General features: G+C 44.9%; 3 protein-coding genes across 3 annotated transcripts; all 3 read right to left on the bottom strand.

Moving 5' to 3' along the window:
* Positions 1-54,680: 54,680 nt before the first annotated feature.
* LOC118780273 (MORN repeat-containing protein 1-like) lies at positions 54,681-123,071 on the bottom strand. Its single transcript, XM_036532684.1, has 12 exons — positions 122,999-123,071; positions 122,796-122,867; positions 122,008-122,106; positions 121,733-121,843; positions 121,187-121,277; positions 120,884-120,971; positions 116,103-116,199; positions 112,565-112,675; positions 110,712-110,838; positions 110,170-110,363; positions 63,842-63,975; positions 54,681-54,770 (listed from the first exon to the last, which is right to left on the bottom strand). Exons 1-12 carry the CDS (start codon positions 123,069-123,071, stop codon positions 54,681-54,683), a joined length of 1,287 nt encoding a protein of 428 aa, XP_036388577.1.
* A 4,695-nt stretch (positions 123,072-127,766) lies between these two features.
* si:ch211-251b21.1 (uncharacterized protein LOC571720 homolog) lies at positions 127,767-135,690 on the bottom strand. The gene is made up of 10 exons (XM_036532406.1): positions 135,597-135,690; positions 134,518-134,600; positions 132,858-132,889; positions 132,359-132,538; positions 131,883-132,109; positions 130,982-131,079; positions 130,464-130,681; positions 129,396-129,615; positions 128,642-128,886; positions 127,767-128,280 (listed from the first exon to the last, which is right to left on the bottom strand). The coding sequence occupies exons 2-10, from the start codon at positions 134,582-134,584 to the stop codon at positions 128,182-128,184; spliced, it is 1,386 nt and encodes a 461-aa protein (XP_036388299.1). The 5' UTR covers positions 134,585-134,600; positions 135,597-135,690; the 3' UTR covers positions 127,767-128,181.
* A 2,761-nt stretch (positions 135,691-138,451) lies between these two features.
* On the bottom strand, positions 138,452-279,908 carry plch2a (phospholipase C, eta 2a). The gene is made up of 22 exons (XM_036532535.1): positions 279,588-279,908; positions 192,787-192,933; positions 188,804-189,047; positions 186,376-186,505; positions 178,754-178,924; positions 173,773-173,866; positions 173,169-173,372; positions 171,917-172,037; positions 170,073-170,244; positions 166,992-167,099; positions 163,486-163,641; positions 158,619-158,717; positions 158,112-158,212; positions 156,455-156,543; positions 155,277-155,462; positions 154,677-154,784; positions 153,970-154,094; positions 152,687-152,771; positions 152,184-152,330; positions 151,858-151,937; positions 146,313-146,649; positions 138,452-141,066 (listed from the first exon to the last, which is right to left on the bottom strand). Exons 1-22 carry the CDS (start codon positions 279,709-279,711, stop codon positions 139,436-139,438), a joined length of 4,659 nt encoding a protein of 1,552 aa, XP_036388428.1. The 5' UTR covers positions 279,712-279,908; the 3' UTR covers positions 138,452-139,435.
* Positions 279,909-288,358: the final 8,450 nt, after the last annotated feature.

Here is a 288,358-nt window from a genome sequence, read left to right as displayed (position 1 = left end):
CACAGTCGCCCTCTGGCCGACCGCAAAAGGCAACCACAAAGTCTACAACTCACCTCACCCGATTTCTCCTCTCACCTGACACCATACGCCCTCAAAAGCATTTATTTCATTCGGCTGAATTGGTGTTGGCATGGAATCTAAAAATATAATGCACGTGAAGCTGCATCATTACACACGTATACATATTTTGCAGTATCGTCAACACAAACCTAGTGACTGTAAGTGCAGAAATTGTAATTTTTTTTTTTCATGTACTGGTGCATGCTAGTCAGGCACACACAGTGCACATAGGGTCAGGAATCCAGAGCGTCTGTACAAAGATCAAATTGCACCCTGTCTTCAATATCTGATGTGCGTCTGCTCCACACTCTAAACATGCAGTTGCCTTGCTCCATCATGTCTCCCACATGCCGACAAGAGGGGACTCTGCTAGTAATGGATAGTGCATATTTCTTCACCTCAAAATAGTCCCCCGGTGTGTAACGACATCTCACACTTAAACGATCAGGTGCACGCAGTCTGGGTTGTCAAGAAGCTATTCGGTAAGAATTACGCACCCCGAAAAGCCTCCCCACATTGGTAGTTAGCCCTGTCAGGAATTTGCTTGGATGGAACTTTGGAAGGGCCAGAGGACAGAGTCTGAGCTCAGCCCCGACAAAGAACCCCCACGTCTGTGGTCTGGTCTGAGAATCCTAGCCTGTCGATGGAGACGTCTCCCCCCCCCACCCCCGGGTGATATAAATTAATCTCATTTTAATGACGCTGTGCCCTCTGGGGATTAGCCCGGCCCTGCATCGTCGATCGAACCTTCTTAAAGCACACCCTGTCGAGGGCGAGCGAGCCGTGAGTTGCGCCTAACCCCCGCCGAGAGCAGAGGGATTAACTGATGAATGCCGGACAGGGGCGGGTGTCATCTGTCATACCGTGATCCAGGGGAGTGGCCTGTGAGGAGCAGGAGCGTTATCTCACAGTTACTCAGATGCTCCCTCAACTCGAACTGACAGCACGTCCAGCTCCCACTGTGAGGAATTTATTTAGTGCTTATTCTCAGCTTAATAGCCAAAGGATCTCCTGTCAAACGCGATCAGTGGTGAGCCGGCCGTCTGTCCTTGGTCAAAGGCTTAGAGACGTCTTCATAGTATGCACCACTTCTGCGCGTGTGTGACGTGCGTTTTGTCAGGTGTTTACCTTAATCGCTGCACGCAGCATTCCATTCCTAGGGCGGTGGGGGGAGGTTTTTAACGCACAGGTGCAGGGTGCATGCATACGGGCGTGGAGCCGGCGGCGCAAACCTGCCCCGCCACTACAGGAGATCAGACTGGCGGGCGTGAACTGCAAATGACACACATCACATGGTTTTGATTTGCTGCCTTGTGTGTGAAGCGTGTTCGGTCTGAGTAGTGAGGTGGGCCGAGGTGGGGGTGGGGTGGGGGGGTACCGAGGGTGGGGTGCATTGTGGGTCTGCGCATTCATTTTAAACCCAGCGCTAATCTCATTCACCATGGAAATTTCGTCAACAGTGCTATCTAGGTATTTCAATCTGTGCACACAACAAATACAGGGATTTCCACTCTGGAAAGAAAGTATCTTTCACAGCAAACACAGACCACTCCTTTCCTTGTCAAGTCTAAGTCCTGTTACTGAAAGATTTATGCCCAGAGCTTTCTGTGTACAAAGTTCATGCAGCTGTGGAGAAAGAGTGGCAACGGCTTCTTATGAGCAGGAAAGCGTCTCCTACCAACCTCGTACCAGAAACGAGGGGGAGGGGGGTGGGCGTTTTTACACATGCATAAGGCTGTATGGAAAAGTGGAAGCTACGCATATTGAATGTTTACACAGAGAGCTGCAGTCACTCACCACCCCCACCCCGCATAGGATGAACTCCCGGCCTTGCAGGTTCACACATGCTCTCTGTCTGTCTGGTAGCTTCTCTCTCACCAGCACGGATCTGCTGGTGACACGCAGATAACGCTGCGCTGGGTCTCGGAAAGGTGCTAAGCACAATGCCAGTGCCTGGAGAGAAGAGAAAGACAGAGACAGAGCGCGACACTGTGAGAAAAACAACTGAAGAAAAATGACTAGAAGCGGAGCTAAAAGTGCAGGTTATCATAATTCATTTGTGACGCTGGATAGATACATTCTTTTTCAGACTGTGCGCACGCATATTTTCCAGAGTGTTTCCGGGAGATTTCTTGAATGAAAGACCAGGGGAATTAACAGATGGCCCTGTCTTGCTGAGAGAGTGTAACAGGGTCTATCAGGGCATAGTGGAGGGCCACACAGAGGAGACGTTCTGCCCTCACCATTCACATGCTACCGGCACGGAAGTGTGCACAAAGGGAAGAATCACAAAGCGCAAATCAGCGTCACAACACTCCCTGGGAATGTTCTGGTTACCCTCCATAAAATCGCCTCTGTGGGCTGAAAAACAAAAAAATGGACACAAATAGAAATTTTTTCTCTTTCTCTGAAAGTTATTTTGGACTCGACTATATCTGTTCCAGAGAAAACCTCAGGTTTCCAAGAGACTGACACACTGTAATTATTCCTGTAGCCAGAGGGAGATTTCTTTTTTTTTTTACGTTCCCAAGGGCACGGAGCAAGATGTCTATATATAAAAAGAATCAATAGATAAATAAAATTTGTTCAAATTCAATATTGCTGAAATCTAGTGCATAGGGAGATGTCATTTAAAGAACAAGGCAGTGACAGCGAAGAGCAAATACAACACTGGTGTGTCACTGTATGATCACAGCCTTCTCTTTGTCTGCCAGCAGAGAATATCCCTACAAATGCTCGCCCCATAAATAATTCAGCCACATAATTCAGCACGGAAGCAGACAAGGTGAATGCCTTTCGTCCTCCCGTGGAAATGTTGCCACGGGCGACCTCACGCTGGCATTTCACGCAATCAGCAGTGACGGGTTACAGAAATCAGGGGGTGGAGGGGCGTGTGTTTCGGCAAATTAGAGGTTCTTAGGAAATTTGGCACCCTTGTGCCATTTTATCCCTTACTGGACATAAGCCCATTTTTTTTATTTTTTCAATTGAGCAAAGTTTTTAATTAACCAAAGTGCAACCTTCAAGCGTGTCAAAGTGATTGGCATATAAAGATCCCCTCCTACTCAATTCCCAATCACATACTCACCTGGAGAGAGGCAGGTGTACCTTACACACCTCTTGGCAAAGATCAGGTTAGCCTCTGGTAGGACGTGTTGTTTGTACAAGGCATTGTTCAGGAATCTTTAGTTTTAGTTGCTCACAATGGCAACGTTTTCAAAAGGGATTAAGTCACCGAAACTAATAATCCTGGACCTATACGTCTATTTGACTTTACAGCTCCTTTGCCATGGCAATTATAATTAAAAGGACGATTTCAGGATTCCGTGCTCAATTGTAGAATTGTACCAGGGGACATTTTCCATAAACGTGCTGATCAGAAGGGATTCAGGGATGTGGAAGCCGATCAGATAGTAGTACACTTCATACATAATGTGTTGCATCTTTTGCTGTTTCATATGCACTCAGAAGTGACCTGCTACACCAACAGCAAAACAGTCTGAGTAATGACAGCCAAGCATGACCAGCTTTTAGACAGCTGCGGTGTAGTGCTTCTACAAACACATCCGAGGGTCAAATACTCAGCGTAACATCAGCTTATCTTGTTGTAGTGTGCATGTTTGTCTGCTGCTGCAGGAAAATAGTAAGCATGCTGGACCTGCATGTAAATACTACTGTGCAGTGTTCCTCCTGACGTTAAACTCAAGCCTTCCGCCTCCCGTTGCACACAGCCTCAAGGGAAAACATTGTGCAATGCAGGAAGGCCAGGGAGACAGGGAGAGTGAGGGAGAGACAGAGAAAGACAAAGAGAGAATGAGGAAGGAAGGAGCAATTGAAGAGTTTGGATTGCCTACCTGCGCTTGCAAAGAGCAATTAATCCTAAATTGACAGGTTACATTCTCATGGCCATTAAGAAATCAACAGTTAGCGTTGCAACAACAGAAAATGTATTTCATTGAATAAAAATAGTTACACTTCCCTCTGTTCACCTGCTGCTAAACAATTTATTATTATTTTTTCTTGTAGTATTTTTGTTATTTATTATTTTCTTCTAGTATTTTTGCCCTCTAGTTCTGCAGTCTGAACAAAAAAGAACAATTTGGCATCTGGTATTCCCTTCTCAAGCAAGAGTAAAAGCGCATTAAAGTTGAACAAGAGGGCTCATTGTGTAACCCTGGGTCTGCTGAAAACAATGATATGCAGTATTAGTGTATGAGTTCGACAGATGGGGTTGTACAGGCACACAAGTAAAAGTTGCAAAAATGGGGCAAAATATCCCTGGGACCCAAAGGGTTAATCTCACTTTGCTGTCATCTATTACAAAGGCACAACTCCTGTGGTCATGACTTCCTCTGACAGCGTCATGCTATGCATCAGGGTAGCTCTGTCTCTGAATTGCATTAATATATGACTCGTACTCATTTCATAAAACAGCGTGACTCAGTCAGTTAAGACACTTCTGCTGAGTGCACAGTGAGCCCAAGCGGCCCTGGTTCGACCCAGCCATGCCATCGCCCAGCACTGACCAGGAGCTCACAGCAGTGGAGTAACTTGGCTTTGTTCCACCAAGGTAGGTGCGGGTGTGTTGGCCAGGGCTCCCTCAGCGCACTGCCCTCGGCCCCCTTACAATTCATTTGGGCACCTATGGGTTGCTCAGATGGTGTCAGGGGGGTGTGTCTACCCTCTACTCAGTGTTTGCTTCCTGGTGCATTGTGGGACTTGTAGTGTGAAAAACAGTTGCAGTTTGCTTATGAGCTGCTATGTGAGTGTGGGTTGCGAGATGAGTCTAACATGCAATCGGTGATTACAAACGTTCGGTGAAAAAAGGGAGAAAATTCATAGACGTAAAAAAAGACTACTGCAATTGTTTTCCACCTGCCTGAGTGGTGCTGAAGCCCATAATAGAACAGTAAAGTGATTTTCCTAAAGGTTCCCTATTGGAAATCAATTGACATTCAATTAGGCTGGCATTTGAAGGATAGGCATTCTGCGGGTGAGTGAAAAAAAAATTATCCTTTATGTATAATATATATACATTTATGTGAAACCCCCATGAGAAAAAAGCAATATGGTAGAAAGAAGAGGCTCCTATCTCATGTGGAGGGGAGGGAACGCCAACCCAGCGTTCTCGCAAACCCAAGCGGTCTAAAACAATGGAAAATAAATGCAGCACCCAATGTGTTGCAAAACATTTCAAAAGCTTAAAGCAGCCCGTTGGCTTTTTTTTCCCTCCACATAAATGAATACCATATGTCACACAGTGCCAGAGGGGAAGTGAACTTTTTTTTTTATACATCTGATTGCTATCTCCCTTAGATCCCATCTAAAGACCGGAGTCTCACACCGCTCCGATACGACAGCCGCTCAAAAGCGGGCCTCGTTCTCATGCAGCGTGGTGTCAGGCCTGTTTGATCGGTGTTGCTCGTCACGAGTCAAACAGCCATTCGAAAGACTGAAATACATCACCTTTACCCTCCTTCACAGACAAAACCGCTCCTCCCGTGGAGTTTGGCACATATTTACCCAAACGTTTTGAATGTCTGTGCTCCGCAGGTGAGGTGCTCCCCGGCACAGATAGGGTATCTCCTGTGGCTCCTGGGAATAGAGGAGAAGGAGAGCAAGAGAGAGAGGGAGAGAGAGAGACAGAGAGGAAGAAAGAGAGAGAGAGACAGAGACAGAGAGAAAGCGAGAGAGTGAGAGAGAGCGAGACAGAGAAAGAGAGAGCGCAAGAGAGAGAGAGCCAGAGAGAAAGAGAGCACGCTGTATTACTGTCACCCCATCAGCCAAGGCTCAGAGACAGTCCAGAACACAGCCTTCTGGGTAATGAAAGCAAAGGAGACGCACTGGGACGTAGGGGACCGGGGGAAGAGTCTGATTATTCCAGTTACTCTTTGCCTTTTCTGGTGCCTGGGCCCAGCCAAGGCCTAGAGGTCACAGGCGAACAGAGCAGTAGTAGAGGCTGAGTACAAAAAAAAAAAAAAAAAAAACACAGCCCCTGTCCCCACGGAAACAGTGCTCCCCCAGCTTTGCATTAACCAGCTAATTAAGTAGGAGAGCATAATTGATGTGACTCTGCTCGGGGCCCCCAGGGAACCCAATGGGCCAGGCTGCACTCCGAGAGATAGGTCACAGTTCACCAAGTGCCTGCAGGCACTGAAGGGCCTTGGAACTCTCTGCAGGCAAAGAAATACTGCATGTAAAACTTTGACAAAACAATTACATGGTAGTCTACGGGGGTCACGGTCCCTGTTACTGCCCTCAGTCGTACAATTACCAGGCCAGAGATTGAGGGTGTGGAGGGAGAGACGTGAAGAGAGGGAGGGAGGGAGGGAGAGAGGGGAGAATGAGAGGGAGAGAAGCTTCTCTTTTTTTTTTGGTCATTAATCACCACGATCATCGAAATCAAAGGTAACAATAGGCATGTGAAAATCCGCCTCTGGCTGGCGGTGGAGGAGAAACGCCGCACTCTCACGCAGTGAGTCACGGTGCCAGAGGCCACCTCTCTGTCACCCACCCAGCCTGCCTCTGCTCCTTCCACATGCCAGCTGTGCTCAGAGTTCAGCCTGGCAACAACAAAACTATCAGCCCCATCAAAGCCATTAACGCGTAGTTTTCAACCGGTTTGCTCACGAGGCAAGGAAAGAGAAATAAAACTGCTTACAGTACGGGTAGCCGAGGCAAACAGGAGGGCCAGCTGGTCACAGTGCCCCAGTGGTATAAAGACTGTGCCAGTTGTGCTTGTAGTTCAGCCTGGAAGCAACCATCAATCAGACCCATCAAAGGGGCTTATGAATCAGATTCAACCAGATTACTCACAAGGTAAAAAAAAAAAAGAAAAACAAAAAGAAAAAAAAGCGTATGGTACAGACAGCCAAAGCAAACACGAGAGCCGATTGGACACAGCATCCCTGCGACATGACGGGAGTGGGCATAGATCAAATATGACGGGGGTTTGTGGAGAGTGTCACTCAAACATCCAGGCGGAGGCGTGCGGGTTTTGATTTGCGGCCGCGCGGTTGCGAGGCCCAGGGCCCTTCGGGTGCGCTGTCCGGGCGGGTCCCGCACGGTAACCCCCCATTCCCCCCCCCCCATTCCCCACATCTGGGCGACAGATGAGACCCCTGATGAAGAGGCCTTCCAGTCTGGAGCGGCGTTTTGGGAGCCCCTGTTTGTGTTCTCTCTCCTCTCCGCAGCCTTCGGCCTCGCCGCCTCCTGACCCAGATCCTATAACTCACCCCCGGCACTCTCCGCCGAGACGTGGGCCTGGCCGGCGCTGACGGCGGTAAGTGCGGCCCCCGCCCCCTGCCATCCCCCCGCGGGCCCGGATACATGTTGCGTGACGGCGGAGGGAGATATTTCACGCAGCTTTTACAGTTTTAAAGCGGCTCCTCCGTTAATTTGTGGCCCTGGCGGTGGCCACCGGACGGGCATAACGTCAGTTCTGGAAATAAATGGTAAACACGGCTTAACCAAAAGCAGGTACACCGCACAAGTGAGTATTGTTTAATTAGCGTGCAGAAATTCTCAATATTAGGGAGCCCCTGTCAGACACTATATCAATTGTGGTAGGTTAATAAATGACACTGGGGGTGACGGTGGGGGGTACCAGGGGGTGAAGAACAGCAATGACCCGGCACTCCTGTGGAGGGTACAGTGCAGGCAGGGTGGGTTTTTGGCCAATTTTTTTTTGTTCCAGCTGTCTCCTATGTCTTTGCTGGAAGCAACATGGGGGGATTCGCCAGCCTTTATTTTTGAGGCCTGTAACACATGGGATTTATGTCTCCTGTTCTTGTACAGACCCCGTGATCCTGATCTGTAACAAAACGAGACGCAGACCTACAACTTCCCCTCTCGCTCAGACGGAGGGAAATGCCCCCCGTGACCCCTGCTTATTGCTTCAGGCCAATGCGCCGTACTTCAAGGTACGTGCGAGGAATTGCCACGACCGAGGACACCGCGCCTTCTGGAATGTTCCAGAACGTGTGGCGTTAAAGAAATCACGTAGGTGTGAGCCCCTTCGGGGTGTCTTTGCTGGGGAGAGGATATGACAGTGGGCCGTGCCAATCTAAACACGAAACGAAGCGGACGCGAAGGCGCGGGGGGTGGAGAGACGCGCATGTGGCAGACGGTTCCTATGATCGCAGCACTCCCCGAGACCCGGGACCCAGCGTCAAAGCTGTTTGTTAAGGAAACTTGTCTTATCTTGTCCTCTGACTGTATTGGATTTCACATCATGAAGTGGGAGTAGATTAAGGGGGCAAAAGAGTAGATTAGCGGCCGGGGAGAGACTGACACGATCAGAGGGAACTCTCAAATATTTGCTGCCGGCGCAGGAGAGGGTCTCCCGCTATCTCCCAGCCGTGCGCTCCACAGTCACAATCACGGTCCCGATGTGCGTCTCTCATTGAAGGTGTCTGCGGCGATCCGCACCCGTTTAATTAGATCCCACACTGGCTAGATGTCGGCTTCCCCCCCGCCGGGCCAATAGACATCATTGTCATTTCTTTATAAAACTGTGGGAGGCCTGGGGCTGGGTTTGTGTGCACGCATTTAGGAGAGCATGAGTCTCATGTCTCACTTCCAAGTTAACTTGATTGGTGTCATATCAAATAGAACTAAATCAATGATCTCGAAAGACGCAGGAATTTTGATAAATCATGACAATTATTCCACACCGTAGCTGTGCAAGTCTCTGAAGTCATTCTTTGGCCACTTCTTTTACTTGGATTCATTTGATTCCTCTTGATACATTACAAGACATAAAGATACACAAAAGACTGAGGAGAATTTGAATGTGTCAGGGCCGAGTGTTAAAGCACGTAGGGAAATCAAACCGTATCATCCTTACAGATGATGCTCAGATCGTGTTTGCTGTGGAAAGGGGGTTGCCAGCAGAAAACTCCTCCCTAGGACTCTCTCCGAGAAACAAGCAAAACTCAAACAATTGACATTTCCCTCTCAAGGACTATCATTTTCGCTCTTTGAATTTTCAGGAAAACATATAAAGAAATCTGTTTGAGGCCATGAGTCAGTTGATACAGTGCGTTTGGTGAGACAATACCTTGCTGTGGCGGGCGTAACTCAGCCTATGAGATAAACATGAGTATGCACAGCATGCGTACATTAAGAGAAAGGCTTCCATTCTCTCTGTTCCTGACGTTTAAATTCGTCAACGCTCGCTTCTTGCACTCAGGCTTTTCCACATCCGTTTGTTCTGCTTGTTTTTTTTTTTTCCAGCGACTTTTGAGCATTGAGTTAATTAGTGTGTCGACACTGAGCGTGTGTAGTTAACCCGGCTAATTAATATTTCAGGATCATTAAAAAAACAACTACTTCTGTGAATGATTAAGGAGACGGGCGGGGGTGGGAGCAAGAGGAAAACGGCAAGACGTGATTACAAACCGAAGCAAATGCGTTATATTCCTCATTGTTTGTAATAAGGACGGCACCTTATTAGCGATATCTCTGAGGACCCCGCAAATCTCAGTCTGAGCGCATGCCTTTGAATTCAGATGTGTCTCCCCTGAACAAGAGCCCATTTGAAGAGAGCTCTGGCCCCAGGCACCAATATGTCAGTAGACTCCCTTGTTACCTTCACGAGTGCTCGGAGACCACGGTAGGCGTGGAGTGAGGGCCGCCCCCCGCCACACACTCTGAAAAAGGAAACAAACTCGGCTATATTTATTGCACACCGCTGAATGCCCCCCCCCCCCCCACCCCCTCACCCTCGCCCCACCACCACCACTACCACTGGCTGGTTGCAGACAAATTCGGAGTTATTCGTGGCAAAAGGGGGAAAAAGTGACTCAATTTGTAATGATCCGGAATTTATTTCGCCCCAAAAGCTCATTCTCCTAATGTATTGATTCAATGACAGACACATCTGGGCCCAAAACCAAGGCCCTTTTCGCATACTGACTGAACTTCTAAATAAATCCCCTGCCCTCTTGCTAGGAGTGGGGCTGATGCCCTGGTCTGGATGTCTGCTGATAGGGTTTAGCCCTGCCCCATAACCAAACCGCTTCAGGACATGATGAGGAAACCAACTGAACCAGGGCGGCTTGCCGGCGCGGTGTGGGATGCAAATGACCTCACATCAATAAGAAGGGGAGCGCCTTCAGAGACGGCGGCTTTGAGAGTCTCTGCGCTGCGGAGACTCTCTCTCTCTCTATCCCTCTGAGTCAGACAGTGTCTGAACAGAGGTATCTCTTACAGGAACCTGAGATCTTTGACCCCTGTGGCCTCACCCTGATCCCAGACCCGTCTGGTTCAGGGACAGTTCAGCGTTAATCATTTTTTCCTCCCTCCCCGCCTTCGTGTCCCGGCCCTGAGTGAGCCGTGTCCACCACTGACCCTGTCGGTGACAGGAAATGATGTCTCACATTCTCTGCGATGGCTCACACTACCTGTAAGTGCAGATGATCAGGAAGGCCAGCAGACAGGCCCGATGACCTCACGAGACAGCATTCAGTAACAAGGAAGTGTGGCGCAATCACCTGCTGTAATATAACGGCAGTTTCAACACAAACACGATGATACAATAATTTAAAAAGCTCCTGGTATTTTCTAAGTCTTTGAATATACTTGTTGAGTTGGCACTTGTCAGGCAGCAGTGTAGCACAACAGGTAAGGAGCAGGGCTTGTATCTGAAAGGTTGCCGGTTCGTTTCTCTGCTGGGGCACTGCGTCCTCAGCAAATATCCAGCTGTATAAATGGATAACACGTCAAAAGACTGTAATCTGTGTAAGATGCTGTAGATAATAGTGTCTGCTAAATGACAATAATTTATGTGGATTTTTTATGTGTCCAATCATACAGAAAGAGCAAAATCACAAGCATTCCACATGATGGCTCAGTACAATGTGTAAAGGCATCAGGATGGGGCGGGGGGGGGGGGGTTACACAGGGCAACATGCTGCCTCTCTTGCCTGGGGGGCCTGGCTTTCCTGGCCCCACAGTCATGTGGGTCTCCCCTGCACTCGATGTCGGCTTCCTGGGGACAGATGGAGGTGGCGGGTGCCAGGCTCTCCCGTCGCCCCCGGTGCCGCTGTGGGCAGCATCCCGGTGGCCCGACTCTCCGCAAACCGCAGAGCATCTGCGCCCGTCTCTAATGAAGGGATCTTCACAGGGCACGGTGACCCCTCGGGAGGCCGGTTAATTCTCCCAGTGACAGTTCAGCCCCCCCTTCCCCCTTCCCCCGGGGGGCTCCTCTTGTGATGCAGTCGCAGGGTGGGGGGAGGCCGAGGTCTGATGGCGCTGTTCCAGGCCCCTCGCTGCAACGCTGCCAGGCTGCCTCTTCATTAGACACTCAGAGGCAGCCTGTGTTTGTACACACTTCAGGCTGTGTCTTGCGCCATTTTGTGGGGATCTGCCTGGGAGCAAGAGCACGACCACAGACTGCACGTTAGCGCTACTGTCTGCTTGGGCAATAAGAGATTTCTAAAGATTAAACATGTCCACACCCGCACACACACACACACGCACACGCACACACACACACACGCAAGCACATGCACACACACTGTACATGCAGACATACATGCATGCTCTGTTACACACACACACACACACATACACACACATACAAACATGCATACTCACAAAGAGACACACACACGTGCATGCACACACATGCATTCTCACACACACCACATTCACATGCATACTCAGACACACGGACACAGGTCATCTCTGTCCTCATGCCACTACTTATAGAATTGCCAGCAGAGCCAGGACAATCTGGAGGTGTGCTGATATATCCACAATGAAGCATCTCCATTCATCTCCATTCATCTGCCCACAAGCCGCTCAAGCCTTTCAGACAAGAATCAAACAACATGATGACAAGATGGCTGTGAAAACATTGTGGTGATTTTCATGTTTTTTTTCTCTTCCTTTGTATTTGTAAGAGTGAGAGCCACCCCATTTATTCATGAAAAATAATAATGAGATATGAAATTCATCGGTGGGCCTCCATTACGCTGAAAGGACTGCTTTTAAATAATTTCTTCACATGTAAAGCTGTCACTCCTGAATACAAAGCTACACAGTGACAATAGGCATAACTTATATTTATGGTACATATAGAGGGAAATAATTGTGTGAAGTAGCTTACAGCAATTTGCCACCAAACACCATGCAGTTATGTTACAAAAGCCTCCCTCTTTGCCGCAAACAGTGAAAAAACATCTATGCATGCCGCAAAATCGCATTTCCTGTATTTTACAACCAATTATACACAACAGTCTATTCCGGGCACAAGCCCGGAATCATGCCTGCGATTCCTTCTAACGATTGGATCATGGGTGTGAATGAAACAATGTTCCCAGAGTATTAATTTCATCTGCTTTTATTAGGTCACGCCGTCGTAATGCTGACACCAATTAGCCCGCAGTGCGAAGCCACTGTGGCCTGTTTTGACTCAGGGCGATTCTTTGTTAACATCCTGCTTGGTGTTGAAACTGGCATTTGTGGATCAATGTGGCATATGGCGGAGCTGATCAAGGGCAGACACTGGCACCGCTTCCTCGCCCCGTGGCACTCCTCTAGCCCACTTGACCGTCGTCCACACTGGCACGCCTTCCCAATGAACACTTTCAAACACTCCGGATCTGGACTTTGTTTCTTGCTGATTAAAGCATGGACCTTCCCGTCTCTCCGAGGACGTCTTACCTCGGCTGCGAGTGGCGACGGAGGAAGAAGGGGAACGGCTGTGTTGAATTTGGCAAACATGGAAAGGAAGGAGGGGGGGGATAGTGGTGGTGATGGGGGGTGAGTGGGAAAAGATAAAAAAAAAAACAAGAAAGAGGAAAAAAAATAGCCTCGTTGTGTTCATTTCAGTGAGCATCTAGTCAGTTTCGCAGGGCTCCTTTGGTCAAACAGAGAAGACCGTGGGCTCATTAGTGAAATATTTACAGGCCCTCTAATGAGAGTCGGCCTCCCTTTTGGCAATGCAATGGAGCCCACCCTCTTCAAAGAGAATACGCCTCCCCATTAGTGCTGCTCAAAAGTGTGCCACGGGCCCATCGCTGCCTAAGATAGCGAGAAAAGGTGAATCTATAATGGATTAAGTAAAGATGAGGCAGTCTGGGCCGGGGAAACAGGTGGGAACTCGTGGGGCAGGCAGCTGAAAAAAAGGAGGGAGTATCAAGCGGCCCTTTTAAAGCTCATCACTCAGTCTGGTGGGGGCTGGATTAGGCGTTAGATGAATTCACCGCCTCACCGCTCGGTCTCTTCGTGCACGGGAACGGGTCTGAGCTTACCTCAGATCAAAGTGGGGACAAATCTTTCTGATCTGGCTCTCGTCAAAAGGCTCTGGAGCAGAGTTTTCCAGCCCGGGAGAGAGGCGGTAACTCGGCCGTGCCGTCTTAGACCGGCTGTAATTGGCTCTGAAACGGGGTATTGAGCGCGTCCGTCACATGACGTGAGAGCCCCAACGGCCGTTAGTGAGTCAGTAACGCGCCAGCCTGACGTGCCGCCCGTGTGCGTGTGAGCAGACCGCTGAGCATTGTGAGCAGAAATTCATATTGGTAATTCATCCACCATCTTGTTGTAATTCCCCCCCGGAGGGTGGGATATTTCAGAACACCAGCATAAGGGAGAGTGTGACCGTCACTCCGGAGTGGGACTGCTGAAAAGCACAGCCAAACTTTTGGTTTATCAGCCCTGCTCTTTACCTCTACTCAACAATGCCTCCCAGGACGCATGGAGTTGAAAGGAAAAGGGAAAGCATAATTTTGAGAATCACAGGGTATTTGCTTATTATCACATATCTTTGCCTGTGAATAAAACTTTTAACAAAGCCACCAATGTGCTGCATCCACGACTGCATTAGCACCATTGTCATATATTCTCACAAAATGAATTGTGCCTTAGGTGGCACAGTGGGCAAACGCAGAGGGTTTTCTTTAAGAAATGATCAATACTCTTACTTTGTATCTTTGAAATTGAGATTTGATGTACCCCATAAAAGGAAGAGGATGAATACTAAGTATGTCTTTCCAAACCCTTTACCACAACTACCTGGAATTTGGCAGGATGAAATAAACTATGTTTACAATATGATCACTAAATCTATTGTCAACTGTTCAAACTGTCACAAGGAGAGATTAAGTTTCCTCTTCTTCCGTGCCTGTTCATTGGAAGTACCACAGAAGTTCAAATATGCATACAAAAGGTGTACGTGAGAAGGACTATGCACAAAGTGAAATTAGTGTGAACCACCAGACAGGAGAGATAAGGGCTGTTACCCTATGACACACACACACACACACACACACACACACACAGCTTGTAAGAGAGCCAGTCTGCATGGGGGGCAGAACAGCATATGGTGTGAATATTCAGCAGGGTTGTGCCAGAGAAGTGTGAGGAGCAGTGCCATCACCGGCACACACACACACACACCCACATGCACAAGCATACACATGCCTGCACACACGCCCACACACATTCATGATAGTATTCACAATCATGCATATCTACTCACACAAACATGCATGAGCATACACAAACTCATACACACATACATACATTCACACACTCACACCACGCAAATGCATGCAACCACTCACACTCACACATGTGCATGCACAAATGCACACACTCCCACACACACACATGTGTGCAACCACGCCCACACAAACACACACAAGCACATGTAGTCACACAAAGGTGCATGAGCATGCATACACTCACACACATACATACATAAACATGCACACACAGACATGGACACGCGCGCACACACACACACACACACACACACACACACGCACATACATACACATGCATGTGCACTCATACACACACACACACACACACGCACATACATACACATGCATGTGCACTCATACACACACACACACACACACGCACATACATACACATGCATGTGCACTCATACACTCACACACACACACACGCACGAACGCGCGCACACACACACACACACACACACACACACACACACGCACAGACCACGCAGCGAGGAGCTGCAGCAGGCTGCTGTTCTGGAGAGAGGAAAATAAATGACATCAGTCCTCCATGAACAAACAGTCAACAGATCCCAGAGGAAGGAGCCGGCTGGCTCTGCCCCGGGGTGCACACAGCGTCACTGCCACCGCTCTCTGACAGCCCCGGTCCGCGGCTCGCCGGATTAACCTCTTACCACTTGTTTGTTTTTTTTTTTTTTCTGCCGGGTGATATGATCCATCATCAGACACTCAGCGCAGACATGACACAGTCAGGATTTACTCCGACCCATCATGCCTGTGTTCATCTGGGAAGCAGCCGAGCAGGACGCCTCCGTGCGACGTCAGAGACTGTAAACACTGACAGACAGACATAGCTAAATAAAAATGGATTCGTTTATCCAGGGAGACACAATACAGCAAGGAAGGGCAGGGGAGATTAACCGGAGCTGGGGATTAAACCCTGAGAGACAGAGAGAGAGAGAGAGAGAGAGAGAGAGGGAGGGAGGGAGGGAGCAGTGTGGCAGGACGGGGGAGGAGAGGGACAGGGTCCTGCCAGCTGCCCGGATCGCGCCCTTCCTGCATCCGTGACGAAACGGCCCTTCGAAACGAGAGCGAGGGACCGCCCCACGAAGTCGCACGCCTTCAGGAACCCAAGCTGGCGTTCTCATTTCAATTAGCGCCCCTTCCCCTCCCCTCCTGCGAGGTGCTCATTCAGGGAGACGATCTCTCCTCAGCCTGTTGTTGTGTGCATCGAGCGCAAGCTGTTAAGTGTGTCGCCTCACAGGGACCTGACTGGCATTTAGGCACAATATTCCCAGAAGCCAATGTGTAATTAATTAGCCTGCTGTTCCCTCCTCTCCCCCCCCCACTCCCCTGTTTCTGCTCCTCTTCTCAGCCTCCTAACTTAGTACTGGGATAATCAGACCCTGGGGGACCCTTTCTGCCTTTTGCTTCCCTTCACGCTGCGACCGCCAAGCGATGCAGCGGCCCGGCGCTCGCCCCTCAATGACAAATCTATTTACCCTGCGCGTAACGGCGGGTTCACCCGCGCGCAATCCCTCAGAGCTGGAAAAACACCCAACGCGGGGACCAGGGGGCTGATTACAAATATGTCTGAACCACAACAAAGTGACTAGCAGTCACAAGGCTGGCTGGGGGATGGGGGTGGTGGTGGAGGGACTGACTTGATATTGTCTTTCAGGGAGAGTGCTGGCAGCCGAGGGCTCTGCTTCCCCCCTGCTTGCACATTAGCCTTATCAAGCGGCTCTACAGTTGGCAGTCTTGGGAGTTGGACTTTTCAAGGTGATGTCAGAGGACAGCTGACTACAAATCCCAGGATGCAGAGGGAATTAGTTAAGAATTACACAGAGGTGTGACCCAGACATGTCAGATGACCAGATTAAAGGGAATGAGCCTGGAGTCTTAAAAAAAGAGAGAGAGAGAGAAAATCTCTACCTAAAAGCTGCAAAAGCCTCTTGAATGGATCATTTGAGGGAAAGGGTAAGGTTGGTATTACAAAGGCTAAATTGGAAATGTGAATTGGAAAGCCCATCACCCTAGACTGTGGAATGACTGTACAGAGGTAATGCTTGAGGTGCAGCTGTAGTGCACACCGTGATTAAATCCTGAGATTCCAGTTTGTACGTAATCCGTGAATTATAGTACTATTGTGCAATATATTTCTACATAATGTAAGATTTTCTTTACGTGAGACAGGCTATTATGTGGAATGGAATGACTCATACTCAATAAATCATTTTATTTGTTCCACAGAATTTCCATTGATGAAGATCTGGTGCCTTGCATCTTTTCTAATTAAAAGTAAAAGTAAAACATGCAAACATAAATTAATCCCTATTGAAAATTCCTTGAAATAATAATAGCATACAACGTCCTCTCCTTACTATCAAAAAAAGCACACTGTTATGTGGGGCAGTAGACCATCACACCTACACTGTACTGTTGACTCATTATATTAAAATCTTACCTGACAAAAAAAAATTGAGTTTGACAAGGAAAATTTCTCATCTGAGAGAAAACCCATATAAAATGATGACCACACAGGGAAACTCAACAATTTCAAAAGGGCTCCGATCTGAGCTGCTATCAGTGACTATCAGGACTACAGCCACATTCAAACAAGCCTTTTTCACGACTGTCACAGAATGAGAGGAATGCAGCTGAAACAGCAGACTCTCCCTGGGCTCTCCTGCCCTCCGCCTGGAGCACATGCCTCTCAGAGAGACCTGAACATGGCGAACGCGCTTATACTGTGGGCAGATGCATCCTTCCCTGCTTCCTCCGCTCCAGATGTTCATTAAGGAGCTGTCTGCTCCACATCACAAAGCAGACTGCCGACCATGTGGAGGCAGTTTTCTGGAGCTCTAAACCCGGCTCTTCCACCGTCTCGCACGGTTCCTAATCTGGGCTCCCAGTCCAAACATCCTCTGCATGACCGCCACGAGTGTGTGACACCATCCCATTGAAGCGGTGAGGCAAGACTGGTCATGGAGCTGCTTCAGGCCCGGGTCTTTCTGGCACAAAAACAAGGCGGGCCTCCCCAACACAATCTTCCAAAGCCCCGCCAAGCCAAGGGAACACGGGGACTTTTGGGGAATTCGCTCAAGTGTTGATTTTTCTCAAATAGGTACGTCCTCAACCGAAATCCACAAATTGCCTCAGGACAGCCGACGGCAAAAAAAATGATTCATTTGCACATTCATGAAAATATCAGCTCGCAGAACGCTGCGCTAATCAGTATGCTAATATTAAATGCACATTGTAATACTCGTCAGCTCCATTTTTAGGGTGTTTCACAGAGGGAGGAACAAAAGGGAAGCCACCACTGTGGTTTAAATTTAATTCCTGTCATGTTCTGATAAGATGAAAACAGGTGCTGATATGAAGTCCCTGAAGTCTGTGCCTTTCTCTTTGCAATCAATGCCTCTAATAGACAAACAGGAGCTCTAAGGACCTCCCTCTCATCTGAGTTTTCCAGGCACATGTGGTAAGCCACAGGGTCTTAGAGAAATCTCTCTACAAGGTATGCACACAATACCAATGCTGCAACACTCTGTACGTGCCAGTCCATCCAACAAATTACTTTAAGGTCAAGACTGCTAGGATGCACATCTAGCTTAAATAGGAATCCTGTGTCCCATTCATTAATGGGAGTCTACATGCCGTGTACAGTACATCATGCAAGGATGACACACGTTTGAGATCATGGAAGCCCTTTCATGAGAGAGGTCCATTGTGAGCCGGAGGTCTCCATGACAACCAGGCAAGCAGTGTAGATGGTGGAGGGAAGAGCAGCGCTCTTTTCTCTCTCTGCGGTTCTCCAACTGCTCTTTTCTCTGCTTCCCAAGTTACTGTCTCCCACATCCTCCTTTAAAGAAAGAAAGGATAAATGACAAAGCCGTTGGCGTATCCTTCGGGAAGCCTCATGTTTACATGCTGGTGTTGCCAGTTACCAGATTCATACTGCATCTCCAGTCTTAAAAATTGCCATTCACCGTACTTTCAGATCCCTGTTCCAGACTATAATCACAAATAAAATAATTATTCTCTCCCTCTCCTATAACTGTACCCATTCAACCTATTATTTCACAGTCAAAATGAACCCTCTCCTCTGACTGTACTAATCAAAAATACTGTTTTACAATCAAAATGGACAAGACTGCTCTGCGTAGCCGCACTTGACTATACAGTTCTTGCACCATAAGTCATGATCTCTCTTGTACAGGTCAACAAGAGCTACATAACATAGTTTGGCCTGACCTACTGTTGATGGCTGTGCTTTACTATTTCCCAATTAATTTTATCACTTTTAGAAGGTATACCTCAGGAAGAGCTTTATTTACCTCTTCTGTTCAATTCAGTTTACACTCGACCCTTTCCCAGCGAAAGAAGGCCGGGAAGATGCCTCAGCAATGGTCGAAATAGCTGCACTTGAACCCTGATCCTATAAGCAGTGACCCTCTTTCGTGTAATTATTCCTTCAGACAAAATACAGTTGAACAGCCAGACGCTGGAAAACAAGTTCTGGCCTTTTAATTCGATTTCCTGTTGAACTTTCCTTTACCTGAGATCATGAAAGCATAGACTGCGGCACGAAGACACGGAGGCTTTCCCCTCCACCTACCGCCCCTGATTTGATTTTGTCCAGACGTTTTTTCCGAGACAGAGCCAGCCTTTATTCTCGCAGGAAGGCGGCCTTGCAACAGAAATCCCCGGTTTTCCCCCCCTCCTCGGCGTGACTGTGAACCACACACCTGAGAGGGGCTAATCACTCCCAGATCCCTGTGAGCGGACGCCGCAGATGTTGAACAGACGTCCCACTCTAACTCTAATGGCAGCCTCAACATACATTCTGCCTCAGAAGCCGACCACAAGCGTGAAACAACAAATATAGGCGCGTAATATAGAAAAGTTATTTCTGTTTTGTTACAAATCATATGAATTAAGGTGCAAGGACTGAATAAAACACTGAATTGTGTACGTGCATGTATGCACAGGGACACCTTGAATGGATTTTGACCATGGTCAATCCCTGAGAAGGGTCTTCCTAGGGGAGTGTCATGCCAACTGAATTTTGACTCTGTAAACATGGTAACTACTGTTAACCATGACTAATAGTTCTGACCTCAACTGTAGATTGATTTGGGCATCATCAAATCATGACAACAGGCAGGAAACAGGAGCATATCTTACACAACCAATGGTCAGCACCGAGTTCCTATGTGAGATTAATGTTCCCATTCTCATTCTCAAGAACCAAAGTAAACTACCTAATTGAGATTTTTTGCTACAGTGGGGGTGGAGATCATGGGCCAATGGTGGCCAGAGAATACATTTTCATCAGATTTTTGTCACTGCTCAGTGTTATGAACAAGAAACAGAGCCGTACCAAGAGGTCTCAAACATCCTGAAAACTAGCCTTTGAAGAAACCCCCAACATGAGCCCAGGGGCATTCGGGAGGGATATATTCCAACTTTTACTCTGGAGCAGTTTCGATTTTTTTCCTTCTTTGCGAGTGGCCCTCTACGGAAAGCGACAGGCTCAGCAGGAATGATGAAAGCAGCGATTTTTTTTCTCTCTTCTCTTCATAATTCCACCCTTTTGTCCACTGTATGTCATTATAGGGAGCTGCATCTAGTTATTTGTGTCCTGTGGCCGGATACATGCACACAGAGGGAAACAATTTGTGTGGGAGGATCAGTGGAGGCCGGGGCTGAATCCAGATCAGCCGTTTGAAGGCATCTGGGGCCCTGGTGATTGAGGATGTCACCGTGTATCAACAGCGCGGCACCACTGGGGTGATCTGCACGAGGGAGGACAGCGGGGGGGGTTTGGGGTGGGGGGGGTGGGGGGGGTTGGGGCTGGTGAAGCCAGCAGGCTTCCAGGCTTCCAGCTCCAAAATACATACTACAGGAAACGCACAGCGCGGTGTCAGAAATAGAATTATATTTCTGACATTCCCTCTCTCTCTCTCTCTCTCTCTACCTTTCCATAATATATGACCCATACATTATAGAGGCAGAGAGAGAGAGAGAGAGAGAGAGAGAGAGCGAGAGAGAGAAAGAGAGAGAGAGGTTAGCCACTATTGATTCATCATCCCACATTCTGTGTTCATTTTTTTTTCCTTCACAAGTTTGACTTCTAAAAGGTGTGAATATTTACAGATAAACAAACCTCTAATGAGAAAACACAATCCCAACCACTGTGTCAGAAAACCAGTCTAAGGACTAACAAGAATTCGTGCATCTCCTTCCTGTCGTCACTAATTTTGTTTCTTCATTAATAAACACATTTAAAAAATAGCTAGAACAATACAAAAAGAGGGAGACAAGACTGGGATGTATGTACGTATGTATGTGTGTGTGTGTGTGCGTGTGTGCATGTGTGTGTGAGAGTGTGACACATACACTAATGTCATCGAATGATACACTGCATTGAAAGTAGTCCCTGCAAACAGCAAAATGAACCAGGCTGCTTGTGAGTCATCTTGACTCACAGGCAAATATTTACGTGTGTAAGTTTAGGTTGGCACCACTCTTGCACAAACTTCCCCTGGGCTGGATGCCTTCCAGTGCAGCACCACCATTTTGCAGGATGCACATTTTAATAAGCTTGGGGTAGGAAATATACAAGGATTTGTTTCGCAGTCTATACTGAATGCAATCTTTGTTTTGTGTTTACCTTACATTTCTGTACGAGTCCAGAAATATCGCACCGGGTCGTCCACAATAGGAACCCTTACAAAACAAATCGCAAAAACAAAGGCAACCGTTATGGGAAAATGCATTTCACCGTTACAACTTTCTTTTAAAAGGTTCTTTTCTTTTAAAATCACTTCTTTTAAAATCTCCATCTGACACAAAATCTGAGACCCAGAAATGGCTGAATTTGTTAGCTGAATTTCCAAAGTACCAAAGAGACTCAAGGGACGGTGCTGAGGGTTGAATACTGTGTTGCTATCAACCTCTGTGCTTCACAGATGGCTGTTGAAACCTGCCCTGCCTTGAATGGGTTAGTCAGCTTTTGTTACGGCTCCGCAGTCCAAACAGATGCCAGCGATAGTGTCTGAGACACAAGCGTGCATCCTGCTGCACAACAGGAATGTAAACACATCCCCTTCGGCGATAACCATGTTATGTCTACCGCCGAGGCCTGATTTCATAACCCAAGCTATTGCTAATACAAGCGCACACCGAACACGGCGACCCAAAAAAAAAAAAAAAAAAAAAGAAAGGAAGTGAGAGCTTCAGGATGGAAGGGTGGAGACCCTGTGATGCTTTCGTAACTTGCTTGCCAATGGACATTTGCATTTTTATTTTTGGATTTTAAAAAAAAAAAAAAAGTAGGAATCCATTACAGTCAATGGAGTTTTCCACACTGCCCGTTGTCGTCGGGTCACGTTCGCTCGGTTTTGTTTCTATTTTGGTCTCGCTGCTTGCCGATGCACTTGCTTCCCTCTGTGATACCCATGATATAAATCAGCGCGAACAAGGCTAAGCCACAGTCATCGCTTTTTACGCTATTCTGAAACAGGCACCCATTGCGGAGACCGTGGCTCTCGTAAACAAACTGTCACAGAGGAACTTTGGTCTAAGGGTTGTGTTTGTGGAGGCCCGCCATGCTGATTAGACGTCCCTGTGAGTTTCCTTCCGGCGCTGATTTCTGGGTTGGGTGGCCCAACAGAGGCAACGTACATGCCTCAGCTGTGGGTTCATAGGTTATTCTTGTAACACCTTGTAACTGCAGCTGCACAGCACGGTCTGACTAAATTCTCTTTTACTGTAAATAATTCAGTCAAGAACCTATTGTATTGTAGCTCACAAACCCTTGATATTCCCTTGATATTTTTTAATAGTACAGAAAACTAAGATTCACATCCTACTACAGCAGGCAGGATATGCTGAATACACAAACATAGGATTTTACACACGTTTCAGCGTTAATTCAAGTGGCTAGCCGACATCAGACGCGGTCCCAGCGAATTGTTGCGTTCCTAGGAATTTGGCCACAAAGAATAATTTCCTCGGGTGCCAGCAGCTGCCAGAAGGCTGAGACAAAAGAGGGCAGCACGCTCGGCGCGCACGCGCTGACGCTCGCCGCAGACGTCCACCTCCACACCACATGTCAGCGCGGGTTCATTGATGCAGAAAGCACCGCCCCGCCCCCGCCCCCCCCGCGTCCCCGCCGCGCTTCCTCTCTCTGAGGCAGGAAGAGCTGAGGGCCCGGTCATCTGCGCTGGTGTCAGCCTCCTCCTTCCCGCCTCGTGAGTCTGAGCGGGTGAGTCACAGCTCCCCGGCCAGCCGCGCGCCTGCGTGCGTGGGATCGGGGGCTGAGTCAGTGCGCGGGGCAGCAGGGGCCCCCGCCGTGGAAACACTTCGCCCCCATGCCTGCCCCTCCGCTCAGCTCACCCCCATCCAGCCTTCAGCGGCGGGCCTCGCTGTCCTATTTAACCGAAAAAAAGCTCTTACAGGATCCTTTTGTGCACGTTTCATTAAATGATTTTAAGGGGGGGGGGTGCAGTGGATCTGTGTAAAAGTGTGCAGAGACAGAAAGAGAGAGTGTCTGATATTTGGTCTCTGATTAGAAACATTACATTATTGTCATTTAGCAGACGCTTTTATCCAAAGCGACTTTCATTGGTTACAGTTTTTACAATGTTATCCATTTATACAGCTGGATATTTTAGTTAGGCAACTCTGAGTTAAGTACTCTGCCCAAAGGTTACAACAGCAGTGCCCCCAGCGGGGAATTGACCCAGCAACCTTTTGGATGCGAGTCCTGCTCCTTACCACCACATGACACTGTCGCCGAGAGGGTTGCGCTACGTGGCTCTCCTCAAGACGAAGTGGGGGTGACGTCATCACGTCATCTTTAGATCTTGTTATGTCTGTGTCTGTGTCATTAGTGTTAGAAACCATGACCCTTTCAGATTAAATCTTCCTCTGCTCTGTTTACACATCATACGTGAGCGACAAATCTGCATCAGTGCTGTAAACACGCGTGGACTTTATACACAAACACTACGATTCCTGAGAAAATGACTCAGATTGTATCAACAAACATTCCCCCTGCTTTGTTATAAACGCTTGATTGTATGCTCTAAATAGATCCGCACCAAGTATGACTTGCTCTTTGAAGTGTGCTAGACGGGATTTTTTAGCAACATTTGGAAATCAGTAAACAAATGCAGGACAAACACTACATGAAGGAAAACAGTGATGAGAGCACCCTACAGATAGGGCACATGATCTAGCCATTGTGTTTTGAGAATTTACTTCCTGTTCTTTGGACTTTGTCGGGCAGCCACGTTAAATGTTGAGGTTAAGCATGTTCCTCTACCCTGGCCAGAATTGTATTTGTTTGAAGGCAAATGAAAAATTGGAAGGATTTGCATGTCAGAAAGAAAAAAAAACATTTTCTGGCACTTTCCTTAACCACTCAGCAAAAGGGCTATGGTAAATATGAGTTAAGTTATAAGTTAATTTGCAGTAGCCTGAATGCCGGCCAGAGCAGGTGGATCACAGAGACACAGAGCAACGCCAAAGGTACATCTAAATGCTACGTCATCAAAGATGTAAAAAGTGAAAGTGCCACCAAAACCTCTGTTTGATTTGAGGGCAACCCATGCTGCTGGCGTAGTGAAGTGCTGAGCCGGTGAAAACATCTCTGGGACGCTATGAGGCAACCGCATCAGCATTCGCCTTCTGCCAAACGGCAGACTGCCACTCCACTGATGTCACCCCGTTACATTAATTTTTTGTCATTTAGCAGACACTGTTATCCAGAGCCACTTACACGTTATCCATTTATACAGCTGGATATTTACTGAGGCAATTGTGGGTTAAGTACCTAGCCCAAGGCTTCAGCAGCAGTGCAGTGTAGTGCAGCGGGGAATTGAACCGGCAATCTTCCAGTTACGATTCCTGCTCCTTACCCCCTATGCTACACAACTGCCCACTATTTTTAAGAATAATCATTAAGATTATTAATGATTATTAATAATAATACTTTGAAGCGGGCCTGCAGGTGGGAACCGCTTTGTACCAGTCAGGAGAGTCAGTGAGAAGGCATGCATCACACAAACAGACATACAGTGAAGTGCAGCTGTGCCATTTTCAGACACAGAAGAGTGTGCTCTGAACACAAACACCAAACACACAGGTGATCCGGGCATCAGAATACATGGTTGTGTGGTTCCCAAGACCAGTACACCATGCTCACGCTCACGGAATGCCACAACTGCCACAGTGATCAATGTACAGGTAGTGAAAGCACTGAATCAAAAATGAATCAAATTTAATCCAAACCTTAATGTACAGTGAACCTTTTTTTTTAGATTGTTACTCAACATTTTTCCGTAAGGAAGTGCATACTGAACACATTATGTGGTATTGAAAAGACCCTTTCTCTTTAAAATGTTCTCTGTCAACTATTGTACTGTGTGAGAATGTTGCAGGTGAGACTCCGCAGCAAATGTAATGTACAGGCTTCGCCCAGTTGTTTCCAGGCCTGTAGAGGAGATGACAGATATAAAACAAAATCTAAAACCCTAATATACTCAGAAAGGGACCTTAGCGCTTGGTGTCAACAATGTGGACAAGGCAAGATTCCAGGCATGTTTGTGAAACTACGCACTCGTCAGCACTCTCTTTGTACTTCCTCTGTGAATCGCGCGACCAGGTCTTAAACTTAATTTCAGTGTTTTGTGCATTTTTCTTCTCTTTGCTCCTGGAGGTAATTATCGGTATCGTCACGCTTGTGATTCGTTAATTAAGCTTTCATCCTCCTCTTTATGATACAGTGGGGGCTCTATAGATGTGCTGATTTAATTAAGGCTAATAGCATTCCATCACTTAAGGCTCTTTATAAAGACACAGAGAGAGAGAGAGAGAGAGAGAGAGGGAGAGAGAGAGAGAGTGAGAGAGAGAGAGAGAGAGAGAGAGAAAGAGAGAGAGAGAGAGAGAGAGAGAGAGAGAGAGAGAAAACAATCAGAGAGAAGTCAGTGCTTGAAATCCTCCCTGGGACAGAATGCCGTCATATAATGCGGCTAGCAGAAAGGGCGCGGCCAAAGCATCTCTGCAAACCAGCATGCAGATGGATTCCAATCTGATTTGCTCATTGATTACGTATAATGTGTAATCTGTCTGAATTAAACCGCTCCACGCCCCCCCCCCCCCCCCCCAACCCCATCCGCCCGGTCCATTCCAGCTTTCTCTTCTACAGAAACAGCCTTTGCCAGCAACTGCTGATATCACCAGGGTGGGACTCCATCTCGTCACTGCGGGCTCATATCGAATGTCCTTTAAGACTTCTCCGAAACACAATTATGCAAAACGGCAGTGGCTCTGCATGCAATGTTCCTCATCTGGAGCTTGTTGTTTTGTCTTGGTCTTTTTTTTGCTGGATGTTTTGATCTAGGCCCATTAAAGTAAAAAAAAAACATGTATTTTGAGTTGTTCTCCGAAAGACAACAGGCACCCTTGTACTTTAAGTGCACTTACTCATCAGTGGAGCCATAACAAACAATTCATAAAGAGTAGGTTTGCAATGCATTAGCTAACTGTGAATGCACGATTGATAAGCATTAGCAAGTCACTGTCAATAAATTAACCAGTGGTTGGAAAAGGTCTCCGCTCGGAATAACCTAAAATGTTCCAAAATTTTTTTTTTTGTTCTTTGCATGGTCTGCTAACAGGCCATTAAAGGCCCAGATCAGAGTTTGGATTCTGTTACAGTGGCGCTTTGTAAGACAAAATACAAATGTAGGGAGTTAGCGACTCTGTTCTCTGTGGGAATTGGGGAGGGGTGGTGGGGGTTACCCTTTGATACTTGATAGCCAGAAGAGATTAAGGGAAAAAAATACTCAAAAAATGGCCTCAACATTTAAGATCTAGCAACAGGCTCAAAGCTTCATTATGAATTCAAAGGAGCCAAAATTTAAGAAAGCGAACCGTCCTCCCTCCATTGCCTAAATTGTTTACCTCTGAAGTGTTTGTGTGCGTTGGAAACCGACGGTCACACGGCGGAGGAGATGAAAAGCTTTCTCTCAAGGCTGACTGCAGAGGCTGCTGCCGTTCTCAAGGCCAAACGTTCAGACAGCTACTGCAGAAACGCTTCGCAGGCATTCGTTTGTACACGGGTTGGACGTATGTCAGGCTGGACATCTCTGCCACACCCACGCATGCAGACAGTAGTCACCCTGAAACAATTTCCATGTTACACTTTCATAACAATTACATCACAGTACTTTTAAGGGTTACTGCGACTGGAAGAGGGACCCTATGAAACGGCTGTGCCCCTCACGCACTAAACATGACGAAACAGCTACTGCACCAACCGTATTTTACCACTAGGGGCACTACAGGGCAAAAAGGCAAGCAAGAATGTGAACTTGAGCTACTAATTGATAGGCAATAGTACTTTGTGATTAATGGAAAACAAGTCAGCAACATTCAGTCGGCATGCCATTATGGTCTTGAAATGCACAGAAAACTTACACAAAACCATTAAAAACCATTAAAAGCATAACATGCACGGTACTCCTCCTTTACAACACTAATGCATGACCAGGATCGTCATTGGAGAACCAGCATTTTTGTGTTTCACCGTCAGTCTTGAGAATGGAAGTCAGCTATGCGTGCAAAGGTATTTACAGCGTACCGCCCAGTCTCATGAGCAGCGCACATCCGAGTGCTCTGTGGTTTTTTTGCACGTGTGCCTCGTACACCAAATTAATTTGGCTCTCATTTTGTGACTCACAGGCGGCTCAATGCTGACAGTTTATAAAATTATAGCCTCCATTGTGTTCTCTCCCCAGCACGTTTCCTGGAACTCAGAGTCTCAGACTATGATTCACCCCGTGCTGCTGGAGCGGCTAGACGCTGCCTTCCACCGCACCTGTTATGGGCAGGTTTTACCTGTTGGATGCGCTCAGATGTAATTGACACTGATTTATGCAGAGAGGTGATTTGGGGTTCCAAGGGTGCATCAAAGACCCCTGTGACCACGCCTTTATATTGCCAGCAGTAAAAGTACATGAGGGAACACTAAAAAAAAAAAAAAAAAAAAAAATCAATACTATATTTTCCACGTTATTTACTGTGTTTGCTTCGATCAACATCTCCCCAGACAGCCACATTTATAAACACGATGCCCCACTCGCCAAAAAAAGTACTGCTGAAAAAGGCCCTAAGAAGAAAAATAGCCTTAGTGATTTAAGACGAAAACTGTGATAATTCTCTCCCTGAAAATGTCTCGCATACCTGGAGGTTTCTCATGCCAGACTTTAATATAAATTCATTTTGTGTTGTGTGGGGGAGGAGGCAGTTGAACATCATGTTGAGGATGCAAAAAAAAAAATTCAGAGTGGGAAAACAGTGATTCATAATTTGCATTGTTGTGTCATGCTATCAAAATATCTGCAGAACAGCTAACCAAACTGTGCTGTGTGTGCACAGTGCCGACTCTAAGGTGGGCAGCGGGTTCTGTGTGAGTCCGCGGCCGTGCTGGAGAGACCGCCAGGCTCTGCGCAGGTCCCGGCCAGCTGTCCTGGCTCGTGGGAGGTGAGCAGGACCGCGGTCGAGGAAGCGGCCGTCCCTGAGGTTGAGTCAAGCCCGCGTGGTTAATTATCTCCGTTCCAAGTATTGTTTCAGCTTCTTCAGAGCTCGGGGTCTGGGGTTTCTGGTGTTTCGAAACATGCCTTTGTGTAACAGAACCCATCTGAAAAATAAACACGCCTGCAGGGCTGCTTTCATACAGCTCCGAGGTGGACCGGAGCACCCGGGACCCGGGACCCGGGACCACCCGTTCCCCCCGCTCCACTCCTCTCTGCAATGCAGGGGGCTTCTCGCGCACCGCGGTTGCTCAATTCCGTTTCGAGGAGCACGACGTCTCATTAATAAAAAACAATAGATTGTCTGTTTTGTAAAAATCGGCCTTCGCGATCGTGTTGACGTGCGACCGGTATATTCTGCAGCTTGGGGGGGGACTTCGCTCTTCTGAGATCGACAGTTAGCGGGGCGAGTGCGGCATAAATCACGTTATGGTTTCAACATCGTGCCCCATGGAGAGAACTGTATCCATGACCCATTCGTTACCAGTGTTCTTTTTTCCCTCAGTGCTGTCTGCACAGTTTACATTGAGGTTCTGAGAAAAGGTGCATGTCCTACAAGCGCTTCAGTGATTTCTCTCCTGTTTTTTCTATGACTCACAGCTCTAATGACTTCACTTTCCCCCACTATTCCACAGCTGCACCTCATGAAAAATATCATGAGGTTTGTGCAAAGGGCCAATGCCTTTAAAAACCAAACAGAAAATATAATCTTTTTGAATCTGGTATTTCCCGGTAGGACAGCTGTGGTTTATTATTTATTAATTATACAGTATGTATATGAAGTGCCCTCAGATGTTCCATATGAAGGCTTTAAAAAAATGTGCCATATATTTTAACCCCCTCTCTGCTGGTTGGCCTACATACAGTTCATCCCTTTCACTTCAGAGCAGCTGTCTGCCATCTTTGGAGCCCCATTGGTCAGATTTATGCTAGGATACAGCACCCTGATGAGGGTGCATTCTTTTGGTCTTCACCTCTGTTTCTTTGGACGTTCCCAAGACTGCTGTGTGAAAGGGACTTGTGCAGCAGGAAGGAGAAAAAAAAGGAAAAGGCGAATCCAGACAGGCTCTTCCCGCCTGCGCAGATGGTGTGCCTGCTTCTGTCTGACAATGCAGAGCCTCTTAGCAGTCCCACCTCGGCAGATGCAATGCTTGCTGCTGTCCGACAATGCACTGTCCTGTCTGCGCAGATGCAAGGCCTGCTCCGGTCTGACAATGCGCTGTCCTGTCTGCGCAGATGCAAGGCCTGCTCCGGTCTGACAATGCGCTGTCCTGACTGCGCAGATGCAGGGCCTGCTCCGGTCCGACAATGCGCTGTCCAGTCTGCGCAGACACAGATACTGCTCCCGTCTGACTATCTACAGCTCTTTAACCATCTTGCCCACACAGACACAAGGCCTGCTCCTGTCTAACAACACAGAGCTGTTTAACCTTCCCGTCTGCGCAGACGCAGGGCCTACTCCTATCTGACTATGCAGACCCATGCAGCCGCCCTGCCTGCTCAGACAGAGGGCCTGCTCTTGTCTGAGAGCTGTTTACACTGCAGGCCCAGGTGCGCTGCAGACATTGCACAGCTGGAAGGGGGCTCGACGCCCAGCACCCTCCCCCATCCCCCCGCCCCCCTCGCGCCGTCCGCGCCAGCGCAGGCTGTCTGTGCCACCCTCCCTCGCCGCGGTGGGGAGAGTCGCTGTGCGCACAGAGAAAGGAAACGCCTCCCACAGGCCGCCGTTTGCGTTTCTGTTCTTCCATCGCCAGGGAGCGGGAACAGCGGTGCGCTCACCAGTGCAGATGCTCATTAGGTGGAGTGACGCGCGTCTAGCTTGAATGCGTTTCTTTGTTGACCTCACTGGCGGCGAATTTGACGACCGGCGAATTTGACGACCGGCGAATTTGCCTTCTGCGAAAGCCCCTTGCAATTTAGAATCTTCAGCCTGGACTGTATGCTGCGCATCACCTTCAGAAACAGTAATGAAGCTGTAAAAAACACGGTTTCAATCTGCAATATCCTCAAATGCGTTTTTTTTCCTCCACCAAAAAAGTTTATTTAATTAGACCCTTGGTAGTACTACGATCGATGTGAGTGCTTTGTGCGAACCAATGTGAACACTCCGTTTCTTAAAGAATTCGAGGCGCAGCACCAATCTGAGACACGCTAGACACGCACCAATTTCCAAAGCTTGCATTATTTATCATAAATATGTGCACGCTTTTTGAAGGTTAATAATGAAGGCTGGGGGAGTTCTTACTCATCTAATCCACACTAACTACAGAAGGGCAGAGTCTTAATGAGACTGTCTGTGAAATCAATAGTCTGGGAAATTGGACGAGGGGGTGCCCCGCCGACAGGTTTTTCAAAGGCCTGCCCTTGATTCATACAGTCACAAGCCCTGCTTACTTCAATCAATGAGCCAATGGGGGCTGCCTGTATGAGGATCCTAACTATACAGGGATCAATTAGAAGCAACAGTACTCCTCCCCCCATCTCTCCCACATGACCTACTAGATATGTTTCCCTGATATGGGCTTTAAGTCTTATTGACCAGCCAGTATGCTGGTCAGATGCTTTCATGTACTCTGCGACGAGATGTAAAAATGTTTACGGTCAGGCATTTTAATGCTACTTATTGCACCAGTGCTGCAATTAAGCATTCATTTCATCTGATGAACATCAGATCACTACTGCAAATGCGATGGCGGGTAATTAATGTATGTAATCTTTTTTTAAAAGTGCAGAAAGAGAGAGAGAGAGAATGAGAGAGTGGGATGTCTTTTTATTTATTAAAGATGCATACATATATTAGGCGTTCTGCTTAATCAGTGAAAATTAATTTACTGTACTGTGCATAGTCTCACCATGTTAGCCATGAAATGGGTCTTGTAGCTCCTATGTGGTTGTGAAAAATTTCCTCTACTGCATCTCCCCCACATTCTCACCTGGAAGAAGTCATGAATTTCCCTCTATCTTGAGTGATTGAATTCCCTTTAAACCACCCTGTAAGTTGATCTGTTGGAGTAGCTCTATGAGGGCCCCCCTACACTGGTAAGAAACCAATTGGATTGACTTGTCACAAGCTTGAGGGTTATTATTAGCAATACCTTGGTAACTAGCTATTTATAAAGTACGTAAGGTTGCCAGCTGGGTATCGACTGTTCGTAGTAATGATTCTTATGTTACACAGTTAAATGAACAACATTTACTAATGTTAGCTGCCTTGCATGTGCAACTCATCTGTGACAGTTTGAAAGCTAGCACATGTATTTTCCACAACACAGAGAAAATCAAACATACTGTATAGGACAAAATCAGTGGTCACCATATGTCTACTTTTTAAACTAGATATACGGAAACATTAATATAAATAATAGTGTGCTGCTTACGAGATATGTACACATACATATCACCGAGTGCTAAATCATTGACATAATCTGTGTATAAACTTGCATTAGTTTATAAATCCAATATGTTCAATGATAATACAAAGACGTAATAATTTCAAGCAAGCAGTCAAGTTTCCTTCCCTAGTCCTTCAGGCACAAGGCAAGATCCAAACAATGCCTCAGACCCAGTGCTGGTGCACTGTGGGAGCTGAGCGTCAGGCCCCACAGTGTCAGGTGACGTCTCTCTTTGTGCGCTGTACGTAAATTTCAGTCTCTGCCAGGGGTTGACAACACGAGCGCAAAGACAGATCACAAACAATAAAGCCAAACGACCGCAGATATTAACTCCAAACCCTCTTTCAGCTGTGCAAGCAGGGATACAGGTTGCACCAAGGATTTGGGAGGGGTCAGTGTTCCTCCCCCGGCAGCAGATAGATCCCTCGGTGTACGGTTTCACGTACACACTTGGCGACAGAGGGGTTAACAACGCAAAGTGTAGGGACTGAGACAGAAAATACATGGTGGAAAAGGTAACTTTGGAGAAAAGTGCAGCGAAAAATCCGAGCCTGCAGTTCAGTTCGCCCCCTTGGGGGGGAGGGGAGGAGGGGGGGGGGCAGATTTTAACTACAGCCCCAGCAACAGTCTGACTCTCAGCTGCTTTCATATGCACCACTTTGCTTTTTTTTTCTCAGCAACTTCAAAGTGCTATTTATGCAGAAACTGGTTGAATTTCCCTGTCCTCCGTGCCTCCCCAGGGGCAATGTTTTTTTGGAACACGCCTTTTTTGTTACAAAAAAACACAGCATACCCCCCCCCCCCCCCACCACCCCCCACCCCCCTCCTCCTCTTCTTTCTTTCCTGCTTCTTCTTCTCTCTGTCTCTGCAGCTGTGGCCCTCTGAGTTTTAATCCCGCCCCCTCCCTTGAGTGTTGGAACGCCGTCCAACAATTTAACCGCAGCTCTGAAACAATCGAACATCTGTTTGGAGACCAGCCCGGGCAGTGCCTTCCTGTTGGGAGCACACCAGCCGCGGGCTTAACCCCTTCCTTTCCACCGCAACCCCTGACGCTGTCACACAAGGTCCCTCTGTCCCCCGCACGGGAAGCACACATGGCTACAGTCCTCCTGTACCCCTGGCCCTGTGAAACTGCCTCTGTGCTGCTGTTTACAGAGATACAGAAAGAACAACATGGAAACCAGGGTAATAACACAACAGCAACGAAGTAGCAGTGAAAGAAAAAAAAAAAAAAAACAGAACCAGAGAGAAATCTATAGGATGTGAGTAGATCTTTTTAATAGCTGATAATTACAGCAGCAGGCCCTCTGACACAAATTAGAGTCTGGATTCAAGCGAGGGATTTTACATTCAAGCAAAATACAGTAGACATGCTGCTAGCACGTAGTCCTTTGATATACAGAGCAGAAACGCATTTGTTTGGTTCTACTCTCTCTTTCTCACAGTCAGTTGGTAAAGATCCACATGCACTGATAGCACAAGGGACTATTTGGCTTTTTTGCATATCTATAGCTGTTTGTTTTTGTATTTTTTAATTACAGTATTCCTTCTAGGGAGATTTAGCTGGAATGAAATTTATAGTCCAACCCCATCAGTTTGATCTGATTAACGTCCAGATTGCAAAGATAGTCCTCTCTGCCCTAACCTGCTTGCTGCACATTAAGGGAATTTGCAAACCCCAAGTAAATTAAGCAGGTGATTTCCTTCAACAAAAAATAATTTAATCCATCTCATAGTTTAGAACATAAACAATTCTATTTTCTATTGTCAGATTCTGCACCCCATTGAAGTGCGGGTTATTATTTGATACATTCAAATCATAGGAGAGTTTGAGCAAAAGACTCGGGAGAAAACGAACAACATTTTTCAAGTTCTAAGGGGAAAGTATGGGTGTCTGTACTTTTGTAGCAATATTACATTACGTTGTTGCCATTTATACAGCTGGATATTTATTGAGGCAATTCTGGGTTAAGTAACTTGCCCAAGGATACAACAGCAGTGCCCCAGCAGGGGGGATCGAACTGGCAACCCTTCAGTCCTACGCCTTGCCGCTATGCTACTCTGCCACCCCAATATGCAGATTTTAATACTATAAACACTAAATGCAGACTTGCATACAGACGCTTAGAGGCTTAGAGTGAACAGGGGGCTCACGATGCCGTCAAAGCGGAGCAGGAACTACACGCATAGCTGCAAGCCGCTGCATTCAGATTGTGAATGGCAGTTCAAGTTCACAGCTGCAGATAGAAGAAGGGGAGGAGGTGTGGTATGCGCCCGCAGCAATGACCCTCACAGTCCCGTCAGCCCCGGGGCCCGGCCCTCCTCCTCCCAGGCAGGGAATACGGCGCTACCCTGACGGGAGTTCACCGAACTGAACCGCGCTGGGGGTCACAGGGTGCACGGCTAGGTGAGACGCGCCCCAAACGAGGTCCTCTCCGAGGCCCTACCCCTCCCCGCCATGTTCCCGAGTTCACAACCCCTGCCCCCCCTCCCCCTCCCCTCCCCTGCCCCCTAAAGACATGCATGCATACATAAATGACAAAACAAACTCGTTCGACACATGTAGTAAAGGTCTGCAGCTTACCCGGGGTTAGGTGTCAAAGCCATGCAAAATACATGAAACCTGTACATGCTCTTTGCTTTGTCTACACGGTCAGCAGAGGATCATCTTGTCAACAGCAGAAACGCTGGAAACAATAACAACCTGTGCCAGTGAAAATGTCTGCCGGCACAGCACCACTGTTCAGCCCTGCTGAATCTGCTTTAGACCAGAACATGTTTCAACGTCAGCTGATTATCACATGTCACATGTTTTAATTGAAATTAAAATATTAAATGGAGTGCTGGCATCCGAACATAAAGAAGGCAACATGGGTTGTGTTCCCAATGGCCAAAGGAACATTACTACTCAATGCTGTGAGATGTTATGATAAATGTATGAAATATATATCTGCTGCTGAATAAAACCTCAGATTGAGACCTGTTGCTGGTGTAATGTGAGTGCAGATAGCTCTGTGTAGAGGTCACATCGATGCCCTGTTATGTTACTGACCTTTCAGGGCTACTTCCTCTGATTCAGGCTTTGCACTATGAAACCCGGCCTTAAAACACACTTTTGCAAGGATGGACTTTTATCTTTCTTCATCACTCCTGGGTCAGCGCTCGAGCAATGGATCATTCTTCATCCGCTTTCTCTTCCTAACTATAATTTGACTCGTTAACAGGGAACTTTGCAGGAATATTTCCAGCGCACAGCCCAAAGAGGCAGCTGGGGGGGCATAAAGAACAAGAAATGCAGGCGACATGTGATCAGCCATCTGACTGAAATGTCTATTTAATAATTCAAAATAGTCATCCCTGCTTATTTCTTGGGGGACTTAAGTGCAGTGGAGATCAATGTAGGCAGCGGTCGATCTTCCGGGGCTTGGCTGCGGTTTGGTCAGGTCATCTGCTGTGCACCGTGTCAGCACAGTCCTGTTCAGTCAGTATGATTGACAGATGGCCTGCCCTCTCCCCATGCCAAAACTGACTCTATCAGTCATTCTCAACCCTCAAAGCATGGATATGGCTAACACATGGGTTCACACTAGAGCCACACTGAACACGCCTTTGTAACATTTATGCTAAATGAGGCAGATGTCTGATGAACCGCCTTCATCAGTAAATTGGTGTTTAGATTTTTTTACAATGTAAAACAATCTTTTAAAATGGAGTTTCTTAAATTCTTATGAGCCCACTTCCTCTGACCTTGTTTATAACCTGTAGGCTCGAATAAGAGCACAGGCCTCGAAACACTGAAACTTTAATGTCAAGCGCGACACAGGGAGATGGACATCTACCGTAGCCACAGTGACTGCAATCAATGGCTACTGATGGTGCTGTGAAGCCATGAACGCGTCCCACTCGAAATAAGACACACAGGAGGGATGTGTGGCATGCAGTGCCAATTGCAGAGGAAAACAAAGTTCACAAAAAGCGTAATATACGTTTATTTTTTAACGTTTATACGTTAATTTAGATGAGTGAGGCCTTACAGTGCTCGTTACTAGAACAGAGAGAGAGAGAGAGAGAGATAGAGAGACGAGCGTGTAAAGAATGTCTGATGTGATTAAGTCAGTGCTGCATTAGAGCTATAAAAAAAGACATCGTTTTCAGCTCTGTTTTGTGGTTCGCATTGATCCTCTAATTGGGGATGAAGTGGGGAAAATGGATGGGCCGTTATTTCATTTCCATTATTAGGCACCTCCCGGACTGTGTCTATTTGCGTTGATCCTCTCTGGAGAAAAAAGCATTATGGAATGAAAGTCTGAATTCCCTCGCCGCATCCGGATAAACGCAAATAACCAACAAGCCATGCAAATATTGATTTATTGTTCTCCGCGGAAGGGACGGCGAGGGCTGGAGGAACGAGTGGGGAGCGAGAGAGAGGGGTGCGGAATCGCTCGGGGAGCTCGCAGTGACGGGCCCGCTGTGGAAAAGGTGAACTTCCCTCCCGACACGTTTAACAGGTATGCGGGTCCGTGCTTCTCCCCGTCTCTCCGTAGGAAGTGTGGAATGTTAACTGGCTCCAGATGCAGAAAGGTGAGAGGGGGAGGCACCGGGCTAATGCAGGCGTAGTCTCACCCCATCGGAATCCAACAGGATGATTTCCATTTCAATGTGGATTTGCACGCCTACGCAGGAGTTTAAAAAAAAAAAATGCCTGGCAAGACAACGAGAAAGAGCGCGATTTCTGCACCTCACCGGGCTCGAGAGAGACACCTAAATGCAACTGTGCAACTTGGAATGGGAAGAGAAAGAGAGAGATGGAAGTCAATGGAAGTGTTACTGTAATAAGCCGCTCTTAACAGGAATTCCCCACAGCAAATAGCAACACCTGGTGGACAGGTGTTGAAAGAACTACTGCCTGTGTTCAGGTTTCTTTTCGCTTCTTTTTATTTTCTGTGTATTGATATGGGTCCATATTCTGACCTGGCTTATGCATGTATAAATGGCATTTTCTGTATATTTTAAACTAATATAGCATGTAATGTTCTAACACCATTCAAAGTCGGCACTTTGGCATGGTTAAAGAGTGGGTGTGCCTAGTACTGCCTTCAAAGTAGATTCCAGTTGTGACTCAGAGTAGATCTTCATTCCATGGAAAGGATTCTGAAATGTTTAATAACTCACTGAAAGAAAACTGTGCCATTAGAGGGATCATGAAAGCTACCAGATAAACTCTATATGAAATTTAGCTTTTTAACAAGGGTCTCTTCAGTGTAGGAATACATTTGAACTCTGTTTAGTACTCTGCACAACACAACCATATTCTGTTTTTTTTTGTACATGTCATAGTGAAAGGCATCCATTAACAATGTACCTACTCAAAAATTAAATATCTACACCAATAAGGTACAGTCAAATGACATTCAATACTGGTCCATGGGGCAATCAATCTATTGATCGCTGCCTGTTAAATTGTATTGAAAACAAGCTAAGCAAATGCTGTATTTTCATTGGGAATGTGTACAAATACTGTTGCCTCTTTGAAAATTAGAGTACACATATAGACTCAAGGTTCCCTCGTCTAGTTAACGTGCTGTTCCACAGCAATGGAATATGTCTGGATACTATGTATGGAAAATGGTCTTGTTTTTCCCTCCATTCACAGTCTTTGCCTGTGGTCAACATCCAGTAAGTAATTAGTATGATGGTAGAGAGGGGAAAAAACAGGTGAGGAGGGTTTTTCAGCAAGTTTGAGTTTATGATATTTCTATCTTTCAGAAACATAACGAAACAATGCTCATGTTTCAGGGTATCAGAAAGTATTTGCTGCTTCCATGTTGAATGACACGTTAAAAGAACAATCACAGTTAATGCTGAATGATATGTTACATTGTTTATTTAATTCACCACTTCTTTTTATCCTTGATGACAAACAGCCATACAGCCTGCTTTTTTCCCACATTATCCATCTCAACATTCACCGAAGTAATGTAGGCTAAGCACCACATTCAAAGGTAGGCTGAACTGGCTCATTCTGTATTTAATCCTACTACCTTTCGGTTAAAAGCTCAGTTACCTCACCACTACACTCAACTGCCACAGCATGGCTGCCACACGATTGAGTGTAGATTACAATACTCCAAAATTCATTTTCAATTAGAGAAGGACACTCATCCTTCATCGAAAGTCTACAGCTAGAGCTAGAGTAACACTCCATTTCTATTCCTTTAAGCAAGGGAGCAAAAAATGCCTTTTTGTGAATTCCAAACAGCGTATGATAGGATCCAGAGATCCAGTTTCGCCATGGGTTTTTATTCCCATCTGTGTGGAAATGCCCTATGTTTTGAAATTTCGCCGTCCCCTTTTGTTATCATAAATTATGGACGGGTGCCTCCTGCCTGGCCGATGTTAGAGCAGGGCCTGTACGCCAAGGCAGGGCACCGGCCAGGCCTGCGGCCTTATTCCACAGGCCGCTCCCCTGCAGGGCTTTTGAATAAAAGTCCCATTTATCCATTTATGGAAAAAAAAAGATTATGATATCTCATGCAATCCCATATGAACACAATGGAGATTGAAACCACATTTTTGGCAGCCAGTGCCCTGTCCATGACAGAGCGAGTACCCCCCACACATCACCCCCCATCACCTCCCAGCACCCCCTGCCAAACAGCCCCCAGCCCTTCGCCCCCCACCCCCCCCAACTCCACCCTCCCCAGGCCTCCCTCCCTCTCCTCGGCTCTCTGCCGAACTCCGCTGCCTGGTAGACAGCTGAAAGCGCTCCCTCATCACTCACACGGTTCCGTCCATCACTGCCACCCTCTCCCAGTCAGCGGTGCTCAAGGCCACCGTGCCTGGCAGGGGGGCGGTGGGGCGGGGGAGTGAGGCGGGGGGAGACACCTGCCACGCCGCTAACCGCCCTGCTGTCGCACCGCGCGGCTGTGCGCCGCAGAAGACAAGCACGCCAGCCGCTCGGGGCCCGCGTCGGGCTTCCCTAATCCTAACACGCTTTCCCTCCTCCGCTCAGAGTCTGTCCCGGCCCCTCCGTTTCACGTACACCCCCGTGTGCATGTGAATTACAACCGGCCAGATGGCGCATTATAATCCACCATCCTCTTAGCCGCTAAACTGCAATTCCTTGGGAAACTTCGGCCGAGTTTACGTTGCCGATATTAAAAGGGTCGATTTAATCCGCGCTGCTCTGCCAAATGTCAGACTACAGCCAAACAACCATTGCGCAGAATGCTTCAACGGGAGATTTCTGGTATCTTCGGAATTAATCTCGGCTTGCATCCCCTTGCACAGATGTCGACAACGTGAGAGATCGATATCCATCGGATACTCAAAGCAAACTCTCATCCGAGGATAGCACTTTGTAACTGCATTGCTAACGTGATGCTCGGGCACGTAATAGAGTAATCAGGAAGTTTAATTGGCCAAGCCTGTCATCACTAAAATGAGACTAGTCGAGGTCTTATTTTATATTGCAGTTAAGAAAAAAACGTCTGTATAAACATAACATGGAAAGTCCAATAAGTTCGATAACAATACATCGTTGTCATTTAGCAGACAATACAATTTTTATATGTCCTCCGTTTAAAAAGCGGAATAATTTTGAGCCGACAATAATGGTAATGGCAATGTTTCTATTTCCTCATTCATCTTTGAATTTGTGGCTCCTCTACAGTTATACTCACCACATAAGCTTGGAAGTGTAGTTTATCGCATGGTTTTGGCGCAGTATTTAATAATACTTACGTGTGGCAAACAGAGGTGTTGTGAAATGTGACATGCCCTCCTGTTGTCACTCAGAAACAACTCGAGAGGAATGTGGGCTCAAGGTAATGCAAAAACAACCTGCGATGTCCTGAGATTAAACGTATGTAACTATAGAATAGAATAGAATAGAATAGAATAGGCTTTATTGTCATTGCACAGTGGGGGTGCAACGAAATTGTGGAATTTATGCTTTGTGAATGCAATTTCAGGAGAAAAGGGAATTGCTTGCATGCCAAAGCAGAGGGAATTATCACTCCACATTAATATTTATTGAAAAGCAATACACTAATATTTTTACCGTAAAAAGTATCTTAATTCCTTGGGCATAGGGCAGTCTTCACAGAAGGTCAGAAGAATCGTTTAGAGACCTATCCTTTCATATCCAGCAAGAGTGTGTAGCTTTTGGAAAGAGTCACATCATGAGTCATCTTTGGTTACTGACACCAGTGCTTTCATTTCATGGCAAGCTGAACTGGCTCAAGGTTACTACCAGTGCTAGTACCACACCTCAACAAAAATCCTCAGAATGCAGATCGGCGAGAGAACACAGATATCTGAATTGTGAGAGAGTGTGAATGAAAGCAGGGTTGGTGTTAAGATCCACATTTGCGCCTTCCTTTTCAATGTCTTTGTTTTCAGATGTAAACCAAGAAATAAAGACTCTGAAGACTTTGAAGGCCGCAATCTCCACTTCAGGGAGGGAACGGTGCCCAGTAAATTTTACAGCCATCGCTCTGCCTCATTATGTGAGTTTATTCCTTTTAACAACTGAAATGTAATCTCTGTCCAGTCCTATGACAGACATTTTTGTGTCTCCAAACAGCTTGCAAAATATGTGTGGAATGCAAAAAAAAAAAAGAGGAAACATGATTGTTACCACATAGGGGTGTACAGTATCTGTGTCCGATTTGGAGGCTATTAATTATTTATTGTGACAGGTAGTGCAATATACGTGCAGCCAGAGGGGTCTGTTTAAAAAATATCCCGATGTCATGTAAACGGTCAGCTTGGGATTTATGGTTACATATACAGATTTACATATGTTAGCGATAACTCCGGTTCCCTGCCATCTGATTTCCCTGACACATCTGGAGTCTGTTTGCCTTCGACGTCTCCCCTGGCTGTGGAGCTACATGGGCTTTTTTGTGTGTCTTGTAACCCCCCCCCCCCAGTAAACAGGCCTTCACTTCTCCCTGTTGCTGAGTACAAGAGAGAAAAAGCTGAAAAAAGAAATCTGGTTTAGATTTAAAAGCTGAACGATAGTGGTGTGGAGTAGCCCCATTTTAAAATGTAGGAAGGGGGAAGAGGATCCAGACACAAGTATACAAAGAATGCTGACAGTGCCCCCAATTTGAGGTTTAAAGCAGTCCAGTTTTAACAGTTCCATCCTTAATGTAAGAGAATGCACCGCATTTCATGCACTGATAATGTAGGTAGTACATGATATACAGGATAATGCACTGTACATCATACACTAATCACATATATGCAGGAGAATGCATAGTATACTGCATACAGATCACACATATCATTGGGATTTTGCAGACACACTTTTTCAGAATGACTTGCGTACGTTACCATTTTTACAGCTGGATATTTATTGAGGCAGTTCTGGGTTAAGTACCATGCCCAAGGGTCCAGGAGCAGTGTCACAGTAGGGAATCAAACCAGCGACCTTTTGGTTACAAGCCCTGCTCCTTACCACCATGCTACACTCCCACCTATGTCTGCAGGAGAATGCAATGTATATCATACATTGATACTGATTATATATATGCAGGTGATTGCACTTTATATTGTACACTGATCTTACATATGCAGGTGAATGCACTATATATTGTATACTGATCATATATATGTACAGCACAATGCACTGTATGTCTTATACAGATAAATAAATGCAGGATATGCATAGCATATTGTATACCGAAACGATCTTTGAAATGTAGGAATGCAGCATCTCTTCATCTCCCCAGATACTGCAGATTTGCCGAGATACACAAGGAGAAACAACTGAAAATGGAATCACACGCTCACAAAATCCAGCCTGATCGTGTGATCGTTGATGTGTATGCGAGTATCTGTGTGTGTGTGTGTGTGTGTGTGTGTGCGCGCGCATGAGTGTGTGAGCGTGTGTGTGTGAGTGTGTGAGGAAAAGTGGGTCAGCATGTCTCACGGATAGCTGCAGCAGAGAAGGCCACCCACGCCCCGGCAACGCTGTCTCCGAGCAGGATGAGAGAGCAGTAAGGTGTTTGGGGGGGGACGATTGCGAAACGTGTGAGTCAGAGGCTGCCGAAGGCTGCGAACATAAAGCGTTCACGCCGCCGGGACCATCAGGGCGCACCGGCACGCAAGCTGGCAGAGCGATCGGGGGGGGGCAGGACCTCCTCCCACGCTCCCCCCCCCCCCCCCCGAGCGCAGCTCCAAAACGCCATGCTCTCATCTCCCAGAGAAAAATCTCCTCCGCTCCTCTCCAGCTTCACCCGCTTGCGACGCCGTCAGGAGGGGGGGGGGGGGGGGGGGGGGGCGCCGGGTTTAGCTGTAAGACGTCTGCGTCTGCCGGTGGGGGGGGGGGGGGGGAGTGGCGGGGGGAAAGGGAGGCGTTTTACATCACCGAGACGGCCTGCAGAGAAATTCGCAAACCGTGACGGCAGGCAAGCGTCTCAGGCAGCATGAAGAGGTTCCCACAGCCCACTTCAGTAAGCAGGTACTTGACGGATGACTGACCGCATCCAGGCCCACAATGCGCATTATGCCTATGCGCGGCCGGGACACAGCGGCGGGGAGAGAGATTAGGAGCGCAGCACCAGGGTGTGAGGAGGAGAGCGCTCGCGGTGCGCATCAATCCCAGCTCCCACCGTGCCAGCCACGCCTTCCCCACACCCCCAACCCCACACCCACCCGCTACCATACCAGCCTGCCTGAATGGCACAAGGGTCGGAGGCTCCATTATTCCACACTGAGAAGCAGCAGGAAGACAAATCAGGCAAATCTTTTTTTGTTTGAGTGTGTGTGTGTGTGTGTTGTGCTTCCACCCACCCTGATCCAGTCATCGCAGATAATAGAGCAGGGTCGCTTTGTGAATGGGCGGGCGATGCCCCCTCCCCTCCCCGCCTCTGCCAGACTCCGGCCCCCTCTACCTGTCTGGCTGCGCATTAATAACTGCGTCCCCTCATTCAGAACGAATCTATAAAACCGTGGAGCCGCGGCCCCCGCCCCCCCCAGAGAGGCAGCAAACCGCTTCCACATGTGTTTTTTCCATATCCCGCTGCTATTCTGGAATTTCGTTTATGTACATTGTCAAACTTCTCACAGTGTGAGAATAAAGAAAGCAAAGCAATTATGGGCTGTGGGGGGGGCGTGGGGATGGGGGTGGGGAGGGGGGGTGAAGTGGAGAGGGTGCAGGGTTAGTGTGGTCTGTAGAGAGGATTAACCCTCCCTTCCTCGTTACCTACAGCAGGATCCAGGGGCCGGTCACAGAGCCAGGGCGCTGTCGGCGGAGCGGAGCCGTTCACACGGGAAGAGGAGCGTCCTGTACACTGCGGCTTCCTGCTGGAGGACTGACAGCCACCCCCCCCCCGCCTCCCAACAGCCCAGCCCCGCCCCCCCCAGCACCGCCCACGCCTCCCGTGCCCCTGCTGTCCCGGGGTCCTGAGAATTTTAATGTGGAAACTTCTCCTGCGCGGGAGAGAGAGAGAGAGAGAGAGAGAACACGGCCCTTCTGATCAGCCACTCAGAGGGGCTGTATGCACAGCCTGTTCCTGTGCAAGACACGAAACACAATCATACAACGTATTACAGAGCAAATAACGCATATCAGCGAGGGCTTTGTTTAAAGGCAACCCTCACTATTTGTATATCCAGTGTATAAAATATGTGTACATTTGCACATATAAACAAAGCGTGACTTCCATAAACTGTTTTGTATGTCTGTTTCAGCATAATAAAATCTGCGATCATTTGGTGGCGGATTCATTCGGCGCAAGTTAAATAATTCGCTGCTTAGAAAAATGCCACAGAAAAAAATTTGTGCGATTTTTTCCCTTGTGTGGCCTGACCCCAGGAAAGACCAGACGTTTGCACATATGATGGCTGTCAGAAGAGAGGCCGTTTCCTGCAGAAGAGCGCTGTCAGGATGTGTCAGTGCACTGGGAACCCTGGGGCACTCGTGTCTCCTCCGATCCCGTCAGCCGGACCAGTCCCGTCTCACGGACCTGGGGAGGTGAGGGCCACGACACCGGCAGCCTCCTCCGGGACCGGTCGTCCCTGGGGCCCACTGGGGACTCGCCGGGGGGGGGGGGTCGCCAGGCTGAACCCCTCCACACAGCTATCGCTGACACCCCTCCCAGCTCCAGCACACAGCTGCCAAAAGACCACACGCTGGCCGCATCTCCCAGTCAGGCGCGCGCACACACACAGACACACACACACACACGCTGCACACACACGCACTGCACTCACACACACACACACACACACACACACACACACACACAGACACACACACGCTGCACACACACGCACTGCACTCACACACACACACACACACACACGCTGCACTCGCACATGAGAAAATATTTACATTCGTGAAAGAGAGAGTCTATGCAGCATATCCCAATAAATTCCCTCCAGTGATCTTAGACTAAATACTGCTCCGAAACGCATAGAGCACTTATAAATACTCATTTGTAACCGCCCCTGAGCAGACACAGAGCTGGGGGTGGGGTGCTGATAGGCCCCCCTGGTTGCCTCACAGTGAACTCTTTGGATGGGGTGGAATGTGCAGGGGAAGGAGGGTGGGGGGGGGGGGGGACTCCAGATGTGAGAATCTTGGCTGTGCTCTGGAGGAGGGGCTGGATGCTAACCTTTCGGAGAGGAAGCACAGGACGGTCTCCGCCCCCCAGGGCAGCTTCAGAGCCCACATCGGGGAGGGGGGGTGTGGGGGGGCGGAGAGGGGAGCGTGGAGCGCTGCATTCTCCTCCAGGCTATAATTAGCCACCCCCCAATTTAACCCCCATCAGAGTTATCATGTCAAAGTCCTGGGAGCCGCTGCAGCCATGGCGGGGAGGAAGCCTTCGCCTTTTAAAAACAGATGTGGCTTCCAGGTCCTTAAAGAGCCCCGCTTCCTTCCCCCCCCTCTCGGCTCTGCTGGACCCGCACAGAGGCCAACGGCCACCTCAGAGTGGGACACTGTGTTGGAGGAAGCTGCTCAAAAAAGCACACAAAGCATGTCAATCTGTCCCAGGCCAGCTCACAGATCAGACTCCGAGCAAGGTGCTGTACCCTGCAGAAAAACAAATCACATGTTCAGATACACAAGAAAGTCATATGTACAAATGCAAAAATGTGCACTTTGAGGGACCTGTATTTAGTGTATGACAATCAAATAAACATTGTACATTGAAAAATTATTGACAGTTTCAATTATTGAATTCATTCCAGTTGAGGAAATTAAGTGCTGGCTAAAACATCATCATACCATCATACCTAGAATCATCTATGGGTGGTCACGTTTCAGAGTTTAACATTTTTAAATTCATCTAATGTTTTTTTCCTCTTCTTTCCTCTTCTTTTTCATTTCCTTTCTGCCACCATGAGGCCCGAGTGTCAGATCCTAGCCCTGACTACAATGTTTTAAATGCACTGCAAAATGATCACTGTTTTTATAATTATTGTTATTATAATAGTATTCTACTACTACTACTACTACAACTACTTCTTCTACAAAAAAAGTGCTGCCAATAATTAAGTAGGAAGAAGAATTAGGCCATCATCAGTATGAAAATCAGTGAGTAGGTTATGAAAGATAAAGAGAGAACTGGTGGAATCTGCAGGAGGCGTGAGGGGAGGCCGTTGCAGAGAGAGGAGCTCTTTCTGTTTTTGAGAGAAAGGGAAGTAAAGAAACGGTGCTCATCTGTAGTGTAGCGGGATCAAGATTCCGTTTTTTTTTTTTTTAGGTGGGTGTACTGAAAGTTTATTGATGAGTCAGGAAATCAGAGGAAGTCAGGGCATGAGATCAGTGAAAAAAAACTAGGTGAAGATGAGCAGATATGAAATCCTGAAACAAAAGAAGGCGGCTCACAATTTTGATACAGAGAGCAGAACTGGTTTCTCAACTCACTTCCTGTATCTAGAGTAAATACAACTCTCTGAATACATCTGTTGAAATTCAACATAAAAACAAAGTATAGAAATGCCACATATCAACCTTTCACACATCCACCTCATCCAAATACCCTGTTTCGTTCATGTGAAACACCGCCTATATTTATAACATCATCAAGAGTGCAAAGATTTAAAATGGTGGTTGAAAGAAACGAGTTGAGTTTTCTGTGTACGGAGAAGAAAAAAACCTTGAAATACTTTTTCTGTGGAAAAGGGAGTGGCTGGGGATGATACATCTCATGACACTGACACAGGAAAGAGCGCGCCCGGGTCTACATCAAAGAGCCAGCAGCTGGTGGAAGAGAAAGCTGCGCTTGCTTTCTAACAGCTTCTGGGCTCGTCAGCAGCAGAGAGTGCTGAGAGGAGCACAGAACCAACAGTTGGACCGAGATGTGTTTTAAACGGTTTGCGCAAATAGGAGACCAGGACGTTCCAGTTTCAGGAGCAATGACGTGTGAGAAGGCCAAGGCATTCCACTGCTTGTTGGATGGAAATTCGAAGCTCGTCCGCTTGATGACTGCAATAGCAACTCAGATGTGCTGCCGCAAACAAACTCTCTTTAAGGATTATACCAAAGGTCCAACACATTAATGGAGCACAGTTTAAGAGTTGGTTTCACACATGATTAATGGCAATGTACTATTCCCTCATCTACGGTTGTGAATTCTGCATTATACACAGTAACGGTGTAAAATGTTTCACCAAACTAATATGAGTCAATGTGAATAAAACTAAGCACTGTTTTTGAAATGACACCATGTTCAATAAATACCTCTTGTTGTTCGTAACATTTACACATGTAAGCTGTGTAATAAACAATTATATTCAATCATCTTCAATTACCAAAATTCCTGCTTGTCTGTCCTACCTCTGGATCCAACAAGGTCAGACAAGTGAAGGATTACTGTCATTAACAGTGCTGTATTTGAGGTAATATTTCTTCTGGTGGGTAGCCAGTGGTATAAACTATGACGAGCTGTCTGGTTCCTGAAAAATACACACCTCTTCTGGAGCGGCTAACAACCTTTGGCATGGTCTTGGGCTGAGTCACTTCAAGGCTCCTGTATATATTATAGAACCTGCGTGAATCGTAACAGTCTACACCTCACACATAAAAGCATACTGCATCTAAAAAATATTTAAATATGCATAGTTTGCAATATGGAATTGACCACACACACAGGGATGCGCGCACACACACACATGCACGTGCACACGCACGTGCACACACACACACACACACGCACAAAAATTATTCCTCACTTAATATCTATGAGATAGCACACTGTTGTAATATCAACAAAGCCCTTGCATAGGTCACTGTCCTGTTCTCTGAGTGCCTCTTAATTCTGATGAGAAACAGCATGATGACCCATAGCAGACCCGAGCAGACCTCTATGCTAAATCTGCTCATAATCGTCACGAAATCAAAAAGCGAAAAAGACTCTTGTTGTTCATGAATGCCACTGAGTTACACTGCCTGACACCACTGCTGCGTCCGGCAAAATAAATGTATTTTTAAGAGGGTTTCCTAAGCCTGCTTTGCCATTTGGATATATCTGGCTATGACATTTCCACACACCCCCCACCCCCTCCACCCCCCCACCCCCCCCAATGAAATAAAAAAACCCTTTTCATCATATGACTAAGGTAAGGAGAACGTATGGAAAGCCTGCTTCTCCTGGGTGACTGAAATTACAGCGTTATGAGTCCAGGAATGCGTCACCCGGGACCGAGCTGTTGAATGAGACTAGCAGCCACTGTTACGGACTGTTATGGCAACATCACATTGGATCTGTTTAGACTACGCTGGGTGAGCAGTGAGGTAATGCATATGATGTAACTTCAGGGAAAAAGGTGTTGGGGGGGTGTGTGTGGTGGTGGTGGTGGGGGGGGGGGGGGGGGGGGGCATGGCTGTTGTAACGTCAGTGAAAGGGGGTGACATTAGGACTGAAGAACTGCTTAACAGACAAGTACCCCTGGAGCCCCTGCCGCGTGTGGAGTCTGGGTGAATGTGGGGAGACCTCGTCATCGCAGTGCGCAGACCCCAGAAGCGCCTCGTTACTGCACATATGCAACAAACGCACATCATGTGCACGTGCCCCCATGCATGTATGAGCTTACACATACGCATATAAATGCATATACGGATGCGTACACAACACTGGCTCCAGCCGGACAGCTGGAGTGTCACTCACACAAACTGTGCAAGCCCAACAATTCACAAGGCCAACAGAGATGCTCTAAAGGTCACGAATGTATAGCTCATTGGTGTAGAGATCACAGAGATTGCGGAAAGGAACAAGCGGCCTTTAAGGGAGCTACTGTATGGCACCTCATGAAATGAACTGGTATTAAATGGGTCAATGGTTTTACGTTGAGTCACAAGGATTGGCTAATGCGCAAGTGATTGATTCACCCAAGAGAAAACTCCAGCGCGCGAATGTGTTCTGACAGTGGAAGCATCATAAGGCTGTTCTATCAGCCATAGAGCATGAGAAAAACTGGCCTTTTAAGCTTGTTTACAGTCAACCATTCTTTTACGCAGGGACAAGGTAGAGCTGTGGGGAGAAATTCTGCAGAAAACACTACCAACAAGTTCATGTGATAAGAGCAGGCAAACAAATTACTGTAGTGAAACTCTGACTTCCCTCTGTCTGTCTTATATGCTTTCCTTTTTTATTTCACCTCCTCTCCCTCTTCTTCCACCCCTTTTTCGTGTCTCCCTCTGTATGCCTTTCTTAAACGCTTGTCTTTCCTCATCTCTCCTTCTCTCTCTTCCTCTCACCTCTCTCTCTCTCATGTGTCTTTCTTTCTGTCTCCCTCTCTCCGTCTTTTCTCTTCCTTCTCCTTCTCTGCCTGCACAAGAGAACACTTGCGCATGGGTGTGCCCCGCTCTTTTTACAGGCAGGGACGTTTCTGTAATCGCTTGTTTAAGGATAATAACAGGGGGAGGCTCTCTGAGGAGCCCCACCGCAAACACGAGTCCGCAGAGAGGAGCGGCGCTGCGCGGCTCGGCTCGGCGCGGCGCGGGCAGACTAGTAATTAAGGCTTTATTTTCCTCGAGATGGAAGAGCAGCTGCACGCCTCACCTGTGCAGGGTGATGTTTATTTGCGCACCCATCCGCCCGCCCCCCCCCCCCCACCAACCCCCTGCCCGCCCGACGCATTGGCGGGGCAAGAACATTTATTTTAATGGAGCATAAACTGTACCTAGAGCATGCTGCAGGCTCTAAAGAGGGAGACCTCGGCCGCAGCCACGCTGGAATTTGGGGGGGGGGGGGGAGTGGGGGGGTTGCGTTGCTAAGGCACCCGGGTCTCCAAACAGCCACAAGTATTTTTAAAGATCCAAATCACTCAATGAATTCTGTTGCCGTATAAACATCCAGAGAAGGGAGCTTTGCAACTCAAGTGCTGACTTTCCCTTTGCTGTGGGCTAGGACTGGAGAAAGCTCTTTTTTATTTATTTATTTATTTTTTACACAATCAGGGGCCATTTTGCCTTTCCTCTACATGATAGCTTATAAATTCAAAGGTATGACGTACATGTGCATGTTTCTGAGATTACAGGAAATAACACAACTGTGAGATATGTGGAGAAACAGACAGAACCAATCACACTGTAGTTTGACATATTGCACATTATTCAGGAAAATGGCTGAATTTTGCTTTTTTTTGGCAAAGCACTTTCATTTATACTGCATATCTCAGCAGTGCCTTCACCATGCTATAGCATTTCTCTGCTTGGACTACTTTAATATCTACCTAATGCAAGTAAAGTGAGACAGTTGTCAATTACACAAACAATATGTCATATTAGTGGTGCATGTGACAAGTGAATAAATGACATTGAATCAAGTGACAACTTGAATAACAAGGTATAATTACAATATTGTATAATATTGTAATTAGTATAAGGTATAATTACAAAGCATTATATATACTACATAAGCATTCAATTGGTGTTGTACTGTGTGTTTGTAGATGTGGGACAACATTCCTGTTCACTAGATAAATCTAATTGAATGGCATCAAAGGTAGCTATCATTAGTCTGCCAGCCACTTTGAATCATTTTGTTTTATGGTAATAAATCCAAAAGGCTTTTTTTTTGCTCCAACCTGAGTCTTCCCAATGGGAGTATATCTAAGAAAAGAGATCGGGTCGGAACCTCCAGCAAAAGTGTGTTTTGACCCCTGATGGAGGTACGATATTCAGCTATCCATTATTACTCACAGGAAACTGCCTTTATTGCTGTTTGGTTTTAGCAGTTGAAGATCAATATCAGACGTCATTCAGACCACTGAAAAGCATTGATTATAAGCTTTCAAAAGGTATGTGATGTATGTGATATAATTGTATGGATATTGCTTCAGGATAAGAAATACAAGAAACATATGAAAGGCCGAGTATGCCTATACTGTGGCCACACGCAGACAAGATAGGTATCTCCATACAGCCGACACCCAGCCATATCCTGTAAAGATATGCAATGATTCATCTGCATAGATGTGGCGAACCAGATTCCGCTCCACATATATATTCTGTTGAGCGTCTTTTGCCAAATATTTACGTTCTGCATTACGGTGTATTATCTAGAACTCTGAACTCGACAATCTGTTCAAACAGGAGCAAACCGCACAAGACACGCCGTGCCAAGACTGCCATGCTGCGATCCGTTAAAGCGGAACGAGGTGGCGGCCGGCAGCGGCGTGCGCTCCCCTTCCCTTCAGCGCTGAAAGAGTTAAAGTTGCTGTTGGTCCAACAGCTGCGCTGGGATCTATGGGTAGAACAATGCTCTGTGCTGCAACAGGCAGGAGTCATTGCACAGGGAGGCAGATTTATGCTCATTCGGTATTGTAATGCTGTTGGATCGAGTTCAGGAGTCCTCTCCAGGATTTTAAAAGGCAAGGCAGCTTTTGAAAACCGAGAGAGAGAGAGAGAGAGAGAGAGAGAGAGAGAGATGATGAAAGATGGAGAGGGAGGAAAATGCAATCGCTCTGCCTTTCTGGAGGAGCCAGGGTCTTGGAGGGCTCCATTGTTTCTGCCCTGCTCTCCCCTGGTGGTTGGCAGCCATTGGCGAATGCCATGTGCTCTGTGCTTCTCGGCTGGAAGTCACATCCCTCACGACTGGGGGGCACCGAATGAAAAACAGACAGCACCTTTTGTGCACCAAACAATGAATACCGAAAAAGCACCAAGCACTGCAGCGCGGCCCACACAAGGGAAAGACAAGCGAACCCGAGATGGATGGAGGCAGAGGCTGTCGAACGTCTGAGCTGCACACAACACAGCGATCGGGTCAGGTGACCCTGGGCACCTGCGCGGGGGGGGGGGGTTTGCATCAGGGCGGGTTCACCGCCTGTTCAGCCGTGAGCTCCGCGAGGGAACGCCGCCCTGACACGGTGCCGAGGATCCGACTGGCACAGGGAGATAAAGCGGTGAGCCGCATCGTTCCGGCAGACGCCCGCCGCGTGCGCTGGGCCCGTTCCCCTGCTCCGGTGCTCCTGACCCCGGTCCTCCATCACGCGGCGATGGCTCCCAGCCCGCAGTCCCAGCTGCGCAGCCGAGCGGAGCAGGTGTGTCCTTGCGGTGCTCTGCGCACACGCCCCACGCTCCGCCGCCCCGTTCTCTGCCCTTGAATGCAGAAGGGGGCGCTTATTAATCCCATTATGCAAATGGCAGTGATAAATTTTGCAGTTTTTTTTTTTTTATAATATATATAATTCACGGTGCCTCTGCGGCCTCTACTGGTATTCAATTAAGGCGGAGAGGAGAGCAGGAGAGGGGGCCGCTGCAGCATTCGGGGGGCAGAACCCGCTCTGTCTCAGTTGGTTGACCGCAGGCTATGACAGATTGGCATCCCCTTCACCGTGACCTGGACGGGAACAATTGGCCGGGTCCGGTTCCCCGCGCAGCGCCATGGCAACCCCCGCCTGGCGGCCAGCTGGAGGGGCGGCGAGGGGTCAGGCCGCTGCCGGGGGACGGCTGACAGGCGCTCGCGCTCGGTGGCGGTGACATCTGCAGATTAGTCTCACCTGAGCGGTGCGGCGGGATCTGACTGGGCCAGGGGCCGGTCGTACTCTTTATTCACTGCTCCAGGGAAGCGTGACACCGACTCTGGCTTCAACAACACCCTTCCTGACATTTTGTGGCTGGACTGGTTTTTTTTCTCCAAGGCAGGGGCATTTGAATAGATTTTACATAATAAAAAATTAATATCATAATCATAATAAAATAAAGAAACAATAAAAATAAAAAAATCTAAATCATAATATCAAAAAACGTAATATTCATGATCGATTTTATATTATCTACAGTATTTAATATTCATTTTGCAGTACTTTGGATATCATCATTCAATGTTATACCAATAAATACAGAGGATCTCCAACCTTTAAGGTGAAAACACTCACACACATACTGTACATTGTGCTTCCTAGGACACCTCTTGCTCCACAGAGGAGCAGGAAAATTGTTGAATTATACTGAAGCGTGGTTCAGTTTGGACTGTTTGTTGCAATACCACACTGTGGCTCTGTGTCAGTACGGTGTGAAGATGCTGAGGAGAAACACATTACAGGGGACTGCACACTCAGTGTTGTGACAGTTTAATGCAAGCCTAATGCTGACACAGTTAACAGTACCCCCCACTAATGTGTTGCACTAAAAGGTTGAAGGAGGGCAAGAGATGCTCGTCAACTCAGAATTAATCATACATTGGTTTGCTAAAACCAATGTATGCTGCAACACGGTTTGCGGTTATGTTGTTTATATTAGCTGGTTTTAATGTAGCCATATTCAAGATGGGATGACCACTGCATTACCAGTACCTCCATTTTAATGAAAGGAAGACCTGAATTTCTTAATCACATATGAGCAGACAATTGACACAGACCTGCTATTGGTCTAAAGTCTGGAAACTATATAATTCTGAGAAAATCTGAATGTTGTTGACATTTAGATTTAACAATATAGGAACAAAAAAAATCTTTCTTGCGATGTTAAATTTTCATTTTCTTTCTGAGCCTGAGACCACAGATGAAAGGTACAAAAAGCGCAGTAGAGGATATTACAGGCCCGATACACATTTTATTAAATGAACATTAAATGACCTAACGCATAAAAAAATCAGAACCATCAGAGGAATGTAATGGAGGGTTAGCAGCATGTTTCACTCAAGAAGGCATGTCAACAGGTCAGTGAAGTTTTCTTGGACGGGAACGTTGCGGACGCTGCCAAAGCTATGCATCACCACGCCCCCCAGATTGTCTTTGGGCTCTCATCGCCGGCTTGTGCAACTCCGAAGACCTCCGAACGAGGGAGGCGTGACGGGGGATTGGGATTAGCATTGAACCACTGAACTCTTCAGCCGCCGTCCCTTTGAACCGCGACTGGAGCGCCCCGGAGATTGATCTCGGTTCTGCCCCGAGGATAAGCCCGCGGAACGCCGCGGTCAATAGGACGATCGATAGGACACCCGTTCCGATGCCCGACGTTTCAGGAGGCGGTGTTCGAGGTACCTTCTCCAGCAACTTGACAGACTCGGGGCGGTGTAGCCAGCAGAACCGATTTCAGGACGGTCGGCTCTGCCTTTTGAATTTTGAGAGCTGCTGCTCTTTGCAAAAGGGCGCAGCGGGGTTCTTGGCAACCGCAGTCATGCATTTCAAATCACAGAATGATCACCGAAGATGATGTCTACACTACTAGCAAGGGCTGCCATAGAGAGCAGAACTGAACAGCACTCAGCAATTGATGAGAAATCTATCAGAACGCCCGTTCGCGGTGTTCTGATCAATACGTCTTGATCGTTACTTGTGTCCGACGATGTTGTGTCAATAGATACAAGGATTTATGGGCTCTTTGCAGGGCTTCAGATATCTAGCTGCCCCACATATGTGTCTATATTATAAACTACACTGTAAGCATCTCTCATATCAGCACATCACTGCCAGGGGCTTGTGATTAGCCAATCACAACCTATCCCATCCTGCCCTTGTCAGCCTAGCATCGAAGCTATTTCTGTCCATTCAATACACCATGGAAACCTGAGACACCGGCTGACCAAAAACAGGCAGCAGTGGTGTGAGTAATAATGATTCCTCTAAGTGATTACATTCCCATGATGCAATGCACAGCGATGTAGGATCTCAACAATGCCGTGCTTCAGGATACAGGAGGTCTTACTAATATTTTATGTACTGGGAGGTTTGAAGTATCAGAAAACAGCAGTGGAGGTAGAGATAGTTACAGCATGGCACCCCTCAGTTGCGAATGAAACCATTTCAGGAGTGAAATTGACTGGTTTATTCGATAGCTGTTGTTTTCTTTTGACATGCTTCACAGAGGCGCTGCTGAGAGTATATGACTGTAATGACTCCCGGTTATTCTTCATCTTGTTTGTTGGCCATGGAGAGAGGCCACGCCCAGAGAGAGATAAAGAGAGAGAGGGAGAGAGGCAGTCAGGGTGAACTGACCCAGATGATGGGGTGGGGGGTGGAGGTTTGGGGGGGGGGGGGGGGGGGGTGCAGAGCAGGGATGTGAATCTTCTCCGTGGAGTGCACTCGTCTTGTTCTCTCCCTCCCTCGGAGAGGAGAGGCGTGATGAGCTGTTTTTTTTTTTTTTCCTCCCGCCTGGCACAGCGCACCCAGCTCCACAGATGGTCTTGGTGGTGATTCACACAGCAGCCTTGTCTGTTGCCGGGCAGCGTTGTATGACTTTACAGTTTGGTCTCATTGGAGGAGGATCACTGAAGTTCCACGGCCACCAAGCGCAGAAGGGAAACCAGGTTCTTTGTTACCGGGCAGAACCCATGAGGCTGCATTTCAGTCTGGTGGGAGGTATGCCAGAGATGTGTGCGGTATATCCATATATTACCTCAAACGTGGATATATATGCGGACCTCTTTTATTCTCATCAGAATTCCGTCTTCCGCCAGGGATCAAAAACTGAGGCCTGCCCACAAGGGCTGAAAAGAGGTGAAAGACATTCCTTCCTGCCTTAAAAGATGCAGTGAGGTTCTGTCACAGTCTAATCTTGACATTCACACACCATTATGTGACACATTAAGCGCAGGGGTGATGATTTATTAGTCTGAGGTGAACACGGCTGTCGGGAAGCCTTCCAGCTCCTTAGCGACAGTCAGCCTGTCTGGCTGAGAGCGGGGTGGAAACCGCATAGCTTCCAGGTGCTGCTATACTTCCGGTCTCCTATCCTGGGTCTGCAGGGCCCATTCCAGGGTGAGCCTGGGCCTGTCAGCCAGCAGCATGCTCCTCCTGCAGGTCTGGAGTAGTGGGGAGGGGGGAGGGGAGGTCAGCCGAGTCCCAGGCCCAGAGCTGGGCCTGTGCGATCGAGCCGTCAGTGGACCGGAGCCAGGAGGTGACAGCATCTCATTGCCGTTGTCTCTGGGATCCATAAATCTTGCAGGGCCCTGGATCCGCGCAGGCACCTCTCAGAATGAGCCATTGTTTTCACCCGCACAATCCAACCACAGCTGCCTGATCCTGAAACAGCCTTTCAGGGGCCGCGGAACGCCACGGTGAGGCCAAACGCCGTCAAGCGGACAGACCAAGGCTTGTTTTTAAACCTGCGCTTCACGGGATAGCGCAACGCTACGTAGGGCGCGTGTTTCAGGCGGTGTGCATGCGTGAGCACGAACAGGGATAGTCAGGGGCCGCTTCCCCCCCCCCCCCCCCCCTTTGCTCAAACCTCGCATGCAAAGCCTGTCAGGGTTCCCCTCCAGCTCTGCGTATTTTCGCTATTAGCACATCCTCCGTTTCCATGGCGAATTTGTAAACCGCATCTGCACGCCGCTCCAAGTCCATAGGAGCAGCAGTCTGGAAATTCCACCAGGTGATGTTAACCAAAAACTGGATCCGCAGCAGAGAGCTCGAAGAGGCATGCATTTTCGCCGCACATTTTTTCAATTAAAACTCCTGGCATGTGATTTTTTTTTTTTTTTTTTACATAGTGCTGCAGCTATGTAAACCTGTCATATTTATGTGACTCGCATGCATTAACAACCTGTGAAGTAATACCCACACAAAACAGAGCGGCTCAAGCCGGATGCCAGATTGGGGGGGGGATCGTGTTTACAATTTTAAACGTACAGAACTACTTGGATCTGAGGACAAACACAAACGAGTAAAACAAACAGTAGGTGGAATGTTCTTGTAAATGTTATTTGGTCATTTTGGTGGTTTTTAGTTGATAAGCATATTATACTGCGACCGGACGTTCTTCAGCTGGCTTCTTCTCTTATACAGCTGAGGAAATTCAGGTTAAATATCTTGCCCAAGGGTACCACAGCATGGTCCTACGAGGAAATTTAACCAGTAACATTTTGGCTGCCAGCTCTATTCCTTACTGCTATATCACACTGTAGCGACCAACAAACCCGTCACTTCTTGCACGGAAATGTATACGTTCCTTATTTGTTGAATGAACGAAACACCCTAAGCAAATACCCTGCCTGAAACATAAAACTTAATTATTGCACTCCTGCTTGCCAACCACATAAACCTATATTTAAGATGTACTGATTCCAGAAGTGAAGCTCATTATAGCTCGTTCAGGCAAACAATTAGACAAGTAAAATCAACAGTCAATGACAACTACAACAATTAACTTGTCTGACATGCCTTTGATTGAGTTAAACCTGCTGTTGGTAGATCTGAACTGGAAGACAAAGAGATCCTTCCTTAAACATTTAACAATGTAACAAGCAGCACATTAACAATTAAAAAACAGTTTTTTTTTTTCGGAGGGAACAGGCGAAGGTTCTTCTGCATACATTCCCTGACGTGCAAACGGACAGCAGTGATTCCCCTCCTCCCTCAGCTTTGATGGATTGAAGGTTTAAGCCGAGGAATCACTCTGTCCTGGCCAGTCAGACACAGGGGTTCATGGGTAATTAAAACACAGCTATGAGCTGGTTACTGCTGTCACTCAGTGAGCGTGCTTGGAAGCTGTGTTCTCTTTCTGAGGGAGTTGGCTTCAACCCCCCGCAACTTTCCAATCATGCACCGGGAACTCAAGGAGGGCAAAAAAATTGCACTGACTCCACACCCAGGTCCCTGCATGTAGGGAAATGTGCATGAAAGCAGGGGTATTGTATTACTGCACAAATTGTTAAGGATGGTAGTGTGATGTCGTGGATAGGAAAGCGGGACCTAAAGGGTTGCGGGTTCAGATCCCAAATAGGGCTCTACTATACTACCCTTGGGGACGGTACGCATGAGAAGCTGTTTGCTAACCACCTGATATTTCCCCTTCAGGATATATACAGCTGTATAAATGAATAATAATTTTTTTAAAAAGCAAACTATAGATAAGGATGTGTGCTTAGCAAATAAATAATGTAAAGTAATTATCATGACTTTCAAATGCAGATGGCGGGCCTCCGCATTCTCTCCCTGCTTTAAGCAGGCATATCATTTGGGAAAAGAACACTCGCGCTCTGGAGAACACTTTGAGCTGTGTTTGCCCTTCCTGCGCCTGCTCAATCCCCCCCTCCCACCCCCCATTCAGACCCCCCCCCCCCCCCACCCCGTATTCCTCCGGCGGCTGTCTGGGACAGATTATGCTGGCCCGTGTCCAAGCCAGTGCCAGACCTCTCTGGATGTTCGCTGATCAACAGAGCGTTCTTTGTGCTGAAATGACAAACCACAAAGTCAAGCCAACATCTGCAAGAGAAGGGGGGGAGGAAGAGAGGTGGGGTTTGGGTGGGATGGAGACGAGAAAAAAATGAGAATAATTTGAGACTCAGCTGGGGGGGGTGGGGGGGGGTTGGGGGGGGCAATTGGTGCTTGAAACATTCTAATTTAAATTTCTGTGGTCATATGCGACCTTTTTGATTAGGGCACCTGTGATATTTTCATTGACTCACTTGACCAAAACATTGTGGAGTTAAAGTGTAGGCTCCAGCAAGTTGGTGGGTTAACCAGTATTAAAACAAATACATGTAGGACCTGTCTTTCCCGTTGAGCTGAAACAGCATGCAGGATCCAAGGCAAGCAGACACACTGCACAGAGGATTATCACACCCTTTTGGTGCAAGATCATATTTATTTTCTGAGCCTTCGAATCATGCTTTAGTTTACATTAACCATGGTTTTCGTAAGTTATTTTCTTTCCAATTATATGAAATAAAATACTTTGGTGGGTAGCATGTGTGATTTTTACATTCAAAGCTTTGAATGAGCCCTTTCAGTTCCAAGGATTTTGCTAAACCTGCCGTTCTGCCGATGTAGCAGGACACGCGAGCACACCTCAACGTGACACCTTCTCCCCTCAAAGTACTTCTAAACCGGCAGCGAGCTACGCTGGGCAAAAACGTTCAATTAACTACCGGGGTCTGAACGCAGAAGAGGGAACTATTTCGCGCCGCCGACAAGACATTAAAAGGTGTCTCCACGGCGACGAGGATGGCACACGCCGCCGCTAATGCAGGAGAAGGTTTTCGGTGCCGCTTCGGGTACCTCCTTCCGCCCCTCATTGTCATTCCGCCGCCACCCCCCTTTCTACATTTCGATCATTATGCACGGTACATTTGAGGGATACATGGGTAACTCAGATTAGAGGCATTAGAGGGTGTCAGGCTGATTGAATTTGCCACTGTTAGGATATGTACATACCCCCCCCCCCCCCCCCTCTGGAGGAAGCACGGCCCCCCGTCTGCCCCGCGGGCTCCCTCTCACTCTACAAAGACGCCCGGGCACGCTGCGGTGCTCGGGGGGGCTGAGTCGGCACATATCTCCCAATAATTGTTCACGGTGCACAGCAGCGCCCCCAGGCTCCACTGCCAGAGACACTCTGTACTCCAGGACTAAGTGGGCAGCTTGACAAGCCCCCCCTCCCCCCCACAATCCCCCATCCCCCGCAACTACTGCAGTGCTGGGGGTGTGCTTTCTGACACAATTACACGTAATTTTGAGTGCCCGGATCCCATTCATGCAGCATTCTGCTCTCTGTCTGAATAGAGCCGCTCCTCCGGAATGCACCATCTACAGGTGCATAATTCACCACTGAACAACTGGGGAAAAAATTATGTGCGCACGCACACACACACACACACACACACACACACACACACGCACACACAAATACACACACACACACACACACACACACACAGACAGACACACGAACACATGCTCGCGCATGCACACACACAAACACACACACGTGCACGCACACACATACACACACATGCACATGCACACGTGCACACGCGCACACACACACACACACACAAACACACAAACACACACACACAGACACACACACACACACACACACACACACACACACACACACACACACACACACGTGCACGCACACAGACACACAAAGATTTTCAATGTGAGTGCATAGGAATCCGACGTTTGAAGTCTGTTAATAGAAAATTTTAAATAATCAAAAAATATAATTAAAAATTAAAACAACAGCTATTTTAGACACATTCAAGTAAATTACTGTGATAAAATATGCCTAATTTAATACTGTAAACAAGACAAAACACATGCACACACAAAAAAAAACATCTTTATATTTGGTTGTGCTACAAGCATTTCCATATGTCAGATGCTGGCACACTTATCCTTCACCCCGATGCAAGCATTATTTTCCCTTTTGAAGGTCAAGCCCTCGTTCCCTGCAGGTGCACAATGGAGCCGCAGTTGTCTTTGAAAAACACGGCAGTTGCATCGGGTAAGAACAGACTAGGCTATGCTTAGTCCTGGGTTTCTTCTGGTATTTCTTATGGTTTGGTATAGTAAGGATACAAACCAAACCGAAAAAAAAAAAAAAACCCAATATCTTGATGGAACAATCTGCTGTATGTTAACCTGACTAAAAGTATCTGTTTGATTCCCATTTTGGCCAGCTTCTCTGTGTTGGTAAAGGGCTGACTGAAGTGCGCCATGAGGACTAACGTGTGGGTAGGGAGCTTAGCGACAGGCAGTGGCAGCAACAGCTCTGTCACCAAGGGGACAGTGAGAGGTCTGACTCTACCAAAACCACAGCAACAGACTCATCAACATGCTCTTTCCACTTCACCCAAATATGTAAATGCAGCAAATCTTCAGTGAAATGGCTTCTGGGAAACACAGACATCCATTTTAGGGTTACTAGGCCATCAGTCTGCCCCGGGTGAAACTGAAATCCTTGGATATCTTCCATCCGTTGCTAAATTGTTTGGTGTAACCACAGTAAATAGAGTGAAGAAAAACACAGAGGAATGGTTTTTTCCTACCCACACCCAGCTGTTAGCGAGGCACACATTACAGGAATTAAACACAATGGATGAAAATGCAATACATGGACTGATTACTGTTCACGTTACCATGTGTGAAGCCGTAGGACTGAGAATTCAACCTTTAGCCTTCGCCCCATGCAGAGAAACTGGCCAACACATGAAACCAAATGTTATTACATCCGTGGTGTGAACAAAGCTTTAATTAACACGTGAATTGACTGTGCAGAATGCGGCCTACTATTCAGTGTTTTTTTTTTTTTTTTAAGAAAACTCAAGCACAATAGCTGTTTCACTTGAGGGCATCAGTCATATGGGAGCACTAAAATGTAATTACACAAAAATTCTTGGTTTTATAAGCAATAAGGAGAACATGTGTTTGTTGTTCATGTTCTTCATTACCAAACAATATTTACAGTAAATTCTTTAAACTTCATTAAGCCTAAATTCCCTTCCATTAGGGTGCCTCCGTGCGGCCTTAATGAATGCAACGTACAGACCTGAAACCGTGCCGTACTTTACAACCCGGCACTTTAACCTATTGTTCCGCACGCCGCGAAGCACAGAAGGATCTTGCAGCGGAATTTACGGCGGCAATTTTGGAGGTTCTATTAAAACCTGCTCGAATATTAATGAACTGGATGTAACGCGGTCCAGGGGCCTAACAGGGCGAACATGCCATGGATGGAGAAGTCTCTGTGCGGATGAGATAAAGAGCGTGACACCGTGATTTATCGAGGGGTAAATCTGGCCAAGGACCGTACGCCTAGGTGGAGCTGCGTTTAGTAACGTCTGGGTAAAGTCTGAACATTTCTCAGCAGTGATGCATTCTTTGGAGATACGCCGCAGCTCGGATGCATGTGAAGTCAGTTAAAAAGAAAGACGTCAGGGCGCAGCCCGCCCTGTGAGTGCCCTCTTTTCCTTTGCAGACTTGCCCTGGTCTTGAGTCATCGCTACGCGCCATTCGTTTTTACTGGGGTCGGCCGAAGCCATTCACAACCACACAGATTCCATTAGAATTCTTGGCACCGTGGCCGGACAGATTGCCATTGCAGATGCACCACAATTGATCCAACGAACTTTTGCTGTTATATCTTAATTTCAGACTGTCTTGGTCTGCGTGTTGAACCTTTTGCACTAGCTGCTTCTTTCCATTCTACAAAACAACAAATTTCAACATATACTAGTTTGTATCTAGAGACTGCCTGGATTATTTTGCAGTTATCCAAAATTCAGCAAAAGCACTGTATGCATAATGTCAAAGGCACGATTCATGAGGAGTGATTAATCATACAATACAGCACTGCCACGTAACAGCAGGGACACAGACACACGTCCATCAGCGCCATACTGCGTTACGGTGTTGACGTGGAAAACGTGAATCATTGAGATGAACATGCTGGACAGCTAAGTGGGTGGAAATAATACAAGTGATGCTAGGCCAAACTCTAAGATGTCACCACAAACGTGCAAACTAGAAGTTTTGTGAATCTGGAGTATCAAAGGCATACCTCCTGCACTGTGCAATGTGACTTTTTGTGTCACAAAATGAGAATGACAGCATCTGAATGGGTAATGCATGTGCGCGTGTTGGAGTTGAGGCCCTTGTCTCTTGAGTCTTTTGTCTGCGATGCTCGTGTTCCCTTCCGAAGGCAGAAAAGTTGTTTTGATGAACGCCCCCCCCCCCCCCCCCTGCCGCCCCCTCCTCCACTCTCAGAGGGTGGCACTCTACCCTAAGGTGTTGATTTAGTGGAAAATTACGAATGGTTCCTGATGTTTGTGGTGTCAAATAGGAACAGGAGATGGGATATTCAAAAGAGGTTACTCCACTTTGAAGAGCTAAAATGTGTGATCACGCTCAAGGCAGAATAGATGCAGGTGCACAGACAGAGCAAAAAGGAACAGACGAAAAGGAAAAAAAAAAAAGGAACAAAAAAAAACAGGAGAGGGCCTAGGTTCTAATTAGCATTTTTGAGTCACTGTGCTTAGTCACGTTATGCATCAACAGGAGGGTTTAACTGCCATGAGACCATCAGCCTTCAGTGTTTAAACAAACTTCATTTCTTAGATTTTGACCTACCTAAAAATCACCAGAGGCTTGAAAGCATTTGTTGCTATGGCTTGCTTTATTTCTGTTCTCTTTCAAGGATATAAATGACATGAGTTTCCCCCACTTGTAATTGGTGTATGAATGCGTTTATCATGATACACAAGCATTGACATTTGTTTCTGTCAAGAAGTCTGACCCGCTCTGTCCCTGCCTCGCAGCTGCACAGTACAATGGTGGTTTATGCAAATGTAAACTGATGCTGATTAATTCACAAAACAGTGGTTTCATTTAAAACACGGCGCGCACACAAAACAGTGGCATCTAACATCTTTCAACCTTCTGAAGATGCACATTGCTGCACCAGCAAAAAGACAGTTATACCACAGCAGACATAATGGATTTTTCTAAAATCATAGACCAGAACTCTTCAAATTTCCCCCTCAGGTTTACTTGTTTAGAATTCTTAGTGGCCCCTCCAGTCACAGATGAGAAAATCAAATTTTAATATCACATAAAGTCACATTACATGCAATGATTGTAATTTTACTGGTACTTCTATAGAAATATCAGTTGAGTGGATAATTTAATGTAATACATAAACTAGACAGAGAAAGTGAGCATCATTTAATCATGTAATTCTGCATGGCAATCAGGTCCCATCTGACACTGGTGATGGCAGCGTGGCGCAGAGGTTAGGCTAACAATATTATTATTGTTGGTTTTGGCATTAAATTATCTGTAGGAAAACTTAATAGATGCATCAGATTCAATTTTGAAATATATGCCATTGCTTGTCTTATTGTCACACCGCTCTCCTTCTCATGAACAAGGCTGTTAGTGTAAGCCCAGCTGTAGAGGTCATGTGCACATCCTGCTGAATAAGCTGCTCTACAATAAAAAAAAATAAAATAAAATATATCATCTTCCTATGAAGGCTGCAAACTGCTAGTGAGGAACAAGCTGTTGGGTCCTACTGGCGGTGTCAAGGTCTGGAAGGCTCCTAGGAGGATACCTCAACCCACCACCATTTTAGGGGACTGAACCCACAGTCTTCTGAGGTCAGAGCGGACACTCTCACCACAAGGCCTCAGAACCGGTTGTAACAGCACCGGTTTCGCAAGATTGTCTATGTTAAGGGTTAAGGACAGAGCAGACAGATCTCACAGCAACCCAATATTCTGCAAATGAGTTTTGGACCTATTGGGAGGAGTCGTATTATAATACCAATATTTTTAATTATAACTCTGTATCGCATTCCGTATGAAGTTACAGGGTCTACAAGGCTGAGCTGTCAAAAAGTGATACCTCTGTCCCCCAATACATTCCCATTTACCTGATCGGCGAGGTTAAGAGGCTGCTGTTAAGTGCTTCTCCACAGCAGTAAAAGAGCTGCCATATTTTTCAAGCTTCTCAGATTACAGCTGCTGACAGATATTACAAAACTGAACTTGAAGCATCCATTAAGCTTTTATACTGATAATTTAATACCAAAAACAACACTAAGGGTATTCGTCGTCGTAGTCATCATCAGATGCTTCTGCATTTGTTTAACCACTGCAAATATTTGCTTGCGGCCAGGTGCTGATAAGCTTGCAAATAAGTCTAATGTGCTCTGCTGCACAAAAACGCACTTCCATCATGCACAAAGCAAGCGTCAATCTCTTCGCTTGAGTGAGTTTTACATTATGAGTAAACTACACAGTATTACTGGTGGTTGTCAGTCAGCGGGTGTCAGTCCTGCCAGAGGAATTAGTGGAAATTTTTGCAGAGGTTTCTTTTATTTGCGCACAGAAACACGTTTGGAAAAGCATGAACGAGAGGTAGCGGCATATTTTTTTTCCCTGAATGTTTTAGCTGCCTTCAACTAAGGTTACATATTCTGACACCAATTCATAACTCATGTAGCTAATTAATTCAGGACATTTTCAGATGCAATTCTATTTTGCTGAGAATATCACATTACATAGTAGAAAATGAGTGAATTCAGCCTACTGGGGCAAAGTGTTCCAGAGGGCCCAGCCAATCCCCGCCTCTGTTATTTGCTTTTTACCCTCACGCCGTCCGTGCGGCCCGTCTTGCTCCTGGTTTTGGCGGGAACCACTTTGAGCAGGGCGAAGGCAGGGGGCAGGGTGTGGCCCAGGAAAGGAGGACTGGTCACCTCTTTTACCATGATGACATATTCACCTATCAGGAGAGAGCCAAAGGTAAGGCCAGAAAATACACGTGATGTATTTTAATGTTTCATGAGACCTCTCAAAGCACTACGGAGAGCACAGCACTCTGAGAGCATGTTTAAGTTTCAGAAAAATGCTGACAACTGCTCGCTCAAGACCTTATCCTTGTAGCTTGAAGTAGTTTTTGAAACAGCATTATCTCTACACATATTGGCCCCTCTTTTAGCTGAAAACATCAGTAGCCCTACATGTTACTCAGTTGATTTGATTTGATTGATTGATTTTCTTTCTGTTTTCCTCACTGAGAAAACAGAGAAACAGACAGATTTGAATATAGTGTTAGAATTTGCATTTGCATTTTAAGTCTTCTTGGCAAGTGTACACAACGTAGACGAAGCTTTGGCTCTGAAACCCCTATAGTCAGATCATTTTTAGTCCAGGGCTGAGAGCGACCTCTAAAGTTTTTGAATGTAGCATGTATAAATTTCAACAACACCAGCTCTTTTTTTTTAAACATAAGTAAAATTCTGGAACATTTTAATACATCTGAGCACGACAATTCTGGTATTACCCATGACCCATAAATCACTCTGTATTAGCAAGAATAAAAAGCCTTTTGCTTAACTCTTGTCTTGGATCTGCAGACTTCATTTGAAATTCCTTACATTAACTCTTGTTGTTTCAGGTGCTAATCAAATTGATCTTGGATTCCTTTTGTCTGCATGAAAGCTTAAGCGGCGGCATTTCAAAAAGGGAAAGTATCCCTTCATAAACTAAATAAAATACACTAAAAATATCTATCATCCCTCTGACTTGTAAAGTCATCTGAATTAGCACATGGGCTCAGCGAACTGGCATTTATTTATGGCTGGAGATCACAATAGAGACAGAGTGAAAAGCCCCAGCACTGTCCATGAACACGCAGAGATAAAAATAATTGTTGGGGATTAGAGAAGGCGGAAGCGCCTAACCACAGCCAGGTTAAGGGTAGATATCATCATAACATGGAAAATACACACTCGTGTCTGCGGTCCCTTGCAGACGTGTCGTAATCTGACGGTTTCCATTCTTATTTCGTTTTATAACGGGCCTTCAACGTAAACTCTGCTGTGACTTCTTTCCTGTGTCTGTTGACCCAGAATTCAGTGCAGTCAGAGCCGGGACCCTGCATATGTGCTGCATCTATACTTTTTTACTTTTATACCATTTTACTGCAAGGCAGGGCAGATGCTGAAAGGCATTCACCCCAATGCATAGGGACAGTGCCCATCTTGCTATCCTCTTGTTGTGTTATTTTGGGATACTAAGGTGGAAAATGATACAGGTACCTGCAAGTAATGCTAAAATGCTAAATCCCATTAATTCAGCAACACAGTGCCGTAGATCAGATTTACATGATGTAGATTTTTTGCTTCTGGCTTGGAATATATCTTGCTCATCACTTGACTGCCAGCTACTGTACTAAATTTACAAGTCAGTCGGAAGAGAATAACAAAAAAAAAATAAAATGTAAAAATCAAGTGTAATGTAACTAACTAAACTAAACTAGATTAAAAAAAACCTGCCAGACCTGTAAACTAGCTTCAAGCAAGCTTTAGGGGATATCATATTATCCACTGCAGTGAACCATGGGCCTGGGTTAGTAAATGAATCAGTAATACATTATTTCAGTACATATAACTATAGAGAACATTCTCTCAGTCATCTTAGTTATGACTCAAAATAGAATTTAAAACAGATCACATCCCTTATATCAAAGATACAGGCTATGATAAAGGCTACACAATGACACAATCCCCATGTGGTTGATGTCTAGTAAACCAATGTGAAACTGTGTTTAACCTACTCCTGAAGTGGCCTAGCTATACTCTCTATTTTTCACCATCTAAATACAGACATATTCCACTTTGATTCATAATCAGAGCCCTACAGCAGCTGAAGATGCTCTGCAAGCCACTTCAAAACAATAAGACATTCTATTTGTGACACTAAATGGATTGAATCGACTGATTCAATTGATTTCCACGGCTACTGAGCGCCTGAGAAGGGTTTACTCTATACAGATGGTTAGGCATGTGAGTAATTAGCATGGTTACATCCAATAGCGAGTGGAAGACACAGCCTTGGTTACTCTTATTCTCATGTTGAGGTAATCCCACATTCAAAACCCAATATGCGAACGATGGAGGATAAAGTCACGGGATCTAAAACATTCATTTTATTTGTCTGTTTGTGGCCCATGCAACAAAAACACAGTAATACAGACTCTATTATGTGAATCATTGTGAGGGTCACTGTGCAGAGCTTTGAGTGGAGTTCTTGAATTTGGTGACAGGCATGGAGGCTGATAATAGATTGGATGATGCTGAAGAATCAACCATTACATCACATTACATTATTGTCATTTAGCAGATGCTCTTATCCAGAGCAACTTACATAGATTACAATTTTTACATGTTATCCATTTACACAGCTGGATATTTACTAAGGCAATTGTGGGTTAAGTGCCTTGCCCAAGGGTATGGCAGCAGTGCCCCAGTGGGGAATCGAACCAGCAACCTTTCAGCTACAAGCCCTGCTGCTTACCGTTACGCTACACTGCCTGAGGCCTATCAGTGCTGCCCAAGGGCCTGGCCAGCCACCTGAACACTCCCAGTCCTGGCAGCTGGCCCTTCTCATGCTGCCGTCAGCAGTGCACCATGGGTATTCTAGGAGGGCTAATGGCCGAGCATGTGGAGCTCCCTGCTTTCATGAGGATTCAGTATCTGCTTTCTCCCGTTCTGTCCTCCGTGCTCTGGAAACGCAGTCAAAACAAACAACCAAGTGCAGCGGGCCGACCAAACTCAGACGCGGCCTTTTGGACGGACAGGGCTCACATGATGCGATCCAATAAAAGAACCCATCAAAGATGCTAAAAACGGCACCCGCCTGAACGGCCATCCGCTCCTCTGGCGTTGAGTGAGCACGCTTGCACCCAGCGGCCCCCCGATTGGGTTACCGCTAGGGCCCCCCCCCCCCGTTTCTCGCCGGGGCTCACGGCATTATCATGTAAAACCTCCAGACGAGGATAGGGAGACACATGTGATGGAGAAATTAGCCCCTCTAAGCTCTGCAGTATGTGTCCCATGGCCAGCTGCTGCTCCCAAACCTAAGCCCCTCTTCCTGTTCCCTCCACCTGTCCTCCCGAAGCGCCAGGAGCTACTTCTGAATGACACAGAGCTCGTGCGAGTGTGACCTTTGCTCAACATTTATTTTTTTATAGGTTCATAGACACTGACCCTCATTAGTCATACCGCCTCCTCATGCCCACACAGGTCATTGTGACAAGTGGCTGTATGTACAAGGTCCACAAGACATAAACACTACACAAAGTATCATGTTTCACCCTTCCTGCGACCATAAAAGAAAGTTTTATGCCAAGGTTGGAAACTTAATAGTTTCACGCAGTGTAAGATCTGTTCAGAGTATTTCAGGTACTGTAGACGTATAGAGGATTTGCTCACAATTATAGCTTTCTTAGAACAATGCATGAATGTACCAGCAATTTTTACAGATTCCCACTGTGAAAGCCGTTCCTTGAGAGACGAATGAATAATTGAAACACATAATCCATACTTTTCCAAGGACCCTGGGAGGCTGTATTTAACTTACATGTTGATATTTAGATACATCCACATACAGCATGCACAACACACACAGTTTAATTAATGATGTTTTGTGCTTTGCAGTGATTCAGGGCTGTTTTCTTTATGTACACCAGACTGTCACAAAAGCAGCAATAACTCAGTGTATGCACAGTTGGATACTGGAGTATAATGTATGTATGCAAATTTTGCTTTGTTGGTACAGTTAATTCACGATTACTGATATAATAGTAGTGAGTAATCCATACATAAATTATAGGGCTTACTAAATATTTCATTGAACACTACTGGCATAGCCTATCAAAGTTGGATGTGAACATGTACTGCAATAAACCTCACTTCCAGATGTATTTTGTACAAACTGCAATTAATTCCCTTGAACAGCAGGTGGCAGATATGCAGCCTGTGTGCTCATATTTTAAAATGCTGAATACTCAGAACAGTTAACAAATAAAAACATAAAGACTTCACCAGGCTCCTATAAACCCTCTGATAGTTTGCTAGCTAATGTTAATTTGACCCTGTACAGATGGTGTTTATAAAAATAAAGCATGCAATTTGGCGAATATAATTAAAGTTTTTTGAGTACAATAATTTCAAATAAATTATGCCATCCATATACATATGTTGTCATTTCATTGTACATTTGAGTAGGAAGATAAAAAGGCGATTAAATGTGGAGTAGTAAAGTGCTGCTTTTCTTCTGTCACTACTTGAAGAAAATGAACAATGTATATTAAAAAATTGCATTTATTACTTTACAAATCTTTAAGGGGCACTCACAGACTTAACTGAAGCAAACAGTTTATTAAAGCAGACAATTCATTAAAATGACTTAACCCATGACAAATATTAATGCTGTCTGATACTGCAAAATAAATTATGCTCAGAGAAAATAGTCCATGTAGTACATATTGATATGTAAAGGTACTAAGTGACTGCTTAGACTGTTGTTTAAGCAGTTTTGAAAATACTGTGGAACCTCCTTTAAAGACATCATACGAAACAAAGACATCTGAATTCCTATGCATTGTGATGATCGAGATGGTCTTTTAACAATTATTATAGATATTGCAAAAGTAAGAAGGCAAAGAATACGTTTTTCATATTTTTGCAAATTTTTAAATGAAGTCACTCGAAAAGGGAAATAAAACGTTAAAAACTTCGCGAAACTTCAACTACAGACTACAGACTTCGACTACAAAAAGGATATACGAGTGGAAAAAAATCAGTAAAATCTGTTGAATATCTGGATAAATACTTAAATAAATACTTAGATAAATACAGCGTTCCCACGAAAGAAATGAGGAAAAGGAAAAGATATAATAAGGCTGAGCTTCCAACAACAATTCAGTCCTCGTTTCCAGTTTCACTTTTTCGTGTTTATAAAAATATATATAATAGGGGAGATGGAATTACATGTGGGTCTGATGAGCAACTGGGCAGAAACAAAAAGCTTGTCAGCTCGCATCTCGCCCCTGTGAAGTGCGCGTTGGAATTGCATTTAAAGCATTGTAGGCCGTGAAGGTTTTACTGGGACTTTTCCGTTCCATGAGTACTGTAAGTACTGCGGTCGGGACCAGGAAATAGCCAGCTGCTCTGTAATTTAGTGTTTCTGCTTTTGGACTGAAACAAGATACAGGGCAGTGTGTTGTTTTCCTTTTTTAAACGATATTCCTGCTTCCTCTAATGACACATAAGCTACAATGGAAGATCAAACGCTATGTGAAATTTAAGCCTTACCATCATATATAAATACACACGCACAAGAACACGCAGACACATACATACACACACACACACACACACAAACACACGCACACACACGCACACACACACATGCTATTCAACTCAAGTCTGTTAACAAAGGCAATATAGCACCTCTCTTTGTAAAGCCTGTGCTCTTTGTTTGATGCACAGGCTCAAATTGCAAACACCAGGCAGGACCATTGTGCAAAACATCTATAAAACATCACATTTTAATCATGTGGTGAAAGCCGACTTTCACATACAAACAAAAAAAAAAGACCCGAGCTTTTCTGAAGTATAAAAATGCTTTGGAGTAACTTGACAGACACCTTCATCAAAAGCGACTGAACTTACATTTTTATATATCTGCTCATACGGGTGGATATTTACAGACACAAAAATAAAGGGTGCACACAAGGCAGGCTCATTACCAGACACAAACAGAGTGAGCTTGTATTTCTCCTCTCAAGATGGCTTCCCCCCTTTTTTACTGTCTGTACAAGTACCCTATTTTTACCAATGTGCTGACTTAGTGATTCTGCCAAAACCTTCAGGATGGAGTCTCACTCTAACCGCCACAGAACCTTTGGGGCCATCCCAAGAAATTCTGGCCCTTCTCTACCATTTATACAGTATGTCATTTCACAGAAAGAAAGAGAGAGGGAGAGAAAGGAAGGGAGTGAGAGAATCCTACTCACTTAAATGACTCTAGCAGAGGAAACCTTTCCCGTATACCACGCAAACTGTGCACAATTTCAAGGGTAATTTTTAACCCACTAGTGCGTTTCCCCATGTTTCCTTTTACACTACCCTACACTATGTGTAATATTTATGTATATTGTCACGGTAGTTACACAAATCTACATACCTGTCAATCTCAGAAAATAACATGCGTATCTTCTCACATTCAAGTATTTCCAAAGAATAGGGTTCAATAAAATGTAACCACAGTGGACAAGTTATTGCATGAACAGTAACTGATTCACAATTGAAGATCTTGACACAAGTCAGTCCTTTGAGTGTTGTGCCTGGTACTGGTGGGAAATAGCCAAAAGGAACACCCTTTGATTAAACGGTAAAGCATGTCAGAAACACAGTCGTCAGCCTTTGTTTGAACATCTACTTCAGCAGTGAAAGTATAACTGATCATAACATATGATCTGTATTCATATGTATGTAATTAAAACTTCATAATTGCATAATATCTTTATCAACATTAATAACTATGCTCATGAGTAAAAAAGTGTGTATTCAGCAGACATGTCTAGGTTTTTCTTTTTTGGTCTTCCCCAAGAAAGCATGGTCATGCAAGAAAGCATGTACAATCGCCAAATAAACTCACTTGAACTTGTAGAATTTTACATGCTACAAGTTCCACTGTGCAATACAGGTGATCCAACACTGACTGTATGATTGAGCACTTTTCTCACTGATGACAGTTTAGCATTTTATAGGTTCCTGACAAAGACATGAAGGTTTTGATGGCCTCACACCTTTTTCAACTGATCTTACTTCCTACCAATTACTTGGCATTACTTCCTCCACACCAGTACTTAATCAAGGGGAGAATCTCTTTGTTCCATATTAATATTCATCACTGACAATCCATTAGTGACACTACTATACTGCTTACATGCTTATAGCACTGAGTTCTTTAACAGTGTGCTCCATAGCAGTGTCGTGTTTAGCACAACAGACAGCTACACCACATAGAAATTGTTGCTATTTTTAATGCAGCAGATATGTTTATTTAATGTTCAAAGGATCAGAGTGACTGACAGCGTGTTGCGAGAGAACGCCGTCTTTTTCTTTCACGGAACTACTCCAAGTGGCAGCAGCAAACCTCCCTCTATTCAAACCCATGCACGTTAGTGTCACGACACTGGATACAGCGTCTACATGACATGGAAGCGACTTTAAGACCTCACAGAGGGGATGGCATGCTGCCATTATGATGAAGAGTCATTCCCTTGTTTGTTACCATTATGTTTATGCAAAAAAAAAAAAAAAAATACAACAAATGGAAAAAAAAAAAAAAAAAGAAATCTGCCCGGGGCAGGATTTTGAAAACGGCCTTAAAACAACAACCTTTTACAAATGACTTACTGTGAAGGAGAGCACTTTCACACTTGGCAGGGCGTGGAAATGTATCTTCTGTAGATAGAGGGCTAGAGCAACGGGGGGAAGCAGTGGGTGGGTGCTGTGATTTTTGGCCATAGGAACCAAAAATCCTCCAAGAGTGCCAAGAAATAAGAAGAATGCTTTACTGTGCATTTCCCCGCTTCGTCCATTCTAACGTATTTTTACCCAGTGTTTTTACTTTTCTTTCCAGCGCTCTTTTACGTCAAAGGAACATCTTTGCCCCAGACCAGTAATCCCAGCGCAATATCCTATATTGATGTTAAAACCCTACACCAGGGAGCCTTCAATAAAAAAAAAGTGGACAGAAAATAACAGCAGAGACAGATGAGCTATTCCTGGTACGTGCATGCGTGCAAAGACAAAGAAAAATCAGGAGGCAGTAGACCGTGTCCTGATGAGTGAGCATTGTCAGGGACAGCCACGGACACAGCGGTGTCCTAGAGTGTGTGTGGAGAGCAGTGGAGACCCAACCGTTCCGCTGTTGATAATACACACTTCTCTCTGCAGAAAACATCCATGTGCCATTTTTTTTCCTTCATACAATTAACACATTAGGGGCAACGATTGGGATGAATGAGCAAAAATTAAAATCATCTTACACATGGAACGTGTGAGGACTACATGTCTAATATAGATGCTGCGGAGGTTTGGGAAAAAAGATGATCAGTGTGCACAAGGGGTAGACATAGTGCCCTAGGTCTTGATCACAATGAGTCTGCGTAGATACAAAGAGGCTTCCTCGTCTCTAATTGGAGAGGTGATGCCTACATCCCTAAGGGAAAGCCCAGTGACGCATGTCCCCCTGCCTTCGAGAGTGGACACACACACCGCATACAGACAGACTCCCTACTTATCCCCGCGAAAACGGCACGTTGCTCTGACCTGCTCTCGCCATTCCGCCTTCCGGGGTGTCTTTCTTCGAGTTTGCTGCAAGACGGCTTCCGATACTCGTCCTACAATGTAAGCAGAGAAAGACAAATGCATTACAACAGAGTAAAAAGCTCCTACTGTTGTAAATACAATCCGATAAACGCAGGACCCTCCTACCTGCTGTCACAGAAAAACATGGTTAAATGTCTCCAACCCCCTTAATGGCCCAAAATTCTGATGCACGGTGATGAAGACAAAAAGCATTAATTCAATCTCCATGCCAGGAGAGCTTTTCTATCGCTCACAGTAAGCACCATTAAAAATTTCCTTGCCGATACCTCCAGTGGTTGTTCTACATTTTATTGGGCGGGAAAGAAAACCAGAAACATAAACCCCCCTAATGCTCTGGCTTTGACATATTTAATAATGGAAGGTTCAGTGTGTTTGGTATAAAAGCCTGGTATGGTGGAAAAACTGAACCACCTCCAAGTCTTAGCATTAACAACACCGTAAATCTGATTTTTTACAGAAACAGCAATGGTGAGGACCTTGGTCACCACTCTCTCCGCACAGGTACATTATAAAATTTAGGGCAGCTGGCATTTGTAACAGGAACCGTTTATGTAACAAGAATGGCTCTCAACAAGGTATACAATATCAACTCTCAGTACACAAAATCTAACAGAAGCAAGAATTTAACATAAAAAAATATAACCTATAACAGAAATTGAGACTAAATCATGAAAATAAATCAACAAGCTATTGATCTAATCAGGTAGCTGCCTGAAACACACTGGCACATTTATTTATTTACACTGGTTATTAAATTAGCCCATTAATTTAGCACAGTTGGCCTAACAGCCATTGTCGTGCTTTCTAATTTTTTGGAGCTGTTTTTTTTTTTTTTGAAGATTCGTCTGCATTGTTACTGTGTAGGCATATCTCATACATTTTTCCTGAAATCACACTCGTTCGACTGAATGTGACACAAATGAGACCGTGAGGCGTTACGGCCTTGGTGTCGCTCACTTCAGAGCTTTCTGGCAGCCACGCATGCGGATGTGGCAGCAGATCAAACATCTAGGCCAGGCCCATGCGACAGGATTACCGCGCTTCGACTCAAACGCTCTTATCAGTAAACTGCTCTTAATCTCATGGACGAAAAAAAAAATTAAATGCAAAATCTGCTTTCTGATTTTCAACACTGCATTCATTATCTAATTTTAATTATATGATATTGGAAAGTATCGGTCCTTATGGGACATACAAAGTCTAATTATTAATGTGGTTTTGAAAAATAGGCTGTTGTATAGTGAATTTAACTGTGAAAGCCATGTTTTAAACTCTCGTTATACCCCTCTACTCCAAAAATACTACTATATCAGAAATATTAATGGACTAATGTTGTGATCATCTGAAAAGTAGGAAAGGTGCATGACTCATATTTGTGATATGTTTTTGCTGTTTTATTGTTGCCATTTAGACTATTTTCATGATTAAAACCAGAAAACCAGTAAAACTCAACACTAGAAAAATGGGCACCATGACGAGCTGTTGATTGATGCTTACGGTAAGTACCCGCTACAGGAACCCACCTCCTTTACTGTAAGCAGCTGAAAGCAGAAGAAAGTGTTCTGTTCTGTTTGTTTGTTCAAGTGTCTATTTTTGGAGACAAATCGGAGGTGATGACATCATCATTTTAATCGAATTCCCAAGGACATTAATGCTTTCTGTCACGGATGCTCGTCTAAAAGACGATGACTGGAACAGGCCCATTTGAAATGCTTCCACCACGTTTTTTTTTTTTTTTTCTTTTTTTGAAAACAACATTTTTATACCCCTTGAGGTTGCTTAAACGAAACCCCATTTGCATCTTCGGTTACTGCATGATTTGGGCTTTCAAGCAAATTAAATAAAGGCAGTAAGGAAGAGTGGAAATATGGTAAAACGCCCCTGCCAAGTTCCAGCAAACAGTTGGGAACAGCAGGCTTCATTATCTCACCCGCCAAATAAAGGTGTTGGCCATTCAGCTAGCCAGCTGTGATGTCATTAAAATGTTCCTTTTTTCAAATTGGATACAGGACAGAGATTCTTTATAGTTGGGAGGTGCCTGACTCCATCCCACAAGCACTCAAGGCCGTTCTAGGAACTGCAAACAGAAAAGGATTGAATGTCATTGGAAAAAAAAAGCAGAATTCCAAAAAAAAAAAAAAAACAATATTTCATAGTTTTAAAGAAATGTTTGGGGTGTTTGTGGGAGCGGGGGAGAAAGTTTTGTTGTGCGTGGCCAGGCATTGAAGTATTTTGCTCTTGCTTTCTGAGCAGCTTTGTGGGGAACGTGGCAGAAGATTTTCTATCCCAATGTAAACTCCATTTAAAGTAATGCTGGCATTTTACCAGCATTCAGTTTCTAGCAGCTTCATACCAGTTTCCCTTATAGCAAGGATTCCAGTTTGTTTTGTTTTGCTTTCTTTATCACCCGGAGCTTAATTTTACGTGTTGGTTTCTTTTTCTTCCGGCTGTCATTTTCATAGTTTATGTCCTGCATTTGATCACATCTGGATCATCACAATTTTTGCTTTTTTTCGGAATCTATCTGAAATTAAACGAAATAGTAAAAGGGATACTTTAGGTTAGGTTATATTTATCAATCCATTATAGCCTCTACTTTATGGTATCATCCAATACTTCAGAACAGTGAAAGCATGTAATATTTTCTTTTTGAAATTTCTAAACATCAAAAAGGCCATAGGTAATAAATAGCATATAAATGACCTTTATGCAATATGAGAATACTTCTGTCCCCAGCAACTGGGTCTGGTATATATACATAATTAAAAAATACAACCCTGCTGCAACAGTAACATATAGGTTAATCAAAAGACTGGAAAGACTTCCGTGCAGTATCTAATGCAGATACCATGCTATCTAATGCAGATGAAGCCAGGCCTTGGTCTATGGGGTATTGAAAAAAAAACAAGCAGATAAACGCACACGTATGTTCAAGGCAGGACGCTACACATACTCTACAGAGACACCCTGGAAACAGCCTTTCAGTGAACCCTCCCGAGCATGCAGTTATACTTTATTCCTCCCCCCCCCCCTTTTTTTTTTCCTCTCAAAAACCTATTCTCTGCAGAAGCCTGCTCCACCTCCCCCAGAAATCAGTGATTTTATTCTTCTTGGAACACAGCTTGCCGCTCCGTCTGCAGACACAAGAAACAGGCGTGTGCTTCGAACATGCGGCGCAAAACCCACAAGGGGGTGGGGGGGCGCGGATGGATCAGCCCCTCCTAATGTGACAGGGATAGCAGATGCAGGCATCCCCCCCCACTCAGCCATACATTAGAGAGGCAGGAATGCCGTCAGCGCCCAACCGGGAGTCTGTCTTCCCTTTGTGGACGGTCCCTTCGATCATGGCGCCGTGCGCTGGGGGTAACACAGCCCCCAGGGGGCGCTGCTAAACCGGGGGCCTCTGGGTTCACGGGGCCAAGGCACTGCCATTGGTTGTTTGTTTGATCCGCTTGACTCCCCAGCCGAGGGGAGACTCGCGTTCCCGGGCCTCACTCGTGCGGCTGTTCCGGGCCTGGCTCGTGTGCCCCGCCACGGATCGCTGCTAAAGCAATGTCAAACATGGGATTTCAGCGGCCACAGAGACCGGGCAGAGCTGTGAGCCCCGACTACCGCAACTCATCACCGCCAGACGCCCCTGTAGGCAGGTGGGGGGCTAATGCACAGAAGTGTAAACAAGCTCCATATGCAACGCCACGCTTTTTACGAGCGGCCCGGCTCACAGGCGTGGAATGTATGAAGCGCAGGGAGGCGTTTTATTTTCTCCCAGCAAGGTTACGGCCAACGTTTCCAGATATTTTCTGGAGGATGACTACGCAATGGGGTTTGCCCCAATTTGATTATGCACAACATACAATATTAAGTGCTCATTGCATCCTGGTGCCATTTACCTCTTTCCTGCTGAAGAACCTGGGGGGGTAACGGGGGGGTGCAAGGTTAAAACTGAATCTGGTTACACAACAAACACAATTCAATACACGGCTATGGAGGATAATGGGCAGTGTTCAGATAATGTTCAGGTCAGCCAAGGTCTCTTTTCTTATGCATAAATCCCTTTCTTCCTTTCCATGGTTTTATTTTCGCATTTGCTGTAACCTGAACTCTATGGCGGGGCCGAGAAAGCCTACCCTCCAGGAGGAAGTGATCGAGCAGTAAAAGCCCCCCTCTGAAGGTTGTGGGGTGAGATACCCATGAAGAAAGGCCCTTTGTTCTGCCACAAGTTCACCATGTAATTAAGGGCATTGTGCAACACTCTCGACTACTAATTTTAGTCAAGACGGTTCAGATGTACATTCGAAGAGAGAGGAAGCGCCTGCAACCCCCACGCATAGCACATACCATACAGAGGTGGTCTGTTTGCCTTTGTCTGCTTCACGAGTGAAGCACAACACGAGACGAACATATCCGTAGCCATACGCCTGTAAATCACGCTCACAGAAAACACTTAAAGCTTATTGCAATTACAGTTTGATAAATCAAATCTGTCTTGGGAAGACAATGCAAAGCACTGTGTGTGTGTTTTCCTTTAATTTATGTGTTGTACAATTTACCTGAATCTTTTCAAATGTAAATAAATGTGTATGCCCACATGTATGGTATACATATACACATACACACACACATACACACATATACATATACACACACACACACACACATACACACGCATATGAATGATATGTGCAGGAACAGCCAGCTTTGTCTCTGTGTAAGATGATGCCCTAATGTAAACTATCAGCCTGTAAATCTTGTTAATATAATCTCACATATTGTGATTATGATTTGATAAATGCCCTGAAGGATTGTGAGGGACAGAGTTATGGTGGCAGACTACGTGGGTGAGCAGGAGTGCATGAAAGTGGCCTCTTTCTTGAGGGGGTGGGGACTGAGGGGGTGTGTGTGGTGTATAAAGACCATGTGAGCCAGGAACTACTCGTCATTGTTAACCTACCACACAATAGGTTTCTTGTCACAAGGCTGTCCTTTGCCATTAATTTGCTCCTTGCGACATTCTGTAAAGGCTCCATTTTGCTCATTTGTCCGTACATAATGCCAGTGTACAAATGCACAGATTTCAATTCCGGCGTCTCCCTGAAGGAATCTCTTTTCACCAAACACAGGCACCGTTGGACGCTTTTAAGAGACAAGAATACTGCGGGGACTGAGATTTGAACCTGCGCGTTCTGGAGTGGGCCTTCCGAGTATGAAGAGCCGTTTGGGAAGAACAATCCCGAGCCTACCTCTGAGAGAAAGAAATAGGGAGGGCACTGTTAGCACTCCCCGTCTACCCCGCAACTCCTCACAGCGCCGCTACAGCTGGAGAAGCAAATCTCAAAGATCTCAAAAAAAAAAAGAAGAAGAAAAGTTACAAAGAAGGCCTGGGAGGTATAGTCGCCCCCTGTTCGGCGTCCCTTTTCATTAAATATACCATATGATGGGTATCTTTGAGAGTGCGTTTCTCTGTCGCACACTGCCCCAGGGGAGAGGATCCCTCTCCTTTCTTCCCTCCTCTACTTCCTCGCGTCTCACGGAGACAGAAAAGAAGAGGCAGAAGAAAGAAAAAGGGAGCTATCACTCTGAAACCCTCGAGTGCAGACAGCCCCATAGTAAACAGGATATGCGGGCCATCTTGAATAGGGTACGTCATTCAAAGGGCTTACAGCACAGCCTGGAACAGATGAACTTTGCCTACACCCTTCCACAACAGCGGATACGCTACATACTCAGAGGCCAGTCCAGACGGATGACCACATTTGTATTAATTTGCTTGGCAGACACCCCACTTTTTTTCTCAGGCAGTTAAGGTTAAGTGCCTTGCTCAAGGCTACAGCATGGCAGCACCTCACCTGGGAATCAAACCTACAACCTATTGGTTGGAAGCCCGGTTCTTAACCGCCATGTTCAGAATGTGCCCTGACAGAAGCCACATTAAAATTAAAGCTGACCCAGCTGTATGGGACTTTTTTTTTTTTCGCAGATCGGGTAATTTTGACAAGCCCGTTTTTGTTGAGAACAATCACCCTCTTTCTGCTCGGCGCGCTCCCTCTGCTACAGTACGCCTGGCGTAAAGTATCAAAAACAACCCAGACACGGCTCTTTCTGGGCCTTAAAAATGTCACACAAAAAGAGCTTTATCCTTCTGGAAAACCTAAATTAATATCCATGCCTGCAGGGGGAAACGTCTTCCCCCCTAACACGTCTTCCTGCTTTCCCTCCTAACTGTGTGATTGACTATGCTGTACCCTGGTAGACATCAGCCTGAGAAATCGCCCCAAGAGATGGAATTCCAAAGCTCTTACACGCAGGCCTCTGCACACACGTTTTGTAAGAGCCCCCCCCACCCTTTTTTTTTTTGTAAAAGTGTTTTGGAAGGGGTTAAGTCCCCTTGCAGTGCCATACAATTCTCTCCATATGTTTGGATTTTTTTTCCCCTCTACATTACGTCAGATGAGAGATATTTGAGCAGAGCCGCGGGGATTAAAGATTGAAACCCCAAGAAGCCGAAGCACATCCCTCATATCCAGCTGGTTTCAATTCTGACCCCTCACACCTGCTTCTATTTATTATTTCTACTGCCGATGGGAACAGACTCATTTTTCAGACTTCAAACCTTTTCAATAGGTAAAAAATAGGAACTTGGGGCTTTTTTTCATTTTATTGTTAATGTATTCTCCTCCCACTCTCGTGGTGGTGGTTGGGGGGGGGGGCTAACGGAGTGGGGGGGGGGGGCTTTGGGGTGGGGGCGGGGGGTCTGTTCTCCATTGCCATTGTTTGTTTTTATTTATTCTGTATGTGGAGGAGATGTTGTCCCCATTGATTTATCTCACAGCTATATCTCACTTTAATGAAAGAGCCCAGAGACTCTGAGATTCACTAGAAGCTCGGCTCGAAGTCAGTCGATTCAACAGTACATCTGGGAAACAGAGGAATAATTTCCTCCCTTTATTATGAACCCTTTTGCATCACAAACTTTTACTCTCATGTCTTGGAAACTTGAAATTTTGTACAAAAAGCATGAGATGAGAGCGAACTGTGTTGCTCTATGCTGCTTGACAGCAAAAGACTAAAAAAAGTGTGTCTGACCTAAAAAAAAAAAAGAGCTAAAATATAAGCACTACCACTTACTGCACTCTACTTGAACTTGTCCCATAAACAAACTTTCACAGAATTTCTTCTCCCACATTAAATATAAATATTTTTATAGAATTCTGTGCCCATTCGCTGCACTCCACACACAATAAAGCATCCACACTTCACAAAATTCCTTTTCTGTAGAATAACTGTGGAATGGGTTATAATCATACACAGCAATCCTTCACAGTCTGGGTTTAGTCAGTCTGGGGGACTCCACAATTACCGGATTATGCTCTCACATTTCTCTGTAAGCTGCACTCAGTGCACATACATTAACCCACTGGAAGCAAGCAAGCTCTCATTTGTCAGACACATCATACGTGTTTGTGTTACAACAAAACGCCAGCGTCTGAGAGAAAACCTTCTGCCCAGTGAAAGGTGAGAAGCAGACGCGACAGAATGCAAAAACAGAGGATTACATATTACTGTACTGCGCTCCCCCAGGTAAACGAAAATCAAAACACAGTAGTCTTCGCCTAAATCAGTTTACACTGCGTGTCCCAATGCACACCCCTCATTAACGTCACTTCGACGGGATGGGGTGTAAACATGTTCCTTGATGCTTTCCAAAATAAATGCCTCTTCAAAGATCCCTAATCTAGGAGCAGAAAAAAATGAGGAGAGAAGTTCTGTCAGAATGTTGCTCGCTGTGAGCCTAAGGGAAGCTGGGAATTTAACCCCTTGTGAGTCAATTTATTTATTTAGCTTTGATAATAACCCTAAGGGCTCTTGGCTGCATACCTGGTCTCCTGTTCCACTCCTTGAATCCCAAGACCAGCTGTCTCTACCATTAATATTTATAACATTTACATTCTCAGGTTCAATGGCTTGTTAGACCCATTACCCCAGCCCGGCTCTCTCAGACATTCATGAAGGAGGTGTGAGGTGTCTTGTGAGAATAACACGTTTTGCACAGAAGTTTTGCTAGATCGTTGAAGTTTCACGTGCTGAAAAAAGAAAAACAGGGAGATATCGCCAGGGAACCCTGCCTAAAAGAAACGAAATAAAGCATAATAAAATAACACTCTGGCTGCAGGACCCCTTGGCTTAATACGAACAAGGAATCTTTGTCAAGTAAGCAATAACAGTCCGGCGTTACAGCTGCACATTAGAACAGCTCACACGTGTAAAACTTTCATGAACTGGATTTCATTGTAAGACTGTGTGAATATAGCAATGTCTCGGCTTTCTCCGTGCAGACACCTCTCTTGTTGTTACCTCTAGACCTCACAGGGACAGAGCCTTATTTCAGCACTACTGCCAATCACAGATCTCTCCCGGTATGAAGTCATTCCTTTTGCGACATTTCTCTCTCGCCTGGTGGCGTTTTGTCTTTTGTTTAGAGAGCGAAGGGGGAAAAGAGGTTTCCAAATTAATTGGATCAATGATTAAAATGTAGCCTCTCGCTTGGATGAGCTTAGACAATGCCGTGATGCAGGCCCTACAGGGAAACCAGCCTTCAATTGGCACTTGAAGTGGTAGAAGGGGGGGGGGGGAAATCTTATCTGTGTGAGGTCTGCATTGAGGGCTGTCCTTTTGCACATACACTGTTGTGGACAATCTGGATATGAGTGAGTTACTCAAAACAGTCATGATGTTAATTTGCGCAGGGGCTGAATGCATGACGCTCTGACAAAGGATGTTTCCCGATGCAAATTCCTCGAGGATTTGAGGAACGGTCTCCTTTCCTCGTCCTAAATCCGCAAACTCCAGCCTCAGCTAATGGTGAAAATAATGGGGTTTTCAGCGCACCACACAAGACTGTTTATTGCTGTGAAACACACTTGGGACCCACGCTGCTGGCATTTTACTCTGGTTTATATCAGGTGGTGCATATGGCTAGCTACCCTTCCTGTTAAATGCTGAAATCTTTCAGGTTTTTTTATGAGGCCGGTCGAGTGCGAACGGCACCAGCTCTAGCATTGGGGTGTCAACGTGACACTACAGTGTCATTCAATCGGCACAACTTATGACACATATTACCCGGTGCTTTTAACACTTGCACAAACACACAAAAACACAACACATATTTACCCCAAAAATTCATCTTATAATTCATGTTTGAACACAAATCTCCCATGCAGAACACATAAGCTTGTGTTCAGTAGATGAATCACCTCATCTACATTGCATATTGTCTTAGCGCTTACATAACATACTCACACACTTTTTCCATTTTTACAACCAGATATTTAATGAATTAATTCAGGTTAAGCACCACTTAAGGTTACAACAGCACTGCCCCACCTGGGAATTGAACCCGAAACCTTTGCATAAGAGACCCTACTCCTGAACTGCAAGACCATAGCAGACCCAGGCCATAAGCCCCTCAAATGGAGAGGAGAATCAGTCAGGTCCAGATGGGCAAATGGTCTGTACAGCTTCATGCTGTGTGCAGCAATTATGAAGGAATGCAGGCAAAACACATTAGTGCCACTGCTCTCCCTGAGGGAAGAGCAAAGTTGCTGTAGCCTTTTTTATTTTATTTTATGTTTTTTTGCTGATGAGTTTTTTTTTCCCCCCCTTCATGCAAAATGACTCTTAATTATGTCCTTATTTTCCCTGTCGGGAAAAATAAGAGTTATTGCATTCCTGCTTTTAACTACATTTGGGAGACCATCGCATGCAGTGCACACAGGCCTGAGGGAACTCATCAAAAAAGAAAAAAAAAAAGACATCTGCAGGGTAACATGCATCACCTAGTGGCATTCACGTTCAGCTGTCCCAGCTACTGAAGCGGTTTCCTCACTGTTTATGATGTACATCTACAGCAATAAAGAGAGACCCCCTAAATGAGAAAAATGGGTTTGAAAGGTCTAAATGGCGAACTTGTTACGCACATATCAGTGCTAATCCTAAGCACTAGCCTCCGCAGCTATGTGGTTTTGCTGCTGCAGCCACAGTGTATTGCTGCAGACTGTTGAGTGAACTGAAGCTTTGCACATCTTGATTTGGCGAGTTTATAACGCTGCAACAATCTCGCAGTTTTCTTCTTAAAACCTCAGCCCACGGCATTTGCCAGCAGTGACTGGGAGCCCTCGTTGGTGGAAGAAATCTTTGGATAGGGCGGACAGATCTGCCAAGAGTCCCTTGTTGCACTGCTTGTGACAGCCTGGGACTCTCATGAGTGTCAATGAGTTACTCAGATAACATCAAGAAGGTTTGCCTCCTGGTGCACCGTGGGACTTGTAGTGTGAAATATAGTAGTTGTAGGCATGTGTGTGTATCTGGAAGATTCTAGATGGTGTATGTAAGGTGTATGTGGGTTAGCAGTTCTCATTGTGGTGGTGACAAGCTTAAATGCATAGTTAGTGACAACTAAAGTTTGATGAAAAAGCGGAAAGTGAAAAATACAAACAATGTTAATGATAAACTTGGATACAACTATGAGTGTGCCTTCTTAGCTAAGCAAATATCTACATTGTCCAAGAAAAGCATCATTTTAATGGAGCAACAAACTTCTTCCATACAAAGGATTGTACTGTACTATACAAGTACGAGTACTCTGAGATAATAGCCTACAGGTCACTAAATATTTTCTACTCATAACAGTAATACATTCACAACCTCAGGTTTGTATCCTGAGCAGGGCACTGCTGTTAAAACCTTGATCCAAGGTACTTAATCTGATTTGCTTCAGTAAAAATAAAGTTGTATAAACAGATAACATGTAAAATTGTAATCTATTTAAAGTGCCCTGAAAAAGCACATCTGATAAGTAAGTAAATAATGTAATAATAATTGTTACTTCATACAAAGCAGGCCAAGCCCAGCTGAACTCTTAGGGGTCCAGTGGTGGTACACAGAATGAAAGTGTATTATTGAAGGCTTGAGAGCTATAGCTAGCCACGTACGGAACAGAATCAAACATGTTTCTGCAGAACATACAGTAACAGGCTTCTATTGTTGCCCTAAGCAATTTAAAGATCCCCCCCCCCCCCCCCCCCCCAGACACCACCGCATCAAAGCCCTTCAAATTTCCGTCTGTTCAGATGCAGAAATAGCGTCTGGATCCAATTTCAGCTCCCTTATTTATTGTTCAATCTGAAACCAAAGAGACGAAAGGAAAAGCTGAAACAACACGCGCAACAACAGTGAAGACAGAGACGAGCTGGCTCCCGTTCAGATGAGATGCTCAGGAGGTTCACAACGAAAGAGGAAAACCCCCCCCACCCCCCGCACGCGGGCGCACTGCTTTTTAACACGCAGCTTTGATGCTCCTGTTACAGGAAATACTTCATCATGCACTGTGGGTTTTTCGTATTGTCGCACCGATTTTGTCTTCATTATGCGAAGGGATGTGACGTTACAGAGTATTAGGAGAGCCGGGGGGAATGGAGTGTTGAGCTCTTGAGGTGAGGTCACGTTCATCTTAACCGTTCAGGTCAAGTGGTCCTTTTGACCGTTCCCTCCGTGCCTGCGAAGTTTCAGGGCGTCAGGTTTAGGTAATTCATGTTTATCTCACAGGCCTTCTGCACGATTTTATTTCTATACAGCGCAGGCAACAGAAATAACAAACAACAACATGCTGAACGTTTAAAGTCAAACCTATTGTGCGAGTCCCATTCATTACATATAATACAAACATTGCAGCTGCCAGTTTGTAATTTGGACAGCTTTCAGGTCATTAAAGTCATAACGGCGCACAAAATTTACACATAAATCGCTGGTGAAAGCCCAAGTTCAACTTCTGAATGAGTTTACAATTAGGCAACAATGGATTCATATTCGAGTGTTATTTTATTTCTTAATTTGCCATTGGGCATTCCCTATTGGTATGTTTTAGTGCACACATCAATAATGTGTTCCCAGTATTTAAGCAATAATGTGGTAAAAAGTACAGGAAAAACAGTAAATGGTTCCATCTGCCTTGAACCAATAGCTGATTAATTTATTGTTCTTTAAGCCCTTAATTAGGATAATTGCTCCGTTAATGAAGTGGGTGGCCATTAGTTGACAAAAAACAAAACAAAAAAAAAAATATGCAGGCAGTTTAAACAATGGACCCTTCATGCAAGTGTATTTTTCAGTCTCTTTTCTTTGCCTTGTTTTTGCTTGTTGTTGTTAAAAAAAAAAAAAGTCCCTTATGGAGAAAAGCTCTTTTTGCCCCTCGCCTCATTTTCAGGGTGAGCGAGTTTTGTCACATCTGACATGCATGGAGGCCTGGCCCATCTGACAGACGCCTCTCAGCATTTGAGCCTCACTCACGAACAGGGACAGAAACTGGATGAAGTAGAAGTACTGCTTTTTTTTGTTTTTTGAAAACCAGAAAATAGAAAATTATACATGACAATTACAAGGATGAGACTTGATAAGAAATGTCTGCTATTTTTACGCAACAAATTTCATTTTGTACTGTATGTGCTGCACCTGTGGCAAGTATCCTGAATCATTTTAGACCGTACTGAAAATGCTAATTTGATCATATTTTTCCAAAATATTCCCAATATTCTGCTTGAAATTTAGGACAAATATGTATAAATGTTACATATGACATGAATAGCATGTCTCTCTCGCACACATCCCAATAGACACACAGAGGGAATTATAACAGCACATAAACTAACTCAACCATTACACATCAACTCGTGACTAAAAGTCAACAGAACGCAATTGAAACTGTCAGTAAAAGGAAAAAGGTTGTTGCATGCATTCTGTGATTTGTCATGCTCAGCTCAGGAAAGTCTCACTGGAGGAAGCAGGAAACCCACACTCAGTGTGTACAATGTGACACCTTAGAAAATGCTGCTTTCCTAACACTCTCCGGGTAAAGAGCTGTATATGCCCAAATGCTCTAATCATCCACCTAGGTAAGGACCTCTTTCTGACAGCCTTCACAGATGGAGGCAAAAGTAGATCAAAGTGATTAGCCCAAGGTCATGCATTCAGATGGCACTCCAAGGCAGGAATATATACATCTCTTTAAGTATCACTAAATGATTAACCGAGTGTGTGTGAGAGTAAATAAATCATAGGGAATTCCACCTGCGGGCATGTGAATGCAAAAATCACTTTTCTTCTACCTTCTTGACCATGGCCTCTCTCATAGGCACCTATCTTGAATGAGCGGTGAAGCACGGTTCACTCAGTGAGGACAGGTACTAGCATGAAGAAAGGAGACAGTGAAAAAAGGTAGAAGGGTGAAACGGGAATGCATTAGCATCAGACCCCGTGGAGGAAGTGACTGCTTCACCTCTGCCGTCTGTCCATAGCAAAGCTCGGTCTGACACCATATGACAACCCACCCCCTGGACCCTATGCCAAAGGAGCCACATAACCAGCAACTGCTGCGGTACACAGATCCCCAGGTATTTCAGCTAACTCCCAGTCTTGACACAGAATTTCACCAGGACTACGGCAGCCTTCTCCAAAATGAGAGCGTGAAGCCGCTTCAGACTCAGATCCAAAGACCTGCGATGCAAATGTCTGAAAACAATCATCACTTTATCAGTTTACTTTCTGAAAAACATAATAGACTAATGTAATCGGCATCTCATGGATCATCAAAAACCTATACCTACAGTAGCTGTGCACAGTGCACTGATAATACCCTACTGGTAAAAAACGAACAACACCAGAAGGGAAGGTTGCTAATCACCAAAAAATAAATAAATAAATAAATAAATAGACAGCCAGGTAAGCAATACCAATACACCAGGGATTATATTTCTTCATTTTGCTTATGAGAGATATATATTTACCCTGGAGATGACATGAGGAACACATGCAGGTTAAATCAAACACAGGTCTAGTCTGCTTACGCATAGAGCCAGCCTTCATCCTGAGTCGTCAGGACCCTTGCTGCATTACCGACAGGCGAGATGTTGCCAGCACAGCACAAAATAATGACCTCTGTAGCTAATCTTCCACTAGCCTAAAGGTGAACATTACTCTGGGTGGCCTGCATGTGAGCACAAACCTAACGCCATTTCTCCAACCAAAGACACCTAAAACTCAATACACAGTTTAATTCACCTTAATAACTCTTTTTTGCAACAGCCAATGTTGCTATAAACAGAGCAGGTACAAGTCTGTGTAAGATGAAATCGAGTGGGAAGAACCATAAATGGGTAGGCTGCATTTCTACAGGAAACATTAGTGACATATGAATGAACAGTTTATATGATATATTATATAACAGTAAACACCCGTGGTTCCAATTGCTGTCCTTGGCTACAGACAACAGTGTGGAGCAGCTTGTATCCGTTTATTCTTTCTGTGATCGTCCTCACCGGCTGTACTCACAATGTGTGTCTGATGGAAACACACAACACAAAAGGCTTGCACTTTGAGGTGTAACAAGGTAAAACTAAGAATACCTGACAGATTCATTCAAAGACGTGGCTGTCGCCACTGTATGATTAAAAAGTAAACAACACCTCAATGAAAACCTGGACCAGGAGGTAATTTAACCTGCAGTGATCCCATTTCCTATGGCTTGGAATCCAGCGTTTCCAAGGTAACCTTCACACATCCATCATGAATATTGCTCAAGATTTCTTCAATGGCAGGAATGCTAATTAACCAGCATTTGTTAAAAAGGGGAGGTAGGTAGAGACCAATAAGGGATTCACATGATTCCAGCATACAGGGGGTAAACACTGTTTTCATGTTCAACTGAGTTTAAATATGCTATTCATTTACAGAGGGTAACAAAACCATGCTAAAGCAAGTTCTAGTTGTTTTTATATCATCCTCCTCATTTTCATTTAATCCTTTAAAACGTTTTGATGTTAGCCTGTTGCAGTCCATTGAGCACTAGTGCACAGGGATCCCAGCACTGTTGCTCCACCTGTCTGGTCAGAAAGGGTGGGTTTGATTATTTTCATCTTGCAACAGAAGAACATAAATTATTAGGCAAAGCATAAATAAAAAATAACGACTGGGCAAAACCAAAAGATGCAAGAAGAGCTCCAGTGCAGAGTTACGTTCCATTGTACTCCATAGCATTTGAAAGACCACTAGAGAGAGCCCTGGAGCACAGTAGCACCACTCTGGGTTGTAAAAAGGGGCGAGCATTGCTGTCAAATTACCTTCAGACCTCTGAAAACAGGGGGAAGAAAGTAACTTCAGGTGGATCTTGCTACACTGTCTGCCACTGTTGTGATGTCAGAGGAGGAAACATCCAGGCACGTGTTTAGCTAGCAGTGAGAGCCAATGTCCTCTGCCAGTTTGTGGGAAAAAAAGTACGGAAAATGCACTCTCCGCCTGTAGCCACGTTTCCGTAGAATCTCTGAGTCTGACCGGGCAGTGCTAAATTGACAGGCTTAATCCCAGCAGCCTCACCAACACCTGGATTCACACTGGCACTGTGGAGGAGCAGAATTACACAGACAGCACATCTCCCTGTTTCTGCCAGAAATCACCTCCATGTGGGAGCAGCGTGGTGTGGTGGTAAGGGGGATGGCTTGCAACCCAGAGGTTGCTGGTCTGATTCCCCTGTGAGGCAATGCCGTTGCAGCTTAGACACAGTTCTTCACCTGAATTTTCCTTAGTATGTATACAGCTGTATTCGTGGATAACATGTAAAAATTGTAAGGTATGTAAGCTGCTCTGGATAAGTCGTTGCGTCTGCTCAGCAACTTTAATGTAATAGGACATCTTTTACTCAGTCATTCATTCACTTACCCATTCGCGCACAGTGGGATTCCTATAGTACTGTTGGCATAATTGCACTGATGACCCAATAAACACTGGTATATGTATTCACACTAGTGTTTAATTCTTTGATATGTGCCATCTTTGAATTCAGCACAGGCCGGGTTATGAAAAATAGCCCTATTAAAAGCAGAATTATTTAAGCATTCTCAATGAATGTGTGAAAACTGCGCACAGCACTACTCTTCAGGCTAATTGCAGATGTTAAGGTAGGTACACAGCAACCCTGTTTTTTCCATCACCAATCACAGTACCCAGAGGAAAAGAGGCTTTTATTCATTATCAAACCCCATGTCCATAAAATGATTCCCTTCATCTCCGCACAAAAGCCCTGGTTCTTACCTGCTATCAGAGCTCTTCTCCTGGGATAATGGGAGTCTCTCCGAAGGCCCCTTGCCAGGTGGCTTCTTGGCAGCTTTTTGCTGGAAGATGAAAAACACACACCTTTATCGAAGGAAAAAAAAAAAAAAAAAAAAAAAAACTTGACTGTTGCTCAGAGAGAAGCGCTTGTGTGTTCGTTGCCTTCGTGTGACCTCATGACCAAGGGCCAGCAGAAGAAAAGAGATGATTTCAAAAAGACACAAAGGCATTTGTCTTATCTCCATGTTTCAACTGAGCATTTTTCTTTCCGCTTCAGTTGTAAAGAAAACAAATGTCACATCAGACACAGAAGTGTAAGCAAGGAAAGGTACAGTGATCAAACTCAGGAATGCTCTTGTCTTTCAGTGAGCTGTGGGGATTTTGTTGTCTCTAGACATTGATCTTACTTCATACACTGTAAACCAACGGGCCTCATTAATTCATTAATTCACAGTAAATCGCATGGTGTATAATGGTAATTATAAATTCCAAACCTCTGGTTAATAAACACACAGTAAAATAGTCCCTTAAACCTCATGTCAACGAAGAACACACAATACTAAAATAACAGGTCATGACTCCACACGGTGTGAAAGAATGATTCACCACAGAACTGGGTTGAGGGATGACCGCAAAAAAAAAAAAGTTGAAGCTTAAGCTTCCTATCAATTATGCATAACTTCAACAAAATAATATTTGAGAAAATACACCAACATGAGGAGCGTTCAGCAAACAACTGGTAAACAGGCTTACTCCTAACGCGGTTCACCTGCCGCCTGTCTAAAACAGCTGGGGCGCTTGACTGCGGCGAATCCCAGAATGTCCTCATAACAGGCCTAATTGGCCGTGCAGCACACAATATGTAAATACGGGTCTGCGAACGGTAAAGCACTGAAATCCACACCTTCTCCATTTCATCCATCACCATGTACGGCTTGTAGTCGGGAGGGGGAGGGGCCAGAATGAGGTTCTGGAATCTTGCTCGGCCTGCTCTGACTCGCTGATTGGCCGGATGGGGATTAAAGTCTTCCTCCTGTCCAGCCTGGTATCCAGTTTCTAAAGCAATAAGAAAGGTCATTTTAACTTCTTAAAAGGCACAAAAGGATGCATACATGTTTTATTTAAACAAATCACAACATTAAGTATAAAATCTTTAGGTGTGGTTTGTAAAAGATGCTTTTTTTCAGGACACCCAACATGATTAAATACCCTTAAACTGCTGAATTTCATGTTATCTGACAGGCAATTTCTTAAACAGCACTAATATTGTATAGGCGAAACATGTTATGCCAGCATAATATTCAAACCAGCACACTCAAAAAAAAAACAAAGAGTGCTCATGCCCTCATTCAAAGCTGAGTGAAATCTGTATTGCACTCCATCTGAAAGACAACACGTAAGATAACTATTATGATGCATACGGTTGAGCCCCAGAGCATGGAAGCTCGATTCATGAAAATGCCACAGACATGTCCCACCCACTTCTTTACCACCGTTACTAACATGGGTTTCCTGTAAAAAGAGGGGGGGGATCACTCTTGTTTTTCCTGTTGTGTTCTGCCACAGCCATTTGAGGCTGCCTGGCGCTGCTTTGCGTCAGAAAAGTTGTCTTTTTTTTGTGTCGCCTTGGAAACCTCTGGGCATGGTTTCTCGGAGTATGGCATCATTTAAGGAAGTGCTAAGTGGCTGAGTACCCTTTTTGCAAGCGCGGAGTGCATTCTCTAGTAGAGCAGCTCATTTACTTAATGCATCCGGTGCTGAAATTGCACTGATTCCAGTGAGCTCAACAAGAACAGAGTGGAACTGAACCGAAGAACAATTAAGTCCACATACGAGCAGAGAATCAGAAAAGGTCATTTGTCACAATTACAACTCTGTTCATGTGTACTGGCCAAAAGGACATGCAAGTCCTCTGACTTTAGGGATTTTTTTACAGCATACTGTTGCATGTGTATGCAGCCATTGCCATTCAATTAAGAAATGGACATGGGAAATTAGCTATTAACTGATATGCACTCATTGCTAAAAATGTTTACCCTACCTTTTCAAGAAATACACACACAACATAAATAAGATCTGTCTTAAAAATACTGGAGAGAAGAATCATTTTTAACAAGATGAAACTAAACAGTGATAATAATCACATTCTGAAAAGCCTGAAATTCGGAGCCAAGTGGTTTTGGAAAGGCACAATCCTCTTGGTTTTCCAGCAATAACCACAATCACTTGCAACTCACCCTCCAGAAACCCGCCACAGTTTAGCAGGATTAGTGCACTGAGCCTGTGTCTTTCGACTTTACTAGTCTGTAATTTCCTGTACAGCTGGATGGGCAAGTCATGCCAATAGCCATTTTTCTTTGCTTGCAACTTCGGGAGGGAGGGTGAAGTGGATCGTTACGGAGGCGGTTGACAGGGGAGACGGAAACCAGGAGGGGGAGTCACTTCCTTCTGACCCCCTGTGTGTGTTTTTTAATTAGGGCGATTATAACAAGAACTGCTGGATAAAGGTTACGCTCTTCCTTCAGGGACAGAGCAGCAGGCATGTCATTACCCCCAAACTGCAGCAGAGAGGCAGGGCAATTTGACCTCCCGACACAACAGAAAAGTCAGTTAATTATCTCCTTTTTTTTTTTTTTTTTACAGCTGACTCAATTATATCCCACTAATCACCTGAGGAGGGGTAGCAGGTAATAAGCTGGAAATGAAATAAGCATAACACAGGAATGGAGTGCATTTGGAGGCGGGGAGCTAAGCCACGCTACCGAAGACATTAGCAATTACCATAAAACGTGCAGATGGGAGGCCTAATAATATGGTATAAACTGTTATAGGCACTTTATGGGCTGATCTATACAGGGTAATATTTTCATCAAATGAAATTGATTAGTTCTGTCCCACAGAGAGGGATAAAATTATCTCAATGACTTGTCTGGTCTAAAGGTGACAAGATATGTCACCTTGTTTTGTTTTTGTTTTTTTTGTTTCTTAATTACAGTTAATCTAGCTCAAGTTCTACAACCCTCACGCTACAATGTATCTAATTTGTTATCACTGTGTATTTTATTTACCGGCTCAGTTTGAGAAGAGGTGCAGCTTCAGTTACTTGATACGGGATTATTGATGTCTAACATTTAATTTTAACTTGTGTTTTCTGTATGTTTGTCCTGTGTCTAGCATGGCATTGTACAAATCCCTTTCTCATAGGACAGCACAGGTAAACAGCAATTACCATGGCTTCAAGCCAAAAAACAAAACCTGGCGCACAGCAATTATAATTATTTTGTTCTGTTTCCCATTCCATAACACTGCTTTGTCGTTGCTAAGGACCCCTCATTACAGAAAACTTTTGTTTTTTTTTTTTTTCCAATAAGCTGCAGTCAATCGTTGAACCACCTTTTTCCCTTAACAACAAGTGAGAAGTTCCATCAAGGTAAAAGATTTACAAATAAGAACATTACTTATGTCTGTTTAATGTCCAAAAGGGCATAAAATATACTGTATATTGCACATTACAAAGTGTACCGGTTTCAGTTATTTCATGACGTATTTTCCCAGAATATACACAGTAAAAATCATTTTCATTCACTCCATTTCCTAATGGTCTTCGAACCAAATTTGAAAAACTGCTGTATGCAAATGTAAGACCCATGAGTTACTGAAATCAGTCACTGCTAAAACTCACCCCCTTAGTGTATCACTTCTGCTGATGTGATAGTGGGTTTTAACGTTAATGCGTCATAACTACCCTCACATTATGCTCAATCCATTTTTCTGTCTGGGAAATAAATCAGTCTTGTTCTTGTTTAATAAAATATGGAACCATTTTCATTAGGGAAATTAAAGAACACTAAGTACTATCAGAGAGCATTGGAAAAGCTTTCTTTTCATCACATGCTCCAGAAAAACTCATCCATTCTTACACACTTATGAACAGAAGTGGTCAACCAAAAGCAACACACCTCTCCCTCAATTACTCTGTTAAGATTACGTTCAGCCTGTGACGCCGTTACAGGACTCCGTCAATCGAAAACGGCATCTACTGCAGCTGCATGAAGCGAACGGGTCGACGGCACAATCCATTACTTGTGCATGGCATCTTGGCCTGCCAGAGTGCAACATGAGATGACTCACCCTGTAACCAATGGCCACCAATGTTGTTATTGTGGAGATATTATGAAACACGACACCGGTCATCAGCGGAGATAAACACAGTGCGTATCCATGCAGATCATGTGCCTTTCTAGGGAAACCGGGCTCTAGGGTTCCAAACAGCTGGCGCCTGTGTTCGAGCTGTGTGAGAAGTGTTGCGAACGACACCGCCCCGGTACGATTCTGACGGGTCGCAAAGCGTGCGGTAACCGGAGCGAGCGAAACCCTCCTAATCACGCTGTCTCACAACACCTTAAACAGAACCTGAATATGTCTACAGAGTGTACAGATTGTGCCGTCTTGCTTTGCTGCTGTGCTAAAGTCTCAAATCTGTCAGTTGCAGGTCTCGCCTCTGGAGTTTCTTTGAGATAACTCAGCAAAGCATAAAGCCGCAGTGGAGATGTAAGCCAGCTTTCAAATGGATTCTTATTGCATTTGTGCTACTTGCAATTGTCCATATACCCTGAACGCAGCAGGCGCGAGACTTTCGGTAACCCCTCAGCAGGACAGCTGGGCAGGCACTTATCACACGCTGGGGCACCAAATAAGGAGATACAGGGGGGCACGCTCTGTTCGTGAAATAAATTCAAGACCCACAGAGGAAGGACTCCAGACTCCGACCCCCCCCCCCCACCCCCCACCCCCAGCCCTCTCTATTTCTCTCTCCATTATCAATTCCAGCACAAATGAACATGTAGTGCTTGCCCTGAGAAGCAAGGCATTTTTAGCAACTGTCAAAAGCTAAACTAATCCAACGTGTTACATTTAACAAATTAAAAACCAAGACTTGAATTACAGTTAGCGATGTCATGCGGTCACTATAGCCCACTGAACGATACATAACCTGAAACCTGATTGTTTCATTTGCACAGAAAAAATATATGTCTGTTTAAATATAAACCAGAGACTAAATAATATAAGTTGCCAGCGATTCAGAACCCCTTACACTTCTGCATGCCTCTTGATGAGTAAGGAAGTGTGGAAAGAGCACAGAGTAGTAAAATAAAAAAATGCCAAATGCCCATCATCCAGCTTGAGATGTCATCTTCCATCTTGATGGTATAAACATGCCAGACACACAGGACCATGGTGCTCCATACATATACGCGCAGAAGGCTGGGGCGAGGGAAGCAGAAATAAACTCTCAGTTTTCGTATCCCTAAGGTATTACCCTCAGCAAGACTTCACTCTCCATTTTCTCTCTTGACAAGTCGCCTTGCATGAGATTTTACACCCATGCGAGGTGCACATCTATTTCTGTGTTCTCTTACAAAGTAGACATATTTTTGATAATAACAACAAAAAAGAGCTGAATAACTTTTGATCAAGGAAAAAAAAATTGGATATAGTTTCATTTATTCCTTACTGTGAACAGAAAAAAAAGCATTACCTGACTTCGGATGTGATGGGAATTTTAACAACCTGCTGAAGATGATGTGCCATTTGTCAGGCCCTTACATTCATACCTTGCTTTTATGCGGCAAAGAATGGCGTCTCGATTAGAAAGCAGGCTTGGATGGAAGGGCCGGTGATGAAAACCATATTCTAATTTCTGTCATTACTTTTCGTGCCTCGCCCAGAATAGCTCTCAAGTACAGTACATCCTGCAGACCCCGACGAGTCCTCCACAATCACGGTAATAAACATAAACGACCTGTCACACCTTAACAAATATACAAAATGCATGTATGGAATTCAAACGATTCGAAGGGCTTTTTTTAAATTTTGCGTGGGCTAATTAGGTTGCGAGTAGTAACGTTTCTGTTCGTACTGTAACGCCGGCTTATGCACGGCCGCACTTAGCCAGGGCTAGAGGCTTGCTCACTTCCCTCCTGACGTCTTCTGTTGTCATCCAGACAATCTTTGATCTCCTCCGCAGTCGATCCAGCAGAGAGGAGGAAAGCCCCGAGGATGAAAGGATGAAGCTTCTCAAGAACAAGACAATGTTTACTTTAGCTACTCAGAGCTGCTGTATCGTAACTATTGAGGCTCCCTAAAATATGGCATCAGACGCATTCTTTTCATTTAATACTGATTGCCATACTGCAGACTGCACTCTAAACAGGGAATGACAGAGCCAATGAACCACATGCTGCTCAGAAGACCGCAAAGCAACCACAACTTTGATACTGTTATAAATGTTAAAGGTTAATGCACTGATATAAAAGCAAGGAGCATGTCTTGCTGGAGACTACTGGAACTTGCAACATGTTCCTCAAGAGCCCAGCCACCGTTTCAGTTTCTTTACTATGAATAGAGACTCTGAGGTGAACGGCTCTGATGCAGGAGACATCTTAAATTACACTGTTGATACTGTCTCAAACACAGCACTGGGATGTGGAGTTGGCACCCGTCTGAACAGTTTTAATACACTGCAGCTTACCACAGCTCAAAATAATTCCAGCTCAACTGCTCACAACTTTAGAAACACATAACTGATGGTAAGAACTTTTAATGACAGTATCAATCTATAATCTATTTATATATATTCACAGTACCAGTGAACGCTATATACACACACACGCACTTATACACAGATGAGCCAAAACATTATGACCACTCACAGGTGAACCGAATAATATTGATCATCTCCAAACAAGGGCACATGTCAAGGGTCTGGGTAGATTAGATGGTAAGCGAACAATCAGTTCTCGTAGTCAACGTGTTGGATGCAGGAGAAATGGGCAGGAGTAAAGACCTGAGTGACTTTGAGAAGGGCCAAATTGTTATGGCCAGATGGCTGGGTCAGAGCATCTCTGAAACAGCAAGGCTTGTGGGGTGCTCCCGGTCAGCAGTGGTGAGTACCTGCCAACAGCGGTCCGAGGAGGGACAAACCACAAACCGGCAACAGGGTGTTGGGCGCCCAAGGCTCATGGATGTGTGAGGGCAACGAAGGCTATCCCATCTGGTCTGAACCGACAGAAGGTCTACTGTGGCACAAGTCACAGAAAAATTTAATGATGGTTTATTTAAGTAGCCATAAATTTACGCTATGATTAAAATTTCTATAAAATTATACATAATGTAAAATGGAAAATACAAAAATATGACATGCAATTATACAGGATGGCAGCACAAATAAGAGGAGGAAACTATTCACCTTTCGAAGACATTACTGGCTCAGATGTATTCCTATTTAAGCTAGCCAACATACATGCTATAATGAGGAAACTATCTGAAAAGCTTTTGCCACAAAAAGACAAATAATTTAAAAAGCAAGGCTAAAGATGATGATAATGATGATGACTGCAATGATGGTTATTACTGCGTTATATACAGTACAGGAACCCTGCTGAAGTACAGGTCACATAAAGGCCATAAATATATTTCTGCAATTTAAAAACTGCACTGAAGTAGAGCAATGAGTAAATTATAATGAAGTCTGAAGTATATGCCAAAGGCCTGGCTCTCCGGGTTTGAACTAAGCTGATGTCTTCACTGAGTAGAACTGAACTGAACAGGCACAGAGTCCAAATAGCTCCTCCTCCTGTGTTCTTCTCCTAAGACTTGTCATAGCTTTATACAAGGGAAAGCATCCACAAATTACACAGAATTCATTATCTACAGGTGAGAGAAAGGGAACGTGCATTAAAGCCAGATCTGCATGTGGTTGTTAGAAAGGATTGGTGTTGAAGAGAATGCCATCGTTTTACCTTGTACTACAAAGAGTGCGAGACTTATAGGTTGCATTGTTTGCCACATCCAATGAGGCTTGGCTATAACAACCTTAAACAAAATTGTTTCATCTAGATATATTAATTTGAACCATTGTATATTAGTATGCTTTTGTGCTGCTGGTGTTTGTTTGATCAGTCTGAATTTCTTTAATGCAGACAAATGGCAGTAGAGACTATCATTCACTCCAGGCATTTCAACAGTTTCAAACCCTGAGGCAAGGTAAGTCATATGGGTAGATAATGTATGCTAAACAAGTACCAGAACTATCATTTTTTTATTTAGCATGTGAAAAGTATGATTTTTGTTGGCATTCAAGCCTGGTATCCTTGAACCAAACAGCATCATGAACAAATAGACAAAGCTGAAATATGGCGTCCCCAACACCCCTGCTTTGCATTATGCATGATTTAGTTTTCCCCAGCAATGAAGTCTCACTAAAAATGATGGGCACTCAATTCCCAAAATGACGTAGCCAGCTTTGTGTAACAGCTCCTCATTGAGAAAGCAGCCCTATTCTATCAGGACAAACATCAATCCCATTCCTGTGCACACTTTAAAATTTAAGATGCTGCGTGTTCTTTTTTCCCCAAAATCAATTTACCAAAAAAAAAAAAAAAAAAAAAAATCAAGGATCTAACTCAAAGCAAAGGGCACTCGTGCCTAGCCGGCCTACAGACCGACGCTACATCGAAAGTAGGATGTCTTCTCTATTTGTCTGTGACTGAAAAGGAAAAAAAAAAAAAAAAAAAATCAAATAAATCCTCAAATGCCATGGGATCATGCACTTCCCACCTCATTCGCCACAAGGACACATCAGTATTAAATCACATTAGCATCAGAATAGCTGCAGTCTCTGCAAGGTTTGACCAATTGCACACTGCAAAAGAGCAGTTAAATAAAGGGGAGGGTGTAGGGCTAGCCAGCTCGCTCCCTTCAACAGTAGCAAAAAAACATGCTCCATTAATTTTAACATTAAATGTCCCCTACTGGCTTTGATTTTGTCCTTTGCAATAAAAGAAAGTATGCCGAGGGTGCGGATCTCCTGTTTCTACACAACTCTTTTTTCCTGCTCCTTTGTTTTCCTGTCGTTTTCTGTGCCATTGACAAACCCAATTAATGTTTACGAGGGTGTGAACTGCACTTCCCACTGGAGCATATGCCCAAGCCTGCCTGCTTTGTGAATTACCGGACTGTAATTATAACTCGGGCCCCATATTTATTCACCTATTTCTAATGGGAAGAAGTGCATTCAGGAAGCAAATCTGATTCAAGAAATGTGGGCTGGACAAAATGTGAATAAAGAAAGCTCTAATTATCTACAGCACATATGCTCTCTTCTATGTACAATATACCTAGTTATTAATTAGTAATTCAAGTAAAAAGTGTTTTCAAAAATTGGTAAATACAGTAGATGAGGTGGGGCAATCCACACAGAATGTTAGAAGGATGGAGAAAACGGACTTGCGGGTGTTTAACAAACACCTAGAGAAACTACTGAGAAACGAGAGTGTGCACATTTGCAGGATTGAGAATCTATAATTGAGAAAATGATGAAGATGCATCCACAGTTCAACAGTGAGTGCCACCTTTGTGTGTGCGACACAGCTCATTTAATCACAAATAAAATATTTCGGTACCGATTTGCTGACAGCAGATGCTCACTTGCTGCAGGTATGCAAACTGCAAAATAAACTGAAAACAATGCAAAGTAGAATTATACCATGTGAGCCAAAGATTCTTTGCCTCACCTTCCCTCTGTCCTGCATATTAAAGTTTGGCTTTTTTTTTAAATTTTGGACAGACTTGCACATGTAGCGAAAAGGCAGCAGCGCAGAGAAAGTGATAATATTCTGAGGACGGCTCATTAACCAGCGTTAATGACAATCTGTCTCTAGCTACACGAGAGGCTGCGTATCTCAATTACTGCTGCGTCCACCTCTGACGCTCAAATCAAAGACGTCCTCACTGAGCTGTAGCTGAAGTCCCAGCACAGCAAATGCGGCACGGCACACCTTGAGGCATGGCACACCTTGAGGTATATAACTCCAAAGCGCCAGCTGGGCCAGGCAAGCTGGGAGAAGGCATAGCATGATCCTCGCCGAATAAGACTTCTACATTAAAAGGCAGGCCATCCTGAGTTAAAGACGGGCCCTTAAATTGTCTTTCATTAATATCGTCCACCAGCTACAAATGCATTGAAATTACATTGCAGGGGGGAGGTAAAATTGGGCCCGACCCTCACACATGCACTGGATACCGGTGGAGTGCTTCTTGCACAACTGCAGTTCCTGGCATTTGATGCTAACCTGGCTTCAAGTGAGGTATATCATGGTGTTTATTTGGAGATCTAAGCGAGTATCAGCAGAAAATCTTCAGAAGAGGCAGAGCAGAGGAGCCAGAGGTAGGAAAAAGGGGAGTGAGGCTGGAGAGGAACCTCCGGGGACCAGATGAAACGACCTTGATTTATTTGGCCTGGATCACGTCTGCACCCCTGCCTCGTAAATCCAAGGCCAAAGCCTCCAGATAGTTTTGATGATCAATAAAACATAATTGGATTTTCTTCATATATTTGACCAGATGTATTATAAAACCAGATGGAGAAACTGTAAATTTTGCATTTTAAAGTCTAGCGATGGCACTTCCTGTAAATAAGGATTTTCACAACGGCTCAAATCTACGGGTGATGCAGTAATTTCAGTCACAAACAACACAGTGCTGTGAACAAAGTACTGTATACAAAAACTCTGCAGCCACACTCTGCAGCAAATATTTGCACATTTTCAAGGTTGTGTGGCACTAATCCAAAAACTAATTCCCTGTATCTCTTTATAATAGCGATAACAACGTTAAATTTCATTAATGCAGTACCCTCCAAGAATCTGAATGCGTTTCACAGAGAGGGGGGATGACTCACCACCTCCTCCAAAGCGTAGCGCCCACCTGGGTGATGCACGGCAGTCATTCTGCACCAGAAACGCCCACCATGCATCAGCGGAGGTAGGAGGGTGGGTGAGAAGGAGGGATTTAATTGGCCGATAAAACCAGGGCGCAATTTTGACAAATGCATCTCAGCATAAGGGCCTGAAGAGCGTCCTACATGTTCACTGAGGTTTATTTACTGCTGCTTTGTTGGGACTCTTTAATCCCCCTCCCCCCCCCCCCCCCCACCCCCCACCTATTTTCAAAGGGGGATAACACATCAATTAGGACCCATGAAAGGGGACAGAGACGAGTCAGAGGAAAACTTAACACGAACAGTCTGCCACTGGAGTCCGGGCACAAAATAATTAAGCGGGCAAGGTGCTCTGAGACTGCAATGACGTTCTTTCTTTTCTTTTTTTTTTTTGTTGGGGGAAGTTAATGAGGAAACCCCAGTGGGACAAACCTGTGAAGTGGGAGCTGTTGGGACCCTGTTAGAGGAGTCCGGGAGGAGACAAGAGAAAATTAGCCGAGGGGTCAGCTTTCTCACCTAGCTTAACTGCAGAGAAATGAGCCGGGCCAGGCAATTAACGAGGCGGCTTTGTGAGCCGGCACGCAGGCGCTGACCTTCACTCCTCCAGCCACTCGTGCGGCATGAGGAGCAGAGGATTATCGCCGGCGTCTTTCCACTTGACTGCGGTCTTCCTTTGAACTTTACGGCGGCCTGGCAATCAGACGGTGCGCGGGGGGGGATGGAGGTGGGGGGAGAGACGCTCGGGCGGCGGTGAGCGCTACCCTCACCCCGCCCGCAGTGTCGCTTTGAACGCGGTGTGCACCCCGCTCCGTGCACCGCTCCCCCCGTCACTCCCCTTCCCTTTAAATCGGCTGTCTGTGACTTCCATCACTGCCCCACTCACAGCTGCGGTGGCTGGCTCTGGCTGACATCACCGCCGGCTAACAAAATCCCTCAATGCCTGGGAGTGAAACTCGATGTGCGTCACCGAAAGTATGTTAAGAGTAAGGATATGTATAAGAAGACTATGCCTGCATGCTCCTGGAGGCCCAAAACTTAAGTCACATTATCCGTTTCTCGTGATTTAAATCAACTTAAGACTTGTGATGTTTTGGGCTGCTGGGAGTTGCATTTTGCCAAAAGTTTTCCTGCTATATTTTTTATTTCTTTAAAGTTTAAGTCTCTAAGTTTAATTGTAGTTCATGGACAGTGTACCCCTACTGTTGATGGACTGGCACTATGACATTGCTATTGCTACAATGTAATTATTCATTTGATATTTACCCTTCATCAGGGTTACGTTGATAAAATATTCTACTAATTATTAGAAAGAAATACAAATTAATTTTTTTTAGGAATAACCTGCAGCACAGAGACTAAGCCCTTACTGCTGCGTGTTTACCTCACGGCCCACACTCCTTTCTGACACGCTGTTTTAAGAGAGGAAGCCCACCGAGCCCTCAGTCACGGGTCGGCTTCAATCCCAGAGTGCCCTGCGGGATCCGTGACCTGCGAGCGCGCGCGGGCAGGCAATGCGGCGGAGCCAGGTCTCACAGCTGCCACCTCCTCTTGAGTTACTGCGGTGCTGAGCGCGTTAAAAAAAAAAAAAAAGGAGGAGGCAGTCACTGCATTATAATTCAATTACCACAGGGGGAGCCTGATGCGCCGGGTCTCACGCAAGTTCCACGGGCCGGCGATAAATAGTGGAGGCTTCCCGGAGTCTGCCTTCACAGGGGTAATTTATGTGGCCCAGGCCGGCTGTGCCTTAAGCATATATTACTATCCAGACGGCCTCTCTGCAGCTGTCCCCCAGCAAAGGGGCAGGTGTGGTATGCGCAGTCCGCTGGACGCTGGGCGGGTGGCGGTTCCTTGCCCCGAAATTCTGTTTTACGAGTTTGGCTCCGGGTGCCCTCGCTCGCTCTGGCATGGTCCGACGCGGCTAGCCAGCGCTGGACAGATACGCTTTGTAACGTCGCACGGTCAGAGATGCAAATAATCGCTTATCATGGCTAGACTCTCCACAGGTGGCTATAAATCATGGAAATATAAATCATGCTAAAGTTATGACTTTTTTTTTTTTTTGCAATCTTAGTCAAGCTACGGCTTGACTAATATCACTCAGAACCCTGACATCTGCTCTTATACGTGCTTATACGTGCTTATATAAGGTTTTTATTCTTAAACCGTTGAAGATACTGCTGCACGTCTTGCAAGCGAGAAACTCTTGAAAAGCCCAGTGAAATAATTAAAAATTTACCTGAAAATGACTGGATGATAGTGGTGGATCCTCCATCGCTAGACTGCTCTCCACAGTCGGTCTTGCCTAACCAAAGAGACAAAAAAACACACACAGCTCAAAAAAGTGGGTCAGGCAATGTATAGTTCAGCGCTGAGGAAGAGTGACTGAAATATACATCTCAAAATGAATCAATACAAAAAAGCCTCAGGCCAAGTTCTCCCTTGCAAAGCATCAAGGCCAGCTGCTCTGTATAGATTCTACCGGCATTTTTTAATAATACATATATAAAAAAAGGAAAGGACTAATCACGACCATGCTTCGAGGAAATGAAGGATGACCAGTCTCAGTTATACTCAATTAATTTTGTGTTTAATTGTGTATGATGTCAACACAACCATGGGTTCAAGACTTTAAAGTGTTGCTGACTATTTAGTCTATCCAAGGTAACAGCATGCCAAAAAAAAATTCACCGTAAAAGTCAACCTATAGTACCTGTGCAGCATATCCAAAGAAGATTAATATTTGTCAGTTGGGCCATCTAACTCTGAGAGGGCAGCCTTCAGAACTTCAAAAGATTACTGTCTGATGCCAAGCAATTAACCCAGCTGGCTTAAATATTCTCAAAAGCTATTCCAAAAAAAATCATTATTTTTATGTCATGACTTTTACATATGGTTTAAAAATTACTTTAATTTTCAAACGATTTATTTTTATGTTTCTTTACCCTTTATGCAACCCTATTTTGAATTGCCAATTGTGTACTAGCCTTGTCCCACTACAGCAACCTCTGCACTGATGCAGACTTGCTAAAGTGAGATGAATGAAATCCTTCAGTAGTCAGTACACTTGCACACGGCCAACAGCTATTACGCGCACTGCGAGTCACACAGCACGCTATAGTGGAGCGAAATCACTGGAGGAGAGGCGCTACTCCGCTGCAACTCGCTGGCACGTGAGCTCCAAGCGAATGCCTTGCCAACTGAGACACTCGGGACCCGCCCAGAAAAGGGTCTTTAAATACAGTTCTTCACAATCAGTTGCGGCTTCAGATGGACCCTGCAGATCTGGACTGATGACTCATTCAGAGGCGTTTTGTAATCTGTGCATGAGAACAAGTGGCTGACAGGAGGATGTGCTCCTCAGCTTCAAAGCCAGGCGGACGAGGTCATCAGTCTCAAAGCGGCTGATTGGATCAGAATCTCCTCAGCTCTTTAAACCTGCTGTCCCTGGGTTGCTCAGTCTGGATTGCCCTCTTTGCTTCCACGCAGGAGGCGGGCAAATCCTGCTGACACAAGATGTTCCTTCACAATCGTCACAGATCAAAAGGCCGCTGCCATTCAGATGTAACATTTGATCCTCTGGCAATTTCCAACAAGTGCAGCACTCTCCTCGAGGCTGCCGTGAGGGTTTATGAGGTATTAAATAAATAAGGAGAGATCGTGCAGTATTTGCCCAGTCAGGTTCGAGCCACGCATGGCACACACCACCACTTCACGGGCATTACACCTGTCTATCAACATGCCGAAGGCCAAGGGGGAAAACGAGAGCCCCCTCTCTCTGCTGCCCTTGGAGAATTTTTTTTTTTTTTTGGAAATGCAGGGTGTTGAATTTTAAGCTTCAAAATCCCCCGGTGCGTGTGAAAATCTCCCTCAAATCCAAGGACAGCTGAAAATGTTGGTCAAACGGAACCGTCAATATTGCCTCGGAGCGGAAGAAGGGAAAAAAAGCAGTTTTGTTAAGCTATGGAAAGGGCAACTGGCCCTGTGAACTTGATAACCTTAACACTTAGCTCAAGCCTACAACTGGCCTCAAACCCGGAGCGTGGAGGAATAAACTACTGCTGGAACTCCACAATAGCGGACTTGTCAAAATATTTGTCCCAGCTAAAAATAGCCTTTGTTCGTAACAATTTAAGAATGAAGATCCTGAGGATTTCATAGAGGAATGTTCGCTAACTAAAATTAGAACGTGGTCGGATTTACATAGAATTGGCCTCAAATTTGCCATTCTCTGTTAGTAACAAACAGACCTAGTGGAAGCCATCCTTTTTTATTTATTTTTCCAGTGTGTGTGCTATAAGAAGTAATTTTTCTGTTTGGAAGATACATACTGATATTAAAATATGTTTCTTACAAATGTAGCAACAGATGTTTCTTGGTATTGCTCAGTATTCTACCATCAAACAAGCTAAACCCATTCATAACAATCAACTCATATGCACTAGTTTTCTTTTTTAAACCAGATGGGGGTATTATAGTTTCACCATCTTATATAAAGTACTGGAGCTTTTTTCTTGTTACAGCAATGCAGAAATGAAGGATAGTAGGCTGTATTCACTGCATCCTTCCCTTCTTTAATTCACAAACGCAAACCAGTATATATTATCTGTATGTCTCTTGTAATAAAGTGGAACAAACCATTTTCAAACAAATACATTTTTGTAAATGTTACTGATAGAGGGATAAAGAGGATTCTAAAAAGTGTGAAAAATGTATTTCTTGTTTTCATAATCACACGTCAAAGTATCAAAAACAGATTTTCACTGTTATACTATATTCTTCCAACTATAATGAAAACTGATCACTAACCATATATTCTGTAAAAAGAACTGATTTTTACACAGTTCCTCTCCTTCCATTTTGACACTCAATCAGCTGAGAAATGGAGAACACTGAACTAGAAATTTTTATATTGTACAAAATTCAAACACTCAGAAATTGCTGGGAAACATGGGTACATGGCCAAAGTAGTTTATGTTCAATTATTAAATTAAGAAATATTTCTAGGTCCAGTGTGCTTAAAACACATCACTTACTGACACATTCATATGAATTATTATGTATTATGGCTATAAAGAATGAATTGTAGGTTGTTATATGAAATACTGTGCAGTTTATGCATGAAGTTACATGTACTGTATATAAATCCATCATTTTATGTGATCAATGCATGCATAATTTTGCCTTGTGTCATACAACCTTGTCATTATACAAGAGTTTGTTAGTTAACACGCACAACATCTGCAGGAAATCTTTACAGGCAACCTGATTATTTTTGTATACATGGTTTGGTTTGTTGACACTGTTTGGTGTCTTGTGTGGTCTGTGTGACATTGACACTTCACAAATCCTCCCAGAGGGAGGAGCTTCCAAGGGTGTCAATCTTATGAGAACCAATCAAGACTTTGTCCTCCACTGCAAAGCACTATGATTGGTTTATATTAGTAAGTCACTTATAACATGAGATAACTCCACCTACTTTGTTATTTGCTTATGCATGTGGGGCACTGTTAATCTCTTCCTTCAGTTAACATGCACAAAATTGTAAACTACAACATTCTGGAAAATTAGATGATACTTACTCAAAAAACACTACAACAGCTACACAGAGGAAGTTATGCAAATGCAGAGGCACATGTTTAATACAATAATGAAAGTGACACATGCCAAGCTTAAATAACATGAGATATAATTTCTTACAGTTAATGAAACAAGATCTTAAGGGCTCCAAGAGGCAGTCGATTAGCTTTACTGGTTCACTAATACAAACTCCTAAAGAATATTTTCATTTAAAAGGTGAAAAACTATAATCAAGTCAAAGTTTGACTCGTAACTCAATGTGACCAATTTAGTGTCTTTCAGGTGCAAAAAGTCCAAACAGGAATGAGACAAGCTTGGAGTAAGCCATTCCACAGTAGAGGGATGACAGCCCATCTGCATATCATATGATGGATCTCCCGCCAAGCGCGCAATTGTTAACATTCCAGGCAACGGGAACACGACCACTTTCATCTTCTCCACGTGAAGTGCTTATAGCCTCTTTAATGGAGACCAATATGAAATATTTATCACCCCGCATCCTGTCGAGGTAATTGTTTCAAGCATGTTAAGAGATCCCGACAAGGCTGAGCATTGCCTTGCAGCAGGGAAGGAGCGACTCGGGGTTAAAATGGCATTAACCTGAAAGCAGGTAACACACGTTCAGGTGCAGCTAATGACATTGAGCACCATTAGATCTGTCTGTCAGTGCTGTTCTCCACCTACACGTGCATGAATTTTGCACGCACGTTTCTACTAATTCAAGCAGTACTGGAATCCGAACTAATACACCAAAATATACAACTGACATACACCAACTGCTTCACTATATTTGATAGCGTTTCCCTGTTGTAGTTCAATGATTTAAAAGAATCAATGTATTAGATAATGGGCGTGAATGAACAAATGTAAATTCAACTATTACAACTTCTACAGTAGTTGTGAAATTTTATGTCTGATTAATCAAAATGAAACAGTGTTAAATAAAATATGGTTTAATTTGAGTTAATTACAATGTTACTGCTTAATTTAATCTGTAATATATTTTGTTATGAAGCCAAGCTCTCATGCTGCCAACAGCTATTTCTCACTCTGCAAGTACCATAACACACCACAGTGAACACAGATCAGAGGATGGGTGCATCTCCACTGACATCCTCCAAGTGACCTAATGTTGAATCACCACTAGAGGACAGAAAAAGCAGGACAAGGGCACCATAGCTGCCAAAACTCACCCTACCCCAGCAGAACGAAGACAATCATGTCCCGCCACTATGGCTTCCCAGTCGGTGTTTGTGAATAACACACCTCAAACTTAAACCTGGGCCCAACCTGTCAGAGCAAACAATATATTTGATGATTTACTGATATACTATATGCATACATCTACTGTATGTACCTGTGAAATGTAAAACCTAAAAATGTCCCATTCACTGGCCAGGTAACAAAAACATCTAGTTGTTTAACAGTTCATATTCAATACAAAAATACAGCTATTGTAAATACTTTTGCAGTAGTAGAACTGATACCAACTAAATCTACTGCAGTGCTTCATTTCTTTTGCAAATTAGCATCTATCACAAAAACCATCCCAGACACATACAGACATACCAACACCTACAAATGAAAATACATACACAGACATACTCACATGCCTAACTATACACACACACACACACACACACACATCCATCACTGTCTGCATCACTGTGCTCAGAAAAGCAGGATTCTTGGATTCCCCGCAGGGGACTCTCAGGGTGTTGGGATTCAGGAGTGAGGCAGCCGCAGCTCTCTCCAACAGCATCAGCATGCTCCTGAACCCTTGGCTGTTCTGACTCCCGGCACCAGCCTCTCCCGGTTCCCTCTCTCCCCTCATCCCCTCACACTTTTGATGAGCTGTATCTTCAATACCTATGTATTATTAATCCGTGGATTCTGCCTACAACATATTTTAATCATACCCTTTCATGATTTATGGATCGCCTATTGGATTTAAGTGTGAGACAAATGACCAGAGGCAAGAGGAGAAAACTCTGTCAACTTCGGCTTTCTTCTCTGGAAAGTCTGCTTTTGATTATAAAAGTTGAGATATAAAATACAAATAATGAAAAAAAAACTGCTGTTACATTCAGACATGATCCTAAAAAAGTAAAAAGTTCTGCAAATACAAACTAGCCAAAGATGCTAACTTAACCAAACTGCTAGCAAGCTAACACACCTAGCTGTTGACATGCTGCATGAATAATTGAAATAATGGGAATATCAGTGACAATAAAGCCTGGTGAGAAAGGGGACATAATTAACTATATTCATTTGCATATTATAGACAATGATTTACACTACCCTATCAAAAGTCACGGGGCACTGCATGAGTTGGAAAATGGGTGTGACTGCAGGTAGTGGCTTGAAGAGTGTAACACTGAAACACAGCAGTCATTAGCACCATTGCATTGCTAATGTTTTAAAGGAGCAGTACAGCCCAATACCAACAGTTTTCTACCAGAAACGAGTAGTCAGTCCTCCAAAATGCATGAAGAAATCATTGGGGCCAAAAGTGGCCAGCATTATTAATTTATTGGAATAAAGAAATGTCTTATCCATAACTACCCCTGGTACATGACGTTTGACAGGATAGTGTTTAACCAACACTGTCCTCACTTGCATCACGGTGTGTGATGCAAGTGAGGACAAGTGTGACCTTTATAAGGTCACACTTTATAACACTTTATAACATAGGTTCAAACTTGCGTCACATGTGCCATCCTAGCTCTCCTTCTGAACAAACTTAAATTTACTGCATTATCAAAATGCCATAACGGTAATTTTGCGCAACTCAGCTGACATCACATTACATTACATTATTGGCATTTCGCAGACACTCTTATCCAGAGCAACTTACGTAAGTTACATTTTTTTTTTTAACATATTACACATATGTGTATATTGTTCCACCAGATTGGGCTCCCGGTCGCTGCTTTCAAATAATACGACCGGTTCTGAACCTGGGCCGAGCCTCAAGCCTCGGCCTTGACCAAGACGAGCGCCTTGCTGACTGAGGCACTGCGCAGCCCAGTTTTCGGCTCTTCCGATCTCAGGAATATGACTAGGCTTTAATGTTCTTCCTTTGGCCTGTCAGCAGTAAACTCCTATATTGAATATGTCACAAAAGAGACTGGTTTAGACCTGAGTGCTGAAATGACAAGGCAGAGCAGGAATGCAGTTTATGTCAACAGGGTATGATTTGGCAGTGTGTGAAACTTTCATTCAATGATCCCCAGCTATCTGCTAGGGCAGCCTTGCTTATTAAGGGCCGCCACAGCTGTCTAATGTGCTTTGAAATCACAAGCAACAGCTATAGCATGTTAGCTGTTATTCTAATGTAATGCATGCATGCATGCTCATGAGAAATGTAACCACACATTACATGACAACTGACAGCATTAATTGTGCTACTGCTGGATGAAAGACTGCTAACATGTACACTTTTCTACCATAGGAAAGTGATAAAAGGCTATTTTTGAAGGCAATCATAACATATCTTGCATGAATTATGTTCAAAAGAGCACAGTGGAGGGTCCCAGCACCTGCTACTGTATCATTACAGATAAAATAACAAAGCTTAAGAACAACCTCCTAATATATTTTGCCGCACATACAGTTTTAAATAATTTAGATTCATTGTTGATTAAATTAATTTATTAAGATTTACTATAACCCACGGTTGTGCTGTAAGCAGGGGTGTTGTGAAACTGCAAAAGCACTTGGAGCTACACGCACGGCAGCTGAATTCCAAATGCACTTCCTTAAGAGCGGCTCAAAGAGCACAAAAGCAAGACTGGTTCTGTTTCAGATTGTTTCTGAACCAAAACACGCTGGTCTGAAAATGTAGGTGGAAGGTATGACAAACGAGCCATGGTCAAGTGTGAATGTGCCCCAGGGAGAGGCTACACCTTCGCAGTGACCAACAGCTGTTGGTTTGTGATGCTAACGTACTGCAGAACCGGGACTATCATCCAATGCTTCATTAATAACTTCAGGAAGAGCACCGTATGAAGTATATGAGAAATGCATAAAGGCATTCCACTTACAGACAAGCCTGACCGACACTGCACACATTCAAGTATAACGGTCAATTGCTGTAAAGCTACATATGCCAATATAAAACACAACAAAAAACAGTCATGTGTCCTTGAACATTGATGAACCCATCCACCTTGTTCTTTAAAATACAGCAGCTTTTCTTCCATAGCATTTGAATACAGTTTTCTGTGAAAACAAAAATTTCTTCCACCCTCCAGTTGCCAATTTATGTTTTCTTCCACCACTAGCCGCAACAGCTGAAGCATCAACACCATTACAGCCATCCAGCACTGTGCAGATACAACACTTAAAAGGGGTAAAGGTGACTTTTATTCTCAATTCCACTGATTTTTTTCCTCATAAATATGGGAAGAGCTTAACAAATCTGCAGCACCTGGGCTTAAGTACTTCGTCAACTCCATCTAGGACTAGATTTTTTTTACTTATTCAAAAATTACAGCACAAACATACCAGCAGGTCAATCTACCTAGTTGGTGCAATTGGTGTACCTGTTTTCATAATGATGTTATATGGATGTTTTTTGAGGGTAGACACACATAAGGTGCCCATAGCAGTTCTTTGAGTACAGCTCTTTGAGAATCATCACAACCAGTGAATCTGTGCAATGGAATAGCTTAGTTTTAGTGATGTGTATAACCTGTTGGGCCTCAAAAGACCATGCCCATGAAGCTCTGAAAGAAGCCAAATAACACAGATGTCATTATTTACATATATCTACATGTGTGTTTTTATATTTGCGTGTGTGTGTGTGTGTATGTGTGTGTGTGTGTTTATTTATCACTGTGCATGTGCTGGTGGTTGTGTAGTGTGGGGGTGTTTTGGTAAATGCTGATTACAAACCGTGACTCCCAAAGTCTGAGTACCTCTTTAATAGTCTATGCACCTCCAGGACAATGACTGAGCTCACTTAAAGGTATTCTGCTGGTAAACGATAGGAACAAAGGCGAAAGATTACTTTATATCTACTAAGTGGAGTCGCTGCAACTATCCAGGCATCTTTTGAGGACAGACTTATTAATTCAGCACACCCAGTGCTCCAAGGCTATTGGACTGATATTTTGGTCGCTCATTAGCATAGAGGAAAAGAGCAGCAGAAATAACAGAGAAATCTTTAAACAGATGGGCATGACAAATCTGCGCTGTGATTATCTCTGCTCACCATCCAGGTAGCTTGGGGTACCCCCTCCAAGTCCCATGCTGTCTGATCCACTTCCAGACTCCCATTCCCCCTCAGGGACTGGCGAGTCAGCCTGTGCAAATCCGGATTTAGCCACAGCGAGGGGGGCTCTGCCTCTGGAGTCCTTGCTTTCAAAGGCTCTCTCCATCAAAGGGTAGCTAATAAACTCGAACCCGCTGCGCGTAAGGAGGGAGAGAACTGACATTTCAGTATCTTGTGCAATTCTGATAAGCTCCTAGTCACCGATCCCCCACCCCCTCATCCACATGCCCCCTACCCCTGCCAAAAACACACACACACACACACAAACACACACACACACACCAACACAACTAACCGCATATTCCTAATATCGAGATAGCCTAATTTCTAAATACCCTGTGTGTACTGTTCCTGGTTTTCCAGATAATGGGAAAAAAGCCCATCCTGGAATACAGTACAATTGATAAATTGTTATTTTCTGCACAATAGGGACTGTTGGCAGTCTGTTTTATGGTTCATTTTGACATTGTTATATGACTTACAATGGTGTTGGAATAGGTTTCTCCTCCATGTCTTCAATCAGCTTGAAAAGGCTTGAGGAAGTTGGTGTGGGAGTGCGACCGACTAGTCGAACACCAGCACAAACCTGCAGAACCCGTCCATTTTCACCTTTAAAATCAGACATAATTAAATTTAAAAAACCGAGTAAAGGTCAAAAGGGTTATAACATTTCATAAATATGCCTTAGTAACAACAGTTTTGGTAATGTAACGAAAGTAAAAAAAATGTAAAGGAGAAGCTTCTCTGCCAGAGTACTTTACACCATGTTTTTCTGCAATATTTTCAAGTCAATGAATACATTCAAGAAAATGTTCACAGTCTCTCAACATGAGTCTGTCAGGACTTTGTACTTGGCCCCCTTCTTTTCTCCCTTCAAACCATATTACCAAGATCTGTTACTCCTGCTCATGGTTTTTCCAAACACCATTATGCTGATGACACTCAGCTCTTTCTCTCTCTCTAACTTACTCCTTTCCAGGCCCATTACAGCATGTGTTGCAGACTGATAAACCACCATCATAAACTGCCTTTCCAAGACAGACATGCGCTACCTGCCAGCCAGACCCTCGTCCCTAAAAACGCCATAGCCACAGATGGCTCCACACAGTTCCCGCCAAGGCTACAAAGAACCTCCGTGTCACTCTCAGCAATGAGCTCGAACACTACTTTACACAAGACATTGCTTCGGTGACCCAGTTCTGCTCCTCATAGCCTATTCTTCAAAGCTTCTGATCCTAGGACTTGAACTACATGACCCAACAAACCTTCCCTGTTGCCTCTCCTTATTACCTAGCCTTCCTGCACGTGCCACATGGCTTCTTCTGTGAGTTCATTCACAACACTGCTGCTCCGTCTCCCACAATACACTATGCCAATATTTAACCTCCCCCTCATCTCTCTCTCTCTCTCCACTGGCTTTCAATCACACCTCGCGTCAAATTCATGACACTGGTGCTCCTGCACTGTCAAGGGCACGGCTCCTGCACTCACTCAATCTGTCACCAGACCTCATACACCTGCCCAAGCTTAGCAACCTCTGGTCTTCTGGCAGCTCTTCCCCTCTATGGTGGCACAACCTGAACTTGCTTCATTTAATCACTGGCCTCAGGTGGTTGAATTGGCTACTGGCAGCTGTCAGAACTGCACAATCACTCACCATCGCCCAGAAAAAAACCCCCATCTGTTCAAACTTCACCTTTGTTACCGGTTCATGTACTGACACTACACACAGCGCCCTGCACCTGATCACTTCAACAATGTACCCGTCGGCAACGTACAGACATCAGGAAAAACTAAACTGATGTGAGCTCTACATTAAAGAAGCTCTGCCATCCACAGAACTTACCCTTATTGACTCATCAAGCCTGAGACAAAGGCTGCAGTAACAATTACGTAATTTACCCAAAGAGGACTGTTCCCTCCCCCCTGCTCTGACTGTCATTCTGAGACCTCCCTGCAGACTTCCTCATTTAATGAGCTGCAGGTGGCAAAGCTTAGAGGTTATATGCACAAACACAAATCCATCCTCAAACCGTGATTCGTGTGCCGAACAGTCACGACGTGCTAATTCCTTCGTCGTGCTATGCCAGCCAAGAATTTCAGTGTTTTGACATATTACTTTGGGGAGGGTCTTTGATTTTAGCTAAGTTGATTCAATAAACCAAAATAAAACAGAATAACCAATAGCATTACTCCATTCATGTAGCAGCCATTGTACATTCACTTCTGGGAAGGGGAGGGCTAAAATCTTGTTCCTGGTTGAATTCTTTAATTATATGAAGGCCTTCTCTTATGGTTAGATCACATATTTCACTCCTTGATAGACTGGCCTTACCTGTAGCCTTTTCTCCATTGTCTGTCTGAAGATGCACTTCCACAGTGAACGGAGATCCTTGGAAGACTTCCAGCACATCCCCTCCCTCGATCACGATTTTAGATGCACCACCTGAAGCATATGAAACATGACCGAATTGACATTAAATTGAAATTGTTCATCCATTTTTTATGGTATCACTAAATCTATTTGATGCATGTAATATGGACTAAGTTGAATATTTCTTTAATTGACCATCACAGCTTCACATGAAACGGCAGACCTGATGAACGCTGGATGTTCTATTTTAGCAGTCAGGTGAATCGAAGCGAACAAAACTTAAACGAGTTTTTCTCCATTGAGGAGAGCTGGTGATGGGGTAATACACAAAACAACTCCAACACTGTGCTGCTTCCGCGACTCCACGTGAAAAACCGATGATTTAACACAAGAGATAATTGACTACTATTCGCTTTGGAATTATTTTGGCCGCAAGGAATTTGTTTTGCTAGGCACCTACATTACTGAAGTTTAAGGTCGACAACACTGCCTTTTTCAGTACGGGAGGGTGACAGTAGAATGGAAAAGCCCACAAACACACACTGGTAGAAGGAGAAGCACAGTGATGTTTCCTCAGTTCCCCAGTTGACTGAAACGTGAAAATATGAAGCGGAAACGTTTTTGTCCCTGCCGTCCTCAGCGGTTCACCTTCACGTTGACTGCGACCGCAACTGGACTAAACCTTCGGTTTCATTTTAATCAGAGCACTCAGCCCCTGACATCGATTCCACTCCAGATATTTCACCTTTTTCTCGTGGTTATCCGTTTACCCTGAGCTCTGTCACTGTGAGTGTACAGACTCTTTGGGTTTTGACATCATTATGAGTTCATTTAGACTAATACTGTAAGAACAAGAGGAATAGAAAAACACAGTGAATGTCTCCCAAAAATAAAACTGCTAAAATATTGAGGATTATATTAATAAGTAATATGATGTGGATACACAGTGTTACATTAATCTGGTTAAACATAAAAATTGCTTCGTTTTCCATTAGTTTTTGATACCACATAATCTGAATATGTGACATACATTTTAAATCTAATATCTATGTCCCTAGCACATTGAGAGTTTGAGAAAAAAAAAAGTTTATAGTACATTAATTGCATACGTAAAGTTACGGTATATCCACTTATTCAAGTCAATCAGGCTGATTATAATTCCTTGGCTTTTATGGGTTTGTCCATGGACCTGCACCCTTGCACATTAAACTTGTATGTAAGCTTAAAAAGTTATCAGGATGCTTGCATAGCTTTTATGACAGAGTGCACCCAATGGACAGCATCTGCAGACTCTGGGCATGCGATCAGCATGACTCACGCCTAACGTATGCAATAAACAATGCACAAAATCCTCACCACAGTTTAACACTGGCACTGCCACCTGCCAACAGAGGTACATCTGCATCACCAACGCAGATGATTATCTGAAAGCTGGCAGTAAAAAGGATTATAATAAATAAGGACTGAATCAATATATATGGATATGGTGGCTCCAAGTTGGCTGAGAGCATTATACAAATGAGCTAGCAGATGCCACACCCATGGGAATTCTAATCAATACAGTTTACACCCCTGTCAGGTCTGTGCTTGTTGAAATAAATCAAGCACAGACACTCCACAGCAGACGCACGCAACCCATCCTCCATCCACAAGAGAAATACCTTGGTGGAAGTCATGTGACATCTTTTTCACCAAACACCAAACCCAACACCCCCCCCCCCCCCTCCCCCATCACCACCACCCCCCACCAACCGCCCCCCTGCGCCCCAAACCACCATCATCGTCAAAGGTTCCGGCCCTGACAGGCGCAGAGACTGTACGGTTGCTTAGGCAGCAGATCACTCCTTCCCTGAGGACAACACTGTGGTGCTCTCTCTCCACGTGCCCCCTTCTTCCTTCAACCTGTCAAGGTCTCGGCCCGACAGCGGCCGGCCCTCTCGGCCTGTCTGTCCAACCCGTGGACGTCTCTGGAAGCCACAACATTCCGGAATGTGCTAAAACAGGGAGCGTTCCGCCTCTCCCCCCTCGGCGCGCGCAGGCACACTTTCATGCCTCCCCTGGGACCATCAATAATGCAATATGAAGCCCCCTGTGTGATTTATAAGCCTGTACTGAAGCAGATAGTGCCATTACTATGCGGCCACATCTGCAGACATCAATAAATGACAGAGGGGGTCTAGGTCACAGCCGAGGTGCACCCCGGTGTCATCCCCCGCGGTGTTCATGGGGGACTGTACAACAAACAGCCTGTCCTAGTTAATATTTTAAACACCCACAAGTGTGCGGAGAGCAGCATGCATGTCCCAGGCCTCATTTCAGGCTGGGTCATCTCTAAAGGAATATTATGAATAAAGAACAAGAATAACCAGAATGATGAAGTCATTTATTGAACTTCGTTGGCAGGTGAAATGTACAGAATAGTGGCACAGTTCTTGTAGTTCATATTGTGGCTGACAGTAGGTAAATAACTGCACTGTCGAGCATGGTAGCTTAAAGATGGTTAGGTGGTTATATTATTTTAATGGCTGAGTACTAGCAGTAGTATATATATATGAATAATACATACAGCATATACATGTATATATTGCCCTGTGCAACCCTGTGCAATCCTGCCAAATCTGTCAAGTTTCTGAAGAAAATGGCAAGAGAGCTGCAGTTGTCATTAACAATCAGAACAAAGCCAACGGGCTGTCTCAGCACCTTCGATGCTCGGCCAAGTAATGTTAAGGAGAGAAAATAATGATGACGCAAGAAAAGTGTAGCTTTCACACGCATTCCAACTAGGATACCACTAAAAGCACCACATTTTTGATGCACGTTAACTGCATGTGCTTTTGGGAAGCAGAATCTGTAGATTTTGCATTTGTAGATTTTCATATGCATGTGCCATGTGCACAGAAATGGGTAAAATATGATTTTCATTAATGTTTTTAATGCCAGTGATAGAGAAGTACTAGTGACTTGATTCTGCCGAGCATTCACATTAAACATTTCGAACACAGACAGATGCACAGATCACAATTTTCAGAAGAGAACACATTCAAACAACACATTGATTATAAAGAAAATATTATAATGCAAACCAAGCCATTATATCACAGCAGTCATCTAACAAAATCATGCCCATGTTTGTCTTTAAACTTGGATTTTAGTAACTAAATAACTTCAATTAAAGATTCTTAAAGTATGGCAATGCTTTACTTTATGATCCAATACATGTTAATTACAACAGAAACTGTTTTAAAAAACAGTATCTGCTTTAGAAAGAAATTGGACATTGAAAAAAACAGGTATGATGTCTATAATATTAGTCACAGATGTGTTTTTTTCCCTCTCCCCCTCTCTCTCTCTCTTTCTCGCTCTCTCTCTGTAGATAGCAGCTATTGTATTCTCTGGCATTGCCATGACAACAAAGCCTGTTCATATTGCTGGTAGACTCTGCAGGGGTGGAACCTGGTCTCTTGCAGCTATACAGTCTGAGAAATCGGTGCGTACTCACCAGACGGCCTCCCATTTGTCCATGTGCCTTCGTAGATGACCCCAGAGCAGTGTATAAGTGTCCCCTGGCCATTAAAGAGGTTATTCCTCCATTGACCCTGTCAGAAGTTGAACACTGTATTGTGACCGGAGAGAACAAACTCTAGCAATGGAGCAGTGTAATTATCATTTCCTTTACAGCAAAAAAAAGAACAGCTGAATATGTATAAGGAGGCCGCACAATAGGCAAAAGTAAGGATGCACAGAATAAGTTGGGCAAAATCGAGACGCATAAGAGCAGAAATGTTCCTTTGGAAAACAAGCCTTTAAATCATGATATTCAGATGATATCTCAAATTCATGTGATACCAACTGTCCTTTATATGCATAAAAAGCAATTAAACAAGTGAATAGTGCCCACCAGCTGCCTATAGATACATATGTAATATGAAATGCTTATCAAAATCCATGCAACTACAGCGGTCCACGTTGTATCCAATATTTTCATACCTACAAGGAATAATGATATCAAATCAATATGATCGTTAGTGGATCCATAAAGTTAGACTACAAATCGTTCATCAATCACACTCAAGAGATGCTCCGCAGGGTAGAAAGGATCAATAAGCTGATACGTCAGGCAATAACAGACGTAGATTACGCCCATTCCAATTAGCACTAAGGCAAGGGCCTGAAATGCCAATCAAACTGATGATCTACACTTCTCATAGGCAAACACATCAGTGGATCTAAATGAACAGCCAGGATTATAATGAAAAAACAACATTATACTGTAACAGTATATAAAAAAAAACAGAAGCAATACCACACACACTCACTCGCATACACATGTATGTATATATGTATGTGTGTATATATATATATATATATATATATATATATATATATATATATATATATATATATGCACACATGAATATGCACACATGCAGTTGTTTTTCCAGGAAAACCTAAAGTGCGTTAGTGTGTGATTTATGCTGATTAGAATTTGCAGCTGCAGAGCCGTTCCACACAGGAGCTGCCGAGAGCCATACATTTTAAACGGCAAAATCGGGAAGTCAAACATATTTAGCAGGATCAATGAGCGGGGTTCGCTGGCATATCCACAGGGTCCCAGACTCAAAACCCTCAACCAATACTTCAAAGTGGTGACACGGACAATTTGAATTTCTAATCCTGATCACATCAAGGAGCCTATGGCTGAGGAGAGGGCAAAAATCTGCTGTGGAAAACTAGGCCACTGTTCAGGGAGGGGGGGGGGGGGGGGGCAGGGGTGCTAGACTGCTTTCTAAAATGAAACAGACACATTTTTTTTCTTCATGCTCATACATTTTTAAACATGTACCAAATTTTAAAATAATTTCAATCACGTTCTCGGTATGAAACCTGTAATGATTGTAATCGCTCACATTACTTTGGCGCTGAAGGTCGTTCAAACACCGCGAAAGTAGCACGCTGGTGTGAAACAGATACACACGCAACAATCAGCAAGTCATTTTTTTTTGCATACATTTCCTTTCTCAAAAGAGCCTCTGTCCATGTCATCATTATATATATTATATATAATAAATACACGGTGTATGTTTGTGTGTGTGTATATATGTATATTTGGGGGTTTTTTCGAAACCTAATTAAAACCTAAAAGAATGGCATCGGCTCTCAGCTCTGCATTTCTCAGACGTCAACTCTTAAGCCACTGACTCCGAGCTTTATCCAGTGCGTCACTTTGAACAGCAAGCCTAATAATCCTGCATAATTCAGTGTCTGCTGCAGTGATTTATATTTTGACAGGCCTAATGCGTGGCTTCGACACCTGAAAGGCTATCGATAGGCTGTCACTGCAAGGCGCTCTCTGAGCCTTCTGCAGTGCGGGGATCACTTAACGGGATGCCGATTTCACCACCCTTTCCACCGTACCTGCTCTGTGCACGTCCTGAAAAGACATATTGGACAGTAAAGCAGAGCCTTTTTTTTTTTTTTTTTTTGCAGAGCTCTGAGGAAAGAATGAAAATCAATTTCAGTAAGATATTGATCCTTGTGCTGTCAGGGAGATGAAGCATCTCCGAAGCTTGATGGAGGGCAGGCCTTGTTATAGACAGTGACTCTGCAGATTGACTAACGGCGACCACAGGAACAGAAAGAGGTCACTTTCGTTAATCCTGTCTGATAGTCCATTGTTTTTCAATGGAATGTGTTGCGTTGTATGACGTCATGCAATAAGGGGTAATTATGAAAAATCAATCTAACTAAAAAATATTAACAGACCGACTGCCCTAATTTTCACCTTTCTCGTGGAATCAATTGAATGTGATCTTCAGTTAATTGCGTTGGGAATCATTCTGGGAAACTGGGTGTTGTTCTCGACAGGGAGGGTTCAGGAGAAAAGCAGAAAGCAGTTCTTATGTATCTGTAATAGGACTCTGTCTCAGTGTTCTTGGGTTTGTTCTCTGGATGAACGCTGCTGTGGTCCAAAAGTAACACATGTCTGACTAACGCCTCTAGGTTTCCCTTCTTTCCTACAAATAAACGTAGGTATGAGGGATCAACACCAGTAGGAAAAAACAGGTGTTCCTTTTTGGACACAGGACACCAAACACATCAACGGAGGGTACAAAAGCATTTTCTGCATCTCTCACTGTGAATGGGCACACCAAGCAAATTCACACAGCTAAACAACTTCCCATCCACCTTTAAAAAAACCTAGTCAAATCAAGTCAGCTAATCCAAGGCCTTTAGAAGAACAGAGAAACGATCACTTAAATGATCTTTTAATGGCTGTCAGAGCTGGACTGAGGTTTATCCTCGACCTTCTTGAATGCCGAATTTACTGCCGCTTGAGTAAGGCAAAGGACATATCAATTTACCCCGGCAGTAACCTGCTACACAGTTAGACCCAGCTAGGAATGTGAGCCTGTTGAACTCAGCGGAGAGGGGGAGGTGGTAGCCCATCGACTGACCTGTGTCTTCCCTCATCTGCTCGACAGCACGTGGTAACGCTGTAGTCACTGCTAGTACCAATCAATGCACGTCCAGCCTCTGAATGCCAAGTTCAGGTTCAGCCCACAGTAATCAGAGGATATTTCTCTCTGAAGGAAATGAGGAGACTCTGCCGCATCCCTTTTCTGTCACAGACTGCGCTCTTTCCACAAAAGGCATGGCATTTTTTTTCAACCCAACCCTATAAATTAGGTGCCATTATGCTTTTAATTATACATCAATTACCGCATGGTAGTAAGTACGCTCTCATGAACAGCACACTTCCTTACACTTAGCTCAACTTTGAATTACCATCTAAAAAAGCCTGGAATCTTAATTTCAAATACATGCTGACACGATTCAGCTTGTAATATAATTTTAGATTAATTATAAATGCATTAAGCATGGCACTTTCTCTGCTCTCTTTCTGGCCTCTGGTCTACTATTGTAACATGATCACAGTGGTATAGAACATATTATACAAGACAGACCTACAAATAATACAGAAATGTGTAATATCTGTGGTCTTTTGCACTTTGAATACATTAGACTGCACTGCCATATAGTAAATACAAATATGATTCCATCCAACAGAACCTTCCTTAGTCCACTAAACACTAAACCAGGTTTTACTAAGCTAAACCAATAAGAGTTGGGTAATTCTATATGATATCAGCACAACTTTTGACAAGGCCCATATCACTTTCCTGAAAAAAATTTTGTGATATGGCTATGTATGATATGTTAATATTTTTTACAGGTCAGACCTCTGTGATAGGGACCTTGGATGGCTCTGCACTGTAAGAACATAAAGTCTGGGAAAGTGTGGTCTGATGTACCAGTTCTTAATAAACCTTTATAAACCTTTATAAACTTTATAAACCTTGGGTGTGCTCAGTAGGTTGAACAAAGCGCTTAGGCCTACATGGACTTATTGACCTATGCATAATTTCTATTTGGTTTATCTTTCCATTACTTTTTCCCGAGTCATCAGCTGGCTTTATTTATATTTCAGCTACAAGCTGTCCCAAGATCAAGTGGTCCCAATCCACTGCAGTCTTTAATGATTTGAAAGATATGGACAGTATTCAAAATTCAATTTATTGGCTTATAAGAGCCCATTGCTGTTACCAATTAAGTTTCTGCGCCTGATGCTATAAAGCAAAAAAAAAAATTACAATGTGCTGCAGTCCCTGTAATACTTTGCTTTTTTCAGTCATGCGGAAAAGCGGAGGGGCAAAAGGGACTTACTATGGCTGAACAAAATACAGTTTTAAATAATCATCATTATTGCCATAGTTATTAACATCCCTCAGAACTAGCACTATAGAAATCCCACCTTAATACTCACTGCGGTGCATCTATGTTTTCTTCTGTGCAATTTACCTGTACTTCAATTAGAACAGCGTGAAAACTTTTTTTTTTTTTTTTTTGGCTCTCTGGGTTGAAGTCATGAAAATCCCCAATGCAACTTCTCCATCTAGTGGTGGACTACATAATAGCAATCAAAACGCTATTGAACTAATGCAAAAAAAAAAACTACTAAGGGCCTTGCCCAAGAACTTGAAAAAGACACAGCAGCATAATGTGAATGATTTACAGAAACAGCATCTGCCTGCATGATACTGACTACCTGTGCAGTGAATACAAAAGGGGAAGGTTTTAATGCACTACATTGCCCTTCGAATGTACTCACAACACTGCCATCGAACACACCTCCAAAAGGATTCTGAAACAGTATCGAGTCATTGACTTTACTAATTTTCAAAATGAAATAGATAACATTTCCACAATGTGCCCACAAACCTCATAAATTGAGCCATCCACAAAGCGCATCACTCCGTGGCCTTGTCTTTGATCGAGCAGCCAGTCTCCTTCATACTGGTCCCCATTCCTTGGTGGTTGGGCGAAAGAAAACTATCAGTAGACTAATTCCTCACCGGAAAAGGTCCCTCACTCAATAATCTAAAATGTTAACCTAAGCAATTTACAGCACATTTTAAAAATCAGATTACAAATATACACACTCACTGCTCAGCTATGTTTTCAGCAACAGCACATAACTACAAACTATAAAAAAACACATCCCCAGACTCTTTTAATTTGTACCTGTAATTCATAAGTCCTTCTCCGTGTTTCTTATTTTCATGAAAGGCGCCCTCATATGTACTCCCCTCTTTATCTAGGAAGAATCCATGTCCTAAAAAACAAAATTGACCCAAGAGTAGGTTAATTTCTTGTCAAGTCAAGAAAAGCATTACTGCTATTTTAATTGCATCAAGTGTTTAGCAAATGCCTTCATTCAAGACAGCTTAAGATTTGCGTATTCCTCATTTATACAACTAGATTTTTACGGAGTAAAGTTTGTGAAGGGTATCTAGGGTACAACATTGTTATGAGTATCTAGGGTACAACAGCTGTGCCCAAGTAGGTTTCAATCCTGCAACCTTCTGGTTAAAACTCTGTCCCTCAATACAACAGCACACTGCTACTTATGTGAACACAGATGGTGAAGGAGAAACTGAAACACTCAGGTCACAGTCTAGAGGCATCCTAACAACCTCTTAAAATAAATATGAATACCAGTTTTACTTGTTTGTAGCAGGCAAGTTACTACTAAAATACATTAAAGAAAGTCAATAACATTTGGTATACCATCTCTCAGGCCGTAGGAGTATTCTCCTTCAAACCTCTCTCCATTGGCATACTGCATCACTCCGTGGCCGTGGAGCTCACCGTTGCTGAACTGACCAGAATAGGAGTCACCTGAAAGCAATGGTGTCATACACAAATGAAGAAGAAAGAGAGAGAAAAAAGAAATTTCTTTTGAGAGAATAAAGACATGCGAACAAAAACAACTGCATTACAAGGGCTGCAATGTCGTTTATTTGTGCGTGTCACCTGTTCAGGGGACTTCAACCACAGCCTACCTGTTCGTGCCCAGTATCTTAACCCATTCCCTTCCATTTCCCCGTTGGCAAATTCGCCCTCATAGAAACTTCCATCTTTCATCATAAGTTTGCCATGTCCTGCCACAACAGTAATAAGATTCAGTTAGATTATATTTATATATTCATTTATATATTAAATTAGATTCGCTAAACTCAGAACTCATTATTCCTAATTGACTACAGATAAGTAAGTGATTCGCATAATTCATTCACTCTGCAGTTAGCCAACACACAACAACTCGACAATCAAATGACTGTAAAATGTAGTCTCTTCCAGTTTAAATTATGTTTTATGTTGTTAAAAATGTAGTTAAATCATGTTTCATTGTGGTTTTCAAAGGAAAATATTGGGTCCGCCCTTAAACTGAGGTGCTGACTGACACCAAGAAGTAGCCAAACGCTGGCGAATGCATTCTGTAGGAACTAGACGCAACGCATTCATAACCATCAGATAAATGTCTTGGGTCGTCTTTTACATCCATAGCTAATTAGCCATTGTTTAAAAAACTATATTCACTTAATCAATCCATTCATCCTACATTTTTTTCTTTGACAGCTCGGTGGACAAACTAGTACAAGGTCTTCAAACAGACTGGTTTATAAAGCGAGTTCAGTCATTCATTGCTTTAGTTAGTGTCTGCACCATACCTTGCAAGCAAGCTACAGCAAAAGCTACAGTACTACCGCTATAACCTGGCCAGTCGTCTTTGTGCGCTACTGTCTATTATAGTATACTGGATAGCGATATACATTTAAAACAGTCGTACCATGTTTTTTCCCCATCTTCCATTCGCCTTCATAGCGAAAGAACTCATTTGGATACACGTACACACCGAATCCTAGGGAAACAAATAGGACATTCAGAACGTTTTTGCATTTACAGTGGCAAAATCTTTGCCACGTTTTTGTAATACCATAGAACCAGTGTATGTGTTCGTAAGTGCACATTTGAAACTTCACTCTAAATTACCGTCTCGGACAAGGTTCTTCACTTGTCCAAAGTAGTGGCGAGTGTTCCTTTGCTGATGTTTGACGGTAGCCATCTTGCTCCTGGCAATGCGTCCCTAGCAACAGAATGCCATAGAAACAAGGGCAAAACGCGAAAGTGGCGTTTCTTTGCGTGCTGAAGCACTAATTACAATTAATTACTGTAAAAAACAGTACACAGTTGTATAGCAGGAAAGGGTTTAGTGGCCAGGCGAGGACAGTAGGTTGCGACGTTGAGATGTTCCAGAATAAAGGATTAAACGGTTAGATATTCAACAATTAACGGTAAGGGTTAATAGTACAGTTTCACTGAGATGGGGTGTCTATGTATTTGTGTCATTGTGTGGGTGAACATGTGTGCTTGTTAATGTGGGTGTGCATGAGCGTCTGTACGTGTGAGTGTCTGTAAGGGGTGTGTTGAGTCAGTATGTGTATGAGGTGTTTGGGCATTCATGCGATAGTTTGTGTTAGAGTGTAATTAAAACAGAATCTGCGCATTAATTTGATAGAATGTGTGTTGGAGGGTGTGAACTCATACTGTGTGTGTGTCTGTGTACAGAGTATTTTTTTTCCCCCAGAATGGAGGCGTGTGTGAGACCAACATGTGTGCCAACATGAGATTGCACAAGTTACAGTCCATGTACGCATGTGTTGCTTATTTACATTTTTCTCAGTATCTCTTTTCTGTAAACTACTAGATTATTGTATCTGTTAATGAAAGCAGCCAATTTTATGTTTCAAATCAAAGAGATGAAATTAGAAATTTATATGAGCATAAATCTGGGTGTCAGGCTAACTTGGAGCATATGCAATGTATTCCAGAGAGAAGAGCAGAATTAATGTAAGCTTGCCAGTGTCAGTTGGCCCTTCATGACAAAAATAATGTCATATCCCAGGCAACAATGTCAGCTATCAAACATGAATTGTTGCATGTTAGCTGGCTGGCTAGCTATTTACTTGTGTGCATACGTGTGATTGTGTGAGAAAGTGGTGCTGTGGAAGTAATTATAGCAAGATATGTAAACACCAGTTGTAATTGTTTATATTTAATAATAGCAATATCGAAAGGTCCATTCAGGCAAACTGTTGCTTTATTTATTTACAGTGTTAGGGTTTTTTCTCCGAAGTATAGCATTGCTTAATGTGACTGGAGGTATTAATAAACTCAGTTTTCTTTTGTGTGTAATACTGAAATCCACCATGCCTGCTGTGTGATTCCATCTTTGGTGTATAAAAGCCCTCAGAAGTGGTATTCTGTGCTAAAAGGTTAGTTGAATCAGGTGGTTAAGGGCCTGGCTGGAACAAAAGCTTATATACACTGCAGTCCTCACGGAACAAGGTTGAGTGGCTTCAACAACAATTAATCAAGGTGAGAAATAACCAAAGGATAGCTAAGCACTTTTTATATATATATATATATATATATATATATATATATATATATATATATATGTATGCAGCTGTACTGTTTAAGAAAAGGCATGAGAGGAAACCTTTTGGACATATGTTGAGGGAAGGACAGGGAGGACTAGCACACAGTGATAGCCTACAGAAAGGAGATGGAGCAGTCTCCATGATGCAGGGATGGAAAGAAATGAGGTCAGATCTGAAAGTTTTTCAATGGTGAGAATATATTCAGAGCAAGATGCCTCATAAAAAACAAGTAGAAACAATGGGATTGCTATAGGAGGAGGGAAAGTAAGAAATGACTGCAAAGTTGTGGCAAAAAGTGCAAACACCCAGGTAGTGGGTGTAAAGACAAAAAAAAAAAAAAAGTAGAGGACGCAAAACAGAGCCTTGGGGTACTCCGGCAGCGAGCAAAGAGAGATACTCTCCATATGCTTATGAATATTGATAACTGCAAAGGTGAAAATTAAGCAAAGCCACGAGTGGAGTCTAAAGAAAATTAGGATCCTCGCAATAGAGGACTGTTGGTTGCATGTTTTATATTAACAGACACACCTCTTCAAACTGTACCTCATTTCCCCTACCCTAGAGTGATCTTTTTTTCCTTTTATGTAATTTTTATATATTGCAGTTTTGTTGTTTGTAGGTTTTTTTTGTAGTTTTTTCATTATTATATTATTGGCGATGCCATGTATTACTTGATGTGTTGAATCATGTGTCCTGGTTTCTTCCCCCATTTCATGCTGTTTTGTTAAATGCACTTTGTATTTGTACATTGGAAGTACACCGGATAAGAGCATCCACTAAATGACAAAATGTATGTAACATAAATGAGTGATGATACAATGACAGTACTGATCAGTGGTGGAGAGAATGACTGTCTGAGAGAAGATTCAGTTCAGGCAAGACTTCATTAGCTCAATTCTATTCATTTATTTTCATCACACAACAGCACTTTAGCCACCCTAACAAGGATGCTAGGCTGCAAATTAAACAAAACTGAAATGGATGGACACCATTTGCCAAGTGCCAGACTGCAATTCTTTTGTCAAAATCAAAATGTTTCTCTATCAGAAAAGATTTGGTCATGTGTAATCAGCTTCTACGTGGAGCGCGTGGAGACCATCTGGAAGCTGTCTATTGAGGGAACATTGTGTAACAAGAAAACGACAATGGATAGTTATTCACGTGAACATTTTTTTCTGCAGTGATGATGGTGTTTCCATGGAAACATTCTTGGATTCCTGTCTCCATTCTCCAAACTCCTTGCTGTGTAACAAGCTCTGCAAATCAGAAGTTCACATGACAGCTTACAAAAAGTGGAGCTTGCTGCCACCTGCCAAATCCTCCCCAACTGCAGACGCTTTCTCTGTCATAATCACGGTGGCTCTTTTTAATCCACATTTATTTTCTTTCTCCAAGGAAAGAAAGAGTCATGTTGAGAGAAATTAAAAACGTGCTGTATGAAAAATCACGAACATTTGTTTAGTGAACCTAAGAAAGCTCACTCCTAATGCATTTTGTCAGAGACTTAGGTTTACATTTTTCGAATGTTACCATACAGCAACAAGCCTAGGGACATCGTCACTGTGAATTTTATAAAAGAATATGGTTTTTCTGAGTCGTTACCCATTTCTTTACAAGATCACTAAAATTGTAACACATGGATTACAAGCCAGCATAGCCTCCTTATCCCAACTGGCAGTGAAATTCAGGCCCAGGAAAGTGTTCTAAGATGTAAAAAACAGTAATAATTTGGCAGCCTTAGTGTTACACTGTAGACCCTATACAATATTTCTCTCCAATTTTATCCACCAGAAATGGAACCATGGTCTATACCAAACAATATTTCTAACCATTCATTCACATTTTTTTTAAAACTTTGATTATTACCAGATGTACTAATTAAGATGATCTTACCACACTGGCCTCTGCACCCTCTGGGGGAGGCAAATGCAATATCCCTGTACATCCACACGTCAATGCAGCCTGGCTGACCTTCCCACCCATGCTGCCCCTTTTGAGCAGGGGAATTTCTACCTCTCTCCTCTCGTACTGCTCCCTCTTCCGCTTTGCCCTCGGCTCATTTCTGCTGAACGCCGGTCCCATCGACTCTTTCATCAGGCGAGTCTCCCTTATCCCCGCTGCTGTTGGACTTTCCACGTGACGCATCAGGGACTCCATTAGCATGCCACTGCTCATCATCCCCTGCATTCTCCCCTAACTGAAGCCATCTTAATGCAGCCTTCCTGGATATTTACCCTTTTTGCCCAGTAAAATACGCACTATACATAGATTATTTGACTAGCTTTTTTTAAAAAAAAATTATGAATAGATAGAAGGACAGATGGATGGAGGGACAGAGAGATAGACATATAGACAGACAGACAGACAGACAGACAGATAGATAGATAGATAGATAGATAGATAGATAGTTTGTTTTCTATGTTCCTTTTTTCGCTTTAACTTACTTGGTTTTTAATACTATGAAAAGGATGCATTGACAGTTAAGAAATTATTGACAGATCATAGCGAGATCAAACTGCAGTGTAACATCCTCATTATAATGGATTTTGGCTGTGTAATTTGTTTTTGTAAGTCTGAAAGTGGCATTTTTAAAAGCCTTGGATCAGCTATTATGAACGGTTAATGCACACAGAGGTGTATAAAAACTACTTTTAGCTCAAGTGTCAGATCTACAAGTTTCTCTGCAATTTTCATGTACAAATTGAAACTGTCTCAGTATTTTAACCCTTGCAATTTTTTTTACTGTTGTCATACTGTCTGCTCATATTATACTTTTCATTAATTCAAACAACACTACGAAAATGAACTGTGCCAGGTTAATACTACCCAGGATGCCAGGAGCTGATTGTGGAGATGGTCATTAGCGCTGGGGATTACAGGGGAAGTCCAGCAGTTACCACATGTGGAGCGTTTCTTCAGAGAAGCCAGCGGCATGGAACGGCATTGTGCAACTGTCATTTGGGAGAATTCAAGTGGACACACAGGCCTCTGCTCAGCCACAAAACACACTTCCAATATGTGTAGCATTTACCATTAACAGTGAAACTGGATTCAACATGCGTTTCTGTATCTGCACTTCACATTCTGATTTCATTGCATTTCTCCCATCAGTCCATGTCCTGAGCTCTTTTGAGGAGCTTGTTCTGTCTTGATCTAAGACAGCCTACAGTAATATATGGTACATGTAATGTACGGTCAATGCTTTTATTTACTTTGATGTCAAATTATATAGGGGTTAACAGTGATTTATGACACACTGGAACTTTCTTTAAACTCTTTCTTTAAATCTCAAAAAAAGGACTGAAAGTAAACATCTGTGAAGGGGTGAGATTTTATTTCGCCAGCAGAATATGGTTAGTGGTTAGAGTGAAGGTGAGGAATACAGTAGTATATATCTAATAAACCAGAGAAACAGCTTAGTGCATATTAGTTTCAAAGAATCCTATAAAAACCTTAGTTACCTAGAAGTCATCCAATAAAAATATGAAAATACACGGACTGCAGAGAGGACTACACAGCTCTTCAGTAAGTTAGGAACAATTCTCTGTTTCTTAAGGAATGCTTGCGTGTCAAATGTAAAGACTTTCTCTGTTCTATTGAACGGCACCTGCTTGTAAGAGACAATGACGACTCCTTGGTCATGAGCTTATTTTCCTGTCAACATTAGTTAATTTCCCTACCAAACTCTTGCTGTCGTGGGCCTGAAATGTTAAGGTCAGTGAGAGGCCTTCTTTAAACTTTGCTTTTCTCTGACGTTTCTGTAGTTTTCTCCTCATTTCTGCTCCCCAAACGCTGGCTTAGCTCCGCAGACAGCACTGTGCAACATGATTTCTGTGGAGAAGAGGAAAAGTCACTGAGGATAACTCAGCCAGAATACTCATTTTATCTACTCAGTTGTAATTAAATCTATATTTAGTACATAAGTTAGTTTGCTTTTCTCGTACATCCACTGAAATGACAAATGAGGTAAACTATGAGAGCCCTGCTTATCGAAAATCAGAAATATGGGTTTGTTACAATAGCAGCAGTTTTCATAGTGTCCTACTAAAAGCAACTTCCTGTTAGTGCTCACTTTGCGGTTTATGATTGGCAGTAGTCTGTGTGTGTGTGTGTGTGTGTGTGGGTGTACAAGTGCATGTTTCAGTGTGTGCACACCGTGGTAGTTGCAGTAGGTATAGGTGTGTTCGCTCACCTTCTGCTCCTTGGCGTTGCTGCGGGACTGGGAGGCGAGCTCCAACAGGGCCAGCAGGACGCCCAAGCCCAGACCCAAGGCCAGCACCAGGAACATGCCCTTGAGGCTGTGGGGCTTTAGAGGTGAGGCCTTGACCCCCTCCGCCACACAGCTGCTAGCCCACCACTTATTGTGCAGAAAATCCAGTTCCCCAGACTCGCTCAGCTGTAGGATGGCTACGCTCAGGTTCTTCACCAGAGGAGAGCCTTGTTGACAGGACCAAAGCAGCCGATCAGTCAGCCAGTCCAACCAATCGAACAATCCATAAACCAACCAGTCAATAAAGCAACTAGATACATCTAACTAGACAGATCAAACAGGTATACAGTCCTTCACGGTTACATTGCAGGTGTACTGACTCACAAGCTTCAACCTCCAGATACGAGAGTGAGATTTGAGGCAGTCCAAGGAGCAAGTACACAACTATTACAAAAAACTGAAACAAGCCGCAGCAGTGTGGCGTAGTGGTGAGGAGCAGAGCACGTAACCGAAAGGCTGCTGGTTCGATTCCCCACTGGGGCACTGCTGCTGTACCCTTGGGCAAGGTGCTTAACCCAGATTTGCCTTAGTAAATATCCAACTGTATACATAGATAAAATTGTGTAATAGACCTGTGTAAGTCGCTCCGGATAAGACCGTAATGCGACTGTAATGTAATGTAGTGCCGAGGCTTGGTGGATTACAGAGACGTCTGGCCGCCCCATGGGAGGCTCACCTAGAGGGGCCGCGATGCTGTACCCTCGCATGCCTATGACCTCGTGACCTCGCATCAGGTTGCAGTAGCGCGCCACGGCCAGGTCCAGAGACACCGACTCCCCGATGAAGGCAAAGTTCCCCTCCTGAGCCCTTCGGACGCCCTCCTCCATATTCGCCACGTAACTCTTCCTGCGCTCCATGTGCTCATAGATCCTGCGATAAGCTGGGTTGTTGGAATTCTGCAACAGAGGCAGAAGGCAGTGGGTACCCTCCATGAAAACGGCTGTATACATGTATTCCTTATGATTTTGCTTAATTATGAAAGAGTAATGATAAGAAGTATTTTGTCTGAGAAAGGAGTTGTGGGATGTGAAGTTCCTCATGGATGAGTGTTAGGACCTCTGCTGTTCCTCAAATGAAAGGCACTGATAAAGACATTAGAAGCATATTTGCTAAATTTGGCAATGCTATTAAACTAAGAGGTGAGGGTAACAGTTTCAAAGCTACTAAAGAGATTCAAGAAGTTTCAAACAAGCTCCAGGCACCTTGAACAAGCTGAACATTGCCAAATGTAGCAATTTTGATTTGATTATTTTATGGGAGGTACAACTATATCATGTGTGCATCAAGAAAGAGACTTGAGTGTCGTCAATGACGCAAGTCTATCTGGTTCTGAACATTGTGCTGAAGCTATAAGTAGGCACATAGAATGCTGGGATATTTAGCAAATAGTACCTATATCAGAAGAGGAGGATTTTAAGAAGGGATTCATAAACTGGACTAAGCTATTTTAAGATTAGTTCTGTCAGCAGAACAGGTCACAGGTAAATGTCATATACACTTATGCTCTTATGTAGTCATGATTATGATGACAATGATAATGATGAAGATGCTGTGCTGTAGTCTGTGCTATACAGAGTTGATAGAAGAGTTGAGTTGATCTTGTTTGTTCTGTATAGGCTTTGGCTAAAAACTATAGAGAGGAATTACGTTATTAAAAGGATTTGAGAACAATCAGACTACAGTCTACATATAAAGTACTGCCAACATTCACTTCACAGATGTGATTTCTTCCTCAGCCAGTCACCTTGAAGAAGGCCAGTGTGGATGAACCGCCCATTGTTCCGTACTCAATGACATCCTGATTGGCCAGGTCCTCGAAGGTCTTCACGGACACTTGTGTGCTGTCCGAGTGCAGCATGGAGCTGAGATTGGCGAAGTAGCAGGCCAGCAGCACTACAGCAAACAGCCACCAGATGGCAGTGATCACTCGTCCTGACAGGGCTTTGGGATGCGGGCCAGCACCTGGGACAATCATACAAATGATCTTAGGAGGAAAAGTATCCATTTGACAGGGATACCAATACTTAAGCACTTCTAAGGACCTCGATTTGTCTGTCAGGATTTCAGCTTCACCCAGCCTCCACCTCCACACGCCCTCCTCTCCCAGGTCATGCAGAACAGACCTCCATTTTGCTCCTCAGTGAACCGTCTCCTAACCGCGGAGCCTGTTAAACCCCGTCTCCTGGCGTTTCGGGCCGGGCCGGTGCGGGGGCGACGGGCCAGCGGCCGCGCTTTGCTCACGCACACTAGGCTCATTGTTACCTTGCAGAGTGAGGGCTCCAGCAGCGTACCACAGGCTGTGCAGGAGCGTGAAGCTGTTGTCCTCCGTCTGGGGTTCGGCCCACTCATGGGGGCTAAGCCTGCACAAACACACACACACAGAGTGGGCACGCGGGTCAACAGCCTTCAGCCGTAATTAACTGGAATTAGGTCTCGGCAGGTCTCTGGCTTTGTGAGGACCGCTTTGCCAAAGTCTTTGTATGTTTAATTTACACTTCGCCTGAATCGCATGCGGCTTTCAAGGGGAATAAAAACAGGGGAGTTTTCAATGGAGCAGAGACTTGGAGAGCAATGCAGAGACACAGATTATGGGTCTATTTAAGGACTATAGAATGCTGTATTGCCTTTCATTCATTATTTCATTCATTTATTATTATTATTATTATTAGTAGTAGTAGTAGTAGTAGTAGTAGTAGTATCATTATTATTATGGGAAAAATCCTAACTCCCCCCTTATTGTAGTTATTAATTTGACATTATATTTGCTGGTGTGTAGCTGTTCTGTCTGTTGTCTAGATACTTACAAGCAGGTCTTTTGCAGCTCATCAGTACAGACCTTATCTTGAAGCAACAAGTTTTATTTTTTGTATTATTTATACTGTATGTTTTCCATTCTTTTCTTCCACTGCCAAATTAATGATGTTGTTTATATAAAGCAGACCTGCTAAAAAATTCATCAGTAAAATTAAGAAAAAAGTAAAACGGGAAATAAAAGGATGATGGCCCCTGAGATTGAACTCACGACAGCAGGCATTGTGCCATTTTAATGTTAGCAGTTCAGTAAGGAGCTTCAGTAGGAATTTCACACAATGTCCGCCCACAGAACTGCCAGCCAATGATGGAGCTCTCAGAGCAGAGGGGATTGTGGGAGCTGGTGGCTCACCGGGTGACGATGCAGATGCAGATGGCCGTCACCAGGTATGCCACGAGGATCCCCACCCAGGTCTCGGTGGAGAAGGGGCAGAGGAAGCTGAAGAAGCCGGGCTCCTCGGCGGCCGTGTCCCTACGCAGGATGAAGCTGATGCCGGTCTGCATGAAGGGCTTGGTCATCTCCACGGCCTGCTCGCGCACCGCCGTCACGGTGAGGGGGGCCACCGCCAGGTCCGCCTCCTGGAAGAACGACATGACACGCCCACACCTTCACACCTGTCCCCCTCACCTGAGCGGCGCGACTCCCGCCCGTTTCACCTGATCGGAGCTGTGATCCAATCCAAAAATCCCCACACCATGCAATCACTCATCAGCACCGAAACAAGAGGCAGGTGGTGGTTTAACAGCAGGCCAATCTTATTTCCCCTCACTGCTCTGACCTCTGACCCCTGGCCTCTAACCCTTGACCTCCGCGGCCTCTGTACTCACCCCCCTCACCACCTCCCCAATCATCCCAACCCAGTTTCCGCTCTCATCCTTCCTGCCGTAGGTGCTGTCCTTCACCAGGTGCACGTTGTACTTGAAGCCCACTCTCTTGGCCAGCTCAGACAGCAGATCCATGCAGAACCCCTCCAGCTGGGAACCTTTGGCCATGGTGTATGGGTCTTGCTGAATCAGGGAACACAGACGCTTCAATCACACATTCATTTACAGTTACCTAAATTTATTTACCTGGCAGATGCCCCTACCTCGAGTGACTTCCAAAGTAAACGTATAAAAGCACTGCAGTAAAGAACCTCATTACACCACAGATATCTCTAACAAACTTAAGTACTAATTTGAAGCTGTTTTACATACTAAGGAATAGAATACATGTTATAATTTTGCTTTAATGACTGTTAATGCTCAAGTACACAAGTACAAAGTCTGACAATTAACAAGACAAGACTCAATTAGATGTATCGATCAGTAACAGTAAGGTACCCACCTTAATAGTGGTAACAGATATTGCCTGTGGCCCTGAAATTAAAATAAATAAATAAATAAATAAACATTGAACATGACTCAAAACAAGCATGGATCTCTACAGTCTGAATTCAGCTTACTTAGAGATTTAGGTTTTTAGGATGCTGGCTTTTCGTCAGCCTTGTCCTAGGCTATGGGGGATACATCGCTCCAGCATCCATTTCAGTTGGTGCCAAGCACATCTTAAAATTGTCATAGCAAGGTGGCGTGTGTTCTGTTTTCTGTGTCAACCAATGAGGGACTGGGAGAAAATCTCCTCCAGCATGTCGGGAGGACAGCAAATGTGCTGAAAGCCCAAGTGAATGGCATTAACAAGGTCTTAAGAGTTCTTCCCACAATGGTTGCCTTTCTCAAGCTCCCCTTTCTCTGCCTTTCCAACAGGAGAGGATTCTGTTTGAAGTAATCCTTGCTGGATAATGATTTCTGTGTCATGGTTCAGATAACCACCCCCACCCCCCCCCCCTCCACCACCACCGCCCCCACGGAGGGCAAATTCCCAAATTTACCAGGCAGAGACAACGGCAGTCTTGTCCTGTGGCTTTTCTATAGTGAAGCCTTTCTCCCCTTTGGTCAACAATCTTCAAACGAGTGTATAAAAAGCTCACAATGAGATAGCAAGAGGTAAACAGGGGCCCACATTGAGGCGCTTCTCGTCCCCCCGCGGCGAGGCTGAAGCCGGGGCCAGCTGGGGACGTGTTCCGGAGCCCCCTAAGAGCCCCCTCTCGCTTTCCTCAGTCTCCTGTCCCACACCCGTTGGAAGCTCTCTGCGACACTAAGATTTGTTTGTTGCCCAAAAAACTGTGACCAATGCCATTTTAAGCATGTTGATTCAGCGTGTCACAAGGCGTGCCAATTTTTGGATGGGGAGGGGGGTGGGGGGGTTGGGGTGCTGGGGCAGCGGGGCAGGGGGGGGCAGTCAAAGAGCCATAAACAGTCACATTCAGACAAGACCCTCAGGGCTCCGTCGGTCTCATTGGCCATCCCTGACAAACGTCAACCCGCTTTTCAAAACATGACAAACATACAAGCCCTCAAAATTCCTGTCATTTCTCAGCCTCCCCCAGACATTGGCTTCTTGTTTAGTGGCGCTGAATTGATTGATTATAATTAATATTCCAGCTGGCTGCCTTCTGGTCTTTATCAGACTGCGGGACGGTTTATGCCAAACAGGAGGCGGCTCTGTTCTTTGATATAGTCCCAGCTGACAGTCTCTCCCAGCCGATGACAGCCTTGTGATGTTTCTGCCACATCCTGCAAGCGGGATATTACAGACTGGAGCAGCCAAGTGCTTCATTACCGATGGAGCCTTCCTCATATACGGATCTAATTCAGGCAGCCTGGAGCAGGAACACCCATGCATACACAAAACAGAAGAAGCTGTTTTTCTTTTTTAACAAAATTGCCAACTTCTCGACCGCCGTTTTCCCAATTTGAGACTCCAGCTCCATTCTACTCTCACTTTCCACACCACTGGCGCATACAGATTGACTCTTTTCCATTCCTTCAGAAACTTCACCATGTAGGGAGCACTTGCTCAGGTCCTATGAGTTGCATCTTCCTGCATTTTAGCTGCTAGGTGTGTTATCTCTCTCTCTCTTACTTCATTACTTGGGTTACTTTACCTGCAGTACAGACCCCAGCCAGCAGGAGCACTGTTGCACACACCACGAGTCCTTTAGCGACCCTCATGTTTTCGCCTCTGAACCTGACGACAGAATATAGGAAGACCTCAGCATCACAGCAAAGCTCTCGCCACACCCCAGAAGTGAACATTTCAACAGTTATGAAATGTAGAGTCCCATTGCCTAAGTAAACACCTCAACACAAGTGAGCATCACTCACTACTCCCGGAGGTTAACTCACGGTTCAGAACTGACTGCTTTAAAGGGGTGGTAGGATTCTCTACATATGTCTGAACTCTTTGAAAGTAAAGCAGCAAGGTTCTTTCCCATTTGCCTGTCTTTTTTACCTGAACTATTCATCAACTATGTGTATATGGTATATACAGTATATTCTACGCTTAGCATTTTGTACTGACACTACACTGTTGTCTATACAATATGTCTATACAATGTATGGACCTCACCAGTCCTATACCTCAAGTATAGGAATGTCACAAAAACAATAAAACACACTTATCAGTGTTATACCTTTTTTTACAAAGTACTAAGGGAAGTCAATGGGAAAATAAAGCGAAAATAAAGTTCACTGGGTAATTGAAAGAAGAGTAAAAATTCTGATGATTCATTCATCATAACATGCAAACTGCAGTCCAACTCTACTGTAATCCAGTATCATTTTAATCCACACTAAGCATGCTGTCAATTAACACATCATGTTAATGTATCATGTCTCATTAATGATCCATCAATTGACATACAGTGAGCAAAAAATGCACCCCTGATTCAATTAAAATGCTTAATAAACAATACATGAGCAAAGTACTTTAGTCAGCCAAGTCAGCAGTCCACTGGTTATTGTTGTACAGCAATTATAATTTATGCAGTACATGAAGAATAAAAAGTGTCCAAATGTGTCTTGCCTTAATCTACAAGTAATGCAATGCAAGTGAAATGAGCACCTGAAAAGACAAGTTACTCATAGTAAACCCTAACAGCCATCATAACCATTGTTCCCGTGAATCACACGCCTGAAAGATTCGGGGGTTGCTGCAGACAAAAAAGAACAAAGTTCCCCTTACCTCAGGACTTCCGATTGTGGCTCGGAGTGGTCTGGACAAGGGGGGAATCAGAGGGAGATTTTAAATGATGTAGCCAGCTGTACCCAAACTGCAGCAGGGGACCAATGGGATTAGTGGGTGGGAAGTTCCCAGAATCCAGTTTGGAGGGCAGGATGGAGGAGGGCAGAGCTCTTCCCCCGTGTAACTGTGGAGCTGGGGGATGAGGACGGGGTGGGGTGGGGTGCAGGGGGGGATTTGGATGTAGAGTGCAGCTGTTGGACAATCAGACAAACAATAAGCATGTGATTCCTTAAGAGCTACAGTGGCTGCTAGCCAGCTCGCTGACTTTAACAGAGAGTACCTCAAGCACTGTTGATTGTGGTTATAAAGAGTGTGGAGGACCACAGGCTCCGCGCCTGTCTCTGCACAGATGTATTTATGACCGCAAGAGGGCAAGGAGGACCTTTACAGAAAGTCACTATGGAGGAGAGACATTGTGTCCAAGTTGCCACATCTGATCTCTCATTTACCAAGAAAATTGGCTTCTTCTGCATGGTTTTGGGTTAAAAATAGGAGGTGCTTACTGTCTTGTCCAAGTCGTACCAGCTACATTAGCATAATGCTGGAGTTACCCTAGCTGTACCCACCTAAACGAATGAATGTCCCTCTTTACGAGGGAGGCCGATGTACTTGATAAAACACAGTAAATCCAGAAACATTCTTCACCAATAGTTCAATCAAGGACAGCAGTGCCTTTCACCAATAGCGCATCTCACCACTGCGCCATCTGCTGCGAGTTATCTCATGCCCTGCTACTTAACCTATAGATCACTGACAATGGACACAGGCAAATAAACTAAGCTAAGACAACATATATGACCCTCTTTTCAATTAGCTGACATGTTCTATTCACAGTTACAAGAAACAGTGTGATCTCCTTATGCTGTGCCAGGTAACAAAGCCCCATTACGGCAACACCATTCTTTAGCAGCTTGTTTGAGTTATTCTAAATATATCAAATTGTGTAAAAAAAAAAAATGACACAACGCCAGGGCCTGAGTTTAAAAAAAGTAAGTTCATGCAGGTTGGATATTCTTCTTCCTGGTTTATTTACTTAATTCAATCTCCATTTTCCCCAAAATGGAGCCAGACCCCCCCTTTGGCTACGGTCCTCAGGGGGTTTTCAACCTCTGTGACAACAACATTCCCACAGTTAGCACCACTCAATGGACTTCAAGTTGCGGCCTGAAAGCTGAACTACCCTAAACAGCTTTGATAAATACGGATTTGAAGTGAGTCAGAGTGTCGATGGAATTCTAATGAAGACATCTTTTGTGGGAGTGACAGCGGGGGACAATCTCTGTCACTCAGTGAAGCATGTAAAAGCCCAGGGAAGTTTTCAGCTCTGCGGAAGGATCTGGCAACTGAGATCACACCAAGCAGCCGTCGTCTTGGCAACCCTAGCCCGAGGCATGCCAAAGCCGTTATTTGGCGTGTCACTCAACAGCAAAGATGAATGACTTCAAGCTTTATCATAACTTCTATGAATTATATCCACACTCCCCCCATGTTAGAGCCCCCCTATAGAGCAACGGTGTGTTTGTGTGTGGATACAAATGAAGAGGGTTGGCAGTTTTCCTCAGCTGGTGCACAATTACAGTAGAGGGGAGTCAGAACGGTCACGCACCATCAATCAGCCAACTGTATCTACAGTGTGAAATATGAAACAGTCTGAGTCATGTGGCATGATGTAACCCTCAACCACCTACAGGACGTCTTTTTCTCAGCTGAAACATTCTGGACGATAGAGTGATTAAACAACTGGGATAAAACAGGATAAAACAAACTGTCAAAAGTATGATACCAATATATCAGTTACCAAGAAAGAACAGGGGCCTCTTGAAAACCGGACAGTTTAAAGTGCACAAACATTTCTTCACAAGCACCACACGTACTCCCCCCTCCCCAGCGGGGGGTCTTTGTTCTGGCCCGGGAGGGGGCGAAATGGGTGACAGAGGGTAAACACAAGCACACTCTGACAACACAGAAGAGGACGATGTCGAGGGCCGGAGGGAGGATCTGTAAAGATTAAATACTTTTATTCAATTCATGTCCATTTACATTCATTGACAAAGTCCAAGATATACAGCTTTTTTGCATGTCATGTTCTGGGAAATAAATGTATACAATTGATAAAATCATTTCCCTATGTAAAATGTACACCTAAATCATTCAACACAGACGGGTGAAAGAAGCTGTTAACTCAAAATAAAATGTGGGGGAAAATAAAAAAAAAAAATCAGTTAATATATATTTATTGAGTTTCTAATTACATATGGTTACATTTAAATATCGTCCCTAAAATTTCTCACAGAAACTGGCATGGCAGTGCAAAACGGTGGGGTTGAAGAAACGTGCTTGGCGGGTAGAAGCTTCGTCCCATGAAGTACCGTCTAAAATGACTGAGTGCAATGCTGAACCGCATACATCATTTGGCTGAACGCTGACAACAGTCAATATTTGTTCCCAATCGAAGTATAATTAAAAAAAAAAAATACAAACCCTTGAGAAAAAATTCCTAGTCAACATGCGATGAGATTTGAAACAAAAAGGGCAGCTCACAGGAGTCATGATGGCATAATCACAATGTTCTGTCCCTCTGTGTGTAATACAGTCAAGTATAAACAGTACATGAGCACATGCCTTATGAATTCACAGTCTGCGACCGAATTGGCAGCTTTGACACAAATCACTCATTCTTCACATTATAGCCCACTATTAAAATGTAAAAGAGGAAATACTACATACCCACAGAATAAAAAATGGTTATTAAAAATGAGACCTTTGTCATGTGACAAGATGCTATTTTTTTTTAAAATTTCATTCCACCTGTGCTGTACAGCCAAGAACAAAGGCTTCAACAGGTTAGCAATGATCTAGTCTTAAAAACCTCCCACTAACAGTATTTTCTTCAATACTGCTGCATTGTACTGATAATCATGTTTAAAATATTGCTAACAAGTAGCGTAACTACAGTACTTGTCGTCAGTTAGTACTTACATAATTTAATAAAAAAAAAAAAAAATGACAAAGTTACAGTAGGATATTTCAAACTAGGTCTAAACCTAAGTGTTAGAATGCTGTATCTGTTCCATACCAATTCACAATGACATTTCAGGTGCTGAGGTCACTGTGAATCATAATGGAAACATATTTCAGGATGCTGTGGCCATTTTTCTAACTAGTGTTTCTATTTTTTAAAAAATACAGTGTAAATAAATTAACTGCATGGACAATATTCTCCTGGTGTGAACAGAAAGCTACTTTAAGAAAACTAGTATACAAATGTACTTTAAATAGGACTTGTCAGGGTACAGAGTAAATAGATTTGTGATTGGGAATGATGATTTCAGCCAGTGGGTGAGGGATGTGAATTGTTCATTTAAAATTGGTTAAATGCAGAATTTCAGTCATGTTTTACTTAACATCTTTGTTAGTGTTGTCTTGAGGTCTATGTTTAGCTTGCGTATGTTAAAATTTTATTTATGCCCTTGAAAAGGTGTCAGGCAGCAGTGTAACTTGAGAAAGAAATCAGTGCCAGCAGTGAGGACGTTTCTGAAAAACCGATTTCCAGAGGAGCTACTGTACTGTGTTTTCAGTGCTTGAGTAAACATTAGAACAGACTGCTATCGAGACACACAGATTTAAAATAATGAAAAAAAAATCTTTTGCTAGTATCCATTGCTTTAAAACATGAGGAAACTTTAAAACAGGTCTCTTCACAATTCAGGACGGGGGATTTTAAAGTTCAAGTGCGGGTTGTATGTGTTTTTTTTTTTTGTTTTGTTTTTCTCTCCCTCTCAGAGCTTGAGCATGAAAAAGACCTCATTGTCTGGGCTCTGGGTGTTCTGTGGAGGGGGCACCGGAGGGAGCTGGCTCAGGAGGTCCAGGCTGGTGCAGGGGCTCCGGGCCACGGAGCAGGCCCCCTCGGGGTTCCCCCGCTCCTCGATGGGGCTGCCGCCCTGCTGGGCCAGGCCCTGCAGCCGCTGCCTCTCCTGCGCCTGCTTGGCCCGGTTGGCAATGTAGCGCACCCGGCTCTGGCTCCTGGAGGACATCCTCCTCAGAGGGACCGCTGCCACCTCCTCTTCCTCGGGCTCCGCCCCCCGGGTCGGGGAGGCGAAGTCTCTGGGTGTCAGGGGCTCCACATCCGTCAGCCTCCTCAGCTGCTCCGCCAGGTCATCCGCGGCCTTCCTGGGAGCCCTGCGCGGGTCCCTGGTGGGCCGCACCACGAAGCTCCGGCTGATGCTGCGGTACTTGCTGTCGAAGTTGCAGGCGATGTCATCCGAGGTCAGGTCGCCCAGGCTCTTGGACTTGGATCCGGCATCCGGTTCTGCCAGGGCCGGCGCCGGGGGCTTCCTGGCCCCGGACGAGGCCTGCCGCAGGCTCTCCATGTATAGCCTGCTCCAGGTATGCCTTCTCTGCATCAGCCGGGCGGGGTCCCGCGGCTCCCTGGCAAGGGGCCGGGGCTGCAGCTCGTCCTCCAGCTCTCCCATGTCCTCCGCCCTCAGGTTGGGGTTGGACTTGCTCTTGACGACCCGCGGTGTGCCGTAGCCTGCCGCGGCAGAGAGCGGGCGCCCCACCCTGCCACCGGCGGCCACCTCCGGGTCATCCCGGGCGCTGTTGAGGCTGGTCAGGCTCTTCCTGGCCAGGTTGGGCAGGGACAGGTCGATCACAGTGTCGTTGGAGGAGATGCTGGAGGAAGAGGACACGCTGTCTCTGTGGCTGGTGAGGTCCAGCTTGCTCCAGAGCCTGTCGTTCAGGGTGGCGTCTGTGCACACCTCCGGGACGGCCCACTGCCCGCTCCCAGAGCACGTCGCCCTGACGTGCCCCTCGCTTTTGGTCCTTCGAACTGGTGTCCGCTGGCCAGCCTGGGTGCTCGGCGCCGGCTCTTTGCAGAACAGGGTCTTCAGGGCCTGCACTCTCTGGGAAGGGTTTTCCATGACAAGAGTCCCGTTTACTTTCTGATTGGTCACAGACTCCACATCCGCCTGGCCATTGGCTGCATTTTTGACCAGTGTTGCCTCGCCTGGACTTTGCTGGCTTAAAGAAGCGTGGCACCTCGGGTCAGGATCACTGACAGTCATGGAGGGCTCTTTAATGCTGTGGTCCTCAGACTCCTCTCTGATGGCTTTGCCAGTGTTGCTTTCTTGGATGGCAGGTTCAGTGGTGCTAGAGGATGTGGTGTTCACAGGAGAGCAGGGGCTGTCCTCTTCCCTCTCTTTCACTGGGCTTATTTTCCCACAATGCAGTGCGGGAGATGGAGAGGAGGGGGTTACTGTCTTGGGGGATGGGGGCACAGGAGGTATATGATGGAACAGGCCTGCTGGACTGGACACAGGTGTGGAACGAGAGGCTTTTCTCTCCTCCAATTCCTCAGCAATGCTTTCCAGGGGTTGCAGTGGAGTGGTTGATCTCTGCAATGTGGGATGGTCTGTGGACAAAAAAAAAAAACACAGCCAAAACATGAGCCTCCATTTTCTCTGTCATAAAATACAGTTCAGCTACACAACATCAACTGCACAAAAACGCACACACGTAAATGAGCAAAAACGTCCAACCGCATGCTTGGGTTCGTCTTTCAGACATCTTTCAAAATAATAACAAAAGTCACACATAATTCACACTGACTGCATTTGCATTGTGTATTTCGTTTTAACTTAAAACAAGTGAAAACAAATGGAAAAATGAGGGCTAGTGCGGTGAAGATAAATGTAGCATCTCATGGAGTCATTCACTGGATAACTACACAACACAGACGAGCATCTCTGTATGCTGACATTAAAAATTAAAATCAACATTAAACATTAACATTAAACACAAGCACAACATATTGCTTCAACACAGGTCCCAACTGGCATGCATCTTACAAACAGCATGCCAGCCATGTTGCTTTAAAAAGTGCTCTTCATTGCATGTATTGTACAAACAAGGAAACGACAGCCAAACTCAGAAAATGGACCTGCAGTGAAGTGGTCAATACCCACAAGCCTCCACGGTGCTCAACATAACAGCCACACACGCTGACAATGTCAAAGCGTATCAAGCAAGTATGTGGTCCAATGCATTTTACCATAGTTTGCAATTGGCGTACTTTGGCCAGTCACATGATTGCAGGGGTGGAAACTGCTGCAATGTGAAGTATAGCATAGTGGTACGGAGCAGGACTGAAAGGTTGCCGGTTTTGATTCCCTGCCGGGGCACTGGTGATGTACCCTTGGGCAAGGTACTTAACCCAGAATTGCCTCAGTATATATCCAGCTGTATAAATGGGTCACATGTAAAAAAAAAACTGCAACGTATGTAAGTCACTCTGGATAAGAGTGTCTATTGAATGGGAATAATGTAGTGTAATGTACTGTAATGTAATGTTTCTGATTCCTTTCGTTTGGACTTCACACTGCTTTAACGGGCATCCGCACTGTGATGGAAAGCAAGCAGGCATCCAGAGCAGGCGGTGGAGGACACCGAGCAGGAGGGTAAAAGGGGTTAAAAAAGATCTCTTTACCTGGGTTCTGATCATCCCTTCAATTCTGCACTACGGGGCAGAGAGCGTGCGAGGACAGAACAAAGGGGACAGTTTAGCACATTAGGACAGAGAGAGAGACACAGACAGACACAGACAGACAGACGGGATTCTACACACAAGCTACACTTCAACTTAGCAGGACCACACTCTTCATGGGTTTTTTGCCTGTATATACCTGCTGAAGACTATTTTGCTCAGCAGTTTTAAAAAAAATGCAGTACTATATAGATGTGCTTGGCGTATAACAACAGGATACTCGTTGCTGGATGCTATGTGAGACGCAAAGTCCAGAGCCACAAGATCTGTTCCCGCATTAGGGATACCTTACTAGGGAGTGAACTGCGGTTATTTAATGAGGGACTTTGCAAACCCTGCCAAATTATTTAGGCAAACTTAAACAAAGAAACAAAATCTTGCTTTCTCTGTTTCGCTAATCTACTTCATATATGTTGAATAATGCTTCTGCAGCGATACCTTTCAGGTGTTGCATGTACAGATGCAAGATTTACAGTATGCCTACAGGTGCTGGATAAACAAGTTGTATAACCACTGTGGGCTTCAGCCACATGGATCAGGCTTATCCAGGGCCCGGGGCTACAAAGTGTGTGAACACCAGTGTTACCACACAATATCTGGATTGGGTCCCACAAGTAAATATTTATAAGTCTCTAAAGCATTGACCTCAAGTGCTCCTATTTGGCACTGTAATGATGCATTTGGTATGATTTCAACAGCAATCATTTTAAACAAAAGATCTTTTCCTGTCCCATTGCCAGTTCAGTCACATGCAGGGTTTGGCAGCACATATAATGTACTATACATTGTCATGAATGTCTAACCAAAGACATTTAACAAAGGTATATCTTATTGGTCAATGGCTTTCAATAAAATTGATTTCATTTGCAAGTATCCCTTCAAATGTTTAGATTCCAAACATTTATCTGACATTTATCTACATTATAAAGAGGTATGTCATAGGAACAGGATTTTAACAGAAATGTAATGTTGTGTAATGTAATGTTTATACTCACAAACACAGGACTTATTTAGCAGTTGTTGGACAATACATTAACCATGTACCTTTATAGCTAAACCCTGTAAAAATGACTAAACTTTGGGATCAGTGCTATGCAAACAGGGCTTACCCATTTTCAAATTAAGGTAAGCAAAGACAAAATTCACATTCTACTGAAGCAACTGAAAGCATTGTGCATGAAGTAAGCTTTTGCATAAGGGGAGCGCTGTTCACATTACTGTAATGGCACCGAGAGGTGATGTACAGCTGTTGAACTGGAGGGAGAAGCCTTACTTTAGAGGATAAAGTCATCTGGCTATCGGCATGTAGTACATGAGTTGTTGTTGAAATACATACTCCCTTGACAAATCTGATGCGTTGCCAAATTGAGCAATGTTCTGATTTCCACGATAATAAATTCAAGAGCAGCAGAACTTTTGAACTTTTGGACGGAGCGAAGCCACCTGGAAGATATCAAGTGTGAACATCACATGAGCATCACATGAGCATCACATGGTGATGGCGTCCACAGTGTGGAATGTTGCACACGCTCCTCTCCTCTCCTGCGGGGCGGCCAGTTTAGGGTGACCACCGGCGGCCATGTGATCCCGTGATTCTCTGCTAGCCATGGTTTTGGGGTGCTAACTGACTACAGGATGGAGAGACACAGCACAGCCCTCAACTAACTGGCAGAAGCTTCATCCGTTCTTCCCTTCCGAAGCACTTTGTGCAGCGTGAATCCTGCTGGGTTTAATTCCATTAACCTGTTTTTGCATGCTCCTGCTCTCTCATTCCGCCTCATCCTTCGCACATCGTTGTCTGCTCTGTGTTCCCTCTCTCACCTCGTCCTCAGCGGCACCTGGCTGCCTGTTATTTCCGTTTTGATTCCGGAACGTTCTGTACCTTTTGTTTCTGTCCTCGTTCCTCTGCGCCGCGCTCTGCACCGAGCTCCGTGCCGGTTCCTATCGGCAACTACACCCTGCTGCACTAAATACACCGGGCTGATTGAAAGCGTTCGACGCTTAACAGCCCAAAGCACAAACGAGAGCGCTCCCTTCAATCAGACAGGAATCTCATTTTAAAACGTTAAATTTTACTGCTCCGCATCTGATCATCTGGGCTCGTTTAATTAAAAGGACACTGCTAATATAGTGATGTTTACATCCTATTCTACAATCAAAATTTTTATGCACTTTCCCAAATGTGGAGAAATTGTTAAATAATGACCGAAAAGTTGCTAATGACGCAACCACTATGATTTAATTGTAAAATTTCAGTTTGACTAAATTTCAAGTTAATGTTGTGTGAAAAAATATTGATTCCTAAGAAAACCATAGAAAAACATGACTACCGAGTGGTTGGTTTTGGTTTGATTAAGAAAATCCTGTGAAGCAGGGCAGCTCTATGGCTGATGAAGCAGCTTGCTACTGCTCTGTAGAATATGCCACACAAAGCCTTATTGATCTGTTACTTACCAACTATTTCATCTGATATGGGAAGGATACATCAAGATAAGTGTCAGACAACAATGTAAGAAGATAATTCAAGACAAAGGGCTCTTTTCAATATAACCACACATTTTGTCCTTGCCTTAATGAGACATTTAATTGCAAGTGCTGTTTTCCCCCACTTCTCACACAATTTTCATTAATTTCAGAGACCAATACACTCAGGAATGAGAATAAAATCCGTACCACTCCTTCGAGTTAAAGGCAAAATGCACTGAAGTTAGACTGAAAAGAGCTCTAAGTTGTCACTAATTGTTTTCACTGAATGATTTGTCCAAGGATAAAAAATTTAAAAACTTCCATTTCACACCCTAGCAACAAGTGATCTTCACATAACAAATTTATAAATGGCTATAGTCCTTTATTGTATTCAGAAGACTAAGTAAAACTAAGACTACTAAAACTGACAGTGTTTTACTAGGGGAATTCAGTAGCTTCACCCAGCAAACTAGCAAGCTACTAATAAATGGGAGAGAAAACGGGAGGGTTGACCTGACAGCGGGCTTTGCTACCTACAGTGACATCACAAAGCAAACCAGGCTGGAACTCACAGGGTCACAGTGGAATTCTGAGAGAGATCACTGCACCCAGCCAGTCACGATGGCGCGCTCTATGCGACAATGACATCAGCAAGGAACCCGAAGCCATTGCTGAGTAAGGAGACCAGAGCTGTCTAAGGGCGGGGGGTGGGGGTGGGAGCTAGCTATCTGTCACAGCACAGCAGGAGAGTCTACCTTGCTAAGCAGGGTTTGGGTCTCTGTTGTGGCAGGCCTTACCGGTGAAAAACATAGGGGATTTACTGCGGATCTCTTCCATTTTCTGAACAAAGAGGGCATTCATCTCACGCTGCAGCGTGCCAACTGCCCGCCGCCTGCTGTTGGGGACGCGAGGGGGCAGGGGCGGGGGCAGGTCGAGCAGGCTGCCCAGGCTGTCGCAGCTGCTGGAGTCGCTGTCTGAGTCGGAGAAGCTGTGGGCGAGGCCCAGGGCCTTCGGCAGGTTGCCGTTGCTGCCGTAGTTGGGGCGGGACGGGCACTGCCATTGCAGACTGGTTCTGCTGTCTGGCACGGGGGTGACGGCGGAGGGGAAACGTCTGCGGGGAACGCTGCACGAGCGGGCATTCCTGGCCGAGGGGTCAGAGAGCCGTTGGCTGCCGGGTACGTCCAGCGTCTGCCTCGCCCGGGCACGCGACCTGGGCAGCGGTTTGGGCAGAGTGAGGGGCAGGGGCGGGGGCAAGGTCTTCGGTTTGGGGTTGGGCTTGGGCCGCGGTTCCAGCTGAACCCTCCTGGGTTCTGGCTGAACCTTTCTGGGATCCGGCTGAGCTCGTCTGGGCTCAGAGGCAGCTCTTGCCCGCCGGGTCGGCGCCGGCTTCATGGGCGGCTCCGGGGCCTGGGGCTTGCATTTCCTCTCCAGCTCGGGGCTCTCCTTGGAGCCAATCACACACTTGATGCAGTTGGAGGCCACGCCCACCCTCCCCGAGCTGTTGACGGCCACCCGGGCGTAGACGCCCGGCTTCTCGTCCAGAGGGTCCTGGAGCCGCAGCCTGTTGGCCCGCTTCAGCGGCTCGCTCAGCGCCCCCCTGTGGTGGGGAGGGGTCCTGCCGCGCGGCTGGCGGGGGGGCGAGCTCTTACCTTTGTCGCTGTCGGGATGCAGCTCCCCGTTGGTGCCGTCCCGCGGGCGTGGCGCGGCTCTGTCCCCCTCGCAGTCGAACCGAGGCTGAGAGGAGGCGTCCTCCGACTCCCTGTCCTCGCTGGCGCCCTCCGAGCTGTAGTCTTTGGTGTCGATGGAGATCTCTGGGAAGCCCTTCTTGACTTTGGGCTGCCCCTTGGTGGGGGCGCTGGCGGTCCTACGCAGGAGGTGTGCGCCGAAGGTGGTCTTACGACTGAGCTGCGCAGCAGCATGGCTGTCCAGCGAAGCTTGCTTTGGGTTTCTGTGAAACAGCCCTTTTATACCGCTGGCTGGTCTGACCTGCAGCGGGGAGGGGGGGGGTAAACACAAACACAAACAGCTTCAGGCAAGAGCAGCGCTTACGAAAAACCAATGACCACCTGAAGCATCATTCCAGCATGTTGCACTTCCAATGCATGAAAGATTAATGAAATTACTTACATATTACATTCAAGACGGAAATTGTTTCGTACAGTTTATATATATATATATAATATATATATATATATATATATTTAATTTATATATACACACACACTTTAATGGAAAACAAGATTCATCAAAACAGCGTGTTAGAAGATTGTTAGGATGATTTTAGTAAAGGAACCTTCACACAGCTTTGCAGCTACTCTGATAGCACAACGGTGCACCACACCATGCAGTCAACAAACCAGTTGTGGGGAAAATGAGGATATGCTGAAAGATGCACACAAAACAGCATAAATAGTGGTGACACTTTCTATTATACAAGCCAATTGACATTGACCTCTAAATAGAAACTCCCACTCCATTTCCATCATCTAAATGGAATCCAAGGCATTAAACACAAGATGGTGTCGCCGCTGCAGAGAACATGACAAGTCAAGGCTGACGAGAACTGAATTTTCTCTTAAAGAATGTATCATTAAAATAAATGAATATAATACGATAAAGCGCAATGTTAAAGACACTACTCTGCACAGGAACACAGTGTTTTAAAATTCAGTGGATCTGCTGAGGAAGGCTTTTTTTAAAATCCTGACAAGATTTTGTTTTATTTTAATCCCTGCATATGCACCTTTATTTCAGACTGAAACCACCCCCTGTAGCTATTGCTTACAGTGTCACAGAAATTTGATATGGGCATTAGGATTTTCAGGGCACGGTGCCACAATAGTCAGCTATCCAAGAAAACACCACTTCAAACATCTTCCGTGATATTATCCTTTATGGAAGGGCCCTCATACATCAAGAAGTCAAAGATGAACCAGAAAGCATTTCCTCCAAATGCACAAAGCTAGAATTACAGGGCTCAAGTCCAACACAAACATCCCTTTATACTGAGAGAAACAACACCGCACGCTGAACTATCACGCAGCCCACTACTTCTCAGATTTTTAACCTTCTCTTACATTTGCACACATATTTCGCATATAAATTTCAGGGTTTATTCTGAAAACAGTAAAAATGTACCTGCACCAGGCTACTGTACAAACATTTATAGTGTTTACAAACATCTATCAGCAGAACAAAATGATGGCCTCTTTTACCTCCGACAGCATTTTTTCTGTTTTGACTAAGCTAGTTAGCTAGCCCACCTGAATGCCATTCTGAAAGAATTCTGCAATTCCAGTCCATTTACAGTGTAATCCATTCGTGTATAATCCAAAAATCCAGTTACAATATACTGTGTGAGCTAGAACATTAATGGAGACTAGACAACATCTCTCATTTGTTTTTAATGATATGACTACTCTCTACAAGCAGTTAACTTACAGAACCGCAGATTCCATTTAATGATTTGAGATTCCAAATAGTTCTACTAGCCTGTCGCCTGTCTAGCAACACCTCATCTCACCAAAACCTCAGACATTTTCCACATTATTCAGTTTCTACGGTAACAGCGGTAAGGGCTGTCTTACAACCTAGAATCATGTACTTGCCATGACTTACAACAAATGAAGTATTAAACCATGCAAAAGTGCTGCATATTATCATTGCCCAAGTATGTGCATTTTTGCCACAGAATGAAGATGGGTGGGGTGTGAGCGTGGGTGAGCCGTGGGCTCACAAAGTACAGAGATGGGAGTGTACCGCACAGTGAAGATGTCGTCAAGACCCGTGATTTGTTCACAGACACCCGAAGAATGACAGATGATGACGCATTCACTTTCACAGTCCATCATGAAACAACACTGGGTGATGTGAGCTGCCCACACAAGGGCCGGCCAATTCCCCCACAGCCTAAGAGCACTGCACGCTAGCTCAACACATGCCGTGTGTGCGTGCCGCTTGTTTGAGGTGTAAGGATTAAAACTTCAACGCATTAGTGTAAGGACAAAGCTAGTACTTTTGTGACAGACCTAATATCACCCAGTGTCATTACATAAAACCATGTGTAAGTAGATCCAAGTGGATAACACCTCGATTCCTTGATTGCTGTGTGCCAAACATGAAGCTGACCAACAGAAAACAGAGTAACTCACAATTTTACAAAAAAAGAAAACGAAAACTGTTTTTTAAAATGGGATAATCTTCTGGTTGATTTTGTTCGATCAAGAGGTAAAAAAGTGGAACAACTCTACAGAAATTAAAAAGGGGCATTGTGAGTTATTCTTTGCTTAGAAGATCTGAAGGTATGAATACTGATGTAATGACAGACTGAAGACAACATTCATTAAATTTTGCTAGACAGAGATCACATATGAACTTCGGAGCATGTCTGCATCTGATGTTTGACAGTGGACTTTTGAAATAAAAATGCCGCCACTGTAATCGGGGCTCATATCTAAAGAGATTCTCAGCAGTATAAATTTAAACATCTCCACAAAAGACAAGCCAGCGCAAAAGGTGAAAATCAGTTGCTGCCATCAAGATTAAAACACCTTGCCCTTTAAGCTTCACGTCAAAGCACAATGCATTGCACTGGTGAATTTTCATTGGCTGATCCCCTAAAATGGGAGGGGATACATTGCTTGTCACCCCTGCAGCAGGTACTACTGCAGATTACTGCAGGGAAAAGAAATTGGAGAGATCTGGCTGGCACCATCACATTCAGTCCAGCACACGTTACTGAGAATCTCCAGAGCTGCATGAAGCTTCAGGGAATGGGAGCAAGCCTCTGCTGTAGCCTTCAGTACTCTCTCCTCCCTTTGGGCTAGGGACACTGGATCTACTTTTGTAAATGAAAAATGCTGGTGAGCACAGCTGTCACAGTCATGTCACAACTCATGTTCTGAATGAGTTGGCATCTCGAATGCTAGTGGCTCATTCCTGTGGGGGGAGGGGGGGGCGGAGTCAGGGGGAGGCGGAGTCAGGGGGAGGGGCCTGTGGCGCATGCAGGGTGCCGATTGGTTCAAACTACACCTGAGTTATGTGGGGCACCTTCAGGGCTCCTAACAATTTCCTGCTTCTAAAAGCAGCGATTGGACAAAGAGGGGTCCACTGAAATCACAAAACAGAACAGAGGGAAGAAAAGATCAGAGAGCAAGAGAGGATGGGAAGGAAAACAGAGAAAGTGAACACAGCTGATAGAAGAGAAGCTAGAACAAGGCACAGAAGATAAACACACAAACGGCAGTGTGGACGTCTGCAATGCACTGCATGTGACAGCAGTGACCAGGTTTGCTACTGCTACAGTTCGGCCTGGAGGAAACCAATGCCAACATTAGAATACTGTCATAGTCCATCCCATTTCCTCGCCCATATAAAGTAATCTTTATGATCCACACAACCCGGCAGCTATTTCAGATCACTTAAATAAACATTTGGCAATATATTTGGCAATACTTATATGTTCATATACTGGGAATAAGTATTTGGCATTCGAAGAGCACATTTCCAAGAAAAATACACTGGACCTTTTCAAGCAGAAACAAACATCCCCCATGTGGTCCGAAGTTTTCTTCAAGCGACTTTGTCATAAGCTCCAGATGAGATTCAGTCATATTACTTTACAAATACCCTTTCATCAAACTCCTGTGTCCAGTGTTTTTCATTGCAGTAACATTCAGCCTGCAGCTGTTTTTCATTACACAAGCCTCAACATAACGATTACAGACAAATCTCTTCTATGTCTGTGTAAGCTGACATTATCTGGCTAAGCTAATGCGATTACAGGTAGCAGGTACTGACTAGCTATTTATCCAAAACATCAGCTATGCCTAGGTTGAATCTGAGTATTAATATCTTTATCATTTTGAATGCAAGTTTGGCTACACATTTCTTTGTGTGTCTTTTGTCATGAGACGACCTCTCTACTTGTGCTTTTTGAACCCGTGTTACTTATTCGAGGTGTTTTGTTGGGAGAAACAGTTTGATATGACCTTGTGTGTTCATTAGAATAGGCCACAAGGTCAGACTGAAAAAACAAGCAGTCAGCCCTGAACACTGATACTTCAGCTTCCCCAACAGCTCTTTCTGTGAACTAAAACAATGACATTATGTCCATTTTGCGATTTAAAAAACACATACATACTTCTTGAAATAAAACGGTACACCACTTTCACTAATACAGGACAATGTTTACAGTCAGGTAAACATTCAATTTGATACCAGAGGGTCTTGTAAAATGGTTCTACCGAGACTGAGTATGACTGAACTTGGCAGGTCATATCAGAGTTAAAGTCTTTTGTTGAACTGAAAAAAGCAGCACAGCTTTCCTTGTGCTGCACTTCCTCCACATGGGAGTGAAAACTCTGGAGGCAAGGGAGATTCTGCCATGGGTTTAGCTCGTACGTCAGTCAGTGCCAAACCCCCAAAGACAATACACGGACAGGGGGAAAAAAAACCCCCCAGAAAACTCTGACACATTAGCCTGCCTTATTAATTGTGATCGGGTTGATCGTGGACATTTATAAATGATGATTCATTGCAGTAAAGCTGTCAGAGTGGTCTCCACTCTGCCTGAACACACAGATGACACATGTATCCTGATACACAGCTGCAGTCTGGATTAGACTGTCCCGCTCTGAGGGTCTCGCCGTAATTGCGTTTAATATTCTTGGGCGGTTAATGAGCAATTTCAACCGTTTGACTGTGCTGATTGCCTGGCAATAGCGAACTGCTGGGCATTCACCGAGAGCTCTCGAATAAATTGCATTTTCCTTAATTTAATTCCATCTTCAGATCTCTCTTATGCTATATTTATGTGCCCTTTCAGTTTCTATCTTTACAGAACTCAACCATCTGAACTGCTCGGAGACATGGTTATTAAACCAGCTTCCAAGTCTCATGTTGAGTGTGGCGAAAAGGAAAACAAACTTCTGAATCACCAGGATTTCAAGGCATTATGTACCATGACCAAACCCTTCACCAGTCTGAGCCAGACTTCAGTCTTAATCTATTTGTTTTGGACCATCACATTTTATGAAAGGTATTCACACCTGTCATAGCTTTTAACTGACTATCACATTATGCTCTAGGTCTGTCCCGTGACGTGTTTTCGACTTGCTGAATTTTATGCTACACTGATTAATGGGAACAGCTGTGCTTTCAAAATATTTTACCAACACTTTACTGAGTACTTACCTTACCAGTGATGTCATTCACAGCTACATGAACAAAGATGGAAGCCTCCTCCATACCTTCCAAATACACATGCCGATAACCTTGGAGACACAGAAAACCAGTAAGGAAGACAGCACTGACAGGGGTTCTATACCAGGTCAAAACAAATGTCAATCTCCATAATCCCTGGAAGCACAGAGGGGAGAGCTGGATCGCCCCCCGGCGAGATGAATAAATGATTACAGGCGCATGTGTTGAGACACCGGGAGGACAGCAAGGTCACCCGGCTCACCCGTGCCGCATGGCCGCGGGCACCGTGCCCGGTGAGGAGAGCCGGCTGCCCGTACCTGGCATCATGCTCCTGAAGGCGATGGTCCTCTGACCGATGAAGTCCTGCCCGATGGGGTCGTGATCCCACACCAGGAACCGCACCAGGGCGATCTCCGGCATGTGGAGTGTGAAGACCAGGGTCTCCTCCCACATGGGGTTGAAACCTGCCTCGGGTGCGGAGAGTAGAGGGAGAGGGAGAGGGAGGGGGGAGGGGTCCGTCAGCTTTAAAACTCATGAATCATTCATTCCGGCTGCAACGGGGGCAGAGGCAGTACCTCGCCCTCAGAAGTGCGCTCCCAAAGCCAAGCTCCTGCATTATACATCACACAAAGGGATTGTCTGACTCCGCGATGTGCAAGCCCGACAACCCAGCGCCGCAGAACAGAAGCATCAATGCGCTTTTTTTGTGAACGAAATGGGGGGGGTCGGGTTGCTCACCTAAGTGGAAAGAATGGATTAACCGCATGTGTGCTGTGTGCATGCACACGTCGCCCGGTGGAAGTTTCAGGTTGCCACTCACCGTTGTCGTCCACTACTCTGGTCTGCTCCTTGCAGCAGTCCACGGGCAAGCCGATGATCTCGACCTCGACGAACGGATCGATGATCTGCAGGACAGACATCACTCCGAGGTTTCAACATGCACATACTGCGACACCCTCTTCACAGTAAACACACGAGCACATCCAGCTTTCACAAAGCAGTTTAAAGATGCCAATCGGGTCATCTCTTCAGTTAAAGGGCTCTGGAGCCCATTTGGATACTTTCACTCAGATACAAGAGTATTCCCTCATATTTAAGATATTCAGCAGTACAGAGGAATATCAGGCTCTTGAATTACCTCATGTGCTTAAAATCAGGGTTCTCAAAAACAACTGCAGTGACGGCATGCTCTTTCTTTCAGCTTCACTGAAATATTTATAAAGTATCAGCTCCCTTTACTGTATCATTACACAATCTGTACAACAATGTCTTTGGCAGCAAGGCTGCATGTTTGAAAGAGGCAAGTCTGATTATAATGCCAAAGTATAAGATCTACCCCACTTGGCCAGTAGGGGGCAGGAGAGAGGGAGAAATAGCATCTTGGAAAATCTTGTTGCCACACCATCTCTGATAGGTGCATGGACAGCAATTGGCCAAGCTACCCTTCTTACCACCGAAGGATACAAATATCTTTTTGCATTCAGAGTGTACCCGTGCAGAATACTGCTGCAAGGGTAAATATACTAAGGATGGGTATAAAATGATAGAGCCGTTTCATATTTTGCCTACGTGTGTGATTTAGCTGCAGTGACACTCTCAGCAACGAAAAGGGAAACTGCTTTTGGAGATTAAAGCAGCAGATTGCATAAGAGGAGAGAGCAGGCAGCGGCCAAGCCGGTTAGACTGAACATTTTAGAATACTCCAAAAAAAAAAAAAAAAAAACACTGCTTTGGATGACATCTGCAGCTCCGCTAATAAACTTGTTTCCCGTCCTGTAGCTGTGAGGCGGATGTGCCAGAGGCAAGATCCAGTTTATTCAGTTCAGTAAGGTCACATGGTGCTCTTCCCAAATGACCCGCTGGGTTTGTGGTTACCTGGTCAGTATGCCTTTTCTCATCGCAGAAACACACGCTGTGCAGTTCAGAGGAAGGGGAAACCAATCTCGCCTGATGCAGGACTCGCCTGATCCTAAACCTTACCCGGTCACAGCATAGCCTCCTTTGAACTTGTGCCCCCCTCCCCTACTTGTTTTTCCCTTACAAAGCAGAGGAGGAGCACATGCCGCAGCTGGCCAGCAGGGGGCGGTGTGAGGCCGTTCATACCTCTCCTCTGTCTCCCAGCATCGAGTCCTTCGGCTTGGGCAGCTGCTGGCCGCTGATGATCTTCAGCACGAGCTGCTTCTTCATCTGCCCCGGCAGAGGGTCCTCCATCATGGGGTTAAAGGTACCTGGGGGGAGAGCCAGGCAATGCTTAATCGTTAACATTACAAGACATGGCTCTTCCCCGCTCACCTGAACTCCCGAAACGCTACCACCTAAAGCAATTTATTTCTTAAATCTTGTTCTCCTTTAAAAAAACGGTTTCATGCACTCATATCTCTTGCAGCTAGTTTGTATCTTGTCTGGCCAACTATTGAAACTTGGTCATGCAGCATTTCTAATATTGTTGATTGGCTTTTTGCTTGTATTGTACTCTGTCTCACTTGTAAGTCACTTTGGATAAAAGCATCTGCCAAAGGAATAAATGTAAATGTAAAAGTAAATTATTGTCATTTAGCAGACTTTGTTATACACAGTGACTTACACAGATTACAGTAATATCCATTTATACAGCTGGATATTTACTGAGGCAATTCTGGGTTAAGTACCTTGCCCAGGGGCACAGCAGCAGCGCCACAGCAGAGAATAAAACTGGCAACCTCTCAGCTAAAAGCCCTGCTCCTTACTACTATGGTACACTGTCGCCCCATCAATTCTCAGCCTTCACCTGCCACCTACCCCACCCAGGCCAAAGAGCCAAGGGCGCTCACCTTCGCACATGCATGTGGGTTTCAGGATGTACCCAGAGTTCCCATTGCTGTAGAACTTGGCTCGGTTCAGCTGTAGCACCCGGCCCTCTGACTGGTAGTTCAAAGCAACTGAGAGGACAAGAGAGAATGAGTCTGAAATATCTGGCATAACAACAGTTAGGGCGTAACAATTATTGTTATATTACATGCATTTAGCAGACGCTTTTATTCAGAGCGACTTCCAGCACAACAGAACACAAGTGTATCCATTCAAGTTAAATGAGCAAGGGTGTCAGACCAGGCTAACAACACTCCCAGAGTGTGAGCATCACACCATTCAAGCCCTACCACAAGTTAACTTGTGCAATCTAATTAGGTAAAGGTAGTACCCAGGTATCTATGGTAAAGCTGATTCAGTGTCAGATCAGGTGAACTGTGATATGGTCAAAAAATGTACAGGTCCAGGATTAGGCTCTATATGAGTGTTAAGCATGGAAAAAGGGGAATGCTGTACTTCTGACATGAAACAGTCCCATCTTTGGGTGAAGGGGACAGCTTGTAAACGTTACTCTAAGGGGCCAAGCCAGCTGGCAGTGACAGTCTGCTGGGGGCGTCTCATACCCAGGTGGCAGCCAGCGTTCCAGAAGGGCTGGGGGTTGAAGTTGCTGGAGTCCACGCGGTAGGAGGAGGGGTATATGCGTGACAGCTGCCGCTGGTTGAAGTGGACGAACTGGCCAGGCTTCTGCTGCAGTATCTGGTGGGCCTTGGTCTCACTGAAAGATGACACCTGCCAACTGCAGGCGGCCGCTACGGTCACATGCACACATGCACATGCACGCATACAGAAACACACACACAAACACACACAAACACACACACAGACACAGACACAGACACAGACACAGACACACACACACAGACACAGACACACAGACACAGACACAGACACACACACACACACACACACACACACACACACACACACACACAGACACAGACACAGACACAGACACAGACACAGACACAGACACAGACACAGACACAGACACACAGACACAGACACAGACACACAGACACAGACACAGACACAGACACAGACACATATATACACACACATACACACACACACACACACACACACACACACACACACACACACACACACACACACAAACACAGTCAGTACAGTGATGAACTTTCCCTCAGCTCTCATGTACACTCATCTGGGCAGACTGAGATGTAGTGGATTAGAACGTTGCATTTAAGGGAATGGGTTCTAATCTCAGGTGAGACATGGCTGTTGCACTCTTGTCTGATGTAATAAAACTGCTGCCTGATGTACACTTCCTCTCTCTGTTCTATACTTCCTCTCCCTTCTGATGTACACCTCCTCTCCCCTCCTATCCCTTGTACACTTCCTAACTCGTTGGTTCTCTGTTCTACACTTTCTAATGTGTACTATTTTTCCTTTCCAATATTCAGTTCCTCTCCTCTCCTCTCTTGTATGCCTCCTTTCTTCTCTCTTCTCTGTTGTAAGGGAAGAAGGAAGTGTAGAACAGAGGGAGGAAGCGTACACCTCCTCTCCCGCCTGGTGTACACCTCCTCTCCCGCCTGGTGTACACTTCCTCTGATGCCTAAGTACAGTCCTCTACATAACAGACAGACCCTGACACCTTCAGAAATTTCAAGTGCCTTCCAATTCTCACTGCTGACAATACTGAAATACTCAGGAGGTGTATCCGCTATCAGCGTGTCTAATTCTGGACGTGGGGAGATGAGCTCCGATTTTCCCCGCTCACCTTGCGTCTCAACGTCGTGTACTCCAACGGACTTGGTGTACTTGACGAGGTCTGAAAGCGCCCTGGAGAGCTTCATGGTCTTCTTCTTCCTGAGGGTGCACAAAGGAGGAGCATATGGGCCTTTTAATTCACACCAAAACCGCTTCCCCTTTCCGCTACGCAGGGACTCGCCGGTGCGAACGCCGCATTATGTATTCATAGCGCAGACTGGCAAAGATGAATTAGGCCAGACAGGGACCCTAGGAGACAGTGCTAAACAAACAGTGAAGGCATGTGTTGAAAAAAAACTGCTTTATTAAAAGTACTTTTATTCCCCGTGTATGTTTACTGAGAAAAGCACACGGGGGGGAGCAAGGCCGATTTTAGCATCAGAGGCATGAGGCACGAGAGCGGCAGCAGAAACCGCGGTGCTGCCGTGCTGTTGATCAGCATTGGAGGGAGGTTAACACTGCAGCGGAAGCCGTGATGACGGCATGCCCCGGACCCGCATTGGAGGGAGGTTAACACTGCAGCGGAAGCCGTGATGACGGCATGCCCTGGACCCGCATTGGAGGGAGGTTAACACTGCAGCGGAAGCCGTGATGACGGCATGCCCTGGACCCGCATTGGAGGGAGGTTAACACTGCAGCGGAAGCCGTGATGACGGCATGCCCTGGACCCGCATTGGAGGGAGGTTAACACTGCAGCGGAAGCAGGGATGAAGGCATGCCCCGGACCCGCATTGGAGGGAGGTTAACACTGCAGCGGAAGCAGGGATGAAGGCATGCCCCGGACCCGCATTGGAGGGAGGTTAACACTGCAGCGGAAGCCGTGATGACGGCATGCCCTGGACCCGCATTGGAGGGAGGTTAACACTGCAGCGGAAGCCGTGATGACGGCATGCCCCGGACCCGCATTGGAGGGAGGTTAACACTGCAGCGGAAGCAGGGATGAAGGCATGCCCCGGACCCGCATTGGAGGGAGGTTAACACTGCAGCGGAAGCAGGGATGAAGGCATGCCCCGGACCCGCATTGGAGGGAGGTTAACACTGCAGCGGAAGCCGTGATGACGGCATGCCCTGGACCCGCATTGGAGGGAGGTTAGCACAGTAGCCCAGTAACAGCGGTGATGCAGGTGTGCACTTGGTACGCATTACAAAGAGATGAGCGCAGTGATAGTAATAAACACTGTGGACAGATAGCGTTGTGGACGTATAAGCAGTGCTGTGGACAGGCAGTCAGTGCTGTGGACTAGAAGTGCCGTGGATAGGCACTGCTGTGGAATAGCAGAGCTATGGACAGGCAGTATTGTAGACAGGCAGTACTGTGGACAGGCAGTGCTGAGGATAGGCAGTATTGTGAACAGGCAGTGTAGTGGACAGGCAGTATAGTGGACAGGCAGTATAGTGGAAAGGCAGGCACAGTTGAGGACAGGCAGTATTGTAGACAGGCAGTACTGTGGACAGGCAGTGTAGTGGACAGGCAGTATAGTGGACAGGCAGTATAGTGGACAGGCAGTATAGTGGAAAGGCAGGCACAGTTGAGGACAGGCAGTATTGTAGACAGGCAGTATTGTGGACAGGTACAGCTGTGGACCAGCAGTGACCTGGACAGGCGGTGTTGTGGACAGGCAGTGCTGAGGACAGACAGTTTTGTAGACAGGCAGTGCTGTGGCTACCTGCTGTGATGCAGAGGGGCCCGGGAGGCGCTGCTGGAGCTCTCCTGGTCTGTGTCGGTGTCCTCCAGACTGGAGGCCTTCTTCAGCTTGGCTGTCTTTTTCTGCGAGGCAGAAGGAACAGGGAAGGAGCACTCATCATTCAGAAGCCTCTCTTCCCTCGGCAGGCGCGTTAAACATCACAGGAGCATCAGGGCCTCTGGGGGCAGAGGATCGCGGCGGCAGGGGAATTCACAGCACAAAGAGACGCCACCCGGGCTGCCCGGGGGATCCGAGTGGCGGTGAGGCGCACCGAAGCGAGGAGAGAGGGAGGAGGAGGATGTGCAGTGGGGGGTGGGAGGGGTGGGGGGGATGTGAGGAGAGTGGGAGTAAAGTGCTGGGGGGGCAGGGGGTGGAAGAGAGCCGGGGGAGGGGGGGGGTTAGATGAGGAGGGTGCTGGGGACAGGTTGGCGGTGTTAAGAGGTGAAGCAGTGAGCCGGAGGAGGTGACGGGGGCTGGGCGCGGACTTGCCTTGCGCTTGGAAAAGCTGCCCATGAAGGACCGGCCCAGGCGCTTGTTGGTGTTGGGGTTCGCCTCGTCTCCGGTGTCTGTGCCGTCCTCGCCTTTGCCCTGGAAGGAAAAGCAAAGGCTCCAGCACCAACACACAGAGGAAGAGGGCAGGACTGGAACAGGCTGAGAGCACCTCACACAGGTACTACAGAGCAGAATTCCAGCTTCGAACACTAAAAAAAACCCATAGCTCTGAGCTTCAGAAAGCCACGGGCTGGGAGACATACAGTATAATAAGGACCCTCACACATGCAGGGTCCACACCTGAGGAATTGCTACCCTCAGGAATACCGAGATGAAGTCTGACTAAATGAGAGGCTTCGAATGCCATAAACGGCCAAAATAACCATGAAACACAAAAACCACAAACTCAGACGAATGACACAAAAACCAGAATGGCTTTCTAATCCATTTTAAAAAGAACTTACAATTTATGGCACTAGGTGGCAGTTTGGTTCTTTCGAACTTCATTCTTGACCCAAGAATATTTAAAGTGACTTTTCTTTGCCCTGTGCCACAAATATTACACCCAAAACTAGGCTGCTCCAATCATGAGAGAAGATGCCTGACCAAAGCCACTGTGCCATGCTGAATGTGAATGATCCAACAATCTGATAAAATTGATCAAACTCAGCCACACAATCAACAATGTACTTTTATGGAGAATCAATGTGAGAACAGTGAGATATGGTTTAAAAAGCACATATAGCTGCATTAGGAAAGGTATTGGCCATCGGTATCTTGTATACTGGTAGGAAATTAAGCTAAACAGTTTTGCATGGTAACAATGTCTTTCAGTTGATGAGAATGAGTGAAATGTAATGAAAAGAAACGTCAACAGGGCGTGATTATCCCGGAAAACTGTGATTCTTCTCAAGAACCTGCAATCATTCCTGCAGATGCATACCAGCAAAATCAGTTTAACTGCTTTGGCACCAAAGCAGACTTAACACCTTTGATTGCAAATCTAAAGGCCTTTGGGTAAAATCTTCCACTGTACTGGAGCACTAGTGCATCTAACAAAAGTCAACTTCCATTTATTGTTTGTGTTTTGTACCCAATTCCGAAGGATACCATTTCAACGGGTCAAACAGATCTAGGTCAATTAATAAATTAGGCATCTGAAATGTGTCCAACTTGGCAGCGTGCAGAACCACTTCACTGAAATCCTCCCTCCCTGCATCCTCAGAGCAGAGTGCAATCCTCGCTGTTCAGGGAGGGGAAGTGTGTTGCTAACTGAGCTGAAACGGTTCATTGCTCTCCTTTTGAATGGGTGCACACACTCCACTGCGCTCTGAGTGGAAGGAACCGCCCGCGCGATCAGGCACCCCAACACGACCCGCCTGCGCTAAGTATTTATCATTATTAGGGGAGGGAGCAGACGAGACAGGCCCGGCAAGCAGGCACAATTACAGTGCTAATGAAACATGCCAGGAATTAATTACACCCGGCAACTGGGGGGGGGGGGCTGCACTGGTGACAGCTGCACTGGTGAAAGTTTGCATTGACTTCAGTGGGGGAAAAAAAGAAGCTCAGAGAACTATGGGATTAGCGTACAATACAGCTCTATGTGGTCCGAATACAGTAAATGGTAAATGCTGTGAGCTGCAGGCAAAGCTTGCAGACGTTTGGGGAGGGGTCTTAGAGCAAACCGCAGTGATATTTTATCATTAATAATATGCTAACATGTTCAATGGCTGGCCAGTAACAGCACAGGTAGATAACCCCTCATCCCCTGTGTAGCTGTGAGAAAGAGGACTCAAGAAGACCCCATCCTGCGTACACACACAGTACCACTGGGGGCTAGAAAGTAGGTGGCAACAGAATTTAGACAGCTTTCAAACTGGAGCTGATATGGAGGATGCTGGCAAAGACAGGCAGGTGAGGGGCCACAAGCAGAGGAGAGTTGATGTGTTCTGTAGGGAAATGCTGTGTGAAAGCTGCGTTTGGCAGGATGCAGTGAGGGTTCCTCTCTGGACCCCTGTGGGGAGGTTGTGCAGGAGTGCTGCTGGAGTGGATGGAGAAACGCAACATATTTTCACTTGATAAAGGCTGGTGAGGAACCCGATGGGACACCAGTTAACCCCCTAGAGATTACACAGCTACTGGTACTGTAATACGGAGAAATTTCTAGGGCCCTGGTGTGCGTGTGTGTGCGCATGTGAGTGTGTGTGTGTGTGCACGTGCATGTGTGTATGTTGGGGGAAGGGGGGGGGGGGGGTTGTAGACAGCGCAGAACTTCGATTCGATGTGTTCACGTTCTGAGAACAGAGGAATATAAAGGTTACAGCTGTAATCAACTTGCTCAGGTGATATTTTCCATTTGACAGACCAATGATTACAGTATCTCAGCGCAGCCTTGCTCCAAAGGTTAGGACAAAACCAGGATCATGAAGGAGGTGCTAGAGGGAATTAACTGGCCCTGATTAATACTCTCTTTCTCCGAAGCCATTACGGACATAACCCTTTATTCCCACTGTGTTCTCTGGCTCTCTTGTACATTTTGAAATGACACCAACCGGTCTCCCTGATGTTCTACCAAAGGCATGCTGTGATAATGGGTCAAACTGTCCTCTCCCTCAAACACATTTGACCAAGACATTAATTTCAGTTTTTTTCATCTGACAGCATTCAGTCTAATGCTAAATGAAGAGCAAAGCACAGGTTACCTGATAATACACGCAAGACTGTGTGCCACCGCAGTCTAACAAGACTCTATATACTGTTATTCATTCACGTAACAGTATGTTGTTACGTGTAACAGTATGCTGCGGTCTTTGCAACTTCTTACGCAGAACATTCCTGCTATTACATCCCCTAGTACCCGCCCCCCTGAAAAAACAATGCAATCTAACAAAAAAAAAAAAAAACAATCAATTACAATATTCAACACTACATAACGTGGCCACTAAAGGGCGCTGTACCTTCACTATTGTAACCGCATGCGTACAGAACCCTTCAGAACAATCCAGCTCGCAAAATGCAATTTCAAATTAATTTGGCAATGATGACATTATGCATAATATGCATTTGACAGCAGTTGGCTAGCCGGTGTGGGGAAAAAATAGGCAGTTCATTTAAACAGTGATAAAAATAGCTGCTGTTCCAGTCCAGTAGCTTCCCTTTCATTCTCTTTCATTCAACTGCACAATAAGGCCATTAGGATGTTGCTTAGTTTTGGAAATATTATTATTGCTGTCATATATATACATGGAGCTGTTATTTATTTGCTTAAAAAAGAGATAGTCAAACATGCATTTAAAGACTAAGCCAATCCAAGAAGCTTCTGTAAGCCAGCTGGAGGGAAGTCTTTCTGATCAACAAACGGAGCTCAATAATTCCAGCTGGTTCAGGTGTAGTGCCGGCCTGACTTACATGCACTGACAGTCTGTTGACTTCACATCGGTGTCACTTGCTAATGCTCCCTCAGCATTCACATTCAAAATATTCTTCCACCTGACTGGGCCGCTGGCATTTTTAATGAAAGGTTCTCTCCCCCTTGCTGCAAAATCTTTCACTGCATGCAGACCGGCGGAGGTCTCTAATATAAATGACCAGCCAGAGACAGTGTTGGCTGGCAGCAAGCAGAATGACTGAATTGTGTGCGGAGGGACACTGAAGGCAATGTGATGTGTGTGAGTGCTGCTTGAGGTGAAACAAAAAAAAAAATTAGCAATTTGAAAACGAATACTTATGACCAGACATATTCAGGCTATGCACTGCATATGACAGTTTCTAGACGTACATGCATAAGTGCACTCGAGGAACTCTCGACTTTGGGGGGTTGCAGAGATTGTACAGACAACTAGCAAGCAGAAAAAAACAATAATGTGTGTTTACAGTACTTTTTGCTATGTAGGGCAGAAGATGCTGGAAGTGCTCGGGGATGAGCAGAGGCGGACACAGAGACAATGGAACAGCGCTCTGGAACAGAGAGCCAGGCTGGCAGACGGCATCGGTGGTACAGTATGCCATGGAGACAAAGGTGTCACAGGTGGGGAGTGTCATTTATGCAAACCACCCTACAGGTAAACACGCTCACAGATGATGTCATAATCATGTGTGGCCACTCACCGGATGTTTGTCCCCCGGGACAGGGCTGCCTTTCTGCTAATGGAGGGAAGGGAGACCATACCGTCAAAAACAACAACAACAGCAGCAGCAGCAGCAGATTCAGCTGAGGAAGGGCCGGGCGAACAGAGACATGCAGCCCCGAGGAGGAGACGCAAAACCTACAAGGATCTGCACTCGGCAGGCTGTCAGGGGGATGTTCGGATCCTTGTACATTCCCACAATGCCATGCAGCCATGGCCACAAACAACAGACAAAAGAGCAGGCCCCGCCTCAAACCTCCCCAAAGCATGTCACACTGGGTCTGCGAAACTTCCACTACAGTTCCTACATTACATCTTAACAGTGAATCAGGTGGGTGACTCAGAGGATGAAAATAACCCATTTGGAAGGGTAAAATCCAGGTCCCAACCCAGCAGCTCGGTGAAAGCAATCCCAAAGCAGACTGGCACTCTTCCATTTTTCACTCCACTACCGCAAGCTGTTAGACAGAGCCCCTCGGGGGCCGAGCTACAAGGGCCGCCGAGTGCGAGAGCCCAGCTCACCGGCTAAACGATGTGATCACACACCTCTGTGATAATGTGCCGAGGAAGCTCTGGGAACACACTGACACTAAAACCGAAACCCAGCAAAGACAGCCGTAAAGGGTAAAATTAGTCTGTCTGTCTTTGGAACATGACAAAAGATGAATAAAGGAAGGGGAAAAATATATTCAGCTATTTTATAAAGGAGTAGTTCACCTATAAAGAGAAAATACCTTCAGGGTAGGCTTCTCGCTCAGCTTCCCGGAGGGTGGCAGGGCGGCAATGGTGAAGCTGTCCGGATCCTCCCGGTCCCGGATTTTGGACTCCTTCATCAAGGTGTCCAGCTTCTTCTTCGCCACGTTTTCCACCTGCTTCCTGTTTACAGATGTCTGTGTGCAGAGACACAGGTGTGAGAAGAGAGGCAGGCCTTATGGCCACGGAGAAGATCACCTCAGGGAGAACTCGGATGTGCAGAAATCAAAACGCTGACAAACAAGAAGAAAATGAGCCTACTTTCGCTGGTTAGTTTCTGGTGAGATGATCAGGCCACTGGGGATTAAACACATGCAGTGGAGAAAAACAAAGAATCCCACACAAAGAGAGGACATTTGTGTTGCTGCTGGAGAAAAGCTGAAGTAAACATCCCTTCCCCATCGATTTCATTTGTCTTAGAGTTTTTCTGTTCTTATTATTGAATTTTTTAAAGCATGGTTGTCGCTGTGTTGACAAAAAATGGCTGAACTAAGTCTTTTCAAAACAGCTGTGGATATAAATTTGTGTGGCACATAATTCTGTCTGTAAATTAACTCATGTCTTTTTGGCTAAGAATTAGCTTAACCCCATCACAGAAAATTTGCCCAACGAAAACTGCTGAAAGTAAATTTGCCATTACATGAATTGGGATAATGAATTGGCATATTTGCTTATTATTTTGTGTTCTGGTGGTTAATGGTGAACTGAAAACAAATTCATGTTTGACTGAGTTTCTACACAATAACCACGAGGTGTCGAGGGGTGAAGTTCTTAACAGTTCTTTTTGCATTACGTCGAACCTCATTTGACCTGGTTCTGTTGTGGTCACAGCGTGAAGAAACAGCCTTGATGGTGAAAATACAGGACCACGGAGGTGATAAAGATGTCAGAATCCCCCATTCTCTACAGATCTCTCACACTAGCTGGCACATTCATGCTCTGGCCTGCATTTCTTTCTGTTCATTAATTAAATCAAGAGCTTGTTCGTTCTCCTTATCTAGTGACCTTTTCACTCCAAGTTACATCGTTCACTGGGCCTGAGCACCAGGATAGCCATTTTTAGACATGGAAAAAAAACTAGTCTAAGTAACCTTAGCAATATTATACTGCTGAAATGTCTACGCAAACATAAAATGCACTACATGATTGACACGTCATTTGACCTCAGGTGTGAGACCACTATATGTATAGAAAATTTACATTACTGCAGATAAACATGTTCAGCAGTATGATGACACAAGATAAGATTTTGGAGATGAAATAGCAGGGAAACAATACCCCTTGATGAATCATGATTTTAGAGAATCTTTTATCATAAAAAGGTGCCATGATTTTCTTAAAATGACCCGACATGCACTCGGGTTTTGTATTTATCCTTTGGATTTCTCACTGTCTGTAGTGCCACTGTGAATGTACAGGACACAGAACTATATGTGACAATGGCACTGAAAGTCCTGAAATTCAGCATTGTACAGCCATCCAGCACCAGGCACATTCTGACAGTAGCAAGTGGGATTCTGAACCTTTTCTCCCTTCTGGGCCTGTGGTGAGTGCCTGTGGAGATGACAGTGTGTGAAAATGGTGCCAGCCAGTATTGAGGTGACTCTCCAGCTCTCAGTGAGGGGAGACAGAGGCCACTGACATGGCCACTTCTTATTCAGACCCAGAGAAGAGGGTTTTTTTCTTTCAATCCCCACCTTGCAGCAAAAATCCTTCTTTCCTCCACATGGACTTCAGACAGGCATCTCGATACTGGCTTTGAACGTTGTCAAAGGCAGAATGTGTTGTTTATGGGATCACTTTTGACTGGGTTTTATGCATAAGGTGTCCTGAAAATGATCTTATTACACAGTACCTTCCACTTCATATTAAGCAAGCGACATCAGACGGGGAGAGAGAGAAAGAACGGATAAGACAGTGCATGTGACACCACAGCACATAACACACCAGCAGCCGCCCAACCAGCTATGAGCGGATAAACACGAGGAGCATTGCCTTACAGGACCCGGAACCACTGTCAGATAACAGCAGGCAGGGCCAGAGTGCTCAAATAAACATACACAGGAACAGCCCATCAGGCAGAGCATGCTGGGGATGCATACACACACACACACTCACACACTCACACACACACTCACACACACTCACACACACTCACACACACTCACACACACTCACACACACTCACACACACTCACACACACTCACACACACTCACACACTCTCACACACTCTCACACACTCTCACACACTCTCACACACTCACACACACTCTCACACACTCACACACACACACACACACACACACACACACACACTCACACACTCACACACTCACACACTCACACACACACACACACAAATTAACACCCACACACACACACACACACGCACAGGCACACTCAAACACGCACACACACACACAAATTAACACCCACACACGTACATATGCGCACACACACAGACACAAGCAGACACACACACACACACACACTTTTAAGGGTATCATCATTCTGAATTGTGCAAGGCACATTTAAAATATATTTATCTTAAATAACATGACTTTTTGAAGACATTCAACAGCTGACAACTGGTTAAGCTATTTGAGGATGTGCTTACTTGGAAGATTTTTTTCACCATGTAGTGGTAAGGCAACTTACTGCTGTTCATAACTGAGGGAGCTGCTCACTCAAAATGTCATTCGAGTGGTGAGTAAACAAGAGTCGCCACTGTTTCTAGGGCCAAAATCACAGCCGGGCCAGGGCCGTGCCCTGTTTTCAGCGATCGATAATACAACTCTACCATAATTTTCATGCCTCAGAGAACTCATGAACTAGAGGCGCAGACTAAATTGCATTGACTTCAATGCAGCAGAGGCAGAGCTGGTGTCTCCCAAACCTCATTAAAACTTGTAATCTACGATGCCAATGACGAATTGCACTTTGTTAGGGAAAACATCATTTTTTACAATCACGGGAACCTTCAAGAGTTAATTGGCTTCGGAGCAGAAGTCCACAAAATCAAATATAAACAAGGGCAAAGGATTCCACCGGGCCTCAACGGCCCTCTCTTTCAGGCTCAGTGCACTGTTGCTCAGGCACAAACAATGGAGCAATGCACAATTAGTCTCATTCCAGCTAAACAAAAATCCCATTGATTGCGGAGTGGAAGTCCCAAACTTGCCCCAAAGTCCTTTAGTAATTACACTTTCAGCAATTGTCGCAGAAAACAAAGTCCCTGCTGTATATCTATTCTAATCCACCAAATCAACAGAGCTCCAAAAGACCAAATCAAAGAACGGAGGGCCATGCAGCTCCAGCGATCGTCAATCAACATTTTTAATTAAAGCCGTCGGAAGGAGGGCAGCTCCTCTGTACATATCAGTCTAACGCCTGTGTTTTATTTTTCTGGTATTTGTTCTACAGATTGGTCAGAGAACCTAATACCGAGCAGAAGCAGGGATAAGGACGAGAGAGTCTGGACTTACGTCTCCATTCATCAGCTTGCAGTCATCCTCCATCTCGTCTGCGCTGTCCTCGTCCGACACGTCTCCTTCCTCCGCGTTCTCGTCTATGTTCGCCGGCAGCTTCTTTCCCTGGGAAGATGGGTGAGTATTACCACTGTCTCTCCATGGACTCCCTGTGTGCTAAACACTTACTCTCTTCAACAGCAATAGGCCCATTTTCACAGAGGCTTTTCAAGAATGTCCTTGTTCTGCGGGGTTGTGCTATGTCCACAGTAAAAAGGTATAATGAGATTGCTGCCGAGAGAAATAACTCTTTGCTAACTCTCAACACCATGGTCAGACTGTCTGCGCTGGCCACAGACTGTCAAATCAATCCCCAGCCCAGATGCATCACACTTTAAAAATGGTGCCAACAGTTTCTGTCCTTGGCCCTCAGCTCTGCAGAAATGGATTGTGGGTAATGACCCCATAGTGACTGGAAACATATCTGGTGGGGGACTGTGCTGCTACATCAAGTAGTCTCATTGCATGGAAATCGAAATGAACCGCAGCTACTGAATGAGCCACCCAGACCGACACATGGCTACAGGTATTATGCCTCCTAATTTCATTCCATTAAAATATTCTGTTCGGATTGCACTTTTCTGCAGGGAATTTTCTCAGTGGAATCAAGGCAAGGCACAAGAGCCCATTTCTAATAAGCAACAGAGTCTCATTTGTAAGGACATCAACAACACGCCTGGGTCATTCCAACAATTTACATATGTCATTTTCCCTATCATGTCCTTAGCATAAAGGACTAAAAAAAAAACATTTTGATTGATAGGCAGATAATGGCTTGCCTCCAAAAACCTCATCGGTGAAGGTGCGGAGGCAATTCCAGGGAGAACCTGACAGAGAGCCACAGAGACTGATCGATTTAGAAAATGACAGGAATCAATGCTGCCACTGACAATGGCTCCCCTTTTCGGCCTCTCTGGCAATAAATCGAACGTTTATTAGGTGATGTTTCCCACTTTTCGGCAAGCATCCCCAATGACTTTGTCAGAGACGGCAAATTCCTCTCGGTGAGTCCAGTCCTTACAGCCTCAATGCTGAGGGCAAGGTGCTACAGGATTTTCAACAAGGGCTCAGCCCCTTAACCTTATTCCTGAAATTTTATTATTGTTATTATTATTGAGAAATCATAATGGATCAGTGGTAAAACAGTGATAACATTGGATAAATGTCAGAGTTGGAGAGGTATTATGCAGCCATCAAAATGTTCTAAGCACTGATGCATCTTTAAACAAACCGCAGAACAATTTTCTTCACACACATTCATGTTTGCATGATTAGCAATTGTTATTTTTGCTTGCGCAGCCCAAAATAAATGGATAGCTGATTTTTTAAATGAGGCTCTTTACTAGAGTGCGAATCCTTCTGGTTTTGGAGTGATTGCCTCTGAATAATGAGGACAGATGAACATGTAGCTTGTCTTTCGGTAAACACTGGTTTAAGGTGCAGTACGGTTTCAGTTTTTACTCCATTACAGCGCGATATATCAGCTGCAGCTCTCAATGCTGAATCATACATTTAATAAAGTGACAAGTTTAGCACTGGGGAAAAATGACACATTATACGTAGGTTTATTTAAAATACATTTCCACTTAACTCTGCCTTTTGATCTGCCATAATCGCTGTCAAAATTGTGGCAAAATAGCCTGTAATGTTCTCCAACAGGAACAGTGTGTACTAAACATAATTTTTTCATCTGCTGTGTTGAAAAAGTAATCAAAACGTATTTCCAAATTGAAATACCGCAATGGTTATTGTCCAGCCTCTCTATGGTTGGTAACATTGCTTCTCTTCTGTTTACTGGTGCTGAGCTGAAGGTTTTTCATACATATGTATTCAACCATACACTAATTGATATGATGGCATCTGGTTTTCACTGAGCAATATGCATATATACATTTTTAAATGTCCTCGTCATAAAACAAATATTGTATGCATTGAAAATACAACATGACTGGTTATGATTTCACAGAACACCAGCATTAGGACATTTGGATCAGATCCGTTCAGACAGAATTTATACTCCGGTGCAGAAGGGCACTGCTGCACTGCTGAATATAAGCCGTATACTTTGGCTTTCTATTTCCAGTGCAATTTCAATGACCAAGTTCCTTTTCTGACAGGTTGAAGTGAACACATTTTCCCCTGTGCACAGGTCTACACAGCCATTTTGGTGATTCAGCCAGAGCCTTTCGTGGGAGGTGGAACAGGAGCAGCCGCAAAGGGGGGGTGGGGGGGCAGTTGTGTACATGTCTGAGCCGGGACTATTACTAACGATTATACACTATCATGAGTCATTTTAAGCTGATGAACAGATGTCCCGCTCAAACTTGTACTGTTATTCAACAAGTCTCTGCACCAAGCCCAAAATCTAATCCGGTCACTGTGCAGCAGAGCCTTGCCTGCCGGATCTGCAGGCTTCTATCCCACCCATGCACACCCCAGCTGATTTAACTCTTCATTGACAAATTGATCGTCCCAATTTGGCCTCTCCAGTTCTGAGAGCGATAATGGCTCGAGAAGAGTGAGAAAATGTGCTGGGGCTGTTTCCCTCCAGAGATGCAGTTAAGTAGCCCTTGTGCACAGGAAAATTACAGCGGCTGATATACTACCATCGAAAAAAATACCTGACACCTCCCAACTCACAACTGTTAGCGTGGTACAGCGAGTAATATCAGTGTTAATGCAACAAACATGTGTATCCACCCCTGCACGGTGAACACCGAGCTTTCAGCTGGGGGAGGGCTTGTTGACCCATAACTTGTACAGACCAATTTGTCAAAACTAGCGACTGCCCTACTTTGAGCTACAGATCTGTGCCCTGCTGGGGACTCAGGTACAAGTTCCCACTTATAGAACGGTCTCTTAGTGCCCTTCTAACCATTCACCTTTTGTCCTACTTTATTGCGCGAGCAGGTAGGAGCTCCTCTTGTGCCAATTTATGCAGTGAGTGCTCTGAATAACAGAGCCGGCTGAAAAAACACAAACTTCCGCAGACTGCACTTTGGGTTTAAAAATGGTGGTGATGCCGCTGCAGTGTATTACCTTGACTAGAATCTTCCCTTTCAGGATCTCGGGGGAGGGCAGGCGGCCGGACTCGTCTATGCTGACCATGGACAGGTCCAGTTTGTCTCCAAGCACTTCCACTAGGTACTGAGCCATCTTCTTCTGCTGGGGAACACTGCAGTGGTTCTCAATGGACAGGATCACAGGATATCTGGGGGGAAAAAAGGACATGCAATCTTTATCAAAGGCTGGTGCTCTGGTTCAGTCTTCCAGACTTTCAGGTTTTTTGTAGTTGAACAAACCAAACCTAAAGGGATTTAGTAATAGCTTGGATCAATACTTTTCTTTCTAGATTACATCATCAGTTTTCATCAGCTCCTTGACAAGAGGTTTACCATTCGCTAAGCATTCAGTGCACACTCAACGACCTTCATTACCGAGAAGGCACTAACGCTCCCAGCCGCTCGTAATGTTTTCTGCGCTGGAACTCCTTTCAGTCTGCAGAAATCCGCATTGCTAATGGTTCTTTAACTACTTCAGAATTACCACCATTATCAGATCGCTCTCATCCTTAAATAACGTCCATACAATGCATTAAACCGATTTAAAACTGCAGTAGCTGATACGCCACATTTCTTCCTGGGGTTATATTACAGAGCTTCACAACACTCTAACGTTTTAGACTGACGGTTAAACCTTATGCTGAAACTAGTGTTTGCGTACCATGCATAAGGTAGTAAATTAAAGCTACAGACACAGAACAAAAGGACATGTTTCTAGAGAGTGCAGAACATTCTACAACTTTCTTTCCATTTTTTTTTTTTTTTTTACATGAACTTAAATCTCTGCTGAGCAAGGTGAAACTCCACCCATTCATTCACTTCCCTGTCAACACATTCCAGTAAACTTGAAATGCAGAACCAATCTAATCCCCAAAAAAGATACCCGACATCCTCTCTACTCTGAAATACACAGCCCATAATAACATTGGTCTAAAATCTACTCCTCCATATCTCGATAAGCTTAGGTAATAAAAATGGTATGCTGTGCAATATGATTTTTTTTTTTTTTTATTTATGAACATTTTTGAACGCTGTTACCCGTTTCCAATATTTCATCTTCCTGTCAGTCAAAGTACCACCCGACTGCAGGAAAGCACAATCAGAAGCACTGCCTCTCAAAAACATATCTGACAACATGGCTGATTGCTGTTAGTTACTGCTGAGCCCAGGAGTGAGAAATAAAGCCAAGTTCTACAGTAACCTCCCCCGATCACAGATTTGCTGCATCTTGATGGGATTACTACCTTTTGCAACAGTGCCTGGTTAATGAAATTCTCCTGGCACAGAAAGAGGGGCTTGTGTGCAAACGCATGCTCGGGTGAGCCGTTTTTCCACTCCTCACCTCTACTTCAGTTCAAAAACATCTTGAGCAAGCTAGTTTGAGAAACTAGAGCATGTGCACTCCTTTTAGGAAACATTTACATCTACATTTTTGTCATTTAGCAGATTCTCTTATACAGAGCAACTTTCACAGGTTGCAGTTAAATCTAAGTTCCTTGTCCAAGGGTGCAACAGCAGTGTCAATCAAACCAGCAACCTCTTGGTTACAAGCCTCACTCCTTATCACTACACCATACTACTGCCCCTTAAATATAACATCTTCTAGCATCTTCCCGCCTGAAGCAGCACCACACGCAGCCAACAAATGGTCACCTTGTTTTCTGTGTATAGAGTGAGTATCACAGCAGACGTTTCTTTCTAACCACTTTTCTGTTTGATTGGCTGCGTTCAACAAAACTCAAGGGCTCTGCACCCATTCAATTCATGTCATGCACACACACAGACACACACACACAAAGCCCAAGCTATGGCAAAGCTCACTCGTTTTTCACGAAGGCGTATTTGTTGATGGTCTCGATGACGTCTTTGAAGAGGATTTTGGAGGTCAGGGTGTAGCCGTGGTGTACGATGGGCTCTCCATCCTGGCCATCCCAGCAGTCCACTGAGAGGGGAAAGAAGGAGAGACGCACCAATTCAGTTTAGATCCTGGGGCCAAGAGGACAGCTTCTCCTCGGATAACAGCTCCTGTTGCGTCTGTAATTTCATTTGGTCAGTATCGCGTAACTTACGCATACAAACTACAGTGGAGAGACTGATTCACTGCAAGCTCCAGAGCTACATCCAGCTCACTACAGCACCAGCTAATGATGATGACGACTGATCGATATTCCAACTTCGGGAGACAATTTGCAGACACGGGCAAACAGTGCTGATTCTCGACTCCACTGTATTTTAGGCCTTGGCAAGATCTCTGTTTTGATTAAGAGCAAGAAGTCTAGGCGTGCCAATTTCATAGCTTCAAATTTCAGTCCAACTAAATGGTTCCCCCACTGCGTCCTGCTGCAAGCCAGAATTCCTGGTTAAACCTGTCAGCATCATTAGATGTCAGAAATTTGGGCGAGATTCAGTTTTGGAGCCCTGTCTGAGCCCTGGCACCGAGACACACGTGCATCTGTGCCAGTAAATATGGCATTATGACTATCTGATGAAGAATTTATGACATATCAAATTATATACTTTGATAAGAATTTACATATCAAATTGTGCACCACTTCTCCAAGATGAAGAAAGTGCATTTTCTGCAGTACATCAGATATACAGGCAATTCAAATGGCCCATACCATGGCCCATTAAGGAGGTAGATCACAGGCCCTTACATAGCAAATTCAATTTCCACAGATGCATTTTTTTTGCAAGTTAAAAATAACATTTGCAAGATGCTTCTATACTTCGATTTTACTCTGTCCTGTTGGTGCTGATTTGTCGATTCTGGACACAAAGGACTAGGCTTGCCGCTTAAGGTGCGCCTTCCCGCCTTTTCCGCAGTTCACATGATGTCAGTCATTTTGGGATGACATTCACAGGGGAGATTTTTTACTGATAAATGGACGGCAAAAACTGACTCCGTGTGCAATGGCCTTAAGGATGTGAGGAGTGAGATTACAGTAAAGACAGCTAGAGTGAGGAGATCACAGCAAAGACAGGCGGTGTGAGGAGGTCACGGAGAGCTTGGTGGGAGGACCATCCTCCACTACAGTGCTAAACAGCATAAAGCAGCTAATGATGATCTGACCTTCCACGCAGCGACAGCCGGCCTGTAGCACCCAGGCGTACATGTCCACCCGGGACTGGGACATGAGCTGGTCCCCCATCAGGTAGGTGTTGTGGGAGGAAGCGATGAAGTAGTTGCAGAGGGGCTGGGTCATATCCTGGTTCACCTGGTAGTGCTCCGGGTTGAAGATGTCCCCCGACGGACTGCGCATGTAATTGGTGAATCCTGGGGAGGGAAAAAAAAAAGAAAGCTCAGGACGAATACTGACGAACACTGAGAACACCGTCTGACTGAGTCCTTAACATCGACTAATAGTCGGCCATTATCTACACCTTCGACAGTAATTAATGAATGTTCAATCCATCAACTATAGAGGTCTGAAATCCTGATCTTAACAAAAAATACCATAGTTTTGCGTGCAATACAATAGTTATATTCTGATAAACAGGAATGCATAATTGGATGCTTATTCATTAACTCATTTCTTAAGCTGATTCTTTGACCCACTGGATTTCTGCCATATGTTAAGCGTGAACTCAAGTAAGACTTAGTGCACGTGACCTGGCATATTCTGAGTCCATACTGCAGAGTTTAGTCGAGGAAACACATTCACACTGCCACTTACCATCAATACCCAGAACCCCCTGCTGCTGGTTGTCAGGACAGGGCTCAAACTTGTTCACAATCTCCAGGCAATGCTCTTTTGTTACATTCGACATCTATTTAAAATAAAAAGAGAAACAAAACAACTCTCGATGACCAAAACACCACAGTATTGACCCAAATTGACGTTTTATCATCCAATCTTGATGAACAGAGGATACCAAATAAAATCCTAAAAGTATGGGGGCGACAACCACAACAATAACTAAACAAAAACAAAAACAACACAGGCAGGAGTTAATGGGGACAAAACGGAGGTAATCCCATTAGAAGAATCCTCACAGGAGGCCGGTGCTGTTCCTGTGCTGGAATCCGCTTGCCCAGCCCCGACAGCCGGGGGTTTAAAACGGGCTGACTGGTCGATCAGATTCCCATCCATGCCAATCAACGTCAGGTCCTTTCACAGCTCAGGGAAGGGGGGTGTGTGTGGGGGGGGGGGGGGGGGGGGGGGGTGGTGGATTTTGTGACCACGCCAGCTGTGCTCTCAGTGGAGAACTGCACAGTGTGTCAATACGTTTGGAGCACTTAACCCCCCGAGAGAGGCTTTGCCTAAGTGGCTTGGTCTGCTTTCAACCACCATCCCCCCTACCAGCCGCCGAGAGAAACGCAGTTCTGAACAGACAACGGGTGGACAGTAAACAAGATTATTTCTCCTCCTTCAATTTGTTTCCTTTCCTCCTAACTTTCTGTTTGGGGTGTTAATTGTTAGAGTGCTCTTTAATTCCATTCTCTAACATTCTTTCAGTGGCAAAAAAAAAAAAAAAAAGTTGTCTTGGTGAGAGTGTTAATAAATGTTTCATTCTGACTCTAAGTCTTCGTTTTCTAAACCTGACAGGACCGCTCTCGCTAATGGTGCCACTTGTGAACGACGGATGTCCGAGCGCTGCCAGGGTATTCTGCATCGAGACGTAATAAACACGGCGATAAACAGGGACGTGCTGAACGATCAGTTTAATAACGCTAAATACATCCCAGCTGGATTCTGTCAGCTTTCACATTTTAATCACCGCATGCACAAACAGCCCCGTGGATTCCTAATGAGGGGCGGAACACTGATTTACAGGACGAGGAGAAAATGATAACAGCGTCCCGTATAATCGCAGAATCACTGAGGGAGGAGACAAGCAGGGACTGAACTCCTGCCCCAGATAAAAACCATTAAAATGATGGCATCAATCTAAAGTCAATAAATCTATAAACCTATCAAAATTATAATAAGTCCATGCCAAGAGAGACACACTAATGATTCAAGGCATCTTTTTTGACTGGAGATCCATTCGTGGAGTAGTTGGCGAAGATTTCAATAGTAAAGCGCACGCTATTTTGTTGTACTTTGAGCAGAACCATTAGAATGCAGCTACAATTTACGCAAGTGCCCTTTATGTTTATATGAAGTGACAATGCTAATTCAAATGGTCATATAAGCTTCATGATTGCGCTTAAGCTCCTTTATAATGCATTTCTTCAGGCTACAGGAATCACTCCAATGGTAAATCAATGACAGGTCCATAATGCATCCCATTTTATTAAGCCTCTGAGGCCTATCCCAAATGGTAAATTCATCACCTTCTAGTAACAAGAAAAATGTGGAATGCTGGCAAAGGGCATATATTCTAATATGTTGTGGCAGGGGCCTTCAGAAGGATTAGATTTGAATTGCCTACATTATCGTTGGCCTATGTGACAATTGATTGTGACTGGCTTTCGATACATGTTAATCACTTTAGGGGATTCGCAGGCAATCCCAAAACATGTGCAGTATCAAGGAAGGATCCAGAAAAGTGTTTCAGTGTTTTTCCACCCATTGTAACACATCTAAAGCTACCCTCTCTATCCCCCCCACCACAGCAAAAAAAATAATAAATAAACAAAACCTGCATATCCAGAGTGGTTCTGATAAAAGCTAAAAAGCTCCCTTTTCTCTCTGGAGACTACATTTAGATGATATATTTATAGACATACTTCTGAAAAACACACAAGAACATATCAGCCTAACAGCCACAGTAGGCACACAATTTGTAAACTGCATATGCAGAGTACAGAAGCTAATACAGTAGCTGAAAAATAAGCCATCACTCTTCATTGGATTGTTTTTTCTACTGTCGTTGCAGTTCCGCTAAACAAAACTGCCCTTGTAAATATATAGCTGAATCACAACACAGAAACAGAACAAATAACTCCTCAGTGCCCTGTGGATAAATGAAAATATTAACTAGGCTGTTAAGATTTTGATTAAATTACAGTCACTGCATATGGGATAAACAGTCATTGAGAAAACCGTCAAGCTAAATTAAGACGAAACAACTAAAATATTGCGTGTTAGAACTGAGAATTCCCAATGCAGCAGAAGTAATTATGGTGAAAGTCACACGCAGCCTTGCGAAACAGCAAAACTAGAGACATGCTGCAAGACGTCCCGGTGAACCAGAACATTCCACCTGCAATCTGAGTGCCTTAGGTCAGCGGTGGAATGGACCAAAATTAAAAACAACACTCACATAACTGAATTACCACATAAACATAACACATAAACTGACTTAACAGTAGGCAGAATTTAGAACAACAGTAATTTTGCCATAAACATACACAACATTGAGTCATATGTATGCTGGTTATAGCAATTACTGTAAAAGGTGAGAGTTTCAGAATTTCTCAACAAAGACCCCCTTTTTTTTCTTAATGGCCCTCACCTGAACTGTAAGTTCTCTGTAAAATCTCCAAGCCAATGGCAAAGTGGGCCTTCAAAACCCACCCACAGATGCTAGGCAACTGAAATGCCTGACCCAGTCATCTGTGACTCAGTTCATCCCAGTGGTAGTAGTAACCAATCATCCAAACAAGTGCCTTTTGAGTGACAGGTATGGTCAGAAAGGCAATACTGTGGTTTGGTTTTCTCTGGTTTTGTGGAAGCAGGCCACCTTGTTCTAATGATGGAATGGGACATGGTGGCGGTTTGTATTAGTGGTCAAATGTGAGCTGCAGGTTTGAATGCTGAATAGGGCACTGCTCTTGTACCCTTAACCAAGGCACTTAATCTGAAAACTTTCAGTAAACACCCCGTCGTATGAATGGATTACATGTAAGATAAGTGTGCCATCCTGGACACGGCTGTCTGCTAAGCAAATATATAATGCACATATAATGGATACACCTAAATTCATGGCATGGGGATGAAACACTCCACTCGCTCGCTCGCTATGAATAATATAAACAACACACTACCGTAATCTGTTTTCCACTGCACTTGAGGAAAGGTGACTCCAGGAATCTGCACTTTTTGCACAGGCTCATAAATTTGTATTTGCAGTCTTTGCAATCTGCACTGCGATGCCATAATCTCCTGTTTACTCAGACGAAGACAGCGTTTGACAGAAATAAAGCATGTTTAATTGAGAAGTAATGACTTTTGAAAACCGCCCTAGGCACATTTCTGAACAAATTAAAAAAGGCATGGGAAGCATTCCTCTTCACGTTCCACCAGACGCCACAGCTAAAGGAAAAAAACACATTTACCGAGACTAATTTCACACATCAACGGCAAACCAGAGAGTTACTAATATTTTTGCAGTGAGAGGTAAAAAAATTCAACAAGACTAATCTTGTGTACTGTTTCTTTTTGCATATTTTCACTTGTGGAAAAAACATAACCAATATCTAGATATATGGTTCAGAAAACAGAGGCAGCTGGTTGGATGCAAGCAAACATCAGTTATTGCATCATAAATCATACTATAAGTAAAAAAAAAAAATCAAAAGTAATCCCTACAATCTACCAATTGAAATGAATGGGAGAAATATTCAAATGAGACATTTTGTAATAATCCAGAATTCAGTTTAACAGGGTATGTTGCAAGGGACCAAATAGTTTATTTTGTATTTTGCAACGTGCTTCTGCACAGTGCAGAATAAAATATCGAATTTGATAATACCCCTAACAAGGAGAAACGTTGACTAAGAAAAATGGTGGTATTTTGTAAGTCTTAAAAAATGTAACTCCACATTAACTTTTCCCTAATGTATAATAAAGGGTTTTAATCTTTGCTAGTGGTAGTGAATGAGCTTGAAGCCTTGAACAAATTATGAAGCAGTTGTTGTAGCCGTTTTGCAAGTGATTCATGGCCTGCTTAAATTATCCAGGGGAGTCTGAAATGATCTTGCTAGCTGTGAGTTTGACTTATGTTGAGTCTCCAGCTCTGTCAGTAAGTTTGCCTGAAGTGAAAGTAGGACCTAATCCTCAGGAGTCTTCAAGTTTTATGGAACGCTTATGCACTGTCTTGTGTTTTTTTATTAATAATGAAAATAAGTGTATTTATATGAATTACAAACTGTGGCCAAAACTGCTAATCTGTCATTTTCAGACAATTATCTCAGCTTCAGATTAAGAAATTACACTTACTTAGCTTTCTGATTTGCATTCCTCAGTGGCTCGAGTATTAATAATAATAATGAGAATATGAAATAATAGATTTTGGTCATAACTAACCATACTATCTATACTGGATCCAGCTATAAAATGGATCTTGCCTTAAAAGTTCTATTGAATTTTTCTTCTCAGTCAATAGTGACAGGTATGATTTTTTAAAGGCAGTGGAGCCTCATTTTTTGCCTTGGGTTTATTCTTTTGGAGGGATAAGATTAGCCAGAATGGACTTCAACATATCAGACACGCCAGATTTAAGGTCAGACAGCAGACCCATTTACAGGAAAAGTCAAGCCCCATATTCATCTGCCATCTGACAGATGAACAGACACCAGATAAGACAAAAAAAAAAATCAACAGAAGTAAGAAGCTTCTCTTGCCATGGGCCTACAAACACCAGACTACTATCTTAGCATCTTTGATGAGGTGTGACACACAGCAAACTTTGCGTCCACCTCATAACCTGTGGGAGGCAGATGCCACTCATCAATGATGAGCAGGTACGGTGGGAGGGAGAGCCCACCTTCTGCTCGATCTCCAGGAAGCGGACCAGGTCGTCCGAGTCCAGGTGGTCCTTGTGGTTGCTGTAGGTGAGCATGAGTAGGTAGAGATCCCGGCGCGTGGACATCATCTTGTAGAAGGTGCAGAACTCCTCGAACCCCAGGGTGCCCTGGTTGTCGTCCGTGTCTGCCTCCTACCACACAGAGAGAGGAACAACCTTAAGCTCTGCTGTAATTCATCTCCTGAGCAGAGGTACGATGGCAATGCCCCTCCCTGGTTTCAATCTGACAACCCTCTGGTTCCAAGCTCAGTTCCCCAACCACAACGCCAGATTTCCACCCTTATTCTTTTCACAGATAAAGCACAACATCATACTGTAAATGTCTTCACAAGCTATAGCTTTTCATGGCAGATAAGTTAAATCTAGCAATAAGAAGCAATTCAGTGTTTTAATGCCATTTAGAGAGAGACATTTTATGGAAATTTGCCTTTATTGCTCTGATGAGAGAGAAAATGGAGAAAAACCAAGCATTGGCACATCAAGTAAATGACTGATAAAAAACCCCCAACTACCGTGCATCACCATGGGTAACGCTAAGATTACACATGGAATCGTAAATTACTGGTAAACGGTAAGCTTGAGAAACCTTTTACCTACACATATCCCAGTTGGCTCTTTCACACTCATAAGAATAATGTGAATACATGTGATTCATGAGGCATTATGTGCACTTTCCTATTAAGCAATAACGTTCAATGATATGATATGGGCCAAGGACAAACTTCCATTTATGTACTATACGATGGACAATAAAGACTTTTTTTCTGAAGTTGAATTTGAATTTGAATAAGAATAAGACCACCTATACTAATAAGGCCATCTATACTAATATAAAACATACGCAACTCACAGCGTTGGTCTGACTGTACTGAGAGGAGCTCGGCACCTGCACTACACAAACCCCTGAATCAGTTTGTATTTGCAGGGCCACATGCAAGTTTCTCATTACGGACCACCCGGCTGGTAAATAAAACGTATCTATACAGACGGTTTCAAAATTCCCAGGAGTACCATTTCTATATTTCACTGTCATACCTAAAATAAATTGTATCTAAGGCCCGGTTGTGGCCCAGACACAAGCATGCAAGCTGAGCAAGATGAAATGTGCATACACTGCAATGAATCAATGCAAATTTCTCCGTTGAAATCTATGGGGTTTTAGAATGCTTTTGTGCAGAGCCACACGCTGAAGTCTCCCATCCCCGCGGGACAAAGAGCCCAAGTGATTGAAACACTTGAAGCGCTCCCGTTTTCTCCCGGCTGCGGAGAGTTCCCTCCATCAGATGAGAAATGCGCCGCTGTAATTCCACAACTCGGCGAGGGGTAAATCCGATCGGTTTCCAGGCCGCTGGCCCGATGACTCACTCGTGTCATGTGACCGGCGCCTCGGGCTGAGAGATGGGGGAATATATCCCCTGGAATAATCACAGAGGCAAACACCTCCATTCCGGCCCCCCGAGACAGAAAAGGATGTGATTACGCTCTGGACCACAACCCGTCAAATTGCGTGCCTGGACAGAAAAGGACCACTTGACTGTTAGGAAACCGTGCAGGCCCGGTAGGAGATTGGATTCCAGGCCCGTTCCTGGCGCCGAAGGCCCAGAGGAGGCGTCAGCTCCCAGCCCGACGAGGCTGACGCCGGCACACGGGCAGCGCCACCTGGGAACGTGCCTCGACTCTGCGTCAATCAACCCCTCGCGTCAATTAATCACCCTGACAGAACTGCCACTGCCAAGAATTCAAGTCAATCGACGGCGCAAAAATACTGGACACGTGCGAAGCTCATTAGCACAGGTACTATTCCGTTTAAGCGAATCATACACGCACATATTGATGAAACGACTGATCTGTGAGTCAAATCTGCACTCAAGGTGACTCGACTCCAGCGCGGCCGGCGGGATTATTGAACATTCTGAAAACACGACGATATAAGAAATCTAATAATTCCTGATGGAAGGATTGAATTTAATTGACCTGAGGCAGAGGCAGATGCGATAAACATAAGAGACACGCTTTATCTGCAGCTCGTACAGCTACTGTAAAACGTAACCAAATCAGCGCTGTATGTCACAGCTGCTGAAGGAGGAAGTCTTTCAGTGTCTGAATCAGACATTCCGTGTCTCACTAGTCCTGCGGGCGAATCAGCTGAGTCCTGGTGACATTCACACCACCGAATGGACATCGACACCCCGTGGTTCACTTCATGGTCCAAGTTTGAAAGTGAAAGCGCACTGGCTAAGACACAGCAAAGTGAAACGGTGTAAGAGTCAGACCATCTCCACGAGGCAGTGTGCAGAGGAACAGAATTTATGAATTTGTGTGTAAACAGATACGATTTCACTTGCTTTGTATATTGTCATTAGGTAACCACATCCTAAACACAGAAAGTTTGCACAGAAAATACACTAGGGAATAATTTAACACACACAAAGTTTTTTTTTTTTAATGCACTGCTGGTGTGCTAACTTTGTTGCTAGCCAAGCTAGTTAAGTTGCAAAAACATATCTTCTCATGCTATCTAAATTTACTAGCAAAGCCACAAGTTACAAAGTGAAGACAGTAAATCAACAGGTATAATATCACTGATGCATGAATAATTTATCTAAGTGTAACCTTCACCGTATCTTGTTAGGCTGACTGCATTGTCAGTGGTGAACTCTAACCTCTGATGAAGATATATTGGACAATATGTTTCTTTCTTGCGAGTGTCAAGAAATGTAGGTAGATACACTTAAAGACAACCGAGGGCCAACGAAAAATTCCATGCTAATAACAACAACGGCTAAACTGAGTCATGCAACACCCTGTTTAGATACGTGTTGTTGGTGTGTGCATACAGTAACATGCCTTCTCACTGCCCCTGGAGTCAGCACCCTGTTCTGCCATTTCAGCTCAGAGGCAAACCAGACCAATGGAGTTTCACTGTAGACTAGACTTGCAGCAGTACCTGGTCTGATACCAGCCTGAGTGGAGGCTCTTGCCAGCTTTCGTACCACAAGGGAAACATTTTCTCCAGTTTAAATGGATGCTGCACCTAATGAAGTCTGAATCATCGATGGGCACGCTTAATGTTGACCGCTGTCTGTTAACTGAGCGGAAAATGTCGATCTCCGTGCAATCGTGGCTGGAGAACATGGTAACAATGTTATAAATGAGAGAGGAAGTCCCCCCCCCCCGTCGCCACGGGGGAGAAGAATGCAGCATGGGTTATTTGCGATTAATTCTTGCGATTTGCCCACACTCCCACCGCTTTCGGGCCATAAATCACTGAGCATGCTCAGACTGCGAGAGCGGGCCGGCTTGGTGCCGCTCGGAGATAAGTTCAGCGCGGCAAATGAACTGGAAGAGAACCCGATCCCGCTGAATAAAACGGGGTGTCTATTAATCCCGAACTGACAGTCTGAAGATAGCCTTTCTGTGAGGTACGGTGGAACCGGGGAGACATCCTTGAACTGGCGCGCACAGAAGGCATTTCAAGCAAGCCCTCGGTAATAAACAGAAAAGCCATTTTCCAGGCTACCGCTTCGTAAGCCTGGCGCCCGGCTAGCGAGCAGCCTGAAACCCTGAGCTCAGCCAGTCAGAACATCCGGCGTGAGGGCCATGTGGCGGAGTGTGTCGTCTGGCCTGAAGAAGCTTCAACGCACAAGCCGCAGTGCTGCCGTCACACCTTCCCAAGTATAGAAACCTTTCGCACTGTAGTCCTATGCACTCTGTCTGCCAATGCCACGAGGCACAGCGATTCTGACAGTGGAGTAAATCACTCAGATCCCCCCAACATCTGAGCTGTTTCCTCTCCGAAAATGTCAAGTGAACAGGCAGTCGTTTTGTAATCTTTTCTTCACTTTCAAGATGGCAATGTGCAATTCGCAATTCACACCTCACTTTGGGGGAGATTTGGCGGAGATCAGAGGTGTTAACACAGCTTCAATGTGTGTGTGTCAGATGGTTAAGAACAGGATTAATGTGCTCCAATTCTTTAAATGTTGCTGTCTGAGCCATTGATCTCAGCTTTTCAAGTGATTTAACATGCATTTAAGATCAATCAATCCCACGTCCCCATTTAGCACTTTGTACTTTTTAAATTCATAACCTACAAGGACGCACATTTTAATCTGAGATGACAGTGCGCCAAAAGGGGGGGGGGGGGGGGTTAACTTTACAGAACAGAACAGAGATAGTGCTGTAAGGTCAGATATACAAGATCTCACTTTACGTAGTGTAGCATAGTGGTTAAGGAGCAGGACTCTTAACCGAAAGGTTGCCGGTTCGATCCCCGCTGGGACACTGCTGCTGTACCCTTGGGCAACGTACTTAACCCATAATTGCCTCAGTAAATATCCAGCTGTATAAATGGATAACATTGTAAAGAACTGTAACCTATGTAAGTCGCTTTGGATAAAAGCATCTGCCAAATGAATAAATGTAAATGTAAATGTAATATGAATGTAGGCTAGCTTCAATAAGGACTAGATGTCAGATGCCTTTCCGTACACTACAACTACCTTACATTACAACAATACAAAACATAGGGAAATAATTTCAGTAATAAGGAAGATTACAACAGACACAAAAACAGAAACAAAGCCCCCGTAACTGGTTCCATGGACTGTGCTTCTGGAACTCCTCGGCACTCAGCGGAAATCGGTGGAGTAGTGAGCATAGCTCAGGCGGAAGTTCCAGGGCGAGGGGGAAATGTTGGTCTTTCTCAGCACAGGCGAGCGCCGCCCCGCGGTTCACGCAGCGGTGTCTCGGCCCCGCTCCCCGCCAGATCGGATCGGTCTCCCGGACCTCGCCAAGTATTACAACCCGGGCCATCTGCGCCAATTTGGACCATATGGGTCATCCGCTGATTACGTACAAAGCTTAGCGCCCCGCGGCTGGCGGAAGCGGGGAACGTAGAGAAGCGGCAGAGAGCGCTACTATCTGAACCTGGACCAGAAACGCAGAGAAAGAGCTTACTTGACCTGCTGACCCCTCACCTTCCACAGCTGACCTCAGATCAGCTGCTGCCGCGCACCTTCAAAGCACCGCTGACCAAGCCGCGCGTAGCCGGGTCATTTCAGACAGCTGCGGTTACTCGTACAGTAAATGACCAGCATGCATGACCTGACTCACGCTAGCGCCAGCTTTTTTCGTCTAACAGCAGCTGCGTTGCTAGCACGGCAACACACCTGTGCTGTATGGATCCACAACAATGGGAGCTGCTCCTTCTTGCAGTTCACAGCGTGCTGTGAGCCGCTGTAACACAAAAAAGGCAGCTTGGAATAAAAAAAAAAAAAATTAAAAAAAATTCTGGAAAAAAACATGTGCGCTCCTTCAAAAGCCCGCAAAATAAAAGAACTATAATTGGTGCTGTAGGCATTTTTGTCACATTTTCTCCCAGAATGCCATGTGCTGATTAGAAGCCGGAGACTGCGAACTGTTTGAGGCTTCTCTTCAGGAATCTATCCTGCGCTAAGCACATCATTCTCCCGCAATAAAAGGGCTCTTTCTATTTAAATGATAGTCATAAAAAAGGTTTTAGGACCCGTGTGGAGGATGTGCGGTTTGACAAAATCAAAACCTCCCCAGGCAGGGTATCAATCCACAGCAGGTTCATTACCCTCCAATTCATCTCTCTGAAGTCAGGTGCCAAGCAGACACAAAGCCTAGTTTTTAAATACTCACTGTATCTTCAGAGCAGATTCATTTAATGCTGTTGCATCTGCTTGAAGTTAACCGAATGAGATAAACTGAGAGCTGCCCGCGTTTATACTGAAGACTGCTGGCCCATGCTTTACATGGCCGGCCAGTCACCCAGCCGCACGCCATCCCACCCGCCTCCCGATTCCTCAGTGAAACCCAACCTCCATAAATCCTGGGGAGAAAAGGCCACTCGGCAGCCCGCTGTCACAGATAATACTCCTCTGCACCCCCCTCGTCTTTCACCACGTCCTCCTCTCCATCACACAGGCGCAGCCCCAAGTGGGGGGGGGGGGTTGTCAGAGGGGGCCGTCTTTATCAGACCTGCAGCACACCATTCCTCCCTTCATCCCTCCATCTCTCTGATGAATGCCTTCAGAGGAGTGCGCTTGCTCCCGCGGACGGGCCCGGGCGCTCCGCTTCCATGTTCCTGCTCCTCTCTGATCTGTCCCTGGCGATCCTCACAGCTCCTTTCCTGTGCACTGCGCAGACAGCCCCAGTGTAAGACCCCTGCCAGGAGGCAGGGCCTCTGCGGTGGAGCACGCTCCTTGATGTTCGAGCCTCAACTACCTGGTCCTGCTTAGCGATACAACCCCTGGACCTCAGCTTCCTCAGCTTCCCGTACTCGGACTCAAAAAAAAAAAATGCACGTCCTTGTCAGAGGACTACATGGCTGGGTTTGACGACTCAGAAGTTGGGTCCAGAGCACGTATGGGGGTTGAAATCTTGAATTACACCACTGGCTGTGAACATGACTCCTCCTCCTCTTGAGCAGAAGAGCACTGCTGACCATAGTAATGAGCAACCGAAGAGGACCGGTCCTGACCGCTTTCTCATCGGTCGCCCTCTGTTACCTCAGCGTTCACACTTCCAGCCTTCCAACCGTTACTCACACTGTGCTCAGAGAGAGCAAGCAGCCGCTAGCCCAGAGCAAACTCCAGCGTTTACTCAACAACAATAACATTGCATCAGACTGCTGGCTTTTCACTTTACGGTGTGCCGATCGGCCCTCGATAAAATCCTCCACAAAGGCAAACACGCAGAGCAAATGAAAGCAGACTGCGCTCTGTGTGTGAGAGTGTGTGTGTGTGTGTGTGTGTGTGTGTGTGTGTGAGAGTGTGTGTGTGTGTGTGTGTGTGAGTGTGTGTGAGAGTGTGTGTGTGTGTGTGTGTGTGTGAGTGTGAGTGTGAGAGTGTGTGAGAGTGTGAGTGTGAGAGTGTGTGTGTGTGTGTGTGTGTGTGTGTGTGTGTGTGTGTGAGTGTGTGAGTGTGAGTGTGAGTGTGTGAGTGTGTGAGTGTGTGAGTGTGTGAGTGTGTGAGTGTGAGTGTGTGTGTGAGTGTGAGTGTGAGTGTGTGTGTGAGTGTGAGAGTGTGTGAGAGTGTGTGTGAGTGTGTGAGTGTGTGAGTATGTGAGTGTGAGTGTGTGAGTGTGAGTGTGTGTGTGAGTGTGAGTGTGAGTGTGTGTGTGAGTGTGAGTGTGAGTGTGTGTGTGAGTGTGAGTGTGTGAGTGTGAGTGTGTGAGAGTGTGTGTGAGTGTGTGAGTATGTGAGTGTGTGAGTGTGTGAGTGTGAGTGTGTGAGTGAGTGTGAGTGTGAGAGTGTGTGTGAGTGTGAGTGTGAGAGTGTGTGTGAGTGTGAGTGTGTGTGTGTGAGTGTGAGTGTGTGAGAGTGTGAGTGTGAGTGTGAGTGTGTGAGAGTGTGAGTGTGTTTGCTGCTACAGTTCTCTGTCCCCCCACAGATCCTTCAGCTCTCTGCCCTGTAGCAAGGGCAGCTATTTCCACACCCAATTCCCACCAATACCAAAGGCAGATTTCAGTTGTTGGGGGAATAAGGCTCTATAAGCATGTTTGGATAATTGAAATATTAATATAAGGTGGATGTATTGCGGAGAGCTTGAACATACCTTGAACATCTGCTTCACCTTCTGTCTGGGAAGGTTCACATTCAGTTTGTGGAGCAGCTGCAGGACTTCGCTGATGCTCAAGCTTCCATCACCATTTTTGTCTGCCTCTGCAAAGGTCTGCTTGAGCCACGTGACACAAGGGGTTAAGGATGCACCTCAACAGACAGGTAAAGCCACAATGTTGCAATATCCTTTACTGTACTAGGCATAGATATACGCAAGAGTTTGGTATTTGTACAAAATTACACATAGCATTTCCTACACGTTTTATTCAGTGTCATAAGCAATATGTATATGGTGGGTGGATGCTCTTTAACATCACAAAGAAAATTGGAATGTCACATATAGACTGTGATTTATGAGATTCAGATGAGGGTTCATATAAATCACCAGATGGACATTTAGTACATGTCATGTATAACAACACCAGACTGATACGTTAACAACCCGTTAGCAGGGAGTCTGAGGTGCGGAGACAGGGGAGGCTCAATTACAAGCAGACTACTTCTAAAACCGGCGTTCCGGCTTCTGCATGACTTGATGTATGGCACTTATAAAGAGTTTCCCTACATGTGTGAAAATCGCTGACTACATCCATTGAAATAATTGACCCAAGTGCGCAGAATAAAAACTGCCGTCCAATTAGTGCTCCTTGGAGCGTAGAGTCTGTGTTTATTTCCGCCTGAAATTAATTAAAAACTGATACCATGCAATGACGCCTCAGAGGAAGCGATATAAAACAGCTCCAGCACAAAAGGGAGAGCTCATCACTCTAAAATAAATCCCGAGGAATCTGTCAGGAGCGCCGCTGTGCAGCAGGCCAGGAAATCACAGCCCTCCACTCAGTGACTGGGGGGGTGTGAACGGAAGCGTGCCGGGATTAGGTCCTCTAAAAAACCCACCGGAGGTTTCACACCCATGTAAAGCATAAACCCAGCTGATCCTGAAACAGCCAATCTGACTGCTCATTACAAGACCAGACAAGATATTTGTCGGTCACTACCTTCAAGAAAAATCTGAAGGCACAGCTCCTCCGCGCTTACCTGACACGCTACCATCTAAAGCAATTTCTTATATTGTAATCTGACATCATAAACATAAAAAAATACTCTGTGGTTTCATGCACTTCTGTCTTCCAGCTAGCTTGTACCTTGTCTGGCCAACTATTGAAACTTGGTCAGGCTGTGCTTATAATATTGCTGACTCCTTATGTGGCTTTTTTCTTGTGTTGCACTCTGCCTCACTCAGAAATTGCTTTGGATTAAAGTGTCTGCCAAATGAATAAATGTAAATGTAAACAGTTACAGCAGAGAATGGAGTTGTTTAAGGGTGGGATACAGACATAATGTGCACGGTTAAAGTTACAGAGGCCGTGCCTATGATTACAGATGTGCGTCCCACTTTCAAATCCAAATGAACTTCCAGTCACGGTGCTGGGAAGCTGAGAGGAGGGGGGGGGAGGTGTGGCAGCCACTGCTGACATGAGATGCACACCACTGCCTACGAATCTATATTTAACCCAGGCATCTGGGTGACTCTGGGACGGGAGATTCTCAGATGGTTAAGTCACGGGTATCTGTGAGTCAAGGCCCGCCTCCTCACGCTCTCTCCTTTCATCTCCCACTCACCTCTCTCGCTCATATGACGGATCTGTCACTCCCATCTGTCACTCCGCTCATTAGGTCATCATTTCTGACCATACACAATTACTCAGCGCCATCCCCAGAGGGAGACCATCAGTCACCGGCGCAGGTGGGGGGGAAGAGGACAATACCAGTCAAAAGCCTGTTTCCATCGAAACTGCTGAGATATACACCGGACACTGTTCTTACCATTGTGATGCACTTATTTGCACATCGCTCTGGGTAAGAGCGTCTGCTAAATGACGTAATGTAATGTAATGTAATGACACTTTCAAATGTACTACAGGGCCAGTACGTTTATGCACAATTTTAAAATGACAACTGAAGGATTTTATGCTGTTGCTGTTATCTAATTTTAAGGGTGACCATAAAAGATACAATGTTATTTTGAGATTTCACACCATTTGTGCACTGCCTGTATTAAATGTTCCTGCGTCTCATAAAAGTTGAGTTCATCCAAACATACAAACCTCACTGTGCACTGTGGTACTTTTACCTTGTTGACAGTGTAATATTAGTGGAAAACTACAACCGACTGTTATTCAAATCTATGTCAGTAATGGATCAGAACCTTTAATTATGCAAAAAATATGATTTCTATAATGTTTGTTTAGTGCAGTGCATCTTAAATACTCCAATGACCCATGCCCACGGGCTGTATGGATCTTATATAGACTACACTTGTAAGGAGAGGCACGGGGCTCCAATTCTATAATCTTCTTGTACCCAAACATGTCATATACTTCACCCTCCAGGAGGAGGAGCCCCAGCTGCTTTAAGGATATTGGTCACGGGTGCGCTGTCTCTTGGCCAGGCTGTCTTCGTCGCTGATGCCAGCCATGAGGTACTTAAGGCCGGTGATCCAGGTGCGTGCCTCCTCCCCATTGGTGGAGACCAGGTCAAGTGACTCCATGTGCTCCCCATAGTAAATGCTGAAGCAGCAGTTTGGGTCGAAGCTGCCGTCTGCGTAGCGCTGGAAGATCTCGGACTGCTTTCCTTCGCAAACCTCACGGATGGAGTCTATCGAAACTGAAGCGGGAAACAGAAGGGTTAGAGCTAACAGGCCAACAGCTGCCTTTAGTAAAGAAGAGGGATGGCTCCAGTTACCCACATTAGCTTCAGTTCATTAACAAGCTTTTAAGTCAAAAGTTAAGTGAAAGCAAAAAAACATGTTCCTGCTAAATTCTATCAGCAAAGCACGAAACCTACCGTTGTTCCTGTGGTAGGGGTTACTTGTACTCCCATGTTAAAAAATTAAAAAGAACACTTTTATTTTATAAGTATGCCTCGAAATTAGACAGAAAGCCAGCAATACCTCAGCTGATACATCAAAGTTAAATACAAATAACACTACCGCAAGACTTTACAAAAACAGCACACTTCAAAGATCAGCAGTACAGTATATGCAAACACGACCGGCACTGTAACTATAGCAACAGCATTCACACATAAAAACGCTTGGTTGAATCCAGGTAACAGCCATTTGCCAAGTGATTTCAACTTTTCCTTCCTGGGAATGATTGGGTTGAAAAGGCATTGGACAATCAATGTCTCTGAAAGGAACCTTGAAAGGGGGGGGTCTGGCTTAAATCATGTGCTACATAGAGCCAGCAATATTACAAAACAGAAAATGTGACCGGAGAGCTGTATTCTTGAGATCTCCCGCTTTGATTTAAAGGACTCTTAATGACATTTACGCAGTGGCTGCCTTAAGGCGTTAATTATCAATGCCCTTTATTTTCGAGAGAGGGGAGGGGGGAAAACAAACATTTTACCCTAAGAATCCACGCAGTTAAGAGGATTTACAAGCTGTAGTGTATAACTGGATTGCCCTTCATACATGTGACAGATTTACTCAACCCGTTCCACAGCGTCCGCACGTGGGGAGCTCTCGGGAGTCAATCAAAGGCCTCCGCAGCCAGGTTTAGGAAATCAAATCAGACGCATTGTTATTCGGCAGCAGCTTGCACCTGCAGAGGCGGCAGGGATGGCAGACAACCCGAGGAGACTCCTAAATCCCAGCCGCACCTGGGACAGATTGCGACTGAGGTCGGCAGACAGACGGGGTCACGGTGCCGGACAGACACCGGGCATAACGTGGGCCTCGGATCGATCCGCTCCCACGCCAGCGCCCCACGGAATTAGGACAGCCAGCTTTGGCTGACACCGAGCATCGTTTCGAGATGCCAACATTTTGAGCGATGACCTCAGCAAAAAAAAAAAAAACAAAAACAACAAGGAATCAAATAAGATAAACAGCCTGCAACATAAATTTGCAGTGCTCCAAGCAAAGGCTGGGGCATACTACCCTTAATGGGAGGAGCCATTTAGACAATTAGCGAATACATTTTCCTTCACTCTTTCATCACTTATTTCTTTTTCCCTTAATAAAAAAAGTCCTCTCTTAAAAAAAGTGATTGGTTGGAAAACTCTTTTCATCACCTGCCACACATCCTGCCTTCAGTTGTCAGTCATCTGTTGAGTCTCACTAGGAATAGCTGCAGAGGGTCTTAATGGTCTTAATGCAAGATTAGAGCCCCAGACAGCAGATTAGAGCCAGGGAGGCTGGGAAGGGCGTGCGTGAGTGTGGTCTGAAGGCTCTGTGATCTCTTGCTCTTTTACTCAGACCCAGGGACTCGGGAGGTCTCAGACGAGTGCTGTTGTCTATACAGCTCAGAGGACCGTACAACTGACCTGTCTTGACTATGCATTCCAACTGGCGCACCCTTTAACCCCCAACCCCAAGGTACTGCCTGGCTCACGTAATAATTGAATCTATAATGTATGCTCTCCCTGTGAGGCACAAAATCGTACTGTAGCTGCGGAGCTGAATGTTAATCCGAAAATGAAACTCAGCTTGTATTTGCGCGTAGCAATGCAACTGGAGTTGGGATTTTCAATTTTGTGCCACATCTATTGCAGAATATCTGGCACAGTTACACCACACCTCTCCAGCCCTCTTTCCCTTGGGTACAGCTCGAAAATTAAATTACACAAGGATTTAACGAGATCCTCATTTCGAAAATGGGCATCTAGGGTTTCTCTCTAAAGGGTTAACAGCAGTTCTACCTTTATTATCACTTCACATGTGAAACTGCTATTAATGAAATCAATGCAAAATCCGTAAATCAAACAATCAGACAAGTCAAATACATATCTGACAGTTAACTCAGTGGAAAGCATTTTAGTCTGATGCGCCATGCACTCAGTGAGTGGCCCTTACAGCACGGGTTTTGTTAATGCGTTGCACGTCCGACCAAACAACCCTGGGCTTCGTTCTGTATCTGAAACATCACAGGTGCCTTTGGAAAAAAAAGCGGGCACCGTACATTGAATCCTGAAATCGACACACACGTCCAGGTCAAAGGTCCTCAAAAGTGGCAATGTGAATTAGAGTCCCCTATCTTCACAAGATTTAAGGATACATCCTGAGTCTGACTTCCTCAGAATAAGGTCTCCGAGGCACATACCGAGGGATGAATAATGTATGAAAACGATGCCGCTGCTGGTACCAGGGATGGTGCGAACAGGGTTTAATAGACAGCTGGAAGAGCAGGATTCCTGACACCACCAGCAGAAATCAGAGAGAAAACGTTCCCTCCATTTCCTGGTACATCAATTTTAAACCTTGCATTTCCACTCCCAATTATTCTCCAGTATCAGTGTGCGGTGGGTGATTCGTCAACTGTCTGTGACACTAATCTTAATGCTCTTTAGCACCACATAGCATTTCTCTACCTTTTTCAACATTTCAGCATACAAATTTAGTATTAATATAAAACCTGTGCTTCTACACAATAGGCAGTAAGTTTGAAATTCCTATTTTTGATGATTGGTGTCTCGTGCTATTTTTTTAAACCCCCCCGCATTCTGTGACTTGTATCAGTCCCACAGTAAAATGATCAGGGCTGATCAGGGTTTCTTATAACTTCCATCAGAGGATTAACATTCAGTTAAATGAATACGCTGATTTTGAATGCATTACAAATGGTGCATTGTCAATATTTATTTTGTGCTGGAGCCAGTGACCTCTGTGGGTTTCCTTGCATGACCTGCGTTAAAAAGCGTTGTTCAGAATAAAGTGCCTCTCGTCTTTCAAATTGCATTCAATGAGTAATTGAGACCGCTTAAGGAGCTAATTAATTCCTAGTAGGGCACGTAGCCCGGCAACAGAGGTCAGAAGTGAAACAGAACTATATATACCCTACAGAGACATGGTTCATCCACTTTGCCACGCTAAACGGGACCTACAAAAAATACCAAACCTCAAGGCCTGATTATAAACACTGCATTCAGAATCAGTATGCATTCGCCTTCTGCATTCCTCCTTTGAATTGAACTCAAGTGCACATCAAAGGAACACTCCACCAAAGTCTGTAATGTTCCATGTTCTTTCTTGTAAGATTCAAATGCCTCAAACTCACATCACAAATCAATTCCAGTACCAGGAAAGAAGTTAGTTCACAGTGGGGATGTACACTACACTGTCATTTAAAATATATCCCAGCATTCACTGTGCTACAAAGCACAGTACAGGGCGTAGGTCACCAAGAGAAAAGATAATGTAGCATATATTATTTATAACTGTGGCAGTCAATAAATAAATGGGTGGAGTGCTCCTTTAAAACGAAAAATCTGGCTCCTCCCGGCCTTCCCTGATGAAACCTAACCACTAAACACACGATGACAAAGTGAAACATGATGTGCAGGCGAGTCACGTCTGAAGGTGTGAGACATGCAAGCGCGGCGCGCGGACATACGCACTTACTTTTGGCTTTCTCGTTCTTCCTGGAGGGCCGCCAGCGGATGCAGGACTTGTGCTCGTCCAGGTAGAAGAAGCGGACCAGCCCCTTGGAGCCCCCTCTCAGCTTCACCATCTGAGTCCCCGTCTGCATAGAGCTCATGCATTTTTCCACTGCAGGGGAAGAGCGAGAGAGGGGGGAGAGTGTCAGGAGAGGCGAGGACTGCTCCTCACCCTTACATGTGCGCCGTTTCGCCCCGGGCGTGCCAAAAGGGGGGAACACGCCGTGACAGCTCCACAGGCTGGCAGCGCAAAGCATGCTGGGAAAAGAACTCTGGAGCATTCACAACACTGAGGTGTTCTCCCTGGGTCGTCAGTTAAGTGGGTCTTCTCCGACGATGCCAAACAGGGGACATCTACATTCTCTGAGTGCAACATGAACCAAGCATGGTGTCTCAGGCCTTCCTTGATAAATGAGTGAACACTGCATGACTAAGGGAGGGGGAAGACTGGAGCCTGCTCCCGTTGCCGAGTGACGGGGCCCTTTTCTGAGGCTATGACGAGCACGTATATAATGCTCCAATTCCTGCTACTGAGACACGTACTGACAGACATGCTTAGTAACATGTAGCAACTAGTGCTGTGGCCCACAGGCCCCAAGTAATGGCATCACATTTAGAATGATTAGGCAAGTATTAAATTGACACAGTCATGTTCATAAGTCCATTGCTGTAAATAAAACACATCCACAACAAACTTGCACTGATATTAATGAATGAAATTATGAATTTAACCCTAGTAGTAATATTTAATATCCACGTATTGTTAATGGTGTTAGAGAACAAAGCAAAGGCCCCTGGTGTGTTCAGAAACACTGGTTAATCCTTCAGGATGAATCAATTTCCAGTTTTAATTGCCAGTTCTCAGGCAAAATATGTGCCTCATATATCATCTTCAAAATAACTGTAATATTCAATTAGCTTTCAAAACTTCATTCAAATCTCAAACAGTTAAGTGTGACAAAAAAGAAAGCAGACACAGATTGCTAATTGAGCTGTTGGACTGAGGTGGATGGCTCCTCTAGCGACAGGAACATATGACCTCAGAGTTTTTTTTGGCTCAACAACAGAGGTGAGAAGCTGCGAGTGCCCCTCGGTTTGATCGATTCCGCCACCAACCCCGTGCCCACTGGCACTGCAGCCCGCCAGCCCGCCAGCCTGCGTCACACAACGTGGCCAGAGGCCCATCAATAATTGAGCGCCGCTCCTTTCGCACGAAAACCGTGCCGCCGCGCCCAAAAACAAGACCGTCCTACCGCTACCGCGGTTCAAAATTTATACGGGCGCATCTAAATTTAATAAGGCCCTGCTCATTAAGACTTCACACGGCCCTCCAACGAAGGCAAACATCTGCCGCCCGGCTCATCGCCAGGCTGGAGGACCGGGGGCCTGCTCCTGTCACCTCCCGGGAGCAGTGGAGCAGACAGCCACGGGGAGGCTGGGGGGGAGGGGGGGGGGGGGGGTGCTGCTGCTGTTTCACGGCAGAAATGACCACCAGGGAGGTATGACTTAATGAGATCGGCGAGATGAAACGAGCGTCCGGCACAAAGGTCTGGCAAACAAGAACAAGGAACAAGATGAAACCAAACCTTCTCTCCCCCCATGCCCACAGTCAAGAGGGGGAGTGGGGGGGCTCCCATTTGTGAGAGCCCAGAGATTTTCACAACAAAACCAAACAAAGGCACGCACAGATGCAGGGTGACCAAGCATCCCTTTACGAGCATTCTCTGCATGGTACCCCTGAGGCCGGGCAGTAATGATGTAATGGAAGGGTATTTTGCGGCACATTTCTGTGGAGGATGACCAATGGAGAGAACGGCATTGTGGGAGGGGAGAATAAACAGTGCATTACGTCATTACAGGTGAGGGCCGTGTAGCAGGCTATGATGCAATAACGTGTAGGAGTGCTCCGATATGATGCAGCAGTACAGAACAGTGACACAGCTGAGCTTTCAACATATACTGCTCACAACACTGAAACTAACGTGTAAAGAACTAATAAACCGCTTCTGAACAGACAGAAGTGTTCCTGCTGGAACCAAAAAGGCAAACGAAAGCTAAATAGAAATGACTATCCAAGTAGCTGGAATAATACCTGTACTGCAGTGGTTAAGGAGGATCTTTTTTTGTAGTTTGAATTCATTTGAGACACCCCTGTGAGCGAAGCAAGACCCGAGAAATGAAAACATCGAGTTGACATGTCGTCATTACCGCTGAGAAACCCCTAGATATGACACATAAATTGCTTATACACCTAAATAATGTATGATTTTCACGTCAGTGCATTTTGATGGGGAGGTACTAGAAAAAGCCCTCTAACACTTAGATTTAAAATGTGAGATGGATTTGTGTCGGTGCGTTTGACTGAAGAGGACACTGCAGTTAAGTGAAGTAATTGCATGTTACAATCTTGCCGTAATGTTCCTGGTTTGTTAAGAATGGATTAAACAGCCGATGAACTCAAAAGGCACCACATGCAAAAAAACAGAACATAATGTGCTGCCCTATCTTTGACTGTCTGCTCTCAGATGCTGTATCTGTATATTTATTCCGGACGCACAACCTCACTCCCTAAGACACCGCTTGATAATTAGGCCTCTCCCATCACCTAGCAACACCTTCCACCTCCTGTATACACACAGACTAAACACTATTTGTGCATTGTGAGTACAAGATGAACACTCTTTTAAGCTCCCCCAGCCCTTTAACCCTCAATCATCAACTGAACAGAAAAAGAATCCACACTAAAAATGCTTGATGTCATACAGACCATATGGTAAGCAGGCTTCATTGTGTGCTGAAATACAGCTTGCACCGCAAGCGTTTCCAGTAAGGCAGGAGAATTCTGCCTAACACTTGCTCCACGGAGGGTAAAACAATAATCAACCTCGGTCGGTCTCATCCCTCAAAACAGAAAAGCCCGCTGTGCTGCAAGCCTGCTACGCGGTGACTACGGGTATTATGGAAATGAGCTTGCAGATTCTCGCAGTCAGCTGCCAGCACACAACAATAAGAGCTTTATGACTTTATGATCTCGCGACTCGGAGAGGTGAGGAATCTCACTGCTACCATAACCCGAGAGAGAGATTTTCAGTCTTTGCTTCGATTGCAGAAAACACACAGCATGGACAAACAGTCCGTATCGGAGTAACATATTTCACCTGAGTATGTTTATTAATTATATGCAATATATGAAAAAATGAAAATTAACTTTAAGGACGATTCTGTCTCATTTTCTTTATATGATCTTATAAGGTATAATCCATGCATTAACCTTACAAATACAGTTACGTATCACGATATACATATACATTCATGAAAAAAAAATGCAATTTATTTTGTACATTCAATTTACGCATCAAAAAGACTAAACATTCAAAATAAAATCTGCGGTAGGACTGGCTGAAGAGCAGAGGAACCATCTGCAACATTTCATGTTCTGTAATATGGATCTTTTGCTATAAATGGAGATTCAAAAACAAGTGATGCAAACCTTTGTATAATGTGGATTCACACATGTTCCATGTAACGCATATACATATTATTGTAAGAGCATACACAATGTGTGTTCAACACACACCCCCTGTAAATAACAGACTAACAGTGCCTACTGTACACATGGCTACAACACTTGAGTCATGATACTGTTCTATTCTGTCAGAGGGAGGGTTGGATAGGTAAGAATGCGCACCTGTGACTGGAATTTGAGTTATGCACTATTCTGTTCGCTAACTTCAAGCAGCCACAGAATCCAAACTGCACCACTGCCAGCGGTTCAGATTAAATCACACGATCAAAAGATCTATCAGGGATGAACGCCTTAAAGAGTACCCAAATATTGGGATATGGTACAGTACAAGAGTAAAGTACATTCAGTGCTTCTAGTAATCTGAATCTACACCTGACAGACATAATGTAATCCCCCCTCCCCACACACACACACACACACACATACACACACACACACACACACACACACACACACACACACACACACACACTCACATACACAAAAGGAAAAAAAAAGCTCTGGAGGTGTTAAGTGTATAATCGATTGAAGGTTGGGTCTTGAAAGGTTTTCAATAAACTGGCTGCCAGACACAACAGCACAGCACAGCAGGGGGGACTACTTGCACCGCTGTGCTGTAGCTAGCCGCAGGGAGCACCTGTCCACAGAGAGTCATTTCACTTGCCGTCAACTTTATTGGGTCCAGGCCAGTTGCCATGGAAACAGGGTCAGGGTTAAAGCATTGCGATGAAGGGAAAAAAAAAAAAAAAAAATCCCCACTTAAAAGCCAAGACCTGTATATTGCACACTCGACACGGCATTTCATTTCTGGGATCGTTTACACACCCCTGAGGTGCCCTGTTCCTGCAGTGCGCTGCTTCATGACACATTATGACTGAAAGTTCTCGAAGATGCCGGCCACGACCTACTACTTGCGTTCCAAGATGAAAACTCAACGATGTCTAGAAAGGGTTAGGCACCTTGAAAAGCCGTTACCTACTCTAACAGGCCAAGGCAAACTTCCTCCTGAGGTGGAACGACTGTTGTGAAGTAATCAGAAATGGCACAAGACTTAACCATACTGGGAATTTAAACCCAGCTGATCCTGACATACCAGAATGTTTAGGGTTTGTGGAATACTGCAAAACTAATTATTCACACTGTTTTCACTTTGCTTCAAACAGTGTGAAGCAGTCAGTCACTAACACATGTAAAGTGCAATGCAAAGGGACTTGACTAGCTTTCAGATTGACATGGCCACAGGCTCTAGTAGTTAAAAAGGAGGTCAATTCTAAATGGCAGCCAACTAATTCTAAGGAGGAACTGACAAACCTTAATGAGACAAGCTGCCTTTATTTTCACACCGCAAGGCAGAGGGCAGATCAAAACGCAAATCGAACGTGAGATCAACAGTCAAACGTATAAAAAAAAAAAAAGAGCCCGTGTTTTACGGCAAGCGACCTGGTCATTTTTACGGGATGGCAGGACGGCAGTTTCAGTAAAGCGTCTCAGCAATCCAGGACATGGGGCCACCGGATTTCACCAAAACCGTTTTCCCTGCGTAAGACTAAGCCAGAGGGATCGCCCGGTGTCCATATGCTCAACAGCCGCTCCAACGCATTACTCTGACTGACACAAAGCATCCAACCCAATTATGAGGCTCAGGCAGCACTGCTCTAGAAAACTTCCCAGCAGATCCCAACGTTCAGTAATAACGTGAAGGGTGTGACTGACCTAGTCAGCATGCTGGGGTTGGGGATGCTTACACACTCCTTAAGACTGTTGTTGCCTTTTTCAAGGCTGTGATATTCAACTGCAAGAAGCACAGTACAGCGGACACAGCAGGAGCTCAAATACAGTTAATCTTTAGAACCTATTTTTCCACATCCATTAGTGCCAAGAGGTTGAACTCTGCGTGAGCTTCTTCATAACAGTGATTTGCAGAAAAAGATACCCAGTACCCAGTAATAAAAAAATAGTAGTAATAGAAAAATAGGGAGGGTTGCCAAAAAATTACAGCACCCTCAGGGAACATAAGACCCATATAATAAATGAATACTAGTTGTCATTATTCTTGAATCGTAGTTGAGACAAATCTTTGGTATTCATGCAACGCTAGGCAAAACAAAGGCATCTGACAAGGATTTACATTCATTACAAGGCTGATTACACATAATTTCCTACGTGGTTCACTGTGGTGAGATCCTGATAACAAAAAATAAATCAAACTGTGTTAACATTCATAACTCACAATTCTAAGACTAGACAGGCAACTAAGCACACATTTCAACAGCAAGAGACATCTGCAGTCTCATTTCTGCTTTACCAGTCAGTTTTCAATGGCAAATCAAAGCTCTGTGCTTGCCTGTACCGCACCATGCTGTGAAAAACACCTCTTTCCTTTCAACTCCCTGCACATCTGCTCTGGGTGGATCACAAACAAGGTGCACTCACAACTGCAGAGATTGACAGTATTAGGATTATAATTTGTTTTAGTCACATTCATTTGAATGTTCTGCATAGAGAGGCAATGCTGTCTTTCGCCGTCTAGTTCTATAGGCACGAGCATCAGCTTTTATGGGTTTTTCGAACCAGCAAGCACACGAGGAAACGTCTGGTTGTTGTTGGTTTTTTGTTTAAAACGCAGCGGCACGGCTTACCAAACTGCCCGAGTCTCCACATGGGTGAAGCAGCAATGCTACCTCCAAGCCAGAAAAACTCCTCCACTAGCCGGGATACTGAGGCTTTCTGCCAGAGCGGCTTGGGAGAAGTGACTCGAGCCGGAATGGCTGCTGTATCCGGAGACGAGGGCCGGTCGTCTTGGGTGGAAGGCCTTGTCGCCGGACCCACCACCGGAGGCAGCGGAGCCATCACCTGTGCAGCGCTCATCACTGCTGCGCTCATCGCTCTAAAACTTTCAGTTCCCACTTGCTTCGTTTCTCCTGTTACTGCGCTAAGTAAAGACACCAAACAGACGAGCCGCAAGCCTCTGTAGAAGTGATCTCTTTAGCCTTTTGCAGGAAAGTCTTCACACCAACAACATTAAGTTGCTTTATACACAAATCTGTGGAATTTCACTGAGTTTCACTGAAAAGAAAAGAATTTTCTAGAGGAAATCGGTATGAGGAATATTCCGAATTTGTATGATTCAGGTCTTCAACACGTTGTCTTTCCTTAGTGATCGCAAAGTTTAAGATTCAAAGATGCCTTTAACTGTCAGTCTTTCCCTCTTGTACGCTGCCAACCATGAAAATACGGCTTTCAGATGTTTCAGAATCCCACACACACCCAAAAATGTCATAAAAAACACTGCTGGTTCCAAATGTGAGTCAACAGTTGGTTAACGTTCTCCCCTTGGTACCTTTAAGAGGCTACTGGGTCCTCTCACATTACATTAAAAAAAACCTTTCCAGCCTTTGAGCTTGGTTCTGTTTGGGCAAACAACAAAACCAAATCCATAAGAGACAGAAAGGACACATTCCAGTGCCCTCGGATACACATCGAGCCTTTGTTTCCTCTCCTTCCTTCAAGATTCTTCTCTGCGGTTCAGTTCAGGGCTTTTGAAAAGGAGGATGACGGGCTCCTGCACTGACTGAAGAAAGCGTGCTGGTGCAGAGTTGCAAACAACAACCTGTGTGACACATGTCAGTTGGCAATCCTAAATCCCTCTGAGTCTGTAATCCAGGGCTGAGGCCACAGCCCTCTTCACGCATGGGGGTTTAACATGTTCTGCAGGTCTGTTCAAATAAAAGGTAGCGAGCGGGAGACAGAGAGAGAGAGACAGAGAGAGATACAGATGCATCGAATCTTATTTTTCCTAACCGATTACGCAGTCTCTTTCATCTCTCAAAGCGGCACCAAAGGGAATAGTTGCGAATATGAGATGCGGTAAGATTCTCACTTTTTTTGTTGTTGTTTTCTTCCACTCCTGTCTGTCAGCAGAACGACATGATGCCGTGCAGCACCCGGGGTTTGGGTATAATTCTATATGGCAAGGACCAAGCTGCAGACCTCCGCAGACTGAATCCAAAAACGGTGAAAAATGCACTCTCCTGCTGTCCTCTGTCTTTCGCGCCATTGGCTTGCTGAAACATATGAGGGGCTGAGTTTTGTTTAAGTGGATGTATAGGTTATACTTTCACCGTGAGACAAGCATGTGCTCCAGACACAGAATGCTAAATTGAGAGCTGTTCCGCTGGATAGAAAATAGGGACTAAATGATGAAGAGAATCCACTAGGAGCGCTGCAGTAAACTTGATTATGTAAAAACAACTCGTACGGAGAGCACTTCAGTTATTGCATAAACTTCATTACAGATGAATTTCCGAACACTGTGGCTCAGTAAACTTTACATCACCAATGATGCATCACCATGAGGCCATTTCACTGCAATTCTCACACACAAGACCTCTGACCTTTTATGGTACTGACTGAACACCATCTGTCTATCTTATATATGGTATAGTTTTGTTTTTTTTGCATTTTTTGCATTGTTGGAAACTACTTTTATATTACGTTTTACAGTGTCACCCACCAGTAGCAGCTGTTTGTTCAACACAAATTATTCAGAAGTATGCACACAGAACAGCGCAACTCTATGGGCAAAGTTAAAGTAATTACAAATACAAAGACTCTCCTAACTCTCCCAAGTTTAGGAAAATAATTTGACAGCCATGATTTATTCATAGGTACGCTCTTCCAAAGGCATTTGTTCAGAAATCCCTCTATATGAAAACAATGCCATAATTACAGCAGGGGGGTGTCTTCACTGTTCTTCAAACAATTTGTCGTGCAGTAGACTGACTAAGAACGAATCAGTAATTGATTATTCAGACATACCTCTGGGCTCTATCGTTCAGAGGGACAAAATGACACAGTCCTGTCTCTTTAGACAAAGTGAGTTATTATCCATTATTCTTTCTCATAAATTAAAACAAAAGATACATGTTTTTTTCCTTAAACAAAACAGAACGCCTACTGAATACCTATGCCTGAAATAAGACCAATGATCATGCCTCATCCCATAATTGAGATACATGGTCATCCAATTATTGCAGGTCACACATATGTGAGTTCACAAGAGTAAAAAAAACCACGTACCTGTGTGGACCCAGTTAACCTACAGCAGTGCACGGTTTTGAGCACCATCAATGAAAAACAAGTTAATGAAAGCAATGCAACTTACTTCCCTGGTCTTGCCTGTCATGTGAGGGCATATCGGTGCCCTGGGGAAGGTCTGTGGTGGTGGCAGCATGCGTGCTCTGACACCGAATTAAATCATTTGACTTGTCAGAAGCAGCATCAGATGAGGTAGAAGAAATGACACCATGAACCAGGATGCCAGTGCTTAACGGTGTATAAATACACACCGAGGGGGTCTTAAATTACTGCTGAACCACCAGTACAGGCGGAGACACTGAAATGATAGCGGTGTGGACACGCGCCACATTTCATCCCCCTGTTGGCTAAATGACAAGTGGCTACAGCTTACTCCCATTAAATCCACTAGCACCAAATCACTACAAATACAGTCGTGTGGGAAAACAAATGCGTAGCAAATTGTACAAAATGAGCTCAAACACAGCAATATAATGGTATACCCATACATCCATAACAAAGAGATGGTCAATTATTCTGCCGATTTGTCCAGTTTTGAACGTTTACATTTACATTTATTGATTTAGTAGATGCTTTTATCCAAAGCAACTCACAAGTGAGGCAGACTACAACACAAGCAAAAAGCCACATGAGGGGTTTGTGCAGTGTCTCATTATTTGAAGGAGGATACTTTTTCGTATGGTTGCAAATCACTGCTACTCTGAAAGTTCACTAAAGGTCACAGAACAGTTCGGGGAAATGAATAACTTCAAATTCACACAGTCCACCATTCTCGGGCCATTCTAAAGTGTAATTAAGCGTGAGCCATTCTGTTGAAAAGATCCTGATGCAACCACAGACATCAGTTGAGACACGAATAATCAAATCACAGAAAGTCAGACAGCTACAGAAGTTACAAGGTAAGACTATTTTAAAGAAACTTGCGTCTCAATCAGTTACCGGACCACTGGACAATTCTGATAGCCATGTGCTTTATACATGCATTTTCTCTCTGTGTTATTTTTAAAAGGATGTTTCCGTTTGTGAGAGTGAGTAAACGCAGCAGGATAATCAAGGATTCGACTCAGATCTACGATGTTGATCAACGCAGATCTGTTTTCCAGCAGAAAGGGCGTCAGAATTAAGTCGCTACATTTTCTTTTTTAAGTCATAAGGTAATTTGAATGTAATGACTACAATCAATTTGATCTACATCAGCCGTCTTCAGTTGTTAAAGTAAAAAAATAAAAAGTCACAAGAATCACTATCAGATACAACCAAATACACACAGCTTAGATTTGTTTTCATTTTTTTTGAAAGGCACACTTCATGATGCCAAACAGTACTAGCATAATCATCAGTTTTCACACATCAAATAGAATTTTTGTCTCCCAGTTGGGTTACATAAGGTCTCCACAGCGAACGAGTGGATTTTCAATAGAGCTTACATAAAAGGAAAGGGGGAAAAACATATTAGCCAATGCAGCAAAGGTCCCTTGAAAAGCCCATTAGAGTGAAAGTAAATCTGAGATGCATGAGCAGTGAGACCGAGTCTTCCTCTGGCTAACTGTTAAACCGGATTACAAATTTAGTAAATCTCCCACCCCCTCCCCCCTTCAAGAAATGCCTTTATTGTCTATTAGCAGTACCAATACTCAATACATCCCTGTGCTAATGACCGCCCCTCCAAGCAAACACTATTAAGCACTCATGATTACACATTATACAGGATCTGCCTCATTATTCTTTATAATGAATTAGTGATTGGGATTGTATGAGCAATTTCCATTGAGACGGAGTGCTACTGTTTCATATAGCTGATTTCAATCAGGCAACTCTACAGTCCCTCCAAACACTGAAGTAGGCTTGCAAGAGAGGGGAGAGGGTAGGGGGAAGGGTGGTGTTGGGGGGGGGATGATTGTCTCGTTCAGGCTGTTTGTTCATTACTTGGGACACTTCCCCCACGTTCCATTCCAACGTTCCTGTGCAATTACAGCTCAAACCTTTAATTACGCACCTGTTTCACCACCTCGCCGATCCTTTACAGCCAACTGTTTGGCATAATGAAATTTCCAGGTATTATAAGTTTTTCTGTTTGTTTTTTTTTTTTTTAAGTGTTGCAGTTCTGCTGCCAAAACAATACGAGGATATAAGGACTACACCACCTACACTGACATGTTGCAATGTTTCTACAGAATGGCATGCAAGAGAACTACAGACTGCCTTTTTCAATTAGTCAGTCAATACAAAAATGTAAAAATGCACTGTAACAAATACAACTCCACTGTTGGGAATTCCAAAAACCCAAAGCTAATAAGGGAAAAACTGAAAAATTATTCCCCGAGGTCAGGTAAAAGTTATGTTCTCTCTCATCTCAATATACTTAAGGACGAGTGGGTAATTTGACGGTCAAGTTAAACATTACACAGTTGGCCATGCAATAACGCAGTGCAATAGCAATGGACCTGAAAATAGCTACTAACAATCAATAAACTAAAACAGGCACAAGGTAGCCAACTGTGGCAAATGAGGACAATTAGAGTGATTTTTCTCTTAGCCACAATAGATTCAACTGAGGTGAGTGTTCAGTGAAAACTGAATGAAGTATTTACTCTGGATGAGTGAAACATATTGATTGAGGACAGACAAGAGTGTCCTGCATTTAAACATTCCTTAATGTTCCACACTTAAGCACTGGGTGATTTAGGCTGTCCTTAACCCTTTACCTGAACATAAAGCCAGACTGAAGATATAGATTAAGCACTTCCACAAATTATACTCACGCTGCTAAATGAGGCAGAATAAACATCTACTGGATAGGCTGCACACAGGCATTTTGGTGTATGCACATTTGTGCAAAAATAACCTGTATCTGTGAGCTCTCTCCCCACTGATCTGCCATCTGAATATACAGGTTGATTTACTATCGGATTATTAATCCCCATCAGAGTGCAATAGTACAGAGAATTGCCTCACACCCATTCATACAGTCGACAAACGTTTGCATTTGAATGCACTGTTCCTTGTGGGGCTGTGTGTTGTTTTCCAAGACAAAAACGCTGTCTTGCTTAAACCGCACAGGATAACCGTTTTTGAATAATATCTGTATTTTTTTCCACTTAATTCGTAAAACAAAACCATTCAAAACTGACAGCAAAGGGTTGCAGTTCACTCTGCAACTCAGGCTCACCAAGACGACCGCGCCGCTTCAGAAATAAACCGTTCACAGGTCGAGAGTCGGTTGAACAATGATCATAACATAATGCATTTTCTCCTCATCGAGCTAACCATCCCACGTAAAAGTTGTCGTGTGCTTGCTAATTAGTGTGGACACGTGGCGGGCACAAAATGCGCTTGTGTCTTGGTTTTAATTTAAATTCACAGCGACCTTAAGGTTTCCTTAGGTTTTGCCTCCGTATGGTACATGTAATGGAAAAGCTTAGTTTGTAGAATTCTGCAGAGTTTATTAAAATGTTATCTTATATTTACCAAGGATATAACTAATATAAAATCCACCGAGTCATGCCAAATGCTTAGACTTGAAGCATTACAGCAACTGCGGTTTATCAATGAATGTGGACTGGAGTTACCGTTATTGACTCTCGGATGGAACTGGTCAACAGTCGCACTCTTACTACAAGCTTCTACTAAACAAAACAAAATGCGGGATTCCAGCGATTTCTGTGCATGCTGGTGCAACGACAACCCGCATTTACTGGATAAACGCGCTAGATTAACAGCGCTTTTCTGGCTTTCATTTAAAGTTACGCTTACCTTGCTGCTTCCATCTTGTGAAGGATACGAACTTTAAGTTCCACACCAGAAGTAACAGACACGTTCTGCATTGCGTGGGACTTTCATAAAGGGCCCTGAGTAGACAGTCTGTCACGGAGAACATCTAACATAAGAATCACATAGAATTCAGTAAAGCACGGATAATACTTAAGGAGGAAAAGACAGCAGGTCTTTAGGTATAGATAGCAGGCGACACGGTGCTTTAATTAATGCGTTAGGCGAGCCATTGTCCAGATTCCAAACACAATCACGACTCAGTTTTTCACCACTCAGTACTATCAACCAATTTCTGTAATTTAGAAAGATCAGCATTTGCTTAGAGACTTAAGACGCGACAAAAATGTCGAAATTGCACCCAGGTACACCAGTAGTAACATATGCTCGTATAGTCGAGGGGTAGGTTCAAAGCGGGGCGTGCTGATTGCGTCGAACGTGATCCTGCGTTGAACGTGACACTGCCTAAACCGGCTCACATAACCCATCGCTGCTACTGACCATTAGCGGCTCTGCAGAGATGCACAGAACGCCCTAAAGGTCTGAGTGCATCGCACCTGACACACCTGTGTTGGCAGGACGAGGTTTCTGGCTTCTGTTTGGATCTCATCAACCCTGTCAACATTGAAGTTTACACAGTGCACTCACCCAAGATGGAAATCTTGATGTTCTCTCATTTCCTTGTGTTTCTCTGTTTCACTACATACCCTTTTAAACTCGAGACGCACTTCAAAATTTAAGAGTCCTTCCGTAATTAGTTAATCCACTTCAGTGCCGCTTGATTGCAATCCCCGAACTGCAGAGTTCAAAGCATTTAAACGTCTTTAAAAACTAATGTACTACCTGGTGATAACTGAGCATCTGAAATGTCTGTAGTTTGCTCAGATAAGACACTAAACTGAGAAAAGTATGTAAGCATCAAGTTCAACATGAGAGAGAAAGATTAGTCTGTGTTAAATAAATATTTGGCATAAGTCTGGCTAATGAATAGTGTTTTAAAGACCCTCTTGGCAATTGCTCTGCTGAGAATCTCTCGGGATTGATAATAAGGATAATGAAACTGGCACTGCCTCCTCAACTACAAAATCTTTTTCCTTGTAAGACAGAGGTCATATTAGTGTGCCAATTAGTCATCCAGGAAAAAAGTATGGAAGTGCCCATGTGCAATTATTAATGAAAGTTTAAACTGCTCAGTGACTGGCCATTTCTGATGCACTGACATTCATGTTTAAGAGATACTCTTACCCTGTTTAACATTATATGCACACACAGTGATCCATACTGCAGGATATTTTGAGCTTTACTTAAAGGTACAAGAACAGTTTCCCAGCTGAGGTAATGCCAAACTGAAAGCAGTGTAATAAATTACTAATAGTGTTCAGTGTTTTCACGAATTGTGTAAAATGAACAGTCTTAGAAAGGTGAGTGTTCTTGGCTTAACAACTCTTGTTACATCCTACAAACATTGTTTTGCCCCCTCTATTAATGAATTTTACTCATGGATTGCTCGGTGATCTTGAGATGTAGGCTGTCAGTTAATTATCTGTTAATGTGAACAAAAAAATCCATTTTGTGTGTTTGTTTGTTTTCCTAAAAGCTGTGAGACTGTTTAAAAGGGGATTTGAACCCTTGTTTGTTTTCCTAAAAGCTGTGAGACTGTTTAAAAGGGGATTTGAACCCATTTAACAAGGTTAAGTGGGCACTGAGGCAGAGCTTTAAGTAGTTCAGAATTGATCAGTGTGTCTATATAACCTGAACCGCAACTTACCCCTGCAGACAGAGGCTTTTGTTGTGTGTTGCTGAAGCATAGACCTCTGTTCTATTTTGGATTAAGAGTGAGTGTGCTGTGGGGCAGAAGCCTGCGTATCGTGTAGAAACGGCTGTCTCTGGAGGCCCACTGCAATGCACTGACAGATGAGGCCTGGCCCCTCTCTCTCTCTCTTGCTCTCATACACACACACACACAGACACACACACGCACTCAATGTCCTCGTTTACATCCACTTTTCCAAAAAGCTGCAAGGTTTCCAACACGTGTGTAGAAATGTATGCAGGAAAAGTAAGGGATTTAATTAATCCTGGTCTCTTTTCTGGAAATTAAAGTGCATGTTGTTCATTGTATTGAAAAAGTTGTGAATTCCTTTTATCTTCCACGGGGAAGAAAAATGACTATTCGTCATTGCATTAAGGGGTTTCTAACCCACCCATCATTAAAAACATGATTTTTTTATACAGGCAGCAAAAGATAATTTTCCACACCATGACAGTGCTGGTGCTAGCACAGGTTGCAGAAAGGAAGAAGGACCGAAGATGGTCTCTTGAGTTACCTCACAGTTTGTGCTGCCACATAATCGGGAAATGATCACAGACTACCTGCTTCTCATGGCTTCTGCAAGGCTGGAGAGGGAAAGAGGTGGTGAGAACGATGAGAATACGCGGCTCTGTTCCTCTCGCCAGCTCCTCGCGTACAGGGAGCCAACGAGAGGCGGCTCGCAGGAAGTGTGCTGAGGAGATAACAAGGCCGGGGTGAGCCGCCTTGGCCGGGGCAGTGAGCATGCGCACGCTGGAATGCACATCCAGCACACGAGCGTGCTGGAAGCAGAGCCATTCCCGCCGTGTTTGCACAGGGCAGTGTTTCCGTTTCAGCTCATACGTTGTTGTCAGGACGGAATACGCGTGGGTGTGCTTGCGTGGTTAAAGAAAAAAGGAAAAGTATGTGCACATCCAAGAATACAACAATTACAACACAGGTGCAGGGCAACAAAGCACGATCCAAGGAGGGGAGAGAGGAATGCACGCGTTCATTGTTTTAGTGCTACAAAGTGATTTATTGCAATAACACTGTCAGCCTACATCTTGATCAAGAGCTGACAGGCTTTTCACAGGCTTTCAGCAGACTTTCTTACCCAGAAGACGTTAAATTCACGTACAATTTCCTGAGTTATCATTTTTACTCCATTGGATATTTACTGAGAAAATCTGGGTCAGGCACCTTGCCCAAGAATACAACAGCAGCAGACATCCTGGGAACCAAACTGACAAGCTTTGGGTTCCAAGTCCTGCTCCTTACCATTGCACCACATTTGCATGTCACTGTTGATGTCCCTGGGGAAAAAAAAAAGCTTTTACACAAGCTTCTTCCAGGATTATACTTCCCAAAAAGGGGCTGGACTTTATTGGTGATGATGTCACACTCCTGGCAGAATAACACAGCTAACACAGAACTGGAGAATATGGTGCCTGGCTTCTTTACTCCATGCGATTTTAAATCTGCACACGCTTTTAATAATAGAATGAGCTTTACTAACTTGAAGCGGCACTGGCGGAGTACATTTTGGGCTGTTGGTGCGAAGGGGGGATTAGCAAAGTGCTCCGAGCCAGGCTTTGCCACCAGGGCAAAGTTTCATTTAATTTGCTCCGTGCGGAAACAAACATCTTGATTATTAGATAGGGCGCGTCGGTAGCTTTCCCTGGCTGGGGTGCAGCCGCCGAGGCAGCTGAGCCGACACAGAGCGAATGCTATGCTGTGGCCAGGGGAATGCTGTATGCATAGAGAACTGGCACAGAAAATCGCCTCTCAACTGCGCCGCGCTGGCCGGGTTGGATCTCTCCTTAGTCTCGTCAGTTGCATTTACTGTAGATGTGCCCGGCTGTTTTCACAGGAGGAGATAAAGGGTATGCTTTCCTCCACCACCCTAGACCATGCCTCTCAGATCAAGGTGTGGAATACTGCCACCTGTTTAAGTCCAGCTGACACATTACATTGCATTACATTGCATTACATTCATTTAGTGACTTCCAGCTCAAAAGAACAGAAGTGTTTCCATTCAAGCGCATCAGTGAATGTGAGCATAATATTATTCAAGCCATACCACAAGTTAACCTGTGCAATATGACTAGACAAAGGAAGCCAAGTATACTACCATACATCAGTCACTACACAACACAATCATAAAACTATTCCCACATCACATATTATTGTTTTTCATTTATTTAGCACACAACCGTATCCCTGGATAAGTTACATAGCATTTGCTTTACCCATTTTTACAGCTGGACCTCTTCTGAAGGAATTCAGGCAAGGTAACATGTTCCACAATACAACCACAGTGTGGAACCCGGGCATTGAAGCTGCAACCATGTGGTTACAATGACTGCACAAAGGCTGTCTAACCAGTATGTCAGACACTCATAACAGTCCCTATCATAATCACATTCCAGACTTGAATACCATGTTGATCCTGCATTGTAACTGGTTGGAAGCCTTTTTCTCCTCAAAACCACCAAAGTGTGAGGCAATGCAAAAGATTGAATGCTTTTGCATGTACTGTACCTGCTTCAGTGCTGGGTGAAACTTGTTCATTACATTACACTATCGGCATTTGGCAGGCATTCTTATCCTGAGTAACGCACATAGGTTACAAGTTTTTTTACATGTTTCCTATTTATATAACTGGATATTTACTGAGGGAATTCTGTACCCCTGCCCAAGGGTACAGCAGCAGTGCCCCAGCGGGGAATCGAACCAGCAACCTTGCGATTGAATCCTGCTCCTTACCACTGTGCTACACTGCCGCGTTGTTCACCTGTAAGACACAGACCGCTGACCAAAATCTGCGGCGTGCACACATTAGCAATGTGACTGGGTGAGGTTACATTACACATAAGGCAGCCTTAAGACAATGCATTCACTCAAAGTGGAGCTACTGCAGGCGTGTAAATGAGCACTGAGACTGAGGGCATTTCAGCACCAAGGCTAGCGCAAGGAAGAGCTGCCACCAAGACTGCATCAGAACAGCCCTTCCTCCCTCCACCAAGGCAAGTTTTCACAGTCCCTCTGCAGGGGGTAATGCATGTGGGGAGGTGGGGGAAGGGGAGGGTTGTGTGTCCGGTCTTGCTTCAATTCTTTGAAATGCTCAGTTGGCCGGGCAAACAACAGGAACAGACAGTGCTTAATATCACGCCACCTGGTGTGAAGTCCTAAAGCCCAAGGAAGTGCCTAAAGTGGGAAAAAACAACCACTGCGCAAGAACTGCAAGAGCTGCATGCCAACTCTGTCTCCGTTTAAACAATTCATAATTCATCAATTCCCACTTCTCAAGTCGTAGAGCTGCCACCGGCCGTATCTCCCGCCTGTCCTTTTAGTAAAACGGACAGGAGCCGTACCTCCGAGGCTTGAAATTAAACAAGTCTCGATCTCCTAAGATAGCGTGCACCTCCATCCTCACGCCGCCTGCATGTCATAGGGTCCTGAGAAACCCAATAAGGCCTGATTGGCCCTGTCGGGAAAATCCTTTCTTCCTGATGAATTGTTTGTGCGACCGTCATAAATATGTATCACCCTATTGACTCTCTGTGGTAAGGCATGGGAAGATGAGTGACAGGGGGATGCTTTAGAAATTCTGTCAGCACTCTTGGACATGGTAGCAGGCATTAGGGATCAAACCACTCATCCATCACCTGTCAATTAAACCGATGCAGGGGGAATTTGTCTCGTGTACACTTTGATTCAGAGGAGAACAGAGCCACTGTATTAACACAGTGGCCTGCGCTTCCGCCGAGGACTCAAGGGATGCCGCGGCGTCTCGAAAAATTCATTCCTGCAGAGTCCACGCATTGTGGGTTTTGAGCTGTTGACACAGGCTGTCCTACATTTCTAGCAGGTTGGCTCTGTCCTGGGATACTTGCCAGGGAACTGTGAGTGTAAACATGAGTGCAATGAGGCTCAAAATGAATGAAATTTAAGAAGAGGTTTCAAGCGTACTATGAACTGAGAGAAAGAAATACTCCACCACCCCCCCCCCCCCCCCCCCCCCCATAATTCAATACTTCCATAAGCAAAATATTAAACAATAATTAGTAAATAATGCTATGGATACAGTGAGACATTTGATAATATGATGGTATCATAAATATAGCACCAGCTAACAGAAATAACCAGCAAGAAATCATCCAAAGATGTGGATGAAAAAGTTCTTTGGTATTATTTTTGTTTAAAATTTTTTTTCTTTTTTAGTTTTCCAGGCAGGGGGTGCTTATTATTGAGCCAGGGGTTCTGGTCTCTTGTTGACTTTTGCAATTTGAAGCTTCACATAAAAATTCTCCCCAACTGTGCTGACCTCCCCAACCTGTCCTGCGTGTCACAGATGGAGCCCAGCTCTCCATGATGGACAGGGCGGGCATCTCATTACTGCATACACTGTGCAGAGACCTGCTATGTGCGAGGACAGCACCTGAACACCTGGAACAGGAATGCGATCAGCACATTCTGCTCCGGCTCTCTGCTGAAAGGAGGCACCTGAGATCAGGGAAGGTCAGCGATGACAAACATGTCCACCCAGTTATTTTAATCACCACGGGTCTCTGTTTCCTGATAAAATTGCAGGGGGAAACTGGCAAACAACCTAGTAAGGCGTTGCAGTCCCCTTCCCGAAATAGGTCTTTATTTGTGTCACGGTGACTATTAATGACAGAGGACGTTGCTTTGCTTTTTTCTTCGCAAGGTACAGTCACCTAGAGAGAAGGAGGACATTTTGTTTTTTACAGTCAGGATATAAAATGAATCCCAAAAAGCCAAAAAGGCATGTAGCTCCATCCCTATTGCCCACATGTAAAACCATGTTGACAACTGCAGCTTTTAGCAATGTCTGAGATACCCTGTGTATCTCACCTTGTACAAGTACAAGCATAGCCAGTTGACACAGATGGCAATAGAGGTTATATTTCAGAGTTGCTTAGTTTTGTCTTTATAACAAAATGGGCATTAAGTGAATTAAAATTTGATTCTGGCAAATATTTTCACAAACATTTACCTTTGCAAAAATGTCTTAAGTGTGGCTTTTGGAATAGTATGACTACATAAATGAGAATGTTCTGTAACCTTGCTTAATCCTTTAGCAGGAAGAGTATTTTTAGTATTGTTTAAAAGCTAATAAGACGGTTGAGTCATTCTATCATTTGCTTTTAATAATTAACTTGTGCTATAAATTAACTTAAAAAAAACATTTTTTTAAATGAACTGAAATGACTTCAAAGATTAATTAAAAATTCAATCAGAGAAGGCATTAACTGCAAGCAGAATCACTTGAGCAAAGTGCAAAGTGATTACTTGGCATTCTGCAATACTTGTTTAATAACACACATATCAGTCTTGGAATAACTGTCTTCACCCCAAGGCAACCATTGGCGGAATTATCAAAATAAAACAAATTAATGTAAAAAAGGATTGTACTAGAAATTGAATTCATACAGAATGACCTGTATCTTGGACTAATAGTGGGCAATACAAGTTGTACAACAAAAAAACTGACACTAAAATTAAGCCAAGTATATTAAACCATTTATTTCTTGCTTTTCTCTTGCTTTTTCATGTTTTCAATTAAATGAGGAAGATTGCTTCCTCGGCATGTGCTAGCAAGGACAGGTTAAAAAAAATGTTATCTTTTGCACCTACACGAGGCCTGAACTCCTCATCTCACTAAGGATGTATGTTAAGCTAATGGCACCTGAGCAATCACATGAGTGATCCAATTTCATAATCTGTGTGCCATAAGTATATTCCCCCCTATCTCCCGCCCCATTAATTCAGTCCGGCCCATTACCAAGGCTCATTGTTCTCCAACAAGGTCCCGTCCTCTGTCCTGGGTGTCACCACACTCAAGTCACTCTGAGTGTGAATATCAGCGCTCTCCGCTTAAACCACACATTAATCAGTGGAAAGAAGCCAGGGGGGAGACAACCCCTGCGTCAGTTATGTACAAATTACTTAACGTGTGGCGCGGCTCACAATATCTGACCACATTACAGAATAATGAGGTCGCTGACTGTGTGCCCACTGTCTTGCAGGTTTTGTCGTCTGTGATAAAACCTGAAACTGGACTGGCAGCGTTCCTGGCACCCCTCCACAAATGAAGAGACGGCACCTTTAGTGAGAAGATTCAATTTTTTTTTTTTTTTTTGCTGCGCCTCACTGCAAGCCCCTGTTCCCAGGAACGAGATGAAACCTGTGCCAGCCGCTCAGAATTTACCCTCACACAATCTCGCCAGACAGAGCGAATCACTGGAGCTCGCGGCGGCAGAGAGATGGGGACTCACTGGGCCTATGTTTTCGCTGATTGCAAAGTTTGTAAGCTTCGGTGTAATAAGCTTTGTCAGCCTGTCCCACGATTCTCAATAACGCTCCCAGGTTTTTTTTCGAAAGTGATCGTGAGCTGGAGAGTTGGAGAGTCAGACCTTGGCTCGATCTCTCGAGAAGCCACCCCCCGCTACACACACACACACACACACACACACCGCCTACTCCGCAGGCTGCAGTTTCGGATTAGGAGCTGCAGAGAAAATCCACAGGCCAAATTGCATTAGCAAGGGCTTATACAAAATGAAAGGGACTCACCTATTCTGAATCCCAGAACAAGGAATTTATTACTGCTCTCATGCTTATCGTCCGAGTGGGTGACAGACAAATGGAAGAACACACTGTTTTGTGTGAGGGATTGTTTTTTTTTTTTTTCTTCCTCCCTGCAGACCTGCTCCTGTCACCCTCTGTCCTCCTGCTATAATAGAGAGGTGTTCACTGTCACTTTGAATGTGTGACATTTTCCAGCATGTTTGCCAGTCCTTCATGCTGTCTGTGTAAAAGACTGGCTGAGCCCGGGCCGTGACCTGACCGTGACCCCGCGCCCGTGCGGCGTTCTGTGGGAGACGCCCCCCTGGGTCGCCCTGGGGCGGTGGAGGGCACAGAGCCCGGGGTGGGGCCTTCCTGCTGGCCCGGGCAGGAGTGAGAGTTCTGCCTGGCAGATGGCAGTGTGGTAAAGAGGATATGGAGTCCTGCCGTTCACCCTTCCAGGGGGGGATTCAGCTTTAATCCCCCACACTCCTCCAGCACTGGCACTGCCGCGCAATCCTGCACCGCGAAAAAAAAAACCCAGCCACAAGATGAGCTGGTACTATTCTTCCACAAATACCATGCAGATACCGGAGAAAACCTGCCACAAGTTGGGCCAGCAGTATTCCTCCACACAATCCGTGCAGACACCGGTGAAACCCTGCCACAAGGCGAGCTGGCACTATCCTTCAACACTCTCCATACAGATACTGGTGAAACCCAGCCACAAGTAGAGCCGACACTATCCCTCCACACGATCCGTGCAGATATCAATACAGAAAGCGACGGCCACACACATCTACTCTACTGCTCTGCTCCCTTAGTAAGGAGAAACAGGGTCTCAAGCAGCCACCTGCTCTTGCATCACGGACCATCGACGGCCCCATGCTGGTTCCCTCTCTCGCAGAAAGTGGGGAAAGTGGACTTTCTCTAGACGCCATCTGGCCGGGATTGAACAGGGTGCCATCGAGAACCGGAGGAATGCTGGCCGTCTTAATGGGTGTCGTAAGGACAAATGACGGTGGGATAGACAGAGGGGTATATGACACATGGCAGACAAGTCTGAGTGAGCCGCGCGGCGTGACCTCTATTTCTCCGGCCCTCTTTCTCACCTCGCCCCGCCTCTGTGGGTTGCCTGCGGTCTTGTGGCTCGTTTCGTTAATGGCGGAGGGGACAGGATGAGACCCCGCCGCTCAGGTCATGTGGCCGGCCCTGACAAAGGCCCCAGCCTGCCAGAAGTGCTGCACCGCGGCGTTTGTGTTCACTCTACGCTGTCTTCCTCCATCCTGCAGCCTGGGTCCGGCTCGCCTGTTTCTCCTGGCATCAGGCGCATGCAGCAGGCACTAATCACCAGGGCAGAGTGACAGAGGGGAACGGCGGCCCCGGATTCGGCAAACGAGCCCCCCGCCAGCGCATCGGGCAGGTGCTGCCCGAGGTGGCGCCCGTTTCCGTGACAGAGGTGGCATCGTGACCGCCTGCTGTCATTACGCCCGCCGCTTCACACCGCCAGCTCGCCGCGCGGACAGCCCGAGAAATGCCCAGGCACCGTGAATCACTCCACTGGAATTTACAGTGACAACGATGGCGCACAATAGATAGGCTGCTGTCAGAGATAACAGGCATTTTTTCCCCCGTGAAATGCAACACCGGGGGTTAACTGACTCTTTCGTAGAGTCACAGCGAAGATGCCAATTTTATGGGGCCCCCATGATTCATGCCCACAGATAGCATCATACCTTCAAGATGTCCACAGGAGGATGCGATTTGCAATACTGTGCACCAAACAATGCAACGGTGTAGTGTGTATGAGATTTTGTGCTGTTGGCATTTAGCCCTGTAGGACATAAAGGAGAAGAAGCGTGTGAAGACAGATACATTGGGAAAAAAGATTACACACTGTCTGTGTGCAGGCCTGACAGCGAGACGGCCCACAGGCGGTGAGGGAAGCTGGTCTCTCTCTTCCTCCCCGGTAATCCTTCACACACTTGCCTGAGGCACGCTTGGGGTGGCGTCTCCCACCATTGGTCGGGGTGTGATCATGTGACTCCTAGCGTGCACGAAGTGTGAACGAAAAGCTCTCTGCCCCCCCCCGCTGACTGTTAAAGGTGGGTGGTAGAGCTTCACCAGACTTCTGCTCACCGGCACCCGCCACAAACAGTCCTGACGTGACCTGGCGAAGGCGAGCATGAATCCTAACACAGCCGCGCACAGTCTATACACAGCTAGTCACAGCTAGACACAGGCTTTACATTGCTGGCCACACAGTCAGGAACACCCAAAGCTCCATTACACACAGGCAGATTAATGACACAGCCTAGAACACAGCTACGCACCGTGGCTCTCATAGTTCAATACACGGCCACGGCTACCCTTGTAAAGAAGACCTTAACAGGCTTGATCAGCAATGTCAATATCATAATGAACTCATTAATCCAGATAATGCGTGTGCATTCACTCAATCTGCCACCCCTTCTTCTCAGCAAGTAAATGCAGACAATGCATATTCATTTGGTATCTGCGTACATGTCATTGTCCTAATCACTTGTCAGCAGCATTTTGTGAGGTTAGGAATAAATGGGAGTGCACCGAGGATGAGAGCTGAGGCACTGAGACAGCTGGAGAAAAATTAAAGGTTTCTATGGCGATCACCCAGGGCACAGCTAATGGTGATAAGCCACCTGTCCCAGAGTGACCTCCCATCCCTCAGCTGTTCTGAGCATTCACTCCCCTCAGGTTCAGGGGCTGGGGTCCACTAAAGCGCTTTTTATTCCCAATCCACCAATGAGGATATGAGTCCTGTATTTTCTGAATTTTTTTTTTTTTTTTGTCCCAGTCAAGTTCTCAATCACAGCATTAAATGCTTAACTTCTGTCATTTACCTGCTGATTGTGGCTAAAAAGGTCTAATTAAGCAATAATTGCTTTTAATGAATTGATTTTGAGCTTGGTGAGTAAGAAAAAAAAACAGCAATCACTGGCTCTGCCATGTGGAATTAAGAGGCATTATTCTAATGCCTGTTGGGAGGTTGGGAAACATTCATGTTATGTACAAGTCTTTTGTCACATGGTCCAATGTGTAAGTTTCACTTCTAAAATGCGCACAGTATTTTGATGACATTACAAGTCTCCCTGAATAAGAACATCAACAGCAAACAACAAACAACAAAAAAAGTAAGTTATGACAATAAATATGATCCATTCTGAAAATTTATTGGATCTGACAGTGGAAAACTACAGCCTCAGGGTGGGAGGGGCAAAGGTCTGGCTTCCTGTTACTCATGGGTAATCTGCCCCCGATGGTGCATCGCTGGGAGTCCGTCTGTTGCAGGCCTCTCTGTGCAGACACAGGAACACGCGCCTCTCGGCTGAGTCCCGGTCACCTTGCATTTCTCTTCTGTGCCGATCGGGCAGGAGACCAGGAACTGGGGCGGGGGGTGTGGGAAATTATCGGCCTGGACGAAATAACCCCCCCCCCCCCCCCCCTGCATTTGGCCGCTTAAGCTTTTAAAGGAGCAATTCTCACCATCCATTACCGCTCAGAAGCCTTCACCTCTCCCCAGGTCACACCCTGTGCAGGCGTGTGCTGGCAGAGGAATTAGGCATATAATCAAGAGAGCAAGAGTGTGTGGGCGGCCAATCAGATATATACTATAAGAAGATAAGACACGTGTGGTAACAGATCCCACTTATAATTATTATCACTGTGACTAATTAGGATCGTGTCCATGCATAATAATGCATTCAGTTTCAATCGCTGCTGCAATTGCAAGTACAGCCTGAAATAAATGTTACAAGCAGTTTCATGAATAGCCTCTCTCTCCCCCCCATCTGCTATTCCAGGAACTACAAAGAGCTCCATTAACAAGATGTTTCTCCAGCACAACGCTTTCAGGGGTTCTTATTCGAGGTCAGAAGAAAGAAAGGTTCTTATTCGAGGTCAGTCAACAGAGGCTCTGCCGAAAGCAAGGAGAGCAGCCCGTTTCCTACCTGAGGTAGATTTTTGGGTAACCATCCAGGACAGGCCCCGTCTTATATGGGTGGAGCTGCTCAGAGACACCAGTGCCAAATAGAAAGTGAGGCTGGACGTGCCGGAGTAGAAGTGGAGTCTACACGAGTCTGAAGTCATGTCTCCCAGGACTCCATGCAGAATCTAATAATAGCCTTAATATTGCTTCTTCCTCTCCCTCTCACATCTCTGGCGAAGCCCCTTGGCACTTGTCAGAAGCGCTCCGCAAACCCATTTAGCCCCCTTGCATTCTGGTTGAGGAATTTCTGCCACATCTTCTCTAATGAAACACTGGGGCGAAGGCTTCGCCAGCTAATTTAACGACAAAGCTGAGTACAGATAGGACCTTTCAAGTGGCTCCCCTACTTCTTCCTTTTCACAGCAACATTCCCACTCTCTTTTCCCCATTTTGTTTAGATGTTGAGGTACAAAAAACAATATTAAATGTTTCTTTGGTTTGGTAAGCACCGTTTAGATAACACTTTTGACAAGATTCTCCACGGGTTTTGCTCCTGAGAAAATCTCGCCTCGTGCCGGCTATTGACTTCTCCAATAATGACCTCTTTCTTCCAGTCTCTACATACATACATTAGCATTCAAGCCAGGGAGACGCCAAAGAATTTGAGCAGCAGCCCCCTTCCTGATGACAAACGGCAATACAATAACGAGCGCCCCGTTCTTCACAGCGTTCACGCCTGCTGTCCCTAATCTGCAATCTCTAAAGGTGCCGCGCTGAAACAAAAAAAACAGAAAGCAAAGGAAGGTGAGGAGGGCGATAAGGGACTCGCATATGAGCTGCCTCCATATCCTCGTCCTTTCAGCGGCCTCACCCTCACACACCCAAACAGGGCTCTCTAATGTCACATGCAAGGGGTGCAGAGACACCTGCCCTACGTCCCTAAACTCTAACGTGAGGGATCGCCCCGAATCAGAGGGGTCTAATGAGACACGCTGGAAAACCTTGCCCAGAGAGGCCATTTTGCAACCCATTCCGTTGATGAGAGCGTTGCTGACTGCCAGGAGAGTCGGGCGCTGTGAGCAGACGCACTCGTCACACCACTGACTCCAGAGTGGTGTGAAAGACACAGCCCTCTACGAGCTGCCGCCGCTCGGAGTTGCTACATTAGCACGTTCCAGCTGAGAACCCCTCTCACGCTGTGCGTTATCCACACATCGTCTTCCGAGAGTTTCCGAACACGTTTGGATACAGCCTTGAGGCTGCGTTTTATTTCAGACAAAGCTGGTCTCCCTGGTTTTTTTGTCCGTTTTCTGCCAAAATTTACTGTAAAAATGTTAAGAACTTGTCATCTGGTTTTGTAGAAAAAAAAGTCAAATGTAACTAATGACAATGGACCTCTCCATACTCATTCTAGGGTAGTAGTGTCCATCCAACAAGCCATCTGATTGATTAACTGTGTGCTATGATGAGCATTCTCACCTGAACAAATTATTCAGCAAACAATCTGGAGGCAGAATCCAAATGAATGACCTTAACTCATCAGTGCTTCTTGTTCACTGATGCAGAATAGTTACATGACCTCCACTGATTAGAGTTCAGACAAATTAAACGCTTTGCGCACTGTTCTACTGTATAGCCCACAATATATAACATATGACCCACTTGTTAATGTAGAGTACTGATTAGGATCTAATAAGTACAACTTTGTCAAAGGAGCACAACAATAATTACTTATACCCTCAGCCTACTAATTATGTATTTAGTTTGTAATCTGTAATTTTAAAATGAATCCCACAAGGTTCAAAGATGAAAAAAGTGGCCAAAATTTTGTTTTACCACAGAGCTGTCAGTGCATTGCGGCTGTTTGGAGATGTCAATAAGGCTGTTCTCCGCTCCCTGACATTGCTGCTTGAGTGTCCTCGGCTGCTGCATCTAGCCTTAAATCCATTTTTTACGATGCTGCAGTAAAGTCACAAAGTGGTGCTTTCAATAATTTGAAGCCTGCGTTAGGGATGCAACTCCTTGTGAAGCGACCCGAAGTAAAAGCCTCCCTTTCTCTTTGCCTTATAAGCCCCTGCAACCGACAAACAAGACGAACAGTCAGCCATGCCTTGCCTTCAATATCGCTTATGAGAAGGGAAACATTATTACGCTTATTCAGAGCTGTAAACTGCAGACACCTGTTCCTCGTGTATCTGAATTAATTATAGGGTATCTGCCAAAGAAGTAACTCATTTTATAATTCTTAATGTCAGTGTGGCCGGAAATTCAAGTGATAGCTAATGACGAAATGTTCCAGATGCACTGATAAAGCAATATATATGCAAAGTTAAAAGGACTCAACTTTTCCTGAGACGCTGTGCAATTGAGCTGGCCTCTCCTGGCTTTGTAATTACTGCCCCTGTCAAAAACATCACAGATTCTTAATGGATAGAACGAAAACTCTTTATTTTACACCTTCTCCTGTCAAGAGCTCATCTATTAGAGTTGGAGAGAGATATGCATTGCACTTTTACCCCAAGAGAATTAAGAGTCTCCTTGCACACAAAAAATGGTTTCCTGCAAACACGCAGGAGGCTGTGAGACTGCTTGAGCAGCCCTGGAGTGGAGCCGCATGGACGGACAGAAATGCATTTAAAACGATCAATCTCCACAGCATGGGCACAGAGAGGGGCTTTACCGGGACCTTGAGAGCGGATGACTTTGAGCCTTGTAACCAGCGCTGGGGAGTTTAGTGATGCTGGCACAGAACCACCCCTGCCCTCTGCAGGTGGAGGGTATTCTTGGGAGGAACATGGATCGATAGGCTGGAAGCAGCTGAGGAGCAGCCGTCCTTCCAGACCGGATCAGAAAGCCGCTGCGGCAGCGTGCACGCAAGGGCTTGCAAGTACGGCACTGCTCTCCTACCAACGGGGCGCGAGGCTCGAGACAGACCCCCCGTTTCTATCCTGAGCGAGCATCCATGTGAGGAATCCTTCCAGAAGAGAGAAAGGCAATGCTAAAACACATCAGCATGCTCCATTCGGCTTAACTTGTCTGCGCCCTTCCAGAAACGAATACGTTTCATTTTTATTCATGTTTGCGAAACACAGCATCCAGCGGAAACCAGTGGTGGGGGGGCGCATTTCGAATCATTGCCTATCGTTTGCCGTTCCCTGCGCGGCGCAAGACACGAGAGCTATGAAGTCCCAAAGGCCTCTTTTAGATTAGACCGGTCTCTGCGGGGACTTGTACACATCTCCGAAGGCGCTCTACATTATTTTTCAATAAAACCGAAGTTCAACTTTCTAAATGGATTTCAGAGTGTCTCATCAATAATTCATGCATTTCTTCCCTGCTGGTGAAGTACCTAAACTAAGAATAAAATATCAAACTCGTCCCCCAATTGTTCTACATGAACCCATTGAAAAACAGCATTCTGAGCCAGACTGGTACCAGTAATTTAACCTACATTCAATATGACCTGTTTTAACTCTATATTGTTGAAGCATCACATTATATTCCATATCCTGCCAGTGAAGAGTCTGTGAAATTAATATATAAGATCTGAACTGACAATTTGTTTCTCTTTACACGTGCGGCTTTCCGTTGTGTTAACATGGGACACTCCTGTTAGCGCAGTCACAGAGCTCCTCTCCCTCCATGCCAAGGTGAGCGGTCTCTAATGAGCTGCTCCATGGTTACCAGGGCTGAGGGGAACTGTGAAGGAAAACCAAGCCCTGACTGAGAGTTGTCAAAAACAGACCACAACAATAAAGTAAAGGGAGATGCTTCAAAGGCATTTTCTAACAAGACAAAAAAAAAAAACTTTAGTTTGAGACCGGTAAAAACCGTACAGTGCACAAGCACAATTATTGATGGACATACAGCACCAGCTGCCAGGACAGAAAGCAGACAGGAGTCAGCACCCAAAAAAAGCGTAGCTCTCTGTTTGCGTAAGAGCAGACAGCACGTGTGCCACATGTCAACGAGCCCTTAATCTGAGCAGATCAAAGGTAATACACATTCTCTTAAATTTGACCTGGAAAGAACCCGAAGCTGCATGCTTCAAGCCTGCACCTCTGATTCTCAATGGCGTGGGATGGTAATGTTCCACACCTACACCCTCAAACAATGGCAAGTGACAAAGACCCTCTGCCTGGCTCACAGAGATTAGGCTTCTGCAAAGCCATCAGTGCTCAAGGTTTCAGCTGTTTCTGAGTGGAATTTAAAAAAGAAAGAAAGAAAGAAAACATTAAGACTGTTTTCCCAAACGAAAAACAAACGTGTTCTGAGATCAGCAGAGATGCGCGCAAAGAGAGGGGCTAAAGGATGGAGACCGCCTCAGCGCGGGAGCCCCAGGATCAATGGCGCAAATCAATGCACAGCCGAGCCGTTCCAACAGAGAGCCTCAGAAGTCCACAACAAAGGCTTCCAGCCTTCCCCACTGACGCGCGGGAGAGCCGGCAACTTCTCGCCCCTCTTTTCACTCCAACTCTCCGCTCTCTCTCCAGAATAGAAATGGGAGCCGAGTCCCGCCGGACTTACCTTTCTCTGGGCTGAGGCATCTGATATTGCTCAAGTCATCCATATCCCCCAAAGAGCCAGCTCCATGTGTTAGTGAAATGTAGGTAGAGGGCAGCGCCTGCCTTGGACCTCTGTCATGGGATCTGCTTTTAGGCTAAAGGAGAGAGGGATGCCACTCCTCTGCCTTGTCATCTCAGAGGTGTGGGAGCAGAGCACCTCTCTTTCTCTCTATCTCTCTTTCATTCTCTCTCTCTCTGTTTCTCACTCCTTATCACTCCCTCCCTCTCTCCGCTGTACCTCTTCACCTTTGCCTCTTTCTTTCTCAGTCTTTCTATCTCTCTATACCACTACCTATGAATTTCTTTCTCTGCCTCTCTCACTCTCTCTCTCAGCTGAATGTCTTTAACTCTCTCTTTCTCTCTTCCCCTCTCTCTCTGAATTGCAGTTTCTCTCTGTTTCTCTCTCTCCTCTCTCTGTCTCTCTATCTTCTCGCATGCACCAGATCCTCAAGCAGGCTGCAGCTGCTCGGAGGTAGTGGCCAGAGCCTGGGAGGGGGGTGAGCACGCTCAGTTCAGCCGAAGCTCAAAGCCCCTCATGCGATCGCCTGGCGCAGATCACCTGGGAGAAAGAGCTATTAGAGAAAGAGGGAAGAGACCGGGAGAGAGAGGAGGAGAGAGAGGGAGAGGGAGAGAGAGGCGCGAGGCGACTGTGATTTGTGGGAACGACGCAGGGTCTGGCACACATGTATTATTCAGCATCGCACTGCTGGGCAGAGGAGGCGAGGGTGCATCTCTCTTTCTGGGGAGCGGGCGTGCGGCGGTGCGGAAGTGGGGCAGTGCCACTCCATGTGGAGGGGGAAACGAGAGAGAGAGAGCGAGAGGGAGAGAGAGAGAGAGAGAGAGAGGGCGCCGGTTTCTGGGGCCTCTCCAAACCTGATGGCAAAATTGGTCTGATTCCGGTAGCGCCGGGGTGCGGGCGGGGACGCGGGACGAACACCCGCCGCTCGCCCTTCACCCCCGCCCCGCCACCACCCGCTGACGAGCCCCGGCAGAGAGAGTGCGTTCCCACGTCCGCGTTATAAACGACATGCGAGGCACTGTGACGGGTGCCGCAGAGACGAGAAGCCGAGTTGTCGTTTGTGGAATTACATTACGATCTGGTGGCATGACACATTAGTCAGTAAATGACGTGAGTATGAGTGTGTCTGAACCTAGCTGAGTTAAAAAAAAAAATAGTAACAAAAACATTTTTTTTCATCTCAGAAAAATCGTTTCCTTATCAAAAAATGTATCCATCATTTAATGGCAAAGTAAATGACTAAAGTGAGCGATTTGTCTTCCTTTGTCAGCTGTGCGATTTCATTTGGTGAACATCACTCAGACCGGAGATATGCTTCTGTCAGGAACACCAATATACAAGTAAAATGAGAAAGTATCTCAGACGAAGTTAAGTGATATGCACCCCGACTGGAATCATATACTGTAGAAATTAAAGACCTCATTTTGACAATCCACCTTCTTCCATCAATAATAAAACAAATGATAAGAGATAGAGAGTTTTAATTTTCAAGAAAAAAGTTCATAATTTCAGGTCTGCATATGAATTTCAGTTCATTGTGAAAGAGCCTTTGTCTCCAATCTCCTTCTGTAGCCCAGCTAGCCTCCAGCTGCTTGCTGTAGCAAAGGGCAGTTTTCGCTCCACGTGCAGCAGACAGAAATGAGCATGTATGTGCTTCCCTGGGGCCACAGCAATGTCATACAGTGAAGCAGACCGCTGAGGGCTTTTTTTTCCAGCCTGCAGAATTGCAGGATTGAGAATTGCAGCAATTCCTTCACCGCAGCCATGTCACAAGTTGTGTCACACATGAGTTTCCCGCCACGGTCAAAATTAATGAATTACATTTTAGTTCTCACAAGCAGACCTTACAGTTGCAATTGCAGAGATCTAATGGTGGCAATTCCATATGTGCTCACAATGGGTAGCTCTTTAAAAATGAAGTAATGATGACGCTACGGTAGAGCGGTGAACAGTTGTTTTCAAATAAATCTGTAAATAAGGGCGAAATTCAAACATGATGACAATGACGATAATGGAGTTAAAAATGTACTCCATTTGATTAATTGTTATACGCTAAATGCATTTTTTAGCATTTTTTGTTAACAGTGGGTCAACAGGCCCCTAAAGCATATGCATACGAATACAGAAATATATGCACACACACGCACACACCCTCATCTGTCATCTCTGAGAGGACTGGTATGTCACCAAAATCAATGAGTGGAACTCCTCCACTGTGTCCTGTTGTTTGGCTGTTGGTGTTGGACCACATTCATTATGCGGTGTAACAGATGCCGGATACAGCTGTCAATTGACAGTGCACTGGGATTCGCAACGTGTTTTTTGAATCATGCACAAAAGCACAAGAGCATCTAAACGATCTGATACTCTTTTGAGATCTCCTACGGAAAGGCGGTCCTCTCACGCTGAATTAATCCTGTCTTTGGCTCAAAGCTGTTGATTCGACACAAGACAACGTCCGCTGCATGAAAGCAGAGACGTCCCATTCCTGTAACCTTCGCCCAGCAGGGTCTACATGATTTACAGGACTAACACCAGCCTGAGATAAGCTGGTCAACACCCAGCTCAGGTCTGAAGCCCCTCAGTCACAAGGAGGATACAGATTGTCAACCTGGAAAAAAAAGCTCAAGGCTGATGATACACTGAAACCTGCAAGGCACAGTGTTATGGATTACCAGGACAAGGAAGTTTTGGATTAATGAGGGGCAACCTAACAGACAGATACAGCAACCAATGGGTTTGCAGCACCGTGTGGGTTGGTGGATGGTGGCCAATGCTGAGCTTGAAGCAAGGGAAGCTTGTGTTGTGTGTGTCGTATTGCACTGCGTTCGTGGTTGTTTGCCAGGTGGAGACACGGCACTCGGAGCCTGAGACAAAGCGGGTTGTGGAGGCAGACAGACGCTTTATGATTAGTACGGAGCAGCATCTCTGCGGGGTCAGAAGCAGGGACCCGCAGTATGCCCCCGGCGCCGAGAGGTTAATGACTTCATCCTTATTGTTTCCAGGGCCGGCCACGCGGCCAGCTGTTTCCTCCGTGCCTTCATCTCACACCCCATCGAGCCTCTGGCCCGCGGGCTGGCGGCAAATTGAAAAGAGCCGTCCCCTTTTCACTCGGCAGCGGCGGCTTATTGAAACAGCCTCCGGTGGCCCCAGTATTAGCGTCCCCGACAAAACAACTTGTGTCGACCTCAGCCCCTGAACCTCCAAGCTTGCACAGCGAGAGGAATGGCTCTGTCTGAGTAAAGTTTACCACAAACATTCATCACTGAGGACTGATGCAATGAAATGTTTTATCTGACACTGTGGGGTTCTGTCGCAGGGAAATTTACCAAGGCAATTTTATTGTACGAGCATGACACAGTAATACTCAAATTAACTTGTCGTACAAGCACTCTCGTGAGTACTCTAGAAGCTCTTCATAAAGGACAGCATGGAGCATCCACTTGCTGTAGTAACGGACATCTTCAGGCCCCTCAGAGGTGCAAATACTGAGCTGCACATTGTAATAGCATGTTATGCGTCTGCTGAAAGGACAGGGATTATAAACAGCGATTTGGTAATCTCCTGAGATTAGGAAGACTGCCTGAAATGGACACATCTGTGGCCCTGGTTCGGTTCTGTAGTGTATTACCGTCCTGCTCTCTCTGCCATCTACGGGTGTTTGTTAAGTGCCGCTGATTCAAAACGGAGAAGTGGCACTTGACGTGGGTCAAAAAAAGCACACACAGCTCTGGAAAACGAGTCTGGATGGCTGTGTCTGATTGTCGCTGTGACACAGCTCTGAATTGGAACACTCCCTCTTTGCAGTGCATCCTCAACCACACTGTCTGAAAATCCTTATGCAGCTATCTCTTCCACATACCTTATCACCATGTCTGGAACTGTACTGCATGACTGGTGATAGCTAATGTCCTATAAGTCACATGGCTCATGCCTCATGTAACGTGTGTGTGCTGTTCAGGTTTTTGAAACTCCTCTACCATATGAGGTATAAACCTACAGTACTCTAAAAGGCCATTTTTGCTGCACATCAATGTATTTGTGACACAAGGGATTCTACAAGTGGACCTAGGCGAGGTTAAAGCCACTGAAAATGATTCAGCATTGACTCGGACCATCCAGCAGCGTACGGCACATAAACATCAGATCATAATTCGCCCACATCATCTTGGGCGTCTTCTTGCTCTAATCTGAAACACTGTTTCTTCTGTTTGCAGCTCACACTAAACACCCCTGTCAACTTCATGCGCAATTTCAATATCCCTCCAAAACGATTTGAGGTGATTGAAATGACCGTTGTCCGTGTCAGAAGTCCCTTTTTCTGCAGAGGGGCTCTTTGTACACACATCCCTGCTGACGATATCTATGGCCAGAGCAGAAAAGCTTCAGCAAGCAGCGGAGCTGGAGGACACTCTAATTCCCTGACAGCCTGCATAATGCAAGACTGAACTCCTACATGGTAACGAGAGTGATTATTCTGTTTCCCCCACAGCGGGATTTTAAATGCGCGGATTAAATATTTTAGTTAATAAAATGTTTCTGTTTCTTCCTGTGGCTTGCTGTAATTCAGCGCTCCGAATGTCGACCGTAACATTTTTGTTTTCCGAATGAAAGTTATCCCCGGCAAATTCGGGAGAGGGTTCAGATCCGGAGCAATATGACACAATGCATTACATTCACAGACGTTTAAATGTGCGACACCATCTGCTGAATCAAACGCCTAAATGCCTAAGACGGTTAAGAGAATGAAATATTTACATCTTTTGTAATGCACGTCTGGTCTCCTCGGGTGATCCCTCCTCTCCGTTTTCGCAACATTTATCGGGCCTGGATGCCAGCGGGTCGGGCCGAAATGAGCGGGACGCCGCCTGGGGTCGGGGGCGAACCGCATCTTGGAACAGCTCCCGCCCAGAAAGAGCATTATTATCTTTGAGAGGAACAAGAAAGTAGCGCACCACACTCCACTGCTCACGTTGGCGTGAGGGAGGGGAGACAGAGAGAGAGAGGACTTTAAAATGCACCGGCCTGTCACAAACGATTTCACTAACACCACAGGAGAACCAGGGTCCGGCAACTCCCTCTCCATCATAGAACGCCTGGAGTAATTACAGGGGGTGCTTGCGATGTCAGCAGAAAACACACTGTATGATCAACCTGAGATTCATGACTAAGCGATTACGTATTTGATGGCTTCTGTCTCTCCAGATGCAAGCCATCACGGCATCGCCTGTTATTATTGATTTGATGCACAGACACTTATCGAGAGAATCGTACGGTGTTCGCAGCTTTATGTGCGCATTTATAGAGCCTGACATCTTACGGTCTTGGTTACACTGCAGTAGCAATACTCAGGCAGGGATTTGAACCAGCAACCTTTTGGTTCCAGGGTCTGTTTCCTAAGCACTGTGCGACACTGCACATGGTCTCTCGTGTCTATGGCTGGTAGCGTATCCTCACACACTGTTTGAATGCTCCCATGCGTGTTTTACTGGCGAGGAGCAAATAAGAGCATTTGGACCATGTTGAGCCTCATTAGGTCCAGTGCACAGAAATGCATTTCTCCTCTTTTCCGGTTTTGTTGTTTTTAAAACCCGGTCCTTGGGGGTGCGCATGTTTTGGCTTTCGTTCAAGCCGACAAAAGCATACGCTCAAAACCCTCTGGTGCCCCCTGTCCTTGGAAGTGCATGCATTTTGGCTTCCGCTCGAGCCTGGCTCAAGCATGTGCCCTGAGCCCTCTGGCGCCCCCTGTCCTTCTAGGTGCATATGGTTTGGCTTCCGTTCCAGCCTGGCACAGTCACACGCTCAGAGCTCTCTGCCGCCCCCTGTCCTGCGGTGACCGGCCCTGACCCGCCAGGCCGTCAGCCGCTCCTGCGGTTCTTTTCTCTGTCACACGCAAGCGCAGGCCTTTTATGACGGCAGGGACATGTGGCTGCCTAACAGCATGTCCTCAGCCTCTGAAGTCACCCGCACAAAATGTCCTCAAGGGCGGAAGGCTGGAGATCCTATTGTGTTTGCACATGAAACGCTGAGACACACAGACACACACACACACACACACACACACACAACGCCTTTTTGCTCGCGTATAGTGTGGCTACATTGTGCTGTGAAGAATGGCAGCAACGTGCTCAAAAACACAAACTCTCAGGTGGCTAATATGCGACTCCACACACAGACACGTGCACACACAGGCACGCATGCACATACACACAAACGGGCTTACATGCATGCACACACACACACACACACACACACACACAACACACTCACAGTGAAAATAGCAATGGCAGACTCATAAAAGTTCATAATGCAGATCCAAATGCAGCCCTTTAAACATCTTTTCTGAATATGGAAATAAACCACAGAATATGATAATAAGGCTGGCTTTGCCGTCATCTAAAATGATAGAAAATCAAGATGGGAATCAATTTAAAACAGAATTCTGGAGAGCTGAAATACAACAATAAATATAACTGCGTAATTTATTTTCATGACTGATTGCTTTCCATAACTACTGTATGAGCACACATGTAGTTATTATTGCTCTTAAAGCAGTGGAATGCAATCTTTTTTGAAGGCATTCAAATTTAGAGAGTAATATGAAGTAAGTATAAAAATTAGGTGCATTGTGTCTTAATTATGTTATGCAGCTTGATGCTTGCTTACAGAGTTCTCCCAAACCTGCTAAATGCATCTTCTCAACAAAAATCATTCCGATTGTGTTTTTCCAATGTACAGCGCCCTCTAGTGAACACACTGTTCACCTTATCCACAATTCAGCACCAAAGTAATATCACCAACCATTGGATACAATGTCTCGGTCTGAAATCAAACACAAATCCAAAAGCAAATCCTGACAAAGCAAACAAAGAAGTAAAATAAAAGATATAAAAGAAAAATAAAAAATAAAAGAAAGAAAAAGAGGAAATAATCTAAAGGTATATGGTAGGCCCTAACCTGAAACAGGTCTCCATGCAGCAGAATACCCAAAGCTTTGACACAACAGCGTCTGCACTTCTGTGTGTCTTTTAATAAACGTCATGGCACATCACTCCGAGAGATCTTCCGAGTATTAAAAAATACAGCCGTGGTTTTTTCCCCAAACAGACACTGAGCCCGGTTTGGGATCAGACCCATAAATCTCACCCTGAAGAAGATGACATGATTTAAACGCAAGGCTGGGGGAAAGAGGGAAAGGAGAGGATATTAAAGACGAGACCCAGTGTTAGAAAAAGCGCATTCTTTGCAGAACGCCCATGCCTCTGTTTCTCTGGTGAGTTCATTCACTGTGCACTGTAAGAGCCATGTCTTACAAACTCAGAGCCTTTCCAGATTCTGACCCACGTCTGACCCAGACCACAGTCTTATTAATCCATAATCCCATTGAGACAGAAAGCAGTGGATTTACATGCCTTGGCCATAACTGTATGGCAAAACTATTTTTGGTAATTATTAACAATGCTCAGACATTTATTATAGGCCTATTTATATGCTATAAGTGCTTTACACAGCATGGTATAATAAGCTGATTACGTAAACAGATAATGCGCAAACCACACGCTTGTACACTATGCTCAGTGCTCCATCGGTTACAGATTCAGTCTTACGCAGTCTTTTTCAGGGCAGCTCAAAAGCTGTGTTTGTGGTGTTAGAGAAGAGAAGATAGACATAGAAGAAAAACACGAGGTGTATGCAAAACTGCAGTCAATGCTGTTCACTCTGCACTTAGAATGAACCATAACCATCCAATCTGATAATGCAATTCTGACATAAGATTTACCCTGTATCAGAATGTAAAACTGCAGACTTTTTTTATGACAGGTAAGACAATGCCATCATAATCGGTGCAAACTGCTCATCAAGGATCAGATTCACACTCTTCTAAATGATGCAATTGCAGTTTTTTTTTTTTTTTTTTCGAAATCAATACATTTATCCCTGCTGTCCTGGTCACAGAAAATAACAATGATGCTGGTAAGGCTTCAATCCCGGTGATGAAATATAGATTGAAGCAGAGGGTCAATGATGGAAGAGGAGAGACACATCTCTCATACTCTGGTTCTCTGTCATGGCACTGGGGTCGGTTGGTCAGCCAAGCGTAATATTCCCTCTCTCTCTCTCTCTCTCCCCTGGAAATGGCCACCCCCCTCTACAAGAAAGGAGCAGGATCTGTGGCGCTAAGCAACAGCGTGCTGGGATTATTTGGTCCCTCCCCATTTGGGGAGGGCAGGGAAGGGATGTGTAATTACCCCCCCCCCCACACACACAGTCCCCCCGGGTCCCAATTAGGCTGCACCTCAGTCAGAGTGCCAGGTAGAGAGCGGGGAGGGCCATTTGAATCCACCACGGAGCCCATGGCTCCTCTGCGCTGATGGACCATTACCATAATGAACTCAATCAGGGTGCAAACACGGTGACGGAGCATCACTCACGTTTAAGGACACTGGTCAGTATCATTACATGCCGCTTTACGGGGTTAATGCAGAACATATGAGCATAATTAGGCGTACAGGAGCGAAACATCACTTCTCGCCGGCGCTCTGAGGGTCAGTTCTATTTAGAGAGCCGGTTTCCACTGGATGCATAAATATTCTTCCCGCCCCCATAATGTCATATTTCATGTCCGATTCATCTCATCCCGCACCACAATAGAGAGGTGCCCTCCTTCCGTGGTTGAGAAGCCTCATATAGAGGCTTTCCCAAAAGACTCACAGAGAGGCTGAGAAAAACCTTTGGAGACACAGAGCCGTAACAATAACAGCGGTACTTAGTGATTGTATGTGAGCAGGCTACTTTTACATTGACCTACATAAACTGTAAACTAGGATGTACAGTATCATGTAGCAGGCACGTGTTGTTGTAACAAGGGCTGTGGTTTTAGCATGGGAGTTACAGAGAAGGTTAAGAACAGAATACAGGAAAATAGCAATAGGAACAGGCACTAGTGTGGGTTTCAGCTGAATGGCGGGGGGGGGGGGGGGGGTGGACTTCTGTTATTGTTCATGTAGATGCTGCATTAATATGTTGTTAGTTAATTACATTCTCTCAGCACTCACAAGGACATGTCCTCCCGTCCCCTCCTAAACCTACAGCAATTGCACAATATTCACAAGCCATCAGTACAAACTTTATTCCCAGCAGTTTTAAGCAGAATGTTTTCAGTAGAAAATAATTGCTACAAGCATCTCACCAGAAGCTGATACTTAACCTGAGGTTTGCTCTCCGCGTTAGTGTTGGATACATAACTTCCTTGACAGCTGAAATGGTTAGGTTAAGGAATGCTCTACTTGTTTTTTTTTTTTCCTGCCTCTGTAAGTTAAGCACATCCTGTCAGTTGTTGGACCCCTTTGTTAGACAGAACCCCGGAGAGGGTTTGATTCTTCCGGGGTTGGACTCCAGGTAAGTTAGGAGTACACAGAGCTGGAACCTATGAAAGTGTGCTGACAGAGGAGCTGCAAGTGGAAATGATGGATAGCAGGTACAATCAATAAATGAGTTGGCCTGGCCGCTACTTAGCCACGCATCTCATAATTAAATTTCAGCAGCGAAAGCAGTGCATTTGCAATTAACAGTGTGCATTTGAGACAAAGACAGCCGTTCCCACTGTCTGTCTTCCTGCTCGTTTTTCATGCCTTGGTTCAAACTCATTAGGTCGTCAGGTTACTTTCATTTAGTTTTTTTTCTTTTTTTACATTTGGGTCAGACGGGGTCATTCCACCCTGTCGTCTCTCCACCTCCCGTTCGGTTAAAGCAGAGATGTATCTGCTGGCACGGAGCTGACGCTGGCACAGGTCTCTGCCCGGACAACGTGTCACCATGAGGTGAGAGTGTTCCGGTGGAGAGGCCCAGAGACAGCTGTCTGTGCCGGCGAGATGAGGCAGATACGGTGAGGGGGCCTGTCTCAGGGCCTGCGCTTCTGAACAATGGCAGGTGGAAACCCCTCCCAGTGGAGCGGAGAGCAGGGAGCGAGGGAGATGGCGGGATAACAGGCTTTTCCACCGAGCGCTGCGAGCAGACGGCTAACACGTCTCTCCATATCAGACGGGGGCTGTGTGAAGCTAACTCGGTAAACACAACACACAAACAGCGCTGAGAAGTAACCTGCAGCACCAGCGTGAGGTACACTTTACAGAGAGTTCAGAAAAGCAGCTTTACTTACTGCCATGCAGAGCTATAAAAACACACGTAGCCTTGCAAGAGTAAACAAGGGAGTGTTATATATAGGGATATGTGGGTTTATCAACAATATAGCAAAAGAGAAAGCAGCCTGTAGTCTGGGAGACTAAAATAGCTGTTTCAAGGATTTATTAGGAAAAAACTTTGTTGCAGTTGTGCTAAAATAGCTGCTTCAGGGGTTCATTAGGAGATACTGGGTTGTGATTTATGCTGCGTTTGCAATGTATGGAACAGTGTGCCAAAATAAAGACCCCTAGCCTTCTCTCGGGAGGACACCATGATGTCACACATTGCTCGTCAAACAATTTCCCTCATAGGAGGTTGACTTTATGCTACCCTCTGAAGAGGCTGCTGCAGAGAACAAGCCAACTATTATCATATCCCTGTGACCGAGGCAAAGGCCAGCCCAAAGGCTCAAGCATGACTCTCCTCACTCTCTAGAGCCAATAGTACCTCTGCTCATTCTGTACTGAGTTTCCTAACGCTGTCTGCTGAGTTCCCAACATGCCCTGCTGTGTTACTTTAAAGGTAACAAATTTTGGAAAGAGCAAACCATAAACTGTACTCGTGGGAGCTTGTGGTTTGGGCGCTGGAGTTGGATGGACATCATTAGACGGCGCCCCTCAGTTACACATTCCTCACTTCATTCCTTCAACCTTCACGTTTCTCAATTCATTAACTTCTCTGTGCTTTCAATTCAGTAGTTCCACGAGAGAGGGCACCACCACCAGCGCAGTGGCTCACCTTGACACAGCTGACAAGCATTCTGTCACATCCGCAAGAGATGTGACAGACAGATCGTCACCATGAGAAAGAGGCAACAACCTTTGTGTTATTCTCTTTACTTGAATGGGACCAAAGTCTCGACCGCAATCGAGGTCAGCGGGCACTGGGCAGCAGATGTGACAAAAGGACCAAGCGTTCCCGCCAGTGACACAGTGAATAGGGACTTGTATCTCCAATTACCTGTCACCGTGAGTAACCGAAATGAAATCGCTGACAAAATGCCACTGTCACATCAGTGAAGATGCTGAGATAGGACAGCTTTTCCTTCTACCAGGAAGAACAACATCTGTCTGCCTTTGTAAAAGAAATGTTGTCATTTGTTGCCAGCTTTTTTTTTTTTTTTTTTGGCCTAAGGCACACAAATTCACATCAAAACTACAAGTGCTCCCACTTCAAATCTGATCTTCAAGTTCAGAACTACTTTTACAGATGTCACATCAGAAGACCTTGCATGAATAAAAGGTACACTCACACACACATCGGATACTGAGATGGATGCAGGAAAGGCAATCCAGTTGTTGTAGTTATTTAGACAAACAGATCCCTGCAGTTAAGAACAATCTGTATCTTTGACTCAAACCTACAGAAAAACAAACACTAATTAAAAACTTTCCTGAAGAAAAAAGACAAAGACCAGGGAGAAGAGGAGAAAAAACAAGGATTAAAAAAAGACAGATGCCATGCAATGGTAAGGAGACAATAATTGCCTTTGGCACTTGTTACATAAGTTTTCCCTTACAGAGAATGGATAAATGTATCTGCAGTTGGATTCAATGACGTGGATGTTAATACAGAACTGTGTGCATAACGATATTCACAGTCTGTTGGGAGCAGGAGTATTCTAAATTTGTACTGCAGTGTAATAAACTGTGATATTTGACACTAAGCGAGTAACGTGTCTGCATAGCCTGATTGCACTGTAATTACATAATCACACATAACTTCCACGTAATTATACAATTTTATACAGTAACTTGTGCAGCACCTGAGCTCGCACTACAGGTAATTACACTTTATCCCAGAGTCGACCAAAACTGTAAGTGTAATGCCAGACGCAAAACTGCCGCTAACGTGATTACACGTATGTGCTTACATAGCTTGACATGCATTCATGCAATTGCACAATACGTGCTTACAAAATGGCTGTGTATCCACTGCAGCCCTACCGTGCACCTACGGTTCTTTTTAACCAAATTAACAAACAGGAAATTCCGTTGAGAGTTATACAAAGTTTGAGCCATGGGTTTAGTGGGGTTTTTTTTGGTTTTGTTCTGTTTTGTGTGTATTGGTGTTCGGTTGCCAATGCATCCCAAGTAAGTTTCAACTTCACTGGATGAACTTCAATTTAAAATATCAATTTTCAGCACTAAACGTACCATTTGTCAGCATTTATGAGAAGTAGGACTATGTATTTTCACAGTCTATGTGAGTGGAACCTCCTTTACAACATGAGATTCCTTTCATTCTTTCTTCAGAAAAGACTCAGCAATGAATCTGCTATGATGTGTACTTCATAAGACTCTGTTGATGAAACACCGCATCAGTGTAGAGAGGATGCCTGAAGTCCAATCGGGGATAAAATGGCCACGGTGGTTACATTCTTTCCCCACTGAAACACAGGCGTAAAGGAGGGGGAGCTCACTACATTTTTAAGCACTTTGGCGCATTTTACTGAAAAAGAAAACCCTGCGAGTGTTGTGTTTGGCCGTTCCTACGGGCGTGCACCTCGAGGGTGGCTCTGCCGAGCCATTGCGCCGGGCCAGATTAAGGCCCGTTAGCAGTACTATTGTAAACATCCACCAGGCACTTACGGTAATTGCTTGCTCTGCAAGCGTAAGGCGATTCATGGCCGCAGTTTACAAAAGGCCCGTCAGCAAAATAAGGGGTGGGAGTGTTCATAAGTCACTATGCAGGCTTTGGTTAACATCAGCCTGAGGCGCTATTGAGCTGCCGCTTAATTGAATGAGCCTCTACACTAAGGAGTATAGCAATGAGATAAAGCTCCAGCCAGATTGATTGCTCTTATTTGAATCATCCTACACGGCTATTAGATGCTTAATTAGCTCTTTTTTTCCCTTCATCAGTGGCTACAGATTCAGCTGTGTCAGGACAATCATAACTCGGTCGTTATCTGTCTGTATGTGTGTATGTGGGTGCTGCTGCACGTTGTAGAAACTTTGGATTAAAACCTGGAGGAAGTACAAGAAGATAGGGTCCCATTTTAGCAGGTGCTAATAAGCGAAGGCATTCACACATTGCTTTGCATATTAATTCCACAATAATCTACGGAAAAGCAATGAATTACAGTGACAGTTTTCACCAGGTTTGTCAATTTTCTCAGTGCATTTACAGTAGATTATGAGAAACAGTACGTTTATTGCTTTGTTTCCCATAGATGATTAAGTATTGTTCTTCCAATGGCTATGTGCTGGGGGTTGAGCACCAGTAAAAATACAGAGTCATTTTCCTTGTATTAAGGTGTATTGTATTAATTGAAATGGTCTACTGTTCAGTGATAACAGTACCTTTAGAACTTTAGGCATATCTCGCTGAAAAGAGCATCTCTCCCAACTGATCAAAAAATTGGAAATGATCTGTGCTATTAAGTTTTTCTTCCTCAGTTTGTGAAGTAAGTGTATATTCCTGTGGTAACATGGAAAGTGGTGACATTAAAGAAAAAACAATCAAGCAGTTGGAATGCATGAGACACATGCGTGCATGGAATTCATGAAACAATGTGTTGGAAATCAGGGTAGCAAGAATTTTGTCATTCAAAAAGACTATATCATAAATCCATATTCACCTCCACTCACCCGCCACTGCCAAGCAAGGACATGTATGGACTGCATTCCATAAAAATTGATTTTTAAAAAAATGTAAGAAACTAAGCCAGTGTTGTAGAATGCACAGGTTTGGAAATGAAGTCAGACCCACCCAAGGTTATTCTTTTTATTTGGATCTGAAAAGGTATCTTGTTTATAGAATTGCTGATACAATTTGCATAAAGAAGCAAAGGTCAAGCTATACTGTGAGAAATTCAATATGGAATGTGCTCCTATGTACAGATTTCATCCCACAATGCTTGGCTACACCTGACAAAGAAGTACATTTCAAAGAGCAGTGTAGCTCCAGTGCTTATTCACCTGTGAGTTTACCTGTAAAATCCTAATGGACTACAGTGTGACAAAACAAAAGAAGTGTGAAGACAACACAGATCACTCAGATTTCTGGCCTCCTATCGCAATACTTCCACTCCATTATGTACCAAGTGAAAAGTTATTCCTGCTCTCATAAATTCAAATCTGATACCATGTTATAGGGTTATAGACACTGTAGTGCAAAATAACAGGCAAAGCGGTACAATGATACTGCGAAATGTATGTTTAGCTATTAATGAACATACTGATGAGGTATTTTAGTTATTCTTTAGAAAAGGTGCAACTTTGATGAAAATGGAGAAGTTACTCACCTCTGAGACAGCCTTTGAGTTTTAATGAAGTGCACCACTGTCCTTTTTAAATATTTCATTTATTTAATCATACAAAACACTCCTTTTCCCATTTGAGCCACACACCGATTTTTTCTCTAATGAGAAAAGAACACCCATTTATAAGATGTGAAATAATTCATGATAATCACTTGATTAAAGGCTTGTTCTGTGTGATTTATGTCCATTTACCTCCATAAAACACATTACCCGGTTAATTCGATGTGATCAGGCATCCTTTGCCCTAGGTTAGCTGTTATTACCTTGTTTCTGATCACATCAGAGCGCGCATTAAAGCAGACTACAGTAATTGCTGCCGCTAACCTCTGTAATTACCATAGATAGTATTGGAGATCCCGGAGATTCACATGAATTATAAGCAGCTAATATAGCCTAAACGTGTCTTCAGGCTGTTGGCTTTCCCTCGGTTCACACTCTCTCAATTCACATGGAGCCTGTGTCTGTGGAGAGGAGGACCGTAGCACCTGAAGAATGGGTGTAAGTACCCTGGGCTGACAGAAGGATGGATTTTCGTGGTAAATCTGCACAGACTGAATTTCCACACTAAGGTTCCACATCAAGGGCTCCCACTGCACCAGCGGCAGAAACAATGTACGGCTCGGTATGGATATTAAACCAGCCTCCACCGCGCACACACTTTGGCGGTTTCTTTCGGGAAATTTTGTTTTGAATGAGATGATGAGTGAGAATCTGGCGCAATGCAAAGGAACAGATACAAACCCACAACACAGAACAGGCATACAATTAAGAGTACTGTCATCCACCTGTGCACGTTATTAGCATGACTGAATTTACTGTCCATACAGTGGGAATTATCCCATGCTATGTGAATGTCTGATTGAAGTGGTTTATGTCAACTGAACGAAAAAAAATGTATATGACATGATTATGAAAACTAAGGGCTGCCTACTAACCATATCATATAATTACGCAAGGAGGATACAACTAATAATAATGATAGAGAACAATTAAAATCCTGCTATCATTTTCAGAATCACTCTACCTCCCTGCGAGGTTAGGATAATACTACCAAACCCGGTTTCCACACATTTACCACCGCAATGGCCATGAGTAAAGAGTTTAGAAGAATCTGCTTAAAGAATATTAGAACAAAATATTCTTCTTCAGTAACTTCCAGCAGCTGTAGACTACAGAGAAAACCTTCAAGAGGATTCTAAAGAGCCGCACAAGCTTCCCTTTGGAAGGCCTGAAGTACAGAATACTGCCCTGAAAGACGGGTACATTCTCCTGTGCTTAAATGAAGGAGAGGTGACAGGCCGAGCGTTCTGTCTGATACACACATCAAAGGGACCCGGAGAACAAAGAGCGGGAAAAAAAAGAGCCCAACTTCCTATTTTAAGTGCGCCAACCTCCCCCGCTGTCATCCAGCATTTTGTGTAATGTGCATCATGCCTGTGAAGAACTAAATGTTCTTCTGTATCTTTTTATAGACCAATTAATTATTCACAAATCCAGTGGTCAAAAAGTGTGTAGTGTGCAAAAAAAAAACATCAGAGGTGCACTGAAGACAAAAGTATTAATACATCATACAAATGAGGAAACACCGTATACACAATTGTTGCACATAATACAAAATAAAATCCAATTATAAAGATACAGATACGCTTAATGGTGGTCTGGTGATATAAAATGGTTCATTACCCAATTTCAGTCCATGCTTGTGAGCTATAATGGCCAAAAATAACATTAGAGTTTCATTTATTACAGTGAATATTTAATGTTGCATCTCTAGTGGCTAAAGGCATTATTGTTGCATAATAACTTTCTGAGGTCATTTTGACCATCACTTTTCTCACACTAATTTCAGTTTTAGGACTCTAGAATTACAGGTTCAGCATTCTCACAGACTTCCAGGCCAATTAAGATACAATTGGACCAGGCGAGAGGACATATAGATATTAATAGTGCCTTACACCAGTAATGCCATTACTGTAAAGGTGCTTACTTTCAGTCCAGAGACTCACAGTAACAGGTCTTATTGTGTCTGAGGGAGATGTACTTGAACATGTGCACTATCTGTAACATGGCCCCCAAATCAAATGATGCAGCCGATTCTTATCGCCAATTTTCAGTGAGATTTGGTATGCGATGCTATGAACCACATCTCCCTTCCACCTCTACCATTCTTTGAGGTTTTAAATGGCATAAATTAGGAGTTCTTATACTTCCAGCAACCGTAGCAAATGGAAAAACAGAACATATGGATAGATTTCCACGTTTGGAGTAATAAAAAATATCAAGCCACAGAAGTGATGCCGAGAAAACGGCAATGTGCACCACACAGAGAGGTCTACTTGTTTAGCAGGGATGACCTGATGAAGACCTCTGTGGCCCCTGTTTGATCTCGCTATTCAATAAAATGTACACATCGAATGGAACAGAAACCTCCTTGCTACCTGTTCCCATTACTTATTCATGCCCATGTTTCCTTTGATCTCAGTTAGGTTTTCAGTCAACTGTCCTTTATCAAGGTGCCCTTAAAATAGTGGTTGGCATTTCATTATCTTTCGAAAATGACAGTGTGGCTGATCCCACATATGTCCTTGCACTGGAACACGTGGAAGAGGGAAGTGACTGAAATTTTACGATCTTTTTTCCCCGTGAGCTTAAACTTTGAAGACTTGTACCATTTAATATATGTCTGAGGATTAAAATAAAAGATCTGTTGAGGAAGTATTTTGCATAAAGCCCGATTTCTTTCAACCAGAGTGTAGGGGTTTCATTTTTTTTAATCAGGCCAGCCACCCATGATAGCCAACTACTGTACATACACTAAAAGCTGATAAATCTTTCTCCTCATTAACTCAAAATACAGTTAGCAATCACAAAACCCTTTGCGGTCTATTAAATTTCTAGGCAATGTTTGAGGAAGCGGGTCAGATTGTTTAATCTGTGTTTCATAATACTGCCTCTTTCTGGGGCAGTGATAAACCTGAGAATTAACTGCCCCCCCCCCCCCACCCCCTGCCCCCAAAAAAGCCCCTACTGCTCTCGAACAGGATCCTATTCTGAGCTCCAGGGTAAAATCTGGGCCACAACACGTTCGTCTTTCTTTCACCCACAAAAACCCCAACCTCATCAATGGATATTAGCATCGCTCTCCGCAGTCGGTAGGCCGGTCGCATGGCGGCTAAAAGAACAAATCTGTGTACTTAACGCAAATTAAGCTCACTGCAAGCTGGGCGACGCCTGCGATGCAGAAATGAACTGAATCCGTTTCCAGGGCCTCGGTGACAGTGAGCATTCCAGGCACCGTTTATATGCCTGACCGCCTGACTCTGTTCCCTGCAGGTCCTAATTGGTGTGTCGCTTTTTTTTTGTTATAAATATACTGATAATGCGCAGACCGTACCCGATAAACAGCACATTCAGCCCAGAGTTTCCTTTAGAAAACCAATAGCGTTCCCGCTGCACGCTTGACCTCTTCTCTGCTCATCACATCCCCCTCTTGTTTCTGTTGTTAACAAAAAGCTTGGCTCGGTACCGTAATTACCGCCGCATGCAGATACGAGCGGTTCCCAGTTAATTAACTCTAGACCTGAGTGTGACAGCGAAGCCGGGCCAGCGAGGCCGGGGCGGCCTCCGCCATGCCGAGTCCGGTGCGCGACGCCGGGGGTGCCGGTGCGGTAGCGTTACACGGAAAGAGCAAACGAGGCGCCGGACAGAAAATCAATCACGGTGAGTGACAGGGGAAAGACTCGCGAGTCATGCCGCTGGGGGGATGCGAGTCCCCGAGCGGCGTCTGCGTGAGAGCGCTGCAGGAGGAGGTTGCGGCGTGTGCGGAGTTTGTGAGAGAGGAGCGCTGTTCTAATGAGGCAGTGGGGAGCCGGGGGCAGAGCATGAGTTTGCCGCTTCTGTTCTCTCCATCTGAAGGGACCTTGATCGTGTCAACAGTCGGTATCAAGAGCAGCGAGTCAAAACTACAAGCCAGCCGCGGCAGCTAAAAAAGCCGTCCTGCTTAACAGAAAATTACTACTGCCTAATGTTTTTTTCTGCACATCCGCTCCAGCAAAAGCCATTTTAATCGTGAACATCTGACTGTAACATCAGATGCTAAGAAACAAACCAATTATAGATGTTTTTTTGAATGTGCCGCTTATCTCACCTTGGCCGTTGCTGAAGACGAAAGGGAAAATCCACGCTAAATTATCAACCTCATTTCCGATGCTTACCGCTGAATGTCTTTTAATGAAGAATAATGTGCCCTGAAACCATGATGTTCCAGTTGGTATGGATGATTAGATTTCCGGTGTGTTGAATAAGATCCCTTCGGGAATCCTGCTCCTACCTTTGTGTCTCTGCACACCTGATCCTTTCACTGATGTACTGTAATGTGCGTGCATGTGTGTGTATGCATTTGTGCATGTGAATCTGTATGCCTCTGCATTTGATATTGTGTGTGTGTGTGTGTGTGCGCGCGCGCCTGCAGTCATACAGAAGCAAAAAGTAGCCTTTAACACAACATTCACATCTACTTCATTGAAGATACGACTTTATACAAATTAAGGTTAACAAATTCAAAGTTATTCATAAGTTGAAACATATTCGTCTGTCATACACACAAAGGCAGAACATTAACATTTATATAGACTGCCCAGGATGTTTCTACTTATTCCAATGCAACTAAATGTTGTCAGTGAAACTATTCAATTTCTTCTGTAACTGGCAGTTTAGCCTCACAACAGTATAACACTAAAATGTTCTTCACACAGGGTTCAGCCTGTGTACTGATATGTAATACAGTTCAGAAGAATTAAAGCAATTAGCTGAGTATTACTGGGATACACTTCAAATGCCATTGATATCACGCTTTTATACAGCAGATCATGACCATAATTTCTTATGATGATGTGGTTTCCCCTTCCTTTTGAAAAACACAAAAAAAAAACAAAAAAAAAATCAATCAATCAATCAATCACAAAAATATTATTGAAGACTCATTATCAGTGGCCTTTCGGGGATATACAACAACCACACAGATTCCCATTGGAACAGAGGGCAGGAAGCAGTCGCTGCCTTTCACGCTGGCATTCTGTTAAACTGCCGATAAGGTCGTCGCTTTGCCATTGTATTCTCATTTTATGAACTACCGTGCTGTGTCTGGTACCACTGACAACAGAGCAAAGTGAATACATAAAGCCAGTGTGCGATCACGGTTGTTCATTATTCAAGGCCGATGTTAATTAATAATCTAATACTGCACTGATCCAACAATATAAGCCTTCTGGTGTTCTGTAATGACTAATTACCATCACACTGCAAACAAACGCTCATTGTATGGCACAAAGCCGCTGCCAGCATATCTTCTGACTACCAGTATAGTTAGACGGCAGAACAGGCACAGTGCCAGCTGACGCTACTGTATTTCTTTGCCGGAATTCATTATGAAACATTTATAACCACCCTGTAGCGAAATAACTGTATGGTAAAACATGCAGGACTAAAACATCTTGAATGGATGAAAATAGCGAGGCAAAACAAACAGGTAGCTTCATGAGCAACAAAAAAAAAAAAACCACAAGGGACCCGGCGTGATAAATGTTGTCGCTGAAATCCCATCCGGAATCCGCCGCCTTGACGATTCATCTCGAAGTGCGAGACGGCCGAGATGAAGACGTTGTGGAAACAAAGCGCCGCGCCTTTCTGCGTACCGTTTCCCATCTCGATCTTCCGCAGTCTGTCATCAAGGGTATTCAGTTATTGTTATTGCTCGCCGAGCTGAGTCAGTGTTTATGTCTGAGGACTGCAGCTGGCGAGAGTTTAAATGAAACTTGAAACAAACCTAAATGAAATAAGTTTGTCTACCAGCACTGACCATTACTCACAAAGGAGGAGTGAGGCTTCACGAACCGCCAGACTGGCGGAGAGATGAGAGCCAATCATAGTGTGTTCCTGTGGAGGGTGAAGTCATTTGATTGGTTTACAGGTGTCAGTGACGGACAATCTATGACGGAATGCCATAGATTCACCCATTATGGGCTTCATGAAGCACCCCTCCCCCACACCCGCACCCCAACCTGTCATAACTGCATATAACCTACCCCCTTCTTCAATGCACTATATTAATTGGACAGTGTGTTTCAAGGGATGATGCTATTCTTCAGCACATGGACCTTCTAAAGCTTTTCCTCCTAAGGCAGGTCATACCCTCTGACAAAGCAGTGTCAGAACTCTTATGAAACTTGTTTTAATTATGCTGTAAGCCTCAGGTTCCAGAGTGGTGATGTCTCTCCATTGTTCTGCACTCAATGAGCGCTGCAGGCACTGACAAATTCAGCGGAACTTTAATGCGTTCCGTGTGTGGAGGTCAAAGCTGCGGAGCGCTCCGTTTCCCATTGTGTACATGACTGCTCCTCTCTCCCCTCAGCAGAGCCAAGGCTGCTGATTAGATGTTCAGCATGTGTGAAAAATGAACAGGTTTGGACCACTGCTGGCGCTGCAGCTTTCAGCCGAGGATGTGAATCACCTCGATCGGTTTTACTACAGACCCAGAGCTTTTTGTTTCGTAGCTGAAATTACAAACATCGCTCTGTAAGTGTCTGCGGTCATCATCAACCTCTCTCTCTCTCTCCCTCTCTCCTTCTCTCTGATTAAAATCATCCTCAGAGTTTATCATTAAAGACGTACACAGTTTAACAAATCTGTGCTGCAGCTGTTGTAGTGATGTTGTGCAGTTGAATTATTCATGTTTACCTTGATATCACTAGATAGCTGGCTGTTGATGGTGTGTTTATCCAACACAGCTAATACAACACAGCTAATTAGATCACTGGAGCACTTCTGAGGAAATATCCAGCAATCAGTCTAATGTGTCTGTGTGAAAACAGGACACCAAGCTTGGACCCTTTTATGGTACGCAAATTACTACCTGCAGCGCAACACATAAATAACCGTCTGTAGTTGTCTCCATGCCAAAGTTGCTTGTTGTGTGAATGATTAAATGACCTGTGATGCTATGAATGAATCTTGTATAAGTAAACCTAGACCACCTCCCTGAAAGAAAGCTTCTGTTGTCTGTAGTGACACTCTGCCTCCGAAAATCTGCTCGCCCCTAGGATGCTGCCATGGCACCACAAAAGCCCCAGAATCACTTTTTTTGTGACAGGACACCCCTCTGTGTTCCTTTCTGATCATCATCCCAAACACCTCGCACCCCGATTATGGGAATACTTCTTAAGCATGTTGTTAAATAAATTTAAAAAGTGTCACTCGGCATTACCATTTTAATAAACGCGCCCGCTATCTGTGCTCGGCAGGAGGGGCACTGGTTAAAGCATACTGATTGAGACTGCAAATTGAAGGCATTTTGGTGTTGGCTTCATTAACATCCAGTAATATCCTGCTGAACGAGGGGAAATGACTCAGTCAGTGACCTGCTGGCATGGGCCTCCCACGGGAGAATGTTCACACATCTGAAAGCATGTTCTCGTACGGGTTGTTGGTAAGCGCTGGTAAAAACCAAGATTCAAATGCCAAGGAAAGGATAGATAGTGATATGAATAAGTCTAAGTTTTGTTTCATAAGACTTGACATCCTTAACATGTCTCCTTCCATATATTTTATGGCTATTACCTTCTTTGGATGCTATTGTTATTAATGTGGTACAATGGCAAAAAGTCTAGACTAGAATTTGTTGCATGAAGAACGAGAAGTTGACAAGGCCCCCGTTGTATATATATATATAGTGTTACTTTTTCTTTGTTTTTCTTCATTTTTTTTTTCTTCCACTTTAAATCCCAGCACCCAGCTGCATGAAACCACTCCATGTAAGAAACTCTCTGGCACAGGGATTTACTGTGACATAAGCAGGACCTGCAGTGAAATAATCTCAAGGTGACTCAGTACAAGAACAAGGAATGCAGCTAATTAATTTGCCTTTTGGCGTACGCCCGAGGAGTCTCTGAGCAACGTGGAGCATCAGGGAGCTACACCGCTCTCAGCTTAATGTGACCGATGGCCCATTCCTCCAAGTGAGACTGCCCTGTCTATTGTGCCATCAATCCAATTCTCAACGGTCTCCGTCCTGCTCTGTGTCTTTCAGCAATGACCCAGCAGCACTGGAGTGCCTTTCTGTCTATTTAAAAACAAACTTCCTGGGGCTGTACAGAGGCACAGTGCATTAGCGTTGAAAAAGTATAAACCATCTGCAATTGGCACAAGCAGACTGCCAATCTTCTGGTTTTGAAACATTTTTTTAATGTTTAAAACAGGAGGGACCTTTTCAGGTATGAAGATACATGGCTAAACACAACTTGAGTTATCATCTTGGCCTTGTGAGAAGTTCTCCAACAGTTGCACTTAGCAATAAGCTGCACATCAAGCAATAATCAGTCTTTCCCCTCGCCCAACTAGACAGATCTGAGGTTAATGAATCATTCCTCCCTTCAGCATCTCCCAATCGCCCTCCAAGTTGCAAATGTTCATCACATTCAAACCAAAAAAAGCACAGCCTGTTAAAATGTCTGCACGAGAGCCAAGTCCATTATTAATGAGTGAGGAATCTCTCCTCCATTTGCAAATTTCAGCTCAATAAGCAAAAGGGCCACTTTTTTTTAAATTGATTTCGCAACAAGAACCACTTGATCCTGCTTAAAAGGGAAAAAGAGGAAGAGAAACGAGAAATGAGCGAGAACACAGGTGTGACACGCGTTGTATTCAGAGGAAATCCACCGCTGATGTCGTCGCCTGGGGCTTTTCACGGAAGACACGCTCCGCTTGTGACCCCTTTGTGAGGCCACAGACGTATTGCGTTTTTATTGAATATATCGTCGTAAATTATGCACGCGTTCGATAAAAATTGCATGAGAATTACTCCCGTCATACAGGAGCAGCGCTGCCGTGCAAATGACACACGTTGCCACTTAATGACAAGTTCGGCACAACATCCCGGCGGCCCAGCTCTGATTCAAGTGCTCCGGCAAGTGACCCTTGCACAAAGACACGGGCGTTCCATCAGGCGGCCGTTAATATGGCCTCTCCATCACCGCTTGTTTGAAGGCTTGTCCCTGCTCAGCACACTGTACCAGGCTGATCGATACCTTTGATTGCGGAGGGGGGGAAATTAATGTTGGCTTAACCGCACGCTGACTGCTTGCGCTTAATATCCACCCTCCTCCGCGCTACAGCCGTGTCCGCTGGCATGTTTCCGATAAGGGCTTTCCGCTTTGTCGATACCAGGGGTTTGTTTGCGGACCCTTCGAACTGCAAACCCGTCACCTGTCCCCTCTCAACATCCTAAACGCTATCGTTTGTCGGAAAATTGCCATCATGGTCATACGACAGCCATAATGAGCTGCACAGATCTCAGGTTAAAAAAATAAAAAGAAAATTAATTCTGGGTGCTGTCGGCTCTTCCGCCCACTTGTCTGAGATCAGGCTTTATTAGTTACTATTTTGCAGTGATTTCCCACCCACAAGGTCTGCTTTGACACCTCTGCTACAGCAGCGACTGCTTTCCAACAGGCCCCCAAGGACCAAAGGGAGAGCACGGTCAATTCGAATTCACGTGAGGCTGGAGTTGTGGCACGCTACAGAGCAGATAACGGAAGCTCTCGGGTTCGTTTCATGGACCTCGAACGGTAAATGTTTGCGCAGTTTCCCCGGGCCTGAAACGGACGCGGGATGCGGATGTGGATCGATGGCACGGGGCGACGCGGAGAGGGAGGAGGAGCGGCGAGGAGATGGAGATTAAAAAAAACCCGGGGCTGAGACAGTGTGTTGACAGGAGGAGCAGAAGGCGGCTGATTTTTATCGGTGCACATGCGTTCGCGAGCCCCCCCACACCACTGCAGGGCACAATTAGAGCTTCCCTTCTGCAGTGAGCAGCCGGGCACTGACACCTCTCCACACGGCCGCCAGCCCTGCTCAGGGCACGGCGGGCCAGCACTCAGCTCTAATGTGCCACATTTGTTCTGGCGTGTGACTTTTCTCATGTAAGATAGGGCAGGTAGGGTAGCAGTAGCAGCAGCACACACCCCCGAAACACACCCCCCCCCCCCACCACCAAAGAGAGATAGTCTTAAAGGATATAGAATATAACAGAGGCCTCATTCGCTGCACACAGGGCAGATAAAGCGCAAGTTAAATCAGCTCGGCAAAACCCTGGCGACGTAGAAAAACAAGCCTTTCCGAGGCAAGGGCGATAACTCCTAAGGGGACGAGATGTATGTGGGAAATGCACAGTTTCCACAGAGGGTAATGGACTGTGAAATGCCCCACATGGGTCTGCTGCTGTACCTCCTGTGTGGTACGGGCCGAGGAAGGCCGGGGTGAAATGTGCGGCACGCAGATCCTGAGTGCAGATAAAAGCCATTTCATGTTCGAGTGGTGCGCCCGATCCGGGCCCAACAGAGACTGATTACGCACCCTCACCACCGCTAATCTATCAAAACCTCCCCGGTGCAAAATTAAAGATGCTCTCTTTTTCAAATGTCCCTTTTTCTGAGAATTAAATGCTCGACAGTTTTGTAAAAATGACAGTCCCCTGCTACTTGGCTATTCAGGGATTCATGGACTCATTAATACTGTCTTTGCATGGCAGAGGATATTGTCAGTCTGTCATAACACAGCTGTAACACTGTCATATTAAGTATTTACAACATCCAATGGAGAAAATCTGAGTGTGGGACAGCAGTGTGCCACACTGGTTGTAACCCAAAGGATGTTGGTTCGATTCTGGGCACTGCTGTTGTACCCTTGATTAAAGCTATTAACCCACATTGCTTCAATAACATATCCAGCTGCAACTGGATGGAAGCCATGTAAGTCACTCTGCGTGAGGAACAAATAATGTAATGCAATGAACATCACATTGAATACGAGCCAATAAATATGTGGATGGTATTCCAAAATAACTGCACTTCATTGATACAGCGCATCACAATATAAATCTGTAGAGCTGCTTGGTGCAATTCTGAACCCTGAAATGGAAGACTATGGGCAATCACATTCCAGAAGGTGCAAAGTATTTGTTCCTGGCTGCTGGAATGCATCTGAGTTGAGTAATTAGTGACAGCAGCAGCTGCTGTCTTGCCAGTGGTCCATGTGTGTTTAATTCCAGATTCACAGGTTAAAGAAAACACATTGGCACTGATGTATTTTTCATCGGTGTAGACTATATTTACGGCAGAGCCAGAAAATAAAGAAAGAGGAGGCTTCAGAAATAGCTCCACGAGAGTTGTGCCACAGAGAAATGTTGTGTAACCACACGGACAGGGTTTGTTTAAGGTCTGTGGGCTGATTCCCTTGCAGAAGCCTTGCTTTGGTGTGCCATGCCCAAAAAATGTGTGTCTGTTAGACAGAGGTAGAACATCCTTGCCGTGCTTTGCACAGTCAAAACCAAACAGAAGTTAATATACGATTGAACACACTCCTAATTTTTCCTGTACAGCACGCTTTTTTGTCTGGTATTCTTGTAGGATCTTTTGTTACACAAAAATTAACTGACGTTTGTAGAGTGCAGCTTTGTTAAAACTGCAATATTGCAATTTAATGAGACGTGCCACTCCAAGGCCATAGAGTTGTGCTTCAGCTGGAATGTGGCGGGCCTCCGTCTGCATGTGGTTAGTCTCATCCAATCATGTCGGCCACTGTTTGAGTGGCAGCTCCGGAGACTGTACATCATCATAATGTTGTTTTTCCTCCCCAATTAGCCAGGCGGAGACCGCTGCCGCGAGGCTTTCGGGGAGACAGTCCTCACGTCGAGCCTGTTCAGACAATAATGAATAACCAAATCCCACTCGACTCATCCCTGACTGCGATGTCTCCACTACTTCCATTATTTATAGTGATCCCTGATCGCACTGGGACCGGGGGTTCAACCTGACAATCACTCATTAAAGTAAGATGAAGCCGGAGACAGGGGAGGGGTACGGGGGAGGTTGGGGGGGAGTGGGGGGGGGGGGCATTCCTGCGCCTTGTGTGAGGCTGCCATCGTCACATACCTCCACCCCCTCCCACCCCCTGATCTCCCTTCTCTCCCACATCCAGTCTGACCCAGCCGTTTCTTATTCCTCAGTCGATCTCCTACTCATTGTGAACACTGTGGGTTTCCTTGCTGAAGGACAATGGTCAGCAGGGCTCTTTATTCTCACTCCAATAATTTAGAGTGGTGCGTCTTTTTAAAGAGAAACAATGCGCCGTGATAACAATGCTCTCATTTTCTGCACCGGCTGTTGGAGTCAGATCTAATTATCCCACTCGGCAAGGTCAAGTGCAAACTAGCTTCATTTCCTTCAAAGAACGGCATCTTAAACATTTAAGACGTGTGATTTGAAAGCTGGAAATAGAAGCATAATTTATTAAATAAAGTGTGACGGAGATATTATATGTGAATCCCTACACGTGCCTGATTTTATACATATCCAGTCATGTGACTTCTCTTGATCGACTGATAAATTGATTACCTATTATCACTTCATTATTGATAAGAAGCACGGACGCATTGGTAGTGCTCTGGACGATTTTTTATGGTGATTCTGATGACAGTATTTGTAGTAATACCTTAAAACTTATGATAATTTTCAATGGATGATACACAATCAAATCTACTTCCCGACTGAATGTATTATATTACCGGATATCTAGACAATCAAAGGCAAAAAGAGAAAGTCACTTAAAGGCACATAATGTTTCCAGTTGGTGCACTGAAACTCTTATTATTCTATAGAACAACACCTCACCACTGATTCACTGCAAAATTTCCGATAAACAAAAAAGTAGCTGATTTAATGTTTTATAGTCATAAAAATGGTTGGTTGTGGGCTTGGGTTCTCAATGAGGGATAATCTGTATCTGTCTCAGGGATTTGTGTGCGGAAGATCAAGGAGAGATCACTGACTGAGACGAGCTGGTGTCACCGCTCGCACATGCCCTGTGACAGCTCATTTACAGCATGCGGTGCATTTAATGCTAGCGACATCGCTATCTCTCAGCACTGAGCAGGAATGGCAACTTTGCAGCAGGGGAGAGGGAGAGAGAGAGCGAGAGAGAGAGAGGGAGAGGGAGGGAGATAGAAGGAAGGAGACAGAGAGGAAGAGAGAGAGAGAGAGAGAGGGAGAGAGAGTGAGAGAGAAAGTGAGGGAGGGAGGGATAGAAGGAAGGAGACAGAGAGAGAGAGAAAGAGGGAGAGAGAGAGAGAGGGAGAGAGAGGGAGAGGGAGGGAGAGAAAGAGTGAGGGAGGGAGAGAGAGAAGGAAGGAGACAGAGAGAGAGAGAAAGAGGGAGAGAGAGACAGGGAGAGAGGGAGAGAGAGATCACAGGGATGGTCTTACAGAGAAAGAGGAATGGAAGACGAGAGGGAGGGAGAGAGACAGGACCTGTGAAAGAGAGGGCAGAAGGAAGGCGAGAGAGACACAGAGAGAAGAAAAGGGCCATGAGGCTCCTAACACGTGCCCTCAGCTCAAAGCGCGGCCAGCGTAAATGAGGAGCGCCGGCGCTAGCCTGCGCCGAGTACAGTTAGAGGCTGAACGTACAGTACAGAGCAGCGCTGCGGCTTGCCAATTCCAGCTCACCTCTGACATTACAAGGCTGATTAAGCGAATCAATATTAAGTCACACAGAAAGGCAGAAGGTTACAGGCTCAGAGCCTGTAACCATGAGGAGCCGCGCGGTAAGACGGAGTGACAGCCGTGCGTGAAAACAGGCAGCTGCAGACCACTCAGACTCTTCCCCCTCCTCTCCCTCGTATATTCCCTCTCCTGCGCGCACCACACCGCATCCATTTGTTTTCATGATGGATAAAACGCTGACAGAAAGGAAAACTGCGATGACTGGCAAAGAAAGCTATAAGGGATAAATGGGCCATCAGCAACTTCTTTTCTTCGAAATCTGTCACTTGAATTATTTTTCGTGTCATTAATTTAAAGAGAAGGTCTGTATATCTTTTTCTGTGTTTGTGGAGCTGAAAATATAGTCAAAAACCTCAACTGGATACTTATTTCAGTCTAGTACACTTTTAGAATATGGTCTGTCATACATTATCAGTCCTGTTGCAGTCATGGGGAGACAGACTTCATGACAATATCAACCAATCAATCTGTAAATGCCTAGGTAAAAAAAAAAAAAAAATAAGAAACTGAGAAAAGCCAATGGTTCACTTCAGATAATTCACTTCGGGCACCATTAATTATTCATCAGTTGTTGTGTGGCTCCCTTGAAAACATGCTGCATATATTTCAGGCCTCCTGCTTCTAGGATTTGTGTCAATGGGGGTAAAAGCTGAGGCTATTAGCGGAGACAAGAGGGAAATACACAGAGAGCACAAGCAGCCTTTTTCGGCTTTTTCAGCGTTTGTTTACACACTGATGTATCACAAGCCCTTGGCATTTGAATGAAAAAATAATGGAACTGGAGACACTTGGAGCCAAGGCACATCCAAGATACCCCCTGACTGTGAGGCTAAGACCACTTCATCCCAGCATGGCTAAGGGTTAACACACAAAGGCACAAATAAGCACACAATGCACTCACACACGCATAAACACAAACACAAATACACGCATGTGTGCATATACGCACACATATGTGCCCATCCATACACAGACACACACACAGACGGTATGAGTATGAATTCACACACACATATACATATGAGTACACATACACATGCGCACACAAACATACATGCACACATGTGTGTACACACAGAACCACATGCACATACCCACACATACACACACACACACACACACACACGCACACACACACACACACAAACTCTCACACACACACACACACACGCACACACACACACAAAAACTCACACACACACACACACACACACACACACACACTACGCTCTATGGCACTTCTACCCTCAGCTGTTCCTCTTTGAGAGCCTAACACAAACACTCCCGCATGCTATTAAAGCAGAAAATGAAACGACGAGGATGGGGAATTACTTTAAAAGAATAGCAACATTAAAGCTTCAGTTTAATAAATGTGCTTGTCCTTCGAGCCGCATCTCCCTGTCCCCTCGTGTTCGGCGGACTTGGGCCATTGATTTCTCGCTGCCGGTGCATATGGAGGCATTCTTTAGACTGCAGCGATTAAACCGTCTGAAACCGAGTGAGCGCTCCTACCCAGGGACTGGCGACAGCCGTGAAACTTCCCTAAAAGCGAAACCACAGCAGGCACAGCTGCTGAGGCTGAGAGCTCACGGGCACTGATCTGAGATCATCTCACCCCATCTTAACCACCCCTGATCCTAAACCCCTGCATTTCTGAATTCAGAAAAAAGGTACAGTACATGCTGACCCAGGATCAGGGCTCTAAACTGTTGAAACGGGTCAAGCCAGCAAAGCAAAGGGTCATGCATGCTTCACAGGAGAGTCTGAGGACTGACTGTGCAATGCAGCTGTTTGTTTTGGTAAATTGCACATTAATAACTGAATGATGCATTATTCATTAATTTCACATATCGATCCTTTTGCCTTGCATAGCACATCTCCTGCAGGCTGGAGTTAGTAGGTTCAGTGCATTTGAGGTTTGAAACAAGGTGCATCCATTCGGCCAAGTGAAATGAATGCAGCACATTCAGTACCTTAACTGTTCTAGGAGGACATGTCTTGCTAGCTAGTTAATATTTTTAGCAGCATTAAAGAGGCACAGCTGTTAAAGCAATTACTTTGTTTCTTAAGAAGACATTTAGAACATCAATTATGCAATGGGTGGGTGTGTGTGTGTGTGTGTGTGTGTACATAATACACACAGGTCTTGGCCTATTCAATCTGAACAGTTTCCTCATTTGCTTTTTCTAGTCTAAAATGCCAAATTTGCAAAGCAGCAACTAGTATATATGTCCATACACATCTTCATGGTGTGAACCCCGATGCTTCTGGTTTAATCCAACTAGGCGTTCAACACCACAAACCACTTTTAACCACTTAATCAAAGCTGAGACAAGGAACGCACGCATTGCAGACCGCATTAAAAGTGCCTTTTTGTCCTAATACATAGACCGTAGACCGGTAAAGAGAATGTGCTGCAGATTATGGAAATGTACAAGGTTAAATACACCTCCAAATAAGCCTACTTGTTTGCGCACGGTCTGTCAACGGTAACGTACAACTGTGGGCTGGGGGCTTATTGTTGATCGGCTTTAAGAGGGAGTCTTGGAGTGACTGATAGACAGTCAATACTGAAGATTGAAATCTGTAATGGGGTTGACTGAGAGGCTGAAAGAAACTAAACAAAGGAAAGCCGGCCAATCCCCCGAAGCCTGGGGCAGGGTATTTTCACACCACAACTAATTTGATGTGTCTGACTGCCAGTAAATTGGCTTCTTGTCCCTATTATTTGTTTGCAAAATTTTATCGGCTCCAATCTGTACTTCAAGTGTAGATTTTCCAGCTTGGCGGTATGAGAGGGATAATAAGTGGCTTCCACACATGAAAAGAATGTATTTGCTTTTCAGTAGAGTGCAGCGAGGGGGGTTATATAAGCTTATATAAGAAGGAAAATATTACTTAGATATAGTCCCTTGATTTAATATGCCTCAAATTTTCCTTTTTTTCTCAAGGTTTGGAGCTCAATTTTTAGTTATTATCATAAAGAAGATTACCATCTCTGTGCAGCCTCCCAGCCCTGAAAATCTGTCACATCTAATGAGACCGAAGCAGCCTTCAAACCCCATGGATAACAATGTGAATGGTTCAAGATGGGTCTCTGACCTTATCTCACCAGAATATGATTCAGCTGATGGGAAGGATGTGCTACATGGTTTCAATCATTACATTCAGAGCTCTCTGTGACAGCCATTCCGCGGAGGGGGCGTTTTAACCGAGGCAGAAACCACCACGGCGCGGACGCGGTATTCAAAGTGAAAGCATCAGCAGTCACGTCGGGTCTCCTGCGTCTCCAGGCCTGATATCTGGCCAGACGGCAGGTGCTTGCTGTCGTAAACACGGGCCCGTTTGGAGAAAGCCCGTCCTTGGTTGTTGGGTTTTTGTTCTGTCCTACAGTCCCGCCATCAAAGAACATTCTGACATTTCTGTGCTGACACAGTGCTGACCTTTGCTCACAGAAAAAGCAGGTTAAATCTGGTACAAAAAAACTGCTCTGACACCACAAATGCAAAAGGTCAGGAATAGACCGAGCTGGAGTGGACAGCCCCTGGCAGGTGTGTGTGTGTTTGTGTGTGTGTGTGAGTGTGTGTGTGTGTGTGTGAGTGTGTGTGTGTTAGTGTGTGTGTGTGTGTGAGACCACTCTGACCCAGCGGAGCGGCACTGACTCCTCAGTGAGAGCTCTCAAGGCAGAGAGAGAGAGCTGCAAACTCTCACAGGAGCAGGAGATGCTAATCAGGTGTCAAAGGGAAAACTACGGCTTAACGTTATTGGTTCTCCAGGTGCCATAATCCAGGGTGATTTTCATATTTTACAGATTATCCAGTGCTATTTATACATCGAGATGTATAATCAATTCCTTTTCTTTCTGTTTTACAGCACCTACTTCAGGGGCTCATCAAGCGGAGTGACATTCAGGATTCTAAGATGAAACCTTCCAGCAACAAGTCGAATGTCACGTCGCCTCGCCCCGATGCCACACCGCTGCACAGGTAAGACGGGGAGAGGACGCAGCGCTCTCTGCCTTTCAATCACTCAGCCCTCTCGCTGAAACGCGGCAAAAAAAAAATCAAACAGGCTGATTCATTATCATTGTTGTGAATGAGAGATAATCTCCTCTCCAGTGTGGACCGCTACGGGAGTTGTATTAGCATACACACTAAATTCACATCCATTTAACAATCCCATTCTGTCCAGACAAGTACAAATCACAGGCCTTGTTGCGGAAATCACTGCTAGCGCCATTTGCATGTAAAAAGGGCTGCAGAGCTACAAATCATTTAGCACTACACGGTCAAAAATACAACAATAGCATGGCCTTCGCCTTACACCATCTACCCCCCCAACTACATTCTGTTCTATCTACTCCCAGGAAAAAATCAACCCATCCACCTCAAAGGTACATTCTTTTCAGTCTAACTCACAGAGCTTTCTGTTCAATCAATCTCACAGCAGCATTCCATTGGATTTACAGTATTCCACAGCTACACTGCAGATGCTTAATGTAGGCCGGATAGGCCGCTCCGAGCCCTCAGCATTCAGTCTCTGTCATCGCTGAAGCTTCAGGCGTTCTGATTTGCTGGCTGGTCATGCACATTCTTGAAGGGACGTGGTCAAAGACGGAACACGGACAGCTCCGGAATTGCCTGTCACCAGCCACAACCTTCCGGACGGGCACCTGCTGCGGTGGCAGCCGAAGTGGCAGCCTTATCTTTCGTTCTTGTCATACAAAGACGGGGATGTGCGAAGACAACAGAGTCTATCCACAGGAGTCCATCGAGAGAGGCCACTGGGGAGTGCCCTGTCACATCGCTGTCCCATATCCCATGCATTATATGTGGATGTTGTACTTTAGGGTACGTATTGGTAATGTGCTGGAATGGTACAGTCCCTCCCCCAGTTGACTATATTGTGTTGCAATTCCATGTTGGACGAGGTGCACGTTTGTGGTCTCGCCCCTGTGTTTGGCAATGACACTTGTCCACGTGAGAATGATTGTATACTGATCAGGGTAACGTTTTGTGTCACTTTGTGGGATGCACGTTTTGTGTCTGACTTTCAGAGTCTCTCTGCATAAGAGAGGGATGTCAGAAATGTAAACGTAACATTAAACATACACACATCTTCACACGTCACTCTGGATAAAAGTGTCTGCTGAACGTCAAAAAAAAATGTAAATCCAATCTTAAATGGACTCATAACTTACATACATCACTCTGGATAAGAGCATCTGTTAAGTAACAAAATGTAAATGTAGACGCTGAACCGGTGGAACACAGGCACTGAGTATCTGGCCATGACAGAACGCCTGTGGTTGCATTCTATTCCCTCTCCAAATTCTAGAGCAGCATTCATTTGCATCTACAAGATTCCACAGCTACATTATATTCAATCCCTGCGATCCATTTTAAGCGATCTTGCCATTATTGCAGCCACCTGTCTTGTTTACATGTAAAGTATTAAGACAGCACCCTATCAGTGTCATATCTACCATGCCAAATGGCAGCTCTTCAAACCATTCCCAGCCGGCATGGCATATAAATCTGAATATATATGTTGCCTATGATGATGGATCTATGAAAATTATAATGGCTGTAATGCCTGCTCAACGAGTAAAAACAAACCTATTCGTCTTTTCACTGCCATGTAAAAACAAACTGGCTGCTGGCTGTTGGCTGCTAGCTGATGGCTGCTGGCTATGGTCGTGGTTGTGGCTGTGGTTGTGTATGTGTACTGAGACATGTTTGAGATAATGCCACAGCTGCTATCAGACATCATTGGTTTACTTTGGCTGCTCCGTTTTTTTTGTCCCCCTTTGAGAGCCATCGCCTCTGGATGTTTACAAGAGCCGGCACAGTGAAGCACACAGTATTTCTAACACAGTGAGTGACGTGGCGAGGTTCAGGAGAGGCGCACGGGGCAACGCGGGTGTCTCTGAGGGGAACGGAGAAAATGAAAACGGGGTCTATGAAGAGATCATAAATTAAGATAAGCATGCAGCAAGGCGGATGAGCTGTTGGGAGGAGTGTGGAAGACTAACAGTTTTGCCCTGGGTTATTATTTTCACACCTACAACACCCTGATTTATAGATGTAGGTTGGACTAAGGGAAAAAAAAACCCAGCTGTATAATTATCCAAAATACGACACAAAAGGTGTGGGAATTTTAATTGCTGAGAAGAAAGAGACTTTTGTACACTGTTGACTGGAAGACAGTGGCTGGCTCTTTTGTGGACTGTCGGCCAGCTAGTAATTCTTTGTTGTAGGGGGCTGACTGGAGAGGTAGTGATGGACTGTTGGCTACAGAGAAAATGACTGACTCTTCGGAGAGCACTGGCTGCAGAGAAAATGACTCTGTCTCTATTGGAAACCGTGGACTGACTCTCTTGTAGTTATTGTTCTGAGCAAAGGCTGTTAAGCAGGCTTGTGGTGGGGGGGCTGAGGATTTCAGAGGGGAAAAGGGGTCTGCTGCTGTTGCAGGACACCATGGTTCCAGAATATTCCCTCTCGGAGGAGCTGAGCAGGCGGATCCACCTTCCAAGCTCAACCACCGACCAAAATCCTCGCACCCTCAACGCTCAGAAAGGCAGCTGCAAAATCCCGCTAAAGAGGCAGCCAACATGAGAGCTGCTTTGAAGAGAATTCCACAGAATTCATTTCCAAATCTCGGCGAAGCATCTGTCTATCCGTTTAAGCACAGAAAAGGTGGCACGGCTCTGCATGAGGGCCTTCAAAGGTTTTTCATAAACGAGGACCGTTCAAATTAAAGGTGATATACCAAAGCTGCACTGATGGGTAAATGCGGTTAAATGAAATATCATGACACCAAGGTCTACTGTTAATAAACAGCACGTTATCTGAGACCAGAAATGAAATGCTGCGAGTTCACTGTTACCAAGCATAGCCTATTCTATTTTCAGAATTCATGTCAACAAACCAGAAAATGATATGGAAAGGCAAAAGACACGGTGCACTTTGCTTTCTGCCACAATAAAAGGTTTCATTCAAGCTGCATTGATATGACTAAGCTCAAAATATTTTCATCCTTTTCAATTTTTTTGCAATGAAAACAGTCCAGTCTGTTTCTGAAACATCCACGCAATATACTTTCATGAAAGTGGGCCCCTCTCCTTATCAAAGGGAGGTTTTAGTTGAAGTATCGAGGGAGGAAAAACAAAGCTTGATTATCATTCATAGCTGATGGATGGCTGGAATCGTACTGCAAATTAGAGATATGGTTTGACCCATGAACCCCGACAATTATCCTGGCTTCGTCCCGGCTTGTTACGCTGGCAGTTGAAGAAAAAGCCGTAAAGAATTCATCACAAAACTTGGGGTTCTCTTACTGGATTACACAGCTGTCCACGTCTCTCCAATTAAGAGGTTTGTGCCCAATCTGTCTGCCAAAGTGACTGATTACCATTGAGGATGAGATGTTAGTGTATGAATGACAGAGGGTGGGGGGTGTGGGGTGTTTGTGTGTGTGTGTGTGTGTGTGTGTGTGTGTGTGTGTGTGTGTATGAAGGGGGGGGGGGGGGGGTGAATCAGCGAAGACAAGGCTATGGCCAAAGGCCTGTTCAAGAAAAAGCCAGCCTAAAAGGGTTTCTTCAGTTCACTGCCAGCATCACACTACCCCCAAGCCCAAGCCAGTCTGCTTCTCAAGCTGTGACCCTAGAGACATCAAAGACTTCTACAGGGTGAAGAGCATTCTCAGTCCTAAACTCTTCAGTGACATTGACTTTGATCTTTGCTTCCTGAAACATATTATACTTTTAATATGAATTAATAACTCTGGGCCCGTTTATACCTAGCATGCAACATACTGTGAATTTGTGAGTAATACTGGTGATAAAAACTAATGAACTGTGATTATGCATATGGCAGAATGTTTATGCAAATGTCACCCATTTTGGGCTTGACTTCAGTCACGGTGTAATAATAACCAAACAGAATTTCAAACCTTGTAAGAGTACAACATGTAACAGTTGGATTTTCTGAAGTAAAAAAACAACTAATAAACATCTACAACAAACACTGTGCTGAATAAAGCAGACGCAAGTACAGAGGAGCAGCGAATCTGATTAACCAGAGTTTATGCTAAATCTCTAAGGATTCCAATCAGATTCATTTCAAAGATAATGATCTTATTTTTGAACTTCTACTTCGCCTCCAGTTAGCCATGTTACTTTGAACAAAAAACATAATTATTCCCCCGAAAAAAAAGAAAGGTTAATAATGTTTCCTGAAAAGGCCCGGCATGTCGCAAGGCCTCATTTTCCACCTGGCTGCCAGTCTGCCCCAGGCCCCTCCTCTATCCACAGCTGTTTCCACTAATAATTGCACAAAAACAAAATTATGCAATAAAAAAACACTTAACGGTGACTGATTTCTCTTCTCCGGGATCGCAGAGATAAGAGACTAATGGCATTAACTGTGGTCTCAATATTTATTCATGATGTGTCGGTGCTTGTAAGACATCCACTGTTTCCTTGTTATTGTCAGACTCAAATTGTTCTAGGCATTTCCATCAAAGACCTGGGTTACGACTGTAATCCAAAACTATTAATGAGAAAGTGTTGAGAGTTTTGTGTACCTCAAGCACAGGTTAGGCATTAACGAAGAGTTTGAAAGGGTTAGGCTGTGAGCTGAAATTACTCTGTGCCATTTTTGGCTGGATACATTGATTGGTTTTTCACTGTTCTGAATCGGAATGGAATTTTTAATGATTGCGTTCAAATAACTGCAGGACTGCTCATTAAAATTAGATATGATTATTTGCATACGGTATTATTCTCCTCCATCTCAAATCTGTGAACCACACTGATGTTGGATACTGATTCAACAGCCGTGGAGTCTTTGTCATATTTAATATGCCAACAGATGTGGCTTCCACACCACAGTGAGTGTACAAAGTGAATAGTCTATCGCTTGTCTCCTCTTATAGTGAATTGTAAAGAAGGACAGATGACAGGCAAGTAGAAGGAGAGCCTGATTTAAAGGTAATCAGATACTCGGTCCTCTGGGATGATTTATTGCCTAGCGCCAATATATTATTCAACACATTTGCACAGTAATCTGGACAAGGCCTTTTTAATTCCATTGTCTCTCTTTTCACATAAGTCCTCACATCACGAGAACCTTCAATCGCATAATCAGGCAGCCTGAGAGTGGCTTCCTGACTCCACTGCCAGCTCCATGATACATCAGAAACGGTGATATAACCATGATTGGGACTTTGAAAGAAAAAAAAAAAAAAGAATCAAACAAAGAAAAATTCTAACTGATTAACGTCAACCACACAGAGATAAGAAAAAACATGTAAAGTGCACCTATCTTCTATGTGCTGAGTTCAAAAAAACCTCACAGCAGCAGGATACTTGGATCATAAAAAGGAGGAATACAGACAGGCGCACAGATCAACTGAGACTAAAGCTATAAGAAGTGCAGACAGACACCCCCGGTGATTTCCCAGGGTGCATTAGCCACGTTTTGATGCACGCCATTGGTTACAGTTCGTTATGATGAGAGCTCGGTAATTGTGGCAGCGCGTTCCCTCGGTCCAGCTGAAGAGCACGCTGCCTCTTGGCTGGCCTCAGAGAGTGAGGCGCTTCTCTCAGAGATCTCTCCCAGAGCTCCTGGATCTGCTCTGCTCATCTGAGGAGAGAGATCTCCCCCAAACCTCCTGGATCAGCTTGGCTTATCATTGAGAGATCTCCCCCAGAGCTCCTGGACCAGTTCAGCTCATCAGAGAAGATAGATCTCTCTGAGAGTTCCTGGATTAGCTGGGTTCATCAGAAAGAGATCTCTCCCAGAGCTCCTGGATCAGCTCAGCTCATCAGAGGGGAGAGATTTCCACTATACCTCCTGATCAGCTTGGCTCAATAAAGGAGACAGATCCCCCCCAGAGCTCCCAGTTCAGCTATACCACCATGTGAAAAGCTGGCAGAGGTGAGACCTCACCGGCTCACACCTGCTGGCAACAGTATGGACCCTGTGAGTAATCAAGTGACACACAACGTCCAGTGACATCATCACCCGAAATGCTGCTGTTGTGCCAATCCCCAAAGTCAATCTGACAAATAGAGAGCAAAAAGAAATGCAGCGGAAACACAACGACACACACAAAATTGTGTTTTCTGGTTCAATTTAGCAAATGGAAGGACTACATCCAATTATCCCAAAAAGAGAACTGGGTACAAGGCAATGTCTCATTAAATCAGCTCCCCAGACTGCAGCTGCAAAAGACTGCATATTGAGTTTCCACCCTGGGCGCTCCTGTGCCACAATAGATGCTCACCCTCTCGTGCCAGCTGGCAGGCCGGTCCCCCAAGGCCTTATATCCTTGAGTTCTCCAGAAGGGGTGTCAAGCGTTACCTCTCTCCACTAAAAGGGAGAACACACAAGGCGCCTCTCCAGTCCAATCCATAACAATGTACTGCACCCTCCACAGATGTCAGCTTTGCCTGGAGGATATTAATTATGTATTAGATAACTACACAAAAGGCACAAAGTCGAGCCTTTCATTTATTAACAAGAAGGAAAGAACCACCTGGATATACCTATATATTTATAGTTTTGAAACACTCCAGTATCATTAAGATCAAAGGATTTTCATAATATTAACATGAATGCCATAATGTGGAATATTCAAGCATGAGATATGCACACACAAGGTGACTATGAGTATCTCTGTGTTAGGGGGCTTTGGTTTACTGCCACTTACAGCAACGCAAGTCACAGTGACAGACAAGCTAATAATGTGGTGTAGTCGTGAAACAGTACTGGCACGGACAGGGTTTGGTTATTAACATCGCCCACCACGGGCTGAGAGATTGTGCAGAGAGTGTGCTGCACTGCAGGTGATTGCATATAGGTCAGGAGACACGGAGAAAGCGCTCAGCCTGCCCATTGCAGAGACAGCACCGCAACGTCTGCACAGAATCCACACCTCCGATCCACTCGCCCTCCGCAGCCGGCCATCTCAAACAGGCGCACAGCTGTGAGGGTGTAAGCTAGAGAACAGCCTCCCAGAGACAATCGCTTCTATCTGAGCCCAAAAGTCAGGGGCCAAATCCCACCATTCTCTCTTTGTCCGTCCTCAAAAAGCCATGAACTAAGCAGAGCAGTTGTTGCGCGCACTGCAGTAAGCCTCTAACAAACTGCCCCTGATACACTTCCCAGACTAATTGAGGCAGACCCTCTTGACATAGGCTTTGTTGCTTTATATATGTGGGAGCTGTCCGCTAGCAGTGGTGCTGAAAGCACAGGCGGCACTCGCATTCTTCGGCACATGCAGAGATTCCGCAGCCCCCTAATAACAGCCTCAAACCATGCCGTGAACTACAACACATATCTTGATGAAAATCAGGATCGATAGACCCCTTCTATCACACAAATTGCTCATGGAGATGTCAGCTGCAAACCATAAGCATGACAAGAAGGGGGGAAAAAAGGTAACCTTGGTGACCGGTTTGCTTGAGAGTATAAATCAAATGTCAAAAGTTTACTGAATTTTTTGAAAGAAGGCGAGGTGGACTCTGAGTAAGACGCACTGGTACTGCACTCAGCTCGGCGAGGACTCCACGAATCCGCACGACAGCACAGCGGGACACCGTTGCCACAGACGAAAACAAACACCTTCCGTGAAAACCCAGTTTGCGCGTGATGCGGTCGGACCGTATTCAATACGGCGGTAATAGCATCGGTCCTCAGACCGCTAGCGGACTGCCCACACAAGTTGATTCTGAGAGAATGGAGGGGACTGCCCCCGAGAGGAGCTGAAATCAATTCATTACCCCTCATTCATAGCTTCCCGATGGCTCGGAAGCCCTGCCCATGCTCGCTGCTGTGTTAACTGATCTGCTCCACCGACGGACTGTCCCCTCGCGCTCTCCCACCTGTCCCCTGGGAACGCTAGACCAACTCTTCATTCTTTTGCTTCTGAAACCTGTTCTTTCTCCTCTTCGGTTCCCCAGAGGTTGCCCAAACTGCCAGCATTAGGACTGCACCCCACTTTAATTTCTCTTCTATTTATGCTTTGTTTAACAGAACAAATTTACTGTACCTTCAGCCTGTACGATCCACCTTGCAGTCACTGTTCATCAGTTTGCTTTTAGTAATAACTATGCTGAATGCCTTGCATATGAGCTGTACTTTTATTTGGATGTATAAATGTGCTTCATGCAATCAAATATTTTTTTCAGATTTTGTTAGCTACTGCATCATAACCTCCTGAATTGTAATGCAAGTTGCCCTAGACAGTGCTACTACTTTAATAATTATTATTGTTGTCATTATTTTAAAATATGGTTTATACTTGCCCTGACTCTCCCTTGCTGATGTATCCAATAATATTTCCTTGGAATGCAATTCTTTGAGATCCATCAGCTGCCACCCTTATTGGCTGTGGAGCTGTCAACACCCTCCCCCATACCTCCTCTCTCCCTGTGCTTTTCAGACATTTTAAGTTAATGCCCATTTAATTGGCTTTATGAATTCATTCCCCCCACTCATGAATACCTCACTCATAAAAAAAAAAAAAAACAGGCATCCAAGCGAAACCATTTGCCCCGCGGGCCACAAATTGATTTCGTTAAAATGTTTCACTTTCAACCTTTGCATCAAAAAAACCTCACAAATCTCAGATCTGTTTTTTTTTCTTCATCATTTCCACCACAAACGGCGGCTGTCAAATCTTTCACGGTAAAGAGAGAAGACAAAACACTTAATTGGTCACATGCTGTAATGCAATGTAATGCTGTATTGCGCCCTTAAACAGTGCAGTTCCACTGACGTGCCCTTTCTATAAGATTCCTCCCTTTGGCGCTGCTTTAAATGCTGGGACTCAAGGTGCCATTAGCCCCCTGTGTGAGGAGAGATGCTCATTTGAGCAGTTCCGTAGCCGCCTCTCTCCCGTTCCCTCATTCTCTCTCCCTCTCCTCTTTCTCTCTCTCTAAAGTTTGTCATTAATCGTCCCTTTCAGCCACTTATCCCGCTCATTCTGTCTACGGGGGCCACTGAGAGCTCCATGCTTCCACACTTATGCCTCCCTCAGCTGTCAGACCACGCGTGGGGGGGGGGGGGGGCATGGGACCGTGCGCTTTTCAAACCGCGCGTGTAAATTACAGGCGGATCGAGCCCAGTGTGAGACCAGCCGGGTATGGAGAGACGCGCGAACGCCGATGTTGCCGGCTCGCCTTCGCAGACTCGAGGCGCCCTCCTGTAGGAGGGCCACGGACTGGATCGTCCGTGCCAACGCCAAATTTAGAGATCGCCTGTTACACAAGTGAAAAAGCAGAAGGCACAGCTCTCTGCAGAGCCGCGGATGCCGGTGCTCTTGTAATCTCAGATCTTGTAATCACATGCATTAACAACCATTATCAATTCATCCAGTTTGAGACGTTATTAAACCCAGCAAAGTGCTCTTAAGTGTACTAATTGACCCTGGCTTTCTGCGGATGTGGAGAAGTCATCTGCCAAGTGATCTCAGACTATTATACTGTAGTTGCCCAACCCACGGCACCTACTTCTAGAGCCTTTTCTCTTTCATCTTTTCAGATGTGGTGTGTGTGAGCCGAACCCCCACCACCCCACCCACCCCCCAGGCAAACCCCTCTCACACGCTGGAGGTTCAGTCGGCGCAGTTCTGTGACCTGAGGATTAAGGTAGCAGAGCGGGCGCCCGGAATAAAGCCCGCGCCGAGCCAGCGAACGGGTGCCGAACTGCACATCAAAGATGATGGATCGAACTGAAGACCCGCCACTTTAAAAAGACGCACAGCGGAGGAGAGAGAATGACACAAATGCCACCGGAGATAATTAGCAAAAAAAAAAAAAAAAAAAACACTTCAGAAAAGACAGAGGCGTGCGGCGGGAGGAACGTACTGTGCTTCTGGGGCAGCCCTCCCAGCTCCATGCTGGCGCGTCTTGCGGGCTCGAGCGGCGGGAACCAGGGAGCGGAGCGAAGCGGGAACCAGGGAGCGGAGCGGAGCGGAAACGGAGCGGGAGCGGAGCAGGTCCTGCCGGCAGGGGAGAGGCGCGCAGACTGAGGCAGCTCCTGGTGGCGAGATCCACTACCTCCTCCTGAACACCTCGGCCTCGGAGCGTATGTGTGAGAGAGAGCGCGCGCGCACGTGTGTGTGTGTGTGTGTGTGTGTGTGTGGGGATGGAAGCGCAAAGAGAAAGTGAGAGAGGGAGAGAGAGCGAGAGCGTGAGAGTGAGAGAGAGGGAGAGAGAGGGAGAGAGAGAGAGACACAGATGGGGGGGAGGGCGAGAGGGAAAGAAGAGAGAACATCTGTTTACATTTTAGACCATTATTAAGTCGACCGTGGTGGAATCACACATTAGTGAGCTTATAAATGGGATATGTGGACTCTGCATTACGGCCATACTCTCATATTCAGCCTGTGCTGTAACCGTTCAGAGAGAGAAACACGCCGTGGGTGTGAGAGTAGGCAACTGATAATGGTTTCTTCTCTATTAAGGAATTATTCTCAGATGCTTTTTGGCGAAGGAGATGCATGTGGCAGAGGCTCCCTGCGCATTACAGCACGGCTCTCTATTCCGAGAGCAGACCGATCCTCGCCTCCCTTAGCAGCCTCTTCCTCCGCGGCTCCTCTGTGCACGCAGACTTCCCCGCTGAGCGCTGCCGTGCTCTTAGGGAGTGTGGCATTTGGGTGTTCATCGCTGTTGTGCCAGGGCGAGATCGATAAGATTGTGTTCAAAACAAGGTCAACTCTTCAAATACGTCTTCATTGTTATATGGTTCCTTTTGCCCTCTGGAACACCATCTTAACACACACACACACACACACACACACACACAAAGTCATACATGCATCTGCATTCAGCACATATATATTTGGAACGTTTGTACACTCTGCACTCATTTTTTTTTTTTTTTGCTTAAGTTTGCTAATTTCTGCTAAAGTTAACTTTGCCCTCAGGATATTTTCAAATCAAGTATCACAGCAACAGTGGAAAGTGAAGAATTAACAGACACACTCTCCATTTTACATTTTTAATTCAGCTGAGGCTGAGACCTCTTCATTAGCCACATACGGTTAGGTCTCCGCTTTGAAATTGGCCATGCAGTGAACAGACAGATGGACTTTCAGGACAAGGGAAGTCCGGGAAATTCAGGCTAGAATTTTGACCTGCCAAAGACCTTGGCTGTCAGTGCTGTTTGATTTCACCATTTCACAAAGCATTCGATCGGGAGTGTTACGACAGTGCGTGGGTAGTTGCACTTATACACCACCATAATTTTTCATCACCTTGCACCTTTGGAAATCTGTGGATGCGCGTATACTGTTGTTTCTTTTAATAAGACATGGGATGCTGGCACACCCAGACTGGGCGTGGCCTCTCTCTAATGCTGGCACAATAGGGAGGCACACAGGTAGATCCCACCGCTACGCTGTGCGCCAGCACTCTTCAGAGCAGCTTCAAAGGCCGCTGCCTGCATCTCAGAGGTCACATCAGGAGCCGTGTCTCCTCCGAAATCTTCTGCATGCAACATCACCAGCGGGGGAACAGCACGGGGGCTTCATTTTTAGTAACACAATAACAGATTGGGCTCCTTAGCGAGGCTGCTGCCGATTAATTCCAGGCAATAATGCTGCGCAACCTGATGTGTGAGACGGTTTTCAGCCTCGCCCCAAATAAGCGGGGGCTTTTTTTTTTCTCCCCCCTCCCGCCTTGGGATCATCTTGATGTTGCTCTCATCAGCTCATTATCTGTCCAAGGCAATTAACAATGATAGCACCTCTGGCAAACCCTAACAGCATGGGATTGTGGCACAAAAAAAACGTACCCGTTGGACGAACCTTGATATGGGGGTACTGAATAATGCAGGAGTGGCAGAGACGTGCGCTCATACATACCGGGACCACAATAGGCGTGTTGATGCATATTAAGAAAGAGGGACAGAGGCATAAGATGGCAGAAAATAAAGCAGCAGACAGCCAACAAGCGAAAACACCAGGGGAGAAGAGTGTGAGCAGCTTCACGACTCCCCGGAACTGCGATCATCCCGCATACTCATTTACTGAAAACATGCGCCGTGGCTCTCTGTAGTACATACAGCGGTGTGCTGATCGGGCATTGGACATCACAGTTCAGTCCACTGCGCCGGGATTGGCTCAGCTGTCAGTTCCTTTGCCTTCAGCTTTGAGCGGTGCATCTCAGGGGATGCTCCTGATGCGTCAGTCAGTCACCGCGTCGCACGGCGAGAGACCGGGCGGCCGTGGGGACCTTGTCAAACGGGCGGGGGTGAAAGGGCGGGCCGGGGCCGAGGATGCACAAAGACACCACTGTCCCTCCGCTGTCCCGCGGGGACGAGCTCGTGTTTGTCTGAGTGTGCTGGCACGCTAGCGATGCTTTCTGATTTAACAGAGCTTAATGGCTGGCACAGCAGCTATTCATAAACAAGGCTGGAGTCATTGAATGGGTATTCGCCACAAATGGACCTGGTACCAGGCACTAGTGGACAAATGCCCTGCTTTATAATGACTGACCCACTGATTAACCTCTGCAAGGTTTAATATAGTATATTTAATAGTACTACTACTAAAAATAATGATGATGATGATGATGGTTATTATTATCTTTTATCATTATTATATACATATTAAATAAATAAATAAATAAATAAATAAATATATTATTATTATTATTATTATTATTATTATTATTATTAATATTACATTATTGTTGCTGCTGCTGTTATTATCCATGTGTACATATGAATTATTATTCTTCTCAGCCATTTCAGAGACACTCTTTTCCAGACCATCTTACAAGGTCATCATGAAAAAAATGCATTAAAATGCTTATCACAGGAGCTGCCAAACCGACAGAAGCACAGCTACAGAACAGCCAATAACACAGTGAAAGAGCGTCAAGCTGAAAAAACGTGCTGTTGAAAAATACACACAACTGTAAGAGCATTAGCATTCATCAGAGAAACATGCATACAGCATACTAACATGCACACAGAGCCCAGAGCATGAGAGCAACCTTCATTATCGGCAAACGGCATCAAACCATGACCCACAAGCCCAATGCTACCTTGAATCACAACACCATATTCATAATGTCTACCCCTCTAGTCAGTGTTCACTAACAATGCCATAATTCACTACACTGCATTGCACTAAGAGGCTGCAGTGGTCAGATACTAGGGGCTACGCATAGGGCGAGTTTAGGAAAGCAATGTGAAGTTTGAACAGGTACATTTATCGGTTGGCACTAAATAGTGACAGATTCTGGCCACTGAATCTCATTTGCAGAGATGACATTTCAGAGTGTTTACCTCCAGAAATACACTGGCATCTGTAGTCTCCTCTATACATGCGACCTCACCACATGGCAACAGCCTCCCCCTGCCTTTTCCTCTGTCTGTTCTCCTCATAACCTGGCCCCTATCAATCCTCTCCTAAATAGCATGCTATCTTTTCTCTGTTCAGAACAACAGTCTGATAACCTTTATCTCCCTCCGCTCAATCACTGAGCAGTGAAGCAGAGATCGCTGTTTGCGCGGGTCCACCTCAGACAGTGACGCCATCCTCTGGAGACACAAGAGCTTGATAAGAGATTGTAAGACTCAGTTCAGCACTTTTCTGCAAGCTGACTTGTAATTGGTTTGAATGGCATCATTGGCTACAAGATATTACAGTTATGAAGTACATGGATCTAGCACTTGCGAATTATTCATCAATCTGGGCTTTGCAATGTATTCTTAGATTTCATATTGTACATTGAAATGTCCCCTACACTGTCCTCTTCTAATGACGTTTAGGTCACCTCTGACAGGGACATCTGTCAAATAAGTTACACAGACAGACAGACAGCTAGCCAGTCAGGTGGACGGGCCAACAGGCCGACCAAGATAGATGACTGCACAGCACATGCAGGCTGTGGTCACATTCTGCGTGAGGAAAAAAAATAAATGTACCGTACTTAGTTATACTGTTTTTGTGTAGCAGTGTGGCTGTTTACTGAGTTAGCTCTGAGAAAGAACACTTTGTGTTTCACTGTCTTGATCTTATTCTCTCTTACTGCATTCAGAATGTTAAATTATATATTCCAGTGCCACTCCTTTGAAACGGCAAACTCAACGGAGACTTAACAAAGCAAAAACACAAAAATATCATTAAACAAGGAGACATGGAACAGTGGGTGGCACCAACAGGAAGCTTCCTAGAAGGAATCTATAGACAGAAATGTACATATGACAACTGGGAATCAAATATCCATTTGTGATCTAAGCACACAAATGTAGGAAACAGAGCTATTTTTCACAGGGGCTTAGCAAAACAATATGTCTGCAAATTTGTCATTTTCCATTAAGCGTAATTATAATTTTTTCCCTCTCCTGCTATGTCTGGGTTATTGCATTTAAAGCTTTAGCACACAAAACAAACAGGAGCTCGGTTCACTAATCTGAGTAGATTCAGCAACAGATCATGAGTCATAAATCCAAGAGAGGGCACCTGTGTCTAAATAACGTTTGTTCCTGAGCCTTTACATCTTACTGTAGACCTGTCCCTGGCAATTATAACTGCAACTCTTATTTCAGAGTATAATGGACAGGCATGCAAAGGAACACCAAAGCAAGGGATTATACCTATTTAGAAAATCCCATTCCATTCCATAAACCAAGAGGAAGCATCTGACGGGACATAGCAAGTGTTCACAAATCAGCCGTGTAAGAGGTGCCCCCTTGGCGCACTCTCTGTGTGCCCAACCAAGCACATTCTCCGGGTTTAATAAAATAATTTGGGTGTAGTGAGAGACAGAGACAGCGGGCAGCTCACGCTGAGCTCAAACGGACACTGGGGTCGGTCCGCTTGTCATCCTCATTAGCCCAGCAAAGCACCCAACCCATGGACACAGACAGAACAGCATGGAGAGAGAAAAAGAGAGGAAAAAAAAACGCCTCCTTCCAGGAAAACCGAAGGATCTGCGCTTGACCACATCTGTCTCGCTGAAAGAGAGTGGTGTACTGCAGTGTATGAATAAGCGTGGAGACAGGCAATGCCCTGACACTGTGCAAAACTCAATTACTTAGATTTGATCTGGAAGTTTTCTTTTAATTGCCTACTTATGTAGTTAGTTCGTTCATTTATCTGAAGCAGTTTGGGAAGCGTGAGACATTTATATATTTTTAAGATGCCACTATAATACATAAGGATTACACATTATTACAGGGTGTGAACAAAAGAATTGGTTCATTGATAAAATACCAAGTAGTGTGCAGTAATCATAAACCATACAGAAGGACTAGTAATATCTTCCTTGAAACCACAACATGGAAAAGTCAGAGGCATAGCCACTTACAAGCAATTACAGTTAACCTGAAATGAAATAAATTCAGAACTTCATTACACACCCATTCCTTCAACTTACATATGTGCCTGAAGGCATGGGTGAAAAAGAATATGCAGCTAAAATGTAATTTAAGCAAAAATGGCACACACAAATCCTGGAGTATAATGTGTTTATTTATTTTTTTATTTTTGCTTGTGAGAGATTCATGTATCTGAAAATCGATCCTTAAATGAAATCCTTAAAACTGTTCCTCAGTGATGGCAACAGATTCTACTGTATGAAGGAACAGGGAAGTCGGGGCCCTCAGCATCAGATATACTTCACCTACTGGAATACACAATTAAATAAGTTCACAGTTTAAAGAAATTCAAAAAATTCTACGAAATAAATATTGCTGACCCTGTTCGACTGTTTGTTTATTTTTTCTCCATAATACCAGAGGTTTTTGCTGTCTGGCCTTTTTCTTTTGCAAGCTTGCATTTTTTCTTTTTTTATTCGCTGAAAATCCTCACACTCTACATGCCAGTGTTCTGGAGTATGTGAGGGACTGCAGCTCGACCTGCTCGAGCACAATCGCCTTCTCCAAACGTTTGATCTGATCCTGGATTACAGTTAATCAGGGTCTCAGAAACACCCCTCAAGGTTTAGAGGTTTTGGTTTTTTTTTTTGTTCCTCCAGCCCGACGGGGCAGTCTTAACAATGCTTTACGGCCTCGGCTCATTTCAATCAATTCCAAGCTGGTTTCAGCTTAAGTTAAATCCCTCCCTGGTTCTGTGTACCGGATAATGTTTGCCGGTAGAGTCTGCAGCAGGCATTTTTTTTAGCTTTGTATAAAACAGGAAACCCTGGAAACCCAAGAAATAAGCAGCACCATCAAAGAGGGGAGATGTCATTCAGTGACGCTGAAAAAAAGGATCTTCACGCCTGCAATGCTCATCTGGGATGAATTTGGGAGAAATAACCACTCCGTTAACAGTGACTCCTTCAGTCATTTCATCCCTCACCTCTGCATACTTTGATAACTCGATGCGGAATGCACCACAAAGATACAATTATGACCTCTTCTGAGACAGAAATTACATGCGAGGAGAGTGTGTAAATATATAAATCAATACAAAACGCCTCAAGGCTTCAGTCAATCCTGTGTTCATGTGCTGAAACTCATTGCAAGTCATTTGAGGAATAAAGGTTGCCACGAAGAATTAGGGATGAAATGGAATAAGGTCAAAGTTCTATATTCTAGGTTCTATATTCTGTTTTCACTTACACATACTGGAGTTATATATATATATATATATATGAAAAAAAGATGAAGAACAGGGTAGGGTGAATTTTAAAGGAACTGTATCAAACGCAGAGCATTCTCTGCTAATAAAGAGTGGAATTAGAGAGGAAGGCAAAAAATAACAACTGAAAAACCCACATAGTGACAAAACGATCCCGTGAGATCCTTCTGCCCTGCATTTTAAAAATACTTCAACTGGAAAAAAAGCGTTCCGTGGAGGATCGTGCGTGCGATAAAACCTGACTGCGTATCAGCGGCAGAGCGCTTAAAACACGTTGCAGCCCACGTGCGTTCAGAATCATTACTTTTTACCGGATTGGGAAATGACGACCTTCCCTTTCGCCCCGTCATGATTAGACAGTCCGGAGAAATATGGATGCGGATTGCTTGGGGGAAATTTACGGACAGGGCCAGACGCAGCGATTAATGGCACCTCGCACCTTACGGCAGGGCAAGCAGGACAATCGCGTTTGTTCAAACAGGTTTTCATCAGGCGTTTCAATCAACGTTTCATTAGCGTGAGCTGAGGGCGGAATGAACTTTCTGCCGTTCGCTTGGTCGCGGCACACCCGTGCCACGGTGTGTTCGTGCAACGCACGGAGTCATGGGGAAGCGTGTCTCCCACCCAGAGGCATACCGCGCTCTCCCTGTGTACCACCAAACCATTCTCATACATTATTAATGGACACAGCAGTAATGTGTTTCTCCCGTGTAGTGTTTTCATTGCAGATTAATTTTGCTCCTAGGTCCCATTTAATGCAAGCAGGTAGCTTCTTTGCTGTCTGTCTGGAGTTATGGCTGTTATCTCTTGCGTCTCAATGCTCTCCATGGCATTTTTCCCCCACTTTTTTCCCCATTTTTCACAGCATAACTTCCCCTTGCAAACAGCACCAGCTCAATCAATCCCTTCATCTGTTTGTGCTGTCTCCATTTGATCAACCCATCTTCCTGTCTGCCACCCATCTATCATTTGACCATACATCTGTCCCCCCATACCACTTAAACATCCATCTTCCCCACTTCTCTACATCACTGTACATCTGTCTATCTACCCAGCTGGGCCATCCATCAACCCAAATCTGTCCCATCCACACAAAGGTGTGTCACTCAGTGAAATCGGGAGATACTAAGGACGCTTATTGATCCTTATCCATTGATTCCCGATCCCTCAGGAATGGAGAGAGGGACGTGGGAGGGTGAGGTGTAGTGGTATAATTTTCAGCCTTCTCACAGTGAGGTGTAATGATAAGAGACTGAACAGGGCATACGGTGGCAGGTGGAACAAAGGAAGCATTGTCCTTCCCCTGTGCATAGCGCCCTCTACAGGCCAAAATCCCCCTTCCCCGGTCACCATCTTTTTAACAAATGATGCTCCTGTCCAACTACAGCAATAGGGTATCAGAATGTATTAGTGTTCTCACAAAGCAAACAAATCAGTGCAGAGACCAGTGCTATACGCGCATATCTCCCCCTCACACTGTTTACTCTTTATCATTAAAGACATGAATATCCCCACTGCAACGGCCTCAGTGGGGCCTGCACACTGGCCTCACCTCTATAATACACACATAATCAGCGTCTTTTATGCATGTGCACAGACAGTCACCCACCCACGCTCGAACATGCATAGAAACACAAACACATACATACACACACACACACACACACACACACACACACAGACGTTTCATCTGGCAGAGACCGGCAGGGTGTCAAACAAGAGCAGTCACCTGGCTCTAATCAGCTGCTGTCGGGTTAAAAAAGCCCGATTTATGAATGTTTCAAGGAGAGTGCCGCACAAAAGAACAAGCCAAACCGAGTCTTTATATCTCGCTGAAAGGAGAGACGGAGGGAATAAAGTGCAGATTCCATTACACTACCGCGCCTGCTGCACTCAGCTCCACAGAAGCAACTGCTCCTGTCTGATTTGGAGGCATGAGCCAGAGCCATGAGACAGGAGAAGAAACCGAGTTTTTTTTCTTTTTTCTCCTCTCTCTTTTTTTTCTTTTTTTATCAAGCCGATCCAGGAAGAAACACACAGGCGCTAGAGCATTTGGAGAGAACTATTTCAAGTGAGACCTCCGCCGCGGCCCCCACAAGCAGAAGAAAGGGGAGAGGATGGCGGCGCTTTTCCTCGCTATCAAAAGAAAATCCCCGGCCCTTTGTAGGTGTCTCTCTCTCCCCTCAGACTGCCTTGTTTCGCAGCGTTCAAAGCAAACAGGTAATGCTTCCGCCGCATTAAGGATTTCAGACCATGAATAGAGATGTGAAGAACGAGGCAGCACTGCAGTGTCTCGCCACGCATTCCCACAATCCCACGCTATCGAAAGTACCTCATACCGGCGCACATCTGTATCGCCTCGTCAGATTTTTCAGACAGTGGGCTGTCTTTACGATGGGTGTACAGAGCAGTGCCTCTTTGGACATACGCGGAACACGACCCAGACTCCCCGTGTCTGTCTCTCCCTGAGGATTCTCACTCCCGGTCTGTCATTGTGAGGCGGGGCTGCTCAGCTGGGCCGATCCAGCGTTTGTCCTCTGAGATGGGCTCTCTCTCTCTTTGTCCTTCTCTCTCTATCTCTCTCTCTTTCTCTCTCTTTCTCTCACTTTCTTCTCTCGCTCTCTTCCTCTCTCATTCCACCCCCCCCCAACTCCATGTCTGCTCATGTATGTCATGCAAGCTCTGAGTCTCCCGGGCCCGGGTTTTCACAGAGGGGCCACCAGACGGCACGTCTTGTCCACAGCACACCGCTGAAATGCGAATGCCGCCTTCTGCATGCATTATATCCCCTCTCTGGCCTTTGCCTTGGGGCCACAGAGCTCTGGTGTGCGCCGGCCCAAACCTGGAATGTTCCCTTGCATCTCCAGGTTTCTGCTCTCTGCCCTTGAAGATGATGTTTGTTCCTGTAGTTTCCGACCGGTCTTTCCTCAGGGATCTGTGGCCATTCATCTCCTCTGCATATTTGGATGCTTGTCATAGCCGTAGGTAACCTCCGTGTGTGACTCATGTGTACAACACTGACTGTCCTAAGAAGGGGAGCCTCCTAGCCTCCTATTGCTTTTTTGTTTCAGATACACAGCAAGGACCACCTCTTGACTTTTAGCAGAGTGGAGACTGAGGCGGGAATTAACTGCAGAGCACCACCAGCCATAATATTAACACATGCCTTACATGTTGCATTTTAATATCAGCAGAGGGAATGATTAACCCTAGGGCCTGCTTTCAGCATAGGGGCACCGCTCTTGGCTGAAAGCAAAGATTAATCATCATCTTGAAGGGCAAGCACTGAGAGGCACCCTGTAATTGACTCGTTCATTACATAAACATACATGCATATAAAATTTCTGTCTGTGTAGAACAATTAACCCTACAATTACAGAATGCTGAATGAATTTACATACATAAAAATTGCCATTACCCCTGACCCGCACTGTGAATGTATCTCCCAGGAGAAAACAGAGGCCAACTCTGCCCTCTACTGGGCATGTGATGTAGGCAATCTACAAAGGTTTTAAACTAGACCCTGCCTCCTGAGATTTAAATCATTGCCAGTGTCCAATGAGATTGCTTGTGAGCACCCACGCTTTCGTACCTTTATCCTGTCTTCTGTAAACTGCATGTGATGAGCGTCTGAGACTCTGAAAGTGAGCCCAGACTTGCCGTTAGAACAAAGGGCACAAGTTAAGATTTGCATAGCTTCACAAGTGAAGATCAGTATTGCTTCACAAGCAGAGACACAAATCAACAAGCCAATACCTAAAACATATGAGGGATATTTTTTTTTTTTTGTTAAAAAGTCCAGAATGGTGTGTGGAAAAAAGGGGCCCAGAATGCTTTATGAGAATAAATGAGAATCAAATGCACTGCTCTTCCCTAGACAAAATGCCTTCAATACGAACGGGGTAATTCTCAAAGGAAATGAGATGTCATCTGCCTTGCTTAGATCATAGCAGCGATATTAAAAAAACACAGACACAGCACCAAGCAATCTTCCTTTCTGATTTCTAACACCACGTCTCCAATAACAAAGCTGAAACAGGGTTCCGAATCTCATAAAGAGACAATTACCCTGCCCCTTCATAAATCCTCTGAATGAACGTTTGAAACGTATGTAAATGATGAGCTTCCCGTAGAAAACAGATAATGGGGTCCACAGAGGCATGTAGCCCAGAGCAGCATCACAACCGTCTCCCCAGCCTGCGGCCAGGAGCTCAAAAGCAGACTGGAGGGCAACACTTTTGTGAATCAGATGTTTGTTTTTTCCATGCAGTTCAAATATGCGCCCACATCCAAGCCCGGGCATGCTGGAGAATTCCGCAGAAGAAATGTCAGTGAAGGAACGTGTTCTGTGGAATCACTACTGGAATATGTTGGATTTTCCAAATAAAATTCCTCTATAGAGACTGTTGTGGCTTTTGTAAGATCTGACACGTAGCGGTTAGATAGTGTTAGATAGCCAGGCAGTACAAACAACAGTGACACATCATGGTGCTGGCAGAACAGGGAATTTCCATCTGGCTCATCATTACAGCATACATGTGCACTATAGTAGTGGCAGTCTCTGTAGTAATAGCAGTCTCTGTATTAGTGGAATTGTCTGTAGTAATGGCATTCTCTGGAGTAATGGCAGTCTCTGGAGTAATGGCAGTCTCTGTAGTAGAGGCAGTCTCTGTAGTAATGGCAGTCTCTGCAGTAGTGGCAGTCTCTGTAGTAGTGGCAGTTTTTTTAAAAAGGCTAATGTGCATCCCAGGGTGAGAGGCAAATGTGCCTTCACGGAGGGAGGCTTTCGGAGAACGGTCGAACGGCCAGAGAAGAGGCAGAGACAGCTGAGGAGAGAACCGGAACACTCTGTCCAGCCGGACTCCTATTTGCTTTTCTGCCCAGACAAGTAATTACCAATAACTGCATTCTCCTGCGGGCTCGAGAGCAGATGTTTGGTTTAATAAATGCATGAGAATCAGAGACAGTAATTAGCCTCTCATCTATACTGTGTCTCCCAGGCTTGGCGGCGCGGCTGTTAAACACTTTACAAAGGGGGAGGCCTCCATCTCAGCTCCTCCCGCACTGACTCGCCCTCCTCCTTTCCTGTGTCGTCCCCAGCAGCATCCCCGTTTGACTTCACAGGGTGTGCATGACTCAAAACCACATTCTGGCTGTTAGGTTTTGAAAGACTCAGGCCAAATGCCTGTGTGATCCATTTCCAAAGGAGTGAAGTGATTTGAATAGCCTTGCGCTGTCTCGGGTTGTTTTTTTTCTTTTTTTTGCCACCCCATGTCAAAGTCCTGCTGCACACCTAATGAATTTCTTCTCATATTCTCACTGCACAGCAGTGATTCCAGTCACACCTTTTCAAAGAACCCAGCCTTCCTGCAGCTGAACAGTCTTTTCAGATACATGTATGTCTATTTAACAACAGGACACTATTTTCAGCAAGCACTTGTCTGCCTAATGAAACCTTAGATTACCTCCAGGTGTTGTTCAGACCAGAAACTAAATTAGCATGTGTTGTGATGCATTCCGTATTGAAGGTATTACAGAAATAGGCGTGAATGACGGGGATTTGGATTGTCAGTATGCTTGTTTTGACATCCTCTGACTTGCATACTTTTTTCCTGAGTTTGGACAAATCACCATAAAGGACTGTACACAGAACTTATCCCAGCCTTTTTTCAAGATCAAACAGAATCTTTACAGAGGATCCCTACCCAGATGCAGGTAATAAAGAGTGCATGCTTTACTGACCTCAGAGGAATTAGCTTTACAATAGAGGGCTGCCAGGACCTGTTCTGGACCCCCCAGGCTGCTCTTTTCTTAACAAAGCTCTTCAGTCCACTTATTATCATTGTACTGAGCCCATTAATAACTGCACCTGTGGCATTTTTTTCACTAATATCAATCAAAATTGCATTTATAGCTTTTTTAAGCACCCAGATCATGGTGGCATGACTCCACCCACTGCCCACACACACATACATGCACACACACACACACACACACACACACACACACACACACACACACACACACACATACACACATACGCACATACGTACACACAAACACACACACAGGTTCTTAGTGTACTAACAGGTGTTCTCCTGAACTCAGTAATCATTGCATCATTGAATCTCAGCCTTCCCTGCAGAACATAGTTCCACTCCACAAATATCCAGCACAGACTGCAACTGACTTTTTGCCTGTGAGATTTGGGCACCAAGCTTCCCGTTCCAGTCCAGGCCTGCGGCATCACCATTGCATCATTGGAACAGATCCCACTATAACTCAACCTGGGAGATGACTCTGCTTGCCGGGAGGTAACTTATTATTTTTTTTCTGGTGCTACGTTCTTTTAGTCGTAAGGATCGGATGTCAACTAGGCAGGTCTTGTACGTGAGTAATAGGTTGTAGAGCCATGCGAATGTGTGGACAGACGTCAGCTTTCTGACCGCTCACCCGGCATCACAAGGAAAGCAGTGTTGAGGTGGCCAGTTCAGTGCCTGCGAGTTCACATATCACAGCCAGCACTGTGACACATTCAGACAGCTCACGCTCATGGGTGTCTACATCTGTAACTGCTCATTCGCAGTGCTTCTCCTCCACCGCCCATGGCCTGAGCTCGCCCGACAGCTCTCCATTACCAATAGGTGTGATGTTAATTTTCCTTCCGGAATGCGGCGGTGACCTTGTCATGTGACTCCGTGAGGACAGATACTGGAAAACCACATTGGCCACATGTGCGGAAATTCTTCAAGCAAATCCACTGAAAAGTTTGAACAACCTCATTACTGTCTTCAAATCAGTGACATTTAAGGTTGGATTGTGTGGGCGTAGGCGAGGGGAGGATGGTATTTATGTTCCTTGCCATAGAAAACTCTTTATTTTAATTAACATCAATTGTTCCACTGACCCATAGTAATGGGGTACCGGCATAGTGCTGATTGAAGCACTGAAGCCGCATGGATTTATAAGCAAGGACAGCTTCCTTTAAAAGCAAACTCCATCACACTTCATTCCCTCATATCATCATTCATGACACCTTGCAGTGCGGTAACTTGATAATTATAGTACTATAAGCTCAGAGGCCCCCTCTCTATGTACTTATTTAGCAGTCACTTTTACCCAGAGTGACAGAGTGAAGTCCATTGTCACAAGCCGCACAAAATGCACATCACAGGAACAGGAGGAGAGACAGGTACAGAAACAGAACAGCCCGTGACACCAAGATTGAGCATCAAGCTGAAAACTGCGAAAACATAACAGTAATTGTTTTAATACATGTATAGTTCCTGACAGTAATGCTTAAGAAAATATACGTACAATACCTCATTCTAAATTCACAATGACAACCTGACAATAAAATAATAATATGTGAGCAATGTCACATTGTGTTCACACGCAAATAACAATCCATAACAGCAACATTAACTCCACCTTATTTGGGCCTAAGGAAACATTTCTATCATATTAGCTATGTGGGTATTAAGGGTTCTGCAGAGTTCAGAGTAAATGCACATTCTTTTGGCTGCTTCAGTAATCCATCAGGGTGCTGTTTAGCCTGCACGCTTATCTCCTTATCTCTCCTCTGGAGTTGTCTCAGCCTTTCACAGCAAATTACCGTACAGAACATAACAGAAGATAATTATCCAGATTCTAAAAAAGACTCCTTTCTTTGGCTGTTAACTGAAAAAGGCATTGCCATTCGAAAAAAGGCATGCTGATTTATCAGAATCCCCAGATGCAATCTATAATAGTACACAGAAACATGTCTGTAAACAATTAATTTCCTCCTAAACTACTTCACTAGTTGTAATAACGTACTCCCAGTCTGCATATGTGTAAAGCAGACAAGTCAGGATTTCAAATCCAAGCATTTCTAAGTCCTACTTTTCCCGTAGGTCAGTCTTCTAGTAGGCCCCGCCCACCTGCAGGTGGGCCCCACCCACAGCCAGTCCTGCAGGAAGACGCTGCCCACATGGTGGTTGAGTAATAACTGCAAATGTGTTGGCTCAAGCCAAAGATACAATGCCAGCTCAGCTGGCCGCCTGACGTCTGAACCACTCCTTTCAGCAAGGGCTTAACGGCGGTAAACAGCGGTAAAATCTACAGTGGTGAGTGACAAGATGAGACTTAACACAAAATGGCAGCACTCCCTTCCTCCCACCATTCTCTCTCTCTCTCTCTCTCTCTCTCTCTCTCTCTCTCTCTCCCCCTCCCTCCCTCTCTCTCTCTCTCTCTCTCTCTCCCTCTCTCTCTCTCTTTCTCTTTCACATACACACACACACACACACACACACATAATTTAGCAAAATCATGCAGTATGAAGGATGAGAGGTAGCCAAACAGGACCTCTAATCTCCAGGCCATCTTGGAGTTTTTTTTTGTCAGTGGACCTGACATGTGCCTCTAAGTCTGAGGATTGGCACAGTATCACTGGAATACACTGTGTTCCACAAATTAGCTGCAGTACTCAGATTTTCAAGGGCCTTGACTGCAACCCACTATTAATTTCCATTTCTGCTCCATGCACATTTTAAATATAGTCATATTTCTGTGCACCACTCACAGCATACACACCTATGCGAGATCAACAGACAACAGTCTGGAAACCTCAAAACAAGCCTCAAAACCATAACTCTGAGTTCTAAGCATTACATTACCCCACCAGCCAAAAGTGTTCCTAACCCTTCAAAACATCACATCAGCCTTGTTACGAATCTCTTTCAAGTCCCACTGTAAGCGGTACGTGCTGTTTTTACACAGGGAGTGTGCCACTCACCCACGCAGATGAAGTTTGCAGAGAGGAAGGAGCTGCACTGCAGGCTTGTGGTGATGGAGCAGGAGTCCATGCTCATTGTAGAGTCCCCCGGGCCCACAGACGGGTTTGGGGAGTCTGCAGCCATGGTGCGTTCCCCTGAGTTTCAGGCTTCAAGATAGTATCCAAGTAAAAGGGTGAAAAACTGCTACCCAACTGCGTCTTGGTCACAGAAGAAGCGTGACCGCAAACATCAACCAAACTGGCAGGTGGAGATTACAGTCCTCAAACGGTGAACCAGTTGGTCTCCTTCAACTTCAACTGTCTGGAATCAGCAGCGGGAGCCCAAACCGCAACGCTGTTCATTCGGTCATGCGTTCACTCAGAAAAACACTCGCAGCCCGTTAGTTCTTCATGATATCTACTTTGGCAAGCCCCGTGTTGCTCCATCCAAGTCTCGAAAGGGTGCGGACAGGCTGGAGAGTGTTGGGAAATTCTCGGGCCTGTAGACAGACGTCAGCAGGTAGAAGAATGGGTTCCAGTTCAGGGGAAATTGGAGGACACTGGAGCTCTTAAGCGGCAGCGTCTTTCATGTTTGGTCTTAAAGCGCAATAAATAGGACCTTACAGACATACACTGCAAAGTGCTTCTGGGATGGGGGCCAAGAGTGGAACAAAACGAGTTAGTAGAGGACGGAGAGTAGAGACCCAGACAGCACCTGTTGATGGGGAGACAGAAGGTAGATGTTAGTCCATTAGCTGATTAACATGGCATAAAATAGCGTACGGCTAAAATACACTCCCTTCCTGAACGTGTACCAACAGTATACAGATATTTCCAGTCTGGTGGGTACTTATATGCATTAATGCTTTTTCAGCTATTATGTAAAACAAATTAAACTCTGATTCACCATATGAAAATAGCACTGTATTCTACAGTGCTTGGCACATTTGCCTTGGAAAATACATTCAGATGATCAGACGGGATAACCAGCTGAAGTCATGTTATTGACGGTGACTAGCCAATCAGATTCATTAAACATGAATGACTGCCGTTATCTCACATACAGAAGCGCATGCCAGCCCTTTCATCCAATGAGACTGTTGCGTGTTTGAAGGTTGTCATCAATCAGTAAACATTTTCTCCATAAACCAGTTAATTTAAGCACAAAAAATATGTTGTTTTCGCTTCTTGGATTGCATGGGTAGACCCGGTCAGCTGCACAGTAAACTATTACATTTGACATGCTGCCAGCCTTGACCTTTGTGCTGCAGACAGCTTTCTGGATCCTCTCCTCCTCACTCACCTATAAATAGCTTGGAGCAGAGAGACAGTAAATGCCTCTCTTTATATACCTCTGTAATTGGAATTAACTCAAATCATATGTCAGGTTATAAGACAAATTTGGAGCACAGGGTTATTTTCTCACACACTCTGTCTCTGTAGTAGAGCTCATATGAGCTCGTGGCATGGAGCACCAGGTTCAGTTAAAACAAAGAGGGAAAAGCCTCACTGGATCATTAAACAAGACAAGAATCCCTGAAAAAACTAAGAACCAAACAGTTGTGGCAAGAGTATTGGGTAATGCATAAATATAAGGATAAATATTCATAACACCTCCTGAAACTCATATAGGAATTTTGAAGCATATATGTGCTGACAGACAAAAAAGAACAAGACTAAAATTTATAATAAACAAACCTTTTTTACAGGCCAAAAAAATCTTTCATCTTCACAAAAGCCCTGCTGTTCCAAGAAAACAAATCGCTATTTATAGCAGATAAATAAGCGGTTTGTTGTCTCTACATCTCTACATGAGAACCAAACTTACTCCCACTACCTGCTGCTACCTAGAGAGGCACAGCAGGTGAAGCTCATAACATGGCAGGCACACTCCTCATCCTAAAATACGTCTCTAAAAACCGCTCTCCGTGCTGCAAAATGTGGCAAAATATGATGCAATTATGTCTTTCCCGGCTAATCCACAACAGCATCAGCCGGATGACTGTACTCATAATACCTGAGAGAACAGAAGGGGCAGAGAGGCTTTAGCGCTGACACATTGGGTGCTTCAGAGTAATTTGTTTTTGGTAATTACGCACAGGTATTCCTGAAGGACATTCCTGATGTCTGTTGCAAGCCCCCAGGCTCCAAAGACCACAGTCAGAGAGACTTGCCAAGAAGAGGGTTTTTGGCTGATATTCAGACTCCCTCCGCTGCATGACAGAAACCCTCCATTCACACTTTTTATAATTAATTACATGTTTTCTAACAGTAATTATATATTTAGTAGCCAGTCATTTCATCTCCAGTCATGCTGATTCTGCCACATAAAAAGCTGACACTGAATGCCTCTGATACGCTTTGAAGCCCATAATGCAGTCTTCAATAGCTTTACAATATTTTCATCTGAGAGGAACTGTGCCAACCACTGCGTGTGACTACTCCACTTCTGATGATGCTCCTCCCCCAATCAGATAACACATACTCAGCCTGAATCCTCTTTTGTCTGTGTGAAGTTTCTTTTTCCGTCCTGTAGGGGACCATTATAACATATTTAGCAGGGGTTGTTTCGTTTAGTCTAAAGACTTCAGTTCCAGAGTTGGAGCCATCATTAGTGAGATACAGAAGGAATTACAGGACTTTTCTCTCACTTGTGATGTTTTGAACCAGGACAGCAATCTGGGTGTGCTTTTATGCCAGATCAACAGTAACACAAAACAGTGCCTGGTTTCACGCTTCAAAGTGTTGCCTGAAGCTAGAACATATTTTGTGATCTGTCATATGCTGTCTTGGCTAAACTCACTGAAAATATTAAACGTGCTAACAAACAGAGGCAGAGACAGAGGTCTATTTTTTCTATTTTCAGAGATGAAGAGACAAGTGTATTGAAATGTTTGTGAACCTTCAAACGTACCTCAAATCAGAATAATGTTTCAAAAAAGTGGTCTTAATCATGTTATACATACGCTAAAAATTCTCAGTTTAGAGGATAATTGTTTTGAGAATGTGGTACACGGTGCAATGAAACCAAATTTCAATGTAAAATGTTTCCTTTTGTTTGATAGAAAATATAAATAAAAAGCTTTCTCTGCCCTACACACGCACGTAGCATTTTCCCCACCACCAGAAGAAAGGAGGCCAGCTTCCTAATGATCTCCTCTAAAGCTTACTCACAGCAGAGGATTCTGATTGGGTGAATTGAGTCACGTGAAAAGTCCGGAACAGAGTCAAATGAGTGGGGTGTTTGCAGATTAAAAGGTTTTCCTTTGCCCCTCACTAGCACATCCTAGTTTAATTCCTGACTACGAGTGTACTGAATGAAAACAGAACAACGCAACAGTAGGTAAGTGCTTTAGTTTCATAAAGTGTGAGAATGTCACAGAAAATGTTCAATTAGAGGAGTGAGTTAGTCACCACAGATTCTTGACTTAGCTAAGACACAACATGGCAACCCTCTTCATATTGGACAGCAGGGGACTCACCCCCCAGCCCCCTCCTCATTCCCACCACCACCTCTGATATCTGCCACACGCTCCACTGAAGGGGAGGGGTAAGGAGAAGGATGATCACGCTGAGAATCTCTACACTGAGGAGCCTTTGAGATGGACATCTTCACGGCCTTGTCTCCTTCATTCTCTGAAAAATGTACACACGTATCTTAGGATCAATAATTTCATTTACTCGGAACAGTGTTTCATAAACACAATCACTAGCTCTGTGTCTTCCATTGCCCTTATTAGTTGGAAAAGAAACACCGTGATTTGACATTCTTTGTTATGATTTCAGTTTACCATGATTTATGGCACAAAACAGGATTTCTGAAGGTTATGTCTGTGTGTAACAGGATGCAAACCCCATGCTGAAGACAGCATAGCCTATCCCAGCAGAAAGGCAGCTATTACTGTCATTGATTTGTTTTACAATGTGACATAAACTCAAAGTCCACAGCATAACTGTGTGAATAACACTGCTGCAATATGAGCCTGACCATTATCACACGCTCCACCAAGCAGAGACCTACTTTGTGCCACTGTTACACAAGATAATTACTGATACAATAACCACTCTTCTTAAGAATTGCTTTCACTTTTCAGTTGCATCACCAAATGAGCTCCCTTGGACAGAAAACGTGAATTACAATGGATTATGTTCAATAAAGAGTTAAATTATACCTTCAGATCCTACTGCTCAAAAGCACAGGAGGTGCCTTGCGCTACTTCTGTAGAGCAAGAACTCACAGTTGCATCTGGGGCGCTTTACTGTTCCAGTTGCAACGTGTTTGAAAAAAATTCCTTCTTGTTATTAAGCAAATTAGGGTCATTACAGACGACACAAGAAACAGATGGCACAGGGACATTTTACATTTGCCATTCCAGAAAACAGTGAATTGACAATTAAGAATACCACCCCCACCCCCAATTTCTAGGCATGATGAAATAATCAGTTCTTTTAAATGCAGCAATATTTATGTTTATTTATGTTTATGTTTGTTCATCCTGGGAGAATTACCAATAACCTGAAGCTACTAATAACCTGAAAACACACTGGATGCTTTCCAATATATGCCAGTGTTTTTCTAAAAACCACAAGTAGAACACGGATTGAATGTTTAAAGTAGATTGAATTTCAAAACATACAGCAACAGGGATTACTGTTCACAGCCATGCACATGGGACACTGTGAGAAATTCTCCATCGCCTCAACAATTGAAATATACCATGGCAACCCATCTAATCTTCGAGAACAGATTAATGCAGAAGCATAAGAATATAGCATGTCCGGATACTGTAAATTCATTCACTACAAATCTTCCTTTCCCAAAGAAAATCTAAATATACCTTCCTGTCTAGGTACTTGTCACTCTACCTATGTATTTCTGTCTCACAAACACACACACCACACACACACACACACACACACACGCGCACACACACACCCACACACACACTTACAATTGCCATTTGAGGTCCATTTCAATGAAAGCATACAGCTTTCCCCGGTTGGCAGTTTACTCACGCTAACATCCCACCCTCAGTCGTCCTCAGACATTCCACAGGCTAATCTGACCAGAGGGGGGGGGCATTACGGTAATTTTACCTTTGCGTCAAAAGCCGTGAGCCGCGGGTTCCAGGAACACTGGGAGAGGCGAGCGGGGACACAGAGGAGCTGGGAACGCAAGCTCGTTAGGACAGGAGGTGGAAGCCGGGGCAGGCTACAGGAAGCAAGGCACTGCTGGGAGGGAGTGGAGGTGGAGGTGGAGCGCAGGCCCGGGCATGCCCTGTGACATACCACTTGGACCCAGGTGATGATTCGGGGGATCGCGGAGAGCGGAAAATCTGCCTCACCCCCCGCCCACTGAGCGGCCTGTTCTAGGAGGATGACAAATGTGTCTGCCTTAACGGTTGCTGTCTCCGGGGTAACTCATAAGGTGTGGGGAAACAAGCAGAATGTATCATTTAACGTACATTACCAGAAGCCCATAGAAAAAGTCACTGTGTCTATGGTATTACCAAAATCCAAGGCTGTCTTGTTGACAGAACCATGTTATCACCCTCAGTCTCACCTCTCATCAGCTCCCACAGCACCTAGGATTGGGACAAAATAGGGATTTCAACTCTGACCCAAAAAAGATGCTTTTATCTGTGTGTGCCATTATACACAACTGAAGAGCCAGCGCGGTCAATGAGCCCTTCTGAATGACGGGCAGAGAAATCTGACTCTTAATTGATATTCATGCAGAGTCCCAGCCTGAAAGAGAGCTGAATGGAAGACAACGGCTATTGTGTGCCGGGCTTGGATAGGCTGCAGGCAGGCATGTGAGAGGAAATGTAAATGTTTACCCTTTATTACTCCATTTTTCAGCCTTCATTGCAGAACAACAGCAAGAGCATTGATTCCACCATTTGACTTTACCCTCTGACTTATGCCGAAGTGTTATTTAAAGCCATTTCAACAAGCCTCATTGGGCTGTATTTCAGGGTGCTGCCGTTGTCCAAAAACATATGCCAAATGCCACAAACTTAACCATCAACTCCACCATTACACGTTACATTACCAGACAATGTGGCAACGTGGTCACCATTAATGACAGCAATTATGCCTTCCTCAATAAATCACTCACACCAGCACCGGCAAATCATTAGACTCCGATCTGTGACAGGTAAGAGCTTGTAATTATAGCATGATAATGCCGACTTCCTGAGAAATGAGGTTTCAAAACAAGTCCTATCTAGACTACATATGCATTGCACTGGCGCTCCGACAGACTCTACAAACACAGTCGGCTTAGCTAAGCGATTTCTGCATGCCACTCCAGATCTCACAGCTGTTTCTCATGATACATCAATGAGGAACACTGCTGCAGATAAGGCCTTCCTCTACATTAAGACGTCCCTAGTGCAGAGTCTTTATAGGAGGCTTATCAGCACTTCAGCCATGGACTGAACTACTGTGTAAGTCTCTGCTGGCAGGATCAGATATAATCTAAGAGAGACCTGGGGCTGAATAAAATTACCCTATCATCAAGGGCTGGTCATTTAAAGTGCTTGCCATCTTGTGTTCCGTGTTCCGGCAAACTGGGAAACAGGAAAAGTAAGGCACATTTTTTGGGTCCCCTCAGGTGTATTAAAATATACTCCAGTTATATTCTTATCCACACACTGCAACAGATAAGTGGCTATTTTGTAATTCAAAAACTGCACCTGCAGGTTAGTAAAAGACAAGACATGATTACCTATCTCCCTAAAGGAGGACTGATATTTGTAATAGTTGCATATTACACCTGTAGTGTTACATTTATTCATTTCAATTCAATTTGCAGATGTTCTTATCCAGAGTGACTTACAGATTTGAGAACATTCAGTGCTTATCATAAGGAGCAATCAACACCAACATGAAAACAGGAACAAGCAAGCAACACATTCAAAGAACTGTAAATACAGTCAAAGAGATGCAGTAAAGTTGACCTGAGGCTATTTTACAAGTGTGAAAATGTTTAAAGTGCTGGGAGAGAGAAGTAAGGAGTCATGATTCAGGGAATCAAGGGTGACAGAAGAATGTCCTGTTGCATCTTTTAAGTTCCCTCTGTTTCACAGAGACACATATCCACAGCTTGATTCCACGTTCCACATGGCAAAAGCATGCAGTTCCATTTTGGGGACACAAAGGTTTGAAAAGCTGTCACTGACTGCAGTGACCGAACATTACAAAACATCACTGTTTAACAAATCTGCTGACCCCCACGACTTGACTTGCAGTCTCTAATACCTTGTGTTGCAGACTGTTACTCGAGGACAGTGACACAATGGTTCTTTCTTTCAGTTCCCCAGCTACTAATTATTACAGCTATTCACACTACATTATACAATGGGTGTAATACAGTACACAGCATATTCAGTCAAGACTGTTACTGAATGTGGCTCTATTTTATTATGACTTCTGAGTGCGAGCTAAAACAGTAAAATCATAAATATCACAGGAACGGAGGCGACAGACAAACGTTGGTTCTCTGATTAATCTCGGAGGTGTTTTAAACTGATTGGCATATGTTCTCGACACATTGCTTTTTCATCAGTGGCTGAACAAGCATAAAGTGTGTACTGTGCCTGACAGCTTCCCTGCACGGAACATAAACTTTGGAAATGACACAGATCGAAGGTGTTTCCTGCCTAAATACACAGGTTTACAGCTGATTTATGGCAGGCATATCCACCTTTAGCCCGGAGCACTGCGAGACGAGTTTTACAGTGCTCTATGAATGGTGTCTCAGTTGGAGAGTGTATGTAAGGCGGTTGGGGGATATTATTGTGCATAGTGCTGTACACAGTATTGCGTGTGCTATTCAAAACTTCAATACACAGCAAATTAACAACCAAAAACAACCCTGAGAGTTCTTAGTTTTTTAATCACATTCATTGATATGTTTTAGACACACACACACACACACAAATTACTGTGCTAAATACCTCAAAGAGACAAAACACAAGAAAGCCGGTGCCTACCAAACAGCTGATCCTGAATCAGTTACAGGAACCAACCAGAAACACGCTCAAGGCTACCCGAGACCAAAGTGTGCCAGACGCTCTGAGAACGTTCTTTCAAATACACCTTTGTAGCTGTGTGTGAATGAATGACCCGAAAAGAGTTTCGATGGTTACGTTACCTTCCCGAGGCAGGTGTGCTTGACCCAAGGCTGTGGGGCACAGTTTTCCTCCAGCAGTTGTAGACCACACAGTGAAATCCTTTTTTCTTTAGCCGCAGCTAGCGACTCCTCACCATTCCCATCCACACGCATACAGAGAGAAGCACTGCTGTTCCCGGCTCCAGGAAGTTGCTTCATGTCATTTGAAAGTGCTTTGTCTTCAGTGGGTGTTCCCCATCCCTAACTTCGCTCACACTAGGAACTTGCAAGTGACGACAAGAGTGGAGGTTTGTATGAAATTTAACACCACGGTAAACATCGCTGAGGAATTGTCCAAAAGCTTTCGTCTGGTTGAAAGAAAACCAAAACAGTTGTCTCACTTTTCTTGTTTGAGAACACTGCAGTGGTTTTAAGTAAAACATTTTTTTTTTCTCTCCGTAACAACAATCTAAAACCTTTAAGACCCAAAACTTTAGGTTATTACACTTCAACACATTCACTGAACTCTTGTCTTTTGTTGTTATTCCAGCAATTGTTTGTCAATTGTTAAGTCAGTGTAGATCTATAAAGGAAGGGATACATGGAAAAATAACAATTTGAATGCTACTGTGAATATGTCTTTATACATCAAGAATGTTTAAATATAAGAATG

This window comes from Megalops cyprinoides, chromosome 7 (genome assembly GCF_013368585.1).
Source record: "Megalops cyprinoides isolate fMegCyp1 chromosome 7, fMegCyp1.pri, whole genome shotgun sequence".
Taxonomy (NCBI): domain Eukaryota; kingdom Metazoa; phylum Chordata; class Actinopteri; order Elopiformes; family Megalopidae; genus Megalops; species Megalops cyprinoides.
The sequence above is the reverse complement of the archived record's forward strand: the minus strand, read 5'-3'. Positions and strand labels throughout refer to the sequence as shown.

Excerpts from the sequence above, each read along its gene's own strand:
- LOC118780273 (XM_036532684.1), bottom strand. The coding sequence starts at position 123,071 with ATGGCTACCGTCAAACATCAGCAAAGGAACACTCGCCACTACTTTGGA. Across the intron at positions 121,278-121,732 it reads CTCCTACGGCCTGAGAGATG|GACATGGATTCTTCCTAGAT; the intron begins GTATACCAAATG and ends TTTGTTTTTTAG. Across the intron at positions 54,771-63,841 it reads GCCGCACGGACGGCGTGAGG|ACCTGCAGGAGGAGCATGCT; the intron begins GTAAAAAGCAAA and ends CCACTACTCCAG.
- si:ch211-251b21.1 (XM_036532406.1), bottom strand. The coding sequence starts at position 134,584 with ATGAGGGTCGCTAAAGGACTCGTGGTGTGTGCAACAGTGCTCCTGCTG. Across the intron at positions 132,539-132,857 it reads TATCTGTTACCACTATTAAG|CAAGACCCATACACCATGGC; the intron begins GTGGGTACCTTA and ends TCCCTGATTCAG. Across the intron at positions 129,616-130,463 it reads CCACACTGGCCTTCTTCAAG|AATTCCAACAACCCAGCTTA; the intron begins GTGACTGGCTGA and ends CCTCTGTTGCAG.
- plch2a (XM_036532535.1), bottom strand. The coding sequence starts at position 279,711 with ATGGCTGCAGACTCCCCAAACCCGTCTGTGGGCCCGGGGGACTCTACA. Across the intron at positions 170,245-171,916 it reads TACGCCTTCGTGAAAAACGA|ATATCCTGTGATCCTGTCCA; the intron begins GTGAGCTTTGCC and ends TTTTCCCCCCAG. Across the intron at positions 154,785-155,276 it reads GAACGCTGGCTGCCACCTGG|TTGCTTTGAACTACCAGTCA; the intron begins GTATGAGACGCC and ends TTGTCCTCTCAG.